This window comes from Cyrtonyx montezumae, unplaced genomic scaffold, assembly GCF_038088225.1.
Source record: "Cyrtonyx montezumae isolate F1298 unplaced genomic scaffold, pur_monq_1.0 scaffold_8, whole genome shotgun sequence".
Classification (NCBI taxonomy): domain Eukaryota; kingdom Metazoa; phylum Chordata; class Aves; order Galliformes; family Odontophoridae; genus Cyrtonyx; species Cyrtonyx montezumae.
Genome location: NW_027072089.1, coordinates 99,783,104 through 100,012,874, shown reverse-complemented (window position 1 = coordinate 100,012,874; position 229,771 = coordinate 99,783,104). Strand labels below are relative to the sequence as shown.

The 229,771-nt window shown below is 38.6% G+C and overlaps 2 protein-coding genes across 12 annotated transcripts; one reads left to right on the top strand and one right to left on the bottom strand.

Annotated features, from left to right (window-relative positions):
* Positions 1–14,667: 14,667 nt before the first annotated feature.
* On the bottom strand, positions 14,668–145,892 carry CLASP2 (cytoplasmic linker associated protein 2). 10 transcript variants are annotated; one of them, XM_065753389.1, is made up of 40 exons: positions 145,253–145,892; positions 139,452–139,530; positions 127,642–127,745; positions 124,264–124,355; positions 123,876–123,951; positions 122,604–122,701; positions 113,108–113,178; positions 94,479–94,622; positions 81,352–81,431; positions 77,483–77,575; positions 76,760–76,905; positions 75,234–75,369; positions 71,696–71,766; positions 69,747–69,806; positions 67,300–67,377; positions 66,531–66,698; positions 65,093–65,148; positions 63,852–64,019; positions 61,043–61,066; positions 58,281–58,298; positions 56,400–56,501; positions 51,105–51,275; positions 50,030–50,137; positions 46,156–46,218; positions 45,340–45,446; positions 42,595–42,839; positions 41,786–41,849; positions 39,669–39,671; positions 36,746–36,909; positions 35,708–35,786; positions 31,417–31,560; positions 26,387–26,530; positions 25,871–25,977; positions 25,072–25,225; positions 24,213–24,435; positions 20,155–20,348; positions 19,253–19,381; positions 17,293–17,499; positions 16,088–16,204; positions 14,668–15,007 (listed from the first exon to the last, which is right to left on the bottom strand). In XM_065753389.1, the coding sequence occupies exons 1-40, from the start codon at positions 145,445–145,447 to the stop codon at positions 14,921–14,923; spliced, it is 4,569 nt and encodes a 1,522-aa protein (XP_065609461.1). In that variant the 5' UTR covers positions 145,448–145,892; the 3' UTR covers positions 14,668–14,920. The 10 variants fall into 10 exon arrangements, with proteins under 10 accessions (XP_065609461.1, XP_065609463.1, XP_065609462.1 ...); XM_065753391.1 differs by lacking the exon at positions 46,156–46,218 and having other exon boundaries at positions 145,253–145,891; XM_065753390.1 differs by lacking the exons at positions 46,156–46,218; positions 58,281–58,298; positions 61,043–61,066 and adding an exon at positions 35,508–35,558 and having other exon boundaries at positions 145,253–145,891.
* A 54,780-nt stretch (positions 145,893–200,672) lies between these two features.
* PDCD6IP (programmed cell death 6 interacting protein) lies at positions 200,673–229,050 on the top strand. 2 transcript variants are annotated; one of them, XM_065753265.1, is made up of 18 exons: positions 200,673–200,970; positions 207,182–207,236; positions 208,685–208,754; positions 212,066–212,193; positions 212,772–212,925; positions 214,926–215,026; positions 217,452–217,568; positions 219,814–220,036; positions 220,747–220,870; positions 221,606–221,783; positions 222,220–222,331; positions 222,983–223,152; positions 223,901–224,149; positions 225,418–225,552; positions 226,116–226,210; positions 226,911–227,040; positions 227,393–227,607; positions 228,399–229,050. In XM_065753265.1, the coding sequence occupies exons 1-18, from the start codon at positions 200,765–200,767 to the stop codon at positions 228,565–228,567; spliced, it is 2,631 nt and encodes an 876-aa protein (XP_065609337.1). In that variant the 5' UTR covers positions 200,673–200,764; the 3' UTR covers positions 228,568–229,050. The 2 variants fall into 2 exon arrangements, with proteins under 2 accessions (XP_065609337.1, XP_065609335.1); XM_065753263.1 differs by having other exon boundaries at positions 217,437–217,568.
* Positions 229,051–229,771: the final 721 nt, after the last annotated feature.

Genomic DNA, 229,771 nt, shown 5'->3' with positions numbered 1-229,771 from the left:
GTATGACAATGGCCCAGCAGTTGCAGAGGAATGTGAAGGAAGAACCCAGGGGGTTACAATTAATGCTGTTCCCTATGGCCATTAAATACTTGGTGCGGTGAAGGGATGCTGTTAGGGTGACCGTGAAAGACTCGAATGTTAATCGTTCAGAGGACTGCTAAATCGTTTTTTGAGAAGTTCTATTAAAACGATCCACCTATTGAAGCACTGAGGCTGCAAAACATCAGACGTACGAAAAAGCATCTTATAGGTTCATAGGTTCATTAGGTTGGAAAGGACCTACAAGATCATCTAGTCCAACCATCCTCCTATCACCATCGCACCCACTGAAGTACTAAATCAAATCCCTTAGCACCTCATCTAAACGCTTCTTGAACAGCGCTAGGGATGGTGCCTCAACCACCTCCCTAGGCAGGCCATTCCAGTGCCTGACCACTCTTTCAGAGAAAAAATGTTTCCTCGGGTCTAATCTAAATCTTCCCCAGCGAAGCTTCCCATCTGTTTTTCACTCAGTCATGTGCAGTGCCAGGAGTTGGACTTGATGATCATTAAGGGTACCTTCTATCTGGGGATATTTTATGATTCTGTATTACCATCACAAATCAACCTGCTCTATGGTTGCACAGGTTTTTCAAAACTCAGCACGGCCTTCATAGCACTGACAATAAAATATCTGTTGTTGATCCAGAAGTACACATAACATCCTCAAGGATACAGAGGAACACGCAGCCCTTTAAAGCATGCATTCTTGGTTCCTAAAGGTGAGTGGTAATTTTAAGACTCAACCGCCCATTTCTGTACACAACAGTAGTGGTATTTTTGCTACAGTAACTGATATGAGTGTTTCCTGCCTGTCTTTGGGCAGACAAACAGTTCTGAACATCTGAACACAAGCAACAGCTTACAAAAGGTAAATCTATGAAAAGGGCATGAGACTGTGCCCAACTCTCTTCTTAACATAAGCACTAGCTCCCAAGTTACAGCTTTTAGTAAGCAGAACTGAAAATATTACTGGCAAAATACCACTCCTAAGCCTGACAAGAAAACAATAATGATTTCCTTTTTATTCCTTTCTTTTTTTTTTCATTTTTAAAGGTGGATAACAACAGCAACAACAAAATACCATTATTAATTTTAGTGAATTTTATGGGATGTTTATAGTCCAGTTAATAAACTGCTAGTAATTATACAGCTGTGGTACAAGTTGGCTTAAACTCTCAGCATTGGAAAATTAGATATTAAACTGAAAACTCAAACCTTCTCTAGGCAGACATTGGTAGACGTAAAACAGGTCTTATAAGAATGAAAAATAGCATAAATAACATTAAAAATAAAGCACTTTTCTAAGTTAAACAAAAGAAATTGGTAGCTAGCAGAAAGCTAAGGGTGGTGAACTGTCTACTTCTGACAGTCAGAGATAAGTGATTTATGCATAGGAAAACTGGTTTATCTGCTTATTCCACTTCAGTATAGCTACATAGCAGTTACAAGGCCATAAATTGGTGATTTTTAGATATATATTTTTTAAAAAGGAATTGTTCTCTGCTGATATAAATTCAAATAACTGCTAAGGATACTGTGAGTAGGTACAGTATGATCCGTCTTCTTGCAGCTCAGCCTCTAAAAATTGGATAAAATTTGCCTGTGATAAGTAAATGGACTTCTAGTATTTCTGAAAATATTTTTTTCCTCTGTTTTAGGATATAAAGTGCCTTCTTCTATTAAATAATAAATATTGTAATCCTTGTCCTTTTTTTTTTTTTTCTGTAGCATTATTTCTCTCCCTGGGTTATTTACAACCAGCTTTCAGTGTAGGTTTATGATTATGTGTATGTTTGCATGGATTTTGTTGTTTGTAAGTACAGACCTTTGGCAGATTTGCTTTCCTTGGGGCAGGTTCCTTGGTCCCCTTTCTCAGATCATCTGCTGAGGATCCAGAGCACATACGCACACTGCTTTCCAGCCAGATCCATCAAAAACCCCAACATATGAAGTTGTACCAGCTCAGGTACTGAACATAAATTAAATCTCTAGCATTTGTAATTACAGTACAGCATCCTCAGCTTTTGGTAAAAGAGTTTAAAATATCTTTAGTTAAATAGCATCTTCACACAGAATGTTTTTTATATTCACTCAAACTAGCTGACATTCTGCATGATGTGGTATGAATGGTAACTGCTCCCTTAGCTTTCCCTTTTTTAAATAATATTTCAAAAGGTCTAAAAACAACTATTAAAAACCACCAACTACAAAAACTAATTCATAATCCTTCTGTTAGCCTCTTCCTGCACATATGTATTGGCCATATACTCAAAGGTGAGTGGAGTTTGAGCCATTTTCAAGTTGAAGCAAAAGTCAAAGAAAACAGATGCTTATTACAAGAGTAAAATTATTCTTTATAAGCAATAATCAGTCCTGAATGAACAATTAAGTTGTCACATTTTTACTGCTGTCTGTATCCCACATAAAACTACAGTGGGTTTAACCAAAAAGAAACCATTGAAAATCCACATCCAATGCAGATATGGTGCATTTTTTTATATAAGCCTTTTTGAGGATAAGATTGCAGAATCAATGCCCAAATTATAAATACATGATCATCAGCAAGGCTGAGAGCAGAGCTTATGGGGCAGAAGGTCCTGTAAACTTTATAATATACTTTTTTTTCCCCCTCCTGACTCTCTCCCTAGCTTGCCTACATAAAAAGCATTCAAAACTTTTCACTGGCCTGGTGGAAAACAGGACGTTAACATTTGGAGATCTCAGATTGCTTCCTTAATACTCTGAGCAGGTAAAATCCACAATCTAACCTGTTGTAGAGGTTTTCTTTGTTTGTTTGCTGTGCCTCTGCCATTCTATTTCTGCACATTCCTGTCACCATGTTAGGAGGGCTCAGGGCTTCAGAACCAGTCTACTGCTTAACATAAATGGGTTTCCTCAAGCAACTCTTTCTTCCAACTATATTCCCAAGAAAGGCTCCATCAGAATTTGTACCCTGAGCCCAGACTCACTGATTGTAATGGTCAGATTGATATAACACAGGTCAGGCGCACACAGCAGAAGGCTGATTTAGATATGTGTAAAAGCATTTTAAGTACTGCTTTGTTGGGATGTGGGAGAAAGAAGAGGAGGGAAGAAGAGATTCTGAGATGATCCTTCCTCCAGCTGCTCCCCACTAGCGCTAACATCCTCCCCCGAAGTCAACTGCTGTTTCTATAATGTAAACCTTCCTGACATCCAGATGTAGGACTGAAGCATGCTCAAACATGTGTGGAAAAGCAACTTCAGGGGGGCTTGGATGGCAGATTTTGAGGGAAAGTTAGTGTGGAGCTCCAGAAGCAAATGCAATGGGAGAAATAAGGACAGATAAGGACACCGTGAAAAGGATCCCGGAGAGAAAGTGGTCCTGAAGAAGTCTTGAGTAATCACTTTCCCTGGGCTTAACAGAGCTGAAGAATGGAGTGAAGCCAAGGTGGGAGCAGACATCCTCACTGTTCCTTGCTGTCTGGTTCATCCTGCAGAGCTATGCACATCACCTGCAAGGAGGACTGCATGAGGGAACTGCAGCGCCTATTCATTTCTGGCTTACTGCTCGAGTCAGTAGGAACATCACTGTGTTTGCAACATATCTGTGTTGGCCAATCTGTGTTTCACATCGTCCTGACCTTTGTGTTGTAATGGACTGATAAACTCCTCTACAAATTTCATTAGTTTAAGACTGAGTAATCAGAACACAAATACATTTCATTTCTTCGCATTTTTTAAACCCACATGCTTCAATAAAAACGTGCTCCCTCATGATTCTACCAGAACAGGAGTAATACTGTGATCCTAGGATTACCAACAAGCAAATACCCGTACCAAAATAGATTAAACACTGTCACGTTTACGCATGTTGTAATAAGCTGAAAAGGAATAGGCTGAAGTTTAACGTAGAGAGGAGCCACGTTATGATTTGAAACACAAAGTCAAGATTACCTGGAATCTATGAACTTTGCTTTTGCCAAAACATAATCATTTTTAAGAAACATTTGAATACAAATAGAGTTGTATACAACTATTTGCACACAAATAATATTTTAGTACACAAACATTGCTTATTTGTACACAAATAGTATTTTAGTCATGAAGAGGTGAGGTAAGTTCATAGGGATACGATGATGCAATCAGAAGATACATTGCATCAGATTTCAAAGCAAAGTGTTTAATCAGTGTGTCCTCCCTGATACGATAAGGGGATCGTATTCCCAAGCCTGCACACCAACTGAACTTCAATAGGTAACATGCATTTTTGGAACTACACCTGAAAAACCAAGATACTTCTAAGTCTGTATGACTTCGTACAAACCAGAGTGTTACCTTTGGTGTGTTAATGGAATCTCAAGGAGGAACAGTCAAATGGATGTCATACAAAGCATTGACATTTCAGTGCTGTTACAAGCACACAAAGGGTGGCACAGTTGTGATGATCATGAAGCTGTAGTAAAATAAATCTCCACTACGGTGGCTCCACTGCACAAACATTTATCAGAGGGTCTTATGATCATTCTATATGAAGGCTTGAGATGGTGAATTAGCAAAGGCTGCCCAGACAATTTCATTGGGTGCTATTACATTATAACTGCTACTATTTAAAATTACCCACAATCATTATTTTCTTACCGCAGGTAGCTGCTGTTAGTGGTGGGATACTGGTGATGGTGATAATGTTCAGGCTGGCTGTGCCAGAAAACCATTTTGGGATGAGGTGAGGTGTTGTGCTCAACCAAGAGATGGTCGCTGCAGTGATGGGAGAGAGAAGAGAGAAGAACACACACATTCAGATTAAATTTGCAGTTATTTCCTCTCACACCTTCATATTTAGCTTCTGCCACCACGTTTGCAGGTTTCACTCTCTCCAGGAGAGACCGATAGCTGAAAGTCTTGCCAGGTCCCCACCTCCTCTTTTGCTCCTCAGTCTTGCTGTGTTGTTAGCTGCTACCCAGCTGCTAGGCTTGACTTCGAGCCAACGTGGTGTCAGGTGCAGCACAGTCATCACCAGCATCTCCATTTATCTCCTCCCCTCTCCCACACTCAGTGTCACTGTGCAGAACTGCACGTTACAGAGCTGGGAGCTGCAACCTCATAGCACTGCTGACTCAAAGACACAAACAGTTCTCCCTTCATGCATTCCACTTGAAAAATGTGTAGGAATGACTGAAGAGAAAAATGGGGGAATATATAGTGACGCCTTTAAGATAAGCAGAACACCTTCCTTCTATGGAGATATTCAAGACCCATATGATCACCTACTTGTGCAACCTACTGTAGGGAACCTGCTTTAGCAGGGGGTTGGACTCAATCTCTCAAGGTCCCTTCCAATCCCTGCAATTCTGTTTCTCACTAGTGTTTAGGCTGCACCCCTTTTGCCTGTTCGTTCTGTACCTGTATTCAAGTGGCAGATTACCACACAGCATAACATGGAAGTTAAATGTAAGTTGCCTTCTTCCCATTAAAAAAAAGTAAAAGCAAACAACAAACATTACAGTTACTTTAAGTTACCTTCTTGCCATTAAAGAATAAAACCCACTGCTGAATTGCTTGGAAAATATTTACAACTCCTCTCCCATCCCTCCATGGCCACACACACTCTTCAGAGAAAAAAAATCACATTCAGATGCAAACTATCTGCTTGGCACACCCTTGTGCTGTTTGCTTTCCCAGGTCTGCAGTGAGGATTGCAATATCTACTTTAAAACAAAGTAGTGTTGATCAATCCTGCTAAGACCTTGACGTGCAGAATTAAAGGAGTACAGACATCCAAAAGTCTCTGCATAAAGTAAGTGCCCTGCAGAGGGCACCCATTCTGCCTGCAATAGAAAGGACTTGCTGACCAACAGGAATAGTTTGCTATTATTCTTTTAAACAGCCTCCATATCCAATTCCTTCTATCAGAAAAAATAATACGTGAAAATGTTACTACCATATTGTGACAACACATAGGCTATGAAAATCAGAATATCAAAGAGCAGGGTTCTGGAAAACAAAATGGAATTCTTTCTTATTAGAGAGGTGGTACTAAACAACAATCAGAAAACTTCATTGTTGTTTATTTGGTGTGGTGAAGCATCACAGCGAAAGTGCCCAGTCAGTCTCTTTGCTTCATTTCAGCTTTCAGGAGTCGTGCTCATGCAGACTGAAAAAACAAAGTCCCTGCTTACATCCAAAGCAGCTCATGTCTCAAGGCAGTGAGGAATTTAATAGTAGAGGATGAAATGATGAAGGCTACTGTGATCACACCTGTTGCTTTCAGCTCAGTTTCTAAGTCCTCTTCTGACTTTTGTCAGAAGTTCAAGGCCCATTTATGGGTGCTGCTCGTGGTGTGCATGTTTCAAACTTGTGTGTGGTCACAAAAGCCACTGTTATAAGCCATCCTCACTGTGACCACTGCTCCTGATGGTGAAGAAGCAAAAGCAGAACCAAATTTTGTGGACTCCCATGCAAAAACAGATCACTAATTTGGTAAGATGCCAGCCGCATCAATCTGTTTAAGTGGGAATGGCTATTCCAGTGTTGTAAAGGATTCATGGTTCAGTTGTACAGCTGTACAATTGCACATCACAGTTTAGAGGGTGACCATGTTAAGTTTCTCCTGCTTTGAAGAAGCCATTACCACTCTCCAGCTTTGGAAGCATAAAGGACTTTACTTCCTCATTCTTTTGTTCCCCACAAACATTTTCTCAGACAAGATGGCTTGGGTGGAGGTAGGCATCTGCCACTGCACACAAGCTCAACTTCCTGAAACTGTATCTATCTCGTCATGTCTTTCAGACGTCTTTTTCTGAGTCTGTCTACATCAAATCGAGTTGCAGGTTTCTGTAAATAGATGTAAATAGCTGCTAAGGCAAGAGCACGATGTCACACATTACACAAGGCCTCGAGTTCAGAACACTCTTGCTTCCAGACGAGGGTTTGTTTCATTGTACCTTCCTCTTTCACAGCAGAAAATTTGTCACTCTTTCCCCTCCATGAGGGGTTGGCAAGCCTTCACTCATAAAAGCTTTGTGCTCCTTGTAAGTAAAGTACTAGACCTAACACACAGGACATGTTATTACTGAAACCGAAATTAAACACTAACTTTAAAAAAAACAAAGGAAAAAATATCTGCACTCAGTAATTAGTATTTCTTCACTTTCTTCTCTTTATGGTCTTGTATTTTGACCGATTTTCCTTGCAGGCATTTTTAACATCAGGATAAGCTTCCCATGTTGCACTTAATTCTGGTATTTCGCTTTGTGAAGCACTGTACATTCCCCATACCCACACCTGCTGCCCTTGACTAACCTCTACACAGAAAGGTATGTAGTTACCTCGCTGTTCAAGTTTGGGGACAAATAAGGTGAGTTGTTATCTTCGTACTGTTATTGTCAAGGTGCTATTTTTGTTTCTGGGCTTATGATCTGCCTAGTAAGTACTAAACAGGTCTCGGCAAAGGAGCATTGTATACACAAACAACAAGGCACTATTTATTTAAAACATCTCTTGCTTTAAGGCTTGTGTACAGCATGCAAAGTCCAACCTGAAATTTAAGGTGGGGAGGCTCATGTTCTGCCAACAGGTGAATCTGCACTGAATCTAAGCCCTTCACTGTGCTGTGGCTGAACACTTTAATCACTGGACATTTTTCCTTTTTTTTCCATGAGCAGTATCCAAAGTGAGGTCTTAAGCCACGATGTACTTGCCTACTTAAGCTTTTGCAAAGAGCAGTATGTCTCCTCATTTTGTCACTGCCCTCTGAGACTTCAGCAAATAATGTTAACTCTTAAATCTGGTTATGTACTCAGAATGACTTTGCTATTCATTTTTGGCAAGTAAAAATATTCTTCAGACATCACCAAATGGAAAAAAGATCAGTCAACTACCAAGTAAGATATGGTAAACTCACTTAGGCTATATATATGTTGTGAAGGACCTTTAAAGTTTTTGCTGTCGAGTGATGATGTTGTGGTCCGAAATGTGCTAGTTCACTTTAAAAGCAAAAGACAGATTTGCATTAATGCAGAAACAACCCCTATATATTTAAGCCCCAGGAGAGGATAAAGGGTGCTGTTTTGATGCACCCTATTTGGTCTTCAGACACTTCTCAGTTATATCAACAGCTGGTGCTAAATGCAGGGTAACTTTGGGCTGGAAACACCTGTCAAAAGCTACCATCAACAACCTTGTTCACCTACATCACTGATCAGCAACCAGGTACTCACATTTGTATGATGCTCCCTGCTTGGACTGGCTGTGAATCCGTCTTACATACATGAGAAAGGTGCCAAGTCAGATTTTCTTTGCGTGCACTCTTTAAAGTACAACTTCTCCGTTTCACGTATTTTGTTAAAGGCATTGTATTCTTTGCCACTACTATAATGAACTTCAACACTGACAAATAAGAATCACTAGCAAGAAAAGTTTCTGCAAATGCTCCATCCCCATCCAAAGTTGGGCTTCTAATCGCACATCTTCTGGTATTGCTGTGTCTGGTCATCTGAAGCTGGCAAAGTACACAGGTGACTGCCAACAGCCTGAAAACAGCAACACACAGTGCCACTTTCATGCAGGAAAGGATAAGCGCGAATGCCTGCGTATCTTCCAGGCTCACTTGCCATCTTAAATCTGGATCTTTGGGTAGTTTTAAGCATCTTAATCTGGGTTTGCTTATGTTGAAACAACTGTGGTAAGGACTGCAGCATTCACCAGTCCAGCTGCTGCTTTGCTGATCAGTGCAGGATAAGCTCCTTCCCTCACGGGTTCATATCCCATCAACAAAAATTCTGAAAGCCTCAATTACAGAGTGTTACTCCTGTAATTTCTTCCTCCACAGTTGTATTCCTAACACAACCCACTTCTGAATCTAAGGGGATGCGATTACGGTCTTGAGGCATCAACTAAGAAATAACAGGCTTACTGACTTCCATATCTCACGACATGAAGGCATCACAGGTAATACATTTGGTTCCTTTTCTTCATCTTAGGAGTTTAAGGCCCACAGTGGAAACTGTGATACAAAGGTCATTTGTGGACATAAAGAGATTTGGACATTAATACTATCCAGAGAAAGTATTTAGGTTTAACACATCACATCATGCCTGAATCAAAACTCAACTCATCAGGTTTTTATAGCTATGGAATGTGATGGAGTGTATCTTTTGTTCTGTAGGAGGTTCAGAAGTCTACCAAGGTGAGCAACTCGAAATGTCTTGTTACTCTGCTATCCTGCACTTTTTATGCACCTACTTGCTAGCCTAAAAATCAGTATTTGGACTTGCAGATTGCTGTGGCACCAACAGCTTCCTGCACGATCTGACACAATGCACTGAAGAGACAGCTCAGTTCCTTCTCTTTCCTAGTGGACAGCATCCCCTTTACCTGAGGCTCTAAGGCATTACTGGTTCCTTCCTAGGCCTAACATTTTCAAGCACTGTGCTGTCAGCAGTTTAAACATGCAGTTTCCCCACCAACATGCATTTCAGCTGTTTAAACCAAGTTAAAATCAGTGCCTCCTTCTCTTCCTCGGTATTGTAACATGAACTACATACGCTCAGGTAAAGCTAACCGTGATAGAAAATGGTGGAGTTTTGTTTTCATATAAGCAAACCCTCTAGGCATGGAACATTCACTTCTGCCAACATCCGTGGCAGCAGTTACTGATTCCAGAGTGCTGCTGGAGGAGCTGTTCCCCAGTCTGATTTGTCTGGAAGTGACAGGGGGCTCATATGGGATATTCTTGGCTCTGCTAGAATCAAAGCTGAATAGGTGGTGAGGGAACACCTAACCAGACTGAGTTTTGAGAACGCCCACTGCATAATGCAAATGTGCATGTTTGTTTATAGTGGCATAAATCTTCCTTGACTATACAGGGACAGCCTTTGAAACTAGCTTGACACGCTTAAGATACTGATTTCAGTACAAGTTTACAGAGGTACAAAGATTTCCACTGTTGGACAAGAGCTCCAGATCTAGGAAAGGAGGAACACTAAAATGAAAGACTTACAAACTTTGACATCTAATATAAACTTCAGTTATCTTTCTACCTACTGCCAGTGGTAACAAGTCTGGATATTGTATGCAGATATGCTGGTTTTTCCACTGAAGAGAGATATTTTCCATGTTTCTAAATCAGCATTATTTCCAATCGTACTTCATGAAAACACGCTTCATTAGGATCACTTGTATCTACCTAAAATACACTGAAGAACAATTTCATTTTTGATAGAAATCATGCCATACTCAAAAACCACTTGCCAAATACCATTTAAAAGTTTTCAGGTGTTACCATTTAGCAGTAATTTATGAACGTAGCTGTGATTCTGTCTGAGCAGAAATTACTTATTAGGGAACTTCTAAGTAAACATGCTTAATACCCTAAAATCCTGGCAGCAAATTAAAAAAACTCCTCTGGTTGGGGTAACCCAAGCTGCCCTGCTTGGAAACCCTGAAGTCATAAAATACACTTAAATACACGTGCATAAACAAGACATATAGAAAAAAAGCAAATCATGGTGGTTGTTTTTTTTTCACTTGGTATCTACCACAATTTCCCAAATGTCCCAAAGTACCAGGACCCATCCACGTTCTAACAAAAACAAAACCCACTTAACAGAGTATTTGTGATGGATGAGGCAAATCCTTAAAGTAAGTGCTTCTGAAGACATGGAAGACTTAATTACAAAATGTAGAAAGGGAAAACAACTTCTCTTTAAAAGTAATTTTTACCATGTTCTCTATTTTACATTAAAGTAGACTACAACTGTGAAACTATTCAGTCAATAAATTATTTAGTTGGAAGAAGGCATCAATTTGATTTCTCCAGATAACCCCTCTGGTTCCAAACTGCCCATCTACCTTTATCTTTACTGTATTCTGTGTTTCTGTTTGTAAGTTACCACAACCAACCAAACCATTCTCACTATCCTGTCATAGGGATTAACCATAGGTTAACTGGTAGGAATCGATACATTGATGCCTCTTTTATTTTCTCTTTTACAATGATTTTCAAAGGGACAATATCATATATTAATTGCCTTAATTCTGCTGGAGATTAAACCGTGAGCAGTTCAGGCCTTCAATTTCTACAGGCATTCTACACAGATGTGTTTGTGAATTTACTCAAGCATTCAATTGTTCATAGAAGCTGTCAGTCACGTGTGAGTCTGTTTCAGGATACAAGTATTTGTTCTTCACTCTGGGACTCCAACCACAAATAATAAACACAACTCGATCTGTTCCAGTCTTTATCTTTAAAAACAAACAAGCAGCCAAACTCAGGAAAATTTACATGATAACTCTCCTTTCAATTTACAATTACTATCCCAATTTTAGCTGAACATAATATGTTATCCAAAATCATTTAAAGCAAAAGACATCCAAGACATGCATTTTCTATCCTGATTCTGCATGTAGTTTTCTTTCCTCCTTCCCCCTTTTTAAGCCCAAAATCAACCTTTAAGAATCATGTTTCAGTATTCAAGCCACTGCAGTGTCTTATCTTTACAGGATATTAAGAAAGCCTTTCTGAAGAAGAACAACAGTAATTGTCCTGATTTTTCACAGGACTTTATGGTTGTGGGGTTTTTTTTGTTTGTTTTTGTTTTTAAGATAAACCACCTCCAGTACAAACATAAGGCATGACTAATCATAGCTCAACTGTAACTGAGCTATTGGTCTATTTGTAATATAGGAAATGAAGGCAAAAAGCAGTGCAGCTAATCTGGTAAGTGGCTGCAGAGGAGAACATTTTGTTGCAGTTTTTTACATTCTGATGGCTTCATTTAATACAAATTCTAAGCACATACAGCAGCCCCGTCTTTGTTGGGAACAGAACTAGCCAGATCATAATTAAAATCTTCATTTAAATATATTTCATTTAGATTTTCAGGACATGGGATGTCACACTTAGAACAATTAAAGGTGCCACTGAAGCATAACTGAGGGACAAACTTTGTGTAAATATCTCCTCTCCTCCCCCTGGAGTAAAACTTTTCAGTCACAGGGGATAAAAACATTTCTATCTTACCAACTTCTGTTTACAGATAAAAAATTACGTCCATCCAGAATATATATGGTATGTTTCAATAAACTCATTTTTCAGTATGAAATAACATCTTCAAAAAGATGACTGAGCAAAGTCATCTTGAAATGGATCATCTGAAAATAAATATTACCTGTAGAAAAAGCAGGAATAATATACGGGACTATTAAACTTAGAATTTGTGCCATTTTTTAAAAAATGATATTTCACAAAATCAAAATGTAAAACTACAAGATATTAAACTGGAAAATATTATTGAAACATTAAAAAAATAAAATGCTAGCAATGCATAATGTACAAATAAATGAAACAGCAAACAAGAAGCCTGCTGAGATGAAGGAAATTTGGTATTCATAAAGATCCCATTCCATTTCCAAAAGCTACTTTTGTCTAGCATGCCTAAATTCACACCACCTTCTCAAATGCTGTCAGGTTCACTAACAGAGTATCTGAAGAAACATTTAGACACAAAAACATGAAGATTTTTTTTAAACCATTCTTGCTTCAATGACTTTATATATTTCTTATAACATGTGATCAAATAAAACAGAAAAACAGAATGTATACATTGCTAATTATTTTTTTTTAAGTAATGTTATGTACATTTTATTGCCAGTATATGCACAATGGTAAGCATAAAACTATAAATACACAATGTAATTAAACGGTAGAAAACAACAAGAATGTTACACGTAACAAAGGAAAGAAAGAGGAGATACTATTTTCCTGATGTAGCTGCTAAGGGCTAGGGACAAGTTACAACAGCCTCAATTTAAAGTCTTTACATGTATTTCTACAACTTTTCTCCAAATAGATCTCTGTAATGGCATTGTTTCTTTAACAACAACATCTCAGCTTTTCTATCAGATTCACTTCAAACTAAAGTGAAAACAACCTTTCGTTTTACTACAAGCATCTGACTTTTTGTAATTCAGTTTTGTTTTTCAGGGTACCTAGCAAGTAAAGTGTATAAGCAGTTCTCACAATATTTGGCTGTGTGCTGGAGAAGAGTTTTCAATATGCATTAAGTGATAATTTGGGAAAAACAAAGACATTTTCTGTAGATATTTCTTCCACCGGGTGCTACATGCAGCAGCTCAGCCAAAAATTAGTCACCCTGAAGAGGTAGAGAGAATTTTAGCCTAGAACTGATCATCATCCTTGGCACTACAATTTTCTCTCTTATCAAGATAGGCTTCCTACAACTAGACATCACAATCAAAGGGGGGAAAGAAAAGCTAGGGAAAAAGAGTTTCCATCGTTTCTGGGAAGGGTGCTGCTTATCCCAGTTCTTAGTTAATTAACTTGCTGCTTAAATCAAAGACAAAAAAAGAGGAGAAAAAAAGAAAGAAAAAAAGAAGAGAAGAGAAGAGAAGAGAAGAGAAGAGAAGAGAAGAGAAGAGAAGAGAAGAGAAGAGAAGAGAAGAGAAGAGAAGAGAAGAGAAGAGAAGAGAAGAGAAGAGAAGAGAAGAGAAGAGAAGAGAAGAGAAGAGAAGAGAAGAGAAGAGAAGAGAAGAGAAGAGAAGAGAAGAGAAGAGAAAGAAAAGGAAAAAAGATGAGAACATTTAGGGACACATTTACTTGATCTTATTTCTCTTTCCATTATCAAGTTCATAAATACAAAGAACCATTATTCACAATAAACTAACTCTTTTTCAAAAAAGGAAAAACAAACCCTGGAAACATTTCCACACCTTAATCCAGAGGGGTCTTGAGGATGCTATTCAAGAAAACCATGCAAACAGTTTGGTGCAGCTTTCCCAACTCATCCAAAATATATAACTTTTTTACATTAGAAGGTGGCAAGATTGATAGCATTTGTGACTATTCCCTCCCCCCTGCTTAAATTCAATGCAGAAAATCTCGGTGCTTTTAGAAAGATAACGAATAAATAGCTTTCTGCACTGTTGTCATAAAATCCCATGTGAGTTACAATACGAGACTACTGGATCCAGCAATTAGGTTGAGAGGAAACATTCTAGTGATAAATACATACTGAGCATGCTTGGGCAGAGCACTCCATTCTGAAGCATCCTGCTTGAAGAACGAAAGGTGGCAAGGATGGTTCACGTCCATCAAGTGACCATTAACTCTGCTGCTAAAAGCAGACTGCCACTCTCACCAGGTCGGCAGTGCTACCCTGAAAGGGCTGTCTCCCACACTAAGAGGTGCTGGTTTTACCAGCCCTCTGCTGTGCACACTAAATTCTTATTTATGCAACAAACATACAACCAATGAACAATATCACTTTTACAGGACTGGATCGATCCAGCTTTTTTATAGGCATATTTCTCAATCTCTGGAATATCCCAAACAAGCTGTAAATAAGATGATGAACCACCAACAGCGACTGAGTCTCACTGCAGTTCAGACTAGTTCTGCCTAGTTCCACATCACTTCTTGTTTCTAGAGAAGGACACAATACTCAAACAAAATAGCAATAAAAACAATGTTATCCGCAGCTGAGAAAAAGCAACAGAATTTATATTTTAACTTCTGAAGCTTAAAGCATACCTGTTGAATTAGCATAAAAAAAAATCTTTTTTAATACAGTAACACTGGCAAAAGTTAATGGGAAGACGCAGAGGATTGCAACAGGATAACTGATGGATTATTTTAAAATTTTAATTTGCTCTGATCAACTGATGTTAATACTGCTTTTCCTTAGATTTGGAATAATTCTATTGCAAGTCACATGCAGGCTGAAGACAGCCATTGGTTAAGGAAAAAAAAAAAAGAAACAAAAAAGAAACAAAACCAAAATAAACAAGGGTTCCAAAATTTGTGTTTAAGAATTTTCCTTTCAGTTGACGAGGGCTTTGCCCTTGCTTTAGGAGAGCTGGTTAATTCTCGTCAGCTTCATTAGCTTTGTCCAGACATATCTGCTGTTGTATCCCCTGGTCCAGAGCCTGTTTGTGCACGCTTGATATAAAGGTTCAATAACTTCATCTGCAAAGCCAGAAAATAATTTTGTTTAGTATTTATGAACTGTACCAACTACAGAAATAATACAGCAAAGTAGACATTAAAGAACTCTTCTCCTAGAAGCAAATCTGCATTTTACACAATTAAGATATTTGCTTGTAAAAATATCTAAGCACACCGAAACTAAGGATGTAAAACAGAAAGCAACCTAAAGTAGCTATACTAAGACAGATGCTTTTCCCCAAGTTACCATGCTACTCAGAGTAAGACAGATTGTTTTGTTGTGTTTTTTTTTTGGTCTGTTTCTTTCTTTTAAGCAAATGTTGTGGTTTTAAGCCTCTGGTTACAGGTATTGATTCCAGTACCAACTAAAGCTTACAATGCTGTCTAAAGTCATATTCCATGCAGTCACTGCCAGACTATTTTTAAGATGTAACCATTTTATTCAAAGATATACAATATTAATTGTCTTGTTTTATCCCCATGGACAAACTCATAACATACATCTGTTTGAATGTAAAAATCAGTACTTAAGAGGTATCAATGAAATCATGTTTCCTAACCAGAAAGGAACACAAGGTTCTTCCTTACCACCAAATTAGAGATACTGAAAGGACAGATGAAAGCAAAAAAAAAAACCCAAAAAATAAGAAGGAGCAAGAGCAGATGAACTGTGTTACATAACAACTGCTTTCCAGTCAGCACTGCATGAAAAAGAAGGCAAGATATGCAGGTAGGAAAAGCCATGCTACATATTGCTATTACCACTGTTTCAGAATAAAAACTCTGTCCATGTATCAAGAGGAAGCTTTTCTAACTTATTTCAGCCACTGACAGTTTACAATTACATCTATTGTAATGCCATAAGAAATCCAACTTACTATTTTTCAGTTTGCTGAAGTCTGTGTATGTGTCTAAGTGTCTGTAGACCTATGGATTTTCACTTTTGAGCCTTTGATGGCAGTTACTCCAAATGTTTCAGTCTCTCTGGTTATCTCCATTTGGATATATACTTTTATGCAACTTTCTGGTAATTGCAACCAAAACACAAATGTATACATGTAATTACGAACCCATACTTCTTAAATGTAATTTTTTACTTACTTTACTGCCAGTGAGTTGACTGAGATGTGGTTTTAGTTCATCACCAATTACTGCATGAATGGCTACAAGGCAGAAAACACATGCCTTACGAACGCTGCTCTCTGAATTATCATAACCCTAGAAAGCAATAAAATTAACATTAATTGCTTATCAGTTAATGATTAAAAGCCTCAGAAAACTATTTACTACTACTTATAATAAATACATTAAAATCTACTTCAAGTGAATGCTAAGCATTCCAAGGAGAAAAAAAACCCGAAGCAAATACAGATCATGCACATTTGAAAGGCAAGCTGCTTAATTACCATTTACAGTTATTTTCCAGACTGAAATTAAAACCCATACAATTCCTGTTCAAAATTTATACTGAAAACAGAGCTGCTGCCACGCTCCACTTGGAAATACAGAAGGGGAAAACACAGGATAAACTGTTCTGTATTACGCAGATATTTCCTAAACAGAAGACCACTACATTCAGAGCTTTCTTACTCTGAAAGAAGTTGTTTCTTAACATGTAAAGCTTCTGTTGTTAACTCCAACCCTGTTACTGAATTATTTTTGTTCCTTATGCCTGGTTGTCTTGCACCTCCTTCTCAGAAGTCTCTGCCTCTTATGTTCTTGCAGATGTGTGACCTGACCACATGCATTAAGATTAGAAATCTTTAGATCTTAGAAATCTAGCATAAAGCAGCTGCCAAATTCTGGAAAGTCTTTACTCAGCACATGCAAGTTGATGTATTTTGACTCTTCATGCAGTGGGAGATATTTATTTTTGAAGATAGACAAAGGTACATTTTATAACCTCCTCATTTTATTGAGCTTTCCCCAATCGACAGCTTCTTTCTCGTCCTGCTTCCCCCAAGCCCCAAGTGGTAAAACCCTACAATAAAACATCCTTTCAACATGGATGACTTCAGATCAAACAGTCTCAACTTGGAAAAGATACTACATATAACTGCGTCTACTAAGCTTAACTACAGCCAATACTTTATATCCCAGCCACAACTTGAGTCCTAACTGCAGTTAGTTTAGCCAGGTGACAACAAAAGACAGCATTCCTACTGTCCGAGTTCCTTTGGGTCAAAGTAGCCATCAACTGTAAGACCAATAAAAATCCTTCAAGAGAGCCAAGTGATAGTATTTTGAAAAAAAATCTCAGTAATTCTTACATATAAAGAAGGTGGTTTCTTTTGCTTTCTTTTTACCTGTATTAAACCTGGCACAATCTCTGGTAAAAGCTGAGTAAGAGTTTCTTTAGATACTCTCTCTATTACTTTTGTCTGCATTTTGATTGCAGCCAGATTAATGGGGTAATCCGCAGTCTGGATAATTGGACAAAGGACTTTGATGCACTGATCTGGGCTAATGGAAGTGGCCAGCATGGAAGCAGCTTCTTCAGCAGATCTCACCACCTATTGAAAGAGAAACAACAAAAAAAAAAGACATGGAAAAATGATTTGTAGGAATATTACTGTCAGTACTGGTCCCGAGCATAAAAAATTCTTAACAACAATGCCACAGTATTGTAAAAATAGGTATATTAAAGGATTTTTAAACGCATGTAATTTTCCATCTGTTGGACTACTGCACTAAAAACAACGCTCTTCCCAATACTGTGTGACTGAACTGTGTGCTCTGCCAGATGCACACTGGTGTCTTCCAAACCTGCCTGACAGTACCTTTCAAACCTGACAATAACTGTCAAATCAGGTTTGAAATCTCTCCAGCCTGCAATGCTATGCAGAATACAATATAATGCAACTACATACTCAAATTTCTCCACTATTGAAATCTGTAATTTCCAGTGTAGTCACACATTACTGTCTTTGATCACTGATAAGCTTCCATGTTAATCTCAAGAACTGTCAATCACCTGCACAGATTGCTATATCTATAGGCTTCCCCCATCTTTAATTAAAACAAACAAAAAAACCCCTCCTTTAGGAGTTCTTGAAGCCTAAAGAATACAGTAAAACAATTAGTCAAAATGCATACATGCTCAGGATACAACACAAACATGAAAGGAAAAATTCATCTCTTCTAATTTCTGCATCTCTGGTGTCTGGCAGCTAACAAGACAAGCTGCTAGACAAAAAAAAATTCCAGAAGTCTCTCTTCATCCTTGTCTTGTTTACTGTCTCTTTCTCACATGCATGAAAAAGAGAAATAGAACATGGAAAAAATAATAAAATAAACATAGTGCATGAAATTAAGAAGGTGCAGGGAAAACAGTGATGAGTACCATATGAGTGAGAAAGATCACTGGTACAGAAAGAATTGCAGTCAAACTTCTAAAGTTGGAACTCCACACTAAGTCCCATATACAGAAAAAGTGCTACCATAGGAAGTGTGGGGGTGCAGGAAATACAGGGAGGAGATTTATTCATCTCACTAGACATCTTATTTTCATAACATCAGTGATACTGATGTGAACTGTTTAATGTTTGGGTGTTTTCCATATTTGTGTTCCTTATATCACAAAATACATCATCCTTCTATGTGTATGCACATCGTAAGCAATTCTGCATCATAAGCAATTCTGAGCAAGATTACACCTTTTGTTATCTCCTGTTTCTGAATCTTCTCACTACTGTCAACCACATGCAACTCTTCCCTGTAGCATCTTCCTGTGCTTTCTCTCCTAAAAACACTCAAAACCATGCTCTTGAACAGTGAACCAGAATGGTTTAATCAGAGCTGGTTAAAAATGGAGATAGATTATAATTTCCTTTCTGTGTTCAGTCCTATCTCTCAACTACCAACCTTATAGAAATCCAAAGGGTTGTATCAGATACCTGGATTTAAGATGATGTTTAACAAAATCCTCCCATCAGTTATTCTTTGTAGAGCTGCACTGGCACATCCTTCGTTATGATTTTATACCCTCTTGGGCAGCACTCAAGGCAACTGTTATTAGGGCTGATATTAAGCATCCGACCCCTACAATTCTCTGACTCTGTGATTTCAGAGCTTATAAATCTGCAGCTCATTTTCCTTTTTTTGTATCTGTATTAGCTAGTAACAGCAGAATGCTTCACTATTACACAAATTACTTCATTGGTAAGATCTGACCGATTTCTCAAACACCTTCTGGACATAACACAGCTGCTGCACTCTGCAGTATTTTGTCGCAACCTCAAATAAACAGAATAACTGATTACCAACCTCTTTATGAGGATCCTTATGTGCTTCTAATGTCTTCATTATTGTGAGCTCCGCATAGTTCTTAAACCTTGCTGGCTGATTTCTTAGGATTTCTCTTAAAACTTTCAACGCCAAAGCTCTAATTGCATGCTAAAGATTGAAACAAATTTTTATTAAAACAGATGAGTTATGTATCATTGAATAGACAAACGTTTAAGCATTCATTCAACAGTTTATGATGTTTTTGATAATGGTAAAATATAGATTTTTTTCTATCCATATTTACAGTATGACACTAATACAAAAAAAATACAGCTAAAAAAGTTCTTTACTTGTTCACTCTTCTCAAAATAATTCCAATGGTGTATCACAAATATGCTGCTAATTGTAACTATCTGTGCTAAACTGCATATAATTTTAGTCTTTGAAAATGCTGTTAAAAATCTTTGGTATCACACAAATACATTATCCTTGAAAACAGACATTATTATTATCATCAAATAAGAAGCAGTTATTAATGCCACTATGAACCTCAGCAATTTAAGTAACAAGTTCCTTACTCAGGGTCTTCACAATGAGCATTATCCATTTTAGAAACATAGATTTAATTATTTTTTTTTTTCATACATGAGGTTTTGATATCCTGGAGTCTACCAAGGGCTATTAACAGAAGAGCTCTGAATCCCAATTTAATATAACTGGATAATGTGGGAATAAAAAAATCAACTAAGGATACCTGAGAAGACAACCTTTTCATCATTAAGGCATTTAGAGTTCATATGACTTCCTTGCATTTCTGCAACTTTTTGCTTTTCAAGGCTAGCAGGAATTTGTGCGTTTCCTACAACCCATGCAACTTTCAAAGACACTGAAAGCAAACCATGTGCTCTGATAACATTTTAAAAAGATTTATCTAAGTTTACCTCTTTGTCTCCAAGTGTTTCAAGCAGCAAAAGCAGTATTGTTTTGAAGTGCTCATCCCAAACACCGAAAGACTCTTCTTGAGTTAACTTCATGAGCTCATACAGGGCAGCCTTTCTTTCCTCAACTCTCTCATTATGGTTTGATAACTCTTTTAGTAACTCTGCAACTAGATCAGAATGATCCATGGGAGGCTCTAGCAAAAAGGAACGTACACAAACAGAACATTGAAAACTTGGAAGTAAATATTAGTGCCTGATGCAGAACAGAAAAGTATCTTCTTAGGATAGCTAAGTGCTTTCTACCTTTTTTTTTTTTTTTCCTCCAAGTCTGTTTGCCAGAATTGCAGTTTTATTACTTCATTTTCAGTGCTGCCAGTATTCCTGAACAAGCTTACAATCACAACAAAACAATGATACTACAGCCACAAAAAGCACCCACAAAATTAAAGAGAATCCAGCAACCTGTAAGCCTGAAATACACAAAGTGATAAGTTCCCTATATCCTCACAGAGATTCCAGGTAATGCCTGCTACTGCTCTAACAGTCACTACAAGACAGCACTAGATTTCAGTTTGAATACAGGGAATTCCATGATGATGGAGAAAGCTATCAGTAACAAGTCTTGATTCCGGTCCAATTTAAATCAAAGCTCAAGCTCTTGCTTTTGCTCCATCATCAAGACCAATTTAGCCTTTAAGAAAGAAAAGCATGTAGCTTCTACCTATGCCCTGAGTCTCTGGGATAAATTAAACTATTTTTTTTTTTCCTGCCTTGGACAGGGGCTGAAAGTTTTCTTTCAAATGGTAAAGAACAGCACCAAAAATCAGGTTTTCCTAGAAATGCATCTTCCCCAGCATCACTGCACTTCATTAACAGATGAAATATATTTTCCAGAATAAATCTATTTGGTCATATACTGAGAAACTGCAGCCCTTCAACAACCTATATGGTTGTATTCACTATTGTAACTCACAACTCTCCTCGCACTGTTTGGATCAATTATCAAGAACATAAACACCCACTTCAACTGCCTCTATATTAATGTATGCATTAAAAATGGATCGTTACATTTGTTTATGGAACTGGCTGAAACTGCATTCTGAAGTTTCACTATACAAGGTATTAATTAGCATAGATAAACAGAATGGCAATCCATTTTATGGAAGTAAGATAATTACTTTTATGGCCAAAACTATCATGCTTGTTCTACCAAGTTTTCAGATTTGCAACTGTAGTAAATCTTAATTTGAAAAACCTCATACTGACATATAACTAGCAAAACAACCTGTATCAGTTTGAATTAAGACTTCATTGTGGAATTTCTGGGGTTATGGCTGTGGTATTAAGAGGAGGAAAGCAGCTCTATTAGCTGAAGAAATAACTTGAATTCCTGAAAAACATAAGGACAAAAAAAGGGGTGAATTCCTTCATAGTCTGTATTTTCCATTCCTATATATTATTTAGTCCTGATGCTTAATTCTAAAAAATTCTCCTGATAAGAAAGGAGAAGCGTAAAAATCTACCTGCAATTTTTTTTTTTTCCCATAAAAACAAGAACAGAAATGAGGTGGAGCAAATGCAAGTTCTTCATCCGAATGAATTAAAATATTTAAAAGATGCCTTTAAAATATTATCTATATACAAATACTTGATAAAGAACACTTCTTCTCAAACCAGTCAAATAATATCATTTTGACAGGATATGCAGTGTTGGTGTTAAGAAGGAAGGCACGTTCTCAATACAATAAAGATCTCTCTACTGCCTGAAACATGCCCAAGCAAGTCAACAAGACAGGGGCAAAGCCTGGATGCAACACCTGCAAAATGACTGGATTATAAATGGCTTTCTATTAATCTTGGAGGATACCAGTGATGCCCCTGCTCAGACCTGTGCAGGGCCTGTTCCTGTTCAATGCTTTTATTAATGTATTTCACAGAATATGGAGGTTACTTTTAAATTAAATCAACATATTATTTTTGTTTAAAAACAATTAGAACACTCTCGAGAAAGAAAGATGAAACGATAGTTAACCTGATAAATGAGAAATGGTCTGAAAGAAAGAAAAGATGAAAATTAATAATGCTAAGTTTAAATCTCATGCACATACACAAAGCACTTGTTAAAAAAAAAGCAGACACCTGCGATGCATGCAGATCTATGAAAGCAAGATGAAAGAAATGAACTTCTCTGCAAAGGAACACTGAGTTCCAGAGGCCACGTACTGCTTTTATGGATAAGTGACTTAGAAAGGCTTGATCCCCTACTCTTCTGATAAAAATGCATCTTCTTTGTAAAAACAAAAGCGCTGCTGCTTGGAAATACTAGGCTGTTCTTATGAAAACTTCTTAGTGTAAGAGCAACAAAACACTCAAATTCCCACTGGGGTACACTCCTACGCTGGACATTTTCCATTATCAGACAGCCTGCAGAATACGTGTTCGTGCCTCAGTACAGCTGACTGGACTAAATGAACAGCTAAGAATCTCCCATGAAACTCTGTATCTGTGTCTTCTCCCAGAAACAGGTGAGAGGATTCATGAGAATCCAGTAAGCAAAACTGTTATAGGAGGCAGCAATTCCATGGATTTTCTTTAAATTAAAATGCTATCTTCAAAGGATGGAAGATGGTTTATAGGAAAACCTTTCAACTTCTACATGAGTATTTGTATGCACAGTTGTTTGCCAAATATATCTTACTCATGACAACTTCTTCAAGCACATCTCAGATGCATATGTGGAAGTAAACAGATAAATGCTACAGAAAACTAAGGGTGCACATTGGAATGAATATACCTTCATAATACACCGCACTACTAACTCCAGTAAGGGGAAAAACAAACAAACAAAAAACCCCAACAATAAAAAGCAACCAACAAAATAAAAAGCCCTTGCCATTCTTTTGTTAAATCAACACATACTCATATATGAGAGGATGTCTGAAAAACTTCAAATGGAAATACACTATAGGTTCTCTATCCCTGGCAGTAACTGCTGTATATTAACCTAAATAGCAAGTGGAGCTTGAGAGGGCAAACACCACAGACTAATGCACAATTAAAGCTGCTCATGGGAGCTTTGCTAAGAATTTAAAAATCCAAGCTAACTTTGACACGAGGAAGAAAAAATCAAGGCTTTCAGCTAACACAGCAATTAGCAGCAAATAAACACAAGGTAAATTGAAAACTATAGATTTTACATGCAAATGAGATGGACTCATCTCAGTGATACTGAGAATCAAACCTTGGGGAAAAAAAAGACACCTGAACTACTATACTTTTTTTATTTTATTTTGTTTTGTTTTTTCACAAACTATATTTTATATATGCTCATATTCAAAAAACATAAGATATGTTCTCTTCTGAATGATTGCTACTATGCACCAGTAGCTCTAAAATGTAGGTGGATAAAGAAGATGAATGAAATGATTGCTGAATAAAATAATTATTATCTGACAACACACTCTGTTGGAAGAACAGAGTGCACCTGACTTTGTGAAAGAAAGTTCCCTGAAAGAAGCCCACAGAATAACCTGAGTTCCTACATTTACATGAGCTAAAGAATCACTTTCTGGGTAAAAGCATTCTTTTCCCCTTGCAAAAGAATGTTCAGTCAACAGAAAATACCAATGTTGTGTTTCACATGAAAATATTTTACTAACAAAATACTCAGTCTTTCACCTAATTCCCAAACTGGTTTAAACCAGTTTTACTTGTAAATGTTTTTCTTTAACTTTCAACCACAATGTGGTAAGTAGGTAAGTAAACATAATACCAGTAGAATATAGTTTAGTAATTACCTCATTTCTGACCCACCTCCATTCTACAACATCAAGCAATCCAACAGCATCACTCACGAGTGATAAATAAATTAAATAAATAAATTACTGCTAAATGAACTAAATTATTACTGATAAATAAACTAAAGTATATTATGTAAATCCTCTCAAAGAAATGGCACTGGTGATAGATATACTGCTAACGGTAAATTCAGAAACAGAACTGAAAGGTGAAAAATGCCACCGTTTCCCTTCTAGCACAGAATGTGATCTGAAGCTTACCATCAGGAAATTGCTCTGCATCATCATCAAACATGGCTTCCTTCAAAGCAGATTTATTAAACGAACTATCAGAATAATTGTATGGGTTATAATCTCGTGAGCGTGGCGAGGAGTGAGGAGGCATTGTGTTGAGTAATGATGTTTTGTTATCAAGAGCTGTTCGGCCTGTATCACCCCCACCACCTCCTGCTCGTAGGTCTACTATTCCAGAAGCACTGCCCATCTGCAGGAAAAGAAACACCATGCATTCATACACAGCACACACTTGTCAAGTCACTATACACACTCAGGTAAGTAGCAAAAACTTAAAGACTCAAAAGTTTCCTAAGCATTTCTGAAGAGACATTAAGCTGGCCTTCAGGTAAGACATCGCTACAGTACGCTGAACTTAAAAAATAAAATCAAATGAAATGGTGTTTGGACACTGGGCAAGCTCAGCAGATCCGTGAGTCAAAGTTCCACAGAAACAGGAGTCAAAACAGTGTATGCACCACTGAAAAACCTCAGTGTTTTGTATGGAATTAAACACACTTCTGAAAAAACAAACAAACAAACAAAAAAAACAGTGTACAGATCTCTCAAAACTTAAACTCCTTTTTCTGTGAGATAATACTTTTTAAATTACTAATGTCTGAAATACATAAATAGCAAATACCTCTTAAAATTAGCATTTACATTTCCAAAATGCATTTCAAATGCTAGGAAGTGTTTAGTTTTATTTTTTAGCTCTGAAGTTAGCAGAGATGTCCCATTGCAGACATCAGAACAGATAAACCTACTTAAAAAGATGTTTAATCTTTACCAGCAAGTCAGGTATTGGCTTGATTTGCCAGTACCAAGATGCACCAAGTTTACTCACTGAATCAACATCATCTTTTTTTGAATCCCGTTTCAAAGGTTCGTTCATATCTTCTTGACTACGGAAACTGAAATTCTGAATGGCTTCAGTGACTCCACGAAGAGAACTGTAAATATCTTCAGAATTCATATTTTCTGTATCATAGTCAAATGCACTGTGGGCCATGGAGAAGGACATACAAATGAAGACAGATTTATTTTCCGATCTCATATTTTTAAATAACATAAACATGGAGTACAGACACTCAAGAAATAGTAATAAAATTAAGCACTGCAAATGGTTAGACAAGGAGAAGGCTGCACTATATAGCAACCTGTGCCTTAAGCACAGCTTTTACTGTTTTACTCTTGTAAAAGAATTTTACACCATTCTCCCTCTCTAAGATTTCAACAGTAAGGGGAACTGATTAACATACTGACTGCTAAAAGCAAAGTTACAAAATCAGCTTCACTGACAACATTGCTGCCAAGAAAGAAGATTAAAAAAAAATAGAAAAAGCGCATAAATGTGCTTATATCCCCCATATTAAATCTGGCTGGATGACTTAAGCTACTTTAACATTTGCTGGGGATGAAGGTTTCTCTTCCATCTCCTTCTACACCATTTGCACTCTGAGGTGCACAAGTTAGGGCAGGCCTGGCTCCTGTCACACCATTCAGGGAGGTGGAGGATGGGGGATTATTCTTCTGTGACTTCGTGCAAAATGCATGCCATCTGTTTACAGCCCAGTTTACCATTTTGGAGAACATGTTTAATGACGCTTTAGATGCAGAACTGCAGCAACAATGGCCTGCGTTACCTTGGTGACAAAGTGTTTTGTGATGTATTGGTTGGGGAAGTGAGAGGACTTGACCAGCTTGCTGGCGAGCGTGGAGTAGGTCTTGTCAACGGACTTCCCATTGAACCCTGGTAGAGGAAAGATGGAAAGAGATACTACAGCAGGATTTGGCTTCCCCTTTACTTCATTTTTTTTTTTTTATTTTCTACTGCCCAGAAACATTCAAAGAGATGTTATTTAATTTCTTGGGATTCTCTAACCGATAATTTCAAATGTGTAACTCAAATAAATAATGTAAGAGATAAACACTACTCTTAGTAAATCACCTTATTTGGAAGCAACATACAGTGAACAAGTATTCCACTTTGAGGGAAAATAGAAAGTACTCCGTAAAGAGTGATACCTGCTACTAAGACTTCTATGGAGGACCTGGGTGGCCTCCACTAATTTTGTCAGTCTCACATAACTCTACTGAAATGGACTTAACGTTCAAACCACCTGCAAATTCAGAAATAACAATATGGAAGCTGTAGATACCTGACCACTGTTGCCTGTATTTCGGAGATGATTATGAAGAAGCTTCGTGGCTCCATCCTGAAATGTTTTTGGTAAAGCACCCAGCAGCATTGTAAACTCAGGAGTATTAAGTTCAAAAAGGGAAATCAGTACTGACTGTGCAGCCTAGAATAAAATAAATAAAATCACTAATTTGAGTTTCTGTAGTAATTTTTCAGCAAGATTTGCTACAATGACAGGTAGTCACAAAATGTGATTTACGTATTAAACGAACTTGAATAAAGATGTTAGCAGTTATAAACTAATGCAATTGCAATTCATATTTACTGCTAAGACTGACGTTCAGATACTCCTAAATTCAGGTACACAACAACGAGCTTACACCTTTCAGAATTATCCTAATAAGCAGTCTTTCAGATAGATGAACCTCAGTCTCCCACCCCAGAAATCTGTTTACTGAAGAGAGTGAAGGAAGTATCAAAATGTCTTCTACAGGATTTGGCAAGTTGAACAAATTTTTAAAAGGACAAATTAAACACACGAAAGAGGAGCAAGTTTGTAATTCCTTCTCCTGAATTCCACAAGTGCTAATACAAGTGATAAAAACAGGCTAACTTTCAAACGTGATGATGATGTGGCTTGCTCCAAAAGTAATGGCTCTTATTTATTTCCATGGAAACTTCAACTAATACAAACAGCACAATACCACTACTTAATAAATTCTCAGCTACAAAACACTGCTTTTCAACATACTACTGGTATTTTCATCAGCAGTGAATAAGAACCTGCACACTACACTCAAAAAAACCTGCACCAGTGGAGATGACCAACTCTTTCACAGCTGCTATGACAGCACTGCTGCCAGAAAAATGTTGCCCGTGCAGGTATGGCAGGACAGTCCAGCCAAGACTGGCAATGTGCTCTACGATCTTCAAACCAGTATGAGGTCTTGTGTTATAGTGCTGCATGAGATAGGTTGTCTTCTCCTCTGGATTGACTGTGGAAGTTCAAGCCTTCAGCTTAGTCAGTGCCGTGACGTAGCAGCCAGAGTTGATGGTCTGTCTGGGTTCCAGGAAATCCAGAGGGATCACCCCTTTCCTATTCCAAAAAAACTGTGCGTATCTTTTTACCCCCTGAGGACCATGCCTTGAGTTTTTAATTTGATGGGAAACTCATAAGTCACCACGGCACAGACTGCCATTTTGACTCTGGACTGTAGAACTGACACGTCTCATCACTAATGGTGTGATGCAGGAAATTTTCACTTTCAGAATTGCATTAGTTCAAGAGGCCTCAACAAAACTGTATACAATGTCCTTTCTGTTCCTGTGTGAACATCTGTGAGACTCAAACACTGATATTCCAATGTAGTCACCATAGTTTCCAACACACCAAAGCCAATATTTAGATCTCTGGTAGTAATCTGCCATTTCACGTGGATGAACTGATCGAGATGTTCTCCATTTTGTGGTATGACAGCTGTGCATGGCCATCCAGAACATGACTTATCTCACACACTGCTGTCACTACTGCACAAATGCAGCACTCACTGCCTCACTGCGCACTGGTTAATCTCACATCCACTGATTGATCTCCAGAAATGTTCAGCAAGTATTTATGAATATCAGTGGGTGCATTTGTTTTTTTTCCACATGGAGGAATTTAATTCCACACCTTTGCCTCAGATGTACTTCTATATCAGACGCCATTTGATCAGACTTTTCCTTTGCTGCCATCTGTTGCGTAGCAGCAAAATGTAATGCAATATTGGTGGGAAAGTTCTACCCCTACTGCCATAACACCAACATCTGCCCTCTGACATTGTGGGCCAACATAATACAACAGGAGGTATCACCTTCAAAGCTACCTTCTTATTTTGTTAGCTGCACATTCGGAAGATGAAAACTTATGTACTGGAGTTTGTAGTGTACTGGATTATACTTTCCACACCCCCAATTTTAGCATTTCATATTTAATAGCACCCTCATCCTGGAGCATGTTTTCATACATGTATTTCATTTATCTCAGCCAAGAGAATTACAGCTGTTTACTGACAAAGCACTACAGCATGTTACAGAATGATGGGATACCAGTTGAGTTCCCTCTGCTAAAGAAATGCTGACTGCATGACCTAGTTTGATGAATATTCACTGGACAAGCTAACAAAACTGTCAACACTGCAACTAACTTATCACATGCAATTAAAGGCTAGTGACTATTAAATTTTAAGCAGTTTCTTTATAGTATGAAACTCTGAGATAAACCAACTTTATCTAGTTTCAATAGAAGTGACTCACCATCAAGGTCTGCCATGCACTAGAGAGAACCAGTGCTGCATGCTAGCCAGAATGACAGGCAGCTTGGTTCAGCACCAAAAATACTTCAAGCAAGTAGTTTAGAAAATTCTTTTAGACATTTATTTCCCTCCTTTTGCTTTGAGAGCAATGAACTGTAGCATTTTTTAATTAGAAGTGGAAAGCCAAGCTATGAGCACACATGCCTGCACACATCTTAGTATTAAATTTAATGATGAAAATACTAGCACGTTAGAATGCCACAAACTGTCTCTACCCACTCGTGATCAGCTGTTTCCTTGAACTTTTATTCCCTCCTCCCTGAACAGTCAAGTGAACAGTTTGAATGCCCTCTATGACTCATCTTTAATGTTCCTTTTTTCCCCTCGTTATTTCTTTTATTCAGCCTTTTAACATAAACTGAAAAATACAAAACCAAAACAAATTCTGCAACTGAACAAAGGTTTTGAAAGTATCACTTCCTCTTTTCTGCTCTATTATCCACACCTTCACTGCCTAACACTGTGGCTGTGTCTATTTAAGCTGCCAACAGAATAACAAAAGAGACAGTTAATGGTCCTATCAGGAAAGAAACTGATATAGTCAGGTTTGCCCAGAATCTCAACCTGAGTATCAAAATGGAAATCAAGTCACAGAACAGTTTCGTTAAGGAACTATCTATTTTTCTTCCTTATTTAAAGAAAAAAAAAAGAAAGAAAAAAGAGAAAAAAAAGGGTATTTTAGAGTATTTGGCTTTTTTTCCCCTTCAAATATAATCTTGCTCTTTTGAGATTCTCACATCCCATTCACTCAGATCACATTTTAAAAAGAATAAGAGGTATGCTCTGTATTGTTCTAACTTAGAAAACCCTAAGATTTTAATTATTTTCAGAAGAATTTTAATCGTAGAGGAACTTAGAATTTTAAACAGCAAAAAGAAGTCCCATGCCACTAACTTACATTAATTGTACCCAATTTAACACTTATCTTAAAAAAAGGATTTTTAATTGACTTGAGGTTTTTTTTTGTTTTTTTTTTTTACAGAAAAGCACAATGCACACAGAAAAACAGCTGGTAAAAACAATCTTAATTCAAAGAAAGCATATAAAAGATTTTTTAAAGGCAATGGTAACATTAAGTTAAAATAGATGAAAATATCTAAGCTAACATCTACAAGTCTGTAAACAGAATGAAACATTTTAAAGGTTCAGAATAACTTCTTTTTACTCTTTACTGGTAAAATTTTGTTTCAAGACTTATTCAAGGCTTTTGGGATTTAGCAACCTCTAACAAGTCTGTTATGGAAAGAAAATATAAACTGCGAAAGCTTCATATAATTAAAGTGTTCCAGATGATAAACCTCAAAGCCAATTCTTTCTGTGATTCAGTTACTTATTGACATCAAAATAGTTATTAGAGATATGAACCATCAGATAAGACAGCTTGCCACGTGTCTCGGTACTAAAATCTTTACTGATTTAGAAGATAGTGCTGCTTCAATTCCCTTTTTGTTTTATGGTTTTATGCATGTCACTAGAACATGGTAACTAGGCAAGAGAAGTCCATAGGATATAATCTGTTACTGCTTTCTCATGCTGAAAACTGTATTAGAAGTGGAAGGTAAAAAAAAACAGTTATCCACATTGTAAAATTCCCTATGGTGAATTATTATAAACATCCAAGATATCAAGAAGTGGCAAAAGTTACTTTTATTGTTCTTCTCATTATACATTGCAAGACGGCTCTCCATCTTTTTCTATCAATTCACTCCCACAAAAAATCCCTTCTGAGAAGAGGAACTTTTGATACTGATTCCAGAAACAAAGTTGCCAAAACTCAAGCTGAATTGAATCTAGCTAAGAAAGTCTGAACAAATAAATTGTTTTGATTTCAACTGCAGAAATAAGCAGGGAAAAAAGAACAGGAGGATTAATTGTCTATGCCAAACATGCTTCCGCCTTATGAGCAATAAACCAAATATTTTTATTTAACATTCAATAAGTGCTAACATACCGATGAAGGCAGCTAAGACAGGATGGATGTTGACCACAAGAACAACAACAAATAAATCTATTCCATCCATATGCAAAGAAAATTAAAAGATATTTGCTCTCTGATTTCGAGAATTATCTAGAATTCTTTTCTGAAGAATGCAATAGAAAATTTCTCATGTTTATTATTATTTTAATCTTTGTTATATCTGAGCACCTAGAAACATTAATTTTGCTTCACAAGAGTTACTGTGAAGAGGAGATTTTTGCATTGGCACTGTAGCATTACAGGAACAATTCTTTGATACTACCTCATTAAAAAAATATTGAAGGCTCAACACAAGACTGCTTACCAGTCTTTTGTGAAGAAACACAAGAATGCAAAAATCCAACCAAGGCTGAAATCAGTTCACTGTCACAGTCACCATTCCTACCTATTACTACTATAGGTGTTTTTGGAAGTAATGCTAGATATGAAATACAACCTTAACGTGGAGTTCCAAGATTTTAAATTGTTTTACTGAAATGTTCCCAAACGTGTATTTACTGCTACAGTTTTACATCAGCAATTTTGATACTGTAGTCACAGTTCTTAGTTGTATTTGCTAAGAAGGACAAAAAACTATCTTCTCCCTAGGAAGCAATACATTTATTTATTTATTTTAAGAAAAACAAGCTTTCTTCTGTTTCAACATGAATTATCAATAGCTTTTCTAATCTGCCCAGGACACTTGGAATATACTTTATTACACATTAATAAACATACCTTCCTAACATCTGAGCTTTTAGGTTCTGTGGTCCAGGTGATGATTCGAGACACTGCTAACCTAGTTTCACTTGAATTTACAAAATCTCCTGGATCCATTTGTTGTGCGAGAGTCTCTATATATTTAAGAATTGCAACTTTTACCTGTAAAGAGAAACAGAGTTAGGTGGACAACAAAAACTGTGCTACAAGAACAACAGTACTTACAGATTAGTGCACATTCTCTAAAAGACTTTTTCTTCTTTTTTTTTTAACTAACCTAAACATCTTTTCTGCATTGGTATAAAACTCCAAGCAATACATTAGTTTACAAAAGAGGTACATTATTTCAAGAAGGAAGTTCTACAGAAATTATATTAACAGAAATTTCAAATTTCACTGGTAGCAGCTGAAAGATAAACGATCACTTAAACAGAAAATCAAGTACCCAAGTCATTTATGCACATTCAAAACTATTGAGAACTTTTCTCAAATGCTAAAATAAAAAACGGACGTAATCTGATAAAGCAGTAATCAGGTTAAGTTAGAACACGATGTGGTTAATAATTCAGCACCCTTTTATGAAAACCAGTGCTCAGCAGTCAGTATCATTGGGGATAAGCTGCATGAATCTTCTGATTAAAAAGATCTGGAATCGAATTTCTACAAAAGACCTACACATAAACATTTTTCTTTTGAAGATATTCACAAGATAGATACGACTTTACCAGGAGGACAGAAAAGCTGCCCTAGGCTTTCAACTGCCCAGGCATCATTCTTCAAATTTACTGACTTCCCTTATACAGAATTACAGTTTTAAATGTCCTAACTGCAACTTCTCTTTAGTTTCTTCAAAACTGCATCACTGCACAGCTTTAGTAGAAGGGTTGTTACACCTTATACTCCCTTAAACATTCTTTCCTCAGCTCCTACTCTTCCAGAGTTAACTGTCACTCAACCCATGAAAAAAAATGGTTAACATTCATTTATGCAACCTTTTCAACTTAGGTATTTCTGGCTCAGTGTAAATAAAGGCTGCTACCAGAAGGGAGAAACAAATGCCCCTCATAAGCAGAAAGCAAGCAAGTTCTAGGCACAATTTCAATTCAGCGTTCTCAACTTCCACACTGGTAAACACTCCTGATACAAAACTAAATGCCATATACATCACAGATAGCTGATATGCTCATATTAGTAATGAATACTTCATGTTCATAGTAGCTGTTAAAAGTCAGACTTTTTCAAAGTTACACAACAACCAACAGCTAGAGGTTTTCATCTTAGGCAAATCAATACCAACACATTCAGTATGAAAACACTACTGGAAAGGTTCTTTCAAAGGGGGAGGAAACATAAAAATCCCTATAATGAGACACACACATTACTGATATAAAACACACCTAAGTAAACTCTGAAAAAGAGCAGCAAATCTACTTACGATGCATTTTTGTCACTACTACAAAGAAGTGAGAGTATAGTTGGGATCAGAAATAAAAGGTTTAATGTAGTATTCTTTTGACAATCCATTTTATCTCTACAAGACCTGAGAGAAACCATTTTAACATGAAAGCAGCTGCAAGAATTCTTAAAATTACTATTTACTCTATTTTTAAATTTAAATTAAAGTAAATTTAAATTCTTAAATTTACTATTTACTTAATCTCAAATCACTGTCTCTGAAGCTGTTTAATTTTGCCATGACTTTATTTGCACTCTGTAGGCTGAATTTATTGTATCTTGCTGGACTATGAGCACTGAGATAGTGAATATTTTTCCTACATAGTATACAACACAGAGAGACACTTTAAGAATAGGACAGTTACAGAAAGCAAGCTGAAATATAAAGCAAGCTTCAAGTAGCACTATTATTCACAAAAACTAGATAAATGAAACCAAAGCGTTTTCATAAACATCTTTCACAGATAAATTTTGGCATGAAAATATTCTGTGCAACTAATCTCCAAAGATTCAGGAAATACTGTAAGGATGCTACACAGTGTCAGAAGACAAATTGCTTTCCTGTCCTGTGAAACATTTTAGATTTCACTACAGTAACCATATGATTATATGGTATAATATACAGTAACCATATGATATGACTACAGTAACCATAGTGATTGAATTTTAAAGGGCTCTCTTATTTCTGTGAATGTGTTGTGCTTTTGTTTTCTTTTTGCTTCTTTTAATCCAGAAAATTTAATAGGAATTTAGAGGGAAAAAAATCTACTGTAGCAAAAAACCTTTCAAGACAGCCACATTTTCAAAGGAAAGAAAGGTTCAGGAATGTCTGCTGTGCTTTGGTCAGAAAGCTTAGAACAGTTCCTCCCTGTGTATGAGACACCCCATATTTAACCTGAGAAAAATGGAAGTGATGCGTTGAAGTATTTTTCAGGACAACATTTATCCATAAGAAAACATATGTTCTGGACCTGCAAAAAAAAGCTTAACACATTATATTCTATCTATCATAAGTGACTACTGTGCCCATGCATTAATTTGACCAAAACAGATACATGCACCTGACATCTGTAAACTGTATTTCAGCAGTTCACCGCAGCAATATGTTTATTTAATGCAAATGAGTAGGACAGGACACAATACACCGTGCTGCATCCTCCATGGATTATATCAGCAGAATGACATCATCTCTCTGGTCAGCTATCCTAATCCATCTCTTGTAGGCACTCTAAAAGCTTGAATTTATTTTCCAAGGCTTAGGTGTGTGTTAACGTTAAATGATGACAATGACAATTTAACTCAAAGGATCATGACTCGTTGTACTTCGACATGAAACCAAGAAGGTAGCATCATTTACAGGAAGGAATCCCTCAACAGAAGCAAATTTTTGATTTCATCACATCCTGAACCAAAACTCTTTCAAAGTAAAAGCAAAAGCTGAAGATCTCAAGAAACGGAGTAGTCCCTTACAATTTTCAGTTAATCTCAGATATCTGGGTGCACTGAGGATGGAGTTTTGGCAAAATATTCAATGCAGATATTAATCAAATGATTTGCAATTTAAGTTCAGAAACTTTGCTGCTTTGATCTGAAGTTGTAATTACCTAGCAAAGATGGAACATGGGGCACAGGTACCATTTTTTTCCTGAAAAAGCTCGCTTTCTCTTTAAGTTATATAAATTAGCTGTCCCAAAAAGAATATCTCAATCACCAAATTCACCTTTCTGGTGAGGAAAACTAAGTAAAACAAAACCAAGTCCAACTTGATCCAAGGATTTATTTAAACAACAAACTGATTTTTACTACCTCATTTGCTGTCTTCAATAAATGACAGCAGTCCCTTTTTAACACAGCTCTACGAAGCAACAGTGGTCAACGTATCAACTGTCCTCAAAAGCTTAAAAATGTAAGTTTTACTGTATTGTAGACAAAAAAAGGCATATTCATGTGACTTTAGGTTCAACACAATTTGGAAAAAAACATTCTTGTGCAGTATCAAATGGCGTAATAATATTTCGTGCAGGATAGAGCAGAAAATGCCAGCTATATGCTTGTTATTTCCCCATTTATCTCACTAGTAATTCTTCAGATCTGATGCTTTTATCCTAAAATCATTTGTAAATGTAAACGTACTACAGAATTCAGTTCCCCCACCCCATTTTCAAGTCTATCGGTAGAGATTTTTAATATGTAAAAATGTGTGCACACATAAAGCTACACACGGCTTTCAGAAAAGTAAGGGTATCATAAAGGGAGCTTGTTTCTAATGCAACAAGTTAATATTAAAATATTTTAAATGAATTCAAGACCTAACAGGCTAAGCATAGGGAAACTTACACGTGAACTAAGAAAATGGTATTGGGAAATCACAAACATAAAATTAGAAGACTTGATAGAGTGAGTTTGCATAACCAGCTTGATGTTAGACGGCCACATTTTTGTTGCTCGTTTATACTGTACTGTGGTTTTATTAGATCTCACTTGCAGCAAACATTTTCATAGTAGTGTAATGTTTAAAATTGAACATCTGCATGCTTAAAGTTTCTCGCAAAGGTTAGTAGCAGCATACGAATGCATTCAAATAAAAAAGTATTGGAAACGCTGTAAGAGTTTGCCAAAGGGTTAAGAATAAAGACAATAATTCAGACAAAAACCTTTGAGCTCCAAAAAGAGCGAAGCTGGTCCTGTAGTGCTGGCTTGACTGTCTGAAAGTTTACAAAAACAAAATCCACTAATTGAAAATCTTTTTTTGTAAAACAAAAGAAAACAAAAAAATAACAATCCAAAGGTAAGTCAGACAATCAAATGTCTACAAATTACCATTCTATTTATCTGCAAGCCTGAAAATTCCTACCTTCAAACTAGGTGTTTGGGTCTGGTCAACAGTAAATCTCATTAAAATACTGAACTGAAGATCATTTGGAAATGATTCCCTGTAAAATAAAACAAATCAAATTTTATTAGCAACATAAACATGTATTGCAATACCTGTCAGGAGGCAAAACATAAGCCTTACTGTTTCTAAAAGAAAAAAAAATCTACCAGTCTTGCTGACATTCTGACTTTCAGAAACACTGACCTAGCACATAAGGACAAAATTTAACAAGTTACAGTTCTGAAGCAGTTAAACCTAGAATATATGTAACACAACTAGTATTGAATTATAATGTAGTATTCTGATTCTAAATGCATGCAATTCTAAAATCCCCACAATTATAATGCACTTGAACTGTTAAAAGCATACACAACACTCCTCCTACACGTTTCTCAGAACTATGCTGTCCATTCTGCCTGCCCCTGCTCTGGTATAACCCTTTAGGCCTCTGTTGCAGCTGAAAATGTTTAGCCTGCCCCATTCTTCAGAGAATGGAGGATAAAAAGAAGATTCCAGAGCTTTTCCAATTCTACTAAAAAATCTAGCATTCATTTGGGAATAAATTCTGGTTGACTGCCCCCCAGAATTACATAAAATTGCTTGGGGAGAGTGGAAGAAGGCTATGGCAATAACAGATTTGCTTTCTAACTCCTTACGAGACATTCTAAGAGTCAATATTGCAACAAATTTTGATATCAAAATGAAAAACAAAAAACAAAAAAGCACTAATTATAACAACAGCATACATGGCTCAAATTCATGGCTGAAACTGAATAAGTAGAATCATATTAATTGTTCAGCTTTAAGGAATCAAAACTCTTCAAACATTTAGGAAACCTGAACATTTAAAGCAATAAGATTTTTCATGATGTGTTGTTAGGTCTGTATTTTTCCAAGAATCTCACTGCATGTATTTTCAAATAGATACAGATAAAACACTTTGGAAATAGCATGAAGTGATGGTCTACTATGTTGTTGAGGTTTTTTTGTGTTTTTTTTTTCCCCAGAACTCATTACCTTGTGACATCAAGTGCCTTCTGAACTTTTGCTTGTACAGACCCAAGCAAATCAGCACCCATTTTCTTCAATAGCTGGGTCAGCAGTACAAATAGCCAGTCCTGCAGATCTTCTTTATGGACTTGGATGAAGTCCACCAGTGTCTCCAAAAACATACTGAATACCTAAAAGGTATAAGAAGAAGGAAAGAGGGTAGGATGGGGAAAAAGAGGAAATGACACTGACATATGCTGAACTTACAAACAAAGAAGCAGCAGTAAGGGAATCAGAGGCAGAGATAGGCAGTGTTTTGCAGCCAAGCAGGAAAAAAATAAAAAGAACCTGTCTTGCTCTTTCATTGGATTTTGATACAAAAGTACAGTGGAAGCGTTAGCTGACTTCTGCAGAGTTTGAAAACTAGGTATTCCATGCAGTAGTGTCAAGAAAAGAAATGCTTACTGTGATGGCTGGCGCAATCTCGTTTTTTTTTTTAAAGTAAAACTTTTTTTTCCCATTTCAAGCTCTATCATTAAGTGTATTTTAACATACTACTCACTGACTACAAAGATACCTTCTCTCTAAAGCAAAAAAAGCTGCTACTGTGCTAGCAGAATCTTCATTGTGAATATCTACACTACTAAGTACTGCAAGATCATGAAAGCTGGCCAACTCCTTACATAAAACATTTCTGGAACAGAACAAGGTTCCTCTGCTATTGCAGATATCCAAACACAAAACTGCTCCCTAGAGTAGGGAAAGAAGTCACGATACATTTTGGACTGAGTGCTGCTTAGGTACTTTAATATTCCAAAACATATTATGCACTGTGTTCTTTTAAACAAATAATGCTGAAAATACAGTATTCAGTTTAAAAAAGTGACGTATATGAATGTGTTTATAGTAACTTTTACCACAGATATCAGGAAGAAGGGCATAATAAATAGACGACTTCATCTGAACAGTCTTTTCAGTACCTGTCACTGATTTTATGTTTTTCTAGACTCACAATGATATAAAGATGTGTATACTATAAACTCAGTGTAGTTCATGGGTTTCCCATTTCTCTGATAACAAAAATGGATACCTGGGCTGAAAATGCTCTCTTCACATCTGACTTGCACTCTTGCTCCAGCAAATAGCTGGATGTAGAAGTAAAGTTGTTGTTATGATACAAAGAGATCTGGGTAGATAGTGCCTCCTGAGTACGTCCTTGTCGCGGATACAAGGTTGGAAATACCTGCTGTGGAGGATGGGTTGTAACACCACATCCCCCTCCTCCTCCTGCAGCTTATCTGGCTTGTGATGATGCCAAATTCTGCTGCTGTAAGAGCGAATGACCCCCAGCTGTGCTGATACCTCACATGGCTAGAGACACCACACCACAGAAATGGCCTTACATCCACAACACTGATCAAGAACAGTGGGGTCAAAGCATTACTGAAGTAAGCAAATCTCCTAGCTGTCCATTTTGATAAACCAAGCCAGGGTAAGTCAATTCATAAAATGAGAAAAATAAATCAATAATTACATTAAAAAAATGCCTCAACATTTACATTAGAAGTAATTAGATTATTTCAGGACCATATATAGGCCAAAGAATCTACTAAGAGACACCTTGGACACTGAAAAATATGCATTAGAAACAAAATAATAACAAACTACTTAATGTAAAGCCAATCAGATGAAAGAGTACCACTTCCCTTTTGGGGTAAATTACATTGAAAATTACAGAAAAAAATATTGCTAACTTCACTGCTATCCACTTAGATTTTTTATATAAGTCTGAATTTAAAAATTGACCTCCCAGAAGTGGGAAGTATATACTTGTGATTGTAAATGCCTTCTCTATTTGGCTGAACTGAAACCATATACCACTATACACCAACAGCTCATCATGGGCACATAAGCAGTGGACACAGTTCTAAGAGCTAGGCTAAACAAAGCCAAACAGTACTTTCTGTATTCCAGTATTACTGTCTTTGGATTTTACAGCCCCCTAAAATATGAGGAAAAAAAATAAGGTACTATAAAGATTACACTGGAAGTTTTACGATTTGAAAGATTTTAATTATAGTTATTTAGCACAGAAGAACTTAGAAATTGTTTCTTAAAGTTTGCACAGACCAATACACACAATACTTCATTAAAACGTGCAAGCTGCACAAACACTGGTTACAACAAACTACTTGATGGAGTAATGTAGACTCCTTATGATACCTTCAACAACTAAAGTGGTTTAAAGTGAAATCAATATGAACTACGAATCACTATGGCAAAAGTACTTAAAAATTTCACACAAACTTATTATACGTTAGAAATATACATTCAGAAGTGATGACTCAGTTTTCTTTGCAAGCTTTGATTTTAGCTTTACCATGTGATTGCCAACAGAAAGGTTGTGTAAGTTTAATCATTTTCTGGTATTAAAAAATATCATGGCTTTTTGTATCAGTTAAAGCACAAAGGTTTAAAAAAAAGCTGTAAGAGAATTTAAGGTAAAGGATGAATTTGGAATGGAAAATGGAACTCAGCCACCTACACTATGAACAACGTGTGTATGTTTTGCAACTTCTGCACTCTCCATTTTTAACTTAAAACTTCTATCAAGCATCTAAAGTCAAAGTTCTTAATAATTTGATAGTGGAAAAAAATGAACAGATATGAAATTAATTGTAACTGATCTACCCTCAAAGTGAATTATTTCAGATGTGCCAACCACCACAATACAAAGCAGGAATGCATAACCAAACAATGTCAGTTAATTAGTAGATAAAGCACATCTCGAAACTTTGCCACACAGTTTACATAATTGTATATAGCATTCTATGATTGCAAAAGGCTTGACACTGCATGAACTTGTTGGGGAAGAAAAGTAGAGAAAAAGGGTTAATTGCACATCCATGCAAATAAGGTTAAGCTTCCAACAAATACTGAACCAACTTACTCTCTAAAGAGAGTTCCAACACAGGAGACAGCATGCAAAACAAAACAAAATAAAAAAATAAAAACAAAAAAGGGAAAAAGATAAAAACATATAAATTAGTGGCCACCAATACAAAGTTCCTGTATGGAATATAAAATGAAACAAAACAAAAAAGGTATTTCAAAGTTTTTATGACAAGTTTAAGGATTTTATTGGGGTATCTAAACTATTTCAGAAGTAAGCACTGGTGCATCCTTCAAATCACTCTCCCATTTTCTCCTCCGAATGATGTTACTGTCCACCCAAGCAATTCCCTGTATCTAGCTATCATGTTAAAATAAACCCTTAAATGGAAAAAACACAACACAGAAGTGATGACAGAATAAATCCTACAGGTATCTGAAGACAAGATTCTAAGATTAGATTTGTGCTGCCATATATGTGTGTTAAAAAAAAAATCCACAGCTCAAGAACTCTAATACTTGAGCTGACCCCAGAATAGTATATTTATGCATTATAATTAGTTTTGCAACATCAAAAAGCAAGTAAGCCTTCAGTGACTGCAACAGGTGCTAATACCTATGCTACCACATCAATCGAATTTCAGAACTCAGTTATGTTATTCCATGACAGAATGCTCAATAAACAACTGCAAAAAAACCTGATCTGAATTACAGTAATACATAAAGGCCCAATGAAAATTTAAAATGCTCTTCAGACACATGCAACTATATTTTGGAGCTTTCATTCTCCTCTTCCACCCCTAACCTCAACAAAAATCTCCAGGGTAGCTCCAATAGATGCAGAGCTCCTGCATGAATTAACACAAGAATCAACCACCAAAATTAAGCCAACTGGCTATTCACAATTTTATCATACTTCATTTAGAAATCAATCGTATTTCAGTAATTAATTTTATTTGCTCTTTTTTTTAATTGAATGTTTGCTTTTGTTTCTTTTCAACATGGCTTTTGTAGTTTCTTCTGGATAACTGCAGTATGTGAGCAAGTTTCTTAACGTGCTCATGTGTGCAATGAATTTTTCTTCCAAAAATAAAGACAGTATTCACCTGCCTATAACTAAGTTAGCTTGTCAAGATTTTCTATGTCTGTAACTTAGTTTTCCATCAGAACAATCACAAAGACTTGTTAAAAATATTGCATAATCTAAGTTTCTCAACAGAATTCAGAGGCAATAGCTCTGAATATCTACCCTATTGTGAATTTTTCTGGGTTTTCACTTTATCAATTCTGAAATATGGATATGAAGTGACATATGTTACGTTCAACATAAAAGGTAGAGTTTCTTCCAAGCAAGCCTGTAACTCAAACTGAGTATGAAGTTACATGTTTTCTATATGGTATTATTTTAACTTTGTTCAAGTTCCTATTCACTTGCAGCCCTTTAGCTAGCAGAAATTATTGCAGTCGACTATATACACATATATCAAGCTGCAGTACTACCCCATCTCTCACAATAACTGTTAAAAAAAAATAACATCAGGAGTAGTAACTGAGTTTTGAAGATTTCAATTTTTTTCATGAAACAGATAATCTTAGTTAATCATCCACCCTTGGTCCTTAGTAGTACTGTAAAAATTAATTGCATTTTCATTTACTTGTCAATATACTCATCATCTTAACTATGTTGTCAATGATACAAAATTATTCAGCCTTATCTGTGAAACTAGAGGAAGACATCAGCAGCAATGAAAAATATATACTCTGGAAAATAAGTAAGAGCAGGTTTGGTATAGTTAAGATTACACACATCTTTCATTATAGTTTAATTATTTCAGTAGAGTGTTTTGTCTCTAATTGAGAGGAAACCACTAGGTTAGGTTCAAGTGGCCTAAAAATCTAAAGACTTTTGCCAATTTTGAGCACTAACTGTTAAACCAATGTACGTTAATTGAAATAAACCTTCCCTTTATTTAAATTATCTTGCAACAAAAGGTGTAGAATTACCTTGTTCAAAACTGAACATTAAATGGATTCAGACTTAAGACCATTAATTGTGTATAGAACATATTTTGTGAAATATTTTTATGCATAACTACTACCAAAATTTTCTGAAGTTGGTCTTCTATAAACATACATTTTCCAACTTTTACTGCAGGCAAGGAAACCTAAACATACCTTACTGTGAGGATCAGCAAACATTCTTGTGAAGATTTCACACAGTCTTTTCAACTCAACACGACTGCCAAAGTGACAAAATATGTTAGTCAACTCAGGTGCTAGCACTCCTGCTACACTAATGCACAGCTACCAGCAAAATCAACCCTCAGTGCTGAATCACACTATCTAGTAAACAAATATGAAAAAAGCACTTTCTCTAAGACATGTTTAAAAATGTAATAATATTGTCTAAATATGGCTTTCAACCTAGAAATGTCTCTTTAACTCACATCTTAAAACAGCAAAAGTCACTTTAAATTTCTACTCCTGACTACTGTAATAGAGCCAATCATGAAAAAGACACTCAGTGCTAGCCACGAACAGTTTCTTCTAAATAAAAATCCTACATCAGCATGTACCAATACTAGATGCAACCACTTTGAGAATCCTCTGTATTATAAGAACACTACTGATTTTAAATTCCATTTTTTAAACAAAGCATTCTAAGGGACTCCCTGCACTAGTAGCCAGAATGGACACCAGCTACCTCTTTCATTCCTTCTCCATTCTTACTCTCAGATACATACACTGCTTCCCCTCTCAACTTTACACATTACTTAGAACATTAGCCTCCTTTTCTTCCTTGCCTTCCCTCAACTCTCTATTAATAATATTCTTCTACTACAATAATATTCTATACACTATATATATATTATATATACTATATATTACATTCAGTATACTATATACTATATATAATTCAATAATAATATTATTATATTATAAATATTATAATACATTATATACTATAATAATATTTTTCTTACCTTAAAGTTCTCTGGTTCTTCAATAAATTCTGCAGGCCCAGAAGACCTTCTTTTCTCTCTGACCAGTTGGAGCTAGCACAGCGATTTAAGACTTCAGCCACATCTTCTGTCTGTCTCATATATGTTGGTATGCTTCCATTCCTAGAGCTGTAGGACCTTTCTGAACAGGCACTTGATGCATCACTGTTGGCATCATCATCTGAGTACATCCCATAAGACTCGTATCTTCTTCGCACAGGCTTCTTCTATTGTTCAGAAACACCTCACATTAACAATGATTTACAAAAAGATATTATCCATTATCAGTAGAAACGCCAACATTTCCAGTAACTGATGCAAGTCCTACTCCTTGCAATGACAAATGGCTCTAACCATTTAGCAGTTCAAAGCAAGTTAATAAAAAGATTTTGAAGATGTATGGCTTGCATAGGACTCCAAATATAAAAGCAAAGCAAATGGAAAGAAGACATACGTTTGATGAAACGTTCAGCTTAAAAGTTTACTTGTGAAAATTCACAAAATTGCATGATAGGATGACAGGTTGCACTGAAAGTTAGTTATTTCACTTAACTTTATACTTGTTAAAGAATATAATAATCAGATCTAAAAACATATTCTCTCATTTTAACTTACTTTGCATCAAACAAGTTAATATCAAAATATTAAACTACTGAAGAAGGAAAATAATTTCTATACCTTAGTCCGTATGTCTCCTAAGAGCTGATAGCAGTAAATTATTGAAAAGAAACAGAAATTGAGAACAGCAAGGTAAGGCATAGCAGCACTGCCACTACTAAACTACCTGTCACTGGAAAACACAAGCTTTTGTACATCTGACTCAGTTCCCTCTACCCCTCTAATCTGATTAACATATCATGCATTACTAATAAGAAGTTTGCCAAACTTCATTTCCACGGAGATGTTATATGAAGTCACCTTCTGGTTGTTCACAAAGGCTACTTTGTCGAAATCTTTGTCTCTTACACTATTAAAGTATGGAAGCTTCATTTAAACTTCACTTTTTCATATGCTTCTCAATCTTGTACTGATAAGTGCATTTTAAAATCTAAAGTATTTAAATGTTGTCATTGCAATGATCAGTAGAGAAGTAAACTCAGAAAAAGCTTTACTGCAAAATCCCAAATACACTGAACAACAAAAGAAAGCCAATGAAACAAAAGAGAACATGACAAAGGCCAGAGGAAAAATGCACTGTCTATCCTAAAAGGGCAAACACGAGCTGCTGCAAAATAACTGCAATTCAAACCCTTAAGCTGAACTGAGTAGTTAAAAATCCAGTTTCATTATACATTCAAATAAGCAGAAGTGATTGCTTTCTCCTTAATTACCACTGCAGTTTGCACATTTTCATTTTTGCTTGCTGAATAGCTTTAATGGTATTTCAGTAAAAACTAGTTATTACATTGTGTAACCAGGAAGCTTATTGTCAACAATACATGCATGCATATACATGCAAGAGAATAAAGGAAGAAATAAAATAACACTAACAACAAAGCAATCCATAATATTTGATTGTTATATTATGTCTGTCAGGATGTTATTGTGCTACATTTTAAAAACAGTTCTGACAAGGGGCTTTAGTGTACAATGGAAAAAAAGTGCATAACCAGATTCATCTAAATGAAGTCAATTGTATGGGAGGCAAGTAGTCTTGCTAATACTGTATTACTCTAATGCTGCTCTTCTCGATCCTTCTTAGTTGTATAGATTCTAGCTAAAACATAAAAATTAATTTTCCTCTAGATTTTCTTATAGAAAATCATGCTATTCTGCATCCAGGTAATACAAACAAGTTTCTATGAACAAACTTTTTTTCTTCAACTAAACAGAGAACATTTAAGTCTCAAAGAGTCATTAAAAGCAAGATCCTCTCCTCAATTTATTATTAATTTCCTACTACATTTTTCACCAAGCTGAATTTGAATGAGCTATGAAACTGCTAAAAGTGAAGACGCACATTATGTAGCAACAACATGGATAAATCTCATATAGAGTTTTCTCATTATAGACAGAAGCTTTTAATGTCCCATGTGCTATTTCTCTCTGCTCTACCTTATAAAAATCCAGACTGAGTTCCAGTTTGCTAACCAGCATTCCAGATTTCTGCCTAAAACTTCCTGCAAGTTCACATTATCAAAAATGGTAATCAGTAATGATCAACAACACTATGACTTGTTGGACAAGATGTCATAGATATACTATCTCTGTGCCTGTGAAAGCAAACAACTCCTAAATAAATTTGTCAAGAAAACAATAATAACCAAGAAGTCAAACTGGCAAGACCACAAACGTGATCAAGTTCTTCAGATTCTTTTTCCTTTAAATTTTTGCTTTTCTCTCTGCAACTAAATGATATTTAAGGTCCTTTCTAACGCAAACTTATCTATGATTCTACTAGATCTACTTTTCTTTTTGTTAAAAAATAACAACAAACTCCTTAAAGAATTCTGTTAGTTATGTAATATGTATTATGAATAAGAATGTTAAGCAAATTTTCTACAGTATGTGATAAAAATGTTGAAAACTCACAGTATCAGTATTCTTTTTCTGCTCAAGCAGAACAAAAATTCCTATGCTTTGCAGCTAAAGTAATTTAGTTTTTCTCTTTTTTCTCTTTTTTCCCACACCCACAAGTCAGTTAGACAAAGGACAAGTTCTTTTGCACACTTCAACACTAAACATCATAGCAGTTTGCATCCTACTCAAGATAGGTGTTAATCTTACCAAAGCATCTGCTACTGCCTCTTCCACATCAGAACCCGTGTTCAGAACTCGCATAGCACTAACTGATGATGACAACCTACTTGACTGACTAATTCCAAAGCTGGTACCTGTTGAATCGACAACAAAAAAATGAAAAGAAAAACAGACTTCAGTCAAAACGGTAACACAGAATATTAATACTATACTCACTTTAAAAAAAAAAAAACCCAAGTAGAAGAAAAGCATTTACCTAATCTTTCTAATAAACCACATAAGGGATAAAATATGGATGTTTTCATCCCAACATCTTTAGTGGTGTGGTGAAAGGTACAAATGAAATAAAAACAGGAATATGAAGATTCTATTCCAGTATCACAGAAGAAAAAAGTGACATCAACCAATAAATTATTCCAACTGGAAGAACCCAGTAGTGACATTTTTGCTATTTTTTGTTTAACATCTTCTTCATTTTGGGTTTTTGTTTTCATTTCAAAGGAAAGCAAATATAAGGAAGGCTATAGAGACTACTGATGAAAAAACTACATGCATAAAAATGCGCTAAAATACTGAAAAAGTGGAGAACTAAAAAGAAAATTCCTCTGCAAGGAAAAATAAAGTGACTGTTGTTAGGGAAGAAAAGGATTATCACCAGGGCATGAGGGTGGAGATGAAATCTAGTAACACATACACATCTAACTGGATTATTAAAACCACAGAACAGAAATATAAATAATGTTTTTTTTTACAATTGAACTATGAGGATAACAAAGTGGGTGGGTGGGGAAAAAAAATCCAGGATGACTGCACAGATGACAGCAAAGTGTACTCATCCTTCACCTGTAGCCCCATAAGCATCAGGAGCGTAGAGGGCACCAGTGGATCTGGAGTGATGTCTGGAAGCTGCAATAACAGGATCATACAAACCCTATCTATTACGAAGGAATCAAAGAGCTGCAATAATTGCTTAGATGAACAAAAGCGTATTTAATGAGAAGATACAGCTTTAGCACAAGAAAAGGAATATTACACAGAAAGACAAAGATTCAGAGAAGTTCTTTGATTATGTAGAACAGAGAGGTTTATGTACACTAGATATTTCATGCATGATTTTTTATTTTCAATTTAAAGGATAAGAGCAAATTAAAAGCAAATATGTTCAAAGAAAAAAAGCACAGGTGCACATACACACGCACACGAAATCCTCACAAATACCTGAAAAGGTTCATTAATACAGTTTTTCCACTGCAATTAATTTGATTCTACATATTTGAGGGCCAGAGCTCACGTACCAAACAATCTGGAAGAAAGCGACTACTGCACAAACTGCGTTAGCAGCTGACAACCAGTATTAACTTGAGTTCTTGACCAGATAAGCTAACCTTACTTAAAATTACCACTTTACAGGTAAAAGTTAAAAATTTAATTTTAATTAAAGAATAAATAAAGTTAATGTAATTACCATTTCACATTTTTATTGATGTGTTTGAAGTAAAAGGTGAAAATAAGACACATATGTCAGTTAGTATGGCTGTTAAAAATCCTTTGAGGTAATGGAAAGTTGGAACCAAAGACCCTTAAGGACTTCTGAATAAAATGGAGAACCCTCCTTTTTTCTGACACTTCTATAAAAAAACATCTTTCAGAGATTCTAAAACAGTTGGTCTACTTGACATTGCTGGTATTTTCTTACTGAAATCAAGCATCATTAATGCTTTTGAACAAGTCAACTTCCTTCTTCAGTTTACACAATGCAGAGCTTTACAATCATGGAACTGAAACTGGCTTTGAAAACTCTGAAGTCCAGCCAAAGTGACTTGTACCCCAGATATAATACTATAATTTGATAAAGAACTGGCATCTTTTGACATCTTTTAAACATATAAAGCAGTAAAAATAGAAACCAGGAATTAAATTAAATACTTTGCTCTGATTATCATGCACAATTTAATAGCCTGATTTGAACTGAATAGTTCCAACACAGATCAAATCACATCTAAGGAAGAACACATTTAACCTGATTGAACTACAAAACGATCATGAGCCCTGTATAGATTCCAGAAGCAATACTTTTTTTTTCCCCCCTTTCTCTGCTTCTTACAAAGGTACAGCAATGTATTTTATGCCCAGTGCAATCTGCATGAAGATCTTTAATTAAGTAGGTTTATTAAGCAAATAATACTTTATGGAATACTTCAGAACACACATCTCAGTATGCAAAAATGAAGTAAACATCTTCATTATTTTCCAGCAATAAGCACTGAAAGTTAAAGGTACAATTAAAAATCCAAACTTCAGCCATATAATTCATGCTGATCTTGTACAATGTATACATTTCAATTATGCTGGAAAACTTTCTAGACAGTGAAAGGAGGCTCTATGTTGAATCTCATTTCAAAAAGTATTTTCAAGAATATTTTTGCACCCTTCAAACAGCAGAAGTTACGTATTTACTTATTTCTTCATTTTGAGAATTTATAAGATTAATCAAAATAAGAACTATTTTAAAAGGACTCAAAATAACAACGTATTTCTTGACAACAGTATGAAAATTACACTGGCTTGCTGCTTAATATCAGCTGCACATATGAGAAAAATTGGCCCTACCATACTAGCAACCAGTCTCTTGCTACCTGAGTGGCTGTTATCTCCCCCTCTGTGGTCTTATGTGTGAGGTCACAGAAGCACCTCACACAGAGAAGCAACCGTAGAACAACTGCATCAATTTAGATCCTGAATGGTTTAGCACTTGTAAGCAAAACTTTCTCTGTTGAAAACCAGATAATACAAACTGCATTTCCTCCCTTTCCCAATTCCATGTATAACTATTTCTAGTTACAGAGATGAAGTGATTTGTCTTCTAATTATACCCCTGAAAAACATTACATTTTATTTTTTAAAAATAGAAATCAACATCTTACAAAACAAAGCTGTTCTAACAAAACACTGAATGACATTTGAAATTCGTAAGTAGAAGGATTTCGGGTTTATTTCAGACATTGTTTGTTTGTTTGCTTTTAAATTCTAACTCCTATACTTGTTACTTTGCATTCCCCATGCTAACAGTCATTCAAGCTATTGTATTTGTACAGGTGTTCATTCTGAAATCTAAAACAAAAAATAATCTCCATTGATAAAAATAAAATCTCAAGTAGCATCCATCCCAATGACCCACTAAATAACACTATTATTGTATTAATTTAACAGATTATTTTTTTAATTAACAGCATTTGATAAAAAAAATCAAATGTAAATCAGATCTTACATGCATGCAATTAAATTTAAGTTACAGTGTAGCAAAAGCAGCACAAAAAGAATTGGAAAAATCTCATTTTTACAAGAAAAGATGTGTGTATGCTACAATACAGTCCACCTGCCATGTTTAGAGGAGACACAGGTTTATTACTGGATTCTGCATCATACCTACTTTTAACTTTATTTCCCAATTAAACAGCATCTGGGTAGATTAGCATTAGTTACTGAAACAGCTTTCATTCAATTAGTCCATATTTCCCCAATAAAAACCATGGCTGACAGGAAGCACATTGCTATAACAGACTGTAACAAACTTCCAGTGCTAATTAGGAGTACAGTCAGGTGCTTCATCTGAGAGAGAAGGCAGAGGTTTTCTGTACTCAGGACAGGCTTAATGGCTAAAATCACATCACCATAAACTGCAAACTACAAAATTACACTGTTCAGACAGTTCCACACAGTATTTTATTGCTGAAAAAATAAAAATTTAGCACGTAAGACACTTTCATCAACATCTGCCACCAAGTTTGTAGCAACCTTGACAAAGATACAAGGAGAAATCTCCCTACCCTAATCCTTATAAGGCATGTTAAAATTACAAGCCAACTTTCCTATACCTTGTTCACTTTTCAGAAACACAAACCGGCTTGACAATTTTACAAAATCAAAGTGTTAGGACAACAAACTGAAATACTCAGAGAAAACAAAAACTACAGCAGCTCAAGGAACAAGGAATGAAATCAGTTATGTTACATGTGTGAATGTTAAACTTTTCAACTTCTTTCCTATGTAAAAGCACAGTTCAGCTACTTCTCTATAATTAATTCTTCTGCTCTGATTAAAAACAAACTACAGAACTGCATTTTGCTCCATGTACTAGGATAAGGACTCTACTACCTGCCCTGCTCATTTGTAGCAACATGAAAGCAGCCTAGAACACAGTTACTCCTCTGTAGCAGTCCCTTACCTGCACCACTGCATAATCCCTCTAAAGGCACAGAATACTCTGATGACAGGATAGCTAAGAACAAAATCAGCTTCATTTCACACGTTAACGGATTCTAGCTGATGTAGGGAAAGGTGGAGAATGACAGTCAGCTGTATTTTAGTTCCTCAAAACTGTTTCTAAGCAATGAATAGTCTAACAAAGATAAGCAATTTCAAACTCTACAAAAGCAGAATCACTCTTAAAGCAACAACAAACAACTAGGTGCTATGAATCACCCCTTTTTCCAAGCTCCTTGGTTTTAAGGAAAGGCTAATACTAGCAAAGTATTTTTGAAGTGTGCAACCCATTCACACGCTGATCATTTTTCCATCCAAGTAAATGGTAAGTGCGCCAAGGAAGGGAAAATAACGGTGGCCTGCTACAAGCTACATGGAGTAGGCATGGATTCGTTAGGTGCAAATAATGAAGGGCAAAGGCAGCCATGCACAAAAAGGGGCTCTGAGTACTTACCAAGGGGTGGAAAAGAGCGGACAGGGCTTGTGTCCCTGCTACTTTCACGGCTGGCCTCCCGACTGCACCCCTGACTCACACTAGGCCGAGGAATGCGGCTGCCTCGTGCTAGTATGATTCAGGGTACAGACAACAGCAGCACAGAAGGGAGAAGACATAAGAAAAGTTGCAGTTGTAATGAAATTCTGTATTTTGGTAAGATCAAAGATGTATTTCTACAAGACACCGATGATTATGTTGTACTTTAAGTATTAACTGATTCCACACACTTTCTTGATTGTGCTACAATACACTAAGAATAGCCAGTTCAGGGAAACTATTTTTTGGACAGATAACAAAGCTCATTTACCAACTCTTCACAGAATGGTTAAAAAAGCTCTTGAAAAAGATGGAAAGAGAACAAGCAATAAAATAATATGGAGGGAATATTCATTCAAAATTCATGCTGACAGTCTGATAATTTAATCAACTGTAACAAAAATGGAAAAATTAAGCTTTCTCAAGAAGGAAAATAAAAAGGATCCCGTTGACACTGGGGCACAAATAAAAAATTGAAAATAAAGAACTGCAGCAACCCCTATTGAAAAACACTGCTTTATTTCAGTATAGATAATCAAGTGTAATCAGCTTACACTGTGAGGCATAGGAAGCGTGACATTTGTTTTTGTATCATAGAAATGTATGTACACACACACATATCCAGAGGACACAGAAGTAATAAAGAAAATCTTCTTTAAATGGTAGCACTTTCATTTGATGGATGTGGTACTTTGGAGGGTGAGAATAAGACAAGAGTGAAAGAGGGAAGGAAGAAATGGAGAAGAAAAGAACAACTGCATTTTCAAAGCAAAAAACGCTATCTGTTTTAAGTTAAAAAAATCTGCCTAGTTTATCAATTCCTAGTCTCATCATCCAGGTACATTTTAGATTTTTACCTATATGCATTCTAATTTTACCATCCACCTGTAATTGAAATGCAAGGAATAGTTAGCCATCACGTAGCATAAAAACGTACAGAATAATGTCACGTGGTATAAAAATATAAAGAAATCAAGAATTATTTATCAGTTCTTACCTACTGACAACCTAGAAGGACTAGCTTCTCTACTGCATCCCTGACTTCTTGGGATTTTGCTTCGTTTTTGTGCAGCTGCAGGGTTCACTAATACTCTCTGAACCCCTGTGTTCATAGTGGAAAGTGTAGTTGTTGTCAAAACTCTTCCAGGAGATCCAGATCTACTGCCAGCTGGAGGCAAAATGAAGGAATGTAAGTAAAAGCACATAAACAACCATGGTTTCAAAAAATGCTTAAAAACGGCAGGAAACTGGTGGTAGATTGAAATGGTCTGGAAAAACACACACGGTAAAATGTGAAATTTAAAGCATTGGTGCAAGTACTTAAAGCACCACATAAAAGGCAGACAAAGTTATCAATACAAGGGTGCACGTGGCGTGGCACTGAGCACCAGGTATGTTCAAGAAACCAAAACTGCATTTCCCATCTTCATCTTCAGTTCAAATATTCCTAACACGAACACTGTTCTGTTCATTTGTTTCATTGTGTCAATCATATTTTCCATAGTAATAATAAGAATTTTCTAAAGAACAGCTAGAAAGCTAAAGAGATCAACTTATAAACCAGTGATTCTGCCATTATCCCAGCTCTTCCAATGCCAAAGTTATAATAGAACTAAATCATCACTTTCCTAATGAATAAACTCTTCTTCCACACTCTTAAAGCATGGGTTCTTCCAACTTAGAGAAGTTAAATAAAATACCCCAGAAAACAATTTAAATATTCACATTCTTATCTGTGGAGAGTACTCCACAAAGTTCAAGTTTTAAACAAGGTTAAAAAAAACCAAGAGATTCTATTTAAGCACCTTATATCTTTTTTCTTTTTTGTTTTTTTTAACAGTTTACAGTTTCTCAAAATTGTATGCTCTGAAGCACACTGTAACTGTTCATTTCAGCACAGCGTACCCACTGAAGGAAATTTGTCCATGGTCCTTAATGTGAATCCATCCTTTGACATCGCTGTTACAGCAAATGTCAGTTCTAAGCCTTAACAATCCACTCTTCCTCAACAGGTTTGTACCACCAGCTGATATAAACACATCTGTATTTCCAACTGCAGAATTTAACAAGTCTAACCAAATAAATGGCAAAACATAATTTAAACCAAAGGTTAATTATGTATAGACAAGAATATTCTGTTAACCTTTTAAAAATAATCATGTAACCATACGACTTCAGCTATGCTGTCAAATCTATGACCTTAACATGCAACATCTTCACTAAGTTTCATGGGATGTTTCTTATGAGGTATATTTAAAAAAAATAAAATAAGTTTAATAAAGCTTGACTGTATGGGAAAAGAAACAAAAACCCAAACAAAACAAAATACAGGCTAGGTGAAGGGAGAAAACAAAAACAATGTACCATGCATATACCTTCAGATTCATTGTTTGAATTCAAACTTGAAATGGTTACTTAGCAAAATGCTCTTTTTCAAAATAAGGACCTATTCAGCAGAAATGGTTAATAAATTTTAAACAGCCTAGAAAAAAATAAGCATAACTTCTATAATTGAAGCGAGTGTAGGGGGAACGAAAAGCAATAGGCAAATTGATAAAATTGCTGTGGTCTGCAGAAGTCAAGGGTTTGTCAGTTTCTCCACGCTGGGGTAATTCAACTTAGGCCTGATACTACTATGTCACATCCCCACTCTCCAGTATTTCCAATGCAAATGCTAGAAAAACCTTTTACTGTCCCAGATACTTTTAGAGTATTTTCCTCAACACGTCAGAAACAGAGAACTTAAATTCTTCTCAAAATGTTCTGATAGAATATAATCTCTCCTTATTCTAGGTTATTTTAGATATCTTCTTATCTGATGTGCAAAGCATACCACTATAACCTAAATAAACCAAACAGTTCAATATCCATTATTTTAAGAGCAACAGCATTGTCACACTGTTGTTAATACTACCATCAGCAGCAGACCTAAAGAACGAAAGCTAAGTGTATAATTAAAAAGAATTACTAAAACAGTATTCCAAACTGACAAAACCCTCCCTGTTCTGCTTCCTTCTAAATAACAATTGCATTGTATGAGTTAAGTGCAGCACATGGAAAAAAGCAAGTCAGAATTTCTGCTGAATAGGGTCCGTAAAATGAGGCATGTAAAACATGTGATCAAACAATGATGTATACACAAATTCTGTAGACTCTTACCACCAATGGGGTTAGCAGACTGTGATCCTGAACAAGTGTAAAGGCAGGATTAGGGTAAGGGTATATAATCCATGAAGAGGGAGGGAGCAGAGCAGATTTAAAAATGGATGGCAAATGGAAATAAGAGAGCTTTAGTCATTTCACACGGGAAAAAAAGCCACAAGGGGGTTATGCTAAAGCAGTGCTTTTAAGTAGCTTCCACAGTTGAAGAACTAAGTTCAAATGCCATGTACAAAGCAGATGAAGCAAAGCTGCACAAGCAAATTACAATTCTTCAGCTTTCTAATCAACAACGGGGTAACACTGAAGAATTAATTTCAATTAAACATGAAACTGTAGCCTTCAAATTACTTTTAAAAAATACCAGGTTGCCAAAACAACTTCAAAATTTCAACAGCTGAACAAAAATTACACACAAGGCCAAAACATATTTTTGTTGAAGACAGACAGTAAAGAAACTGAGCTGCAAGTGCGGTGGATGACCAAAGAAAAAAACCAAAACAACTTTCACAATGGCACATTTGAAAAGACTTGCATTTAATTTAGGGTTTTCCTCTTTCTCAATTCATATTAAGCATAACAGTAAGAATTTGTTTCCATTCAGAAATTTTATTCTTTCTTTGAATGAAGACTGTAACGTAATTTTAGCATACCCTGCTGAATTACCTGACAACCAAATAAAAAGGGACAGGAAAAAACGTAACATTTTTTTCCATGGATAAAGTAATGGGATATAGGTTGTATACATATTTATTTTAGGAAGCAATTTAATAATTGAGGTAAGCGTAGGAGTAAAGCGCTTCTAAAACCCTAAAAAGTATCATTTGTAAAAGCATTCAGGTTTGCAAGTCTTTCACATAATGAGCTTCAAACAAAAATACTGAATAGTTTTAAACCTAAATTTACAAAAGAATCTGTGTTACAGTGCTGTTTTTTGGTTTAGGACTAAAACAAAACTATTTCCCTGCTACAAGTGAGGAAACTAAACCAACCCCAGGTAGGGAAACATCAAGAATCTCACTCCACACGATGCTGTTGAAAATGTTCATTTATGTAAAGAAGCATCACCTAAACAGCAGGCATACACTGCCCAACTGCTCTCCTTCACACGGCCATTTATATTTTTCCTGTTTACACTCCTTAAAACATCTCAGAATTCTTGTTCTCCCCAACTTACAGGTTATAGTGAGGCAACTGAATGCATCAGTTCTGAACAGATACAGTGATAAAAGGCACTGAAGATGCATTCCTACATTTAACTTTCACACATCATCACAAGTACACGTGTCTAGTTATTTCAATATCTATTCAGCTCATCTCTTTTGATATTGGTATGGTGAAAAAAATGAACTGTCTTGCAAAAAAAACCAACTGTCATCACCTGCAAAATTCAAACTGTACAAAGTTCAGTTTGTTTCCTTGAATTTGAATCCAGTTCAATCCCCTTCAGTTTATTTTTAAGAATTTATCACTTTTTTTCAAAGAAAGATAACTCTTTCCTAACATCAGTGGAAAGATAGAGATATTGCTCACTGCAATGAAGTTTTCAGGTCATTTCCATTCCCTGCCTTTCCCTTAAACTAGTAATCCAAAAATTATTTGCTTATGATAGAGTTTAGTCAACACTGGAAACACAAAACAAGTTTTGCACAACCTTTTGTCACATCAATAACTAAGCTAAACTTTCAAGCACAAATAATCATGGGATTAGAGCACTATTTATGAAGAGTTTACTTAAAAACTTATTCCATTTTATAATTTTTTATTTATCTGATCAATGTTTTTTTAGAATTTTATTTCACAAAACCTGCCATCATTGGATCAAATATGATCCAACTGCATTTGATGGAAGATGAAGTCTACAGAGCAAAACAGAAGGGAAGTGCTCTATTAGAAAAATAAACAGAAGTTTTTCTATTTTTTTAACCACTGAAATTCTAGTTATGAGAAATGCAGTCAATTCTATGAAGAAGAAAAATATTTCTGCCATTAAACACAGAATTAAAGGTTTTTATTGAAAGTAGATATTGTTAGTTAGAAGAATAATTACACTGGAAAATTGAAAATCTATGTTACTCACTAGCTTTGTAACAAGAGACCTACCAAAATGCAGTACTAGTTAATTTATTTACATTAATTTTATTGTTAATTTCTTTTCCTTTCATTAATTTAATTCTATTTAATTAAAAGATGTTTAATGCATTTCACTTGATGAGACAAAGCTGAAAATCTGAAAACACTACAGATAGGTTGTCAGAAGAAGTCGGCTGTGGGCATCAGATAACAAACAAAGAGCCACAGGTCAGCCAGTGTCAAGGAATGTGACGTAGAGTCAGGTGTCTAATCTAGCTGAATTGGATAACAACTAGATAAGAAATCCTCCATTTGCTTTTGTTTCTAAGCACACTCAGAAAATTACTGTGAATCAGCTAACATTCAGTAAATTTCTTCTTTTCAACTTTTGGTTTCAGTGCAAGCTACAGAACAGATTATCTGCTTATGGTTTAGTGATTTTCATTCCAAAGAGATAAGAAAAGGCAAGGTAATGTCTGTAGCACAAATGAGGAGTAAATCATCAAGAACTAGAGTAGTGCCCTCACTTAAAATAAAAATTGCTGTTTCTGGCTGAAGAAACAAGACTTTTTGATAAGTGAAAGATTAATTTTGAAGGTTAACACTGAAGACACCATTCAGCCTACACATTTTTCTGAACTATTTGTCCATGTATTATATCCAATTGATACAGATATTTTACTGGCATTGTGCGTTCAGGATTTGGAGATGAGTGGGGGAAAAGAATATTGAGAAGTTATAAATGAAAGAATTTAAGGGTAAATCTCACTTCTTTTTACATAATCTAATTTATCTGACAAACTAAGACCTAGCCTACTGTTTTGCCCAGAGAAAAACAACATGAATTAGAAAAGCATGCAAATACCACTGACCCAAAACACTGAAAAAAAATACCTTCATTTTTCTCTGGCGATGATGAACCTAAGGCACAGAACAACAACTCAGTATGTAGCTTGTTGGGTTTTTTTTTAATTAACTTTGACTGTAGCCATTTGTCAATGAATGTATGCTAAAGAATTGGCCTTTTATCAGTTATATCTGAGAAACAGCAAATACATACGCTGAGACTGAGACACCACTTTGGTTCTACTCCGTCCTCTGGAATCTGTTTTAGAATTTCCAATACCGACAGATGGTGTTGAAAGCTTTGTTCGTATACGACCTGCAACAAAAATGGCATTAAGTTTGTCACAGCAATGTAGAAAGTAAAGCATTAGCAGCATTTACTAATGTTTTCTTAAATTTCTGTACATAAAAACAAAGCACAATGTAAAGGTGAAAATTCACTTGGGATAATTAGTAGAAATTTGAACATATTGAAAGGGATTAATAGTTGAGGGTTCAAAATATTTCTCTGATGTTATGCGCTTCAGAAAATTGCTTTCATATTACCATTTAAACACCCTGAACTAGCCAGTACTTGCTTTTAAATGAATATGCTGATTACATTACAAAAAGGGAAATTTAAATATAGTAGGCAATTTAGCTACTAATATTGCAGATTCAGTCTTATCATCACTGTTACTTACGATTGCAATTCTACTTCTGCTCTCTCAAAACTACAAAACTAGACTTGTTTAATTTTTGAATAGGGTTCTGAGACTTCCTCCTAAATTCTGTGTTCTGTTTAAAAATCTGAATACTACCTTTCCTATTACTGGAGACTATTTTCTGGACTAAGGTTAAACAGACTTCTGTAGGATTTACAGCAATTTGCAAATATTAAGTAAATTTAAGTAAGTCTCAGTGTCAGCATGTTATCATTTCTCTCAGCTGATACAAGAACTGACAGGAAACACCTGAAACAACATAATTCACTTCTTTCTAGAATGCCAAGGGCTGAATCTTTTTGCAGTATTAGCCACATTCCTCATAAATGTTCAAAGAACAATAAAATTACCAAGGAAAGGTAGACAAAAAGAAAAAAAGCACCAAAAAGCCACTCACAAAACTGTGCTAACCATGCCTCTTCAAAGTTTCACAAACAAAACCTATAAAGGTTTGTGCACTGTGGATCTAGCTTAACAAGTTATTCACTTTTTAAAAGAGAATAATTTTAATGTTTTCTAGTCATGCTGAGTCAATATTAGACCCAGAATAACTAGGTACGCTGACTATTATTTAGTTCTAGTCTCTTTAAACTTTCCACACCAGAATTTGGAGACCAACCAAGTTAGTATTACTCATCCAAGTAGAGGGAATAGCTATAGATGAGAGTCTATAAGAAGAGAACCAGAATAAAGGAAGTTATTCACTACACTAATAGAAAAAATGTTAGCAAGATTGGTTAGATTAACTACTCCAAACTCTACTAGTTATCCCCATGCAATGGCAGTGTTTCCCCAATGAGTGCTGTGAGACTGCAAGGCATGTAAACTGTGTTCAGTATTTGCCCCCAAAACATAGGAATACAGAGTGCCACTATTTCACTACTGTGTTAAATTACGATTTGGAGCCTGGTTCAATTTCATCAAAGCAAAAAATAAAACAGAAGAACAACAAAAAGCAGTTTGTATTTGTGCGGCAAATAGACTGTTATCTGTCACTACCGACAGGTTTAAACAAACAGCACAATGAAAATTGATTCACAAGTCTCATAAAGATGAGTAATAATAGCAGCACCTGTTTCCTAGAGCATGAGCATATTTGATGAAACTTTCTGTGACTTGCTTTAAAACAAAATAAACACAAAACTATAAAGCTCTTATATTTTCACGCTGAAAATGTTAAGCAATGATAGTTCGACTGCAGACGAGTACTGCAGAATTAAAAGAATTTTAAAAATACTACATGACAACCAAGTATTAGATGCATAAGCTATCTGGAGTTATGTATCTCCACAAAGCCCCAAGAAGACCACATTCTACTTTCAAAGCTTAATTTGTACCAATGAAAATACAAAGCTGAAAATATTAGCTATTCTGACAAAATATTTTCTTACCATCTTCAGAAGCTGTTCCTGAACAGAAAAAATAACAAAATACATGATATTCCAAACAATACTGTGCATCTTCAATTCCTTTATTGAGATAATCTTAGGAATCCTGACAGATTTTACCAAATTAGGAAGTCTAAAACCCATGTTACAACTCCATCACTGAACTGAAGTAGAATTATCAAAAAACACTTATGCTATACTTTTAGTGATTCACAAGAACAAAACAGTATAGCACTGCCTTCCAAACTTGTCACAAAAAAACAAGAGGGGAAAAAAAAAGAAAAAAGAAAATAAAGGCAGTTAAATGTGATCCTTGATAAAACAAGGATATTCTAAATGTAAATGTGAATATCCTTGTTTTATCATGTTTTATCATTTCATATGTAAATATTCTAGTGCAAGCTCTTCTGATTCAAAACATGCTCCTATAAATTATCTCAGAAAATAACACAAGAACAGTGTCTTGTACATTGGACAGTTGTAACTCATTAGAAACTCCACCAAGGAGAATTTGTCTGAATTAAGTCCACAATTACTTTTAAAATCTACACAAGATCAAGTTTTGTTCAGAGACGTGAGCATACGTAACAGGAGCTTGCTGAAATAAGATTACATTTGTACAAGTATGTCAACTTCAACCATGCCAGACTATGACAAAATGAGTGACACATGTGACATCAGTGCATATGAATCAATGAGAAGCTATCCATAGTGCACCATGTCTCTAAGTTCCTTTGAAACAGATAAAAAATACACATACATTAACACTGATAAAATGCTAAATGGCTTTAAAAAATAAATAATCAAAGGGTAACTCCACTTTTTTTTCACTCTATACCGTTCCAGCATATTTGACTGTGACTTCCTCATACTGTAGTATCTTTAAGTCACTACCGTTAAAAACATCCTCTAAACTTTAACTCAGTGTAAATTCCTTCATGAAAATCAGTTACAGAAATATGCATGTAGGAATGCCTCAGTTTCCTCAAACCAAATTTGCCAGTCTGTGTTAAGAAAAAAACAAAACAAACCAACTGAACAAAAAACAACAGCAAAACCCAGAACCCAACATTTGTTCAGAGCTGGATCTTGGAACATCTAAGCCAAGCTAACAGCAAGCTCATCTTAGGAGTGATTCTGATTCTCTTTTCTCCATCCTTGTGACACCAAGCAACTCGTTTCGACAGCTAAACATTCACTGTCAGTTTCAAGAGATAGAAGGAAGATAATACTATTAATCCCTATCTTATGTAAAACGCTTTCTGGAATTTCTTCACCTACAGTAGTTCATAACGGAGTACTCCAAAGCACTAGTGAAAGAAGTGATAGAAACAAGGCCAGGATTAGCAGTAGAAGGAAAAAATAACTTCTTGCAGGAAGCAGTTAGATCTGAGCAGCTGTACGATAAACTATAGCTTGAGAGTTAAGATGTGTTCACTGTGTCTCACATCATCTCTAAAGATTATCCCATAGAAAAAAGACCATTACTCTGATCAATTGTGGAGCACTTTCCCTTTGAAACAGATGCATGGGACACCTCCACAAGTTATGATACAAGTCCTTAAGAAAGCTTATTCCTGCTGACAACATGCAAAATGCACAAAGTGCTCAGCACAGTCTAAACCCCATTATATGCAATATAAAGAAATCTGATATGGAAATAAGTGAGAAGGATACTAAAATAATGAACCAGAAAATCATATTTTGTTGAAGTAGACTTGCCACCTGCAACACTACAAAATAGCTATCTTCCCAGAGGATCTCTCTTAAAGCTACATGCGCTCAGTTATTCAGCACTGTAGAGACCTACCTTCCTATTTTCATTTCTGTGCATATTTTGTGTAATTATATCCTTCAGGAGACTCAGTGTACTGTCTATGAAAGGAAAAATATCACCTGCTCTGCCTTGAGTAAACTACTCACTCTTCTAAGCATGCATTGTTAAAATGCATGTGACAAGAGTTATGAATTAAGTAGCAAATGTAATTCACTTAGAAAGTGTTTCTCATCAGGTAATTACCATTACCAAGCATCAGCATGGGAAGCACTACTTGCACACACCTGAAAAAGTCTAACAATCACTACGAGCAACCTGATTCTCAATTGCTCTGCAATTATGACAAAAACATAACCCAACCCCCTTCATGTATTAAATACAGTGAACTAAGAAAAAGTTAGTGCTAAAGCATAGCTGGACTACTTGGTAAGCTATTTAAGCAAGTAGGTCTCCTCAACAAACTATTCTCTAATAGAATTCCACTGGATTACGTGACTTACAGGAATGTAAAATTAAGTGGCTAGACCAGATTCTGATGGGAGGAATTTCTAAAGAGAAAATCTTAATTACATTTTAAAAATTTTTCATTATCTGCTTATTCACTTTTCCAGTTGCTGTTCTGCCAAAAACTCCACAACTAAACAAAACAAAAAATGAACAAAAAAGCCAACTTCAAAGGTAGATCTATCGACTGCAATGAAACTAGACCTTGACACAAAAAGAAATTTAACTACAGAATTGCTCTGTCATTTTTTTCTTAGTTGAAGTAGTAACAAACTTCTGATAAAATTTCCTGTTGTTGATACATTCAAAACAGGGACAAATACATATACACATATATATTAGGACCTTAAGACTGCATAGGAGTTAATGAAAATAGTATAGTATATGTTAATCAATAGACGAACGCAGTAAACAAAATATTTTACATAAAAGACATTTTAACATTATTAATAGAATTAGAGGACAGACTAAAACAATTTCTTACCATCCATCTTGTCAGAAGTATCCTCTTTGTTGAAAAAGCAGGCAAAGAAACATGGAAAACTTAGTGTGTTAGAATAAAGGTGTTCACAGCAGAGTCATAAAACATTAATTAAGGAAAATCCATTAATATTAAATACTGTAGACGCATCTATCTAACTTGTGCACGTATAAGCTAACTTAAGTAAAATTGGTTTCTGTCAGCCCAAGGTACAATATTACAGAACAAGGTACAAGCGAGTACTCTGCACAGGGCTGCTAAAGCTCTCTATATTACCCAAATTTGAGCAAGTCTTTGTAGTATAATATTTATCTTCTGTTTCATGCTTAGCTTTCAGCATCAATACACATTTGTAACATTATTGGACTACAATATTTTATGAAATTTGCTACTTAACACGGACTGAGACAGAAGGGAAAAGACATCACATTAAAGACAGAGGTAAAATGGGACAAAGTTCCACGCAGGTTTAAAAGTATTAAAGATTCACAAGTTCAGCTGGAAGTGCTTATTCTGACAGTAATAATCTGAATTTAAGTATTTAATGTGAGACAGATAGAATTACAGTCTCCTCAATAGGCCATTACCTATTAAGGATGCCAAAGCTAGTCAACATTCAAAGTAACTAAAGAATGTCCTCCTGTATCTAGAAGAGCCTTAAAATAAACTAATAAGAAATAATTTTAAACAACAATAACAACAAAAATACATACAGATATAAGTAAGAATTCTTCTTATAATAATAGGCTAAGAGACAAATACAAATTCCAGTGCTTATGAACTTGTTCTCTTAAGCTCTACATTTTGCAGCTATTTTATCAAAAGGTAGACGCTACTCTTTAAATAAGAGTGAGAACGAATCAGGATCAAACTGAGAAGTATTTCCTTTGCGTGACTGTAAATAAACCTTGGCCTACTTCACCATCACTACCTTTACACGATCCATCTATAGAAGCATTTGAGTTTTCTATCACTATTATCACATTATCTTGGCATTTCAATTCAACATTGTACTGTTTCCTACAAGTCACTGTATCTGCTAGCAAGGCAAAACTTTCCAACTACTCAAATCCCTCAAAAGAATTTGACCTGGACTTACAGACCATGTATGCACCACTCCCCATCTACAAACTCTCCAAGGAGAATATGCTATTTCTTTATCTCTGTTCTTTCCCTGTGTAAAATCATCACTCCTTACTTCCCTGAAAACCTCTGAGCCCTTCTTCCTGCTTCCAAAATTCTGAGCATGAATCACACACAGCTTAAGACATTCTGAAAGCAAATCAGTATTCCAACCAAGAGCTAAATTTCTGTGAAATTTGTAACAATGAAGTAATACTTCTGTTTCATAACAAATAAACATCAACAGATTTATCTCCCTTGCTTTTCCACTTCTCTCCTCCTCCTACTGCTGTTTCTTATCGCTTATTTTCCTATGAGTCGTCTCCAGCTTCATCTAAGAACCAGAGTATGTCCTGCTGCACACCAAAAAAGACTGAACTCTGATCTTGAAGAATGTTAATCCTACCTATTTCAGACTTTCAGACATTATGCAGGGTGTATCAATTCAACTGAAAGTCACCAGCCTATCTCTTTCAGCAAGAAAACTGAGCAGCCTAACCCTTAGTCCATACCCAACAGCTTCCCCGATTCCCAGCGTGGGCAGTAGAGGGAGCCCATATCCCTATGCTAAAGTCCTGCTCCAAGGAGTGCTCTTTTTCAGCAGCACTGCAAACACACTGGATCCACATTCAACCATGATTCAACAAAACCACTTCAAGTAGGCAGTGATGACAAAAGAAACACAGCACCTAAAACAGTTTTTAAGCTGACTACAAACACAATCAAAGCCTGAAATAACATAGCCTACATGTATCCTAGCATCTCCCAAAAAACTACACAAACTGAAAAGTTAAAGAAAACTTATTTTTTAAACAAAAAAGCAAGCTTGACAAGACTAAACAAAAAGTAATTAAAAAAAAATATATAATTTCTCTGCCTCTCTTGTGACTATGATCGACAATATCACTATTAGAACTTGCCTCCTTGGTGGTCTAGCAGGCCCACAGGTTGAGAAGAAAAAACTAGCAGAGAACACTATCTCACCTCTATGCTAAGGACAGCCTAAAAAGAAAACATGCCTAATATTCCTTTATTACATGACAGTTAAATTCAAACTCCGAAGTTCTATCACCTAATACCAACCATCACTATCAGTTTTCCACCAAACCTGTAATGTGCAGAGCTTTCTATGTCTAACAGCAAGCACTCCTGACAAAGTTTATCACTCAGGTGAAAAAAAAAACTGGACAGTTTTATGAATAGACTTTGGAAGCTCTCTCTGAAATCTGCATTGTAAACTTTTGTGCCACACTTTTTATCATATGAAGAAGCCTCTACTGAACACAAGGATGTCTCATTAGCAGATCATTTTACAACAGTTCTAAAGAGTTGAGAAAAAAAAAAAGGAAATCAAGAGTTCAGATAATGATTTCCTTATTACTTTTGGAAGCAAAAAACAGCAGATGGTGATCGTGGGTTTAAGTAAAGGTATCAGACTTCCAATATTACCAGATTAAGACATTTAAAGAGCATAGTATGAATATATTACTTACATCAGTATTCTTCTAACAAAATAAAAAATAAAAAACATCTAGCAAAACTGGCAACTTATGTGAGAAAATGTGCTCTTCTGCAACACACCAGCAAAAACGACTATGAAAGATTTTCAAATGTAGACTTGTCTTCCCTTAACTCTTCGAAGAAAAGCCTCAGAAATAATCTCCCAGTATAACAAAGATGTTTCCCTCACCTAGTGAAGCATAAGATCCTGGAGGCAGACCAGCTGCTGACAAGCGCCCAGCTCCAGCTGTCTGTCCAGAAGCATGGCGAGCCTTTGCCCCTGCAGCAGCATTAACATCGATGTCACTGCGAGACCTTTGCAGAGTTCCTGGGCTTGGAACACTCTTGCTGCTCGAAACTAGTAACAACAACAACAAAAATTAATTGTTAGTAATGAATACAATGAATTATATTTGCACTGTTTTCTACTACTGCAGCAAACCTGCAAAAAGTATGTGTCACACAAGAAGTCAATATAAACTCAGTAGTGTAGAGACATTAAATAATGTGAAATTCAGATAATAGATCATTTTATAATATTATTTATTGCAATTCAATATGAAATGTTACTATTTAATTCTATGTGCTCCCATTTTCTACAAATTGCATAATTTGAAATGTTTATGGTGTTCATTACATCACTGAATGCTTCAAAACGTAAGGAAATACACAGCATCCTTTGCAACACTGAGATAAGGTAGTATTTTCACATTACACCAGAATTAAAGTTTTGGGCAAGCTGACTCAATACCTTGAATTGGTTTTGGCCTCTTCTTCTGTAAAATATATTTTTAACTCACTTTCTCTTACACGCCAAACGTTAACTACTCACTGAAATTAATCTCTTCCTTCACAGTTTCAATTCCAATCAAACAAACACCCTCAATTACCAGAAACTTGTAAAAGGGAGTTCAGTGATTTCTTCAGAAAGAGTTCCAAAGACATTACATGAAAGGAGAACGAAGAGATTCAACTCTGACAACTGTTAACAAAATCAAACTGGTTGAATTCTGCAGTATTCTGTTTTTCTATCATATACAGAGCAGCACCTACTGTGGAACAGATGAAAGGTAGAAGGAAACTTCATAAGGAATCTTTCACTTGCAATTGTGATAAGCCCAATTATCATCTATGGACAACAGAGCAATGCACTGCTTCTTTGAGAACGAGTATTCCATGACAGAACACCAAGATAAACAGCCAGTGAACAGTTTCAATACATAGCAAACCATGTCTTGTCTTAAACTCACAACTGAACATAAAATCCAAGGTAATTATGAGGAAAACAGCTGTAGGTGCAGTTTGCAGTGACATAACATAATTCAGTTTTGAAACAGGGTAAATGCTTAACAAAGATTAAGTTCCATTTCAATCCTTTAATTCAAAGAATTTTAAAGAATAAACACTGTGCACGAGATAGCATTAGCTTACCTCTGCCTGCAAAGCTGGCTGGGCTGGCTGCAGACCATTTAGAAGATAGAGGACGACTGAAAGACAAAAAATAAATAAAATAAAAATCAATAAACCCATTAAGTAAGGGCTTTTATAAATAAAATGTCCCATGTATCAGATCCAAAAGGCAACAATACGCAATGAAATGAGAGCAAAAGGAAAAAAATGCTCTTTTCTCTCCCCATCTTCTTTCTCTGAATATTTTGGAAAAATAACACAGACTGAAAACACAATCATTTTATTAGAGCATATTTTATGTTTTATGAAAATACATCTTCATCAGATGCAATTCTCTTTTTATAACACAAAGTTCTGGTCACAGAAACGTCTAAGGCTGCCATTGCAAGGTCTTATTTAACCACAGAGCTATCTTCAACATTAGCTGTCATGCAAAAAGAGGAGGAGCTAAACAAAAATGAGTGATATATAACAAATTATGTGGTGTCTACAGTTACAAGGAAGAACAGACAAAAGAGGGGAAGCCTTTGTACTTTTAATTCAAAAAAGGCAAGGCTGAGAGAAGGTGCATAATTCTGTGCATTTACCTGAGTTACTTGCTCAAGTGCTCACAGATAATGCAGAAGTCAGAATTATGAGGTAACTGCTCAGAGTATTATGTATCTGCAGCTAATTATCAACAACAATATGCAATGATTTCCTAATATTAATATCTGGCATTTTGGATGTATTTTGTTGCAAGTTCTGGTGCCTGATCTTACAATGAGCTTTAAAAAGCCATAGACGACTTTTAAAATTTCATCACTTACACGATCTACCACAAATGACATTTCATTTAAGCAGTTTCAAGTAGACAGAGGTTGTTGTGTTGGGACAAGTCATTATATTTCCTCATCCCGTAATCTCATTTACAATTATTTTTAACCAATGATCTAGAAGATCTCTAAGTAAAGCAAAGTCAAAAATCATGGAGAATTAAGACTTAGTAAAACCACGTCCCTATTTCCTATTTAGTAAATGCAGGGAGAACTTGCTTTCAATGCTACAAGTTAAAAACTTAGTTTTGCATAACAAAGGGAAAATAACATCCATCTAAATACAACACTACTCAAAACTCAATTAAAAATACATTTCCTGCATCATAACAACTTCTGTTTATTGTTCTACATCTTCCTTTCTGTAATTTTTAAGTTCAGATACCTGGAAACTTACATATCCTGCAGTATAGGAAGTAACACTTGGTAGTTTAAAAGTATTTTATAATTTTAATTTCTATGTAACTTAGTCTTTAACATTACTAGCAAGTCATTACCAACAGTTTTAATTTTTAGGTAAGTGATACAGATTAAATTAAACAAGAGTAATTAATCGTATCTGAATAACATTTTTGTAAAAAACAAAAAACAAAAACAAAACAAACAACCTTGCTTAGACTCAGGAATGGTTAAGTGACCCTTACTTGAGGCTCTCCTGTGAGCTAGAAGATGACCTGTCTGACTGAGGGAGAGATGCAATACTGCCAGAATTCTTCAAGTATGTCTGAAGGCTTCTTTGATAAGGTGGCTCAAGAGAATTGTACAGAGTCTCTGCTTCACTAGGAAAGTGGTTTCTAAGACCCAAATATGCCCTGTAAAAAAAGAAAAAAAAACCAACTGTAATTGTTCCTTATTTTCCTAAAAATACGTCATGATGTTAAACACTACAGGGGATGAGAGGATAAGGAACTTAAATTGAAGAGACAAAGTGTAAGATAAACTCATCAGCTTATTAAGAAACCAACTAAATTGACATAAGACATGTTCAAAAATAAGTGAGTCTATCCTCTCAAATTCTCCATTCACTTATTGATTCTATGGGTAAGGAAGAGCAATTCTACTCTGGCCTAAAGTAGTGAAGACACTAGAAAATTTTCTGATAACTTAATCCATAGAAAAAAAAAAAAGAATGATTACACAGCAATATCAGCCATTATTTCTCCTGTTTCACAAGAACCTTCAAATGCTTTAAGAAGATAGCAATTCCCTCTATCTTTAGAACATTTTTTTTTTCAACAATAGAAATCAATGTTAATTTAAGACTGAGAACAGAAATATTACTTTTCAACCTAACTTATGCCCTTCTCTTCACAGGTGAGGAATCAAATGTGCCTAACACACTACGTATTTTCATCCTATTACCCCTCATGTAAAATCTATACATTTTCAGAGCAAAAAGTAGTACCAACTTACTTCCTTGCTTCCACTCTTGCTTCCGCATCAGCATCATGAATGCCCTTCTTGATTGTTTCAACTAAAACAGCTGCATGCCTAGAAGACAAATATTCTTCATACTATTTTGCTCCTTCAAATTCAAATCTAAAGTAAGCAGTAAAGCTTATTATATATTAACTATTTAAAGTAAAAAAAGAAAACAGAGAGAGAAGTTCTAAGGTATGAAGTAAACAAATGCTTAAGCATACTGATGCTATAACTGCACCTACTGTAGAGGCTTAAGTAGGCTTGCCAGCTACTTTCTTTTCTGAACCTATGTTTTCTAAAAAAGTAAAGGCAAACATGCCGTTAAAAAAAAAAAAAACAAAAAAAACAAGCAGACTTCTTGTTTTCTTTAACCAGCCTTTTAAGACACTTTTTTGAAATGCTGACTACATATATAAATCCACAGATATTTCAATAGTTCACTTCCTTGGATCAAAGAGTCTCTGGAAGAACCAAAGAATATACCATGTTGGAAAGCACCTACAAGAATTAGTGCATGGCTCCACACAGGATAACCCAAAATTCTAACCCTACGAGTTAGAGGTAGAACAGTCATGAGCACTGTTCACATGCTCCTTGAACTCTGTCAAGTTCAGTGCCACTGAACACTGCCCTGTGCAGCCCGTTCCATGCCCACTGGCCTCTGGTGCAGACCCTGTCCCTAACCCACAGCTGCCCCTCCCCTGACACAGCTCCATGCCGTTCCCTCGGGCCCTGTGGCTGTCACACAGAGCAGAGCTCAGCGCTGCCCCTCCGCTCCCTGTGAGAGCTGCAGCCGCCATCAGGCCTCCCCTCAGCTCCTCTGCTCTGCACTGAGCAAACCAAGGGACCAAAACTGCTCCTCATACATCTCAACCTCCAGACCCTTCCCCATCTTCACAGCCATCCGTTGGAAGCTCTTCAACACTTTCATGTCCTTCTTAGACTATGGTGCCCGAATCAGCACCCAGTGCTGGAAGAGAGGCCGCACAGCACAGAGTACAATGTACCCCTTCGGGCTGCCATGGAACAATGTTTGCTCAGATTCAACTTGTGGACAGCCAGAATCCCCAGATCCCTTTCTGTGGAGTAGCTCTTGTGTCTTTTGACCCCAGGACTGCATATATGCCCTGAGCTATCTCGCCCTGATGCAAAATTTGGCACTTGCTCTTGTTCAACTTCATGACCTCGGTGACTGCTCGGCTATCACATTTGTAAAGATATTCAAGATGCTTAGATGTGGTACTAAGGGGCATGGTTTAATGGGGAAATATTGGTGGTAGGTAGACTACTGGACTAGATGACCCTGTAGGTCTTTTCCAACCTTTGTGATTTTATGATTCTATGACTGTGATTCTAAGATCTGTCTGACTTTAAGGAAGTAAAAAGCTTGTCCAATTTAGTGGCGTCCTAAAACATACATTTGAGTCCTGCATCCAGACACCATGTCCAGACCAAGCCTTCCCTTGACAGATAAAGCACCTAATCCTGTAGAGAGGGGTGTGATTTAAAAGGCCTAAAGAACATCACTGGTTTTCTTATCTTACTTTCTACATTTATAGAATAACCAGTAAAAGCAAAGGAACCAAACAGGTTGCATATCCCGTTGCTGTCATCAGCAAGATGTGCTTAATGTCATTTAGGGCAGCCTCTGGGAGATTATTGATATTGCAGAGCATCACCAGATACATAGCTAATGCCTCACTGAAGCTGTGCTATTAAAATCACAAACCATTTGCAACACATGCTGACCAACTGGGAAGAGACTGCTATTTTCTCTGCTACTTGACTCAAGTTCGAACAGTTCTTGCTGTGCACGGGACCAACAACAAGTGCTGGTCAGTGACATCTGCTCTGGCTGTTCAAGCCAGCCAGGCCTTCGGCACCACACAGAGATGTCACTGTGATGATGTGGGCATTGTGGTGCAGTTTGAGCACCTCCAAACAGAACTGGCTGCACAAAAACTCTCACTGCAGAAATGCCTCTACATGAGAGCTTCAGTCAAACTAAGACAAGACAAATTAAAATTGAGCAACCTGAATCAGAAATGTCTTCTGTTTCCGAGCCTCAGGCTCAGAAGTTGAATCCTGAGGCTCCCCTTCTCCTCATCCTCCAGGAAAAGATAAGAAAGAACAACTTGGGATGCTGCTCTAGCATGGACAGGAAGAAAAGGATTCACTAATTTTTTCAGATGAAGAGCAATTGCTCATATCCAATATAGGAGGAGAGGTAGAAGATAAGGAGAAGAGGCAGCAGGAAATCAAGGTTGGAGCATACAGATTTTCTTCTCCCTGATAACTAAATGAGCCATATGACCTGCTGTTCTAGAAAGGTTTGCTAACGTTCAAAAAATATAATCAATTCAAGGATTCAATTAAAACACTTCTGTATCAACATTCACTAGTAGTTTATTATTGGAAAAAAATGTATTTGCCCATACCTTTCCAATGAATGTGTTTGCCACTCTTGTAATAACAGGTCTAAAAATTCAAAGGAGCGCCTAAGTAGACAGAATAAAAGGTTTTAATTAATACTCATTTCTCCAACATGCTTGTGGCGTAAACAGAAACGTTAGTTATTTTCATCTTGAGGGAAACAAATACTTCAAACAAAAGCATGTTTATCTTTCAAATCCAGACACTGGTCTGCTTAAAATAATTGGTATACAAAGCAAACACGCAAGCTAACTAAACCTCAAACTTCAGAAATTTAAACACCTTTAGCTCAAGTTATGTTATTACACAATTCAGTTAGTTTCATTCCAAATACAAGACACATCAGTAATTTAAAACTTGCACAAAGTATAACATGTTCATATTAAAAAATAATATACCAATACTTAAAAAATTCAGCTATTAAGTTACACCATAATGTTTATCCAGCACTGTTTTTCTGTCTCAAACACTACCCTCATCCTTTCACAAGCCATTACAGTGACACCATTAATCTGGTGCAATACACACAGAAAGTACTCAATATCTTCTGGCACTGAATATATTAAGTTCTTTAACTGTATTTATTATTAATTCAGAATACAGAAGACGCACATTAGCAAAAGCATATTTTGAAATATTTCTGAAACTAGATCCTGGTAGACAAAACAAACTGGCACAGATTAGGAAGGTGTGCAGATAACTAAGACTTCCAAAAGGTAGTAAACTCTATGGTATGGAACTCCTCTATTTTCTGAGGATATTTTGCACCTTAGCCCCGTTTTGCATCATTTTAATTCTGATCAAATCACTTGGGAATGTATAAAACATGGCAAAAAAAAAAGCCCTGAAAGGATTAGGAGTTCTTCTCATTATTGTAACTAATCTAATTTAGTTTTTCTTTATGAAAAAACTAAGTTGGTATGAAAACAATACAATTTTGGTTGCCTTCACTGATGCACACTGGATTATTAACTGAATCTGTTCCTCACCAAAGCTGCAGTTAAGTGGAAACACTGAAGCTTGTAGAGTGTTTTACAGTTAAACAGGAACATGTTAGTATAATTTGGGTTGAGATAACAGTTGCTTTGGATGAAAATGCAGCTTAAAAAGAGTAAACAGTGTAGATGCTCAGTTATTTCTGGCAAATACATAGTTACACTGCATCCATGGTTAATGTGGGTCCAGAAACAGTGTTAACTGCTTTTGAAAGATTTTGTGCAAAAAAGCGACATGCTATCAGAAACAACCAGTGTCATCAACAGCCCAATCAGGTATTCAAGTATCATTTTTTGAAACAACTTGCTAAAGATGCACATCAGTATTTAAATGTGGCAACAGATGGATCCCCATCCTACCTCTACCTCAATGCCACAGCCCAGAGTGGTTGCATGCTTATTAATCTGGGCATAGTATCAAGTAGCCTAGGCTCCAAGAATCCAAACCACATTGCAGAGAACTTACAAAGTCCTCCACATGCAGTAGGCAACAGTATAATGCAATGTTTTTGCCTAGGTCTACCAGGTCTAGCCCTAACTGCAGTTAATAGCCTTTGCTAAATAGCAAAGATGTGCATATGTAACTTACAATCTCCTGATGCCTCTCAATACCTGTTCATTTTATTCTTGTTAGCCTAAACACCAGAGATTTTTTTTTCCCTTTTTGATTTTAAATCAGGAGGCACTTTTTTCCAATAAGCATTACAAATATTTAAATTAAAATAAGTCCTGCAGAAGTATACAGCGCACATCCCTAATTATGTCAGAAAATACTATTCTTTAACAATGTCCAGGTAACTTTGTTTAAATTCCTTACTGTTGTTTACTGGAACGTACAGTCCCTTGTATACAGAGCTGATGACTAGACATACTCAAAGCTCTTTACTTTCAACGAGTAACTATCATATTTAGAAAGCAACAACTTCAATAATCTGGTATTTGAATATATTGTAACATACCTTCTAACTGCAACCGATTTTGAGGTACAGTTGCTTGTTATTAAAGGTATGAGTCGAGGAACATGGGTATGCTGAAAAAAGTAAACAAAGCAGTTAATGGCAAAAGCATTCCTGAATTTGCATGGTAATAATTCAGACAAATAGAATTAGAATTAGAAACAGTAAAAACTGCAATTGGTCTCTTAACTATTAGTGAAGCTACATAGAGGAGGTTGCTGCTAGCATGCACATTTATTAAGCTTTTTTTCATTCCCACAAGACCAAGCAAAACATACTTCCAACAATAATCAACAACCACATCATGATATGAAACGTTTAGCTGTGTAAAGTCATGTCTGAAGGCTCAACAGCAACTTTTTCCTCAGAAGAGTTCTAAACAGTTTTTTTGTTCATCTTTCCTGAAGGAAAAAATAGAGGCACAGCAGTCTTCAACTTAACTCTTAAGAGTTAAGGAGCAAAAAGAAACCTGAAATTTCATGCCTTCTTTTAAGGGTCAATCAATATGGTTAACATTCAAAACACCAAATTATTTTTAATGCAGAATATGTCAATTAAACAATAAAGGTATGACATACAATATAAACAAATTCACGTATGAAATCTAAATGCAAATACTTAACACTCTCACAAGGAAAGGAAATCCTTGAACTATAATTTGAAGTGGTCAAGATAAAATACATTAAATCCAGATGCAAAAATTTGATCCATAATTAAAAGAGCCTTACTTCAGCTCATATTAACTGCTTTTAGACATAAAGCATTACCATTTTAATCCCAAGTAATATGGTTAAACAAATGCATTTTCTATTAATTTCTTCAGTCCTTTCTTGAATAAATACATCAGATAACAGCTCCCATTACATTGCCAGATTTTAAGTCTAGAGAAACTGCTCCAAAATTACAGTTCTGAAAAATTCTTAGCATCTCACGTATCACTCTTTTCTCTTTAGGTTATTATTACAGGATATAAATACACAAATCAAAAGAGCCAACAAAGAATTATCAGCTCCCAGAGTACTGCCAACTTCAGAATTAGTGGGGAACGAGTCCAAAAACCCAGGAAAGGCTAGTAGCTGCATTTGTTCCTACTGATGCACTTTCAAATGTATTTTGTTGTTTTGTTTCTGTTTTCATAGTTTTAAACGGCACGTGATTGTCAAGAGAACAACAAGCAATACCGGGGAGAAAAAATAAAATGGTTTTATTTATGAAACTTGTATCTTTCCAATCTGCAGAGATATCAACTCTGTACTTTCTGGAATATGTTTGACAAAGGATTCAAAGGCTCAGGATTGCTTTTAGACTGCTTCAGGACTGTACATTTTCTGTTATACCCCACTGAAGCTGAATCAATAAATACTGCCCTCTAACTCACCCTGAAACTCTATTACTCAACCTCAATCTCATCGCCCTCTAAAAAACATTTTCCACTACCATGCAATCTAATGACCTTTTTTTAAAAAATGATATGTAAAGTAAAGCAGTAAACCAAATAAAAGCCAAGAAAGAGAAATCAAAATACAGTATAAGAACTATCTGGAGGACTAGAGGGAATGGCCTCAAGTTGTGCCATAGGACACTGAGGTTGGATGTTAAGATATACTACCTCTGTGAAAGAGCGGTCTCGTGCTGGAATGGGCTGCCCAGGGAGGTGGTGGAGACACCGACCCTGGAGGTATTCAAGGAACATTTAGACAGTGTGTTAAGGGACATGACAGAGAGAACTACTGGTGACTGGACTGGATCTTGTAGGTCTTTCCAACCTTGGTGATCCTATGACTCTATGAAACATGAAACTCCATGAAAGGAGAAAGGTGAGAGGTGAAGCTCTTCAAAGTAACTGTCAAAACTCTGCATAATACAGGTGCTCTTTTTATTGTGGACTCAGCTTCACAGCAGCTAGATACTAAAGCACAAGGATGTGAACTGGTTTTCGGTATAAATTTTTGAGCACACATCAGTCATAATGGCTTGGGATCTAATACTGATCACAAAGTTTCCTTGACCTCATTTAATCCAAGGGGGACACAGCAGGACTGCATTTTGCTCAACTCTTATACTTATTTCTTCCTTTCTTCCACTGAGGGCAGAATTTTCTGACTGTCAAAATAACCTGCATATGCATTTTATGTGTTGAATATTTGAACAGAACGGATAGGATTTTCTTGCTTCCATACTTCTAACCTTGTATGTTGAAGTACAGCTAATGATAATAGAAGTTTTAACAAAATCAGGGCAGCTATAGCTGATGCATAGGCTCATCTTCAACTGGCTGAATAAAGCCAATTTAATGTAATTTAGTAGTTTTTTTATTTTACGTTGCTTTCCTAGTGATCGATTTGCCTCCGTATTAAGAAGATAAGGTTATCTTCCTACATGTCTGAACTCATCTAATGCAACTGTGAATTATATCCTTCTCTCAGATCTGTAATCATACTACATAAGGATATATTCCTTCCTCCTCTCTCAACTCTATGCCAGTCATTTCGAAGTAAAACTCTTGGAAGGAAATACTGATACTTCTTAGCCCAAGTGCTGATGTAAATAAGGTTGATGCAGAAAGTCTCAAGAATACCTTCTTAGAGGCATGGTAAGGCAATATAACTACAGATTCCAAAACATAACAAACATGGCAACACAATGTGTGAGTGATCAAAACACTTCTTAAGTTCCTAAAAATTTAGAAATACAACTGTGACACTGTTACACTGATGATATTGAACACAACTAAGCATCTTGCATAAATAACTGAAGAGCAACACAGCATTAATGTAGAAACTACAGGCAATCTCCCACTCCTATATAAAACATAAATATGGCAGTAAAAATTCCCGAAGTCCAGTTAAGTATGTCGTCTCACACACAAGTTGGTAATAGATGCTTAAGAAGCAGACAATACAAAAAAGGAGAGCTAGCATGCAATATTCCTCTCTATGTGTCACAGCTTTAATGAACCAGAAGATTCTTAGAAAGTTCTCAAACTCAAGGATTAAAAATCTGTTGCACTTTTTTCTTTGATGAACTTCTGTCTTCTGAACTTATCTATACATGTCTGACATCTTCAATACTCTATTATGAACGGCATGGAATAAGTAAATAAATAAATAAAGATACATATTAATGTACATTAATGCTACATATATTCATGTATTGATACTAGATGTGATATAAATGATAATTCTCTTGCAAAAAGCATTTTTTCCAGTAATTTGTTATAAGCTTGTTGACTGGTAGCTTACTGTGCCTTTTGCAAAAGGTCAGTTAACTTCTGGAACTGGCTTAAATAAAACCAAAAAAACACAATCAAGACTGTAAAAATCATGAAAATAGACTTCTTTTCATGTTGATAATTTCTTTACCCTGATAACATTGTTGTTTGATGCCAACAATAAATAGTATTTGCCTTCTCAGACTAAATTTTATTTATCCAGTGTTAATCACTCTTTTAAAAGTTAATACATAATTTTAATTTTTCCAAATTGGTACTTAAAGAACAGTCATCTGACTATAGCAAGCACAACTAAAGTGGAACACCTACCCGAATAATGAATCTAATGGCTGCACACCCAGAAGTTGCCATCACTTTGGCGCTGTTGGGAACCAGATTAAAAAGAGTAGGCACAATAGCTTCAGCGCCATGATCAAACTTGTTTCCCAAAACAGTTGAAAGATGGCTATGTAGGAAAAAAAAAAAGAGCTGATTAGTTGAAATTAATTTCTTGAATACGTAAAAAGTAAAACGAATGCTGTCGTTTTAACATCACTTTATATTAAATAGCAGAATTTCATAATTTCATTATTTGCAGGTCTTTGCCTGCCTGGAAAGGCAGAATTTAATACATTTAATATTTAAATGTTCTATTAAAAAATATTAATACTTAGCAGACACATAAAGGGTTTAACTCTGTAACTTTAGTTTATAATGAAAAACAAATACCACAACTTAAAAAGCTAACATTCTCACCAAATTGCTGGCAAAACTGAATTTATCACAGTAAGCTATCCATAAAAATGTACTCCTTCATATTCTCAATGTTATTATTTCAGTATTAACAAATATGCTAACACATACAGCATACAGTAACATTATTGTCCAGTGGTGACAACCAGCATTTCCACACAGGCAGATTGTATATGTAAAAAGAATCTGGAAGTGACAACAAATGCATCAGTGTTTCAGGGATTGTGGAAATCTCCTAACTTTTCAGTCTGGATGAGGACATTACACAGTATATTTATGCCACTACAAACTTCATGCTAGAAAACAAAACTTATTTTCTAAAAGCCTGAATTTCTCTGTCAAGGAGCACTGTATACTCCTGCAGCTCTCCATGGATTTGTTCTAGCACAGGGCCAAAAGAACCAAGGTGAATTCTGGGACATACGCCGCCACTGAGTAGCAGTGGGTACATTAATGCCTTTACAAAGGGGCACAAAAAGCCACAGACAAGAAGGAAGTGGGAAAAACTGGCCTGCTGTAAACATATGGCTTCCCCCAACCAGCTTATATCCCAAGATGAGGGAAGGGGTCTTAATTCTGTTCATTAGAGCTCTTAAGACTGTCATGAAAATTAAAAGATTTTTGCCTCATCAAAATGTATAAAGTTCTACTTAAGCTTTCACTTGAGTTTCACCTTTTTAATTGCACCTCAGACAATTCAAATGGAAAGGCACAAAACACAAAGCAGCTCACTTTTATAGTCACAGTAAAGTCCAATGCCAAAACGCTCAAACTGCAGTGCTTTTAAGACTAACCCACAACAATACAGCAGTATTTACTGCAGTTTGTACTAACACCTACTACTTGATCTAGTGATGGTTAGTAACCTCTTCACATGAAATGTTTCACAAGGATTGCTGACTATATTTATCACCTGAAAGAGCAAATTACTATGAATGTCTCTTTCACATTTTCTCTATAGCTTCAGATCTTGATACTCATCAGTAATAACGTACAGTAGCCCAGCAAGACAAATCTTTCCTGCAGTATGGGTAAAGCACTTTACAGTCAAATTCACACTAAAATCTAGCAGTGTACACAAACAAATGTAAAACCATACTTACGCTACAGTAATACATGCTTCTCTAACCACCTGGGATCTGAGATCCTTGGCTGACAGCTTAAATGCACCATCCAACAACCGTAAGTGCTGGAAAAACCCATCGTACTGTGCAGCTCCAGCAACAAGCAACGACCGAACTTTCTTGAGCTAAAAAATTGAAGGTGTTTAGATTAGCACACTACTAACACATTTTCTTTTAAAAAATAACAATAATTCTTAAACGAATCAAATTATTGTAAAAATGTACGTGTGTGCCTGCAGTTTTAAAGTTTAAAGTAGGTCTTGAGACAACCATGTATTAAAATGTTCAGGTGTATGAAAAGTGTAACTGTCTCCAGAAAAAAACATAGGTGCTACATATACACAGATATTTAAATTCCATAAATAAAATTTATTAGAGCCATACAAGAGGTACAGATGCTAGCAGCTTATCTGCAGAGTATTGAATTTTGATGGAAAAAAATAAATAATATATATATGAGGGTTTTTTGAAAAGCTTCCACTTAAATGTCAACAAAAATAAATCTCATCCCTTTAAAATCACTTGCTTAAAAGCTTATTCTGAAATGATTTGATACATGGAAATGCTTGGTTTAAAAATGTAAAATAAAACTGTCTTCGAGTATAGTGAGGGTTATCACTAAGAAAGGCATTTTAAAATGTCCTGTCACCCATATATAAGAAAAGACAACTGTCCACACTTGAAATCAGATAAAAAGTTTACCGCATTGGTTCGTTGATCCCAATCATGTTTGTCATCTGAGAGGATTTCCCTGATTTTGTTCAATGTTTCTTCAAGTTCTCGACTAGAATAGATCTAGAATATTAAAAACACAGAAAATTTCCCAGTTTATCTCACAAAGGTAAACTGATCCTCAGAACATGACTCTGTAAGAACTTAACTGAGCTGCTAGTCAACATTAAAATAAATTGTAAACAAAATGAATAAATAAATACATACATACATACATTAAAACCTTTGACAGACTGTATACGCATTGGTATTCTAAGCCTATCTTTTATTAACTTCTGCAATCAGCAGGTAAGCAGCAAGGAGCAGCCTTCAAACAAAGTTCTCTATTATGTATATAGCACAGTAGTCATGTAAATACACATAATACATTTTTATCAGATTTAAGTATGAGAATATAAGCAGAGACAGTTCATATGGCATACTCTTTTCTGGTTTTGCTGAATATGCAAAATTTAAGGATTTTTTTTCTTCCCTCAGCTTCAGAATAATAGGAAACTGCAACTATAAGAAAAGACTATATTGCTCAAGATTGTGATTCTTCACTACGAATTAATAAACATTTGATGCACAGCTTATACTAAAGGAGTGAAAATTTTCATGAAAACATTGCTTAGAATCATACAGGACTTTCTATTCCTACACACACAAATCGAACTTGAGTTTTGCATCACCACTTAATATATGTTTGTGTATGCTGGTTGTGTATAATAGTTATTACAATCACATTTGGTTTTAACTTTTAACTCCACAAGAACCACGCTGTTAAGAATAAGTATTACGTATGTCTCAACAGAAATTCAGTTTGATGAAATTGCCTATCGTCCAAAGGAAATTATTATTTTCATTCTAAAATTGGAAGAGAGAAGTCACTCGAATTTGTGATGCAGTTGAGGCTCCTCAGGTTCCCTCTTTACCACCACCCACCTTCCCGTCTTGTTTCTAAATGAGGGCTTTACCATACAAAAAGATATATCAGTTTAGCAGCCCATGTCAGTTTATCCCAAAAGTAAAATGTAGCCACAAGGAAAGCATGATCATGCCTTTTGGCATCTGCTAACTAGGATCTCTTTAGTGCACACATTAAGCTCAGTCTGAGGTCTTGGTAAAGCTACGAATACTTTTTGTAAGCTGTCTCATTGCGAGATCCCTCAAAAACAGGCCAATTTTTGCTCTCAGCTGATGAGCAATTTCAGTCCATGAGTTGTATTTAATGCCACAGGATTATAACTGCTAGGCAATAGACAAGAGCAGAAACATGTACTATGGCTTTAAATTAGACCTACTTGAGTGCCTAGGCAAAAAATTTAATATTTTGATTTCCCAGCAAAAACAGAATTGGATCTAAGCAAATTCAAATTGGTTTTTTAATGAGCAATTTACTAAGTGGTCTAATTTTAATGAAATTCAAACTTTTCCACTAAAAATCCCAAATATATTCTCCATACATGGTTTCAAAACAACAAAAATTCTTAATCTTTTTTCCCTGCCTTTGATTAATTATGCTTTATACTTTGGGGAAATTTTGCATGCAGACAACAATTATACTTTTTTTTTTTTCCCTTGGTCTCAGTGTCAGATGTTTTCACAAACAATTATATTTGTTTTGGAAAAAAAAATCTAGCTATTAATGGATATTATTCCTATTAACATGACAAGTGAATTTTCTGCTTCCAGTTAAGCGTAAGTGAAAAAAGAGTTGTAAAACTATTCAGTTTGTAATTTAAATACAGAGACACAGTCCTCACAGTCTATCACAGTACAGTATGTAAAGAACTCATTAGCAAAAAGAGCTATCACACTGTATTTCAAAATAACCTATCTTTATAAGATGCAATTATCCATTAGAGGGTAGCATGCACACACAGCAGTAATGGCAAATGCCACAGTGAAGACAGAAAAATTTAAACGCTCAAACACAAGTTAAAGAAACAACTAATGAGATGGAAAGTGTTTCCAAATAAGAATTACAAACTAAAGAGAAGTAAACAATACGATATTCCTTAAAGATTAATGATGGGCACGGTCATCTGAATTAGGTTACTGGAAAAGCAGAATCACCACTGAAGGCATTCCGGATCCCGCAAGCTGAACACACACACAGAAAATACTCTGTACATGATTAATCCAGATGCTCTTAAACTTAACTAAGAATTGGATCTGTATTTTCATAATAAATTTCCCTCCCTTATTTTTACTAAAATCTCTACTAAAGCCCACACAAATGTAATGATAACAGACCATGGGAATGGGACCAGAAACACAGAAACAATGCCCTCTATCAATTCTGTCTGACAGATTTTGATTTTACAATCAACAGACACACTGCAAATTTTTCACAGGGTCTATCAGAAAAACTTCTCCCTTCCACAGTAATCCAAGTGGTCTCACAGAATGTGGGGTGCTTCTTTTCTGAATGGTAAGAGATTGAGGTTGGAGATCAAGAAGTCATTACTCTTCAGGATAATAAAAATGTATTTTTATTTTTTGACTGGCCAGTAGGTCTTACACCCTTAAACATTACAAATAAGGTTATTCAGGGATCAGTTATACATTCTCCTTTGCCTCTCCACTTCAACTAAGGTGCTATTAGTAAGGACAAGATGGTCTTTCTCCTCCTCCACCTTTTGCAGTTAAGCAATGACCTACCTCCCAAGTCATCCAGAGGAGTCAGAGAGAAAAATCACATACACTTATCAATGACATATGGGTATTCCACTTTTGTTCTCCCAGTGTTATTAAGCAATCTGAGCCATCAGAGAATTCTGCTCAGGACTCTAAACATTAAAGTATCAAATTATAGGCAGCAAGTCTTCAGTATTGTGGAATATGACTCTGGTCAACACAACAAGGACAAACAACATTAAAAGATGGATGGTTTTGCCCTCCAAAGAATTAACAGCTTGGAGAGGCAAAGAAGAAACAGCTCTTACAGGATAAGACAAAGTTTTTCTGAACGAGACAGGAATCTTGGAAACGATGTGTTTCTTTATTAAAGAAGACAGTATTTCTGTCTATAAAATGAGATCTAACACTGAACTACATTATCATCTTGGGAAATAAAAATACAAGTATATAACAAGAGAAGGGAGTCATACAAAATCCTTCTGGTGTTTTAAAACTTTGGCTCAGTTTTTGGTTGTCTTCCACTCCTCAGCTGCTCAAACGAAGTATATTCAAAGTAAGTCTCTGAAAACAGAAGATGCTAGGTGACTCAACTCATGTGAAAACACGAAGCATGTGTGAGTCTCTGGCTTAAGGAACTTTCACAAAAAGAAATCTTAATTTTCAAGAACTCAGGATCCAAAATGTTCATTAGTATTCAAATAAGTCACTATAAGTTCTCTCTTTTATTTTTTATTTTTAATTTAAAGTACTGCTACAGATGAGCGCATATATGTCAAACAAGCACCACTAGAATTCACACAGTCAGGTTTGAAATTCTTGCTTTTAAAATTATTTGCTTACATTATTATTAGCTGCTTATCCCATGAAACTTCAAATCCTATGTTTCCCTATGACTATGGAAATGTTTTTCTTATTAAAAAATGAAACATGCAATTATTTTCAGTAGCTCCTTGGAAAAGATTAAGCAAAGCAATAATGGATTTTCACTGAAATAATGGGATTATATTTAGTAAAATAGTTTTAGATGGTAGGTTTTGCTAATTAACAACTGGAAAAAAATAGTAAAGTATTCATGGAAGCCATAAATTAAAGTGTTCATAAAGAGGGAAAGGTAACGATGACTCAGTTGAAAGACTATAAAATAATAATAGGCCAAGACAGTGTTATAAATAGCATATTCCTGAAAACAGAAGTTAGTATACACAGCACCTTACCTGTACAGTAGGAACATCTGTAAATGCCTTAATAAAATCGTCTTCATCCACAGCTCCAGCTCCTCCTTCTTTAGAGGAACCTACAAAAACATAAAACGCTGTTAAACAGATGCACATCAAGGTTTTCAAAATGAAGGAATTATCTTTCAACCTGTTTTCAAACTATCAATACAGTTCACAAAAAGCCATAATATTCAACCTGTGTAAAATCTCAACACCGATTTCACCTTAAAGTTAAAAAATAATAAATAAAAAGGTTTCTCATTCTTTCAGAATGAACAATTCTGAGCAGTTTCCAACGACAAAATTAATGGTTTAATTTTATTATTTTTATTTATGTCTAACCAGAAACACATTTAGTACAACACTCCCTCAACCTAATAGCTGTTTGCAACGTGATTAGGATTGCATCCTAATAATTCATTTTTCTTTTTAATTTTAAAAATCTTACACAGTACCCTACGTAAGTCATAACAACTTATGCTCCCCAGAATCCTCTTTTGGCGCCAGAAAGTGTGAGGTGCATTCCTCACATTGTTCTGTCCAGCTTACAAAGTGCAGCTGAAACGGAGGCATCAGCCTGAGCAGAGACATATTTTACTAACAACATCACAAATAGAAATCATCGCAAAAAGAAGGTAAGCCTGAGAGGTCAACAAAAATGAAAAACTAGGACTTGTGACAACACAAACTCTTGGTGGCTACAGTCCTCACAAATGTTTCTTAGTTTACAGACCCTCACCTCCTGTTTGCAGCACAGGGCTATGACTGTACACTTGTGTACTTAGAAGCATAAGGGTCCACTACAACTATGGTTCAGATCATGGACTTAACAGGTCTGAAAACCCCTATGATCTAATTGATCTTCAGCGCACATCTAAGAAGCAGTCTGATACACACAAGCTCTAATTGCAGCTGCTGGACCATCAGCAAGAACCAGCTAACAGCAAAATACCAAAATCTGAAACATGAGGTTGCCTATGAATTCCCACTCAAGGTTTTGTTCAACACCTATATTTTTAAGCAAGGAACCTTGTGAAGAGAAAATTTACACTATCAAGACATGCCAGCTAAGCTACAGTGTAGATTTCCTAGCCCTGAACCAATACTGAAGCCTCCTGAGGCCAAATAAGAAACCAAATAGAAATCCTTTTTTGCAGAACTTCTAGACCACCATAAATGATGGAATTTCTGCAGAAGATGAAGTGTGGTGTAAAACTGTCCTGAAGATTGAGAAAGGACGCTTCTATGATGTTGTCACTGGCTGGGTGGATGGGGGGAGGGCGGTGGATGTAGTCTACCTTGATTTTAGGGAGGAAAAATTGCATGCACCAGTATGGGCTGAGGAATGACCTACTGGACAGGAGCTCTGTAGAGAAGGACCTGGGTGTCCTGGTGGACAGATTGACCATGAGCCAGCAGTGTGCCTTCGTGGCCAAGAGGGCCAATGGCATTCTGGGATACATTAAAAAGAGTGTGGCCAGAAGGTCAAGGGAGGTGATCCTCCCCCTCTACTCTGCCCTGGTGAGGCCTCATCTGGAGTACTGTGTCCAGTTCTGGGCTCCCCAGTATAAAAAAGACTGGCATCTCTTGGGAAGAGTCCAGTGCAGGGCCACAAAGATGGTGAAGGGCCTGGAGGATCTCCCCTATGAAGAAAGGCTAAGTGAACTGGGTCTGTTCAGCCTTGACAAAAGAAGACTGAGAGGGGACCTGATCCAGGTTTATAAATACTTGAGGTGTGGAGGACAAAGTGGTGAAGCCAGACTCTTTTCAGCAGTGTGTGGAGACAGGACAAGGGGGAACGGACAGAAACTGCAGCACAGGAGGTTCCGCACGAATGTGCGCAAGAACTTCTTTACGGTGAGGGTGACGGAGCACTGGCACAGCTGCATGGGGGGGGTGGGATCTCCTTCTCAGGAGATGTTCAAGACCTGCCTGGATGCCTACCTGTGTGACCTGGTGTAGGGAGCTGCTTTGGCAGGGGGGTTGGACTCGATGATCTCTAGAGGTCCCTTCCAACCCCTGTGATTCTATGATTTCTGATTTGAGATAAGAGACTGCACCAACTAATATGTACCCAGGTTCGTAAATAAGCAGAATATTTTGAGTATGGTATGTAACACAAGTCTGCTTCTTCCTGCAACTTTAAACGACTCTCTCCGAAAAGTCCCTTCAGGTTTCTAATTACTAGGTCATGGAAAGCATTTTGATAGACTCTGTGTGCACACCCTGACTCGTTAACAGAACACAGGGAACATGGGTGGTCTTAACTCAGTTGAGTCAGTGTTCAGTAAGTTCTTATTTCCATGTTTGGATTTAAATAAAAAAAAACCTTTCATCAATAGACAAGCAAAGAGCTACTCTCCAGCCTCAAGTACCTGGATAAGGAACAAAGTATTTTTCCACTGGCTGACTAAGAGTCACTTCCTATTATAGGTACCTTCAAGTTGCCAGCTAAAAAAGTACTGGATAGCAGCAGAGATACAGCCCTTGCTCTAACAAAAAGCATGCTAGTCAATGTTAGATGAGGTACACAGCTTTTGTAAATAAGGCTGATTTACTTGAAGATAAGTTACACCAGTGAATAGCTACCAGCAATATTGAAGAGTAATTGTTAAAAGATTTTATTAATGTAATAACATACCCCAAATTTCATTCACAAAACAAACCGTGCCATTTAGAGCATAACTGCTCTGGTTTAACTGTTGACATCACTTACAGACTTTGTATACAAATTAAGAAACAGGTCACATTGCTAACTACCTCAGCTCTGCCAGTAAAACTTAGAATACCCAAAATAAAGTCGCAGCCATCTTACTTTGGATGACGAATCTATCAGCTAAAAATTTCAGCTGCCTGATCTATGTTTTCTGAGATAAAAACCAACCTCATCTGGAGAGAAACAAACTCCCCACACTCAGAAACCCCGATACTACGGAACTTGTCTGTACTTTCAGAGCTTTTAGGAGCACATGCCCTGCCTACCTGACAGACATCATGCATAAAACATAGGGCTCCATGAAATAGGCTCCAATAACTAATGATGGAAAAATACTGGGAGGTTACCATACTGGGATGCTAAGCATGTATGTCTCACGGCAGTTACTTCTGCACAGAGGGGAAAAAGAAGGGAGAAGAAGAGCAGAAGAAACATCTACCAGGCCCTTACATCAGTTAAATTACACTGAAATCACGGCCTGAAGTACCTCTGACAAAGACACCAGGCAGATAACCAGATCAGTAAAATTCTTCAGCTGCCACAGCGCATCAGATTTTTTGGTAATCAATTCCAGAAAAAAAAAAAAATATACCTTTCAATCATTAGATAAAATACTAACCCCAAATAAACCATTTTTGAAAGAAATTTGACTTCACAGTTTAAAATCAGCTTAGAAAAAAGCACAGTGACTTTGTGGAATAAAAAAGCGTCCATGAGAAAACCTGGCTGAAAGAAAAAGACAGATGAATTCTGGCCAATTCAGACCCAGTGACTGGCAGCTCTCTGAGCCAACCTGTCCAGTTCAGCTCCTCCAATGCCAAAAGTCCTTGCCCCTGAGGCAGCCAGAAACAGTCATTCAAGCTGTAACAGTTGTATAACCTGAACAAAATAGCAAAACGCTTTCAAATATACTCACATCTTATTCCTTACTTTTTTTGTTGTCTTTTTTTTTTTCCTCCATTAGAAAATTGACAGACAAGGTAACAGAACTACCACAGAGACTTCACCTGTGGCGTGCTTGCTTCATTAAAACATTCCTGCCACATGCCAAAGTCATTGAGCATGAACAGAAGTTTCCATGCAAGAACAGAGTGCACTCCATCTCAGGACTGCGAGACTAAGCAGAACTCCCCCTTGCAGTTACTCACTCAAATGAAGAACAGGAGCCAAAGGGATGAGAAGAATCAAAGACTGAGCTACGCTTACAGCAAAGAAGGTGGCAGGAAGTGCATAATCACTAGAACCTCCCATCTTATCCAAGAGCAAGCACAGCATGAAGTGCACACACATCCCTTGTTCATGTAGTCCTGACTCATGTACTAGGAGGAAGCAGGAAATAATTCTCGCTTCATCTGAAGTTTGAATTGAAGAAACTGAAGATCTAGCATTCTTTGTCTAAATTTTGGAGCTTTTCTTGACTGTGAATATTCCTTTGGAATTGTGCATTGAAGTATAAGCTATAACAACATATTCTCTGAGAGACTTAGCAGTATTTGAAGCTTTATCCCACTAGTGAATTTTCAACAGCTCTAGTCTCGATACCCAATTTTCAATGCAGCACAGCTTCACAAATAGAAAAGATTAATGTCACTTATTTTCATAGTTATGCTATGCAGATCAACTAACAAGCATCTGCGAAGCATGCAGTAAACCTGACAACATAAGAAAGAAATTAATAACGTAGACAGCTCAAGGTTTTGTTGCTATAAGTTACATAAAGCAGTTCCATGAGCAACAGGAATATAGATACCTGACTTCCTCTGAGCTTATGCCACAGCTGATTAGCGTTTATTTCTGCTGAATCATCAGCTCACATCTTTCAAAGCAAGCACGATGCTCATGCTCACACTGCCATCTTTCACATTTTTCTTTTCTCTAACTGGCAGTTGATTTTCACAAATACTTAAAAGATCATTTGTGACCCTGGCTCGCTTGCCAACCCTCAACAGGTGGGCTTAAAATATGATGCAAATTTTATGCAAATTAGACTTATTTTCAGCTTTAGTATAGCTTTCTAATAACCTAAAATTCATATTTTACTTTAATTTGGCCCTAGTCTTACACCTCAGTGGTGGAAAATCTCACCAATTATTTTACATTACAGGTATTATTACTGAGAACAGACAGGAACACGAACAACTCATTTGTATCATCTAGAACTTGTTCAGACTGGGTTGTGGAAGTATAACTGTTTGGGAGTTTTGTTGCTACACAATGTTTTCAGGAAAAAAAAAGGTATTTTCATTACTGTTACTGCTTCTCTTCAACTGCATGTAATTTTCTGACACAACTTAAACTGATACTCTCTTAAGAACAAGTGGAACCAACATTGTTCAACACTGCAAACTCTGGAAATGCAATCTTTTCATTCTAGAAGTTCACTAGTGCAAGAAAGAAGGTCAAATGGTTTGACTTTAACATAGGACTGCTTTATATTTTTAAGAACACCTTATTTATTTGGTGCAATACTTGTGACTTTGCTAAAATTGCACTGCTTACATTCCTGTATTATAATAACAATTCGCACTTTGTTTCCACTTTATTTTAATGTTATTCTTTACTGTTTTATTTTTTTTATTTTTAGTTGTTATAGTGGTACTGATTTTATTCCTTTTTCTTTTTAGTTTATTTTATTAATTTTATTTCCCTACTTATCTTCTACTCTTCTTTAAAGTACATACAGTTGTCCTAAGAAATGAAACTTAAGGCACTTTTTTCTCCTCTCCAGCCTTACAAAGTGGAATTGAACTTCCTACTCTGCAAAGCAGCTTCTCTTCAACAGCAGCAATGTAGGATTGTTTTGCATGTCTGTCTTCACTTACTCCAACACAACCACAGTCCCTAAGGATTTGAAGTGACCGGGTCAGTTGACTTCAGTCGGCCCTCCTCTCTCATTCCTCTTTTTCCTTCTGGATTCAGTCATATGAAAACAAAGAAACTGCCCTCCCCCTTCTCGCTGCAATAAAAATCAGTATTCCATGTTAGCAAAATGAACAAGGGCTGGCTTCCCTATTCTCACCACTGCCTGGTACTACCATGATGGCTAGTAGGATGCTTGGGACTGTATCATAGGGTACAGATATTACAACAAAGTTACAAAGTGTTATAAGCTCTTATCTATAGACTTTTTAATTACTGCTCACTGTTACTCTCTTCTTATTTTATCCACTTCATCTTATTTTATTAGGGAGACTAACAAACAGTAGTTATGAATAGACAGATAAGCCACATATGCTCATATGAATGAATGTAAATGTGTATTTATGTACACATGAAGTGAGAATATATGCATTTCATTTTGGTCTCTGGGGCTGGTTTGCCAATTCACCTGATAAGATAAGCTGCAAACAAAAGAATACTACAGGCAAGAAAAGGAACCCCCAAGAATTTATTATGGCCAAGGAGAACAGACCACTGATTGTATGAGAGGAAGCCTCTCAGCATCCTGTAAGCCAAGAAGGCAACTGTAGCAGAGTGTCTGTGATACTCTGAATGCCAACATTTCAGTTCTGCATCTCGCAGAGGGTCAGGATACAACTATGAAGAAAAACCAATGGTTGGTTTTACATGACAAATAAACCACTTTGGAAGCCACTGGATAAAAACTTAAGTAATAAAGGAAAGAGTATCACAAAACATTAACAGAACTAGTACTCTTGAACTTATTTTCTATAGAACTATAAAGTTTAAAACAATTTGAATACTGATTACTATGAAGCCTTTCTTTTGTGTCAAGTAAACACAGAACTGTCCTCATCGGTCTAAAGATAATCAATACAGCAAGCAGGGCATTTATCTTGTTTGAAGTCCATTCACTAACAATTTGTATTTACAGTTTCACAATTATTGAAGTCCTTTTAACAAATATGCTTCTTAACTACACAATGTATCTTTCAGGAGGCTAATTTAACCAAAGATTTCAGAAGGCAAGCATTCATTTTTCAGTACATATGTTATAGGTGAAGACTTCTCATTTAAACCACCTCATACTAAAAACACCTTTAAATATTGAAATCTTTTTCTGCTAAAAAACAGATTGCAAAGGAGTAAATCAGTACTGCTGTAACGCTTTCAAAGACTTGCACTGCTATTATTGAGAAGGAGAAAAAAAGAGCATTACGATGCTAATAAAACTCACTACATACAGATACACAACCTAAACTTAAATTTACTGAAGGTGTGAATAAGTTCCTACAGTGAAGAATGTGTTCATATAGTTAAGAAGAATGTGTACTATGCTATTATAATTGCTACAACCTTCTACTTATTCATTTATTTTTGAGAAAACGGCCCATCTGGTTTTTCTGTTTTCCAGTTTACAGACTCCTGCCTAGAGAAAAGTCTTTACAATGATTTTTGAGCCATCAAACATTTGGATGTTCTTAAGAATTCAGATTATCCTAGAACTGAGTTTTATGTCAAGTAAGACTGACATCAAACCTCACACTGTCACACAAGCAGAATTCACTGAGGACCAGAACCTTTGAAAACTTTAAGAAAGGGCAGCATAGCAACTGTTTTATTTTAATGTTGAAAAAAAATAAGGTTTTTGGATGTGCACATATTTTTTAACAAAGGTTAAAAATGAAAAAAGCAAAGCTTCGTGTCCTTTGGGCTCCTCTCGGCATCATCAACATTCTCACTCTAAAATAGATTCTAAAACAGCGCTCAGAATAATTCTTATTTTAAAGTAATAAAATCACCTTTGCTACTTCATTGTTGGATGATCCATCCTAAACTGTCTGTTTCAAAGAGTCTAACAATATTATTAGTGCAAAACAGTAAGCAACATACATTAGTCCTAACTAGGCCAATACATCACATAAAAGAAAACCAACAAATCCCAGATAAAAATACTTGATGCGTTATCTTCACTGATGACAACTCTAAAAAGCATGAAGTTCAAGTTACTGTCTTAAATTACATTAAGAATGATGTTCCAGCCCTATACAGGTTCTCATAAGCACACAACTGGAAGTTATTACAAACTTTCACCCTGATGTGGTTTAATCCGCAAGCTTTTCTTCCCAATGTCACTCCACCCTAATGAAATGCCAGCATTCCTACACTTAGGTGACTGTACAGACTGCTGACCTAAAATGACATTTTGGGAAAAGAGGCCAGTCTTCTTGTTGAGGTACAGATGGAGCTTTCCTACTAACATCCACACTGTATAAAACTTCTGAATGGTAGAAATCTTGGCAAAGGGAGTTCACATTGGCAAGAAAACTGATCAAAGCCTTTCAAGAGATTCTAAAGAGCACAAGGATAAAAAATATAGCTCATCCGGCTAACATACTCAACTTAGGTTGTCTTCTGCTAGAAATTATGGTGTCTTTTCAATCCAAACCCTGGCTTCCCTAGACAATGATTCTGAATTTCCAGCATCACGGAAGTGCATTTCCTACAGTAAGTCCTTCAGATGGTGAAAAACTCTTCCTGCACACTGGACAGGAAGCAAACAGTGCCCTAAATAAGAAACATCTCAAGAGAATATATAATAAAAAGCCAAGCATGCATCCATCTGAGATCTAGTTCAGCAGATATTATTGTTAAAACAAAACAAAACAGAACAACGTGTTTAAGAGGTTTAATGTTCTAAGCTTCAAGCCAGGCTAGCATCCAGGAAGTTTTGGAACCAGCAAATGAACTGATTTTCTTCACTGTCATCTATAGCTGATGGAAAAAATTTTATTTCTGAAGTAGTAGTACTGGTAAAAGGACATCTGGAATGTAATAGCCTGTCTGGAGGAATCAACTTCTTGCATTCGCAGCCTACCCTAAACACGATTTCCACCTGCACTGACACCTCTAACTGGTCACACAAGCATAAAGTAAAGAAATTGCAGTGAAAGATTGCTTGCTTCAGCTGCCCAACACTGAGATGACTTAAAAGATTTTTGTGATAAATGAAGAAAAAGCAACACAGTCACTGGAGCTGCTGATGCTGCTTCCTCCAAGGCTGACCTGTAACTTCTTAGTACACATACACATGCATACACACACAGAAAATTTTAATACACACAATCAACAGGTGGCAGAACCACAAAGCGAGCAATTACAGACCTGCAGCTAGCACTTATGAGAAAAAGGAGAGCCAATGACATTCCCATTGATTACAGACTTGAAATGCAGATGTGAGCAGAAAGATTTCAGGCTGCAAAACATGACAGAGCCCTAATACATCAGTAAGTGTAGACAACTTCCCAAACCACAGAATGCCACAGAAGACAGCTATTTTGGGGCTGGAGAAAAATCGCAACGTCCTTCAGAGCCCTCCAAAGCAGACAACACAGAAGGGAAATGCAAAAGGGTACCCAGATTTATTTAAATCCAAAAAGTATTATTATTAAATAAAATTAATATAATGTCCTAACTGGACATTTATAAGGCTGTTACTCTCTCTGTAGTGAAACTCTAAAGCCAGTCAATTGTCCTGTAAAGACACTGTGCATCAGGACACTAGCCATGTTCACACACATCTCTGTAACAGCCACTTCCAAGTACAGCCAGACAGGATAGTAGGCTATGCAGACGTCTCATCTCATCTAAACTACCTCCATTATTCATATGAATAAAGTTACAGAAAACTTCATGACTGAAAAAGATGATGACTTGAATAACAAATACTTTTGGAACCTACAATAATGCTTTTTATTGGAGTAGAAGACAGATTTGGGAATACTATCAGATGATTTCAACTAGCAGTAAGACTGTTAATAAAAAAAGAATAAACACGATAAACAAGAAGTAGGGGAAAAAAAAGCATATGAAGATATTAAACAATAAGCAATGGGAGTAAAATAAAGTAGTATAGTGGCTGCTAAATACAAGAAGATAAGCAAACAACCTTGCTAAGCAATGGTTATATACAGAAAATGTTAAAAATAAAACAATGGGAGTGCACCCAATGAAAATATAAGGGGAAAAACCACAATTAAAAAAATCTGTGCACAAGTAGGTTATTAGGTCAGAAAAAGTTTCACCATGGTTGACAGCAAGAAAAAAATGTACAGGCAGTCTTCCCTCAACTTGTATTGGTGCATGCCGTTATTCATCCCCAGGTTCGAGACTCTACATTTATTCTTAGTAAACATCAGCTAGCTCATCTCTGTCCAGCTCTCCAGCCTGTCCAGGTCTCACTGAATGGCAGCACAGCCTTCTGGTGTGTCAGCCATTCCTCCCAGATTTCTACCAGCAAATGTGCTGAGGGTGGACACTATCCCCTCATCAAGGTCACTGATGAAGATGCTGAACAGGACTGAAGCCAGCACCAATCCCTGAGGAACACCACTGCATACAGGCCTCCAACTGGCCTCTGTGCTGCTGAACACAGCCCTAAATCACCCAACCATGGAGTTCAGCTCCTGGCTTCACACAAGACCATCCAAAACACAAACCTTATGCCCGAGAGCATTGACCAAACACTTCTTGAACTCCAGCACCTTGGGGCAGTGACCATTGTCCTGGGAAACTTATTTCAGTGTAAACTCACCTCCTGGTGAAGAAAATTAACCTAAATCTCAGCCTGACACAGCTCCATGCCATTCCCTCAGGGCCTGTCACTGTCACCTGACCACAAAGCTCAGCTCTGTGAGGCTCCTGTGACCTACAGCTCCAGTAAGGAGCTGTAGGTTGCCATGAGGGCTCCTCTCAGCTCTTCTGCTCTGGGCTGAACAAACCAAGGGACTTCAGCTGTTCCTCATATGTCAACTCCTCCAAAACCTTCACCCCATCTTTGTAACCCTCCTTCAGATGCTCCCCAACATTTTTATGTCCTTCTCATGTTCCAGTGCCCAAACCTGTGGGGTAGCTCTCCTGCCTCTTGTCCTCAAGTCTGTACATATGTCCTGGGCTGCCCCACCCTAGGGACAGAATTTGGCACTTGCTCTTGTTCAACTTCATGCCCTTGGCGATTGCTCAGCCATCACACTTCTTAAGATCTCTATGCAAGGCCTCCCTGCCCTTGAAGGAGTCAACAGCTCCTCCGATTTAGTGGTGTCCTCAGACTTAGCATACACTCTAGACCTGTGTCAGGATGCCATCTCCTATCAAGAAAAGGCTAGGTCTGATGAAGCATCTGCTCATGTACACAGGGAGGTAACTCTAAAGACTTAAAGAACATCACTGATGTTGTCAGTTCACTTCCTGAACTTCTTAAAAAAGGAGATAGTATAGGAAATAAACATGGCTTCTCCATCTCCTGTTTACACCATCAACTGCAAACTGGATGGGCAACGACTAGTTTGTCAGAGAAATGCCTTTATGTGAGAACTTCAGTCAGAAGACAAGAAAAATTAAAATTGAGCCACCAAAACTGTCTTCTGTTTCTGAGCCAGAGACATTGGTTGAGTCCTCAGGTTTCCCTTCTCCTCATCCTCCGGTACAGGATGAGCAAGGAACAATTTGGGATGTTGCTCCAGCATGGATCAAAGAAGAAAAGGATTCATGCCTTTTTCAGATGAAGAACAAACCACATTTCTCTCACATTTCTTCTGAGGAGGCCAAAGTCAGCATCTCAGCCCTCGGTTTTCTACAGAAACTCTGCAACTGGCTGAAAGTGACCGACTAAGGACAAGTTGGTGGGGTCAAGGCAGAAACTGTGTTGTCATCACTGACGAAACATTTAATCTCCAAGTACTGGAAAGTAAGAAGTTTTACAGACTGAAAACACAGCAAGCCTCCCGATGGGGTGCCCGCCACCACCCAAGCCAGCACTGCTTCAGCCCTTTTAAGACCCTTTGAAGCAGCAGATGGAAACGTGCCAACCTCCGGGCCCCTCCATGATGCCAGAGGGAGCAGCAGCACAGACCCTCACCCCTCACAGTGGCCATGCAGACAGCAGTCATGCTGGTGCCACCTAACCAGCAGCCCCATCTTGCCACAATGTCACCTGCAGCCCTCATGGGGCACATGGGGACAGGCCGGCACCCCAGTGTGAGTCCCACCACAGACAAGGACAGCAGCAGCAGTTACAGGTTTGTAAGTTGATAGCTCATTGACAGAAAATTCTGGAAAGATGTTTGAGCAATACACCTCTGATCTCAAGTCCTTCCATCTATGTATCTATTTATTTAATGGTTCTAGAAATAAAATGTTTGAATAATATCCTTTTCCATTGTCATGTCCTTTGAGTCACTCCATCCATTCATTTAACGTGGCATCTCCCTTTTGTCTCACAGAAGTAAAGCAATGGTTCTGACATCAATCTAATGGTTTTCTATAAACATCCAGTTTAAGACTCTTAGCTATAGAGATGTATAAATAAATAATAACAACAAAATACAAACTGTTTATTTCAAAGACAGTTTTCCTTATCAATTCTTTCACAAGTGGCACTTCCTGATTTATATCAAGCATGAGTTGTACAATGGCAGTGCTGATCACGCCCTGTGGGAATCTTTTCAATGTATTAGGAAGTCTGAAGATCACATTAGAGATGCGATAAATTGCCAAAACATGAGCTATATCTTATAGACAGGCAAATGGATACTGCAGCTTGTTTGGTATGTGTATTTTAATTTTATCTTTGCTTTGGAGTTCACCTAAGAGGACGCTCCATGAGTAGGCTCATGAAAAAATTACTCTCAGAAAAATCCCTTGTCGAAAAAAACAATTATTGATAAAGTACCATACCCAAAGCACAGTATATTTCCACTTATTTATGTATTTTTCTTAAAGTGTGCATGAACCATCAAAAAAAAAGTCACTTTTCGGTTTCTTATTAACAGTGAACCGTTGCTGGTTGGATTCTGCCCCTCCCAGCTATTTAAAAAAATAAAAAAGAAAAGGAATAAAAAGCACATCCACATTCAATGATTATAATTAGCAAGCATCACCATTATTCAGCTTTGAAATCTACCATGCAAAAAATCCTGGCAATGGTTTTAGCTCTCATTCGTACCTTTTACAATTAGTTTCACATTACTCTGGCGGTTTATGGGAGTAGTAGAAGTCACTGAACTGTACAACATACACCTCTTTTGAGGTATACAATTGATGACTAGCCCCTTTGAGCCATACAAAACAGAGCAGACCTACAGTAAAAAATTCCACTTACATACATCTACTACAGAATTTCACAATATATTTACTGAATATATAGTGATGGACATGTGGATTCCATGAAAAGGGCACCCATACATAATTGTGTTCTATCAACACAATTACTATCTCCAGACACTATTTTTATTTGCGAGGCCTCTATAAGCTAATTGCACACCATAAAGCCAGACATATACACACCTTTAAATAAGAATAATTACGTAAAAGAAGGCTCCTTACTGTTTCCAGTTCTGCAAGAATACTGCAGTCATGAATTAAACATCACCTTCCAAAGTTCTGTCTTGTGCCTGCTCTAGCAAGGTTTCTGTGAACACCCATTAGAGACTGAACAGTTTTACATTACCTCCAATCTTCGGTCCACCAGCAGAACCTGGCTTCCTTGCACTGTTGGAAGGATTTCCTGGCTTTTTAGGTGCAGGAATCTTGAAGGCTGAAACAGCTGATGGCCTATTTCCATCCACTGACTCTTCATCATCGAAGCTTTTGTCTAGAAAAAGATACATAAAACAGAAATACATATATGTTAAGAGTGAATGTTTATTTAGTTCTTAAATCATCTATTCCGCTTCATATTTCACCGAGATTGAAAAAAATGCATAAATAAAAACACGTATTGTCACTTTGTCCTCTGCCTGTGACCTATGAATAAAATGACAATCAAAAATAAGCAGCATCTTCTACATAGTAAGTGCTCATAAAATATCATTTTGCCTTCATTATTAACCACTGTAACACTGCACCTAAAAATGAATCCTTCGCATTCACTCCCAGAAAGGGAAAATATCTTTGCACAGATCAAATATTTTTGCCCACTTGCAAATATTTTCTCCCAAGGAAATACCATTTTTAATCACTGCATCTGCCGAAGACAAATGCTTCTCCCTTTTCTTCTTTTACTCGTGCATGCATTTTTCTGCCACACATCCTCCCACAATGTGTCTACCAGCACTCCCTGTCTCTTTCCCTTCCACCCAGATTTTTCAACTTACAATCACAGATCCGCTTGCAGATCAGCCGCCTCATTCCTCTGATAGCTCTTAAATCCCCTGGCCCTAGGAGGGACCCAGCACCTCACATGGCCACACGGAGTCGATTCTAAACGCTCATCGAAGATGCTATTGGAACCTGCTCGCAACACCCGAGATCCACCACTGAGATTTGTGCCGGCATCTTTCTCTGCCTTCCCTGCACTAGGTGCAGGCGGAGCCAATGAGCTGCGAGGTGACATCATCTGCTGGGAGCCACGGCCAGAGGGAAAGGTGGAAATCCCTCATGCAAAGAAACTCATTCTCACACACGGCATTCGCCCATCCTTCACTGAAAAATTAGACAGACTGACCGACTGTGCTCCAGGGTTTGTGCTCCTCTTTCCTATCACTCCAGCTCTATACACGTTCAAGCAAGGAAGAGATCGATCTGGAATCATTATATAGAATAGCCTCAATGCAAAATGCTCAGCCTTCCTAGTAATACATATATATTCCAACAGGAGCATGTAACTGTTAATTAATCCATTTAGCGGAAGAAGGGTTTATCTATAAGCTTCAGCGTGGAAAAAATATCAGCCTATGGATCCCATATGAAATAAAATGGGCGAGGCTGAGCCACAGCTGCACCACAGCAATAAAACACCAATTTGGCATATTACCATCTCTAAAAACTGGCACCTCAGAACAAAAAGAGAAACACAGTTTAATTGCGTACCTTTGTTATCTGTGCAGCAGTGACTTTTTAGCCTTTGCTTATTCAGAACTCGTTCCCAGCAATATGTCAACTGTGTTTAATAACACAGCCTCCCAAAGGAAAGCTGCTTTTATTAAAACAGTAAAGCAGGTTTTTTTTTCCCAACAGCATCTGCAGCAGCACGGAACATGGGAACACCCCACGCTGCACACGACAGATTGCCAGTCCTACTGCTGAATTTTTTCTTTGCACTAGTAAGGACCGTTGCACTGCACAGTCGAGGTTTATGATAAAAGAAGAAACAAAAATAAAACACAATGAACATCTGGATGCAGCGTGACATAGCAGTGATTTCCCTAACAACCGTTCCCTTCTCAAGTGCTGATTTTTCGAGGATCTCCCTCAGAGCAGGCAGGGCTGCATTCATGCACCACAGTGCAGCTCGGAGGCTGCACGTTGCCATGGGAGCAGCCCAGCTCAAGGAGGGATACATTTTGATTCCTGCTGCTCTTACTCCTGTAGGTTAAACATAGCCACACTTCAGGACTTCCGAACAGAAAAGCCCAGCATCAGATGAAGAAATGAGCTCAAAGGGTTAGTAGAGACGTAAATAACAATGGTTAATGCCTGCAACACTGCGGATCACTGTAAAATGGCACTAAGAAGTATCTTGCAGATAACTTGCACATTCTGAACAGACCAACACTGATGCATCATTAAGCTACCACAAAAACTGATTCAACATGAAAAATAGGCTTTTCAAATAGAAATGCTTTTGTTGACGCTTTTTTTTTTCTTTTCATTTTTAGTACCCATGAAGAAACAGGGTGGACTTCCATGCTACTACCCAGCAGCACTACAACACAGCACTGGTATGCTAATACTGCACAAGATGCCTTGGAAAAAAGTGAAGTTATTTACAGTACAAGGTTAAAAATAGCAAGCGAGCATTTGCTCATTTACGCAGAATCTCCTAACCAGAACACAGCCACACAGCAGTGGCTGAACCACCCCAAACAACGCAGAGCTCTGGGAACCCATGTCTCTAGCTGTATCCTTCCCAAGCTGCACATCACCAAAGAGCACTGAAGATGAGGAACCGTGCAAGTCATCGCACAATGCAGAAATCCAACTTCAGAAAACCGCTGCTTATCTGCTCAGTAAACTATGCATTAAATAACAGTCTTGATAACACAGTCAATTTTCCCTGCACTGTCAAAGACTGTTTTTGTCACAACCTGAAAACATTGTTAGCACAGGATTAAAGACTTATCCTATGAAATACTTCCATACAGTTGCTTATTGCATAGAAAATCGCTTTAAAATCCCAATTTTTTTTCTTCTTTCATATGCGTATCTGAAGTATGGAATGGATCTTAACCACTGATATATTTGTGTTCTTAATTGGCCTATTTCATGACTTACAGTAAACATCAAACTTGAAAATACTTCTACTACAAAATTACAGCACAGTACCATAAACACGTAACACTAACTAATGAGAAGGACTGTTTTAATGCTAAGTTCCAAGGCTCAAGTGGTAACAGCTCATTTATAAAAAAAAAGAAAAACAAGAATATTTTATGCCGCTTTTCACAGAAGTCCATTTTCTCCACCAGTTTATGCCTTGACAGCTTTACTTCCTTATGTTTTGCTAACATCACACCAACTGACCTCCGCGAGTGTTTCCTTTCCAGAAAGATACTTGAGAACATTTGTGAGAACCTGAAAACTGAAATCTGGATTTACAGAAGTTAATGAAACTGAAGCATCACATTTACTTCCAGTATTACATGCTTTCCACTGACACATATTTCCATCACTTCCAAAAGCACATTCGTAAAGATGAGCACAGGGAACTCCAGCTTGGGATGAGCTGTCAATCCGCAGGGCACAATCGAGGTGTGCAGCCACAACACCCAGCCAAGTCCAGCTGGTGTGCTGGTGAGCAGAGCTCCCAGTGACCTATAACTGTGCTCCTGACTGAGAGTTGTGCTCTTAGTTTCACTGAGTCTGCAAATGAAACTTCTTCCACCAACAAAAGTCACAAGAGATTAAATATAACTGATAATTTCAAATCAAGTCTGTCTGAAGGATGCGAACACATTCATTCTAGAACAGTTTGGAGAAAAAAAAAGAAGAAAAAACAACTATAACTAATTTGAAATATATTAAGATAATTTTGAAGACCAAATACTTGAAGAAAATCTAGTTCCACATTTGCAAATATACCTGGCAGTTTGAGAGAACACTTTCTAATCAGTGTTTTCCAATGAAGTTCCAAGCTACTGAAAATGGGAATAGAAAGCTGTATGAATTGCCAACGATTGCTAAAAACACACATAGCATGTCAAAAAACACTGTTAATGTAAGAGACTGCATCTCAGTTCAGTGTCACAGAACCACAGAACTGTAGGGGTTGGAAGGGACCTCCAGAGATCATGGAGTGCAACCCCCTGCCAGAGCAGCTCCCAAGCCCAGGTTGCACAGGTAGGCGTCCAGGTGGGTCTGGAACGCCTCCAGAGAAGGAGACTCCACCACCTCTCTGTGCAGCTGTACTGGGACTGCACTACCATCACTGCACTGGGAAGGAGTTCCCACACACATCTGTGCAGAACTTCCTGTGCTTCAGTTTGTGGCCATTTCCCATCATCCTAACTAAAGTCTTCAGTTGGTCTTAAGAGTCAACGGAATTAATGTGACATTTAATATCTAGTATGCTGGAAGTCACAGTCAACGATGAAAGGAAGAAATGCATCATCATCTAGATGTCTGTAGAAACAATCTACTCATGCCATTCATTAGAAGCTAACCAGAAGATAATTAATCTCAAAGCAGATCCCCAAGTAATACAGAGGAGGAGGGAAAAAAATGTTCCTGGGCTTCTCACAATAACAGTGAGCTGAAGTTGGCTATGAAGGCAAAAATAAAGTAGCAGTATCAAGATCTTCTAGACTTACGCATATCAAGCAGTATTTTACAGAATAGAGAGACATCAAAGCAATGGATACACTCTAATGAAACTGCTTCCAAACAGACTGTTAAAACGTGAACTTATGCACATCTTACTTTCAAGTACTGCTAACAGATGCCAAATGTTTTTGGTCTACTCTTACAGGAGCTCCCCTTTCACACCACAAACTGCATGTAACATGACTGCAAAAATGTAACTAATCCCAACAGCAACAAATAGGCTTAAACTCCTTAAGTTTCCCCAGCCCCTCCCACACCCTGCACCTACCAGGACCCAAGTGCTAGTCCCCTCCCCCCCCTCAGTGATTTGCAAACACTGTCTGCATCACCTACTGGGAACAACTGGATTTGCATCATTAGCTCCAGTTGAACTGGTACAGCCAGCAACAATTTCTGTCAAGCATGAAGGGGAAGCCACAAGCACTACAGCCACATGAGCTTAGCTGATCCTTCTAATCCATACTTCAGGCCAAAGCTGAACACTATTTAAGTGAACACTTAAACCCCCACACATTCCATGTATTCCATGCAGGAGGAGTCTATTTGTCCAACCAAAAAAGGCAAGAGTCAGCTATGTAAGCCCAGACATCTACAATGGTTTACACAGTTCTGGGTCTCCATCTGGCTTCCAGCTGATATTCCAGAAGGGCACCAATCTCCTGTGGGTCACGTGTGTCAGTCTGGGTGCTGCAGGGTTTCTCGAAGGGTACCTAGCACCTCTGGCTAGGAACCAGGAAAATGCACAAAATATTTCAAATCATATTTAAAGGCAGAATCATTATCCCCATAAAACTTTTTTTCTAAAGGAAAGCCAGTCACTGCCATCAAACCAGATCAATACATTACTGTCACAAGACCAAGGTCATATACCCCACTAGTTCTAGGTTCTTGTTGCTCTTTTGTTACGTTTTCACTGAAAATAATATGCAGTTTTGCTGTGTAGAAACATTTATTCTATTTCTATCTAATTCTATTACATACAAAGGCCACTTCACCTTCAGCCACTCATTCTGTGCCCAAGGAGAGAACAGGCTGAGGACAGCAACCCCTAATTGGCCTCCATCTGGAAAACCCCAGAGAAGTAGAAGGACTTCTGAAACTAACTTCTGCAAGAACCAAAACGTGTGGTAAAGGAATATGAACACTACACAGTAATAGTATGTAGTCTTCAAAGTCTCCCCAGGTATTTTACTTAAAAAAAGTAGGAAGAGAAAGAGAAATTAAAGACTTAGGAGAATCTGTAATTTCTTCGTGCCTGCTAAATCTATGAGTTATGAAGAAAGAAAAAAAAACCCTTATCTTTTATATCATAAGTTTTAATTTAATTGTTGTAGCCTGCCAGAATGCAGACATGATTTTTGGCATTACATTTCACTTCAGCTGCTAAGGCTACTCTAAAAAAAAAAAAAAAGTCTACCCAGTCAAGTACTTCACTGAAGCATAATCCCATGTTATTCACCTTTAAAATATCCAGCTGTGAAGCTGTTCTTTGGTTCCACAGTTGGTCTTTGCTCAGCATCCCTCCTTTCATTACTGCCTTTACTACCTATCCTCCCCAAATCCTTTTGTTCTTTCTTCTCAGGATTCCTTCGCTCAACCCTGAGTATCCAGTTTTCATGTTTTTTCCAGTGAATCTGACCACGATCTATTTTGAAGAAAACCTGTTTAATATGGAAACGTACTGTATGGTTGGAATTCACTATCCACAAACTACAACAAGAGGAGGTACTTAAGTTCAGAAACATGAGGGGAAAGGGCCACAGCTTCCACACCTGTAGGCATGTCAGTCAAACAACTGTGGGACCCGCTGCAGAAGTGACCATCTGCAATACTTCCAACACCTGGTGCACTCATACAGAAATGCTTTTTGAGTTTAACTGAATTTCAAAGAGACAACTCAGGAACATCACAGCAAAAAGCAAGGTAGACACTGTGTTCATCACCTTTAACATCTATCACACAGCACTTTCCTATCACACACATAAGTGACCTATATAACACATTGTCATTAAAAGCCTTCACAAACAGTGAGCTCAAATTGTGATTTACTATTAAAGGTCAAAAACTACAAGTTTACTTCTATCTTCAGAGAAACTGCTTTACCAGCAAACAGTGGCACTATTTATTAGCATAGTTAAATTTCAGTGTTACACTAAATCTGCACATTGCAAATAGGAAAGACAAATTCAAAAACAAAACAATGCTCCTAGAAGTGAAACATGAAGCTCTAATATGAACACACTGCAGATAAGGTGGCGAATTATTTTTTCTAAATTCCCTTTAAATGCATGCAGTTCAGGAATCAGAAATGAACATTCATCTCAACACGAGCATGCATACCACTGCACAAGACAGAAGGGTTGCTGACCATCTTCTAACCTGTTTTCTATTTGACAGACTCAGAGCTGAAGACTACAAAATGATGCCTAATTCATTTACTCTCAATGCTGCACCTTTGTGTAGGTAACAAAACCTGTGGCTGAATTAGCCTAAACTATCCTCAAACAGGATTTCCTAGAAGAAAAAATAAATGAAATCTGAAAAATTCAAAGTGTCTGAAATACAGCTAAACATTTCTAATAGGCACCACTTCTTCTGTAAGACTAGAATCCAGTCCCAAAATAATGCATATTTTACAAAGTTCCTAAAGAGCTTGCAACTTTTACAAGTTCTACACACAAAGCAACCTTCAACAGTACAGGGAAATTCTGGCAAAACTAAATCGATTCATGTCAAAAGTTTGGGTGGCCAAGGATCATTAAGTTCTGACACTCCAGGAAAGCAAAAATACCTGATTTTAAGACAGAATGCTGTTAGAAGCTTTGCTCTGTGTCTTGGTTTCTCTTCCCTTTCCCTCAGGCTTCAAACCATCTGCAATTCTGAGTAATCAGAGGCATTTCTCCATTGAAGAGAATTTCTATGTTATCAGGTAAATACACGTGATGCCTTCCTATTAAATCAGTGACAACAAAACTCCTGTTGCCTGTACTCCATATAGCTGCACAACGCCTGTGAGGTTTAAATTATAGTTAATCCTTGTAAAAATTCTTCTACTCCTTTTAATAATCTAAAGACACAGCTGGTTTTCAAAAAACCAAAAGGGCTATTTCATGATAAGCCCTCCTCTTTCCTGTCACCCCTACAGAAGCAGATTTCCATGGGGGAGCTGGGAGAGAAAAGAACACACAAACACTGAAGATTTTTGCGTTTGTACACAAACACTGAAGTCTTTACAACTAAGGCACGTTTATGAATACAACAGAACCAAATCAGAAAATCTTGTCTGTAAGTGCTATAGCGGAAGCTTCACTTCTAAAGAAGATGTCTAAAAGGACCAAATTGTAGCTTAGTTTCTTAACAGTACTTACAACAGTTGGGCTTGATTAAATATGGCATATAAGAGCAAGGAAACAATAGCTTCTCATAGTCATTAGATACCAAAGAGGAACCGTTACCCAGTTAGGCAAACATCCAAGAAGTCACATGAAAGAATTCTGCAACATCTGTTCAGAAAATCCTTACCAAACTATGAATCTTCCTGTGGGCTGCTGGCAATTCTAAAGCTTATTTCAGAACATCTCTTTAAGGCATGTTTTAATATGCTAAAATATTCATTAGCCATGACATGTTACCCACACTGTTTCAAACACAGGCTATCTGTTGAAACACCAAATCATTTTTTTCTCCATGTAACATGTTCTTACAAACACATGGAAACAGACTCCAAAGGCAACCAGCTCTTCTGCATGCCAGATTACACATCTCTGGAAATCTCTGCATTGGATTTTCAGGCTTGATTAAAAAATCAAACACAAATACAACTCACAAAGACATGCACAAACCTCCCTGAAAGAAACACTACCTAAAAACTCCCAGTATGGAACACAAGAAGTTCCTCAACACTTTAGGAACATCATTCAGAAACCAGAAGATGAAGTTTATTTCTACTTACTATGGCTATTAATTGTGTTTAGTTTGATACACTGGTTAAACACAGCCCTGTGAACAGAGAAAAATATGCAGCCATGTTCTATGTTTCGATAAAGGACTTTGAGAAGAGGTTTCAAAAGTGCCAGAAAACCATCCACTTCTTGCTACAGTTTAATTTTCAGTTAACAGAAAGAATAAAAATGTATAAAAAAAATCTCCAATGAACATCTGAGGAGAATTGCAGCCACTGCCACTGGACCACACTGACTCATTAGCATCACCAAAACAAGGTCACATAACCCACTAGTTCTAGGTTTCGGTTGCTCTTTTTTATGTTTTCATTAAAAATAATATTCAGTTGTGCTGCACAGATGTATTAGTTCTATTACACACAAAGGTCACTTCACCTTCAACTACTCATTCTGTGCCCAAGGAGACGACAGGCTGAGGACAGCAACCCCTAATCAGCCTTCCCACCCTCCAGCTGGAAAACCCCAGCACCAGGCCACAAGGACCTCACAGGCCCTCCAATGCTCCCCCTGCAGTCCCAGTGTGGCCACCATGAGGAGGACACCAGGCCCTCTCTTCCTCACCCCTCTCCTTTGGCATCAAGGCAGAAGAGATGCCACGTTCTCTTGCTCCAGGGCCAGACATGAGGGATGGCACAGGACAGCCCACACAACCCCTGAAACTCAACGGGTTTTAATGACTGCATCTCTCTTAGCTGCCTGAGGGGTGTCAGTACACTTTGCTCCTCCTCTGCTGCTGTGGGCACCAGGACGGCTCCACCCCAGGCAGCTGCAGGTGCATGAGAACCCCCTGCCCCGACCCTCTGCCTGCATTCCTGCCACTGCCTCCCAGAAATGGCTGCAGGCCCCAGCTGCCAGCCACCATGTTTGGGCCGGCACGTGGCACTCAGATCCTGCTGCCGTGGCCACTGAGCAGCCCCCAACAGCAGTCCCTGTGCTGACCCAGACAGAGGTGGACACGTCACAGGATCTCTGAAAGAGATACTCTTTAATTCTTGTTATTTCTCATTACTTCTGAGGACAGGATGGAGCAGCCACCTGCTAAGAGGTGGCTGGTGGAAATGGGAGATGTCACTGACCCCACGGAGGTGGACCCACCTGGCAGCGAAGTGGAGCCCATGGAGGTGGATCCACCTCTGGAGGACGACCTGATGGAAGTGGATCCATCTCCATTGGGGCGCACAGGACATCATTCTGTCGCTGCCAGGCTGACCAGGAAGAGGTTGTGCCCCAAATTTCATTGCAGGGGCACCAGGATCCATCCACCTCCCATGAGACAGCCGCCTCGATGCCGACGCTGATCCTCCCATCCTATATGTTAGCCCTTACCTGGGAGGGCCCCAGCTCACGGCCACACTGCGGGCTCACATGGAGCCTCCACTTTGCAGCTGTTCTTCTCACAGCCAAGGCTCCTATGAGCCATCCCTTCCTGTCCCTCTCCCTTATCCCTCTCAATTCCTCTCACCTCTTCTTCACTAAGTCCTGAGGAAGAGAGCAGGGCAGGTACTGCCATCCTCAGAGCTACTGTGCTGGGACAGTGGGACAAGTCTGGCAGAGGGACCTCAAACACTGCAGGGGGCAAAGAGATCCTATCCTGTAAGTTTACCCTTAGCTGGGAGAGGCCAACTCAGGGCTATCCTGTTGGCTCACTGAGAGCCTCCATTTCCTGATCATCCCTCACTCGGACAGCCAAGGCTACAATGAGCCCATCCTCCCACACCCCTGCCCCGGGCAGGAGGAGAAGTCAAAGAAGGGACAGAGGCAGCTGCTCCCGTGGAGAACCACACTTCAGTTCAGAGAGGAACAAGTGCTGTACTGCAGCAAGAAGGCCCAGTCCAGATGCTTCATTATGACTTTCCTTTCAAGACTAGATTATCAACAGTTTAAAACAACAATACAAAATAACATAAAAGTCAAAAAGGTGAAACAAAATAAACACATCTTATTTTTTAAAAAGTAACACAGTCATTGTCTCTCTGCCTTAGGAGCCTCAGAGTTTGCACTTAGGCTCCCACATCCCCTCCCTGTCCCCCCCCCCAAAGGAATGTACCCCACAGCAGGACACACTGCCCTCATTTCCAGCCCGAGGAGCAGCCATCACACTGCACACAGCACTGAGGCTGTCCCCTTGCCCTGCCTCAGCACCCTCTGTTATGCGGTGGGGATGTCTCATACACCTCACCAAGAACATAGGAAAGAGCCCATTTTTACTCCTGAACAACAGAATCATACATACAGACTCCCTAATAGTGAACATCAGAAGATCCTTGACAATTTACGACTGTCACTTAGAAACTAGAAGACAAAATATACTTCTACTTACTTTATAAAAAATAAGAAAATAAAAATCAAGCTTAGTTGTCAGTCTAGAATCCAGTGTTGCCAAGAAAATAATTTGTAATAAAATGTATTTTCCATACGCCTGCAGCTTCGTTAATAAGAAATGGTCTGAGTTGAAGACTTTCAAGGAAGAACTATACATTTGTTTCCATGCTGAACCTCACTTTGTTCATACTTTCTGAGCAGAAAATGTTCCTTTTCATATATTCCTTGTCTGTTCTACATACTCCCTCCCCCTCCCATTTACTCTTTCACTGTCCCACAGATCTTTTACAGCTATTAGCGACAGTATGTGCACTTTAAAGACAAAACACTACTCAGAACCTATGTTGATCACTATGATAGTTCCACATGACCTTCCAGTGAAAAGAAGCTTTCAACCAGTTTGATTCAGAACAGGCATCAAATTCCAACAGCATCTATCCTCCATGTCAAAGGCACATGGAGGAAAGCCATTCCCCAGCCACAGCGCCTATCAGCTCGCAATGGAAGAGGAATGCAGAGCCTCTAGAGGGAGATGAGCCAATGCAGGCACAGTTAGTGTGTTTACAAAACACACTCAAAGGAGAACAGAAAAGGGAAGAAGTCATGCATTTTTATCCCCCAACATCTACTGTCTAAAAGATCTGTTTCAGGAAATGGCTCCAGACAGCACAAAGCTGCACAGTGAAATCCTGCCCATTTTCTGGGCCCATGTAACAACTGCTTTATTTACCATCATTCCCAGACCTCAGTGGGTTTTAAAAGCCTCCTCCCTCCTATCAGAGGATTGAAACATCAGAAATTCATGTCAAAAATGCGTAAGTACAACAATTTTTATATATTTAAAATCAGAGCTATTGTCTGAAAAGAAACATTACAGCCTTTTTACCTTTCATGAGTCCAATGGGTTTTTTTCGGTCAAAAATAACATAATAAAGCTGTGAAGCACCCACATTTTACAGAAAGCACTAATCAGATTAAAGACTTAGGAAGACAGCCTTCCGCTCAGAAGAACATCAGGGAATAGAAGGTGATTGTTCCTGTACTCTAGGATGCGTATACATTAGTGAGGTACTTTCAAAAAAGACAAAACCCATGATTTCATATGCGTGTGCTACAGTACAATTCTCATTATATTTGGATATTATTACTAGTATATCCATCTAAATCAGTTGCAGATAGTGTATCATTAAGAATATGGCAAGTACTTGAAGTCATCAAACACTGCTAACAGGGCACAGAATTAAAATAAACATCCCCTCTTTTATCTGTACAATTCAAGTCAGAATATTCAGTAAGTAGTACTAAGCAGATGAGGGAAGCAAGTATGTTCTCTTACAAAGCCAGGTGCTTTTAGATAGCTCTCAAATACCTTATTTCTGGAACTGCGCTCGTTAGTGCATCCAAAGAAAACTTAGGTCCAACCTTCCTTTCATGACTCTTCCCACGGCCCCAAGTTTCAGGCAGATAAATTTCTCCTTATTCTAATAAACTTGTTGAACTGAAAGCAGGACAGTCCCTCACCTATAAAACAGTGAAGTGCCACAGAGCTGACAGAAGCCACTGATCAACGACAAGCCACAAAGAGAATGCACAATGTGATGTGCCACCCTGCAATTATGTTAGCTACCTCCTAAACACCCTAATCTGGTTATCAGCGGATAAGGGCAGAAATGCATTAGCCTCTCCAAGAAACAAGAAATCCTGAGGAATGGTTCTTGACTAGCTGATGAACAAACATAGACCTACATTCACACAAGCATGTGAAATGCCTTTAAATCAAGACAGTGAATGCTTTCCCACTGGCACACATTCAGTGCAGTGGAAGTAACAGTTCAATAGCTCGCTAGTCCACAAACAGAATTATTTTCTTCCTCTATGTGCTTCAAACAAAAGACCGGAGAGCTTGAGACCGTTAACAGGGGTAAATGGAAAACTTGGCTCTTCCCTTTAATCTTCACTTGGGAAATCAGATTAAGATTCAACATGTACACGTTATGTTTTATTTACATTCCTGCCCGTGCTCCAGAAATAGTGAAAGAATGCCAAACAGTTACAATAAGCCACTGTCTTGCATTTCAGACAAAAATGTTCAACTACCACCACTGTACAACAGTCTGAAACACACCCCGTGTACCTTTAAGGAATATCCAGGCTGATCAAAGGAATAAACTAAGCAAAACAAATCACAAGTTCTGTATTGCTGAGAACAATGGCGTATCTTCACAGACGGTAAGTTAAACATACTGGCCACAGCAGAGAGCCGTTTTGACAAGAAAATAAATTTCTTAAAGGTCACAGAATCGCTACCCTTAAACAGAACATTTCTGGTGCATCGCAGGGCATACGGGATGATTGTGAAACAGAAAATCGTGGCCAAAACAGCATTTATGTGGAGAAAAAGTAATAAAAGCTTCCTTACTATAGTTACCAAGGTTTTGTTTTCCTCACAGTTTTATAGCACAATGCCAAAGGACTGAATTCTTTGTAAATGCGGTAAGCAATAGTTTCAAGAGAAACCAGCAGCTACATAATCATCCTACACACTCTTAATTGTATCTGGCATTACTGCTCAGAGCTCCCACACAGAACATCAGCTGACTGCCTGAACAGTACTTTGTTCTAAGTGCCTTTGTCAATAACGAATTTAATTATACAGAGAAAAGCTCCACAATTACCCTCACTTTATAAACCTCGACCATTACAGAACCACAAAAATCCTATGGCTCCGTCTAGGGAATACAGTTATTTCTTAACATGCTACAACTTGCACCCTTCATCTGCGCCTTACCACGAGCCGTGTTTATACCACACGGAGCTGCACTGCTTGATGGGAAACAAGCACTGAAACAGCCCTAGAACAAAAATCACAAGGGCTCACTGTGTGCTCAGTTCCACAATGATGGTGACTTCCCCAGCAGCCTGCGGATGCTGGCCAACAGCCCGAGTGCTGGGAACTGCTCTGCCTTGCTCCTGCAGCTCCCGTCCCCCCGTTCTGCCTCGCAGCTTTGCACGCCCAAAGAACCCAGCGATGACACGCATCCGTGGCTTTGTCCGGGCTCTCACTGCTGCTGTCTCAGCAAACTCAGATGAAAGACTCACCTTTATACAGAATCTTCATAGGCCCGGTTTCCTCAATGCTACGCACACTGTACTCAGTAAACACAAAGCCCTCCTATCTTCCCCAACTTGCTCGAAGTCAAACGACAACTTCTCAACTTCCTCTGAAAACGAAGCCGCACGTACGGGAAGCCGTCACACCAGGAGGTGGCACGGAGGCAGGATACGAATCCGTTTTCTATCCAAACAGCGACCGTAGGGCCCACGCCGCTTTACTGACCTACTTTCCCCCGGTTTGTGTAACGCGGCGCAACGCCGCGAAGACAACGCGACCCCATGCCGTTAATGTCTCGCAGCGCGCGTGGAGCCGAGCAGCGACCCGCAGCCTGAGCGCGGCACAACCTCCGCGCACGGGGCTAACCATATCGGGCCGAGCTCGGGCTGCCGCACGCGGGGCTCAACGCGGGTAAGCCTCGCCGCGAGCGCTGGAAGGGGAGCGGCGCCGAAGGCTCGCCTGGCTCTTCGCGCGCCCGTCGCCACTCACCGTCCCCGATCGCCATCATAGCGCGGAGCGGCCGCGGGCGGTGAGCGCCGGGCCGCGCAGTCCCCGCTCCCCGCCGCCGCAGCCGCCGGTGGCGCCCGGCTTCAAAATAGCAGTCCCGCCAGCGCGCGGCCCCGGCCCCGGCCCCGGCCCCGTCCCACCGGGGACTTTTACTGCGCTCCGCCCCCGCTCCGCCCCGCCGTCACGTGCCCGCGCCCTGCCCTGCCCTGCCCGCCAGCCCCGGGCCGAAAGGAGCGCTGGAACCTGCGCTGCGCGCCGCCCAGCTGCGGGAAATAGCCGCTTCACGGCGGCGTCCCGCAGCCGTCGGGAAAGCCCGACGGAACCTCAGCTCCCGCTCGCGACGGCACCGTGTGCTTTCACTAGCGCTTCCTCCCAGTATTTCCTCTTGTCTGAGGAGTGGGGAGCGCCTCACCGAGCTGCTCGCTTCCAGCGTCACAGGGACGCACACGGACATTTCGAGGTACCTGGTCGGCACGCTTCCATACGTCAGGATACACATACCGCACAGGGCAGCGGGTGAAACGCATCAGCGTGCGAATGCATTCTGAACTGGCGTATGAGCAAGCAGGACGCAGACGGGCCCCAAACCCTGCAGAATTACTGTAGCACCTATCGCCTGCCTCAGCATTTCCCACGCTATACATTCACACCACGCGCGGCTGGCGAGCGCTGCCAGGGTGCGATCTCACCGTCTCCACAAAAACCCTCTTTCCAAAAAGACCACAAAGGGATATTGGGAAGTGAGAGAAACTCAAAACGTGGCCAAACGAATACACATTTCTGCTGCAGACGTTTACTGTTCGCTATCAGAGAACATACAGCTTTGACTGAGTCTTTGCAATCCGTAACATCACTCCCCCACAACTGTGATACTAAAATCAGAGCATCCTACTGATTGCATGCTATGTTTATACAGGTAGCACTCCGAGGCATGTCATTTAATGGGAAAACTGCATGGGCTGAACAGAGATGTACAGTTAATATTCAGCTTGGACCATTCTGCTGAATGAAGCAAAATATAGAGCTCAGTGTTATTATTTTCCATACTTTTGACTCCCTGTCTGCAAGCGTACGCTGCTCTCCAGTACAGAGGTCTGTTTAAATTCTCTTAGAGAAAACAGTATTTACAAATCTCAGCCGGCAGAGACAAGTGCTTCCTCAGCTTTGAGACTGGCTGCCAGTTCTGTTTCCATAGAAATGCACATTCATGTGCTGAAAAACGGGGAGGTGCTTTCAAGAGCCTCCTCCAGTTTGCAGGGACGCAACACATTTCTACTGAAGCAAAATGGCAACACAAGCACTGTACATGAAGATTTGGCGTAACAGACAAACACACCCAGATACAATTTAATAATGTGCTGCATTACTGTGAATGTAAACAGAAGCCAAGGTTCTCAGCAGCTAATTCATTCACATAATTCATGGCAAAGAAAAGATGCCTGGTTTGCCACAGCTGATTGCAAGGGATGATGCTGCAATCAAGGCAGGGGGAGAGGGAATGAAAGGTCAGCTGGAGAGGCAAATTATTGGTATGATATTTAATCTTATAATGACTCATCAAGCAGCAGCATAAGACTCGTGCCCAGTCTGCTCATTAACCACAGGGCCTTCCACGCTTCTCATTTGCTGACTTGTGAAGCTACACCCTGCCCCAGTTATTCATGCAGCACTCGTTTCAATGCACTCTGCACATCTCTCGCCCTTTGCTAGAATCCATCAGTCTCTACAGACAACTCATTCCCACCCCCCTTCACTGTGCTATCAAGGATTAGATTCAATGGAGGATGACAGTGCAGGACTGAAGGGACTGCTCACACCAGGGCCATTATCACAGTCAAACGGATAACAACACGTGAAACCCACCAGTGTGCATGAGAACACAGGAGGAGAACCTTTTCCTCTCATCCCTCCCTGTGTTTCTCCCACACATGCTGAAGAACACCACTACAGCGTTTCTAAAACCTGTCACGTGTTTAATCGTGTTAGTAGGAGCATATTTTCCTTTATTGTTTGAATTATTAAAAATACTATGGAAAACATTCTTGTATTCAGCTTGTTTAAAGCTGGAGTTTTTTACATTATGGCTTTTTTTTTTGCATATGCAGAATGAAGTGACTGAACAACTGTCAGAAGTATTATTTGAAGAAAGGAACCTAAGTCACATCCCTGTATTCTCAGAAACTAGGTCAACGTGACAAAGATTTACCAGCACAGCAGTGCCACTTACAACTACGTAAAAGATGGCACCTCTGACAGTTGTTTTTAACAAGCCTTTCCCTATCCAGCACACACTTTGGAGAGAACTCCCATCAGTTACAGCTAACTTCTTTGAGAAAGCTACTCAGTACAGACAGCAAAAAGCCATTCCTTTTGCTGTTTGTTTGTTTTTTAAATGAAAAGCGTTCACTATGGACTGCACCATTCTATTCTACTGAAGTCTAACATTTTTTGGCCTTGGCTCCTCTCCCCTTGGATACACAACCCCACTCCCCATTGCTGTCTTTGAACCCTACTCCAAAGTATCAGTCTTTAAAAGCACTGAAATATCCTCTGTACTGTAGCACATGAATTTAGACATTAACAGCTGGCCTTTATCCAGAGATGCTTGATAAATCTCCTAAAAGAAAAATTGGTAACAAAGCTACAGGAATTCAACACTAACTTTAAATCTTCACATGGAAGCAGTAAATACAAACTGTCCTTCAGAGAATAAAGAAAGAGAAGGTTGAGATAAACCACTAACAATAGAAGAGTTTATTTTCTGTAACATTAAAACAGCATCCGCTTAGATGGATTCAACAGATAAACTACATTCAAGATCCTGAAACAAAGGTATGAGAGGGAATCCATCTCTGGGACTAAACAGACAGACTCATAGCAGCTTCTGCACATAATTTGCCACCTATAAGCCCAAAAGGATTTACAGCACTGTAGATCAGCACACTAATACCTGCACTGTACAGATGAGTTAAAATGGCTTGAAACAAAGAAACTCCATCTACTCTTGCAAGATACAGACCAAAAGCTCCTTGGTGCAATGTAAACTATTCCAGCAATAAATACGTTGTTTCTTTATGCCCACATGATCTAAATTATTTCACTATATTTATATTGTAACTTTCTCATATCTTGAGACCTGCCAACAGAAAAATACAACTAAAATGTATCTTTGAACCACCCAAACCTATGCGGTGGTATGAACTTGAAATGCAAAAATATAACTGTTTTTCCTATAGGAGTCAATCTACAATCAAAGACAATATTTATGTAAAAAGTTCTTCTCCAAAATTAATATATTGTCTCATCATTTTTATATTAATCCTTACAAATATATTTTCTTATTTTCAAGTGCCCAAGAATAGCAGTGTTTTACTTCAAAAACCAGAATGCAGCACAAGTTCTGTAGTCTCAAAAAGGTTTAAAAATGCATTTCTGCAAACCTACCACCTCTTCAGTTTTCACAGTAACGAGAGAAAGGTGAGAGTGTTTAAAATGAAGAAGTACATTTGCATACATTATCAAATCACATATGCATTCCTCAAGATATTTCTACCATCAAACTGTTACATTTTAGGTCTAACAAAACCTCATTCCCAGTCAGAATAGTTTAACAAGAAGTATCTGAATATCCTCCTCTATGAACCAAGATCTGCCAACTGTTTGCAGAAGACGGACAATGAAGCTTTCAAACCCATCAAATTAAAGCCACTGCCACAACACCTCCCTTGTTGTACTGTTATGTAACTATTGTTTGGTTGGTTGGTTGTTTGTTTTTATGTATAGTTTTAAGTAAGGAAGAATGATGGTTTCTCTCTTTCATCCTATAAAATACTGTTTCAGGAATGCAGCAGGAAGCAACAGGGATTCATTGCATAACAGGTTTTGTTTTCATGAAATACACCAAAGAGAGCTTAAAGTTAGTCCACTAAAGGAGAATTTTAAGATAAGTTACATCGTCAACATTTAAGTGTCTCTGAATGCTTCAATCCCCTACTTCTTCAACTTAGAACTCACTCGAATTATTATTCAGCATTTTAACTGAGGAGAATCCACAACCATAATCCAATTTTTTCTTTCAGAACACTGTAAGATAAAGGTCTGTTTCTTTTTTTTTTCCATGCACAAATACACTGCAGCATTCTCATAACCTCTACTGCGTGCACACACAACTTGTTCAAGATTTACTGCAGGTTTCCATAGGGTTTCAAAACCTTTTCCAGTTGCTTTTTCAGGACTGCAGTCAGAATACACTTTCAGTAATGTAAGTTTGTTTCCCTACACACAAATGTCTGTTTTTCTCGGTACACTTGCATATGTTTCTTGTCAGCCATCTCAAACTGTTAATACTAGCATTCAAATATTTATCTTGTATTAATCTATAGCTGATGATTAACATGTGTTTTTTGTACTCACCACTGATGTTACTTAAAATCATATTTCCAGAGTCTTTCACTTCATCAAATTTTGTAAAGATTGTCTGCAACCTGTAAAGAAATATATAAATATCTAAGCTTATGTTTACATACTGGAAATCTTCCAAGTTACTGGTAAAAACATGAATTAGTTTACCAGCATATATAAAGCAGTCAGACAAGGGATTGTGAGTTCTAGAAACCATTTCCAAAGGACCCCCCTTCTTAAGTTAGATAACTGTCTTCAAACAAATGCACATAAAGCTACATCAAGTCCAAATAAAACTGACCATCACACATGATGAAAAAATTGACAATTCTGAAGCACAGGTTTAGTAATATTATCCAGTGGCTTCAGAAAGACAGTGACAATACGCTATTTATACACAATCCCATAAGGCAACAATTTGAACTACAGAATGCTTACGTGCAGTAATAGGCAGTGGTTGATACTTTGTTTGCTCTGTAACAACTACTACTCGCTCGGGAACCCAGCGAGAGCAGGCAGTCCCGTAGGCTGTTCTCGCGAGAGGTTAACGAAGCGTTAACGAGCATAGGCGTTAACGAGGCATAGGCGTTGCCGCGTTGCCAGGGTTTCAGCGCCTTCGCCCTCACCCCTCAGCTGAATAGGGCTGAAGGGGTATATCCCTGAAGGGCTCAGGGAGGGCAGCGAAGTATCACATTACAATTCATATCTATATATACATTATTATAAACTATTATTTATTTATTTATTTACTTTCGATTTTTCATTTCTTTGTTTTTATTTTTTTTGTGCCATGGTCTCTACAAGACAGAGGGCTTGCCTTAAGAAGGCTGTGGCGACCCAGACAGAAGGTCTGCCTAGAAGTGTGGCTACACAGGTCTCTGGTTGCAAGGAGTGCCAGAGCCTGCTACTACTAGATGAGGGTGCTAAGCAGTTCTCCTGTGCAAGGTGTGAGCAGGTGGAAGATCTGCTTAGCATGGTGGTTGAATTGAAAGAGGAGGTTGAGAGACTGAGGGCCATCAGGGACTGTGAGCGGGAGATTGACTGGTGGAGTAACTCCGTAGAGTGCCAGAGAGAAAGGCACCGGGGAGATCCCCCGCAGTTGGTGGTGGACTCCCTGACCTGTCCCCATAGGGCAGAAGGGGGATATCTGAGGGATAGGGAGGGCTGGCAGAGAGTCCCTGCTCGGTACCGTGGGCGATCTCCCCCTCTGCCTCCCCAGTGTCCCCAGATACCCCTAAGCAATAGATTTGCAGCATTGGAAGTTGAAGAGGTGATAAGGGGTGAAGTGCAGGAAGATTCCCGCAGGAGGTCACCAATGGCAAGGCAGTCACCTCCGTGCATTGAGACTGCTGCTACTAAGAAAGAAAGGAAGGTGATTGTAGTGGGTGGCTCCCTTCTAAAGGGAACTGAGGGCCCCATTTGCAGACCAGACCCAAACCGCAGGGAAGCGTGCTGTCTCCCTGGGGCTCGGATCAGGGACATTACTAGAAGACTCCCGGACTTGATATGCCCCACCGACTACTACCCATTACTCGTAGTTCAGGCAGACTGCAATAAAATATCTCAGAGAAGTCTGCGAACTATGAAAAGAGATGTCAGGGGATTAGGGCGATTAGTTCAAGGGGTGGGAGCACAAGTGGTGTTTGCTTCCATACCTTCTGAGGCGGTGAAGGACACAGAATGGGCTAGGAAAACACAGGTGATGAATAACTGGCTGAGAGGTTGGTGTAGAGACAGACACTTTGGGTTTTTTGACCACGGGGCAGTTTACTCGGCTCCTGGCCTGTTATCTGTTGATGGGACGCACGTATCCCAAAGGGGGAAACGAATCCTAGCACAGGAGCTAGCTGGACTCACTGAGAGAGCTTTAAACTAGCTGTGACAGGGGAAGGGGATAAAACAGGGCTCACCAGTAAAGAGCCTAAGGAGGCTGTGCTGGAGAAAGGGGTGAGGCAGATATCTCAGCTGAAATGCATCTATACCAATGCACGCAGCATGGGCAATAAACAAGAAGAGCTTGAAGCCATTGTGAGGCAGGCTAACTATGACCTTGTGGAAAAAGGAAACATGAAACATGTAAAGAAACCATGTTTCTTTAAAGAAACATGGTGGGACCTCTTCCATGACTGGAATACTGGGATTGATGGCTACAAGCTCTTCAGAAGGGATAGACAGGGAAGAAAGGGTGGTGGCATAGCTCTCTATATCAGAGAGTGTTTTGATGTTGAAGAGCTTGTGGTTGGAAATGACAAAGTAGAGTGTCTATGGATAAGGATCAGGGGGATAGTCTTTAGGAGTGACATCGTGGTGGGGGTCTGTTATAGACCACCTAGTCAGGATGAAGAAATAGACGAGGTGTTCTATAAACAACTCGTAGATGTTGCACGATGGCCAGCACTCGTTCTCATGGGGGACTTCAACTTCCCTGATATATGCTGGAAATATAATACTGCGCAGAGGAAGCAGTCCTTGAGATTTTTAGAATGTGTGGATGATTGCTTCCTGACACAGCTGGTGCAAGAGCCTACCAGGGGAGATGCCTTGCTAGACCTACTTTTCACTAACAGGGAAGGACTAGTAGGGGATGTGAAGGTTGGAGAGTGTCTTGGCCAGAGTGACCATGAAATGGTGGAGTTTGCTATTCTGGGTGACGTCAAGAGGGTGACTAGCAAAACTATTACCTTGGACTTCCAGAGGGCAGACTTTGACCTGTTCAGGATGCTTGTTGCAAGGGTCCCTTGGGACTTGCTCCTGAGGGGTAAAGGGGTCCAGGAAGCCTGGATGCTCCTCAAGATGGAAATCTTAAAGGCACAGGAGCAGGCTGTCCCGGAGTCCCATAAGTCAAGCCGGAGGAGAAAAAGACCAGTGTGGATGAACCGGGATCTTTTGTTGAGACTCGGAGAGAAAAAGAGAGTCTATGTCCTCTGGAAGATGGGTCAGGCTACTTGGGGTGACTACAGAGAACTGGCCAAGATCTGCAGGCAGAAAATTAGAAATGCTAAAGCCCAGCTTGAACTTAGACTGGCTACTGCTGTAAAGGAACAGGAAACCCTTTTACAAATATATTAACAGCGGGAGAAAAACTAAGGAAAATTTCCCTCCTTTACTCAACAAGGCAGGGAATGTAACCACAGATGATAAGGAAAAGGCTGAGGTTCTCAATGCCTTCTTCACATCTGTCTTTAATAGACAGAACAGTTGTCCACACGGTACTTGCCCTGACCTGGAAGTCCAGGACGGGGCGCATAATGCACCCCCTGTGATCCAAGCAGAGACGGTCAGAGATCTTCTCCTCCATCTGAACTGCCACAAGTCCATGGGGCCAGATGGGATCCACCCAAGGGTGCTGAGGGAGCTGGCAGAGGTGATTGCTGAGCCACTTTCTGCCATCTATCAGAATTCCTGGTTATCTGGAGAGGTCCCACAAGATTGAAGGCTTGCCGATGTGACTCCCATCTACAAGAAAGGCCGTAAGGAAGACCCGGGGAACTGCAGGCCTGTCAGCCTGACCTCAGTATCAGGGAAAGTTATGGAACAGATGATCTTGAGGGAAATCACACGACACGTCCATGGCAATAAAGTGATCAGACCCAGCCAGCACGGGTTCACCAGGGGCAGGTCGTGCTTGTCCAACCTCATCTCCTTCTATGACTGGGTGACCAGACAGGTAGATGAGGGAAAGGCTGTTGATGTAGTCTACCTAGACTTCAGCAAGGCCTTTGACACGGTCTCCCACAGTATTCTCCTAAGGAAACTGGCAGCCCGTGGTGTGGACAGGTTCACTCTTCTCTGGGTGGAGAACTGGCTGGAGGGCCGTGCCCAGAGGGTAGTAGTTAATGGAGTTAAGTCCAGCTGGCGTCCCGTTACGAGTGGTGTCCCCCAAGGGTCAGTTTTGGGGCCCATCTTATTTAATATCTTTATTGATGACCTAGATGAGGGAATTGAGTGTACCCTCAGTAAGTTTGCAGATGACACCAAGTTGGGAGGATGTGTCAAACTGCCTGAGGGTAGGGAGGCCCTTCAGAGGGATTTGGATAGGCTGAACAGCTGGGCTGAGCTCAATGGGATGAAGTTCAATAAGACCAAGTGCTGGGTCCTGCACTTTGGCCACAATAACCCCATGCAATGCTATAGGCTTGGGGCAGAATGGCTTGAAGAATGTAGAGAGGAAAAGGACCTGGGGGTGTTGGTTGATGCTCGGCTCACGGCAGTGTGCCCAGGCGGCCAAGAAGGCCAACAGCATCCTGGCCTGTATTAGAAATAGTGTAGCCAGCAGGAGCAGGGAGGTGATCATCCCCCTGTACTCAGCTCTGGTGCGGCCGCACCTCGAGTACTGTGCTCAGTTTTGGGCCCCTCACTACAAGAAGGACATTGAGGCCCTGGAGCGTGTTCAGAGAAGGGCAACAAAACTGGTGAGGGGTCTGGAGCACAAGTCTTATGAGGAGCGGCTGAGGGAGCTGGGATTGTTTAGTCTGGAGAAGAGGAGGCTCAGAGGAGACCTTATTGCACTCTACCACTTCCTGAAGGGGGGTTGTGGTGAGGAGGGGGTGGGCCTCTTCTCCCTGATAAATAATGACAGGATGAGAGGGAATGGCCACAAGTTGCGCCGGGAAAGATTTAGATTAGACCTGAGGAAACATTTTTTCTCTGAAAGAGTGGTCAGGCACTGGAATGGCCTGCCTAGGGAGGTGGTTGAGGCACCATCCCTAGCGCTGTTCAAGAAGTGTTTAGATGAGGTGCTAAAGGATTTGATTGAGTAGTTGGGTAGGGATAGTGATAGGAGGATGGTTGGACTAGATGATCTTGTAGGTCCTTTCCAACCTTATGAACCTATGAACCTACTAATTTTCTCATAAATCCGGTTTATTGTGAAAATATTTTTGAAGTGGTTTGTGCTTCCACTGAAAGAACAAATTCTTTTTTCTAGACCTAAGAAACACTGAAAACTTACGTACCACTGATTCAAAAGCTAACAGTGGAAAACACACTGCAATTGTTTAGCTGCATGTTAAACAATCAAAAAAAAAAAAATCACATTTCCAGTCTGCTCCCACAAGTCAGAAAATGCTATTCAAGCAATAAAGTTGGCCAAATCTGAACAGCCAGTTCTCATCACTTCTGCAGAAAATGCACTAAAAGCAGAAGTAGTATCATAGTATGGTACGTATGGATGTAAGGACATTTTAGATACAAAATTAGCAGGACTGAATACTGACCTCAAACACATTTATCAACAGGATCATTCAACACAGGTCATACAACAGTTGGCAATTCTCAAAGTGGGTATAGTTCAGTTACACTACCTCATACTTTCAAATATTTTAGTAGCCTTGAAGCATTACTTTTACTTGCCAAATACTGAAAAGCATTTGCTAGACACCACACAATTAGCTGAGAATTCCAGAGAAAGGCCTACCTTACTTCAAACAAGAACAAACTAATAAAAACACTACGTCCAAAAGGCTGAAGCTGTTATCCTGAAAGAAGTTGAATATGACAGAAAGTAACAGATTTCCTTTAGAAGTCCATCTTGATTCTTAAACCTGGTTAGGCTGATGGTGTGCTTTTGGCACATGTGCACATTTTTTGGAGAATTCAAAACAAAACATTGTTTCCTGCTTTTTTGAACTTAGTTATCAAAACATGCTTTTCTGAGCATTTTAAACAGTATTAAACAGTAGAGAAAAATGAAATGTTTCCTAATAAATACATTATGGTCATATGTATGTTGCCTCTCACTCTGGGCAAAATATCTGATAAAGCAGTAACTATGAGTATTCAGGAATAACTTGTCAGCACTCAATGCTCTGCAGTGCTACAGGCTGGAAAGCAACACAGTACTGCCAGCTGTAAAAGCTTAAAAGCACGTATTTCTGACTTCAGACAGACATACTCTTGTAGTGTGGACACAGGTTAAGCTGATATACATTTCTCCTTACTTCTTCCTTCAGAAAAAGAAGTATCCACATGTGGAAACACAGATGGACCTTATCTACAGTGTGAACTAGACAGACATGTAGAATGCACATATCACACAAAATGCAGTATTCGTAAATGCATCCTCTAAAATACATGGCATTTCAAGATATGAAGCTGCAGCCTTAGACATGAGAATGCTCTGAACAAATAAATGTACTATTTACATTTATGTTTCTCAAGTAATGGTAGAAAAAGTTGTCAAATAACTTCCTGAAAGATCTTGAAAGGCTGTAAACACTCAACCAAGCAAGGGCTATCTTCCAAATCCATGTGTATTCCATCTATTCATGGAAGATCAGCTACATTATTTCAATCTCTAACAAATTCCACTTGGTCCAAATGGAACAAAAACGGTTCCATATTCTTGGCTCAAAAACCAAGAAGTGCAATATCCACTCTCAGTATTCACAAACATATTAACACCAATACTTAACAGGCTCAGTAACAAAGACAATCAAACTCTTTCGCAGGAACTGTAACTAAAGGGGAAATACAACATCCATATCTCCATACACCGACTCCATACTGATTTTTCCAAGAAAAGAAATGTACTTCAGGTCTAAATGAAGATATTTTTCTGAGATTTTCGTGTTGAAAAACAATACATGAAAAGAGGGATTCACCGGTTTTATTTGCAAATTAATCTCAGTGACAATAAAAATGCACCAAACAAAAACACACTAGTAGCGAGTAGAGTTGAACTACAGTGGTACAACTCCATCTTCTTTATTAGCCATCTAAACCCTAATTGGGACCAGTATCCTTCTCTAGACAGTCTACTATTTTCTGCAAGTGAAAATCTACCAGATACAGATTATAAAACCTATTTAAGCTACTATTAGTGAATTACTACATACAACTGCTTTTACATAGACACAAAACATATTTACTATTTTCATATTTAAATAATTTGAGTGATTTCTCTAAACAATGCTCGATGAACTATCCTGTCTTCCTTCCAGCTGACATGAGCTCTTATTCTCAGCTTTAAGGCAGAGCACGCTCAAGCAGCAACACACAGACCTCTAATGTGCAATCTGTTATGCAAACTAAGCAAGCCTACATTCTCTTAAATCACATGTTTACCAAATATTGAAGTAATGGTGCTAATATTTATGCTAGCAATTTAAATACTCTGTCATACAGTGAAAGAGCTGCAATACCGTTCCTTAAGGCTGAACAACTGAAAGCAGCTGTGTCTGAACTACAGATTATCCATAATACTTAAAATCCTTAAAACCTACCCAGACACACAAATATGAACATAAATTTCCCTCAGAATAAGGTAAGATGGTACCGTAAATCAAGCTGTTTCACAGATCATAGCTCCTGGATACCCATACGAAAAGTTTCACTCATCAAAGTGAAGGGAGAATTTCTGGCAGACAGTGAGGAAAAAAACCTCTTAAACTGGGTCTGCAGTTGAGGGAGCAACAGTCTGAGACAGAGCTAATCTGTCTATCCTGAGCTTTATCAACTGCCTTGTTGCTGTGTCAAGTACAAAGAGACAGCAGGAATTCTGCTGTCCTTTCTATGCTCAGGATGGAGACTAGCAGCATCATGTTCAACTCAAGTAAACTGCAACCCCTCACTTCCTCACTGAAGACTGCTTGGGAAGACACAACACTGAGCCTCAGCTCATGTATTTTATGCTAACATTGACTGTCAGGTGCAAAACCACTGAAATTCAGTGGCAAGAACCAGTTTGATACACACCACGTCCAGCTTTGCTTGTTTATGTAAATGAAAATGACACAACTACACTTGCCTTCAGATCAAGGGGAATTTTGTACTCAGGTGATTCTGGCAGTAGGAATCAGCAGTTTGGTCCCTACTGTAAGTTAAGTTCAAAGCTGTTGATTAGCCTGGAGAGATAAAGATCCTACGGTGTTTAATCCTATTTGGATCCCAAAATTTACTTAGTTTATATCACTTGGAAACGTGAACAGGATGAGTGCTGAACCTAGACTTACAGTCAGACCCAACATTCATAGCACAGACAAAAGCTGCTGTTACCTACATTCTTTTGTTTGCATTCTCTATTCCAAAGAATGTCTAAGACTCTGTTGTAAAGTGAGAAGGATTTTCTCTGATAAAACTATCTGCTATGGAACTGAATTTTTGCAACTGTAGTTAACAATACAGCTTAAACTTCTTTGGTAACCATATAATCACTTCATACCCCTGAACTGTAACAATCATTAAATAGATGAGAATGCATACCATTTCCCATTCCTATAGGCAGGATAAGCTTTTGTCCAAAGAGGCTGAGGTCTGCCTAGCATGTGAAACAATAAATTTAACACCATTCTCCTATGATAGTATTTCAATGCCTTATAAACCATTAAAAACTGAGAGTAACAATTTGTAGAGGGGTCTCATGATCCACAGAATCCATTCTGATATTCTGACTAAGCCCAGGTAGCAGATACAATCAGCTCTCTCAAAATAAAGAAAAATGATTAAGGCTCAGAGTGCAGTGTTATGCCAGTTTGTACAGGATTAAGATTTTTTTAAGTGCCAATGATTTTAATAACAAATTTGAAAGATTTTACTGTATAAACAGTAAAATACGCTTTCAAGATCTGTCTGGTTTTCACAACAAAACAAATGCTTAACTCCGTGGCAACTAAACAATGGCTACTTTTATTTCACAGAAACTAACCCACACAGAACGCAGACCAGCCCTTAAAGTCCTGAATTACTCAGAAAGCAACTGATGAAGTAAGCATTTTCAAAATGTTATCTCATCTTTTGCAAGAAATATCCAGTGATGGCACATGTACCAGACCAACTGACACTCCATTAGAGCAGTCCCTTCTCAGGGACTACCAGAATCGGGAAGTAGCTGCCTTTCAAAGTAACCACCTCTTACGTAACTGTGGCCCACAAGCAAACCTCTGTTGTGGAAAGGGTTCTTCTGATGTAATTAGCAAAAGCAAGGGAGCACATTTGTGACTATAACAATCTTCAATTAAGTAAAGACTTGTTGCAGGATCTGCCATACTTTCATCCTACTCGGATGCATGTAAGGCATACTTCTCTCTCACACACACACAGTGCATGGAAAGGATTGAGTTCTTCAGTTGTGACTCTCTACATCCAAGTTAAATGCAAACTCTAGAATATGATGAATATATTCAAGTATTGAAGTATTTTTCAACTATTTCCTTCTGTCCAGTGCATTTCTCAGTGAGAAAATCTCTCTCTCTCTCTCTCTCTCTCTCTATATATATATATATATATATATATATGTGTGGACGCATAATTTTGATTACTATTTTTTTAAAAACTATTTTACAGCTCTTGCCTTCTCCTAAAATCAGGGAATTTTAACTGTTGAATGTTATGCTGCTCTTGGTTATAAACCCACATGCCTCTTCCAAGCAGAAAAGACTGTAAAAGGAATATCAGAAACATTAATAAACATTACAACATATTGGGTCAATTTTATGTTCGGATTAAAAAATAAATAAAAAGTAACACAGAACAGCTCAGCATTACAAAATCAAAAGCACTACAAGCTCACCTGGCAGGAGGAATTCCTCTTTTTGTAAGATCTAGTCGTACTTTCTCCCCCACATGTCTATAAACCTCCACAATGGCTAGTATGGCAGCATCTCTCACCTGTGAATGCCAAGTTCAGATCATTATTTCATTTCAGGGTTACAGAAAGCAAAACAACATTTTGCTGACAACTCACTAATCTTCCACAGCTGCACACCAACTCATTTCATGGAACAGTTGAAACAGTGAGGATAGAAGGAAAAGGAAACACAACTGTTATTTCAAGATGGTATTTGTTCCAAGTTCCAATAGTATCTCCAGACAGTAAATGAAAAATCCTAGAAATAACAGCTCTGGCGGGAATTTCTGGGAATGACATAAAAACAGTATCTGTGGAAAAAAATGTGCTTTATTTAGGACCTTATCATACCAGGCAGCACTTCCAAAAGTTAGGCACTGCACTCAGTCTTGACACCTCATCACCTTGGCTTTGGACCACTTTCTACATGCAGCAAAAGACCTTCTAGAAAACTAGGTAACTGACAGCCTGCAAGAGTGGGGCAAAGCAAACAGCATTTCCTGAACTTCCTTCGTAAGGAATTATGTGGACTCACATAAGCACAAGAAAAGGAGTAAGAATATCTAGGGTAAAGGGAAAGAACAATAACAGCAAGAGATGAAGTGCTTTTTTACAAAAATGTAAAGCATAATCATCATGACAAAAACTGTCAATAACATGTGTCATTATTCTCTATAAAGAATTTCTGGAATACTTGAGTATTGTTCCTCATAGCAGTTTGCACTAAAACCAGAACAGCTCTATTAAGATATAAACTACATCTTCACTAACGGGCTACAAACAAGACAAACTCTTGACAGCTTTTCTTCAGAAGAGAGAAATGCTACGGTATGTATAAGAGACAATGACTTTGATGCATCAATACAGTAAGCATAAAAACAAGTTTTTATTTGCTGATCTCCTGCCAATGCTGCCTTCTTCTTTACTGTATTCTTAGTATTCCCTCATAAGACAGCTGTAGAAAAGTCAAGAGACAATTTAACCATTTCCATTAGAAGGTTTTCTTAAGTCCAACAGATGTCATCATTATGAACTACATCTTGATTTTCACTGCAGATGTTTTTACCTATGTTAGGTTGTTTGTTTTAACTACAGCACTGTAGAAAATAATCATATACTGCAAAGCAAGCTTAGCTTAAGTGCCTATATTTATTATGCATTCATTCTTCTCTCCAAATACGGCTGCTGAAGCACCAGGAATAATGAGACACTTACCTGACTATTTGAGTCACCAAGTGCTGTGCACAGATGTGGTACTAACTTGCTGAGACTTAATGGCTGGGCACCGTAACTGAAGAAAAAGAAGGAAAAAAAAGGTTTATTTTTAGCAGAAAAACAAAAAGTGGATCTTTAGCTTAGCACTGATAAAATACAATATCAATCAAGGTCCATCTTTCTCTTACAACTAGTACCATGTTTAATTTTGAAAGAAAATATATACCTTCAGTCTTTCTTTTGGAAAGCTTACTGGTCAAGTTGTTTAGATTTTTTCTCATTTATTATTTTAACTGAATCAGACTTCCTGAAGTATTAGTTTCAGACAAGAAAGGACATTCAGAAAAAGGATAGAATCCTTATGTCTCCATAGAAACAAAAAGCTTACATGTTTAAGGTTGCAATAAGACACAAACACACTCCTTCTCGGGATCGGTAATTCTTGTGTTTAAAACCAACAGCAAGGCGTTCCCAAATGTACTATAAAACAGAAATAATTGTCTTCAATTACCAGGAGCACAATACAATGTAATTCTATCCATTTTCTATAACTACATTCAAAACATTTACAAAAAATAAAGCAAGACAGGTCCACTGGAAAAGGAAAGACACTTTGCAGATAAAATTAAGTTATGAAATGTGCAATAACAAACACAATACACATTAATCTTTAGCCAAAAACAATTTCTAGAAATGTTCTTCAGAAATCTAGCTATGTATTCGTATTACTTGAGAAACAGCTTTAGAAAATATACAGAATCGTTACAGCTGATAAACATAAAACAAACATTAACATTTCCAACTACAGACTCAAGGAGAAGTTGCTGTATCCTTTCAGCTTCATATTGTCTTCCAGCCAAGATTTCCTCTCATCCAGTTTAGCTTGTGCTTAAACCATACTCCTGCTGTCCACTTCTCTCCTACTTCTGCTTCAGATTTACTTCTCAATTTTTCAGTTATTTCTTGCTTATTCATTCTACTTTCTTAGCTTCCATTTTTGTTCTGCTTTCACTTCTCCTTTTGTGCTGGTGTTGCTTTCCATAGTACAATTCTCCGGCTCTCTAAGCCCTCGGTTACCTTCCTGCCCGCTAGTTTCACTGTTCAGCTCATCATTTTACCTCTCCATCTGCCTGTCAATCTCCAGCTGCATAGAGTGTAAAGAGTGCAAACGCAAAGCTTACGAGACGTGGGATTCCCAGTGGTACCTCAGAGCGGATGCACAGCCCCAAAGTGCAACTCCCCCAGCTGCAGTGCTGCCATTACAGCCGGCAGGGCGCGAGCATCCGCGGCAGCGTCGCCTAGCAATGGCTGCACTCTGCCAGCAGCACATCTCGTGTGCAGGCACCACCCTCCCTCCTGCCCCTGGAGGGCTGCAACTGCGATGTACAGGGACTGCATAACATCTCCTAGATACCAGTGACTGTGTTTGGCTTTGCAGAAAGAATACAAACAGCTCTCGGTCAACAAAACAGGGAATACTGCATCGTCTGCATTGATGAGGAAGCACGCTTCACAGCAGATGTAAAATGCTCCAGCTAGAGTCTACTCGATGGCTCGGATCCATCTCGTGGTTTCTTGTTCGTGCATCTCACAGTTCACCACATCTTGAAAAAAAGCCCCTTGACAATCAGAATATAGCCTGCCAAAGCTGCACAGCTTAACAGTAAAGAACAGGATTTTATGGAAGAAAACATCCCTCCAATTAGCCCACTGTACAGGATGAATCTCAAAGAAAGGAAATCTCCCTGCTAGGTGTGCAGAAATACAGCAGCAGAGGGAACTGTACAAAGAAAGAAAGCAGACTGAAAACAAATCCAGTTTTTTGCTATTAAACCTACTGAGAGTACTGAATCCTTCTAAACAAGAGAAATTCAAATGGCTTCTAAGAAATTTCCACTCTACTGACTTGCTAGCAGTAATTTGTGCCAAACTCTCTTTACCTTATTCATGCGTTTATACTGTCTGTATTCTGATTTTGATGCTATCCTGCACACAAACAGCCATGTCAAGCTCTTAAAAGCTAAACAATAAACAACACAACACAAAAAAAAGCCAAACATTTAAAATGAGAAAAAGGAACTGACAATGGGACAAGTTAAGTACTACTCAAGAACACATCAAAATAAACCAGAGGATACCATTAGGAAGAAACTTACAAATATTATCCCAAAAAAAGGTTTCCACCCAGCTCCTCCAAAGGGATGTTTCTCTGCAGCAAATGGAGCCTAAAACTCTGTAGGAGGCACAGGAAAGACTCCTCTGTTTTGGTCCTTGCTATGATGATGACAGATGCTTTTTGTTCAAGTATTTAATGATACGTAAGCCACCCTGGGAGCTGACACCTGGGGTTTCCCCCACCTTAGTTACCAGAAGAGCCATGCCTCCTCTCACACATGCTGTTCCTTGCACTCCACAAATCTCATATTCTTTCCTACACTGAGGGCAAGCTTCAAAGGAAAGCTTTCTACCATCTTAGTGTACAGCCTAAAAACAAACAGACTCTTCAGAAATGGAAAGATGGACCATTACCCGTGACTCGTTCACTAGCAGGGCCCACACAAAATATGCACAACCACTCTTTCTTAGTGATTGTTAAAGGAGAAGTGTCTCCAAGATGCTCTGCATCTATCCAAATGCTGTCACTGTAGAGTCAGGTGTACCCCTCAGTCTGTAAGAGGCACTTCAGAGCATCTTGGACACAGAAACACGTCGCTTGTGAGCTACTAAGCACTTATGCATTAAGTGCTGTAAGATCACTTGGCAATGAATATGAACAAAAATACAATGAGTGGATAAAGGCTAGGCTTCATAGATGACACTGTGACACTCTGATACCTAAATCCTACTCAAAACTGTAAACTTCTGCAGTTGCTTAATATTGCTTGCAATATTTTTGTACCAGCACACAAACAAAGTAATCATAAACAGTTTTCTCACTGCAGATGAAGTCTGAAAAATCACATTCCCTGTGCACTAACATTCAAATTTTTATCTACAAATAAAGCCAGGAATTAGCAAGCAGAAATTTTGGTTCACAAGAAATAAGACACTACCCATTAACTTCTGCATTTAAACTCGGAAACAGATCTTTTTAAGAAATTAAGAACACAAATATCTATTTCTCCTGGCCCTCAGAGTTTCAAATAATGTCACTCCTCCATCAATTATGTCCTGTTAAACAATCATACTTGTCAGAATCACAGAGTAGGTATACCAGACTTAGCACTTGGAAGCCATACAGTGCTAACAGCTGTAGAAAGGTTTGCTGAACTCAAACTTCAACATATGACAAGGCAGAAGGAAACATCCCCACCTCAGTTCATCAAAGGTTCACACAACGTCTGTCAAACACGAAGAGAGCTAGATGTTCTAAGATAGAATGCACCATCTGAACTGTTAGACTACTCCTACTTGTTCAGGCACAAAGTAAATCTTAAACTCTGAGCTAAATAAACTTACTTACTCCCGTGATGCAAACTTAGACTCAGGAGGTTGTTCCCAGCATTTAATTAACTAAATCCTGCCACATGACATGAAAACATCTGCTCAGAATTTAGTTACGATATGCAAAAACTGCAGAATTGTGCTGTGCCAGGTATTTATCTCCAGATGAACAAACCATTACTGTTAACCCATTAAGAATATCTTTAACATTTACTTCATTAACAGTCGCTATAACATTATGATACATTCAAAGTCAAGCTCGTGCTAAAGTACTATGCCCAATGGAGACCTCCATCTGAATCTATATAAAATGAAACCGTACCATGGGCGGTGCTGCCTCGTCCATCAACTTCAGTATGAGATTCTGTGCTTGCTCTCGAACTTGATCTTTGGCATCTCCCATACGATCTATCAAAGGCAGGAGAACTACAGGAGGGAAAAAAAGAAAAAAAATGAAACACCCAGTGAAGATTTTCAAATACTAACGGGTATTTTCTCAAACAGATTTAAGATATACTTCATTCAAAAATAAAAGCTGACTGTAAATTGGCCAAAGTATTTTCAATTCTGAAATGTATTTCTCAATACGTTAGAGAAACTAACAACAAATGCGTTGAACTGCAATTGAAGAACACGGACTGAAAAGAAATAAAGCTCCCCGTCTTAAGAACTGTATGAATGATTTCCATTTAACCTTCAGAAAGTAGGCCCTGAACTTCTGAATGTCTGGCTTGTCTGAAGAATAGTAAGATTCAGGGAATGGAGAGGGGGAGAAAAAAGAATAAGATACTGTCAAATGATCAGGATTTTGCTATTTAATTATGAAAATGCAAAATGTTTTAAATCCTCCTATTCACACAGCTTACCTTGTGGTAACTCGGTCTTATCTCAGTAGAAGTTGTTTTACAACAGTGTCCTCAAATAGTATTTAACTAAAATTACGTCAGACCTGACAGATTTCGCATCCTACAATCAGAACTCACTCAAAACAGAAGAACTTGATTTGCTTGTCCACACAGAGCAGTTAATAAACATGTCTGACAAACAAATTAATGCAGTATGATCATTAGCTGAGTTACAGAACGAATGCTTAGCTGAGCATTACGCAGGATGCCCTGCTGTACCAGCTTCCTGCCCTCCACGTGGAGCCCACACACACGCTCAGATTCTTCCCCTGCTGCTCTCAGTACCACTTCTTCAAAGCAAGCAGCAACAACACTGAGTGCTCTGCTTCTGCTCAGGCCTTACAAATGAGGTGAAATTGGCAGGGATGTTACCTCCCACTTAGCTCCCTGGGGACAGAGCTTTTAGAGGCACTATCAGTACCTGAAACACGACCTGGGAGAATGAGTGTCATAGGCTAACGGTAACATTTACCTCTTAACAGCTCAACCTCATGCATTAGCTTTTGTTTCTGATCTGATTCACAGGTTTCTAAGAGCTGGAAGCAGCAGGAAGGTAATCCTAGCTGGAGCTCTTACTCAATATAGATCATGACACTCGGCCTGTAATTCTCCTCCAAATCAGTATTCCAGTTAAGCAGGGACCAAGTTAGCAATTACTGTGCCATTTATTTCAAACTTTTAACACCAGCCTAATATTTTCCACAAGTCTTTTGAAGACTCCCATATTCCAACATCAGCTCACAAAATTATTCATAAAATCCACCTTTGCTGAGTTTGGTGTCGCATTTATGAACACTAGAGACCATTTTACAGCTGCTGCTAGATCCCTCTCTCAGCAATTGCTTTTCTCCTCTCCAAAGATACAACTCTTATCATCCTACTTTTTGAAAGGGAGATACAGAAGAGTTCTAACAGAATTTGATGTTATAATAACTAAACAGCAGTGTTCCCAGCAAAAAAAGGGAACAAAATCATTAACTCTGAATGACTCTTCAGTCCTCTGCTCCTACATAATAGAGTTAAAACTCACAGCTGTCTCTGTAGATTGATTACTATTGCACAAATACATTGCCGAGATTTGAATTTTTCTCCAACTGTATCTGAACACTTCTTAATTGTTCTAATCTGAACACTTAATTTGACTGGCCCTGAACACTGTACTGACACCTCTAGCTCTTGTTATCCAGCTTTTGCATTTTTCATCTATTTTCTCGTCTGAATAAGTCAGTATAGCTACCTTCATTCTACACTTTCTACACTGGCTTCCCCCCACATCACATTTTGTGAACACCGAAGAAACACCCTGAACATCAGAAGTCAGTTCTGGGAGTACACAGCTGATCCCTCTTGAACTCCCTGTATACTTATTGGTTACCTTTTTCCTTCCAACAGTACTTCTCATGACTTTTTGCAGCGCCTCTCAGTTCATAAGTTCATAAGTTCATAAGTTCATAAGGTTGGAAAGGACCTATAAGATCATCTAGTCCAACCATCTTCCTATCACTATCTCTACCCAACTACTAAATTAAGTCCTTTAGCACCTCATCTAAACGCTTCTTGAACAGCGCTAGGGATGGTGCCTCAACCACCTCCCTAGGCAGGCCATTCCAGTGCCTGACCACTCTTTCAGAAAAGAAATGCTTCCTCAGGTCTAATCTAAATCTTCCCTGGCGCAACTTGTGGCCATTCCCTCTCGTCCTGTCATTACTTATCAGGGAGAAGAGGCCTACCCCCTCCTCACCACAACCCCCCTTCAGGAAGTGGTAGAGTGCAATAAGGTCTCCTCTGAGCCTCCTCTTCTCCAGACTAAACAATCCCAGCTCCCTCAGCCGCTCCTCATAAGACTTGTGCTCCAGGCCCCTCACCAGTTTTGTTGCCCTTCTCTGAACACGCTCCAGGGCCTCAATGTCCTTCTTGTAGTGAGGGGCCCAAAACTGAACACAGTACTCGAGGTGCGGCCGTACCAGAGCTGAGTACAGGGGGATGATCACCTCCCTGCTCCTGCTGGCTACACTATTTCTAATACAGGCCAGGATGCTGTTGGCCTTCTTAGCCACCTGGGCACACTGCCGGCTCATGTTGAGCCGAGCATCAACCAACACCCCCAGGTCCTTTTCCTCTCTACATTCTTCAAGCCATTCTGCCCCAAGTTGAGCTGCAAACTGCACCATCCCTTACTGCTGAGGCCCACAACGCCCACCTGACTACTGCACAGCTCAAGGCAACTCCTGCTTTACAAAGAGGGAAACAAAACCAAACAGTGAGCTGATCCAAGGGAGGGAAACACAGGCAAGTGCCAGTCCTGCTGGAGCAGGGCTCTGTGGTGACTCATCAGCAGGCTGAGTCAGTTCATGGAGCTACAGATACCAGGCTGAAAGCACTACAAGCACAGAAAGCAGCTACTAGAAGAGGCTGAACAGAGATGATGAGGTCATTGCGTTAAACTAAGCAATGACACAACCCACAGCTCATTAAACATGCCAGCCTCTGTCACTCAGCCACCTCTGGCACTGGGACTACCTGCTGCAGTTATTGTTCAAGGTCCCACAAGTCTGCAGACTTCACTTTCCCCCTCCCCCCCCCCCCCAGATTGGGGGAAGAAAACATAGGAAATGACTTAATGTCAGTTGCCTATGGATAAAATTGCAGAATGCTCACCTAGGAGAACCCCACCAAAAAATTTGAGTTCCTAATGCCTCCTCTGCTTTTCTTCCACATGTTATAAATGTTTAGCAAGAGCTATTTGTATTACTGCTTTTTCTGCATTAGTGACAAAAAATAGCTGGAAGGTGTTTGCTCTCGTTTCTCCAGGGAAGTGGGAAGCACATCTACCTACCTAAACATTCTTAAGACCATTCTTAAGACACTTGGCACCCCCCCCAAGCATCCTAGTTTGCCCCTCTTTTCCCTACCCTAAGCCTCCTTGCCTGGCTTTCACTCAGCTCCTCCCAGCCTCTTTTCACTCCAAGCAAGTCCTGTCTGGCCAAGACCACAGAGCACAAGAAACTTGGACTCCTTAGCAGTAACCTCACCTAAGCCCAATTACAGCCAAACTTCAGAGACGAGCACAAAACAGGCCACTGCCCTAGAGTAGGATAAGCCAGCACTATTACTGGAAAGCCTACTCACTATCCCAAGCCACAGTTCCCACTCCCAACCCTAGTGCCAGTATTTGTCTGTTCATAAGAACTGAGGACATGCTCATACTCCATAAAGATACACACGTATCAACGAAAAGCAGAAGCTACCATATACAGAGTGAACGGGAACAAATTATGGAAACTTTTCAGCACCTTAGGAAATAAATACTAAGTATTTACACACTAAAAGTTTGCAAAAAGATTCTCAGCTTTTCAACTTAACCCCTAACAGGAACAATTTAAGATGTACTTGCATTAGGAGAGTACCATTACTTCCCAAAGAACAAATGACCAAAAGAACATCAATGAGAACAATGCTTTTATTCCCTGTATGGGAACTGTTGACTCACGGCCTGAACCACTGATTGATCACCTGAGGTGAGCACTGAGTCAGCCACAGGAGCACAGGTGAAGGCAATGCACCTGTGTGACCAGAGGGGGTGGAGTCTGGCTCCACCTCTTCCAGACCCCATTTAAGGGCTGACCACCACCAGGGAAGGATCTCTTGTTAGAGGCAAACCTCAACCATCATAAAAGGTGAGCCACCCCTTACTCACCAGTAGTCTGTGTACCATCTATGTAAAGCCTTACGGAAATATACCATCCTGCATATCTCCTCTGAATTCTATCCTTTTGAATTATCTGCCCTACGTCCCCCAACCTTATTCCAAACACAACAAGCATTTTGGCTGACTGTTTAAGTTTTATTATATTCTTTCTCACTAGTGTTATCAACACGATGCTCTTCTTTACACTGCAATGAGAACATACATATTTGGTAGCTTCTGGCACCAGTCTGACAACTAAATATCTCAAATAGGTGCTGGAGTTACAAGAAGATGAAGCACCATCATACATGTATACGATATTCATTGAGTAACTTGGGCTACCAACATGCTGAAGTAGACATTGCCACAAACAGTAAGGATTCATGTATTCACACTGCTTTATGCTAATCTTACCATGCTTTCTTCTACCACTACCTAGTTTATTTAAATTATTTCAAGTGTATTTGGAAACCTAGTGATGGGATTACAACTTTCTTTCTTCTACTCATTTCTGTTGACATGAAGAAAAACATTACACTAAATTTCAGAGACAATGATTCCGTATGCACAGTTGCTGATTATTCTTTGCAGAACCAAGAAGTACTGTACCCTGTAGTTTGCCCTCTCATCACATTGCATTGTCAGCTTCCATCACTACCAGCCATTCCAGAGCTTTTTCTGCCAAGATTTCTGCATGGTTATACAAAGAGTTTAGAATTTTCATTAGTGAAGTAAACCCAGAGGTGTCGGTAGTTGTATTCTATAGCACACATTAATTCTGCCTGACCTATCTTTACCTACCCTGCTATCTACAGCTGAGCTGCTATTTATACATTTTCCTTTCTGTGTGCATAAAGAGTTATCTCAGTATTAAATCCCTAACAGCCTGTTATCCAAATGGCTTTTTTTTTTTCCATCGTTTGTCTTCCTTTTCTTGGCTTGGTAAACCTAAATAAAACTCCATTTATACAATTTCACATAATGATTTTATCGCTGCTAGTTGGACGGCATATGCAAGATTTGGGGCCAAAACCAGCCTGGAGAGTCAGAGTTGAGCCCTGGGAGATTAAATATTTATTTCCTCTACAGGGACAGGGGATAATAAACACGTAAATCACCAAAGTCAGTGCCTAGAGTGGCACCCAGTTTACTTTTAAAAATTCTGAGCAGCTTAACTGTATAACCCCCACAGCAAAGAATGCCACAGGTAGCACAAACAATTTTCTTCTGTTAAACTTTAACAATTGTTCCTTCTGTTATGACACAGTTTTTCAGTTTGTATTACTGCTCCCAACTTCCCCTTTCTTCCCTCTGTCAGAGCCACTGCTCTCAGTGCCCCTTTTACGCAGGCCCTCTCCTGCCTGCCCATTTGTATGAATCAACTTCAGATGGTCTGCGTCAGCACCAGAGTTGAAACACCATCAGCATTAACAAAAACTTTATTACTAAAAAGTCTATCTTCTTGCTTCAGACAAAGGAAAAGGCCTGGGGGACAGAAACAGATTAAACTTAGGCAGCTGTGTCTGCTAGTTTCCTCAGAAATCTGTCCAGTTCAGGAAACAGCATTAAATGGCTGCTGGTATTAGAAAGAAGGGAAGGAAAACAGTTGTGCTGGCAATTTGAGCAGACTGTTTTTCTGTGAAAGATGTACAGGAAAGAATATCTCAAAGAGGCTCCAACAAGGCCAGCAATATGCCTGGTCCAGCAGCACCAAGACTTCTAAAGAGTCTTTAACAGGCTTTTGTAGATAAGGGGTCCACTAAGGCCTTGTTGTTCCCCTTCTGATGCTACTCAAGATGAAGTATGGTCCAGAGTAAGCAAGTTCAGTCAGGAGACACCTCAGACACGAAAGCCTCTCTGCATCTCTCCAGGAGCCAAGACAAGCATTACTGGAATTAATTAGATCTACTGTTCATCATCAATAATGTAGAGAAAATAAACATGAATCCATCACAGCCTCAGTCCCAGGAAACACAAGAAGAGAGCTTCAAGTCCAAAGAGTTTGAAGAGGTGCATTAAACCAACAAAAAAACTAGAAACTAGGGAACTAATATTAATTAGAACTGGGGGAGGGGGGGGTGAGAAGGGGAAAGGAAGGCTACTTGTCTACTTTAATTTAGTGACACTATATTTTTAAGACACATACAGTGAAATATCCACAGTAGTAAGCAGATGGTACTCCAACTCAGAGCCTGTCAACATCAATCACTTAAATAAGGTCATTCTGATGACACAGAATTATTGTTATTTAATAAATGCAAATTCCAGTGCTAACTGAACAGGAAGTAAAGAGCCTTAAAGATCATTGAGTTATGTGGGTGGTTTTTTCTTTTTTTTTTTTTGTTTCTAATAGCATTAGAGAATCTGCCACCAAGATGAAAGAAGTCAGACTAAAAGAGCTATGGCCATTAGCTGTGATCACTAACCACACAGGGAAATGAAGGAGATTTAAGGTTCTTCTGAAATGCTGCAGAAAGTTCATCTTCTCCGAAATTCAAAAATATGAGCCACTTAAAACATCTGTTCTAGAGGAAAAAAAAGTACAGATAACTGAGTCTCCCTCTGCAGCCTTTCCTAAAACAAACAAGAAAAGAAATATTCAACATTTATTGTTTAAAATAATCCTACTGCACATATCCAAGAGTGCTTCCTGAGGTTGGTAAGGCGTAAAAGCCCAAGTCAGACAGAACAACTGACATGCACTTACGCACGAAGAATCTTTGAGGCAGGCTTCTCTCATATAAATTGGAAATTTTTTTTTACATTTTATGAGCAATTTGATTTAATTCCAGAGTTTTATCTAACTTTTGAGGTCAGCCACACTCTGAACTGAGATTTAGGCCAGAGGAACTCACAGGTCCCTTCCAGCCTAAATTATTCTAGGTTTTATGTTTAGGCTTAGGCTTATACAACAGTAGACACTGACATTAGTTTCAGCATTTCAATTCAATCAATAAAAATCTGAAAGAAACAGTCCACAAAACTTGAAAGTAAAACGTTTTTCAACATAATACAGGCCCACAATATCTCATCCTAAGACGCTTCTTGGTTTTCATGGTAAGGAAGAGAATATTTTTCCATACATCATTAAATCCACCTACTGAACAGTCACACTACAATTAAGCTGCATTTTTAATCCCCTTCTACCCAAAGAATGTCAGTCCATCCAAAATTGTTCTTCCCTAACTGGGGAAAAAGAGCAAAAATAAACAACTCAGATGTCAACACTGCTACTACGTATATACACAAATACACAGATCTATGTGAATATGTAAATCACATGTATGAATTCATACTTATGTACATAAACAATGCTGTGATTTTCTAAGTGTCAAATATTTTTCTCTCAATTCATAGATAACTAAACATATGTTAAGACCTCTTAAAAGATTGTTTAGTCTATGATATTATGTTGCCATTCATTATCATAATGCATAGTTCTATAAGTGAAGAAAAATTTATGATATATGAAAACTGAAACCACATTCTACATACTTCTGCTGAACCTTTTCTTTTTACCATTCCTTTGTAAATAACAAAATAATTTTGAATCAAAATCGCATTAAATTACTTTTTTTTTTTCCTTATTTTTATCCAGTGGAGTATATTACCTCAGTTCATAAAATAGCTTACAATATGAAAAGCAACAAATTTCCTCACAAGGTACCATCTAAAATTCATCTTATAAATTAAAAAAATCTCTAAATTACTGATCACCTTTGTAGGTCATATACTGAATATTCTGATGGTGGAAACCCCCAGTGATGGCATTGATTGGTATAAACAGTGCTGAAAGAATTAGAAAGCAGATTAAAAATACGTGGGCTTTTGTGGTTTTGCTAGTTTTATTTTTATTTTTAAACCAGCGATCTTTCAGAATCTGCCATGATGGAATACTAAAAGGTAAATAGTATCAGCAGGTTCTGGATTTGACAAATTTATGGACAGTGGGTTGATAAATAGTGGCCAAAGAGAAAAGGCACAGATGTATGAGTGGGGACATGAAAGCAGTAAGAGGTAACCAACCACAGATGGAAGCCAGGCCTCACTGACTGAACCACTGCATCTATGTCTGACTGCAGCTGGCATTTCTTACATCAGCGCAGTCAAAGGGCTTAAACTGTTTTCAGGAACTGTATTTAGAATAGGTAAAAAAAAAAAAAAGTAAAAAAAATCAACAAGTAAATAACATTTTTTCAGTTTTCACATGGATAGGCTGGGAAGCAGAATAAGGAACGGGGGCAAAATGTTCACTCCTTTAGAGAATAAAATTGCTTGTTATATACAGTATTTTAATAACTGATGCCTTCACCTGGGAAAACAGATCGTGACAAGGTAATTAAGTACTCTTACGTAATCTCTTTTTAATCACTGAACAAGCATTATTAAACAGTGAAAGATGGAACACTCAAATACTCCTTAATCTGTTCTGTTTTTCCAGAACATAGCCCTCAAGTCTTATCACCTCACACAAATTCTGACTCTCATTGCTTGTAAAGCAATTTATAGCATCTACACTCTACTGTCAAAAAAATCCAAATGCTTGTGTCCCAGGTTCCTAGAACACTGAAGTCAGCAGCAGCAAATGTGTGATGTGGCTCTTCATAAAAGGACACCACCTTGGAAAAAAAAGCTACTGCAACAATGCCTTTTTTCCTACAGAAGTGAATGAAGTCTTGCCTCTTATCCCCAGGTCTGTACACATATCCTGGGCTGACCCATCCTGGGTACAGAATTTGGCACTGATCTTGTCCAACTTTGTGCATTTGGTGACTGCCCAGCCCTTGCGTATGTCAAGATCTCTCTGCAAGGCCTCTCTGTCCTCGAGAGAGAAGAAGAGACAGTACATTTGTTAAATCTTACAAACTTCTGAGAGCTCTCTGAAGTACAGCTCTGCTGAAGGAAACTCAGCTGACAGAATGCAGGTGGATTTTCACAATATTCTCAAGAAGGGGGCTCACTAGAATGAAGGCATCATAAAAATGAACAGAGAAAAATGCATGAGGCAGCAACCAAAAACATCACATTGGGCTGTAAACCTACCATCACTGAAAAGAAATATGTTAAGGCAGTTTCATGAATACACTGGGCCAATTTTCAGGAAGCAGTAATGTAACAAAAAAAAAGGATTATCAATAATTATGAAAGTAATCTGTGATATAATGGAAACAAACATCATTATGCCATAATAAATACAGGCTCCCTCTGGGCTGTTTTGGATTCCTCTGTTAAAAAGCTCTACAACAAAAAGGCACTGAAAACAGCAACAAGAACAATAAAAACTGTGGAACGGTGTACAAGAAACAAACCACAGAGGTGAGAAGGGACAAGGAAGAGATACATAAGACAAAGATAGGCAGTCAATTGTAAGACGACCAGAAATTATGGCTTACATTTGTAAGGTATGTGGTAAGTGAGCATTAAGTTATGACATAGCCAGTCCAAAAAATGAGTTTTGTCACATCGTACATCATTAAGCATTACTACAGTACACTTTAGAAGTGAGAGGCCTACACAGGTTCAAAAACCACCAACTGCACAAAAACAGGGTGACGGGGAAGACACTGAAAAGGCAACATTTACACCTCAGCTGGCTCTGAACTCTGGGACTGCTGGTAGTCAGCACGTCATGTTGAACGAGTAATCCCTGCAGCTTTATCCTGTCCCTACTTTCTTCTCAGGCATCTGGAAATGGGTCACTGTCAGACATGCACCTTTGATCTGACTTCCTGGAGTCGCATCTGCAGAGTCAATACATTACGATCTGGGAAACTGCTGGCTCATTCTGACTTGAAGGAAACAGATTTCTTGTTCACCAGTGTGCGTTTAACTACTCTCAAACTCTCCATTTCCACAGTCTGGCATTTCTTATCAAGTTTTGGCATTACTGCTTCACTGATACAAACTGAAAATGATCCAAACCGTCTTAAAGAACTTGGTGCATTCTGTAAACCCTTTTATTTATTTATTTTAAGTAATTAAATTTTCTGCCTTTACTGATACTTGCAATTTTTTATGTCAGTTAAGCTTATAGAAAAGTTGCTCATGTACAGGTTTGGCTTGCATACTGAGCATAACGGATTTTGTAGGCCTGGGTTTGGGAGATGCTCAGAAAATAGAGAACATTGTTTTTCAGCTTTTCTAGAAAGTACTTCTGGAATACTTGGTTTCAGGTGTCTACTGATGCTACACAAGTCACCTAGTGCTGGTATTTCTCTTCTTTAGGTATAAATGCTACTGAGTGAATAAATAAATACATAAATAAATAAATGTCTTTATTTGCTCACAGTCTGAATGTACTCAGCTACCAGGACAGAACAATAAGCCTTTTCATTGGAAGAGTCTAAGCATGAACCTAAACAGTTAAACTGACGCAAAAAACAGAAGAAATGAAGAAAGCATTGCTAGCATTACTAAGATAGTTGAAAGTTCTACAAGTCACTAAAATATCAAACAAAACACAGTAAGACTCTGAAGCCTAGCACTGTCTGTAGCTAGCTACAAACAGTATTCAAAAATCAATATTCTGCACAAGTCAATTTCCTTTACACTGCTAAAGTACAAAATCAACCAAACAAAACCCTCTGTAACAAAATATGAAAGTTCTGTAGCACTTGATTTAGTTATTAACTTGTTATAAATTAATCTTTGTATTCCTAGCCTTTCAAATTTTGCTGATTCCTTAACAATTAAAAGACAACAGTGGAAACTCAGCTGGCTTAAGGTTGTAATCAGCAACTCAACATAGCTGGGTGTGCAGGAGGAACAAGTTCCAAGATAATTCACACACATTTTGAACAAGGACATGAAGCTCGGTACTTCTTAAAAACAACCCGTGCTAAAACAACAATGTGAATGCCCTGGTATTGCAGTCTGTTCTCAAGGACAGCAGCAAAATGAATCGAGCAGATAAGTTTGCTCGTACTTCCTATAACAACTGCTTCCTAGCCAGGCACACACAGACGCATTAATGTGAAATTCACTCCTTTGAGTTAGGACTTAAGTCAAGAATAAGAGCTCGTACTTTTTTTTCTTCCCAGAAAAAGTTTCTATTACTGAAAGCTAGTCCAGTTAGCCAGTAGCAGGTGGAACACACACCCCCCTGAGACCACAGACCTTAGCAGACACAAAGCTTTAATTAAAACGATCCACAAGTAAAACCTACAATCTTTAACACTATGTTCAGGTGCCACTTTTAGATGACTGTCTTGGAGCATGTTTGCTACTCACATAGCACGGGATTGGCAAGCAACTACATAGCTTGAAACTAACTACAGCAAAGACATTCCTGGAGCCTTGAAAAATCCCAACTACCAGCTACAAATCAGTAATTACATGACAAATGAATATTTACAAGTTAATAGACAATAATTCAGATTCCAACAAAAGCAATAAGATACCTATACATTTACATCCTCAAAGACTGTTTTAAACTATAATTAGCACAGGAAACTTTCCATGTGTTCAACAGCCACTGCTGAGGTCAGAGGGCAGTGTTATTTCTTCCTTTTGGTCTTAAGAAGGTTATTTTTCACTTACCAGTTCCTATGTAGGATTTAAAGCGTCCCGACAGTCTGTGGACAAAGGCACCTAGAACATCTAATCCCAGTAACGCCACCTGTTGAAAAGAGAAGCATGAGCTATACAAAACAGAAGACTACAGCATTCTCTAGAACACATTCTAAAGCAATTACAAGCTTTGTAAGAAAACATGCTCATCTACCATATCTTAAAGAAAAATGAAACTTAGAGAGCTGATGATTTCACAGCACTTCAGATTTTTCAGTACTTCCTTTAAAATAGAAAATGAATGTTAAAAACTCAGTATTTCGTATTTGCAACTATAAATCCAAATAATTAATTAAAAGGACTAAGGAGCTAGAAGTAGCTATTAATCTCTCTGGGTTATAACACTAGGGCTACTCTTAGTTCTGCTCCTTCTTCCTTTAAAAGAAGGCTGCCAGAGGTTTAGCTCACTATAAAGTTGAAACTAAAACACCTTTGAAACAGACCAGCAGCAGGACAAGCACATTGCTTAGGGTCTCACCTCCTTCACCAACTGCTGAAAGAAACATAAAACAAAAAGCCACACAAAAAAGAAGAAAAAAGAAAAAAAAAAACGACAAAACTAATAAAAGTCTGGAAGAGCAGTTCCCAGACACAGAAACGGCAAACAGATCAAAACACAAAACAAATCAAGCCTTCATGTGTAAGCATTCATACAGGCAGGGAAAAAGAAATATTTCCCAGATGCTGAGACTTGCTTCAGTCTGCTTACTTAGCTCATACAAAGCAATTACATCTTCTGAACTCCCAACAGAATTCAGAGAAACTAACACTGTGTCCCGTTGCAGCACAGACTGTACCACTCATCTACCTGCTTCTTCAGCTAGACGTGTTTTATTTTCTCTTCACTTGATACTGTTCAAAATTCAGAAACCAACATACAGTTTAAAATGCCCCTGGAATTCTGAGCAACTCCCACCTATGAGCAGAATATAGCTCGAGGACAACATCCATTGACTTTGAAACAAGCATCTGGTCAGAAGTGACTGCTTAAACCAACCAATTGTGAGCAGTCAGGGCACTTTCTCTCCCCTTCTATTATACTGCCCCCAGTTACATCTCCATTCTTAATTCCCTCCAGCAGCTTGCTGTGAACACACAACCTACGTTTTCATGTCTCACAGTTAGCTCAAGGTGCTGCCCATGAAGAGACCCATGCCCAAAAAAAGCCCTCCTGAAACACTGGCATTTGTAGTTTTCCCCACAAATACATAAGCAGAATTAATCCCTCCTATCAGCTATTTATTTCCATAGAATTGGAAACCACCTTTTCTTCAAAAACAGTAAAACTCTTAAAATCCTTAGCTGTAACAACTGCCCACCTCAGGCAACGAGCCAAAACCAACCTGGCTGGAGCCGAATGGGAGCACGAGCGGCCCACACACGCAGCATCAGGGGACTCGTGTTTCCACAGCAAAACAGACCAGTAAGCCACCCATAAAATCCAGGATCTGAAGCAACCACATAGTGGAACAGATTTTAATGGATTTATTATTACTAGACTAGATCTCCCCCTAGGTGGGAGGCACAAAATTCCAGCTTACTTGGAAACTCGTTTTACTACATGCTAACACAAAACAGCAAACGTAAGTGGATGTTGTCCCATATTAATTTAATATCTTGCCACTAAGTAACTGCAGCTAAGACTGAGGAAGATAAGAAAGCGGAATACTATAATTGTTAACTTTAAATATAAATCAGTTTTCAGGGTAACATCAAGGCTTCATAAAGCTCTCCTTCCTTTAACGTTATTTTCCAGGTTCTCAAGCTATACAAGACTTCAAATTGAGATTTTGCATGTTGTCACATCATCACATGTCCTTCTACTGCACTACTGTCTGCTGACATGTTGCCACATATCAACACATTGCGCATTGCTGGTTATTCTGAGTAAACAAGTGCCAACACACGTACAATGTCACCATATGCAAATCAATGTTTCACGTGCTCACATGTTCAGGTGTGTCACAGCATGTCACATGTCAACACACATGGAAGTGTATAAATGCGGACCCATGTCAATGTGCGTGAAAGCGTGCCAAGATATCACACATCAACACGTATCAATGTGTCAAAACATGCTGCATGGCAGCAAGCATGCTAAAAAGTATAGTGTTGACACGTATCAAAGCCTGTTGCATGCAGAAGCATTTAAAAACACTACTGTGTAATGACAGATGTCAAAGCATATTGCTTGTTGATCTACCAGCACGTGTCATATGTTGATACACCTCAGTGTTTTAAAGAAGTTTTTGGCACACAACATATGTCACATGCTGATGTGTGACAACAGATGCTGAAGCATAATGCACACTGATGTGCTGATGAGGCGAGTCACATATGGCAGAGGATCAGGGTACCCAAGCATGTTACATACTGACACATCACATGTTGACATGTGACTCCCCATGTCAATGCGTGCCAGCACTGTATATTCATTTATATCCATTAAAGCACTTTGCATGGTAACATGTCAAAGAGTGCAGCATGACACATGTCATCATCTATGCATGTAGTATTGTCAAACAATGACATGTCAACTACTGAATCATCTGGGCACTGTGACATGACGAGTGTTGCATTCACATGTGAGCATGTGTCACCTTTTTACAGTTGTTGAAGTGCGACTTACATAAATGCTTGACTGCTGTGAGACATGTAAGCAGATGTCAGGTTTTTGTGTTGTGATGTCATCAGATGTAAGACACCAGCTATCATGTCTGACATCACATCACATGTCTGTTTTGTTTTGACTGATGTCAACACATCTCATACCAACAACAGTCACGTCACCCCATGCTGATGATGGTCAACAGATGCGTTTATGTATGTTAAAGCATGTTTGTTAAAGTGTGTCATATGTCAAGTTGTGCCAATTTACATTGAAGTGTTGCGTGCTGATGTGTGTCACAGCACGCTGCATATCAATGCACGTTCACATGTGGCCCCTGTCAACACACGTCTGAACTGTCTCCTTTTATTTATAATCGTTTTCTCATTCAGCTCCCTCATCACTTCTGTGTATGCGCAGAAGTTTCAACTGCTGCTACTATCCTCAACTTGTCTCAGGACTCAAACTGCAGTGCAGTTTCCCACTCCTGGCTGCGTGCCGCTGACTCCTCCTGGTGGCAGCCTTCTGCTGAACCGAAGACACAACACACATTTCCTGAAACAACAACAAACAAACGCAGCAGCCACACTACTGTTATTTTAGCATCTCTCTGTATTTAGCGTTCTGACAAACAAAGCTTAAGAAATAGCCCACTTTCCAAGAAGCACAGGACAATCATCAACTCCAGGGATTTGCCTAGAAGTAACAGATAAGCCACGTTATCTGGAAGAGACTGAAATCCAACTTTGCCATGCAATAGAAATCTGCTGCTCTGACACAAGACCGGTGTTCATTTATTGTTTACCTGCTGCAATTGAGGAAAAGTTCTCTACCACAAAGCTTAGAAAAACAAGTATGATAATCCTAATATTGCTTATTACTCTTGTCATGTAAGCAATACCTTGACTACCTATAGGAATTGTAGCAGTAATTTTATTACTGGCAGTCACATGTGAGCTTGCTGTAGATCAGTAAGTTGGCTTTACTGCACAGTAATTACATTTTGAGGGGACAATTATTTGATTTTTACATCATCTTATAACTCTTTAGCAGATGTATCAAAGCAGATTTCCAGATTACTTATCTGACTCAGACGCAGAACAGTTTGAGCTACCAGACTGTTTCAAGTTAGATAATCCTGTAATTCTTTCCAAGTGACTATTGAGTACGGCAGGTCTTCCAAATCTGCCCCGTTTAGGCATCATTCATAGGGAAGAACCTGCAGCTTAACACAGCAAAGCAGCAGGGTATGTATCAGTAATAGAAAGATACGATACCCTCACAGTTTAGAGCTTGAAGTTTGCCCACAAACCTGAAGACAAATATTAGCACGGCTCCAGTCTTGTGGTTGCCAGGTATTTCTAAGCTTTGGGAAAACAAATACCAGCAAAATATTGTCATGAGCCAATTCTTAATACTCTGCATCCAACTTATCTCCTCCCTAGGGGAGTGAATTATGTAATCTTCCTTTTTTTTTTCTCCATTACTCTTCACAGCCTTGGGAAAGCAGCCATTTAAAAACACAAAGACCTCTACATTGCAGGAAGAGTGAAAGCAGTCCCACCCACCACAAAATAAACCGAATCATGGTGCCAGGAAGTTAAGCACACCATTTCCAGTTCAGTGGGAAACACTTTGATTCTAATTAGGACCAAAATAAAGGCACTCAAATACACACATCCTTTGTGCACTCTCTGGTGTCCTTGGAAGATACTCAATCACTGATTGCATAAGACCTCTGATGGACATGCTAACTCAGCCTGCAGAGCACACACCGTTACAGACAGCCTCTAATGACAACTCCTCTCTCTCTTCAGAGCACTTCCAGTATTCCGAAACAAACGTTCAGTAGGACTCTATCCCATTCCAGCACCCATCAACACATTCTTAATTCCACCTTACTGATTTCTCAGCCACTCAAACTGGTAATTGTGCATTCCTCTCCAATGAGCAAGATGAACTCAAGTTTTCCCTAATCTGCTTTCACAGTTTGGAACTACCAGTTTCGTTTTGCTTATTAAAGCCCCGTGAGTAGCTGCCAACTTCAAGAAAGCAAAAGCACTATTTAAGTGGTCGAAATCTTACCACAAGCTGATTCAACCCTGCTGATAACAAGTCCGTACCTGTTTACTCCACACCTATTCCTTTTTTCCTCATTTGTTACCAAGTCTGACAAATCCACCCTTCTATTCTTATTCCCTCCAGTTCCTTCCCCTCGTGGTTGTTTGAGGCAGGAACTTCCCAGAGTGGCACTTCTTAGCCACAGCACAACAATGAGCCCAGAGCTCCTGCACCTCTCATCCTCTTTTTCACTGTGGTCAGAAGAACACATCGTGTGCAAAAACTGAGTTTTTCCCATCAGTGGAAAATGATGCAGCACAGCCAGCACAAGTTATGTTAGTTCTCTCATTACCCACACCTGTCACCTACGAGGAAATAGTGCTCCCTCTCCTAACTTCCTTAAGTGTTCCTTACTTGCCACTCCAGCTCGTCAGGCTCAGCAGTTCTGATGAATAAGTCAGCTGCCAGACAATATCACTGCTCAGCTAAACAGCCACGTCAACCTTCGAAACCTTTAGCAACACAGGATGATGGAAAGCAGAGTTTTCTAGGTGCTCTCCTTCGCAGAGAAAAGTCAACAACAAATAGTCAAAAACAAAAACAGAACAGGCCTGTGGTGCCTGTTATATTATCATTTGGATGCTGAGGTTATAAGATGGAACAGAGCAGTCCAACTGGGCTTGGTCTCCGCAGATCTGTTCCAACACGTGCTTGTTCGAGACAAAACACACAAGTTACAGTGCAAACTGCAGCTCCCCGCGATCCTGCTGACTTCCATCGTGAGCGAGGCAGCAGATGCTGGCAGCCACCAGAACCGCACGCAGGAACCGATCACAAAGCACCCAGGACCTCCCGCTGCCGCACTAAGAGGACACAAAGCGAAGGGACTGCAGCGCCAATCGCTCCGCCGGCCGGAAACATTCCCCGACGTGACCCTCAGCCAACAAAAAAAAACCCAGCCCAACGTGACTCAGGGCCGGGCTGGGGGATCCGACGCAACTTCCCACGGACGGCAAAGCCTCCTAAAGGCGACGGAAACGCTTCGCACGGGCACCCACGGGAAAGATCCGCTCGCCGCAACGCGGACCCCGCCCGTCCTCACCTTAAAGTTGCTGGAGTTGACCCAGGCCGCCAGCTCGTCGATCACTTTGTCGAGGCGCTGCTGGTCCTGCTCCACGTCTGGGGAGCGGGCGGGGTCCCCCAGGTAGTCCAGCAGCTCCTGGCCGACCTGCAGCCTGCGGCCCACGTCCTTCTGCTGCACCTGGGCGCAGAAATAGTCCATCCCGGGGGGCTCCATCGCGGAAGTTCGCTCGGAGGGCGCCGAGGGGCCGGGCCGGGCAGGGCAGGGCCGGGCTCGGGCAGGGGGGAAGCGGGGATGCTCACAGCTCCTCTCGGAGAGCCCCTGGCCCCGGCTGCGCGCCCGGCACCTCCATGCGGAGCCGCCTCCGGCCCCAAGACGAAGCTTCGCGTCGGGATCCGGGCTTCTCGGGGAGGACGGGGACGCTCAGCCGCCTCCGCGCGCCGTCCCGCAGAGGTTCGCCGAGGACCGTTCTTACTGCGCGCACCTCACGGAGATGCCCCCTCGGGCCGCCCTCCCGCGGGCGCCGCAGCGGCGAGGCCGGGCCGGACCTCCCATGCTGCCGAGGCCTCCGACCCCTCCCGCCTCGGCTCCCAAACTTCGTCTCGGCGCCCCTCGCTGCTCCTCCGCCTCCTCACGGCCGGAACGCGGCCGCTCCCGCCCCGCCGTCCCGAGGAACTTGTGTCCCCCGCCCCGACCGGCGCCAGCCAGACTGGGCGTGGCCTGAGCTAGTCCCGCCCTCCCCGCGCATCCCTCCTCTCACCGCCTCGCGCTGCGGCGTTCCCGCCCCCCTGCGGGCTGTGCTCTTCGGAAGGAGGCGCATGCGCAGCGCGGGGCTGCGTGAGGAGGGGGCGGGGTGGGGACGCGGAACTGCGTCGCCCCGACGGGCGCCCTGTCCTGCACTCTGGCTGGTGTTCCTATGACCTTGTGCAAACACTTCAGGGAGATGGATTTTGCCGTTGTGCCACGATTTTGCTTCCGCTTGGCTACAGGACAGCCAGCTACAGGGCAGCCCGACAGGCTTGCCTCCTTAGTTGTAACTACCTCAGCTACAGGAGCTGCACCTCCCAGCAGAGGAACCACTCCTCCTTCTGCAGCTTCACGTGTTAGACATTGTACTGTGGGATATGGTTTAGAGAGAACGATTGGAAATAGGCGGACGGTTGGACTGGATGATCTTCTAGGTCTTTTCCAACCTTGGTGATTCACAGCGGCTTAAACCAAACTAATTTGGCACTACAGTGGTCTCACTCGCTTCTCTCCAATCATAGGATCACTCAGGTTGGAAAAGACCTTAAAGATCGTCAAGTCCAACCACGATCTAACCATACTACGTTATCTCTAACAGCCCTCCACTAAATCATGGCTCTGAGCATTACATCCAAACATTTTAAACACATCCAGGGATGGTGACTCAACCACCTCCCTGGGAGAGCCTATTCCAGTGCTCAACAGCCCTTTCTGTGAAGAAGTGTTTCCTGACATCCAACCTGAACTTACCCTGGCACAACTTAAGGAATTTCCCCAAGTCCTGTCACCAGTGAGAAGAAACCAACCCAGCTCTTGCTATAAGCACCTTTCAGATACTGGAAGAGAGCAATAAGATCTCCCCCCAGCCTGCTTTTCCCCAGACTAAACAGCCCCGGTTCCTTCGGTCTCTCCTCATAGGGCATATTCTCCAAGCCCTCCACAAGCCTTGTTGCCCTTCTTTGGACCTGCTCCAGCACCTCAATGTCCTCTTCTCAGGAGTTCTGGGCAGTCTTTCCCGCACACTGATGTCTACGTGACCTTGCACAATAAGCGATGTACATCCACAGGCACGGGGGAAGGCATGAGCACGAGCAGCCCCTTGTTAAATTTGGCGTGAGCTAACAAATTCAGGATCCTATCCTTGGTTGGTCTGTAGGCACTGAAATAATAAAGACGACGTGAAAGATTATAGATAGCTTTGGAATAGACATGTATGTATTATACTTTGAGTTTATTATATTTTTACCAAAAGATTATAAGCTTCTCATCTTGTTTTCACAGCTGGATTTCCCTACGCACATATAAGGCACTGTGACTTTGGATAAAGCTAAATACTATTTGTACTGTGTGTGCAATGCCATTTACTAAGAAAGACTGTGAAGAAAATTGTATATAATTATGAATTATGATGAAAATATGATGGAATATGGAATGTGGAAATATGATGAGTAGAAAAATAAAACTCTGTAGTGTCATATTTTCTTTCAGTGTGTTAGGATCTGATTCTGTGGTAGTGTCAGTTTAAAAAGTAAATTACTTACTGTGATTTTCAAAAGTAACTGCTGACCTAATAGGATTGGCTAAAGAGAAAGTAACTGAGCAGATCATACTGGGCTCTTGGAATAACGAGAGCTGTAAACAGTTTCAGTTCATCTGAAACTGAAACAGTTCAGCTCAAACTTTCCCAAAAAATTCCCGAAGGAAAGGAAAAAGTCACCTTGAGTTACAGTCCAACTTTATGTCAGTCTCTTAAGATAGAAATTCCTAAGTAACAGAGGGGAATCCCATAGCATTAGCTTCTCTGAATTTCCCTTGATTCAATGCAAATACACTGATGAGATAATCTAATAAGCTGTGAATGACACTGACACCAAGGGAAAGGGTACTGTAATAAGGTATGCACTTGAAATGTTGAAAATATTTTGTTAACTCATAAACAACATCACAAAGCTATGTTAAGTGCAAAAAGCCATGCCAGGAAATGCAACCATTTTTTCTTTTTTCAAAACCAAAACCAGAACATGGTCCACTTTTTTTCTCTGCAAACACACAGCATTTTCATTGGGCAAGTAGAGCTTCTGGCTATGCTTTTCTGTTTATGGTAAGGCACGAGCAGCATTCCAGCACTGCATCTAGAACAGCCTCCAGATTGGACAAAGGACATGGTTCTGTTGTTAGATGTTCACACAGAGCCCTGGTGGACTTTATACCCATGGATATGGGCTCAGCTCCAAGGAGAAGGCATTTTCATTCAAGCCAAAGATCTCCTAAAGCCTCTTATGCTCGGTTAAGGAGATTGCTTCCTTTGGAATGCAATCTTCTTTATGATAGGCAAGCATGTGAGGGTAAATCCACTACTCTGGTGTATTGGTAACAATGCACAGTATTTTGCAGAGCAATTAAGGCCCATAATTGAATGCAGAATCAAAATTTCCTTCAGTCTTCTGAGTATGGCTGGCTAGCAACATGAGCAATTACAGCAGGAGCTGCGGTGAATTACACTAATCCAATGAGGTGTATTTCCAACTTCAGCTGCACACCGAACCTGTTTCCATGCTCCCATTCCACACAAGAGAATGGCACAATTATTGCACGTAACATCCTGTTCTGAAAAGGGCAGGAATCGTGCAAGGAAATAGGCTGGGGAGGGAGAACGCTGCACTATTCATCCCTTTGGCTGATGAGAAGTGTTTTTCCAAGCCCTTCTGCCCTTTCTTTCCCAGCGGTACCTCCAGCAGGATGAGGCCTGAGCCCAGCCCCACTGCCAGCTCCTGTGGTGGGACTGTCAGTCATTTCAACAGGCAGGCTGCTTCCCCACACTGGCTTCTGACAGATCCTCCCCATACAGAAGATGTAATCCCGTCACTGAAGGAACCACAGAAATCCCTTAAGAGCACCGTGATTTAAAGGTCTCTTTATCACAGATAGGAAGCACGGGCCCTAATGATAAAAATAGAGTGAATTTAAACATGAGTCATGCAGACGGTTCCAGTAAATTACAAATAATGCTGCCTCAGTTTGCACTGGAGCAATCCATGAGAAAGTTGTCTGCACATTCCTTCCAGATTCCTCAGCAGCAGTCACAGTGCTCCTGCACCATGCTCCAGCTGGGCAGCTCCAGGCACTGTTGGGATGTATCCATCACACGGCAGTGTGTGCTGGTACAGCCCCTCCAAGATGACTATCAGAATAATGGAGTAATACATATGTTCTGAAGGTAAGTGGAATAACACAATAAGGGAGATCCTTCTGGTGTTGTTGCAATATCTGTAGCAAGTTGGTTAAAGTTAAAAAGTTATAGCCTTTTTTGCCTCACAAATAGAAATATCTGTAGTTGTCAAAATCATACTTCTAACTTTTGCTACATTTGGGCTTCTGCCACAGATGAAGTTACACATTTACTAGAGGTGATTTTCATTTGCCTGTTTATGAGATGGTCAAAAGTTGCAATTATTAGTCTTATATAATTATTTTTCTTATGTATACTACATGGATTTGATTGCAGAAGTGGGTGAGGGCGCACAGCTTGATACCTGATTGCTGTATTACTTGAGGTATTAATTGGTTCCATATGGTCTATGTGTTGCAACATGTAGATGCTTCAATTGCATAATGAATCTCGATACATCTTTTATGAATCATTTGCTAATTTTCTTTGTGTGTGTGATACAAAGAAAGAAGAATAAATTCAAAGGTAATGAAAGACAATAATAATCAAGGATACAGTGTTGGGGTTAACCTGCAAGTGTTAGTCTGTGACATCCTTTGTAATTACCCAAAGCACTGCTGCTTTACTCCGTCCATGCGTCATTTTTGTACAGGGCAGAGGTATTTTCTTATGTTAGTGGTAGGGATACCTGATTGTCATTTGCCAGAGGGGGATGGCCTGATTACTTTGCTAGATCTTGACCAATTTTGCTTTTCCACCTGTAAATCTCTGCAGCACACCTGCGTTGTGTGTGATACAGTTGTGTAACGTTGCTGCATAGTAATTTTGTGTCATGCTGCAAAAATCTGTGACATGATAGCTCATCATAATAGTACATCAACAGAAATGTTGCTACCTTGTTCAACATAAGGTACTGAACAAACTTTTATTTAAAATTCAGGAGTGCTTTTGATGTAGGTCTAATTCCCTTACTGCCAACACGACTGTTTCTACAGCAGCATGAAGGAACTGGAAAAAAAGATCCAAACTACTTGACTCATCTGACCTGAAAAGTGAAAACCAACCAGCACACACTGTACTGTACAGCAGTATCTAGGTACATGTGTTGCTAGGTATATTTTGGCCTTGGACAGGCAAAATCTCTACTCTTGCAAAACAAGTCATGGCATTTCTATCACCTGCATGAAACTTGCAAGACAGCAAGTGTGCTGAACAACGTGAGAAAAGTAGTTTTTGCTCATCCTGCTAATGCCAGCACGGCTGCAGACTGTGCTCACGTCTATACAGAGCAACCATTTCTCACTGCTTGCAGTTAGGTGAAGGGAAAGGGAAAAGATGTGTGTTGTCTCTGCTTTGGCTTTTTTTCTTCCTGTAATGCAAATCAGTGGGACCAGATTCAGATTCATCACTTATTAATTGAGCAATTCCTACTTTACCAGGTCTGATCAAGAGAGGTTTTCTCACATAAGCAGGGTCTGTAAGATTCTTCCTCAATTTTGTTTTCCTTGCATACATACTATTTCATATGCACCTGAAGTTTCATACCTATAGTTTAATATGTGGTGGTTTGAGTCCCTTTTTTTCGTGGGCATTTACATTTTCGAATGAGTTTAAACTGGCTGAAGGTTGCCGTATTTTCATAGGCTTTTCCTCCGCGGAAAAAAAAAAACCTGTCTGGCTGCTGGAGAGCTCCCTCGTGTGGTGCATTTTCCTGGAGCCCTGAGCAAGTATTCCTGCCCAGAGACACGTAGCTGAAACTTTACCTGCCCTATCTGTTACTGATAATGCTGTACAGAAAAAGAAAGAAGCCAGATAGCAGTTGCTAGAAATATTTTCTGCTTGGCTGTCCACCCTTCTCATATAGAAACTTACTAGGTTTGCACGGATCCAAATACGAATTGGTTTTTGTCGCTGACACCTATAAATGATAAGAAAATAATTAAGTATTCACTCGTGTTCTAGAACAACAACAACAACAACAAAATAGCCATTTATGGATATATATATATATATATGCATATATATAGAGAGCCGTCACAGTTCCGACCAAATGCACTGTTACGGATCCGTGCCGTAGGAGGATGTGCTTTTACTCCATCACTTCACGTATCAGAAGTCAGGAGGAGCACAAATGGCTTGGAGAATGAACCTCAAAGGCATCCTCCCTTCCCCCACGTCCCCACCTCCCGCGCTCACCTGGGAATAGATGCAGATCTGCTGCGACAGGGACTGAAGCAGCAGCCACGGGTCCTGCACATCACTTGTGCAACGCGGCAAAGTCACGGGGAGCGGCTCCGTGTGGCTCCTGGGTGAGGGGCTGAGTCACGCTCTGTGCTATCTGCACTCAGGCAGTGCGGAGGATGCTTCTGAGGATGCGGATGATGTGCTGCTTTCCTGTGGCTGGAGTTCAAGGCATTTTGTGTTGGTGGTTTGTCCAGAAGCTGAAGTGAATCATATCATTCTAGAATGAAATTGAAACTGTGGTAACAGCTGTAATTGCAGCTATGAAAGTAACCAGTGCTATAAACCAAGTAAAATCACTGAAAAAAAAAGAAGGTGGATTACAGGGGAAGATACTAAGGTTGTTTCTGTGTATATGCATCTTGTGGGGTTTGAAATAGACTATTTAAATTAAACCTAGTCAGATTCATAGCGTTTCAGTGATCAACAGAAAGATTCCTTCATCAAGAAAATAAAGCATCTTGTCACATATCAGTCTCTAGCCAGGAAACGGAACATATATCACAAAGTATACAAGTCCAAGCAACTCAAAATCAGGCACTTTTTGAAAACTGGGGTTGGATTCAGATCCTATGGCACTGGCCTGTACAAGGAGTTGGGCTTGGTATTTTTTATTTTATTTCTTTAATTTATTGGAAGAAGCTGAGGCACTTATGTGTCTTTCAATGAAAGTACGTGCACATACCTGTTACTTGAAATAACAAAAATGAGTAAAAGAAATCACAGAATCATAGAATGGTTTGTGTTGAAAGGGACTTTTAAGATCATCCAGTCCCAAACCTCATCTATAGGCAGGGACACCTCCCTCTAGACCAGGCAGCTGTATGTACACATACACGTGCAAGTTACCTTAAAAACAATCTCTTCAGAGAACTGTTAAAACAACTTCTTTTATATGGTGGTTTTTGAACCCAGATCTCCTATTTGCTCTCCAATACATTCTAAGCCACTAATGTATTCGATATTTGCAGACGCCTTTTGACACACACATATAAGGAATTCATTTATCTTAATCCATAATGTTGTAGTTGAGTTTCATAAAGCATTACATGCCAGTCTAGCTGTATTTTAATAATACTTGCAGGTATTTTCTCATTTCTGTACTCTAGAATGGAAATGGTAAGAAAAGTGAAGGCGCAGATTTGACACACGGGCATTTGGGGCAGAGAAGATTTCCTAAAGTCAGACTATGATAAGATTTTTGTTTTCTTTCTAGAACCTCTTATTTTTCCACTGACAAAACCCATTTATTCAAATTGCAGCTCTGGGGAATTGCTTCATTAGAGACAAATCAAGAAAATAAAATGTTGTAATACAGGCAAAAACATGACATCAGATTTTATATAATCCCAAGTACTATCACACAGGTTCACGATAGCAGAAGTGGAATCTGCTTTAACTGAGTAACCTTAGTGTCTGAGTACATTAAAAATTATAGATAGATAGGTAAGTAGATAGGTAGATATAATATGGTGTGACACACAACAGAAACACTGTTACATTCATTGCCAGTGTTTAAACACAATAACCTTCCTGTTTAGAAGTAAATTCTTACTGAAATCAGAATTTCTGCAGATGGGCATTTCTGCATGCAGATGTATCCTGTATGCTCTGGACTTTCTAGAACACATGCCCAGAGCACAAGTATGTGTGTAAGGGTGTATCAGCTGTCAGTATGCCATCAGATAGGCAGCACTGTCTGTATCAGCACACCACACGTCCACCTTTGCTCTGCCAATGCCTGAACCTCCCAGTCTATTCCTTCTCTCTGATGTCATGCCAGGCACTCACAGAGAATCAAAGAAGTATATAAATGGCAGTGATTAGCCATCCACCACCTATGAACGGGCTTTAAGTTCATCTAGCTTAGATACATGCTTCTTTTAAACACGCTGGCTGGTTTACAGACCAGTTTACAACCTGATCCTTTGAGAAGGAAAAGATGGCAAAGCCTAAGCTAAAACAGTGTAAATCCAGTGACCAATAGCTTGTTTTGAGTGATGATGAAACAGCGTTCTCTATTTTTAGGTCTTAGTGCTGTAATATTTATGGCATGGGGCAGCTGCAGTGCACTGCAGCATCTCTGGGATTCCTGCTACTGCACGTAGGAGAACTTCTATCCCACTTCTGTCACAGAGCTACGTGGTAAAGAAGCAGTAGGAGCAGTAGAACTAGTCCATCTGAAGTACTGATTTAAATTTAAGATGGACCTGATTGACAACTTCTAACGTTTCAACTTACTTAGAGTTTGACTTTCCACCCACAGTTCACTTTTGTTCCTCTCCGCGTTTTTGCTGTGGACCACGGTAAGGGTGAGGAGTAGCTTCAAGACTTGAGCTGAAGACTTGGGGTGAGAGTCAGGAATCCAGAAAATCCTGCTGTGGTGAGGCTTAGCATCAGTCCTTACCTAAGTACAACTTCCCTTGATTGCAGTGAGTGTTGCTTACGTATGAATTTCAGAAGTATGCCCAAAAATAGGAGTGAAGAACATCTTGGCAATAGCTACAGTTCCTCTTATTTACTCAAGCAATCCTAGGGCATGATGACATTCTCAGAACTAGCATCCAGTTATATGAATTTTTGGGAAAGAAAAATCGAGACATCCTTCAACAGAGGATAAGAATTTATTATTCTCCCAGTCTGACTTGCCTAAAGTCAGATGAAAGGGAACAGCTTCCAGATCATCCGTTTTATAAAATCAAACACTTCAGTCAGTCAGCCAGACCTTGCTAATGGCAAAGGCTTTTGGGGAAGCTAGGACATTCCTGGCATTTTGTAGCACGCCTTTCTTTTCCCTGAGCAACTAGGAGGTTCACAAGAACTGTGCTCTCTGGGTTTCTCTGGGACAGACGAGAAGGGAAATGTTTTCCCTTTTCAACACAGTGTCATTGATATCTTGATGCTGCTTCAAGAAATGTTAACTTGAGCCCAGAGAATGAAACAGATACTCTAACAACACCCACTCTGTGTTTGAGGTTATTCTAGCCATGTTCACAATGCAGGCTGCTTTTATAGGATCTACTACAGAGATGTCCATACATAGGGATACACTTAAGGTATGTCAGAAATAGAAACCAGAAATGGGGGCATTGGAAGCACTTCTGCATTGGTATTTGCACAACTTCATGTGCACTTAGAGATGTGAGAGCTTGCAAACCAAAAGCATCAAGGCACTATTTCAGGCAAAGTGATGTCTGTGTGGTTTTGTGATCGTATTCCTGGCCAGACCCCGAAGCCAAAATTATTCAAGACAAAACACTTTTGCTGTCCTTACTAGAATAAGCTGTAGCCCAACAGAGGCTGTCACAGTCAGCTCCAGAGAAAAATGTTGCCATGATATTGTCCCCTGTTGTTCTTCGGAAGCCACCCAAAACCTAAATTGTGCCTTTCTCTGTACAGTTTTAGAGTATCTTGCAGATTCTTTAAAATGCAACAGCTAACAGCCAGTTGTGGGTAAAAGCCAAAGCTAGAGAGTAGCTGTAGATGTGGTGCTTTGTGCTTGTCTGCCACCAACAAGACCTTCTGCTTGTTACTGTGGGCAGAAGGCAGATTCTGGATCCAACTGGTCACCAAGAGCTTGGACCTTCCAGCTCTTTCATGTGCTATTGAGGTCTTCCCTTGTGTCTTGTGGATGGTGTAGTGAGCACAGCAAGCAAGGGCTAAACATCCCACCCGTGTGGCAGAATTTCTGAAGAAGCACATCATGGATGAAGGGCTGCACAGATGGTGCAGGCTGCAGCACAGTGTCAATGACTGTATGATGCAGTTGAGGCCACAGAACCTGAACCATAAAATAAGAGTTGCAGGGAGACTCCAGAACTTCCCTGTCAAGACGTGCTCAGTGCAGGAAGTTCAAAGACCACTATTAATGTGGAAAGGTTTTTCCGAGCTGTAATTGCTTCTGGTAGCCCGTGTAAGCAAATACTGAATCCAAACAATACTTTTCCATGGAGAAGCCTGACCCCATTGAAACACAGCACAGGCAGCATTGCACGGTAATACACGGTAGTTATGTTATCTTTGCTTGAATCCAGACTGTCTTCATTGGCTCCAAAATGTGTCTGCAATCTCTCTTTGCCAGCATATGGCTCTCGGCAGGTGTTCTGCCTGAAGATTTACACAGCAGTGAGCTGTCTGAGAGTAATCAAGCCAAAGCTCATCATATGGTTTCAGTACAAAACTGTTCCTGATAGTTTAAATATTTTCCAGCTTTAATTAATTAAGTTGAACTGCCATTACTTTCCCCTATTTAACACACCCCCCTTATAATTTAATTGCGGATTTACTTTCTTTCCATTACCACTAAATAGCAGTTGGTTTTATGAGCCTTGTTCTAATCCCACACTGACGAAAGTCCATTATACAATAAAATCTGACTTAATTTCAGTCATCTTCTGGTCACTGCATTTTATTTCTCATGTCAGTGGTCATAAAGCAGAGTGCTGATCCTGCAACAAGGAGAAAATCCGATACCGAATTAATACACGAGAGCTTTGTACAGTGTAAGCTGTTGGCTCTGAGAGATAAATTCTGTCAGCATGGCATTTGCAGTTGGTAGTAGATTCATAACATACACCACTACTCCCAGGAAATAAATCAAAAGCACGGCTTGAATATTGCTACTTTTAACTTTATCTTGTGGCAAGAAGAAATAAGCCTCCTGTCACTTTTATTAGTATCCCCTATTTAATTAGGCAGTACTGATGGTAAGGGTGGAAACAGCATTTACATGCTAATTGTTTTTAAAAGCTTTTTCATTCACTTCTGTAAATGAATTCTTAAGATAAGAGGAAAAGTGCATTTTATTCCTGGACAGTTACAATACTGTGGGCTGTACTTTATGGCATTACAGCCACCTCTGTGCCACCACTGTCCATACACTGTGCTGAGATGCAGAGCAAGTTGGGTCGGGGCAGCACTGGGAGTGGTTTCCAGTTTGGGAACTGGTTCTGAAGGGACTACATCAGAATCTGAACTGTGCATTGGATAAGTAAACTTGGACCTTTCTGCCTGTCTTTGTCTGTCTGTCTTCATTGTGTATGTTGTTTTGGACAGCAGTTTTTATTTGCACATACAGAACTTCAAGCAGCAGCATTGTGTCCCGTGACTGAGTATTCTCTGCAGCACAGGAGTAGAAACAAACTCAGAAAACTGAGTCAGTGTCAGCCAGGCGAGATCCTCTTGGGTGTAAGAATGACTGAAGTTGCCTGTTTGGTCCCTGGAAAAATTCCAGCTACCCTAAGAGTTGCCCTAACTTGCACCATAATTGCTGTTTCCCATAGGGCCTTTCAGCACTAAACGTGAGAGGTACTGAAGAACATCTCAGCCACACCTCAGACTGCTTTCCCGCTGGCTGGCATGCTGAGAGGTCCTTAGCAAATAGCCTAGGCATTGCTTCATTTGTTGGGAAGACCTTGTGTGGTGCAGGTGTTCTTGGGAACGTGAGGAGAAGTAAAACGAGAGAGACAGGGATAGCCAAGGGCCATAACGTGTCAACAGCATCTACTAAAGGAGAAATCCCTGGTCCTTACCTTGGGCTTGGCATGAGAGTTCCTCCAGCAAATAACTTCTGTCCTATACTTAAGACAGGTCTGTTTGAATACAGTTCCTTCAATTACTGCCTACCTTTATCACAGAAGCCTTCCTAAATCTTTGCAAAGACCCTTGTAAATAGCTGCAGTACTTTAATAGGTATTACAGCAAATACTGCTCTTCCAGTCCCTCATTGAGCAAGTTGAAAGGTGGAAAAAAAATGGTTTTGACTTGGTTGGGACACCCCAAATGTGATGCTTTTTCACAACAAGTACTCTGAGTCATCACTTCAGCCTGCAATAATTGCCCACAGTCCTACATTCTCACAGCCTTTTCCTAAAGCAATAACATTCCTATTTCCTCTTTCTCTGCATGTAATCCAGCTAATGTTCCATTCTCTGACGTGATTTATTATTCTGTGTAAGTCCATGAGAAAACAGAAGGGAAAACAAGTTGGAGCAAACTTTTTGTTTGCCCGTGATGAGGTACAGCATCAGCATGCTGCTACAAGAGTGCAAATTACTGGATACAAGTGGAGCAGTTTTGAAAGTAATTCTGGCCAGCTGGAAGGTTTCACTTCAGTTTTTATCTTCCCACTTAACAAATAGTACATCACAAGCCCATCTCTCACCGGGCTGTTTTTCAGGAACAGTGTGTGTATATATTCAGACTTTATAGGGGTTTTATAAGAACAGATATGGTTAGTGTTGAATCACTGCATACCTCTCTGGGCAATAAAGCAGAGTGTTTAAATAATCAGCATATAAACACTAGGTAGCTGAATGAAAATCATATTGAATCATCTACATAGTAAAGAAAAAATTTCTTCAGCTGCTTCATCCCAGAAAATAGGCACCTCATTAATCGCTGATAAACTACTGTGCCAAGCAGGTAATACTGGTAAGGCTGAAATGGAAAGGAAAAAAAAAAAGATGGTCATGAGATGGAGCAAAACACGCTACTGGAAAATGAAATGACCTGCTCTGATGACTCACATCCAGCTAACCAATCTGAGCACAGCACCACCGAACCCTGTGGAAGGCAGAGGAAGTAGATGCTAGAAATAGGCAGAGAAGTAGAGACAGAGTGCAAAAAATGTAAGAGTGAAAGTAGGCAGACACAGGCACGTCTGGTGCTACTGGAGTTACAGAAGGGCAGAGGATTCTGCCAGAAAATAAGCAGTCAGTCTGCACTTTTTACTTTGAGAAATTCATTTGACTCCAAGGACAATTTTATGTCAGCAGTCTCTTGTCATCGTCAGCTCAGTAGCAGCAGTAGTGACTGCTGACAAGCCTGTCATGCCTGCATGAAGAACAGAAAGTAATTAAACACAATTTAAACACAATATTTGAAGCAGGAGTGTACAGTCTTGTGTTTCCTGAAATATCTTACTTGTGCATGTCAGCAGCTCCCTGTCTGGAAGTAGAGGAAACAGTGTCGAGTTGCGAGGCTGACCAGTTTGGAAGGAATGCCACACTACAGTTTATTCCAGTCGTTGCAAATAAAAGAAATGTTGCATACACAAATCAGCTGAATGTCTGTCTGAACTGCACAGAGTTACACAAACTGCAATCTGCCTACACGCAAGTACAAACTTCCAGGACCTGCAGAAGGAATTCCAGGCAGACCAACCTGAAGACGTAATCACCAGGGGTAATCTTCTGAGCTTTGCAGAGCATGATATGCATGCTAAATCCCTTACGGTGACATTTTAGGTGCTGGCATTAATCAAGCCATGTCCAGATACTTCATGCCAGGATAAATCACATATGCCAACCAATGAACTGGAATCTGCCCTGATTTATGTAACTCCTGCAAAGGTGTTGTTGCCTGAAGTGCACTCTCCTAACACAAGCCAGCTCTCCCAGTGTCTCTCACACACTCCCCTTTAATGTCTGAGTCAGCCTCTGTGATGTCCTATGGATGTCCTGCCATGATTAAAAGCAACATCAGTCACACCTCCTTTGTGAGAAAAAAAAAAAAGACAGAATTAGACACATACTATAACAATGCCCTGGATCAAACCATCCTCCTTTTTCTGTTTCTGTGCAATTGGAGTGCACTGCTGATGCTGCACCTTGTTGCCTGCCTGCACCACTGACGTCTGTGCATGGCCAGTGGTAGAATGATGAAATAGACTAAACCACATATTTTGCATTTTATGTTTTGAAGTCTGCACCAGTCCGAGTTTGTGTACCATTTCTCCTTTGAAAACTGCAAAGCAAGCATGTTTAGAAGGAATCCTCTGGCAGCACTGTTGGCAAATCCTGTTGCCATTTCTTTATCCCTGGATTTTTGTGGCCGGACAAAACTTTGCAAACGAACTGTCTGTATTGGCTTTGGTAACATTACATAACAGAGAAACTTTGTTCTGATTCATTACGTTTGGAATGTGTAAGATAAGAACCTGACATTATGGGCAAGTTTCACAGTGGGATATGAGAATTTCTGCTGATTTCAGAAGTGGATGCCGTGTTGTTATTAGTGGCGGCTCCTTGCAATGCTGTCTGTGTGGATGTTAGAAGATGCCTTGAATTGGGGAAAGGCACAACCCCCTCCCTGCACGGACAGTGGAGCAACCATGTTCTCAGGGGCTTCTGTGTTTGATTTCTTCCTTCCCTTTTGCAAGGACCCAGGCTGTTTTGGAGTTGTTTCCACCAATTAAGGCCTGCAGCTGTTCTTTCTGTGGTGCCCTTCTGGGAGCAGTTCCTTAAATTTCCACATTAGAAGGAGAAAACTTGACTTTTACAGCTCTAAAAAACATGTCCTTTCTCTCCTCCTTGCATCCTTGCCTTCCTCTGGATTTAACATCAGGCCTCGGCCTCTGATGGCACCTTTGAATACTGCCCCAGCAGCATGGGCCTGCTCTGACAGGCCCATCGTGGACACTTCCCTCTCTGAGCTTCTTTCTGCTCAGTAGACTTTATCCATGCAGTGCCAAGGGCAGTGTGCCTGGGTGGAGATCCAGAGGACAGATCTGTAGGAGCATGCTCCAGTACGTCCAGTTTTGGGCATATCATGTAGGTTCAAAACACAAGGCTGCCTTGTGCAGCGATGAAGCTGCAGATGTTTGGACTGCGACTTTCTTACAGGCTCTTTTCTACTGGAAATGTTGAAAATATAATACTTTCCTGTCTGTAGAGAGGATTGCACAGCAGTATGAACCTCCCAGTTGCCATAAAGAGACCTCAGAACCACAGAGCTGAATGTCAGCATTGTTTTTGCATGAACTTGGCCAAGTGAAGGTATTTCTGTTGGGATCTTATTTACCATCCTGCTCGTTCCATGTAGCAAGATGTGATCTCTCTGTATTAACATACATTATGCTGTCTAATGACTACATCAATTTCAGACCTATTTCAAGCTCTATGAAATGATTTATGTTCGAATATATCTCGTTTCAGGATGAGAAATATCCCAAATAGAAAATACTATTATAATAAATGCTGAGTCAAAGATGACTTGTAAAGGATCTTCCTCAATTAAGCAAATGTAATTTCTTTCATATCTTCAGTGCAATAAACCTCCTAGTCTTCCAATTACACATGGAGCTTTCTAGTCAAACTTTGTAGTTGTAATGTCAGAAACAGGAAGAGGGCATTTTCTTGCATTAAATACACAGGCGAAACCAATATACAATTTAATTACATAATGTAAAACACCAACAAAGGAAAAAACAAATTTCTACTTCTTTGAAGGCTACTCTGTCCTTTGATGCAAGAAATATTTGAATTGGATTGATGACTTATTCAGATCAAATTCTTTATAAAATGTGAAATGTAATGCTTAAATAAAGAAGGCAATATCATACAGTGGATACAACAAAGTTGCTGCTTTATATATACCCTGTATTGCAAGAATTAGCAGGTGCAGTGTTACACAACTATCTTCTATTTTGCTACTTCCCATTACTGACATCTTTGCACTATTTGTTAATACAAAATTAAGTGAAAACTCTCAGGCTTTCAGATTTTAATGGTCAACTTGATTAGCCAATTAGCAAAATCACAAAATCGTCTCCTTCCTGTCATGAATAAAGAAGCGCACAGTTAAGGTTCAGCTTTCTTACTTCAAACTGGAAACAGAGAAACTGTCATATAGTTAGGGGAAGAATATATTAGAAAAACTTATGTTTCAAGGTTATTAATCGTTTATTCTTCTAACTTCCAATCGAATGAAAGATGTGATAACATTAGAATGCTATCCATCTCCTGCTGGGGCCTTCCCAAATGCTATGACAGGTCAAGGAAATGTTCATAGCAAGAATAAGTGCAGTGTAAGACAAAATTTTGTTCAAAAAGCAGATGTTTGATTCTTCATCTACTTTCACTGCAGTATGACAGGTACTTCTTTTCCATTCCTAGGGGTAAAAATCGTTTTAAAATTCATATTTGATATATGCAAAGCAGAACTAATGATGTAAGCAGCAGTTCAACACTGACCAAAGGTAAAGCAAGTCTTCTTCCTTCTTTCAACAAGCATTCAGAGAAAAGCTCTGAGCATTTTTTAAAACACACACCATAAAGCTTGCACCAAAATGTGTTGCCTGCAAAATTTTCATGCTAAAATCTGAGTCAAATATTCACGCACGGATTTTTCCAAAGATTATATATGGAGGATTGGATTCAGTAAAGGGCTGTGTGTGTGTCCAGGATCAAATGATGGGGTAAGTCCTCATTATGTTCACCTCTTCTTATGCACAGCTGCCCCCCAAGCAGTAGCCAGGGAGCAGGAGTTATATGAGTATACCCACAGACACAGATGTACTGACTTGTGCCCGTGTACCTATAGCAATGCACATTGATGTTTTGCATTCCATCAGTATAATTTCCTGTAGAACCACTGCATCATTTTAAGTAGAAAGCACATATCCAGAGGCAGAATGTGACTGTACCTTAGTGTATATGTATAGGGCTATGGCAGTACAAGGAAACTGAAAGCACTACAGTACATTGTAAGGAGAATTTTAAATGATTGTATTGACATATCTTGCCCTAATCCTGACCTTCAGCTTTTGGAAGAGATGTTTTAATCACATAAACAGCATTGCTGGACATTTAAGGGAAGTGGATCTCCTGCTTCACGCTGTGTTGGTGCCACCTCACCCCTATTAATCTATTTGTGCACAGATTTCCTTAATTGCATGTAACTGGAAGCTTCCTAGTTCTCATTTTTGGGTGTTTTTTTTTCCCCCTTCATATTTTCATTGAGTTCACCCTCAGTCTTTTAACATTTTCCATATGGCACCATTGCTGAAGCTGCTATCAATTCCCAATTTACAGCTCAGCATTATTTTATCAATTACACAAGATTAATTTGATGAATGAGGCTTTTCATGTTTTCAGTTCAAAAACTCTCACAGGTCCTTCCTTCCCAGCACTTGGAGTTTAAACATTTCTTCACTGATGACAGCACATTTTCCACTGTGCCTCACCAACTCATCCTAAATTGGTCACTTTCAACCAGTCACAGAGTTTCATCCAGGTGAGGAGATGCTTTGCCCTTGGAAGAAATGTGAGGTAAACACACTGGGGAGGGGGGGAGAGGGAATCAATTTCCCAAGCAATGCTAACAAAAGAAAATAGCAATCTCTTCCCAGTTGGCCACCATGTCTAAATTTTCTTTGAAATGGGTAGTGGGACTAGATGGGTTATTTACTGCAGTCAGAGCCCTTTCTGACTTACAATTTGTTTTCTGCATTCCCCGATTTTGGCAGCTGAGGCCATGACTCCTGAAACTCGTGTCAAAAGGTAGTGGTGGGAAAAGGTTTGGGATTACTTTTTGTCACCAGAAGTTTAAGTCATGAGTACAAAATGGCATTAAAGATGAATGATTAAATGAAGCATTAAGCAAGACAACCATCAGATTTAATGAACTGAGCTATAGGTGCCCTATCACTTATTTTTGCTGATTTTCATTTTTTGTAGAGCATCTGCCTGCCAGTTAGTGCTTCTGCTACAAGGCAACCCTTACACTATAGGTAAAAAGGCATGATGAAAATCTTGTCTTATTGAAAGATCTGTATGCAGATTGTTTTAACAGAAAGCAAGCATATAATAGAATATCAGTGTTCAGTGAAAACTTCTACATCCAAAAATCCTAGAAAAAACATACAAAGCATGTGGAAATGCATGAAGATACAGTATGACCACATCTGGCTTTTGTTTGTTTTAAAGTGATCACAAAATAAAAAAAGCAACCACAAAAACACAGATTGCCACTTGATTTCTTTTGTCAATAGGAGGGTACTAACAATTTTTAAAAGATACAGGTGAATTTTTAAATTTTCATTTTTTAACAAAGTTGTGTTTCTTCATGTTCACATCTTATTCTCCTTCAGGAGTTTCCAGCAGAATGAATGCACCAGCCATGTTGTTTCAGAAGCCACCTGTATTTGTACCAGCCTAGAGCACGAGTCTGGGCCAACTCCTCACTGCAGACACGTGCATCAGCACATCACCAGTGCTCATTTGCACCTTAAGCCAGTCTATGTCACTGTGCCAATCCTGAAGTTGTTCTTTAAAATACGTCTTCACTTCAACTTTGGAACATCACACTGTGCTGAAATTACTAAACTGACAATATATGAACTGGTGGGCAACAGCAGCAAATACAAAATAGACACCAAAAAATAGCTTAGGTTTTCCTTTTAGAAATATCTTAACATTTTTAATCCTTATTCAGCCTCTTAATTAGATATGTAGGAACAGAATTTTAATGAACAAGATTTTATACAACAGGAATTAATTTTAAAGGAAGACAATTTATATTCTTTATGCCCCTCTTTCCAATTGCATCTTATTAAACAGTGCTACATTTTAAATAAGATGTGCAAACGCACAGATGGCAAATAGCATGACCTCCTAAACAACAGCGACCACGGCTTAAAATACTGGTGAAATCCTTTCTCCAACATACCGAGCAGTTCACATGCAAGAAGTAACTAGAAATTTTGCATGCCTTCACTCTTTTAAACCATAGTATTTTCCCACACCAGAGGTCCCCACAAGCATTTATAGACATTCAACATGCAGCATGTCAAAACATTATAGGTATCTCGGCACAGTTCTTCCAGAGTGAATGAAGATGCTAAGAACTGCATGGTAGTATTTAAACTTGCCTTACAAACTGCTACAAAGTTTTCACCAACATTTCACTAAATCACTGATGCTCTTAGCAATCAGGAAACCTGGCAGAAACATAATTTAGCAGGTCATTCACAGTCTTTTATACAGGAGGAATGTAAAGGCACACAAGCAATTGATTATTATGAGGGAACTGAATTCAGAGCAATACCTATAGCATTAACAATTCTGCATACACATTGTACACACACACACTGCATGCACGGTGTTATTAAACCAGAGATGGCTATTCTGTTTATTTCTCCTTTCCTCTCATTAATGCAGGAAATCCAATCTGAGCTATCACTACTATCTCCTGATCAATTATCTTATGTCACCATCCTATGATCTCCACTACCAATTTAGACTTCATGGAAAGAGTCAGAACCCACATTCACACCTGAATAAATACAACGATATGTAGCACACCATTAACTGTGATACCTGTATGAGAGTTGGTATATATATTAATTGAAATTAGTTCATGCAACAGAAAGAAAATGGTTATGATAGCACAGATAGCTAATAGCTTGTGAACTCCAATCTCCCATTAATGTAAGTTTTCTGAATGATAAATAAAATTTTTATAATGCTACAAATTAAAATAAATTGAATTGCATTTCCAAGCTGCTGTCTCAGTTTAATTTTTTATTGGCCTTCTCTTTTAAGCTGTCTTGTGAGGTTTTCTTTCCACAACGCAACAAGGACACGCATATTCTTAAACTCTTTTTTCTATCTTGACATATTTGTTACATACATAGAAATGGCCAGATTTATCCCACAGGTTATAAGTACAAACTTATTTATACTGGTTTTAAATGGATCTCTTCTGAATCACAAGCATGGTTATTGCTGTCTATACTAAAAGTGAGGTTTTGAAAATCCAACTTTACAGTTTTGTTGTTGTGGTGGTTTTAGTGGTGATCTATATATACATATATATACATGAAATGGATTAAAGCCAGCCAAAAGGCAATATATGACCCAATCAGCCTTTCTCCAAGGAATGTTCTTGGTGCAAAAAATGAAAATTAAATTGGAAGGTTTGAGCACAAGGTGAGAAATGTGAAGCTCCCCTTGTGTTTTCTCATCATCTTCAACTTCCTTGTTAAAAATGTATCAAATCTATCAGTTATGAATATCAAACACTACCAAAATGCAGGAGATTAAAGCATCAAGGCTCACAGCTTTAGGAAACTGGATTTCTTTTTTCTGAACAACTTGTGAATTTTCCATTATGCTCCTCTGTGTCCTAGCTGAAATATAAAAAAGATATTCAAGGTCTACAGCCCTCTAAAGGAATGCATATCACAAAACACTGCACAGAGGCTAACACAATGAAAACATCTGTATAACTCCTTTTATTTATTCTCTACACTAATTGTACAGGCTTTTAGAAACCTGTAGCTGCTAACTTTGCTTTCCCAGATTGCAGGCTTATCACACAAGACCCGAGTTGAAATACATTTTTAATTCATACACCCCAGTGTTAGTCTCATTACAAGAAAAACAGTTATGTCCATAGCCAGCTGTAGCCTGAAGTTTATATGTTAATTTCTAATATAAAATTATACTTATTTATAAACATAGTACAAAAGATGCACACACAAACATACATAACATATATCTACTAAGTATCTATGTCATGAAAACTTCTCTGAAAGTAATGCCTCTTATTTCATGATGCCGGCCAGCAACATCAGAGGTGGACGTTGGTGGGATGGCAGCAGAGGTTGAACCCTCCCACCAGCATCCTGCTACCTTTTGTTGCCATGCAACACAAAGCAGCAGAAGGACACTGACAAAATGGAAACTGACATGCAGAAAAAATGGCACCTACTGACATTCACCAACACTTGCTGAACTTTTGTGGAGACCAAACTGTGGATGTAAGCACAGTGAGACTGTAGTGGTGCGTTTTGGCAGTGACAACAATGGGTCATCTCTGCTGAAGCAGGCTCTTGTTCACTGCTGGTGAAAACGCAAAGCTAATAGTGGTGACTATATTGAAAAACAGTGTACTGAAGTTGAGAATTTTCGCTATTAAATAGTGTTATTAGGTTCTTCATATCTGTTGAAGTTTCCATGAACATAAATGGGAGGCATTACTTTCAGAGCAACCTACATATGCATTCACCTGTAACATATAATTTGTGCTCTCAAAGTTCACACAGCTATTTAGGATTTACTTCATATACTATTACTACATATCTCATTTTAATATCAGTTTCAACCAAGACAGACACTTAGTTTCCTCGTGAATATACACAGATGTCAGATACTTTCAAATTACGTTCAGTGTTACTGCAAGGAGCTCTGCACTAGGTTATACAGCACAACACACATTTGCACCAAATCACCTTTTCAAAATAAAATTACTCAAATCAGTCCTAAAGAAAACCACGTAGCGTAGAAGACGTCCACAAACCTTAAATGGCCAATTACATCACATCCAACATCCACAGACACCACTTCTACAACTTCCCTATCAAATACTGTTTAAAAACAAAGATTCTTCATACACACACACACAGAATCTTTAGGTATACTGATTTTAAGTAACTGCTAAGTTATCTGCCAGATGTCAACATAATATTTGTATGTGAACAGCAGAAAATTCTGAATACTTAACTAGCAAGCATTTCCATAAGGCTGTAACCTTCCAAGATTTTGTTAAAGGGTTACATATGGTGAGCATATGCACACACAAAATCTAGTTGCAATAACTTCATCTCTCATTGTCTAATTAAAGAATCCAAAAAATATTTAAGGGTTTTCATACAGAAACCACAGATACACAGGAAAAGCTATGCTAGTCTCATCTTAACTACCTTAATTTGATATACTACTTAAGTGTAAGAAAGCCACAAATACATACATAGATCATTCAGGTAGCTGGTTGTTTGAACAAGACAGTTCTGCATCTTTAAAGCTCAAACTTAACATTGCTCTCAGGAAAGTAGAAGCCAATATCCCTGAAGTCATGTGATACTTTACCATTTTTCCTGTGTGTACTTAGTGGGATTTCACTGACCACTTCCAGAAGCAGCAGGTGTATTTCCATTTAAACAGCTACATTCATTGCTCAGATCTGTTCTAGCACATCTTTTCAAACCCAAAATAGATTAAAAGACCACTGTAAGCTGCAAAGTAGTTTTTAAATTATGAAAGGTATTAAGTGAAGATAGGAACAGACACCAAAGAAACAAACTTCAGCTAAGTATCAAAGGTAACAAATACAATGTAGAACAGCCTGTAGTGGCTGTGTAATTCTCAGGGTCTTAAAAAAGGAAATGATATCATATGCAGACACAGATTCTTGTATCAAATTCAGGTAGGTAACAGAAACAGTCTGAGCTTTCATTTCACCCATCATTCTTTCTTCACACTTAAGACAAATGAGAAGTAACTGTGGAGTTACTACTAATTCAAGTCATTATCATAAATACATTAAAAAGTCTTTAAATTTCTGTCTGGCATTAAGGACAGAAAAAAGTTATGTTATCCAGTATTTTCATTAAAAAAAAAAAGTTTGTCAAGTGACATTTGGAAAGAAAGAATTGATGATCATGGTTTCTACCATTTTAGTTTGATTATTTACAATAGAGCTCTAGCTTCAGCAGAGAAACACTAAAAACATACCACAGTCTGAAGAGATGCTTCCACTTGCCACTCTGCTTACATCTTGAAGAAGATCCCACAAATTACAGCACGTGCTAGGGGAAGCCTGCGTGCTGAACAATGTAGCACAGACTGGCCATGGAGTACCAGGCTCAGGGGAGGACTCCCACTAGCAAGCAGAGGTTACTACAGAACAGTACATTGAGATCTCTCTCCCATCAGATATGTTATGCATCTAGGATCAGAAGCAATACTTGCACTTGTGTTTTGTTAGTTGCTAATGTGGAGTAATTTGAAGCAGGATGGCTGCAAAGCAAACCTTGCCTAGAAGAGGTTTCAGACAGACAAAAAATACATCTTCAGAAGTGTGAATTTCTAGAGTGGCCACTTGAAAAGCTTCTGCTGGTCAGGATGACTGAGCATGAGGAAAACATGCCTGTGTGACTGCCGATTATCCACAAAAGATGTCATCTGAGAAAGAGCTATTAAGCAAGGTGTTTCTGACTTTAGTTGGTAAGACATCTAACACTTTTATCTCTGAAAATGTTCCTATAATGTGTGCATAATCAAATAATCTGGTGAACAAATTTTTAAACTGTATCCTTTGAAAGTTTGATCAGCTACTGAAAGCTCCAAAGGAAAAATTCTCTTACTCTGATTTGCTGTAAGATCACATCTCCCTAGAGATACTGCATTTCCTTTAAGGTTCCACTCAGATCCTTTGTCAAGTAAATGAAAGATTTACTAAGACATACTTCAGTATCAAGCTTGCCTGCTTCCTCCTAAAGAAAATGAGATAGTGTTTCTTGGATTTATTAAATGGGTTCATATTGTATCAATTGTGTAAAACAAGAATATCCTTGGAATTTACCCTTGTCCTTAGAAGCTATTGCTCAGACTTTTCAGATCCAGAAGCACTATCAAAACACACATTTGGACTTTTTAGGCAATTTCCTCACATCTCTACTTCTGCAGTTAATGTCCCATCTGGACTTGTTTTAAGGATGCCAGCAGGCTTTGGGTGTCTACTGCATTCCCTTCAGTTTCCTTCATCTTCTTCATTATTATATATAATATATTATTATTATTATTATATAACTTATATTCATATTAATAACATTATATTTCAGTGCTAGTTTGCAGATAACTCATAATTTATGTAACTCAACAGCAAGATTAACTGAAAGGGCATAGTACAGAATATACATCATAATACATCAGACATGCTATCTATTTCATCCCTGAGAAGGCTCCTTTCCCTCATCCCCATTTTACTTTTTTGATGATGTTCCACAGAAACTAAAGTTTGATATGTTAGGCCCTTGGGAACTGTATCTAGCACCCTCAACCTGTGCTAACATTCTACAAGTGTTACTGAACAGCAGTAAAAAGAAAGTTCCAGGCAGTACAAATAATCACTGATGATGGCATGACTTGTTTGGCAATTGCAATCTTTTTAGATGTGCAAAATATATAATTCTACTTTCTGAATATCAAAAAAAGATGAAGGTTCTCAAGTAACCACCAGCCATAAAGATCACAAATATTCGCAGACATTATCGTACATTTTGCTTAGTTTGATGTCTCCCTGCTGTGCAGATCTCTTTCCACTACTTCCTTACCAGCATAACACACAATATTCAAAACAGAACACAATAAAAGATAAATAAATTGCACGAGCTAAGAAAATTTAAAAGTTACTTGAACTGCTAACATTTCTTTTCCTTGGAAGGAATGAAATACAGACAGCAGATGCACTTCCTGCATACACACACTACTCTGCTGGCATGCCTCAATAGGAAAGACGAGAAACTTGAGAGTATGAAGTACTCCGTTGCTTTTGTCTGTAATATCAGGAACGGTCAGTAGGTGGAAGCAAATCACCTCTTAAATTGTTGCTCTACTCAATATACGAAAGATAAACCTATCGCACTGAGCACGCTGGTCAGCTATTTTACACACGCTCTTAGTATCCCAACAGGTCTAGAAACGAATTAAGCCTTTGTCTCCGAACACTACTTTCCAAATTACTTAAATGCTGTAGAGTTAGAAATTAAATAGTTGTAACAGATAAAATTTTACAAAGCAGAAGCAGTTACTTTGAATGACAAAAGGACACATAAAGGTAACTCAAATGTTAAACAGAAGAACATAAAAAGTTTAATTGAAAAAGTACACGTTAAAAGTCTGTTACTTATTTTCCAGAATATTTTTAATAAGTTCTGGAGTACAGCAAAGCTGTGAATAACTGAGGAAAATACTTCAACTTTTTCACTGTATTACTTTATTACTACTAACAAACAGGTTACCACAGAATAACTGATTTGAAATTCACATTAGTTCTATTTCATCCACCCCAGAGACAAACTAACAACACACAAGTTACTGAAGGAGAAACGAGATGGAAAATGAAACAACAGAATGTGACATTCAAGCCTTCACAAAGTTTGTCTCCAGCAACTGAATCACCCATGCACAAATCTCAGCAAATTAACCAGTTCCAGGATTCTTACAGACTCAACTGCAGCAATGCCAAAAGCGTTAAGAAAAGAGCTCTATGAATGAAAGCAATAGATAAATCTCTAGTTACTAACTTTTCTGGGGCAACAGAGGCCAAGTTTCAAGCAGAAACCAGGAAAAGACTGTCATCTTCATCCTTCCCTGACTGGATTCAGTCTGGAGTCCAAAGAGGAACCTATCTCACGTGGGATTTAAAGCAATGTTCCTCAGGCTTTTTAGAAACTTTTAGCTTCTAGTTAAAACTAGAGAGTTTAAGAATAACGGTTTGAAGATTAAAAAAATACATGTTGTAAAAATACTGCTGTATTTTTCATATGAAATTGAAGTGACTCCTGCATCTGTCCATACAGTGCATAACCTCCTTTCTCTGATTCCAGAATTCTGCTTATGTTCATCTACAATTTTCAAAGCCATCAAAGAAAGGTGGTTTTGTGTGTGTGTGTGTGTGTGTGTGTTTGCTTTTTAATTTTAAACAAATAAAGCTTGAAATTTTTTCATTAATATAGACTTGTTTGACAGAGCAGGTAAATATCTGCTTGCTGATAAAGGTGTTATGGACTGAAGTGTATGAGAACTCCATATCTCTTTTCTCTTTCTTTATGACATTTTGCCCTTTTCTTTAAACTAGAAAATACCTACGTAATTTTCAAAATCTTCTTTTGAAAACCTATTTATATATATATATTTTAGCTGATATGAAAAAAGTTCCAATTCAGAAGCAAAGTTAGATTGACCATCATAACAACTTTCAAAATTGCAAATTTAACCTTTATTGAATTAATAACATCCCTGACAGTATTGATGATCTGCTTGACACCTACTTGGACTGATAAATATCTGTGCATTCTAAGTCACTGGACTGAAAAACCCAAAAGCAGAGCTGTCAGGAAAGGTGCCGGGGTGCTGTGAGCACACACCACGTGTGGTGAGATGGCAACTGGACACACACACCTGAAGCACTGATTCAGCTTCTATAGAATGCAACTGAATTTGGTTGACTGCATTCAAATTAACAATACACGTACATCGTATGTCTAGGTAGACTAGGGAAATAAAGCTTGGCAATCAGAAGGCAGTCTGGAGGAAAAGTCTAGGAAAACAGTAAAGTGTCTTGGACACAAACAATACCATGCCTACATAGCACATGCATACACATCACGGCAATTACATCAGAACCCTGCCTACCAGGGCTGACACAATAATCAGACTGAAAAACAAGCAGGTGAGTGTTGACTCTGTTCTTGAAGATCGGACCACTGAGGGCTAGTGATTTTCCATGCTAGGGCCACCTCCACATAGACACCAATATGGAGAGGTGGAAAATGGCGTTTAATAAGGCACTACACTTCTTCATATACATAACCAGCATTGTCTACGCCCCCTAAGGCATGCGTCACCCATCAATCACAGAGCAGGGGAGGTCCTATCGCGTCACATCCCGGTGCCTCATCCACGCCTACTACAACATCTCTCCCTCCCTTATGCTCGGTGAAGCCTTACCCGTTACAGTGCAAACGCTACCTGCACCCTTCCATAACCTCCCACACAACCCGTGATACTCCACCTGTTGGACAAAAGTCCCTCACATCATTCGCTGCAGGCAGCTTTGCAAGCATTCTACAAAGCACAGTTGCAAGCATCCCATAAAGCATGATAGACGATCAGAATACCTACAAAGATTGTGAGCCCTATTGCTAAAAGCCTTAAACAGCTGTCTTAGTCACGAGTCCATCTGCGATTTCTTCTACCTATAACATAGTACCATCTGTTAACACCTTTCTGATGTATCTCTCCTTCATTCAGTCTCTCCTAAGGTAGTATAATCGTCCACACCTTTCTGATCATGGCTTCTGCATCTCCTTTGGTCACGACTCCTGCTCCGCCTTTCTTCTCTGCTTCTTAACCTCTTGTGGTCTCATGGATGGCTCTCGTGAACCTTCTGTCAGATGTTCTCAGCCCCCTTTTTATTTGTTAGCAAACTATTAACATATTACAAATTAATAACACTCTTTAACAATATTGCTGAACATAAGAAAAGGGACAAGGTAATCCTAATGTAAGGACAATAAATATTCTTAAACTTAAATAAGAAGTGAACAAACACATGTTTCACTCATGGCTTTAGGTTCCTGTAACCTGGAAAAGAATCCCTGAGGCTCTCATTCTTTGTGTACCAGTAACTGATTAAAAGGAATAAAGTTGCATGTCAAATAGAATCAACATCAGTGGGTAAGCCTGCTAGAACATCACTAGTGGTATTACCTCCCTTTGCCAGCTAACATCTTAACTTGGTGATTGTGACTAAAGCTTGAGTGGTGCTGTTTCAGGGTATGTCGGACCTGAGAGACAAAACATCCCAAAAGCTGAAGCAAGCAAACTGCACATTCAGAGCAACACAAAGGGTTAGGATTTTAGTCAACATATACGCACTCACACACACAGAGACATCCATTTTAGATACGTGTAAGCATGAAGCAGAAACTCCCTAAGCAAGTGCATTATTAGCTATTGACCCTTGAAAAATGGCAAGTCGCCAGAGAAGAGAGAAAAGGAACATGCCAGTGGTGGATGCGATAGGCAGTGCTAGCAGGGCATCCCCTGCTTCAAGGTGCACTTTTCCTCTCTCACCCATCACAGATTTCCTCCTGCTTTTATTCTTCTCAGAATTTGCAGAGTTTTTCTCCATTTGTACACTGCATCCGTGAGGGCAGTGCACGATGCAGAGCCCAAATCTGGTTCAACTGCATATTCTTCAAAACTAACTAGCAAAGTGAAGTGGCTCAGAACAGCACCAGGTCATATATTTATAGGGAAAGGAAATGAACCTGGACAGAAGTCACAGAGTATATTTTCTCGTGTCAGCTTGTGTCAAGGTCTTGAATCGTGAGCTCAGCTCCTCACAGAGTGTGGCTCCCACCACCTTGTGCTGCCTGGTGGCTTGGCTGACTCCAGGCAACTGGGGTGACAAACAGTGGTTGTTCAGCATGAAGCTAAGATCAACATGAAAACACACTTGGAACTCCAAAACCATCCTACGCTGACTGACAGGTACATGCTGAACACAACTTTCTAATGCCTGCTTAACTGCAGGAGCTCAGAATGGCAGGCATTTATTTACTGGCATAGACTTTATTAATTTACCAAGATCATATATAATAAAAGAAGCAATTTTGTTTGCATATTCCTTGGTCAATATAACTCTGTGCTGAAAATAACTCAGAATGATATTTATTATTTAATATCATATAAAGACATATTAAATTTTAAAGCCTTTCCTCAGGCTTCAGTATCCAATGGGAAATGATGAAATTACTTCAATTCTAGTGAAGAAAGTGTATAATTCCGAAATGTATCAATTGTCATAAAATAAATAGGAGACAGAAGTGGTACGTATATAGAGTGCAAGTCTCATCCCACCTCAGTGCAATTTCCAAATTAAAAAAAAAATAAATCAATTAATGAAGTTGTCCAGAATATTGGCATGCTGTGCTGTATCTTTTATGTAAATACACTCAGATTCAGATTAAGTTACTTTGCAACAGAATGTGAAATCATATTTTTTGTAGCAAAAACAATTAGCACGATGCCACTTACATATGGCACTGTGCACGTGATTGAAATGACTGAATAAGCTATGATGAAAAAAACATTTCCTATGTTTTCTGCTGTGTAGTGGTTCTAATTCAGAAGTACATCAGCCAGAAAAGACTAAACAAAATTGGAGTAGGAGCTGCCTAAGTCTGTCTTCAGCCATCTCACTTACTTATATTTACATTACCACTCCACTTGGCAATCTATCAGCTGACTGCACTCTTCTGTGTCAGACATCAGAAGAAACAGAAGTAACCCAATTACACCATGCAATTGGTTTCCTGTTTCAATTGCTATTAGTTATCTGCGGATTCAGCTTTCTATCTAGCAGGTTTACAGGCAAGTATAGCATCTGAATAAAGGCTAAGCTTTGCTTAATCAGGCCTACAAACAGCTAGGTCCCTACACTTCAGGAGGAGGAGGATGGGCTGACCAATATTTGCTATGTTCCCTCCTGTCTTTTTGTGTCTCAGAAACCAGGACTAATATGTCTGATCGCACAAGCCTCACTTAAAAGGAACTTAAAAACAGCAGCTGTAATCATTATTACTAAGGGGAAAACACTAAAACTAAAACACTTCATGGTAGCATCTCCTGTGAAATAGTTGGGGGTCTACCAGCAATTTTAATTACAGTGTTTACACAGTGCCCTGCAAGCACTTCTTCCTGTGCTGCATCCTGTGGTGCTGCCATTATCAGGGCTAATTAAATAATTTTTATTTGATAGCAGTAAAAAACAAAACAAAAACACACAGCTATTCCACAAACTATGTCTCAGTTGTACTCAGAACTTGGGTGCTGCTAGGAATGGGGTCTGGTGTTCATGGCTATGCGGCACAAGAGCTGGGTTTCAGTGGTCCTGATCAGTGTTCCCTCATGCTCTGCTGCTGTCACCAGAGAGCAGAGATGAGTGCCTGCCCCTCTGCTCTCTTTGAGGAAGCAGTAGACCTGGCACTGGAATGGTGTCTGAAGTGCCAAACTAGAGAACAGCTTTAGCAAAGCTGGCTGGACAGCAGCATAAACATAGAAATATAAGAATATCCTGATTTGGAAGGGACTCACAAAGATCACAGAACGACAGAACAGCTTGGATTGTAAGAGATCTTAAAAATCATCTATTTCCACACCCCCTTGCCATGGGCTGGTAGGCAGCCACCAGCTCAGGCTGCTCAGGCTCACATCTAGCCTGACCTTCAACCTCTCCAAGGATGGAAGACACACACGGCTCCACTGGGTAGCTTGTGCCAATGCCTCACCACCTTCTGAGTACAAAATATCCTCCCAGGGCTTTGTTAAAATACAGGAAAAGTAACAGGAATGTGAAATGTTGCACATCTGTAACGTTCAAAGTAGCAAGAAATGTGCAAAACAGCTTTGGGAAGACAAACTGAAACAGTCAAACCCCAAACAGATGCAGAGGTTGAAAGGAAGGGCAGTTGGAGATGGACTTAAACACTGAACGCACACTCACAGAGCAGCACCTTAAAAGGATCACACCCAAAAGTCTGCTTCACTTGTTTTAAATGATTCAGATATGAGAACTGTGACAGTACCACCGTGTTCCTCCCTAGAAGAGAGGACGCTGCTTACCAAGTGACAGTTCTGCTCTTTTGTCAGAAGTCAGCTTAATTTCTGTATTACAAATAAACAAGCTGACTATCAAACAACCACGGAAACAGCTACAGCTCAGTAACAGAACAGCAGGACGTTCAAACTCCACACATATCCCTTCATTTTAGAAACAGATACGGAACCAATGCAATGCATGCGAGCCAAATTTCAGGAGTATTCACTAAGCAAAAGTACCTCATACGAATCCCAATGACATCCATATATCCCGACGGAATTCTTTATCCCAGCACGACTGTCCCGGAGCGTACACATCCCTGACCGTCCCTCTGAGCAAAGCCACCGAGCTGCAGCGCCATCTCCCGCAGCAGCAGCCCTCCAGCACCACGGCGCCGCACCGGGCTGCGGGGAGAGATGCTCTCTTAGGAGCAGGCCAAACCCACCTGCACCACTCCCCTCAAGATTTATTCACACTTCCTTCATCACTCAAGATACTGCAGTTATTCAGTAAGGACACCTAGCTGTCGACGGGTACGTGTTACTCTCCGCCCTGAATTCCCCAGCGCTCCGCTCGTGAGCGCCGGGAGGAAGCGCTCCGCCGGGAGGAAGCGCTCCCCGTACATACGCCGCGCCTACGTGATTCACAACGTCTCCGGGACGGTATTTACGGCTTTCAGTACGCCGCTCCGCACGCACCGACAGCAGGCGTTAAAGCTCCCTTGGGCGTCGTTTTCCCCGCCGTATCCCTGCCGGGGATTGCAGCATCCACAGCCGGCGAAGTCATTGTGCTCTGCGTGCGGGAAAAGTGGTGCCACGCGCTCGGCTCAGAGTACAGCCCACGGGCAGCCAAGGGGGGCACGGGCTCAGCGGGATAACCACGCGCGGGGCTGCCGAATCACCTCGTGTCAGCACCACGTATCTACCCGTCGCTCGAAGGGCTTCGCTATTGTCATCAATGCTTTTGAAGCATTTGGATTAAAGAATAACTTCCCTGGGAAATTGGGAATCTGCTTTAAAAAAATTAGATCGCAGATGAAGTTGTCTCTGAGAAGAAGGCTGTCTGGAGCTGGAGCAAAACCCAAACACCTTCCTCAAGAGATGGCGGCAATGAACCCCTTTGTGGAAAAATAATCTCTTTAATTCAGACAGACATTAAAAGCCAGCACCTTGCTTATACCACAGCCACTATTGGCTACTTCAGGGCACATCTGTGCAACTAACACATAAAGCACGTTATCACTTAGACAAAAGAGAAGAGCTGTTGGGACGCTGCTCAGAGGACTTCTCTCATTCTATCAGATGGGCTTATTACACACATACTATTTGTGAAAACTAAGTTCCAGTATCTTCCAATATTTACCATTGCTTTGCACTGAAAAAAAAAAACAACACTAAAAAAAACAACCAACCAAACAAAAACTACTAACAAAGCGATCTCCAGCAACAATTCCTACTCATCTTTGCCTTTTTGTACATTCAAGCCAAAGAATTTGCCTTTTTATGATGGCGAGGCAGTTTGATTTTAATGGAAGGAAATGGGAAATACACAAAACTTCAGATTCTGATTTCAGAAGGCTCTTCTTATTTTGTAGGACATTCAGTGGAGACGTGCTTACCTTGCTACCTTAGGGGAAAAGAGGGTGTGTGAGACAAACAGGACATCCCTTACATTTAAAATACTTTACAGTACAGCTGTGTATCATTTGAAAAGCAGAATGTGCAAGGGCTGGCCAGAGCACTGGGCTAACGGCCAAAACATGTCTCAGAGTTCACATTGTCTCACTGTAGCCTTGACCACATAATTCATCTCCTCAGTTTTCCCATTTGTAAAATTAGTCATAATAATTGCTGTTCCCTTGCTGCTCGGGAGGGCACTGAGGATTAAGAGCCCATAGTGCCTTGGAAGTGAGCAAATACCAACCAGTAGGCCAGAGTGTTAAAATGGTGAAGTCTTGGAAATATTGTGTCCAGTTCTGGGCTCCCCTGTACAAAAAAAAACCCACAGGGTCTTTTCCTCCTGGAATGAGACCAGTGGAGGGCCACAAGGATGGTAAAGGGCATGAAGCACTTCTCTTATGAGGAAAGGCTGAGAGACCTGAGTCTGTTCAGCCTTGAGAGAAGAAGACTCAGAGGGGATATGAATCTGATCAATATCTGTAAATATCTGAGGCGAGGGAGGCTAAGGGACAAGGACAAACTCTTTTCAGCGGTGCGCGGCAACAGGACAAGGGGAAACGGACACAAAATGAGGCATAGGAAGTTCTGTATAAATGTGTGTAAGAACTTCTTCAAAGTAAGGGTGAGTACAGAGCATTGGCACAGCTGCACAGAGAGGTGGTGGAGTCTCCTTCTCTGGAGACATTCCAGACCCACCTGGACACCTACCTGTGCAACCTGGGCTAGGGAGCTGCTTTGGCAGGGGGTTGGCCTCAGTGATTTCTGGAGGTCCCTTCCAACCCCTACAATTCTGTGAAATCCTCACACTAAGAGTAATCAGAATTCAATGTTAGAACAACCTATTTTAATTCAAACTCTAATTTTGTTATTCATCAGTGAACACAATTAAGTAAGATGCATTGCACACTGGACCAGACTGCTTGAACTTGTTTGCAAATGCTAAAATACCTACAAGCTTTATATCTCTGGCTTGAGTGATTTAACTCTGTACAAAGCTATTATATTCAGTATAAATGTTACTTATTTAAAATCTATACTGCCTTAATTCAAGTTACTTAGTTGCAAAGTTTCTCTTACTTTCTTCCAGCCCACTCCTACTCTCAGCTTCTAGGCTAGAATTTATTTCAGAGACCTTTCCATACGAAATACATTTTCCCCATCAACACTCAAACAATAGCATTAAGATGATATAGCTGGGATATTTTTTCACAAAATAATCATTACAGTGCATACTAACATCAGTAGGAGGAGGCAAAACAATAAATTACAGCAATGAAATATAAACAACATGTTATGCATTTTGCAACAGCAATTTGTACTTGAGTAGAGATAAGCCATTACTGTTTGTGGTGCATTATGGATCATGAACCAGCAACTGCATACATTTTAAATGAAAAAATTGTATGGCTTTAAAGGAAAAAAGTTCTTTTGGGAAACATTTCAAAACTCATCCACCTACTAAACAGCAATTACTTTCATGGGACACTTTCTATGCCAGATGTAGGACTGCTTTGTGTTCTCGAGGCACATAAAACCAATACGCACATTCTCAATAAAGACACAAATCATACATTATGATAGCACTAAATGGAGCACTTCAACTGCCTAGGTATTACAGAGCAGTGTAGCCAGGGGCTTACAAAATTTCTGGCTAATTTCTGAGTAGTGTAGGCCTAAAGTAACTACTACTAGTAGTTTTTAAAAGAATTATTTTAAAATATGTTCTGTTCCACAGAGTCAAGAGAAAAAATATTACTACCGCTCACTCTGGAACAAAATTTTAGATTATGGTTACTACCACTCTTAGGTTTTGTGGGATTTTTACTGCAAAATTCTTCAGAACTACTGCTATGAAAACTTTCAAATAGGTTATATGAAATTATGAGGTCACTTTAATTGTACCTTCAACTTAATTATTATAACTTGTCCCAACAGCAAAAAATACCTCAAATGAATCAACCGACTTGAAAAGCTTACTATGAATGTCATTATAAATACTGGATTTGCACTCATTTCTTCTAATCATATTCAATGATCATTTATGTTTTACCTGCAAATTAATTAAAAGTAATAATTTTGATTCATAAAAACTGCTCGAAAAAAATTACATGCATCATACAGATTATACTTGTTCCTTCCCATTCGTATGGATGTCAAACATACAATTTCAGAGCACGAAGGTTTAGGAGAGAGATGAAAACATGAACTGAGCACAGATGGAAGACTGCTCAATTTCAGTGTTCTTAGAAAAGATACTTCCAAGAAAACAATAAAGGAATTGACTAAATCATATATGAAACTTTAATAGTTAAAATGCCCAACTTAACACAGCTTATTTTGAATATATCAAAGACACAAATGACTGATATGGAAGGTTCTGATGATTTTCTATTTTAAAGACTGTTAGGAAAGTACACTTAAAGTGATAAGAAATCACAACGTAAAGGTGTTACTTATTATAAATGGCTGATTTTAAGTGCAGAATCTTTCAATGGAGTAGGTAAAGTTGGACTTGCTTGCTGCAACAACAAAAATAAACTTACTGCCCCCTCCTGGGGTTGCTAAAACAAAGTTACATTTTCTGTATTTTTCTCAATCACATAACTGCACAGATAATGCTCTTTTTTAGATAATACTGAGCCTTCATCCATCTTTAAAGTTGTTAGAAAGGTTGATGTCTGTGGGACGCCTACTGGAAGTTAAATTTGTAAGTTCAACATATGAGAGGGAAGAAATTCTTGATCAGAAGAGAGATTTGATATTTTAATAGTCAAAAGGAAATTTTTCTATTCTAAAAGGCCTCTTAGTGCGTTCCAACATTATGCATTTCTCTATAAGCCCTTTTCAAGATTTTAAGGAAGATTATGATCATCTACCTTACCTATTACAAGACATAGAACAGTAACAAATTTATACACAAAGAAGCCAATTGCTCCTTACAGAAGCTAGATTTGACTTTGTAAAAAAGAAAAAAAAATTTAGTGTTTGCTAAATTGAATTAGCCAGTACAATTATAGATACACCATATTAATTTGGTGATTTATAAGAAGAAAACAGGAGGGAAGTAGTGTTCTCTCTCACCCTTTTAATCATTTTTACATCTGGAACTATGTCTGTCTCATCAATTTTGCAAAAGGAAAAAGAGAGGAAGGCTTTATTTAGAGCAAAATGTTAGTTAATATCTATTTGTAGATTATTTTTTTTCCAGCAGATCAATCAGTTTGTTTTTACGTCAATGTACAGGAATAAAATTTACTTCTAAAAAGAAATCTGCATACTGATCACTAGTACATCTGTTCTCCCACAACCACCCCATCCTCTCAGGAAAAAGAAATTCGTCAAAACAGATAATTTTTGTTGAGAATACTGAAGTTCAGCAACTCTAAACTTCTGTTTCCTTTTTTATGACGCAAAAGTATTGCGAAGCTGAGAATAAATTATTCAGTGATATCCAATCCCCTGCTACCTATCGTCAGAGCACTAATAGCACAGCAGAGGTAGAATCCTGTCTATCACAGTCATACAAAAGTTGAAAGCCAGTCATAAGAATGTTTCATATAAAAACAAAATGGAGTTTTAAGAGTTTAAAGCTTCTGGGGATACATCTCTCAGATTTCTTTCCCTGTGTTTACAACAGGTGAATATCACTTTGTGATCTTCAGGTCTGACACAAAATCCAGACAAATGAAACATTGTGTAATGCCTTCATGATTTAAGAGAAGTGTGGTTCTACACAAGTATATGAGCACCATACTGAAATGCAAATACAGTTATCCAATTGTCTGTGCTAAAGAAATATTGTTGACTATGTGTTCTATTAATGGAAACTGAAAAGTAAGCTTTTTCCTAATTTCCCCTGAAGATTCTGGTATCAGTGTGAAGTCTCAACTGCTTTTGATTATCTCTGGTTCATCAGGTTTCCTGTTGCACAGAATTGCAATGCAGCTGTTGTTGGGATTAAAGATACCACCCAAAAAAGCATTAAGTAGACCAGCCTGCTGTCCATGGAATGTTATAGACAAAGGAAATTCAAAGACAGGGACCCTAAAACAGTCTTTTTGCACTTTGAATAAAACTCAGGGTAGAGCCTTCATTTGTTTTCCTCCTTCTACTTGAAGATAAGTCAGTATTCTATGTCTTAAATGACGTTCTTAGGAAAACATTAAAAAACTATTTTTCATTAAAAAGTCCATCATACCAAAAACTTTCATTTTACTTTTTCCTAATAAAAGCACTGTTTATACTAAAAAGTAAATTCAATTTTACAGCATCTAAAAATAAGAAAACCTGCTTGTTTATTTTTTAAATCAGTGGTTTATTTAACATTTAAAATAAAAAGCTGCAAGTTTTACCGCTTTCACAGAGACAACTCTGAGCATCTAAAGCTACTGCAGCACTGTCTTGATCTACATCAGAAGGCCTTTATGCAGATCAAAAACATTTATTACATTTATAATAAAACATTTATAACATCACAGCAAAAACATTTATTCCATATCTAGGAAACACTTAACATCCAACAACAGTGGGAATGGGATGCAATTAAATATACAAATAGCAACGTTGTTCAATAGCAGGCACTGGAGAAAGCCTATCCTGAAATCACTGTCAGGGATTAGAAAAGTTTTAGAACTAACAAAACAAGACAATTTTTTCCTAAGAAAATAAGAGATGTATCAAACTTCCAGACCATGAGTGGTCAGCAGTTCCAGATAAGACTACTATTGTAATGGATATTTAATTTTCTAATGAATCAGTGGGACTATCTGTGAAAGCAAGGATAACTGCCCAATCAGGAGGCCCACATCAGCTCCCTGCTCCAAAATGTTAGCAGAAGGGGCATCATAGTGAATTCAGTTCCACTATAAATCATCCAATCAGTGTCTAAAAGGTCCTTTTTTCACTGTATGATGATTTGAGAAATCAATATTCACACTGAATACTAAAAATTAGTAACCTTCCAATCACAGAATCTGAAGCAGTTTTAGGCATTTATAAATGATTGCACTTTCAAGCTTTTTACCACCGCTACATAAAAACTTAAATTGGTGTAATCATTTGTCAACCCTGAATTATCTAAGGCTAAAAGTAAGAATGGGCCAATAAGAATATTCAAGAAGTAGACATTTAAATAAATGAGAAAACATACTAAAGAAATAAGGAGAGCTTTTTAAGAGAGCAGCACATTTCCATGAACACGCACATTGGTTTAAGTAAAAGTGAAGTGATAATGATACTGGAAACCATAACTGGTGATCTTCTATGGCTCTACTTTATTATTATTATTTTCTTTCTAAAAAGAATATGGAACACCTAATTAAATGTCAGCATTGATTATTTTTCTACGTTTTTAAAGTTTGAATTTAGTAGTTCTGCTTTCCAAAGACTTACCATATGAAGAAAATAAGAAGTCACGAATGACTTCAACAGCTACTGCATTAACCATTTTAGTAAGGCTGATTTAGTATTATGGGATTTTGATGAAGACAATTGATATAATCTGTGTAATTAAATGTGTCAACTCGAAGGGATTCTTATCTTCGAAAGGAAATCAGTCCCGATAAGCAGCACTGATTTCCTGCCCCTCCCATCTCTCAGAAGATGAGCCCACGTTTGAAGAACAGCATTACTGCTTTGTTATTTACTGTAAACCAAAATCTCACCAACATATTCAGCAAACTTAGAAGAATGAATGAATGGCTGGCCTCACATGATCATCACACATGTTAAACAGAAAACTTCTACATGTACGGAGCAATTACCAAACTTTCTGCTTGTGTACAGAGAAACCACCAACCTTAAAGATTTGACACATTCCTATTATCAGAATCATAGTGTAGCCATCTGCAGATGCGGGGGGGAAATAAAACCACCTCCAAAAACAACATGCACGAACATAGATTTGTCTCACACACTTGTATGAATCAAAATAACCTACAAGGTTACTGATTCACTGTTGCTAGAAGAATTAAAGATCTGTCACAGAATAAACAGTTCCACCTGAACTAAATCTTTACTAAATCAAGTAAATGCTCAACTTCAATTTATGTAAGAACTTATTCTTCAGTTGTTTTGTGAATCAAGTTGGATGATCCATCCACTAGAATACATCTATCAACTAGAGTCTCCCTTTTCATAGGCTATAAACAGCCATATGTATATAACCTAAATACTGGAAATTCTCATAAACAGCTTAAGGGAAACTGAATTTAAATTAAGAGCTATTTCTCACACTGTTTTACACTTTCTGTACTATTTAATGTAGGAAATCCAATAGATAGTGGGACAACAGACACGATCTTATCACCAGTTCATCAGTGACAAAGAATTATGTGGAATGACAGTATTTCTTTCTTAAAATACCTGCAAAAAAGAAATTTGTTTCAAACTGAATTGCTACTCAGATTGTCATTCAAACAAATCACATTCAGCTACACAATATGACTGTGAATATATGCCTGACCAAACAGGCAGGTCCTGCAATGTGCCACAGGAGTCAGGATTTAATCGACTGGATAGAAAAGGTAAGTTCATAGCAGTGGTCTCTGGTTTATCCCCAGGAGCATTAAGTTGGGGTTTTATAGCAAGAGAATCCACTGTTAATTACTCTCTCCCTTACCTCAGTGCCAACCACTGTATTAGTCTATCCCTTAAGGACAAATTTGCTAATGGTTTTTGTCACAAATATTGTAACAGCAACGACATTATGAAAGCCTGAGTTATTTGATGGCAGTCAACTATGCCAAAAAAAAAAAAAAAAAAGAACTCAAAAACCTAAAAAAACCCCAAACAAACAGAAAGATTACCTCCCACTAGAATTAAAGGCAATAAACTGCTCAGATAAGTATGTTTAAATACAGAAATCACATTACAGAGGAAAACAAATTCCAACAAAATAATCTGCTTTTAAAATGGTGGAGCTTCCAGTGTTACTTTTTAGATCAGTAATAAAAGCGTGTTTTTAAAGAAATTGATAGAATTCTTATTTGGCCATTCAATCACAACTGCTACAAAAGTAAACTCAAAAACATCAGCCTGCAAAAAATTACCTAGTAATCACCAAATCCATCAGCTCGGTTTTATATCATATTCCTATGGTCATGCTCTAAATTGGCTACCACATCTTCTCTTAGCTCATTCTGAGCAGAAATCAATACATAAAAAGAAAGCTTTCAACAAGATGCATAATCCCTACTCCTCTCCCTCCGATAATATTATCTAATACAAATAATACCTAAATGACAGCAAGAGTATGGGGAGGTAAAGAGGGATTGAAAGCGTGACAATTACACCCCAAGTTTTCTGTTGCATTCAATCCACTTTGAAGCTCTCATTTTAGGCTGAAGAGTACAATTTCTAAGTGTCAGCCTTATAAAGTAAACCTCATTTTTAATGCCTTAAATTAATTCAATGTCTTTGTTCTTGCGTGACGCAGACAGAAAGAGCAGTCGCTGTGACATACATGGATACTACATTACCTTTAAAGATGAAACTACAGCTCTAAGCAGTTTCAATCTAATGGAATGTTAAAAGTATTACTATATTCAACAAACAAGTAGAGTTATGCAGGAAGTGAAAGACTGGCTTGAGATAAGTCATTTGAAAAACACAATTTTGTTATGCAAAATGCTAACCAAAAAAATGACTTAGTGAAGTGACAGTGCACCAAATTAGGATATGATGCACAGAATCAGTAGCAAAAATTTAGGTCTGATGTAACTCCCCAAACAGGACAAAATAAACACATAGGATGTTTGATAACACACAACCTTAACCATGGCTTATATTGAGGATGAGCAAGCTTTATAATGATTGAGAAGTTATTATGAAATTGGGTTGTTGTGGGGAAAACAAACAAACAAACAAACAAAAAACAAGACAAACCCCTCCTTTAAAAATTGATTTTCTACGTGAATTTTTTTTTAATTAAGTAATTTTTTTTAAAGCTTACACTGCCACCTTCTGGTTATGTAAGCTATTTCATCCGCAACGTATCAAAACTACTGGTCAACTGAACGTATAAAGCTAAAACTGACCAAGACTTAGCAGTATGCATAACTGTATTAATAGAAGATATGAAGAGATTTGTAGTAGTTATACAGAAATTACTACTTTTAAAGAAAATATAAAAAAAAACCAAACAAAAAAAAACCGAAAGAGAACATTTGAAACAGAATCACATTTGAGTAGGTTTTAAATACAGAAGACAACAAAACACTTAAGAACACTGTAATATTTTGTATGTTATATTGTAATGTTTTGGAAAGGCAAGGATTGGATGTGAAAGAGCAACTCCAGGGGACATTTGGATGGATATTAACAAGACTTTTAGAATGAATAATTTGGACCCAGTTCTGATCTGAATGGACACTAACAATCTCCTCTGCTAGACTGCAACGAACTACATACAATACTCCTTGCTTTCAATGAAGAAAGTAAGCAAGCCACATTTCTAGAGAGAGCACCAAAACAAAAACTGGCATCTTCTGAGAGCCTTTGCATTTACATTCTTATTAAGAAGCAGATCTTCCAAAAAGCATGACATATTACTTCAAAGACTACTTTTATCTACATTAACTATTTTAAAAAGTTTTGGACCCAATAATCTTCACACAGACTAGCAACAACCATTGAGTGCAGCTGAGGTTATAGGCCAACACAAGCAAGGCACACGGAGGCCAATGTAAGATGAAATCAAACACTTTTCACTCTGTGCTGTAAGATAAAGTCTCACAAGACTCATAGCTATTCCCATGGCAGTAATTTAAATAGAGAAGCCAGACTCAATTGGTCTTAATTATCTCAAAGGGCATAACAAGTATTACATGTTTGTAAAGATAAATGAAAAATGCTTACTATTTCTAGTACCCCAATGAGTTACACAGAGTAAATACAGTCTTTCCCAGACTGACCCTCTATCTTATAATGAAGTACAATTCTTGAGATTACACATGTAATCAGGGATAAGTTTGAAAACTTTGACCAGTTAAGGGCAGCACATGGTTTTATTTATTTAGTTTTAATAAATTGCATGGAATACTGGGAAAAAAAATTCTGATCCAGTGCAAGGCCATTTTCAAATCACAGGGTAAGGAAGCACTGTCACAGGCTGCCCAGAGAGGCAGTGGCCTTGTCCCTGGAGACACCCAAGGTAAGGCTGGGTGGGCTGACAGAGCTGTGGTATCCCTGTTCATTGCCAGAGAGCCAGACTGCAAGGCCTTTAAAGGTCTCTTCCAACTCAAATGATTCTATAATTCTACAAGTCTGTGATTAATAATAAAATTTCACAGCTCTGCTTTTACATCTCTTTGCTATCATACTGCACATCTTCAGAAGGCTGACAGTCTTCTATACGACTGCTTTTCTGAACTACTCAAACACTGTCACTAGACATTTCCTCACAATATTAGTCAGTAATAAACCATGGGAGTATTTTGCATCTTCTAAGGCAACAAAAGGGAATAAAACCACAAAACCAAACCAACCCTCTGAAATTAGGAACATGCATTACTATTATGAAAAAAAACCGAACCTTTTTTTCTTTCAAAAAAAAAAAAAATGACTTGCCAACATCAAGAGAACCAGTGAATGAGACAAGAAACATGGTCTTAAATAGTCTTTACCTACCACACCTGTCAAAAAGAAAGCAAAAAGCATGCCTTTACTCAGGGTATCACGAACAAAAGAAATGCTGGAATCAATGTAATGGAAATTAAAATCATACATTCATAAAAGGAAATAGGACAAGGAAAACATAATCCTACAATAAGGTGAAATAGTACTTAAGATTGGTTGTGAAAACAAGTATTCTAGGGACATAGAAATAATAACATTGTAACTGTAATCTAAGACACAAAGTTTCCCAGGAAAATGAATTAATGAGTTGGTGCAACGTAGTTTCAATGCAGAATCTACCATTATGTCCTCCTTGAAATGTTACATCGTCAGCCAACTCATTATTCGCTCAGGAGATATCAGAATGAATTGATCGTTGATAAAATAGATTTTGCTGAAAATATAAATGTTCCCAACTAGATTTCAGGTGATCCATGACAGTGTACACTGAAAATATTTGTTTTGTTCCTTGGTCCTCAACAATTTTAAGTGACAGAGATCAGATTTTTTTTTCCTATTGCATTTATTTAAATTGAAAAGAGTCACCAATTGAGTAGGATTTATATTGCCACTATCCAGAAAAGTATAAATGAACCCACTTTTGTATATTAGTCTGCCAGCAGGAAGAAAAAGGCTTTCATATTTTGAAATCTGAACTCTTCTTTCCATACTTGCACTATGATTTTAAGACATAACCCAGAATGTTTTTAGAAGCTGCTATACAGCACATATTCCATCACCACCTCTCCCACACTAGCTATCTTAGTACTGCCTTGGGTGTCCTATTTCAGTATTCAAGCACCTCAGATAAATTGCAGAACCCCGGGATTTTTCTGACCTCGATCAACAGCAAGAAATTTTCAGCTGAACTGTGCAAAACTGCCATGATTACATAAGTCATTCCTGGACAGGGTATGGTTTAGATATATACCATAAAGTCTCTATCACATATCACACAAAGACACTAAAACATACCTGTTCAAGAAAAATGAGAAAGAAGATTAAATTTACTTCACACCTTAAATAAAATTCATCAACAATATTTCAGAGACACTACAAGTGTGTACATCCAAATTTCCAAATACAGACATACATTTAAATACAAGTGGTCTTATAATAAGAGGGTTCATCAGGGGAAAGTACATTGTGCACCATTACTGAAGAAGCCAGTTACCTTATAACTGAATCAGGAAGCTTTGAACAAACTGTAGCAGAAGTTCAGGCAGTTGTAAAAAGCCATGTATTGCTACAGTGAAAAGATTTACATGGGAAGAGATCCAATGTAAGAAAAAAACCAACCAACCAACCAAAAAAAAAAAATTCTAACTAGAATCAGTGAGAAATGAAATGGATTTCTGAATATAAGTATACTATCATATGTGTTCAAAGTACTGAGAAGGTAATAAGAGCCACCAGGTATAAAAAAAAAGAATTTCCATGTCTGTTCCCCTTCTATGATTCAATCATAGCAATCCTGTTAATCAGGTTGGATTATTTCCCAGATATTAATTTGGCAAACAATAGTCTGATCTAGTCTGTCCCCTTCAAATATGATGAAAGCAATCTGCCACTGATAATCAAGTCACACATGTACACCTGGAAAACCATCTAAACAATTTATGCCTAAACAGTAGGAAATAGCTCAATTCAAAAATGAGATAGGGCTTTTCCTATTCATTAATATTCTGTAAATTTATCATCTGCTTCCCAAGGAAGTGCTGAAACTTTAGCAGTTCAAGGAGGCACTTTCCACAAGAAAGTACGAAAGAAATGCTGCATGCATGAGCAAAAGACCACTGCTATGTACCTGGCTGAAGCATAGCTTTCTCACTGGCCTCACCCACTCCAGTTACACTATATTTCTTGTTTCCCACTACAGCTTTGAACCTATTTTTTAGACTACTTCCACTATATTCATAAATAGTTTCAACAACCTGATAGATAAAAAATACTGTTGATAACACCCATTGCTTTGGTTGTGCTAAATGGCACTTGCACTGCATCAAGATCTGTTCTGTTTCTCACACTGACTACCCGCCATGCCTACCAGCAAGTAGGCTGATAGTGGACAAGAGATGGTGAGGGGACACAGCTGGGACAGTTGACATGAACTGACCAAAGAGATGCTACAAAGCATGTAGTAACAAACTCAGCAACAGAACAGAGTAAGAAGGGGTGGGAGGATCTTCGCCCATGACAGCCGTTGTTCTGGGTACGTACTCATCACCTGCCATAAGCACACAAGTGAACTTGGATTTTCCACTGTTTCTTCACTTATAAAACTGCCTTTATCTTGACCCTTGAGCCTGTTGCTTTTGCTCTTCCTACTCTCTTCCCCATCCCACTGGGCAGGTGGGAGAAAGCAAGAAATTTTGCAAGTAATTTAGCTGCCAGTCTGGGTCAACTCACTCTAACATAATAATTTCTCCTGTTTTACATTCTTTCACTTTTCCTCTGCTGTACTCTTGCTGCTAAATATAAGCAATACTTTGTTTTTGATCACTGTTTTCAGATAATTACAATTCCTGAAAAGAAACACCACAGCAAGTCAAATTCTGCATGAAACCTGTGTAATTGGTTATAGTAGCAACAGTATAATTTGACAGAACTGAAAAATCATGGAGCTCCATTTTTTGGAGGTGAAAGATTCCGTAAATGACTATCTATCTGAAAGCCTCAGATACTGCAGTAAGCACACCACCTGTTAGCTAACACACATACACAGTCAGTATAGCTCACCTTTTCTCTCCCATAATTATGCTGATGACATTGAGAAGCATGAAAAAAGTATTTAAATACTAGAGTGAATGATTTATACTTAATAAGAATATCAAGAATAATTATCAAGAAAAAAAATAAAGTTGTAAATACTTTTAGAAATACGCTTTCTTTTAAAGTGCATCTACTTCCAAAAACTGAGGTCTGTATATGGAAAACTAATTTCTCCAAGTCCCACACATTTCAGAAAACAAACCCCAGGCTGACTATCTAGGCATACAGAGACTGGGAAAAAAAACTTCTTTTATGGCTCCTCAGTCCCTCTGTTTTCTCTCTTGGGAGCACAATTTTCTAATATTTTCATGTAACAATAAAAGCTGTGTATTTGTTAATTTCACCTTTTAAAGAACTTTAAAAGACAAGTTAGCAAGTGTTCAATTACCACAGTTCTGCTTAGTTTAATCAGTTAATGTGCAATCTGTGTAACAATATATGAAATGCTGTCCTGCAATTTAAAAAAAAAGAAAATTAGAATGCATTGCCTAGAACTTGGGAACAGAAAATTAATGAAATGTATTGCTGTACCTCAGTTTAATGAAACAACATCTGCAAGATTACTTGTCTAATAAAAAAGTATATCAACAAGCCTGATGCATAACAGAAGAAAAAGTATTAGCTATATTTTCAAAACATTAACATCTAGGGGTGTTATGCAAGAATAAACACTCTATTGGATCAATTCACTGATTCTCTGTGAACACAAACACTTTAAGTGGCTTCCCACAGCGGTCTCATTATCCGAAGTCCTCTTAGGAGTTAGTCTGCAACCTACTTCTGCTCCATATCCCATCAGACACTGACCTATTCCATTACTGCCATTGTGACTAGATTCCACCTAGTTTAATGAACCAGGCATACTTGCTTCAAAATCAGCATGTTCTGAGCAAGAGAAGTGAAGCTAATAATGACAGCTTGAAACAAAAGCCTTCCATGAACGCCCAGCACTTTAATGCCCCAGCTCATTATTTAAGTATATGAAAAAACACAGGTAAGAGGGACTCTGCGTGCCTTCTTCCCCACCATCTTTGCTCTCTTCCAAAACTATCCTTAGCTTTAAAATTTTTGAAAATTATATGCAATTGAAATGTTAAACAATGATATCAAAGACGACTGACATTCTCTGAGGTTTTCAACAAAAACATGAAGTCGATGCATTCATGATTCAGCTGCAAAGATGAAGTGAGAATTTTTATTAATTATTAAGTTAGGCTATAATTTTTATTTCCCCATTCTTGAAATTACAATCTTTATTCAATGAGAAAAATTCAAGTTGAGAGTTAAAAAGTCAAAAGGACTACTGCCACAGGTGAAGCTGCACTCAGCCTCTGTGCTGGGAAGCATCTGCCTACCAAAATAGCAGGAAGTTGAGTATCCATTTAGGTTGCTTCGCCTTGATCACACTGCATGGCCAAGCCTCTCCATGCTCCCATGACAAGACAATAGCATAAGATGACATACATCTAAAACGCACAGTGTTCCAAGCACACTTACAGCCTGGGAAGAACTACACTGAGGAAAAAGCCTACACTGTCTTCAGTTTCTGCTAGCTACTGAAACAGTCTTTTTAAACTAGTTGTTTTGAATGCATATGAAATGCCTATGTTTCTTTTCATTAAAATAGGTCTCTCAAAAGTCTGTATGTTCAGTTAGAAGCCTTTGAGTTCTTAACAAGTAAAAGAAAAGACATCAGAGAAGATAACCTCTATCAATATGGAAAAAAAAATACAACAAAAACTATTATCATCTCATTTTCAATTCAAAAGAACATCCATTTCATTATGTTTCTCAAAGCCCCACCTCCCTCAGCATATCCCTTAGCAAGACACAGTTAAAATTTACCACATACCTTTATTCAGAAGGCTAGCCGAGCATGCTCTTAACCTACAGCATCCTCAATGCAGCATGACAGCTGAGGTGCAGCAAACATCCTGAAATGGGCCTAAGCAGTGAAGATACTGTGATGTTTTATCTTTCTGGCTTCCTACTGAGCATTATTTCCGTTTGCACATTAATGCTACAAATGCTAATGTATAACACAGCCTGTGTTTTAAACAGTCTCTACAATAATTGCAGCCTACAGCCTGAAAACAGATGAGATCAACTCTCCCAGGATAGCCACTTAAAGTATACTGGCTATGACACCCTTTGTCAGATCCTGAAAAGGACACAATCACTCTGAACCTGAACTCAATACCCCAGCTTCTTCCATAAAGCACATGTAATTCACCCTCCTGTATAAAAATGAATGACCCACTCAGTCTCCAGACTACAACAAAGAGGCTTTCTGAAAACTGTCCCACCTACAAGTCAGGGATGGCCACTCCACTTATCCTTTACAATTGGAAGTGCTGTTTACCAAAAGTCATCTGCCTGGTTCCCTGGGGTTTCCACACTGCACATCCCTCCATCCTGATGGGCACAAAGCAGGTTTGCTGAGGCATACAGGGCACCCTATGGGGTGTGACCAGCTGCCATGGAATGGTTCTGGCTGGCTCTGCAACTGCACTAACTTCCAGAGAGTCAGAGCAGGAAAATGAAAAGTCTGACAGGAGGGTGGGCACCTCGGGCTGTGGTGTCAAATACTGAAGTGAGTGTTGGCCCCAAAATCATAGCTGGAGGGCCACAGATTACACAAGATACCACAGATGAGGTGCCTGGATTGGCAGCCACTGAGCAACAGACCAGTGCTCCTTCCTCCTGAGGCTTTCCCCTGCTCCAGTGGCTGTTTCTCTCCCATTTCCTCACTCCTCTCTCTCTCAGCTGCTGTACAACAGCCTTTACCCACTCTTCAATATCCTCTCAACCAGCATCAACCATTTGCTCAGCTTTGGTAATCTGCCTTAGCTGGTATTCTAGTACAATAAACATACCATACATGTTCCTTATGTGCATTCAGCATAAGTAGAAGTCATACAGCTGAACACATTACCACTTCAGTGGGAGGTCAAATTACTGTTTTGGCACTTGTATCAAGTCTGTCATTTCAATTCAACTTTATCAAATTATGGATTGCTCGATACAGTTGGATTAAAAGGAAAGACACACACACACACAAGCAATTGTCATCACTTCAGTTGTGAAATTCCAGAATTGCATGTCAGTGACAGAAAGAATGAGAGAGCAGTAATAGGACTGCCATTATGATCATTCAATTACTAAGGAACCTTCCAACAAGACTTTGCACTGTGACAATCTACATGCCAGGAAATTAACTGGATTTCTGATTATTTCCCCACTTCAGAATTGCCAGTATTTCTTAGGCTGACCAGTGCTGAGGGTTACATTCTAAGGCAAGATTCAGACATCTATAGGCAAGATTCTATAGACATCTATAGGTAAGATTCATTCTAAGGCAAGATTCAGACATCTATATTTCCATAACTAATGCTTCTTTTTGTAAAGAACATAAACTAAGACAAGGAAATGGAGGATCCTTTGATTTTAAAGTTATCAATACAAATATAAGAAGAGTTATATAAAGAATTGTACATTCCCATATAAAAATTATAATAAATTAGACTGTGGGTATGATTCAATCCATCGAGTTTTGGGTTATCAGGAGTGCACAAAATTTAGAATTAAAACTATTATGGAAGAGGCAGCCATGGATTTTGATTGGTTTTTCTGAAAAAAAAAACAAAAAACAAAAACACCTTAGATTATTTTGCCCTTCTGAAAAATTCCACCTCTGTGATGAAAACGACACCAGAAATGTTACTCAAATCCAACTTAAGAGAGCTGAGCTCTCAGTGGGAACTTTTGGCATACAGTGACAGGTAGATATTATCTGAACAGCTTGTTATTCTAACTTGTGCATTATTCCCACTTGTTTCCTCTACCTTCTGTCCTGTCATTCGAAGCTTCAGTAATACTCTTATTTGTCCAACAGCTGAAGAGGGAAAAGAAATAGGAATAATTTGTTCACTCAAGCAGACACCAGGAGGCCCATTACTGTTCCTTAAGATTCCACTGAATCTATATCCGGACACAATTTACAGAACACAGTCACCAAACAGGATCAAGATACTTACATAGACCACTTTGACACAATACACTGGATTCTGCAATCTTTCCTCAATAAAAAATTCCTTTTAACATCAAGAAAAATGCATCTAAATATTACAAAATGATATAGATTACATAATGCCCTCAAGAGATAAAAAAAAAATTAAAAATGATACTTCATATTCAGTGGTAGGAAGGTCCTAAACAACAGAAGAAGGATTTGCAACGAAAACACTACACGATTCCAGTGACATCTTACATGTCTGCAGTTAAGAAGCATCATGGACAGACTGACTTATGTTCTGCATTTATTCATTTCCACTCACAGAAACTTCAAGAATGATGTTAATTTTTTTTCCTACTAGTATGGCAACAACATCCCCTTAAACTTTTTACAGAAAATATTTGGATATTACCATTAATCTGAATAAATAAAAGATGTCAAGAAGCAAGGATGATCTGAGCACGGTACATCTGTAAACCCATTTCTTTTCCTCCTTGTTTTACCTTGGACTAATTTTGCAACCTTTCCTCTGACTTTTCTTCATAATTTTATTTCCCCATATTTAACTTGAAAAATATAATTGTAACTACTTTCCTTACACGTGTTTTTAATTTGTTTGTGGCATGCTTGAAAATTCTCTGACAGAAGGTACTAAAAATATTATTAATCTTTTCAACAGAAGACAATAAGGAAAGGTATTACTGCCTATACCATATCCCACAGATGGTAATAAGAAGAGAAGAAATGTTATATATCACTACAGGCATACTGTAAGGCGTACTGATAAGGCAACGATTGCAGAGCAAAACAAACTAGTCCCTCTTGTGCTGTTCAGAACTTAAAGGAAGAGTAGGACAAGGAGATAAACTGCTTCCAGGGATTTTTTCCTCTTGTTTTTTTTTCTGTATTTTTGAAGACTCCAGTTGAACACAAATCCCATACAGCTATTCCCTTTCACATGTTTAAAACCAAATAAAGATGAGAACTAAGAATAAACAAATGATTACGAAGATATATTTGGAGCAAGTGTTTCAGCTAGTAAAAACAGATTAAGCTGGTATAAGAGCAACTGAAAAATATACCTTCACATACTAGCAATCTTAAAGTGATGCTGAGACTAGAGTTTCTTTCTATCAACAGGAGGAGTCCACAAAGGAAACTACACGGCCCTCCGTCCCTGCAAAAGGAACAATACTTTTATTAATTCCTTCAAACACCATCATTTGCTCTGCTCCCAACACACAGTCATTGGAATACACAGGTAAAATAAACTAACAAACTTCACTTGGCTACCCTTAGAAGATTGAGACTTCATGCTGGAAAACAGCACAGGCTTTAAAACTGTAACTCAAATTCCAAACACATGAAACCAGCTTCAGAAAACACTCTCTAGTCACCAGGTCACAATTCACATTGTTTCAACAGGTTTCTTTACTGTGAAAATTTAATGATTATGGTTCTATATATAAACTGTTTTCAAAAACAGCAAAGCTTAGATATTTAATCACATTACCACAATTCATTAAACATCTAATACTGGTTGTTCAGAAGGTAGGTATGAAAGCAAAATAAAAAGGGGCTGGGTGTGACACAGAAAAGAACACTGGTTAAGTGGGAAATGAGTCATCCACAGACCAGGTCCACTGCCAGCTGTGGTTAGGCACAGTTCAGTAATGCCTAATCGTACAGATCAGTTATTACAGACTGTTGACTACCTGTCAGCTGTTATTTCAAAGCCTTAAGACACTTGCTGAAAAAAAAAAGTTGTAATTTTACATAAAAAGTTCAGAAGTAACAATGGGAGGACAAAGAGATCACAGTGATTTGGTAAAGGAAATTAGATTATATTTTTATATTTACAGAATAACAGATTTCAAAATAATAACTACTTCTACAAGACTTGAATTAGTTTTCAGGCAAAGCTTTCTCAATGGTTTCATAAATTTCTACTTGAGAAAGTAGAGATTGGGAAGCATCAGGAAGAAAGTTTGTAAGAAAATGTCTGCAAGGTGCCTTCCTTTTGTTGTTAGCTTGGAAAATTTTTCATTAATTACTAATGATACAGTTCATTAGCAATATATTTCATTATGGAAGTGCAAACTATGAAATGCCAATTATGCATGTCTTAATTGCAGTAGTTTGTCTTGATTTCAACGTAGATAAAAATATTTATTTACAGTGTTTCAGGTTCTACAAATTACACTAAGCCCCTAATTTATGGTGTCAGTAAACATGAGCAATGCAACAAGCAGTAAAAAAATGCATTATTATTTAATAAAATTTATACATTTATTTTCTCAGAATAGGTCATTAGTAATCCATACCCCTGGATTGAAAAGTAAAGCTGCCATTTCAGCTCAGCTGAAGTTTCAGTATCGAGACCAAACATGAAACACACCATGTCACAATAGCTAATTATAACATTTATATTCTCACAAAATGTTCCAACAAATTAAGGAAATGTGGAGGACAACTAGACAATTCCTTATACAAGTTCTTGTATTTGCAAGCTAATTACACTCACATTTTAGTATCTTAATTGAATTCTTAGTATGTTTTTGTCTAACTCAAAACAATTTCCTTTCCTCGTTCCTGAAAATACTGTAAATCACTGAAATTCTGTAGAACCTTCATCACGTAAAAAATGAACTGTGCTCTCTGGCAGTAACTTTGGCAGCGTACTATAATAGGCTTGTATAATGGTATTTAATAAAATCTGAACTTTCATGAATAACTCAAGTGTGTATTGGATTACGTTGGTTTATTAAGTCTTTTTTTTTCCCCCAGCAAAAGTAACTTGGTTGTTATTAAGAAAAAGAAGAGCTGAGGAATATTCATAGAAAGATGCACAGTAGCAGAATAACTAAAAAAAAACCAACAAAGAATAACTGTAAAGTTGAACCATGGAACTTCAATATCACACATTACAGGACAGTTAAACTATTGCTAAATTCAGCATAGAACCACACTGTTTCTAAATGCAACTTGAGAGCTAGAAGTTGGCTTCCTGCATCTCTTGTTTTTGAGTGTTTTTAATTCCCTTTTGTCAAGGAAAAGAAATCTTCTAACATAAATATATTCCATACCCATGGAAGAAATAATCCAACTACATGAGCAATGCTATTAAGGAAACTTTAACACATACATAAACATCATAAAATTTAACATGGTTAAATTAGAAATCAAAAATAACAATGAAAGTACAACTTACTAGAGATGCTTGACATAAATGGCATCAAAGCAAGCCACTTACTTTTCTGTCTTCAGTTTCTACAGAGGAATTGCACTCTGCTTTAGTATCCTGAAAAGACAAACAGAAGACAATGTCAAAAAGTTAGAGAATATGTCCTTTCTTACCAGCAGAAATATACAGAGTGAATTGTTATCACAAATGATTGTCTGAAAGGCACTCATATCTTCATCTAATCCCTTGGCACTAGTTACTCCTGAAAATGGAATAAACTGAATATATTCCAAGTCATTAGACTGTAGACAAGGTTAGCAACCTTATAAAAACATGCTCTCATATCAAAACCAGATAGATTTTCAATAAGGGGTAGAGTGTACAGACCACCTCATCAGATGGCATTTACTGTTTCTGATTCTTCAGTACTATTACAGTAATAATAAAAATACTAAGCACACAATTTTCCTGAACTGCTTTTCAAAGCATCATGTGAATACCTTGCAAATTGCTTGTAAAATGCCCTCTATTCATCATCAAAACAGGTATCATTTTCACCTTCTTTAATTACCTAAATTTTATAGTAACACATATGCTCTTCTCTCTTTTTGCGTTTTATTGTAGAATTCACATGCGTTAAGAAAAAAAAGAAAGCTTCAAATCATACAAGTCAAACCACCTCTAAATTGCAAATCCAACCACTTCCTAAACTTATAAACTACTGACATTTGCTGATATACTGTTACTGATTGCTTCTTCACATCAAAATTTCATTTTTAAACTGCTGATATATTTTATATCTCATGGCTCAAAGTCATTTTTTTTTTCCTGGAAGTTTTACCAAACTGAAATGCAGAATGAACTGTCCATTGCTCTGGGTTCCTTATCACAAGTGTATAAAGGCTAACTTTTCTACCAAGATTACAATGACTACAGCGTTCACTGTGTTTAATTTCCTATTTCTGCTTTCCAAGTAATTTACCCTCCTGTGCTCCTTCCCAATTTTTCCAAATCCTGTCTGTAGTTTTGTTATAATCTTCTGTCTGTGTGAGACATTTGGAAACAAGTCCTTCTTCTCTCTTGTCACTTTTAAGACTGCTTTACTCAACACAGAATGTCAACATGGAGTTCTTATTTTTGTTTTAATGATGCATACTGTAATTAGAGGAAACCATGCCTATAGCAACACCACATTTGTTTGAAGTTTAATTTACAGCTCTTTTACTATCTGCACTGGACAGCCTAAAATCCTAAATATGTACTTAACAAATTTACACAATAAACATATTTTTTCCATAGAACTACCTTTCCTGTTTCCTCTCTAGTTCCCATTCCTTACTAAGTAATACTTTCGGTGAAAAAATGATTTCAGTTATTTTCATCAGCATTTGATAAGAAATGTCAGCATAGAATTGAGATTTTGATATACTTAATCATAGCCCTCCAATTACTTAAAAAAGCAACTGGGGATTTCTTTCAGTAAAGGTACTGACTGGTATTAAAACATGAACACGGTAGGCACATAGGTTTTAACTAATTTTCAAAAAGAGGTTCTTCTGTATCCAGTATCATACTGAAATCAAATCTGCCTTTTAGAAATACTTTTGCAAAACGGCCGTGTTCTATATAAACATAATGGTTGTTTAGGAAATAGAAAAAAAAATCCGGGGACATCTAATCACCTGTCTACATCAAAATTAAATGTATCAGTGACCTTAGTTGTGCTTACATACAACTAACTTGTTTATGCTGCACTGCCTTAAACATTTTAGGGGGAAGCTGTTTTTAAGTAGTTCTTTTAGATGCTATCGTGAATTTGTTGAAGAAGGAAGTATGGTCTGCTGTTTAAAGCACAGGACTCTGAGTCAGAAGATGCAGATTATGCTCCCTGAGCTGCTATCTACTGACTACGTGGCTTCCTCACCTCTAAATTGGGAAATAATACTTAACTGGTCACAAGGTAACAAGGAGACAAGTTAGCACTGCTTATGATAATTGTAATAATCAGAGCAAAGTTACTGGAAGAATACTGACTAAAAAATCTGTGGGAAAGAAGCAAACCACCTGTATGTTTGACGTTCTGACAACTTACTCTGAAACAAAGTGAAATTTCCAAGCTGTGTTGGTGGGCAGTTTAGGAATGCAAAATATCAGCGGTTGCATGTGTTAAGCAACATCATCTAAAGGTCACCGGGGCTCTAAAGTAAAAGCATGATCTCATGGCTGCAGTCTTTGCCCTTCCCTGTTCACACCCTTTCCGTGTTTATGACTGTTGCACAGGGAGGTATTCATGGCCTCCCCACCCTTATATAGGCAGCCACACATCGTATAATGCCGTGTAGGCTAACTATACCTCACGAAGTCTCCATGCCAGAAACAAAGGGAGGCAATCACTTGGCAGGCTCTGTCTTGAGGCTGATCAGGATCTGAGCTTGTGAGGGTGAAAGTTTTCTCTGGGACTGGAAAATGCCATCAGTGCTCACTCAGGCTGCCTGTCTGACTCCGTCCGAGACAAAGTGCTCACAAGTGGGCATGGGGCAATAAAACTTGGGGAAAGAAAGCAGCGAGGAAGTCATTTACCATGATAGGAGTAAGGTGGGACAGCTTACTCACTATGTTCATTGTATAAAATTCCCTCTATTTTAAACGTACAATTCCCTCAACTATTGTACATTTTGGACTGAGCTACGAGAAACGGAAGGAAGGAAGAAAGTGCAACAAAGGGAACGTGGTAGGGCTGTAAGCAGCCGTCACACCGTGCTGCCCCTGCACGCAGCAGCAGGACACCGCTCTGCTCCTCCTTCCCTGTTGCCCCGCAGCTTCGGGCTGTGGGAGGAGCACCCCTCCCAGCTCTGGCCTTCCCCTGCGTCTGTCCTCATCCTCCTGTGCCACTGCTTCTCCTCTACGCTGAGCAGTGATGAACGTTGGCCTGCTTGGCGTAGCTACCTCTGGCAAAGGCAGATCATGGCAAAACTTGTGATCAGTTTATAGCAAGATGCGGAGGGAACTCTTTAACCTAATTGTAAAAGCATTTTTACCACTCTGTTGAGTTTACCACTTCCTTTGTTTTTAGCCACGCACTGAGCAAATGCCACAGGCTGCCTTGCCTGCCTGGCTAAGCCACACTGGGCCCAGTCTGCGGAGAGCGACTGCAGTGTGCCTGATGTATCTGTGCCCACAGAAACTGTGCAGCTGCCTTCTGGTACCAGCAGGGATTTCACAGAATCACAGCTGGTCTGAGGCAGGCAAGGCCTCAGGGTCCATTCAGCCAAGCCCCTGCTCCAGCAAGGACACCCAGAGCACAGTGCCCAGGCCCACCTCCAGGTGCTTTTGGAGGTCTCCAAGGATACTCTCCAGCCTCTGGGCAGCCTATCACCCACACAGCACAGAGAGCTACCTGGTGCTCACAGGGAGCTCCTGGTTTGTGCCCATGACCCCTGGTCCTGGTGCTGGGCACTGCTGAGCAGAGCCTAGCTCTGTTCTCTGTGTGGCCTCCCTCCAGAGACTCCAGAGCCTTATCCAAGCTCAATAGGCGCAGCTCTTTCAGCTTCTCCTCACAGGTAAAGGGCCTGGAGCACTGTCAATGGTTTATCAGCTGGTTCGGCCATGACAAGCACCTCTCCATCTTCATGGCCTTTCAGTCTCAGCCCTTGCCACGAAGAACTGACACTCCCATTTATTTTTAGGTTGGATACTAGGAAATACCCCTTCTCAGAGCAGCGAGGCTGCCCAGTGAGGCTGTACAGTGACCGTGCCTGGAGATGTACACGAGCCACGTGGATGTGGCACTGAGGAACATGCTCAGTGACCACAGTGGCAGTTGGACTAAGCGATCTTTCAACTTTCCTCCAACCTTAATTACCCTTACAACCACTCAGGGGCACGCTACCCCTCGCTCTCCCGCCCTCCTCACCCACCCCTACACGACCGCCTCAGCAACCAACCCGCAGGCGCAGCGGCCGCCGATGCTATTGGTGCGTGAGGCGGGGAAAGCACGAGAGGGGGCGTGCGTGCGTGACGTCGCTGCGTCGGGAGCGCGCGACGATCCCGGAAGTGCGCGGCGGGGAAGGAGCGGGCCGGCAGGCCGGGTGCGGCGCTGGGTTAAGGCGCGGAGCGAGTGCGAAGCGGCGGTGAGTGCTGCCTGCCCGCGCTCGCCATGACGAACTTCATCTCGGTGCAGCTGAAGAAGGCCTCGGAGGTGGACCTGGCCAAGCCGCTGTGCAAGTTCATTCAGCAGAGCTACCCGAGCGGCGACGCCCAGGCCGAGCACTGCCGCGCCGCCGAGGAGCTCAGCAAGCTGCGCAAGAGCGCGGTGGGCCGCCCGCTCGATAAGCACGAGAGCTCGCTCGAGACCCTTCTTAGGTAGGGCCCGGGGGCTCCGGGGCGCGGTGGGGCCGGGCCAGGTGTGGGCGGGGCCCTGGGGAGGCGGCCGGGGCTGTTGGGCCGGCTCTGGCGGCCCGAGGGCTGCGCCTCGGGCGGGAGCCTGGGCCGGGCGTGGGGGGCAGGCCTCGGCCCTCCCAGCTTCCCCTTCCGAGTGGGAGCTGGGTGAGCTTGTTATTCTGGGAGCTAGATGAGCGCCGTTGGCTTTACGGGATGTGCGTTACGTCTCGCTGTTGCTGCTGACGGCTCCTCTTCGGCTCCCCTTTCGCTCCCCACCGTGTTCAGCAGCTTCTGAGTGTATTTGTGAAGTCACGGCCTTGTTTCCCTGCTTGGCACTTTCAGTTTGCTAAAAGGATGTTTTGCTAGGAGGAAGTATAGTGCATTGTGCTGGAGCGGCTGTAGGTTGGATAAATGAAAGTTTCAGTCTGAGCCTTCTACTTATTAAACCACACGAGAGCTGCTTTGGGACTTTCCACCGTGTCACCTACGAAAATGCTCATTCTCTTGTGTCTCCCTCTAGTCCCGATGCATTGCAGCATTGGCTTGCTGTGGTAATCCTGCTGCTCTGTCTGTGCGTGGGAAACGCTTCAAGCTCAGCTATTTGTAGCTCTAATCGCTGAAGGCACTGTGATTAACCTAGTGATAAACACCAAGCACAGACTTCAGTCTTCCTGGTTAGGATCAAAGATTTAATGAGTTTTTAGCATTAAGATTTCCTTTCATTTTAAATAGAAGAATCAGTAGAGGGATTTCCTCGTGCATAGAGAAGTGATAGCCGCGAGGTTGCTGTGCTTCTGCAGTGCTGTCCTGAATGAGTATATTTTATGTTTGCTGGAATTTGATTTAAAAACTTTAAAAGGAATGGGAAAGGTATGTGACGAAGAGATGATGTTATCGTTTTCTGTTGTTTAAGAGCTTATCGAGCTCACACTAGGTGTCCGGACTATAAAAGCTATGTATTTTATAGTATCTCTACAGCTTCCTGTTCTGTTCCTGCTTATTGCACTGTATGATTTTGAAGGTCAGGGAAATAAACAAACATCTATGAACTCTACCGACTCAGTCAACTTGAAGGGTGTAATATCCCCTTCCTGCAAACACTGGAATTGATCTCCCTTTTCTGATTGTACCAATTGCATTTGTGATTAATTTCTACCTGAAATCCCCGTGTGGCCCACGTATGTCACATGACCTGACCTTGTCTAATCACTGAGGAGAAAGCTTCAGTTCTGATCTTTCTCTTACTAAAGTTCTAGTAAGCAAAAGGTATACGTGGCTTTCTCTCGGGTTTGAAACTTGAAAAATGAGCTCAGGATGAGGTCAGATGAGCCTCAGAGCTGGAACAAAAGAGGATAGGAGGAGTGTGGCTGGAAGCCAAGGACCCAGGGATACCTCCCTGTTCTGGGGCCAGGTCATTACGTTAATTAAAGCCATACTATGCAACTACCTTGGGTTTTCTGTTTGAATCATGAAGGGAAACCGATCACAATTGCATAATTAGCTAATTTTCAGGTCAGTTCCATATGCAGAGATCTGTTTTCTGCTATCCATTAGCAAATGACTTTAGCTTGCTCAGGTGCTGTTGCAGAGGTCAGAGTTTGAGCATGGCTCCGCGCTGTCGCATTAGGTATGAGTAAGTCAAGTCCTCTTCCCCAGCAACTCTGTTAAAGCCTCCTCTCATAATATAACATCTGTGTTTAAGATACTGCTGCTTAATAATGTTCCCTTTATAGTGGAAGTGAGTGATGATGGTCTGAATTATCTTTAAGTTCAGAGTTTATGACCAAAATCTCGAAATATTTACTTCAATCTTATTCACGGAAACAGAATAGAATAGGCATAAAATGTACTTAAATGAGAAATAAAACTCCATTTTTTTCTTTAACCAAAAGGTTTTTTGCCCATGTCTGACCATTTATATCCATTCCAGTTGTTTGGAAAATAAGTTCTTATTCTTTAAGAATATACTGCTATATATAATCAGTTCTGGAAAGTGTCAGCAGCCACTGACAAGGTGCAACAGAAGCATCCAGCTGAGCTTTGCTGGAAGGAGCCCAAGCTTTCGACTTCCTAGTATTTCTTGAGAAAGCTCTCATCCCTTTCCAGCTCCCTGTATCTTGCTGTTAGAGCTGTAGTAAGTCTTGTGTTCCAGTTAACAGCTTTAACAAGATCCGTGTTAAAGCTGTGCTTAACATTAGTTACTGAAGCCAAGTTGGAAGAGCTAACGGCAATGTGCATTCACTTCTTTGTGACCTTTTAGACAGTCGCACCTAGTAGAGTGCTGCAGGCTCCTGAAATGTTAAGAAATGAGGGCTGAATCTTCTGCTAACGAGTCTAGAGCTGTCCACCTTGTTTTGTTGAGTAATTACTGCATTTTTTTTCTTTTGGAGAAGAAATACCCTGGCTTGTGGCTCCATTACCTAGATAAATCCTGAACACAAGCTTTGGAAGTTGGTGGTATGCTGTTCTTGTGGCTGATGAATGCAAGTGCTTCTTGGAGAAGTACTTGAGGCACCCGGTGAAAAAGGGGAAAATGTAAGTGGGAAAGACCCCTCCCTGCTTCAGAGCTTTGTGTTTTGTGAGAATCAGAGTGCTCTGAAGGTGACATAGGTGATCTTGGACACATGTTTCTCCTTAAATTCTGGCGTATTGAGACTGATGTAGTGCTCTTTTCCTTAGCCTAATTACAGCTTCAAGGGGTTCCCCGCTTCCTCTCTCAATTCTGAAGATAGCCAGGATTCCATTTCTGTCCTTTGGAGTGTTGGGGTGGTGGTAGGAGTTTAATCGGTTCAATTTTGCTAAAAACCTTTGCAGAACTATTTTTGTGTGCATGTCTGTGACTTTATTTTAAGCAGTCAGATTCTGTGGAGGCAGAATGCTGCAGCTCTGGTTTCCAGCTGTGAGTTCAGAACTCCAGTCCTTATCTGGGAGAGTGGGCAGATCTTGGCCTCTTTTATCTTCCTTTGATGGAGGTTTTCTTTGTGATTCTTTGAAGGGGAAGGAGGATTTCAGTTTCTTAATGCATAAATCTTATGGTTACATTTTAATGAAATTCTAATTTAGACCTTAATTTCCAACTCATTTGACTGCTGTAACTCATTTCTGTAAGCATTTGGGAGCACGTAATGCCCGTCTTAGTGAAAGAGCCTTGTACTTGGAGCTAGGTTTGGGATGCTGACATCTGTTCAGCCTTCATTGCTGTAGCTGGAGCTCTGGCATACGTTCATATATTTGTGTGACTTTCTTTAATCCTACATATTAGCACAGCCAAATGTGCAATGCCCATCTGCACTGTGCAGCAACTTCTGCTCTTTGTGTCTTGACAGTTAGAAATTAGTGTAGCTTTGTTTTAAATGGCACCTTTATGTCAACCCTTAGCCTTTTAGTGGCTTGTGTGTCAGATGTGTCCTTTCGTTTAATGTTTGCTGTCTTCGTGCTGTACTACTGGCTTGATTCAGTTCTGTGGTTGGTGTCTTCCTTTATCCTTATCATTAGGGTTAGTCACTACTAAACAAAACATTTTTTTTGTGTGTGGGGGAGGGAAGTCTGCAGAGTTTTGAAGAGATCTTAGCCTTGAATAGAATTTTGCATTCCTTAGTAAGAAATGACACCAACATGTGCTTCAAACAACGAACAAGATCTGAATTTGTTTTTAAAATATACAGCCAATCAAAAAGCCCTCTGTTGTTGTTGTCCATGGATCTTAAATGGAGTGATGTGCATGTTTGTAGGAGCTCACACCTCTTCATTTCTCTGTAGTTGTCCTGAGGCCATACAAAGAGAAGTCTTTGCCAGCAGCCAGCACTTACACAACCTGACTTGTGAGGCCTTCTAACAAACTGTGCATCTTGACTGTTTTATTGGCAACCGAGGAGAAGGGTGATGGGGGAATGTGGGAAGGCAGCTTGGCTTGACAAATTGAATTGAGTGACAGGAGGAGACTAAAAGGGAAGTCATGTTTATGGTGAAGTACAAAATGGAAACTTCTGAGAGCAGCGGAAGACAATGAAGGAAATACATATATATGGGAAATGGACACAAACTGCAGCATAGGAAGTTCTGCACACATGTGAGTGGTGACTTCTTCACAGTGTAGTGATGGAGCAGTGGCACAGCTTCACAGAGAGGTGGTGGGGTCTCCTTCTCTGGAGACGTTCCAGACCCACCTGGACACCTACCTGTGCAACCTGGGCTAGGGAGCTGCTTTGGCAGGGGGTTGGACACAGTGATCTCTGGAGGTCCCTTTCAACCCCTACAATTCTGTGATATCAAAGTACATCACATGAAATGATCTTCAGTGGTGTAGTATTTATTTTACTAATTTCTGAATTGCTTGTGTCAAACCACATCAGTAAAATGTATTAGGAAATGGAGGTGGGGGGCAGTGGAAGTGGTGATGATCTTTTAAACCAAATGTAAATGAGAGCATTGCTGTGCAAAACTGAACTTTCAGCTGTGAGAGGGCTGCTGTTCTGTGCACTTCTACAAGATCAGGTCTTGAACTAATAAGGTCACTAAAAAGAAACTGTGACTAAGCTACATGTAACCCCTGCTCAATTTCAAGGGCTGTGTGCTTTCAGGCTACAATCACCTAATGAAAGATGGAAAACAGCCAAAAGTTTTTTTTCTTTTTTTAAATCATTTACCAGAAATAAGCACACTTCTAGAAACTTTCACGTGCTGACTTTCCAAGTGTTGAAAGGAAGCAGTTACCTCGCTATTCCAGTAAGATAGCAGTAACAGTTTATCAGTGTACTGCTGCTCTTTTAGGTCTGTTGGGAAAACACCTTTGGTTCCTAGAGTAGATCTCTGAGTGGGAGCATACCTCAAATCTGACTTGGTAATGACAGCTCTTCTTATAGCAATCTTATTAGTGAAGTATGATAGGATAGAACACAGGTTTACGGATTTGTGTAGATAGTAGAAAAATTATCACAAGCTTTAAAGCTCGTATTAAGAATCTTAAAACCCTTTGCCTCTTACGTAGTTGGTAAGTTGCTGCAAGTAAACAATTACTCTTGAGTAAACTGCTGTCACACTAAACAACTGCAGAAATCATCTTTCCTTGGGATCAGTCTCTTTTAACTCAGTTCTATTGGTCAAAGACCTTCTGCAGCGTGACTGTAGCAGATTACTGTAGCTTTTGATATGGCTTAGCATATTGTGTTTTGAATAGCAGTGCTTCAGCTGAAGCCATGAAACTGTATCATTGTATGCATTGGCAGATGTAATTTATCGAAGCATATGCTAATGCTATGCTTATCGTGTATTATAAATGTTTCCCAAATTCTTAATTGTGCTTAAAAAGAAACTGCTTAAAGGAAATGCACTAATATAATGTTGGGTATGTGCCCATGTGGCAGTTCTTATAAGGAGAAGCGTAGGAAATAGTCTTCACATGGGATATGTTTGCAGTTCAGTTGTTTTCTGTTTTGCATGCAGACTGCCACTTAATTAGTAGTGGAGGTGCAGTGTATGACTTGGGGAAACCTTCAGCTGCTAATTGTTGTTTGGATAGATTGCATGGGGAGCTGTGCTGCTCTTGCCACCTTTCTGACTTCTTCCCAAACATCTGCTGAGCAGACAAAATACTGGCGCAGAGACTTGGTCTTAGTTCACAGTGACTGCGATAATATACTCTAATGACAACAGCTTATAAGTGAAGAATGTTATCAAGGATAGGACTTTTCAGCTGATAAACTGTAAAGCAAATGCTGTTTCAAAATGATGAAGTTGAAATGAGTGTGTTGGAAATGGCAGGGCTGGGTTATAAGAGCTCATTGAATAGCTTGTTTATATTAAATTAAATGTTGTAATTTACTTTTGTAGCATGATTTAATGTCTAATGTATTCCTGTATTTTTATGTATATGGGGACTCCTTTATATAATTTTTTTTTTTTAATCCATTCTCTTTCAGAGTGTGGCATGGGACAGCTTAATCTGTGCTGCTCTTTTCCTTCTGATTAATTCTTTAACCATTACTGGATGCCTCCTTTTGAATGTGTTCCTCTTCTGAAAATAATTCCCATAGGCAGAATTTGTCTTGCAGATGTCCTCCATTGCTATGAGTGAGCCCTATAGTGTACTGGGTGGCACTGGGGAGATTGTTGTACTCTCTTCTTTACCTGCCAATGTGACAGCTAAGGCTCTTGGTTCAATTTCTCATAGCTTTTTCTTTTTTCTTTTTGGTAGATATTATGATCAGCTGTGTTCGATTGAACCAAAATTTCCATTCTCTGAAAATCAGGTAAGGAGCTACATCAAACCCTGAAATGGATGCAACTGTAATCATGGCAACTAGGATGTGATTTGACAGCCTGTGCATAATCTGCTAAGCAGGACTTTGCTCAGGCAGGGCATTTAATCTTCAATCCTTATTTTTGTAAACTTTGCTTATTTACGGTCTGTACTGTAGTCTATGCTAAAACTTCATCTCTGGAAGTCACAATCACTTTTGTATTAAAGATTCAGGAAAGTTTTAGCACTGGCTGATGGTTGTGGTTGAAGTTAAAAAGAGTTGTGCTTGGCTGGAAAATTCCTCTTCAACCCTCCTTTTTCCAAGAAATCTATTTTATACCATGTTATAAAGGCTATTTAAAAATGTCATTTCTGTGGGAAAACCCTAAGTTAGTAACAGGTGCAGTATGATCTTTTTTTTTTTGAGGCAGAACAGATGTTTCATTCATAGCAGCTAAAAGACTGAATCCAATGAAGAGCTTACTACTTTTGCTTCCTCTCTATAAATTACATAGTTTCTGAAAGGTGTCTTATGTAAGATACTAAAGAAATTTGTTAGGGAAACAATTCAGAGAATGTATTTAGCTTAGCTTTTCCACACTGAGGTAAAAAATTTCTTCCCTCAGATGGAGACTGGAATATGTTTATAGACTCTTGTATTTTGGAAGAAAGCAATACAGGCTTTTTCATCCAGAGGCATTTACATAAAGGATGGAATTTCAGACTGCAAGGGTGTGACTTTGGTGCAGTTCAGACTGATTTGAGTTTTCTCTGTAGCTGCCTTCACTTGTTTGTGAAGCAAAGCCAAACTACGCTTTGTTTTAACTTGCAAAAGTTTTGATGTGGTGAACTGGAAAACTTTGAGTAGGATCTGTAGATCTGCAAGCAGTTCTGTTAAATAGAAGTAGGCAGTGGAAGCAGGCAGGGGAAGCTGCTAATATAATGTAAGAGAGCACTGTTTATACCTGCTTTCTCTTCTGATTGCATTTCCTGACAACAGTACTATTGAGTACACTCTTAGTATCAGTGTCATAGTAACTGTATTACTAGACAGTTGTAAGTATGCTGGTGATTGGGAATAGTGGTAACTGCCTGGTGATGTGGTTTCCTTTAATGGCAACCATGCTTGGTTGTCATGCTTGGTGTGAGAGGAATGAATTTGTAAATAAACAGGTCTGTCACTCAGAGCAGATGCAGAGCTGAAGGATTATTTTTAGAATTTGACTTGCTTGCAGAAAAAAGTACTTTGGAGCAACTATCAGAACAGAAAAAATTAGGGGGATAAACATTTTTAATGTTGACTATTTCCTGAAACTTCCAGAATGTGTGTAATGTCACAGGTAAAGTAAATGCTTCATGTAGTTAGAATAAAAAAGGAAAAATAGTATTTTGGGATATTTTTGGAAGTCTTATTATTTAATTAAAAAAAACCCAAACATCTTTTTTTGTACCTTTCAGGTCTGTGTGACATTTACATGGAAAGATGCTTTTGATAAAGGATCACTTTTTGGAGGCTCTGTCAAATTGGGTATGTAGTTGTACTGAAAATGCAAGTATTAAAAGTATTACGAAGATTTAATAAAATTCTATAACTGAAAGCTTAATAGTCTTTATAGTATTTTCAGTATTACTTTCCTTGAGTTCGGCTATACTAATAATAGGTTAATCTCTTTAATGTAAGTAATAAGTTGTTGCCATGCAAGTAATTTCTATAAAATTGCTATCAATATTCAAAACTAGTTTTCCAAAGGCATAGATAAGGGAAATGGTTTTAAACAGGAGGGGGGTAGATTTAAACTAGATGTCAGGAAGAAATTCTTTACCATGGAGGTGGTGAGACACTGAAACAGGTTGCCCAGTGAGGTTGTGGATGCTCCTTCCCTGGAAGCATTCAAGGCCAGGATGGAAGGGTCTTTGAGCATCCTGGTGCAGTGGGAGGTGTGCACCACTATAGCAGGGAGAGGGGGCAGGAGAGAGGTTGGAACTAGATGATCTTAAAGGTTCCTTCCAACCCAAACCATTCTTTGATTCTGTGAAATAGATATTCAGTCTGATAATAGTTATACAAACTTGTACACCCCAAACTGATGTTAATCAAATTGTTCAAGTTAACATTAAATTTCAGCAGTAGGTTGTTGGTAAGCTGACCCTTATGCTTTATGTGAATTAGATCCTCTTCAAATGTGCTTGTGTTGGTGAGCCTTCCTCAGGAGAAGGCTGACTAAAGTGACCTGGTCATCGTGTTTTGTTAAAGGGGATGGTAGGATCTTCCTGCCCATGCATGAAATGATTATTCTGTACTTTATAAAATGTTTTCATACAGTGTTGAACATTTAAAAGAAAAAGAAATGATATTAGTCTCCTGCAGACTTGAAGGGGTTTGAGTCTTGTTTTACTTGTTTCAGGACAATAATGCCTTGCAGATTCAGAGTCAGTGGATTTGGAACACTTGCCAGTACAGAAACTGAGACTAAATCCTTTTGAATTAAGTGAGAAGCTTTTCAGCTGTGTCATCGTTCTCTAGCATTTCTATTTATATCTAAGTGTTCTTTATAACTGGCATTGCAAGATGACCATTGCAATTTTGAAGCTCTGGACAAAGCTTTGAAAATATCAGAGTACTTTTTCTTTGTAGTTTTTACAAGCTTTTGTCCTGTTCTGAGTACAGCTTCCACAACTGTGCGTATGTGAACATACCACGTCTCTGCATCTAAGCAGATGCTATGTGACTTTTCTTGCTCTGTTTTCCTAACTATTCTAGCAAGTTCTTGTGAGTAATGAGGGACTGTCCTGGAGGTGCTGTGCCTTTCTTTAAAGTTTGCTTGGCTCTGATTTCTGAAGAGCTAACCACTTCACGATAAATAACTTATTTTTGTAATGAAGTTCAGAATATTCAGTTGTTTCTTAAAACATCTGTGAATTCCCAGAGATGTATAAAAATTAGGAGAGAAAGTTATTAATTATGAGGTTGGTGATTGTCCTGAGAATTTAAATATGTGTAATGTCTCAGCAGTTTGAGGAAAGCTTGCTTGTCTGCAGGTTAATTATATGCTAGCATAAAATAACGTGAGGCAGATGGCCAAAGATTTCATGCAACAGTCTGTGTGTAATACTCAAGAAATTCATCATTAAGTGACAAGTAATGGTCAGTTAACGAGCAGAGGAATAAAATTTATTTTGAAGTTTTAAAATAGACCTTAATGGGAAGAAATTCACAAAAGGAGTGTACTGGTCTGTAGCTTTAGTGCTGTGTTGCAGATTGTCCAGACGCTGCTTTGCAGGTGAAATACAGCATAAGCATGAATCTTTCAGGTGAGAATTGGCAGCGTAATCTATCAGTATGATGCAAAGTTTTTTCTACTATTGAGGAAGTAAAATGTGCTTACCTCTAAAGAGAAGGCAAGTCTTTCTCCAGATGAAAATTCAATGTTAAACTTCTTTGGCTTCAGTGGAAATGAGATCTGGGGGTGTGGCCTGAGAGTTCTGGCTTTCACTGTGGTGACTTTCTTTCTATGTTCCCCTGTATCCAAATCTGTGTCTCAGGGGTACCTAGCAGATACTGTGACTGTTGGGGAAGTGACCCAGTTCATAACCATGGCATGCAATCTGAAATATGTTGGCTTAAGTTAATAGGTAGAGCTATAAACAGAAGAGTCTGAGGAAAAGCTATATTGCTTAACAGCTGTTCTCACTGTAGTAAATCACACTTGAGAAACAGTCCAAAGTGTAAAGTAATTCTAGATACAGGGCACTTCTGCACATCAGAAATGTTAACTGTGCTTTCTCTTCTTCCTTGTGTTTTAGATTTTTTAATTAACAGGTAACCTGTTTAATGTGTTCAGAAAAATTCAAAAGTCAACTTCAAAGGAGAAATGGTCTAGATAAATGACTGTCACTTGTATAAAATACAGTGACTGCTGGTCTTAAAATTTAGTGCAGCTCAGGGAGTAAAAACTTCAGAGAAAGAAATACGTAGCTGTGTAGAGAAGCTGGGTGAGAGTGAGGCATACAGTTTTGCTCCATTAGAGCTGCTTTTGTGTTATAACTCAGCAGTTGGACCTGAGTTTGTGAAACTGGGAATTCAGTAACTGAGTTTTATGCCTTCTCTGCAGCCTTTGGCTGTATGGCAGTGCTGGAAATTTTAATAATCTTTGGAAGGCAATTAATAGATTCGGAGTAGTGCTCTTCAGGTATAAGCTGTTTCTGGAACTGTGGGCTCCATCCTCCGGGGCTTTGAAGTACTGCAGGATTGAGTCTGAACAGGCCATGCTGCCTGATTTAATGAAGCAAGTCTGAAGCTATTTCAGTCCATTTATAATCAGAATACATCTAAGTTATTTGCTAGTATTTTCTGTGTGAAATATTTCTGAGAGGTGGGAAAAACTCCCTTCATTTCAGTGTAGAATACAGAGTGTGCGAGTCCATTTGGTCTCAATGAGAAAAAGGTAATTTGCATTCAAGATACAGTAAGAGCACATGTATGAATAGTTGGTGCAGAGCGATGTGTGTTACTAAAAGATAATCTAAAATATGTTTTTATACCTTCAGGAGTTAAAAAAAAAAAATCCAACTCTGCGTTTTGATTATGGTGACTTTCTAGGTATTGAGTAGATATTTATGCTATGACTCTCTATAGTTGGTCATTTTGAAACATTTAGTGGAAGTAATGAGTAGGCGCTGTTCAGCCATTGGGTCAAAGATAATTTTTACTTTACAAGTTTGTTATAGTTGCTTAATTTTTTTTAATTTTAAGTTTGAAACTGTGCCTTTGTAGGAAGCTCAAGTACTGAAGGTTATTGTTTTCTAAAAACTGTAGGTAACAGTTTTTCTTGATTGCAGCTCTGGCAAGCTTGGGATATGAGAAGACCTGTGTTTTGTTCAACTGTGGAGCACTGGCAAGCCAGATTGCAGCAGAACAGAATCTAGACAATGACGAAGGCCTAAAAGCTGCAGCTAAACACTATCAGGTACAGAGGCTCCCTGGTTATGCTTTGGAATTCAGAGTTATTTATCTTAGAACATAAATTTTGCAGCTGCATATGTTTTCTTCCTTTTATTACGATGGTGGATTGGCTGATCACCTGCTGTTGGCTCATGCCTATTTGCTACTTCTGAAAAATTTCATTCTATAACAGTTTCCCCCCTGCCCCTTCCCCCCAAACTGCTGGTAATTAGTAATCTTCAACTAAGGACTTAGGAATTTTTGCTAATATGAAGTTTATTCTTAACAAGTGATACAGTAATACTCACTTGCATTCTTCTTGGTAGAATGCATTACATTTTTCCTGATCTACAAGGTCAGCTATCGCCAGTATAGTTTATCTCGATAAATGTCTCTGTGTGAATAACTGAAAAACTCACAAGTTTGCAAGTAAGTTCACAAGTAAACTCACAAGTTGCAAGTTGGAGTTGTTTTTTGCAGTTAAACAATAAATGGGAGACTGTATGCCTAAGAATTTATAGTTTTTCAAAATTATTATATATATTTGTAAGAGTAAAAACCTGTTTAGGAATACAATGGGTGTTATTCTTCTATTCTGTCTAGTTTGCAAGTGGTGCTTTCCAACACATTAAAGACACCGTCCTGTCAGCTCTGAACCGAGAACCTACAGTGGACATCTCTCCAGACACAGTTGGAACTCTCAGTCTTATTATGCTGGCTCAAGCCCAAGAAGTGTTCTTTTTGAAAGCAACAAGAGGTATACTTTAATGTTCAGGTCATATATTTTTGTGTTCGTTAGTACTTCCCAAAATACATAAAAGCATTTTAAGTTATTAAGAGATGATGGTCAGAGATTTTCAGTTTTGCCTTTACTGATTTCCAACCTTCCTCTGCAAGTACAGGTCATTAAACACAAACTACAGATGTCATGTTAGAATTTTTTAAGGTTCATTTGGCAGTGCATTTGTTCCACTTTCCTTTCTTTCTGTATTCAAAACAATTAGTCTTTCTTTACAAAGGATTTTGCTGGGTTACATACTTATCTGTCTTGGAAACAATAGATATTAACTGGTATGTTTCTTCATGGGGGGAAAAAAAATCTTGTAGCCTTTTGCCAGAATCTCAACCAGCACCTAATGTCCTTCAGCTTATTAATAAGCTATGTTTATGTCCTTTATCACACTGGTAGCAGTATTTTGGTCTCTGGATAGTTGGACATGGCCTTCTAATACTTTTCTCTAACTTCAATACCTGAAACTTTTTTTCTTCAGAGCAAAAAAGGATGGATGCTTATCATTTTTGGATGGAAAACTGATCTTTCTGTCCCTTTCTTCATTTCTTCTTTTTCAAAGCATGATAAAGCAAGGCTGATTGAAAGCCATGCACCCCGTTAAGTAGTGAACGTGACTATTCCTAAGGTCACAAGTCTTTCAGCCTTAGAAGCCCAGGTTAATAATAATCTGACTATGGAGGCTGTAGATTTTGCCAGACGTAGAGAGGTTTTTTTCCCTGTCAGGAAAAGAAATGTGCTGTGTGAAGTGTTGCAGTTGACAACATAAAAACCTGTTTTCCAGGCAGAATCGTTTCATCAGCCTGGTCTTGAAACTCAAATTCAGCTTCTTGCTGCATTGTCAATTTGCATTACTTGCAATTTTTCTGATTTTACTCTTCCACGAGATGGGTTGTTCAGTAGCCTTACTCAACTGATAGTAGTTTATCTAGTGAAAATTTATTCATAAATTGAAAGTGGAATTGTTTGACCAAAAAAGAAAAATAACTCCTTGCAGAACTGTGGATTAGTTCTTAAATTTTGGAGCTTTTCTTAATGTTTTAAGTGTCTCAATGTCTACATATATTTGCTATTCCATCTCCAGGCTTGCATTGTAGCTGCATTATTTTTAGGATGTGTGAATGAAACTGAAGCCTGTAACAGGGTAATGTCTATTCCAAATTATCTACGTGGACAAATAGTCTGGCTTTTTCACTGTTGGCAGAAGTGTGGTTAATCTTTCAATATTTTTCATTAGAGCTCAGGCTCTGTGAAGGAAGATTGAAACTATCATGTACTAGATGGGACTAGAAAAATGTTCTACTTAGGTGTTACATGTTTTTATTAAATATTTAGTTAACTGAAGGGGAACATTTTAACTGAAAAGTCATCAGATCACATAAGCTCCTTTTTTCTCTGTCATCTCAATCCTATTTCACAGTGGAAATAATCTGTCTTTAATACTTTAAATGCGCTGAAGTCATAGAATATAAATGTGTAACATCATAGTTCATCTCTGAAGTATTGTAGATGTTTGCATATGCTGGAATGAACAGTAGATTTAGTATTTGATTTCAGTGATTTGAGTACTCCAGCCTTTCTAGTCCCCCTCTCCTGTACCTCCTACTAATGCTTATCAGTCTGGCCATACATAAAAAATCACCTGAATCAGAGAATACTTATTTGTGAGAGGAGCTGTTTAGATGATCAACATTTGCATTGATTGCTTGCTTCATCTTTGAGGACTGAATTGCTAGTATAGGCCAGAGATGATTATAAAAGGAGATAACAGTAGTTACATGTTCCTTTTTAATGGCTCTGGCTTCAGAAACTGTGAGGACATGTGCTCAGCAGCATTCCCTGCCTCAAGTGTCTCTAATGTGAAATATATATTTCCTTAGTGGTTATTTCTGTCTGGGGATAAAACAATTAACTTGTTGACTTGTGTAAATTGATGATAATTATGATTTTGTTTTTTTCTTCCCTAGATAAAATGAAAGATGGCATCATAGCTAAATTAGCTAATCAAGCTGCAGATTATTATGGTGATGCTTACAAACAGTGCCAATATAAAGATACTCTGCCCAAGGTTAGTAACCCTTGCAAATAACCCAGGATCTGCTGCTGTTGTGTAGAGTGTCCTTGATGAAATATGCATCACATGGTTTTCCTCAAGAAAAGATGACCATTGTTACGTTTATGTTGTGTATGAACCTGTAATTAGAAAAACTGAAGAATCTAGGAAGAAAAATAAATTACTTATATAAAACAATTATTAAAAAAATGAAATTACATGAAGCGTTTACTTGCAGCATATTTCATTGAAATATTTCATATTTCATATTGCATTCAAGGATACCTTCTTACTTAATATCTTACTAAATCGGGTTCTCAAACTAACATTTCTAATGGGGCTTAATTGGTTTCTAATCTCAGTGACTGTGTGAAATTTGCTGTCTTGATAGCAGGTTATTGTGGCATTGACCCCCTACCTGTTATTGAAAAGCATGGCTGAAAGAGTGCATCTCCTCTTCCACCTCCAGAGCACTATAAATATCAAAATTACGTCAGTTTAGACTTGACTATTAATTTGAGTGCTCTTAATTTTTGGAAGAACTGGGAAAATTGTTTCTACCACATTCTTTAAATAATGAGTACTTTAAGAATGAGCAAGTTGGGAAGTTTATACCAGTTATATTTAAATTGTAAAACAGTAGGAATTCTGTGCAGTGTGAGTTACAAAGTTTAATCTTGGGTGAGAGGTACTTAATTTTGATATTGTTAGGCTCTTGGAATTTATATGAAGCAAAGTTGGAGTTTGTCTTCTGTGGTGAATTTGGTGTGAACATCCATGGAAGCATCCTGGACTGCTAACCTGGAGTTATTTGGCATTAATATATTGTTTCTGAAAGCAGTGATTCCAGATTGCAGTGGGTGGTAATCATAAAAGTAAAATGTGAAATATACTGGATTTACTAAAGCCTATCATCCCCACCACCACTGGAAAAAAAAAAAGCAAAAAAACTATGCATCAAAACCAGATGAAATGCAGAAAGTTTACTAGAAATATTTTTACCAGTGATAAAATTATTGATGTTTGATCCAGAACTTAATATGCATTGTAGGCTGCATAGATGTTTTTAGCAAATACTTAGGGGGCTATTTCCTCTGGAAGAAATCATGTATGTTTTCCTGTCTGGGTTTTTTTTTTTTGTTTGCTTTCCTGTTTGTTTTGTTCTGCTAAAGTAGAAGTGGGGTGTATTTTTATTCTTAAAGAATAAATTACACAAATGCCTTTGCTCTAGACCATCGGTGACTTTTCAATATATGTTTTGGAAAAGAAAAAACTAACTTAAATTGGTCTTTTACTTGGTTGCAGTTTTTGATTCTTTTGTGTGTGCATTTCTTGCACATAGTGTTGTTTTACAGATTGGACCATTTTCTTGCTTAGGTGCTGTGGTTGTAATTGATTTCTGAGAAGTAATGAGATAGAACAGAAGCCCTTGCTTTGTCTTTCACGATTGTGGATCTTTCTAACCCATAGATTTGCTCCCTGTTCCAGTTTTACAGCAATCTGTCAATTGATAGGTTCAAAATAACATAAGGCTTGCTGATTCTGTGAGTTAATGTCAGCTCTGAGAAACATTACGTGTTTAGGGGTATGAAATAGAAGTCAACTTGATGTGTCAGATTCCAGCTGCAAAGCTTCCCAGGCTGCTGATCTTTCAATTTGGACTTCGCTTTTCATCTCTGGGGTGCATCAAGGTTGCACAAATGTGAAGAAGCAGGTTTTTGTATGCTGAGTTCTTTAAAACATCACTCTGCTTTTCCAGTGCTCCTTGGTTTAAGAAATAGAACAGTAAGGCCAAATCCTTGGTCAAAGACTATGCCTAATGCTGTTGCCTGCAGTATGTTTTCTTCATGCCTTGGTTGGTGTTCCTGTGAAGATAAGTGCATTCATATGAAAGTCCAAAAACACTTTTTAATGGCTTTACATCTCAATATTCCTGGTTCTTTTTATTTGTTCTTTGTTTTCATGGAGTTATTTTCTTGATAGCTTTCTGCTGTCACATGTTAAAAACAAAAAAAAACCAAAAAAAGCCCACAACACTGTTTTCCTCTCTCACCCTTTCCTTTTTTTTCTTTTTTTTTTTTTTAAGAACACGGGCTTGTCTTGGGGACATTTGGATGTGTTCTTGTAACTATCCTTTCTAATATGTGCATGCATTCCTAATCTTTGGAGTAAATGTTGCGACTTCATGGCTTGAATTTAAATTGTATTTCATCTAATGTAATAGACACTACAGCAGTGGATTTAAAAAGAAGAAAAAATTGATTCAACCCATGCAAAGTCCTGTGATCTCTGACATTTACCTCTAATATTTTAACCTATCTAAACCATTAATTGGGTGATTCTAATTTCCTTTTCTTCTTCCTTTTTCTTCCTGCATCCCATGTTGTCTGTGGTGGTTTATGTGGTTGGACTTTCCCCTGGTCAGTATTTTTATTTCCAGGAGGTGTTTCCTGTCCTGGCTGCAAAGCACTGTATTATGCAGGCCAATGCAGAATACCATCAATCTATCCTGGCAAAACAGCAGAAGAAATTTGGTGAAGAAATTGGAAGGTTGCAGGTGGGTAACTTGGATACTTTTTGTCTTATCTGAAAAATACAGAAGAACTTTAAATCCTAAAATGGTAGCTGGGAGACTTAAGCCTAAAATAAGCAGATTGCAGAGCATATTTATCACATGGATCAAATTATTAGTGGCTGCAAAGATGAGAAATATGTCTGCAGCTTTTATAGTGATGCATTTTCATTTTTGGGCACTATTGACTATTGATATGGCTTGACATGTTAAATCTCTACCTTTACATTTACACATGCTTCTTAATTCAGAATAGTTAAGAGATTTGTTAATAAATGTTCCTAAATAATTTTATCGTACAAAACTGAATTAAATTTCTTTTTATATACTTAACTCCTTTCCTGCAATCCTGATATATATCTGAATTATTTTTGAAAAACACAAACAATTGTATTTTTCCATTTTTTTGGTCTTTATTTTTTTGCCTCTACACCTGATTGATGGGGAGTCTTAGATATATTATAGCAGTGGATGAAGGCCTTCTCATAAGGAAAGAAAAAATAAAAATAAAAAATCTTTAACAGCTTTCTTTAAGCCCTTGGAAAAGGGTAATAGAAAGTACCATTTTGTCTAGGGATCCATGTGCTCTATTAATGCACAGGAAAGTTTTAAGGTGTAGAATTGTTGTATTGACATTTTAAAAGTTACTGTTAAACGTTTTTTGGTGCTGTATGCAGCTTAATGTTTTTTCATGCTTGTATGACAATGAAGTTTCTGTATGAACTTCTAATAGCAAGTATTTAGAACTGTGTTACTAGATGGTGGATGAAAGTACACCTGTAGTTTTCTCTTGAGTTTCAAATCTGTCTAGCAGAGCTCTTTTCTCTAGCATTCCACTGTTAGGGAATCCTAAAGCTTTTTGTAAATGCTTACCATTAACAGATCTAGCTATATCAGATTTACTATTAATTTGTGTAGTAAATAAGCTTCTGCCCATGATTTCACATACTTTTTGTAACAGAACTCTATCCCTTCATGCTTGATAGTTTTTTGTGAAGCCTAAAGGGAAGTATGCTGTTACTTCCTATTTCTCTACTGTGTCATGAATGGTGCTCAAAGTCCTGTCTTATTTTATTTAAATGCATTTAATTAAACGAAACGTAAATCCTGTCTGCCCTGCTCACTTCAGTGCTGTTTCTGTAATTAAACTTGAGACTTACTGTCCTTTCTGTTCATATGTTTTGAATAATTCAAATGCTATAAAGTAATACTTCTTTTAGTTATCGCTTTTTGAAAACTAGGTCAAATTAGGCTGGGGAGGAAATGAACGACTGTTGGGAACTTCCAAATTCAAGTATATGTATATTGCACCCCTGTTTCTTCTCCTGTCACTTCCTGTTTCTGGCAAGCGCTTGTTAGACGGTAGTAATGGGGGGGGAAGCAACAGAACTGCTGATGGGTGATTTCTTGCAAAAGTCTCGGCAAACTTCAGTTTTACTTATAATACAGCTCTTCACAACCCTCTACTGTACAATCTTCAGAAGCTTCAGTTCTTGGCTTCTGTGAGTTTACATAAGCATTGGTTAAAATTGTCTCTTAAATATGTTGGTATTTGCAACACAGTGTGATCAGGATGTAACAAATACTGTCCAAGGATAGTGTCTTGTCCTGCATTTTTCCTGCAGTAAGTTGGGTGTAGGGAGGTCAGACATCTTAGGGTTGCATGTAGGTCTGGGAAGCAGAAATGAAAAGGCAGCAGGATTTGTTTTATTTTAATTTGAGTTAAAAGCAGCAGTTCAGTGGCTTCTGAGCTCAAGGTTAGACAGGTATTAGTGGTAAGTGTGGAAACCAGGACTTAGGCTTTGCTTCTTCTATGCATACAAGCAAGATTTGAGAAATTTCAGTGATACCTGCAAAAGCAAGCTTTGAATTTAAATTGATGTGGAAATGACATGGTGACTTCTTGTTTATAAATGGGTTTTTGAAGTGTTACTGCCTCTTACCTGTGATCATTTCTATAGGATTTGGGAGATTCATAGGCTGTTGTGGAATACTAACATGCTCACTGATTTTTTTTTTTAAATAAGCTACTTATATTATTTTTTTTAATTTTTATTTTGATATCCATGAAAAGATTCTCCCAGTTATCTGAGAAAAGAATAATATCAGTCATGTGGTTTGGCAGTAAAGACACTTGACTACCTGGAAAGCTAATCTTTTATTTCTAAGTAAATATATTAAAGAGAAAGAAAAGATTTTGTTCTAATTATAACTCCTTTAAATTTGCTAGCATGCAGCAGACTTGGTGAAAACAGTGGCTTCTCGTTATGATGAGTATATAAATGTTAAAGATTTGGTTGACAAAATCAACCGTGCACTTACTGCTGCCAAAAAAGATAATGACTTCATTTATCATGACCGTGTTCCTGACCTGAAAGATCTGGAGCCCATTGGGAAAGCCAGCCTTGTCAAGTCTACTCCAGTTGCTGTGCCCCTCAGTCAGAAATTCACTGGTAAGTGGAGTTTGCCAAGCACAGGGTAATTGCTAACTTGTAAAATGTGTGTGGCCAGTAGAGCTCATTTTGCCATGAAAAAGTAAATGTTTACTTTTGCATTGTGTTAAGTTCATTGCAGGGTCTTCAAAAGTATTATTTTTCCAATTTGTTTTACTGCTTGAGGATAAAATGTAGTGGAAGGAAAAAAACACCATTTAAGTCATTATCTGCAGTGTAATCTTAAAAGATTTTTGCAGCGGCTGTTTTTTTTCCCCCACGTTAAACCAATGTTTATAACTTCAAAAGAGCAATGGTACAGGGGAAAAGTATCCAACTGTACAGTCGTCGCTAACCTAGTTGCTGGCCTTCCTTAAAGCTGAAAAATACCAGTTTTGCTGAGCAGAGGGGTTCTGAAAAATGATCTTCTTTCTCCTTTTCTACCTTCGAAAAAAGCCTTAAGGAAGGTGTGATTTGTAGTCCTACAATTGTTGTCATTGTAATGCTTTTAAGATTATTTTAACTCAGTTGCAGTCATAGATGGAAACCTAATGCGTTAAACTAAAGACCTTTAGAAAGTTTATTTTAACGCACCTTAGGGAGAGGAGAAGTATCTTAAACTACATAGATCATATTTCTGTAGTACAGCCTGTACTAAAGAACCATGAAGACTGTTGCATCCTCATACCTTCACAGTACTACTTCAGTAATTTATACTTCTTTCATTGTAGACCTGTTTGAGAAGATGGTTCCTTTGCAAGTTCAGCAGTCTGTGAGTGTTTATAACCAGAGAAAGGCAGACCTGGTAAACAGGCTAATAGCTCAGATGAGAGAAGCCACAAATTTGGCAAATGGGTAAGTATGGCTGCTGCTTAATTTCATCCAGAGAAGTTATGGAACACCCTCTAAATGATAATTGCCTTGTACCCTGTATGTGTCCAGATTACAGTGAAGGTTTTATATTGCTTTGTAGTTGGCTGGCAAACAAAGTCCATCAGGGGCACTGAGAACTACTTGTCTGCAGGTGTTAGGGCTAAAAGTATCTAAAGAACTAATGGCACTTCATTTTTTTTTTTTCAGTGTTTCCTCAGTTTTAAGAGTCTGGCACTTGCTCTGAAAGAATTTGTGCCATTGATCTAGAGGGATTTTCACATTTCCATGGTCAGCTTAACTGAACCAGTGAAGCTATATCATCTCCCCCCTACCCCCACCTCTAAAGATTTTTTTTTATTATTTAAAAAAAAAAAACCCTTACGAAGCTAAAACATAAGAATATAATTCAAGGCAGTTGGTTATTTATGTGCCAGGTAGTTGCTACTGAAAATGTTAGCTGTGCTTTGAAAAGCTGGAAGTCTAGGATTGATTTGTTTAGCTTTTGAGAACTTTGAAAGAGAGCTTTTTTGTGTGTGTTTGAGGTGTAGTCCATGAATAAGTTGGAAGTACTCACTCTCTGCCCAGTGGTGTTATATACTATGTTTCCCTGCTTCTTATTGACTGTGTGGATGTGTATTTGAAGAGTAATGCTGTTTGCAGGGTAAGATTATTTTAACTCTGCAGGCAGGGTTCTGTATAACATGTTGACTCTTTCAGAGTGTTGGCTTCCCTCAACCTTCCGGCTGCTATAGAAGATGTGTCTGGTGATACTGTTCCTCAGTCTATTTTGAACAAGTCTAAGGCTGTGATTGAACAGGGAGGAGTTCAAACTATTGATCAGCTGATCAAAGATCTACCTGAACTGCTACAAAGGAACAAAGAAATCTTAGATGAAGTAAGCTCAGCAAGTGCTGTCCTTAAACACAACCACCTAATTCGCTTTCTTTAAATGCCACTATCAAGGTGCATGGTTACCCAAAACGATTGTAAGTTGTATGGCTCCTTAAAATCACAGTGCTTAGAGTAGCACCAAAAATTATGATTGCAATAACACTTTAAGAACATGCTAATTAAATGTTTAGTCCAGATATGCAAAAACTGCACTATCATGTAAGTGAAGAACCACGCAAATATTTTCTTTTTAACATCAAGGTAGGGGAAGTGGGGAAACGTTCTCTAAAAAACTGGGATCATTTATGCCTTATTTCTTTTTCTGTTTGCAAATTCTATTTATGGAAGGTACATGTGTGTTCTTAAACTAGCTGTGTACTCAGTAACTATTTTATGCTTTCAAGGCATTATAATGCATATAACACTTCTAACTCCTTCAGTCACTAAGGTTATTAGATGAGGAAGAAACTACAGACAGTGAACTCCGAACAAAATTCAAAGAACGTTGGCAGCGAACACCATCCAATGATCTCTATAAACCTTTAAGGGCAGGTAAAGTTTTCCATTCTCTGGTAAACTAAAATATCTTTTACATATCACGATATTACCTTTAAAAATAAACTTCAGTTTAGGAAAGTGTGTGCTAAAATATCCTTATGGCAATCTGTGCTACTGTTTGGAGTTGGGAGCTGATGTTATGGCAGAGAATTTTTGAATGCTTCAGCATCCCTGGAGTGAACTTAAGTGCTAAAGTTTAGAAATTATATATAACAAATGTAGTTTCTAAGAACTTGTTTCCTGTTACCACTTAAGTGGGACTTATAATTTAGTGCATCTTTCTCTGTATATTAACTTAAAAAATTATTTCCTAAGGTGTTTTTTTCTTTGTTTTGCATTGGTTTTTTTTTTTTTAGCAGTTTGATCATCAGCATGATTGCTTATGATCATCACCTTATAGCAGGCTTTCTGTTCTTGTATATTGTTGAGAAGGTAGCAAGGCAAGCAAGTCTTTAAGATGCTTTGATGTACCTCTGGATAATTGACATAGCTGCCTTGTTTCAAATCAAACTTGAGTCATGAAAGCGTCATCATGATGATCTTGAAGGTCTTTTCCAACTTGTGCAATTCTATGATTCACTGTGCTTTAGAGCCTGGTGCAAGACAAGTTTTGAAATATTAACACTTTTTTCTTCCTAACACCAGAGGGAGCCAACTTCCATAATATCTTGAATAGAGCTGTGCAAGCAGATGGACAAGTTAGAGAAGGCTATCAGTCTCACCGAGATACCATTGCACTTCTGTGTAAGCCAGAGGCAGAACTCAATGCAGCCATTCCTTCTGCCAACCCAGCAAAGACATTACAAGGGAGTGAGGTAAACCCTGGAAGTTAGTCCTATTTTGTATAGAAGGATTATTCATCTAACAGTATACTCAAGTGAACTGCTGTGTGAGCTGTTCCTTAGGTGCTCTTGCTTAGTCACAATTAATACAGGAGATTACACAAAAGCAAGAACAGAAAACATTTTTGAAGTGCTAAGTCAGCTAAGGTACATTTTATGCTTAGTGTAAGCAAGTTCACTTGTTAAGTACAGCAGGAGTACTTGTAAGAGGAGCAGTTCTAGATGTGTACTTTGTTGTAGGGTGGAGTAGGGGAGTGGTCGGGTGCTTGGAGCAGTTAGACAAAAATAATCCATTATTTCAAAGCATTAGGTAATTATGCTAATCTGCTTTTGATGGAAGTCATAGCTCATTAACAGCGATATTTTTTTTCTTCTAGAAGTGGTTTGAAATCAGTGTATTTGATTTGCCATGTTTAGAATATTGTATTGGAAGGTACCTGATCTTTAAATAAATGTTATATTAATTCCATGTCCTTAATGGAAGCAAATCTGTAGAAGAGAATGTAGCTTGAGGAATGCTTGAAGATGCTTGTTTCTTTGCATTCTGCCCTTAATCACGTATCCTTAAAGTGTCATTTTAAACACATTTATAAACAAAAGCTCATACGGTAATGTTGCTGGCATTAACAGTGAAAAGTGCGATATGAAAATAAATAATACAGTATATACTTCTGCAGTAATTTTTCTAAACATATTAACTTCTGACAATTTTATTGCTTAGGTCGTTAATGTATTAAAAACATTGCTGGCTAGTCTGGATGAAGTCAAAAAGGAGAGAGAACAACTGGAAAATGACCTAAAATCTGTAAATTTTGACATGACGAATAAATTCCTGACTGCACTGGCACAGGATGGTGCAATAAATGAGGAGGCCATCTCTGTGACCGAGTTGGACAGAATTTATGGGAGTTACACACAGAAAGTGCAGGAATCCCTGAAAAAGCAGGAAGAACTGCTGAAAAACATTCAGGTACAGTAGCTTGTCTGTGTATCTTACATAAGCAGTAATAATTCTTTAACCTTTCCAGTGCTGTGGAAATCTCACTTTGCTTTCTGTTCTATTTTGCTTTGGACTCTTATCGTACACCAGTTAATACTCCTTTACTCAACACTGAGAAATAGCTGGAAAGAAAAACAGATTTCTAGTGAACTCTGCCATAGTTCCAGTGTAAGTTCTCTTAGACTGTCTTTAGCCCAGTAATGCAGATTGTTTTGCCCTAGAAGAAAATGTATCTGTGTATAAGAAGTTTTGGGTTGATTCAATTTTCTTTCTCCTCACGCCATCATCTCATGTTGATAGCCATTTGTGAGATAACAGAAGACCTGTCTTTGCTGTCTGCTAGAACACTTTTTTCTTTCTGAAGCAAGTTTTGGTTTATTCCTTGTTGCTCTTTACAAGCTGATTGACTTCTAGCATCTGTGAAGCTCAAAGAAAAAAAAAAACAAACAAACAAACAAAAAGAGAATTCCTCAAAGCATGAATTATTATCTTAACCTTAATTTGTCCCTAACGCTAAAGATGAGTACCTGACAGAAGAGGGAGTCCTAGTGCTTAGTCAAGTAAGAACAGTTGTCTGAGTAATTATGGAACCTATTTGAATGCAAAATTATGTGCAACTTCGGACTGCAACTGGTGCTTGCAAGAACATAAGTAAACTTTTCAAAAAGGAAAAAGTTGGTTCTAAATAACCATATGGCCCTTTCAAGTTCACTGGCTGCTTCTGGCAGCTGAAATAGTCTTTTAAGTCTGATTTTTCACAAAGAAATGAGATGGAGGTGGTTCTTCTGTCAGTTTTCCACTTCCCTGCCCTTTTAATAGCTTGCCAGTGTCAACCAAATTTAAGGTAGAGCTTCTTAAAAGAGCTTCTTAAATATACTAGTGCTCAATATGATTTCATGAATATCAGTGGAGTGTAGTGCAGCAGGAAGAGCCTGATTGGTAGAGGACTGTCTACAGTAGGAGCTAAATTATCTGGAGGCCAACCAAAACAGAACAGATACTTACCTGTAACCCTAAAGCCTGATGGTTAATACATACATAATTCTGAATTAACACTGCAGTTGGGAGTTAGTGAGTGTCAGGAAGTACATTGTGTGGCTAGAAGATGATCGAGGTAGGTGCTGGCAAAAGAGGGTAAGAAGCACTGAATAAAACTAAAAACAGAAGGTACAGAATCTTACTTGGAACCTGGCTGCATCATTTTCACTGCTCAATTTTTTTTCCTTCCTCCTTTTAAGAATGCACATCAGGATTTTTCAAAGATGAAACAATCAAACAATGAATCTAATTTGAGAGAAGAAGTTTTGAAGAACTTAGCTGTAGCGAACGACAACTTTGTGGAACTCCTAGCCAATTTAAAAGAAGGCACAAAGGTACAGCAATATTTAAAGAATTGGAAAAGCATTTTATTTCTGCAGTGAGATGTGAATCAAAAGTCATAAATGTTGTGCACATGCGAAGTGGGATGAATGTTTTAGGATCTTACTACAGAAGTGAGGAGAGTGAGTTGTTTGAATGTTGATTGTTCTGACAGCTGTGGAACCACTCGTTCCTCTCTGAAAAGTGAGCTATTCTGAGTGTTGGTTTATATTAAAATTGGAGAAAGCTATTAATAAGAGTGGACTGACTAATGCTGAATTACGTACACAAGCTGTTTTATCTGAGAAATTTCTTTTATGGTAATTAATCACGTTATCAAATCTGAATTATTTGTGTTTTAATGTTGACTGTATTTGACTGGATGATATTACGTATGTGGGCAGCAGCTGACTAGCATGTGTTTTTGCAAAAAGTATAAAATGCAGTCATAAGTTCTGCTGGAACAGCAGGCTGTGATCAATGTAGTAAAGTAATGCCTATAACAATCAGTATATAGAAAAATGCTGCTGTGGAATCTGAAACTATCGGTTGAGCATGTTTTAATTTTTGTTACTAGTTTTACAACGAGCTGACAGAAATCCTTCTGAAGTTCCAAAACAAATGCAGTGATATTGTCTTTGCTCGCAAGACTGAAAGAGACGAACTCCTCAAGTAAGACTTCAGTACTCTTTGAGTTGTAGAAATTGTTAAGCATTTATCTGAAAATAGCAATGATTTCTTTGACTTACTGTTGTTGTTGTTCTACAAATCGAGTTGCCTGTTTGGAGCTCACCTTTGCGTGCTACATAATTATTGCTTCCTGAACCGTATGCTTTTGTCAGTCTCACCTGTCCATTGTTTCAGAATCCAGATGTGATGTGCTAGCTACAGCAAATTATGTATCTCATCTTTCACTTTTTTATGCAGAATTTTTTCCAACTTTAAATGTGTCCTAATATGTTTTGGAGAATCTACCAAATCAAGTGTTGTATTTTTTGCATTGAAAAACATATTGCATTCATCTGAATATGAATTTTCATGATGAACTGATTGTAAAATTTCACTATTTGGTGAAAGCTAAACATGATGCCTACACTTCCTTTTATTTTATCAAAGTAGTGTCTAAGTCATTATGTACACCAAGTATTGACTTGGAACATGAAAATAGTATTACAAAATAAATATAACATTTAATCAAAGGTTTCACTAGAAGACTTGCTGTGATAAAAGTGATATAGACTACGAATTTTGAGCTAGCCCACTGGGTGAGTTTTAAATACTAGGTTTAGTTTTTTTGTTGTTTTTTTTATTTAAAGTATAACAGATCTTTTTTTTTTTTTAATGAAGCTATATGTATGTTTGTTTTTAATAGAGATTTGCAACAAAGCATTGCTAGGGAGCCCAGTGCACCCTCTATTCCTCTGCCTACATATCAGACTACGCCAGCTGGAGGAAGTAAGCCTGCTGCATCAACTCCCACTCCAGCACCCAGAACTATGGTGGTATGTACATGCTACTGAATTAGTGGGTTGAAACTCTACACTGATCTATAGCCTTACATATATTGTTCCTTAATGTACTGGAGGGTTTAGAAAAGTGTTGAAGTAAAATGGAAGAGGGAATCTAAAAACTTCAGGAAGGTGTATTATATACTGCTGGTGATAATAGTTTATCTGTCAGAAATTGAATGTTTATTGCTTTGCATTAGGGTTATTATAATTATTACATTATCTATGTAAAGTAAATACAGAATAGCTATTCAAAAACTAAGAAATAAGCCAATCGTATAATCATAGGTTTTGATTCTATGGCTTCCCAAATGAAGCTCCAACTTGATTCATCTTCTTTTGTTAGGGTACTAAACCACAGCCACCAGCACGGCCACCACCACCAGTGATTTCTGCAGCAAGCAGTTCCCCTTCTGCATCAGCACCCTCTGGAACAGCTGCAGCACCTCCTTCTGCTCCTACTCCTGCTGCTCCTACTCCAGCATCAGGAGCTGGTGCATCAAGCACTGCGCCTTCGCAGGCACAGGGACCTCCTTACCCAACTTATCCAGGTTACCCAGGGTATGTTATGGGAGGACCAGGGTATGTTGTGGAGTGTCAACACAATCTAGAAGCACTTGTTTATTTGTGACATATTTAAACCTATTAAGATATTGAAGATGTGGTTATTGTTCTTGAGGCATGATGGTTTTTCATTTTCAATCATGTAATTCTTGCTAGAGTTATTTGCACGTAGCATTTGTGGGGGTTCACTGTGGTTGAGGGGATTTTATTTTAACATTTTCCTGTTTAAAAGGGAAGTGGGGATAGGACTGCATTTCCTTAAGGAAATGTTTAAGGACCATTGCCACTCCTTAAGGATCATTGCCACACCACTCAATTAGTTGGTATTTATCTCTGAAGTGTGGCACATCATTTTTCGATTCCCAGTATCTTAACTAAAGATGACGATATACAGAACAAATTCCTTTTGAGCAGTGTGTTTGGTTCTGATGCTTTTTTCATCTTTCTGGAGTCGTCGGAAGGATTTTGAGGCAGCTGCTGTCTCTTCCAGAATCAGACTCTTAAAATGTTAAAATACATACAGTGATATTAAATGCACAAAAATATATCAATTTAGATAACTTCCAGTTCCAGCACGTTACTTCCTGTACCTTTTGCCTGCATTTCTGTTCCATGCATTATACCTCTTTGCTTAGTCTTTAAGAGCTGCCGTGCTTTCTGCTGCACATAAAGAACTACTATGAGAAGAAAGCATTTGCAGTGATTGCATGTCTTTTATTAAAATATTTTATTTGCAAATTAACATAATCATTGTTTTGCAACTTAAGTTGTTTTTTTTCTTCACACAGGTACTGCCAGATGCCAATGCCAATAGGCTATAATCCATACATGTATGGCCAGTATAATCTGCCGTATGCCCCATCACCTGTCTTTCAAAACCCTGGACAACCCCCGTATCCAGCACCTCAGCAGCCTGGATACCCTTTTCCTCAGCAGCCTTATTTCCCTCAGCAATAATATACCCGCAAAGAAACTCTGCTTGTTAAAAATCCTGGAGAAATTTGCAATAAGCATACTAAAAGTTTAGCTTCCATTAATGTACCACACGGAACTGTATGCGGTCTGTAACTCTTGTTTATTGTTAACTGCTCAAAATGCCTAGATGGGTTTTTGATGACACTAAACACTGAGATCGGGTGCGGCAGGATAGACTGTAGAGCAGTGCCACAATGAGAACCTAGTTCAGTGGTCTGAAAACTACACTACACGTTGGCTAGCCCAAAATGTCTCTGAAAAAATCCTATAAAGAACAAATGGGATCAAGATGAGAAAAATGAAGCAGTGCGTGCACTGGGTGTGATATATTCTATGAAACTCTATAGCCTTTCCTTCTCTATTGGTTTGCATTTTTTTGAGTTTAGTTAAAATATGCTATTTTGTCTAATAATCAAGACCTTGTAAATCATTGGTTAAAAATAAATTACGTAAGAATGGTTTAAATATTTAGCATTTTCATTACCAGAAAAATGTATTGTGATGTATTGTCTCTTTTGGTTTCTTTCATTTATCCCCTGACGTACACTTGACTGTAATGCAAAAACAACTTTGAGAGCTTAGCCTTACAATGGAATTTCAGCCTCTTCTTGAACTTTTTTTTGTGACAGTCTGTGGCTAACCATTTAGATACCTAGCAGATGAAGTCGTGCGGGTAGAATCCTGCACCTTTTGGAGTGTATTGGATTAAAAAGTGCTGATTACCACTTAAAAATAATGGCTGCTCTCATCTCAAGAACCCTTTTTAGAAGAAAGGGAGATCAAGGTCCTTATTAGAGGAGCAGTGGTTGGTTGCTATATAACCCACGTTTTTCTGAGAGAAGTTGCTCAGAATTGTGTAATGGCTTATCACAGGGCAGCTACTGATTGTTGGAGGTTTTCCAGATTGTTTTTATACGATTTCTCCTCCATCCCCTCAAAACTTAATGCATTCCCTCAGGGAGTTCGTAGTCAGTGGAGAAACTGGTGTTGTTTTTGTTTCGTGGGTTAAAAAAAAAATTCATCTTGCAAATTAAAGCACATATGATATTTACTTTTGGATCTATCTTCTCAAGGGACGGACAACCTTCCAGTACGTTTTACATTAGATAGTGTAGAATCCAAAGTTGTGCTTAATGGCTTCTACCAAATATTTGCTAACCATTTTTCAGCCTCTTTTAAACTTGTT

Excerpts from the sequence above, each read along its gene's own strand:
- CLASP2 (XM_065753389.1), bottom strand. The coding sequence starts at position 145,447 with ATGGAGCCCCCCGGGATGGACTATTTCTGCGCCCAGGTGCAGCAGAAG. Across the intron at positions 46,219-50,029 it reads CCGCTCTTTTCCACCCCTTG|CTTCCAGACATCACTCCAGA; the intron begins GTAAGTACTCAG and ends CTGTTATTGCAG. Across the intron at positions 45,447-46,155 it reads TGATGCTTATGGGGCTACAG|GTACCAGCTTTGGAATTAGT; the intron begins GTGAAGGATGAG and ends TCGATTCAACAG.
- PDCD6IP (XM_065753263.1), top strand. The coding sequence starts at position 200,765 with ATGACGAACTTCATCTCGGTGCAGCTGAAGAAGGCCTCGGAGGTGGAC. Across the intron at positions 221,784-222,219 it reads ACAAAGAAATCTTAGATGAA|TCACTAAGGTTATTAGATGA; the intron begins GTAAGCTCAGCA and ends TAACTCCTTCAG. Across the intron at positions 222,332-222,982 it reads CTATAAACCTTTAAGGGCAG|AGGGAGCCAACTTCCATAAT; the intron begins GTAAAGTTTTCC and ends TCCTAACACCAG.